Genomic DNA, 288358 nt, shown 5'->3' with positions numbered 1-288358 from the left:
AATATGTATTGCAATATTTAACTTCCAGCGTATTCTTTTCTTTAGTGTTATTTCACACAGATTTCTCAAACAATTTTTTTTTCAATTCATTGAACTCTAGTAGATTTTTTTGTATAAATATTTTTCAAGATTAACTGGCTATACCCGGGAGTACGCTGAGTACCCGTGTCCTCCTAAAGCGTGTTCCTAAAGTAAAATTTTTTCCACATTTTTTTTTTTGTTTTCTAAAATTAATTTGCCTGCAGGCTCCCTTCTTCAATTTTTTGATTCAATTGACTTTAAAATTGATAACTAATCATTCTTTAATGAACTAAATATATTGAATAGTTTTTTCTAAATTTTTTTTTTTTGTTTTCTAAAATCTATTTGTCTGCGGGCGCCAACACCTCCCTTCAATTTTTTTTTTTTATGTTTTTAACTCTAGCCAAATTTTTTAAATATTGACAATCTGGTGCCCCATGAATAATCATTCTTTAATGAACTAAATATTTTGAATAGTTTTTTCTAAATTTTTTTCCAAATTTTTTTTTTGTTTTCTAAGATCTATTTGCCTGCGGGCGCCAACACCTCCCTTCAATTTTTTTTTTTTATGTTTTTTACTCTAGCCAAATTTTTTAAACATTGACAATCTGGTGACCCAAGAATAATCATTCTTTAATGAACTAAATATTTTGAATAGTTTTTTCTGTTTAAGTTCCGGGACATTTTAGTTTGAACTTTGTAATGTGTATCACACAGTCAAATTTTTTCCAAATTTTTTTTTTGTTTTCTAAAATCTATTTGCCTGCAGGCGCCAACACCTCCCTTCAATTTTTTTTTTTTAGTACTGTAACTCTAGTTGAATATTTTGTATTGACTTGAAAATTGATATCATGGTGACCCAAGAATAATCATTCTTTAATGAACTTAATATTTTGAATAGTTTTTTCCAAATTTTTTTTTGTTTTCTAAAATCTTTTTGCCTGCGGGCGCCAACACCTCCCTTCAATTTTTTTTTTTTAGTACTGTAACTCTAGTTGAATATTTTGTATTGACTTGAAAATTGATATCATGGTGACCCAAGAATAATCATTCTTTAATAAACAAAATATTTTGAATAATTTTTTCTGTTGTAAGATTTTGGAGATTTTAGTTTTTTGTTTGTTATGTGTATTTCCACAATATAATTTATATAAATTTTTTTTGTATTCTAAAATGCATTTGCCGGCGGGCGCCACCACCTTCCTTCAATTTTTTATTATAATTTAACTTTAGCCGAATATTTTAAACATTGATAACCTGGTACCATACTATCCTTCTTTTATGAACTAAATATTTTGAATAGTTTTTTCTGTTTAAGTTCCGGGACATTTTAGTTTGAACTTTGTAATGTGTATCACGAAGTCAAATTTTTTCCAGATTTTTTTTTTTGTTTTCTTAAATCTATTTGCCTGCGGGCGCCAACATCTCCCTTCAATTTTTTTTTTTAGTACTGTAACTAGTTGAATATTTTGTATTGACTTGAAAATTGATATCATGGTGACCCAAGAATAATCATTCTTTAATGAACTAAATATTTTGAATAGTTTTTTCTAAATTTTTTTCCAAATTTTTTTTTTGTTTTCTAAGATCTATTTGCCTGCGGGCGCCAACACCTCCCTTCAATTTTTTTTTTTTATGTTTTTTACTCTAGCCAAATTTTTTAAACATTGACAATCTGGTGCCCCATGAATAATCATTCTTTAATGAACTAAATATTTTGAATAGTTTTTTCTGTTTAAGATTCTGTGCATTTTATTTAGAAGATTTTAATGTGTACCTATTTCCACAATATAATTTATTGAAATTTTTTTTGTTTTCTAAGATCTATTTGCCTGCGGGCGCCAACACTTCCCTTCAATTTTTTTTTTTAGTACTGTAACTCTAGTTGAATGTTTTGTATTGACTTGAAAATTGATATCATGGTGACCCAAGAATAATCATTCTTTAATGAACTAAATATTTTGAATAGTTTTTTTCTAAATTTTTTTGAAAATTTTTTTTTTGTTTTCTAAAAATCTATTTGCCTGCGGGCGCCAAAACCTCCCTTCAATTTTTTTTTTATGTTTTTAACTCTAGCCAAATTATTTAAACATTGTCAATCCGGTACCCTTTAAAGAATTCTTTAATGAACTAAATATTTCGAATAGTTTTTTCTGTTTAAGATTCTGGGCATTTTAGTTTGTACTTTGTAATGAGTATTCATACAGTAAAATCTATTTGCCTCCAGGCGCCAACCCCTCCCTTCAATTTTTTTTTTTAGTACTGTAACTCTAGTTGATTATTTCGTATTGACTTGAAAATTGATAACTTGGTGCCCCATGAATAATCATTCTTTAATGAACTAAATATTTTGAATAGTTTTTTCCAAATTTTTTTTTTGTTTTCTAAAATCTATTTGCCTGCGGGCGCCAACTCCTCCCTTCAATTTTTTTTTTTTTAGTACTGTAACTCTAGTTGATTATTTTGTATTGACTTGAAAATTGATAACTTGGTGCCCCATGAATAATCATTCTTTAATGAACTAAATATTTTGAATAGTTTTTTCTAAATTTTTTTGAAAATTTTTTTTTTGTTTTCTAAAAATCTATTTGCCTGCGGGCGCCAAAACCTCCCTTCAATTTTTTTTTTATGTTTTTAACTCTAGCCAAATTATTTAAACATTGTCAATCCGGTACCCTTTAAAGAATTCTTTAATGAACTAAATATTTCGAATAGTTTTTTCTGTTTAAGATTCTGGGCATTTTAGTTTGTACTTTGTAATGAGTATTCATACGTTAAATTTTTTGTATTGACTTGAAAATTGATAACTTGGTGCCCCATGAATAATCATTCTTTAATGAACTAAATATTTTGAATAGTTTTTTCTAAATTTTTTAGAAAATTTTTTTTTTGTTTTCTAAAAATAGATTTGCCTGCGGGCGCCAACACCTCTCTTCATTTTTTTTTTTATGATTTTAACTCTAGCCAAATTTTTTAAACATTGACAATCTGTTTCCCTTTGAATAATTCTTTAATGAATTAAATATTTTGAATAGTTTTTTCTAAATTTTTTTCCAAATTTTTTTTTTGTTTTTTAAAATTGATTTGCCTGCGGGCGCCAACACCTCCCTTCAATTTTTTTTTTAGTACTGTAACTCTAGTTGAATATTTTGTATTGACTTGAAAATTGATAACTTGGTGCCCCATGAATAATCATTCTTTAATGAACTAAATATTTTGAATAGTTTTTTCTAAATTTTTTTGAAAATTTTTTTTTTGTTTTCTAAAAATAGATTTGCCTGCAGGCGCCAACACCTCTCTTCATTTTTTTTTTTATGATTTTAACTCTAGCCAAATTTTTTAAACATTGACAATCTGTTTCCCTTTGAATAATTCTTTAATGAATTAAATATTTTGAATAGTTTTTTCTAAATTTTTTTTTTGTTTTCTAAAATGCATTTGCCTGCGGGCGCCAACACCCTCTTTCAATTTTTATTTTTGTTATGTAACTCTAGTTGAATTTTTTGTATATACTTTTTAATGTGTATTCCTACAGTAATATTTTTTTTTTAATTTTTTTTTGTTTTCAAAAATGCATTTGCCTGCGGGCTCCAACACCCTCTTTCAATTTTTTTTGTTATGTGACTGTAGTTGAGTTTTTCGTATAGACTTTAATGTGTATTCCTACAATAATATTTTTTTTTAAATTTTTTTTTGTTTTCTAAAATGCATTTGCCTGCGGGTGCCAACACCTTCTTTCAATTTTTTTTTTTGTTATGTATCTCTAGGTGAATTTTTTGTATAGACTTTTTGAACATTGATAACCTGGTGCACTTTGCATAATCCATCATTACTGAACTAAATATTTTGAATAGTTTTTTTCTGTTTAAGATTCTGGACATTTTAGTTCGAAGTTTTTAATTTCAATTTTTTTTTATTTTCTAAAATTCTTTTGCTTTCGGGAGCCAACACCCTCCTTCAATTTTTTTTTTTGTTATGTGACTAGTTGAATTTTTTGTATAGACTTTTTAATGTGTATTCCTACAATAATATTTTTTTTTAAATTTTTTTTTGTTTTCTAAACTGCATTTGCCTGCGGGCGCCAACACCCTCCTTCAATTTTTTTTTTAGTTATGTGATTTTATTTAGTACAGTATGTCTGATCCTAGTTCGAATTTTGTGGTTTTATTTATATTATGTAATTTTAAGGATTTTTTTTTATCTTAAAATTAATTATGCATAGATATTTTTTTTTATAGAAACATAATTTTGTGTGTTAATTTATAATATGAAGTCGAATATGAAGTATTAGTTGGTGTTTTGGCAATTTGGTTGAAGCCAATTGTGTCAATGAATTTGTTATGTTCTCATATACTTTTGTAGTTTTGTACATTAGTACTCAATATATTTATTCTATACTTTTATAAATCTTTATTAAATCTAATAGACAAACGTATAAATGTATAATATACACTTAAACATTTTACACTTAGTATCTAACCAAATAAAATATTATTATTTTTCCAAATATGTTGTGTTTATGAATGTTTCCAATACTATTATTATGTATTATGCATACAGCAGTATTATTATTATTATTATTATGAACCTTTTACATAAAAACATAAATAATACACAAATACTGCCAAATATGTTTAGGTAGTGATTTATTATTTTGTAAAATATCATTAAGATTAAAGATCATTATTATATAGATTATAGATAATCTTTACATTTGTAATTAGTAATTACCGAATAAACCTTGAACAAATTACCTAACAAAAAAAATTATTTATACATGCATTTTTTTTTTGTCATTTAGTACAACATTGAAGTATTAATAATAAAAAAGGTGGGCTAGTGGATGTCGCTCTGCTGTACAGTAGGTTACAAGTGGATCACTGTATAATGGATGGGATTAAATTTGAATTAAATGATATAATATCATTGTGTAAGAAAAACGATTCTGAGCGGAGACGGTATGTCAGTCTAGGTTTAAGACATTATATAGGTACTTATCTATAGTATTAAAAAAAATAATTGACCTATAATAAATTCCAAATTAATCATATCACAATATCCATTAGGTACTTATAACGCGTTATACATCAACAAAAAACCGTGATACTATCATAGATATAATATATTAGTATACTTTAGAAGTTTCAAGTACCCACGAATAATATTATACAATCTCAACAAAATAACCGAAAAAATATTCTAAGTTTTTTCTTAACTCAAAATAATTTGCTAATTTTCGTGATTTTTCATTATTTTGTCAATTTTTGAACTTTAAATGATTAACCACCAACAATATTCACTTTCTAATCGAACAAGATACTGAAGTTGAAAATCGAAGCATTATTTCGACTACTTATTGTGTACATAGACAAAAAAAAATTTTAAAAAAACACATCATTTTAAAATCAATACATTCATCGTTCCACTCAGAATCTAAAAACTAAATTATCAGTTTGTTTTATCTTATTTTTCTATTTTACAAAAATAATAGCTTTAATAAATTCAAAACATGCCATGGTGTCTGTAATAGTCAGTGTCAATGTTTGTTTTATTGTAATGACCAATTAATTAAATAATACCATTGAATATGAATTATGAACTTAATTTTAAAAAATATGAACAATAATTGTAAAAAACTTAAAACACTCACAAAAAACATATGAGGAACCCTCAACTTTTTTTTTCTTCCAGTAATAAGAACTAATGTTACACTTTGTATTAAATGTTCAATGTTTTTGACAAAGCAAAAGTTTTTTATCAACAGTTATTGAAAAAACAACAAAAAAATTTGAAAATTTAAAATTTCTTAAGTTCTCAAAAAGAGTTAAAATATTTTGAAAATTATTCCATGCATAGAAATTGCTAATATAAACATATTTTGGTGAACAGTTCAAGATATACGGTTATTGGTTTTTTAATTTAAAAAAAATAAGAGAATAGATTTTGTCGAAAACTTGGTTACTTATTAATTAAAACTATTAAAACAAGTACGGAGAATATGTTACTTTTTGACACTACAAACTACCAACTAGAAAAAATATTAAAGTTGAAAATCTTGGTATTTTTACTGCTCCGAAATATGACGACAGACCCAAAAATAAAGTCCAATCAGTCTAAAATTAATTTTTATGCCTCATAAAAATTATCAGTGTTTAAACTTATTTAAATATTGGTGTTAAATTAAAATAATAATATTTAAAAGTAAGCGTTTAATTTAACTTGTGGTTGAATTATTTTTGTCTATATATTTAAAATAGATACTATTTTAGATTCTGAGCAAAGCAATGAATGTATTGATTTTACAATGTGCGTTTTTTTTTTTTTTTAATTTTTTTAATTTTTTTTTGTGCCTGTCATCGATTCGAGTTATCGAGATTTCACTGCATATGCAAAGAGCAAAGGCAAACGACGACTAAATTGAGTATTGACACATAAAATCGAATGGCATTTATTTTGATTTACAAAACGTTTATAGCGATAACAAAAAAATAATATAATGACTTGTAAAGGTGCGTAGGTATACAATTAATACATAATACATTAATCAATAATAACAGGCATATTATATTCTATATGATTACGTTTCAGTACAGAATAAGACAAGTAGGTATAATTAGTGAAAGTAGGTATATTAATTGGCTAGAATGCTTTGGCGAACTAAACAAAATTAAATTAAGAAAGTTATGAATTGTTAATGATTATAAACGCGATGGACATTATTTATATTGACAAAACAAAGGTGTAGGGACTAAGGGAATTTGGAGTGAATGGCACGTAAGTTTAAATCATTTGTATGAACTGAAATCGACAAATTTTACTTAAATTTTTTTCTTTTATTAAATAAAGAAGTAAAGTTTATAAAAAAAGCAAAAAAAGCCAACGGCACGTAGTGTTCCCAAGCGGTCACCCATCCAAGTACTGCTTAACTACTCCGACGTTGCTTAACTTCAGTGATCGGACGAGAATTGGTGTATTCAACGTGGTATGGTCGTTGACGACTGTAAGTTGAAAAATTATAATATTTAAATAAACTATCTAACAAAATATTATTCATGTTTTTATATTATATTACAATAATATAAGTTAATTATAAGTAAATAATGGATTATTAGGTTTAAAATATGATTCTAATATGTTCTAAAAAATCCAAAAATATTCTCTTAATAATCCTTAAACTATAGTAATATATAATATATTGCTTTACTGCTCTAGTTATATGCTTTTTTTCTTCAAATAGTATAAATATATATTATAATATCAATAACTGAATTACCAGTCATAACAGTGCCGCAACAACCGCAGGGGCAGCCGGGGCAATGCCCCTGTAGAGGGCTGCTAATCGTTGGCTCAAGGGGCCCCGACGGCGCACAGCATCTACTTTAAATTTTTAAATAATTGCATGTGATGTAGAAATTATGGTAAACATTGATGGTTTACCAATATCAGCTTCATCCAATAGTCAGTTATGGCCAATATTATGTTCTGTTTTTCAATATAACCATGTTTTTATGGTTGGTTTATATCATGGAAAGAACAAAAAACCTGAAAGCTCCAATGACTTTTTATCAGATTTTATTCATGAAATTTGTGATATGACTATAAACGGAATATTTTATGATGGGAAAACATGGTTTCAAGATTAAAGGCTTCTCGGTAGATTCCCCAGCAAAAAGCTTTATGCTGTGTATAAAGGGTCATGGAGGTTATTCCAGTTGCGCAAAATGTATGACTGAAGGGGAATATGTTTAACATCGTATTTGTTTCCCTAATAATAATGCTAGCTTTAGAACTGATGAGCAATTTAAAAATCAAGAGGATGAGGAATATCATACAGGTGAAACTTCCTTACTTGAAATACCAAATTTAGGACTGGTGACTTGTGTACCATTTGACTACCAACATTTAATTTGCTTAGGAGTCACCAAAAAGCTATTGACCTTATGGCTAACTAGTAGTCTTCGGGTGAGGCTGTCTTTCAAAAAACATGAGGCTATTTCTACAGATATAAAAAAAATATATTTTACCTTATGTACCACTAGAGTTTCAGAGGAAGCCACGTTCATTAAATATGTTTAGGCAATGGAAATCAACTGAACTAAGGATGTTTTTGTTATATATTGGTGCTGTTATACTGAAAAATCATTTAAAAAATGATATATTTAACAATTTTTTATGTTTACATGTTGCCATTCGATTGCTGTGTTCAAGCAAATATTGTAACATACCTGAGTATTTGGAATATTGCAATAGTTTATTGGGCCATTTTGTAGAAACGTTCAAAGATATCTATAGGATTCACCATGTTTCCCATAATATACATGCTCTTGTCCATTTGACAAAATATGTAAAAAAATATGGTTCATTAGATAACTTTTCTACATTTCAGTTTGAGAATTATATGCAACAAATTAAAAAAATGATTAGAAAATATGACAGGCCTTTGCAGCAAATTGTTCGAAGACTAAATGAAAAGAATTCTTGTTTTGTAAATATGAATTGTGATTGTGATACAACTATAGATTATACATACGGAAAACAACATTATGAGGGACCTTTACTCTCGACTTCAAAGAATCCACAGTATTCAAGTATAAAGTGCAAAGCTTTCACTCTAATTTGTAATGATCCTAAAAATTACTGCTGTACTTTATACAATGGTGACATTATAATTATAAATAATATTGCTCATCATAAAGAAAATAATAATAAAGTCTTAATTGGAAGAACATTTTTAAGGTTAAATAATATATTTGAAATACCATGCAAATCTTCTTTATTGGATATTTACATAGTAGAAAATCTTTCTGAAGAACTGTTTTGGCCAATAGAAGAAATTCAACATAAAAATTGTCTTTTTGCAATACCCAGAAAATTTGGTTCTTTTGCATCAATTCCTCTAATGCATTCAGACATATAATATAAAAAAATTTCAACAATGTATATTAACTGTAAATATGTACCTATATACAACATAGGTACACACTTTTAAAAATATTATATTTTCAAATTAACAAATTTGTCATTATTTTTTAGGATATTAATGATAATTGTATTATTGCATTGTTTTCAGAAATTTTATAATCGTAGAATTTGAGGATGGACTTCAAATTGTTTCCAAAAATTGGAAAAAATATAATGATATCTTTTATCCTGATGGTATAACTAATAAAAACAAATACTACAAATTAGTTTCAAAAATGGTTTCTCCAGGCTACCAACCAGAAAAATGTAAATGGTCACTACACTCTGTCATAAAAATCTATGGCTCTGATGGTTAGTATTGTTTTTTTTACATTAATATGTTTTATGTCTGCGGGTCAAAAAAAAAATGCAACAGTTTTTCTGACCGTAACTAAGCAGTGTGAAATAATATTTTCATATATTGTATTTTAAATATTTTAAAAAAAATGAATGGTTTTGCAGACGTATTTGAAAAGGCTGTAAAAAAATTACAAATTGCAGAAAACTACAGTGATGTAAATACCGATACTGATGTAATTAATGCCAAAAGTCAACGTCGCATGAGGGCAAAAAAAAAGTATGATTCTGAATCAAGCTCTGAATCTCCGACAAAACTTAATTATCCAGTAAAAGTGACATCTTCAAAGCGTTTGAAGTATCCAAATCCTCCTGAACCTATTGGTATGAATAATTTTATATTGTATTTATCAATTAGTAATGATATTACTAATAGCTACTCATAAATATATTGTTATATTTACATTAGTTAAACATTTGAAATTATATAACTATGAAACTCTTAAATTCTTATGTTTCAGCATCATCAAGTACATTTAAAATGAAAACTCAAATAACACCAACATTGGACAATCCTGCTACATCAACTCAACGTATGATGACAAAATGTAAATAATTGAAACTTTAATATGTTTATTAAATATAATAATATATATGTCAAATATATTTTAACTAAAGTTAATATTGCACAATATATTATGTAAACACATTTTACTTCAGCACCAGATATGTTTGGCGACCTAGATTTATTGAACCTCAGTAGTATTTCTAATTCAAGTGAACTCAACAAAAGTAATTTTTTTATTACAATTTTTTGTAGTATAATCATTGCATAATATAACAGTAATTTATGTATCAGTTCCAGATTTAACCAAAACCGATGAGCATTTAGATGATAGCTTACTTTCCAAATTAAGCATGGAATTAAGTAAAATCGATTCACTATTTCCAACACAATCCATACAGAAGATTTCTAATCAGCGTACCACTATAAAAAGTAATTTATTATAACTATTGCGACTTAAGTGTTTTTGATATAATATCTATATAGCATTATAATATAATACTACATAGTATTAGGGTTTGTGAATGTATGCATTGACATACAGTTTAAGTAGTTGAAGCGCTCGGCCCGAACAACGGGACAAGCGCCACTGAGCGCATTTTACAATAGACGCGTTTAAAATATTACGGACCATTTCTGTCCGTGTTGGTTGAACATTGCACGTAGCTCGTTGTTCCATCCATCTTCTCTTAATCAACTTACCTTAATGTAATAATATCCATTGAGTCTACTAATACGTTATTCCACCGATAAACGCAATAATGCCGAGACTGGCGCTTGTCCCGTTGTTCGGCCGAGCGCTTCAGTTCTTGTAGTCCTTGTTCCTATGAATCTTATATATATATATATAAACAGAATTATGATATCTCTATTATTTAATAGATATTGCAATGGGTAAATTATCATAGGAAATCTGTATTTAATTATTTAAATATAGGTACTGCTATTATTATGTATTTTAAAAAAAAATTTTTTTTTTTGTAGGTTCTGATATAATGGATAGTGAAGGAAATGATAATTTTGAATTTGATGATGTAATAAAGAATAATAAACCATTTTCATCAAAAAACAAAAGTAAAAAAATGATCAAAACTAGCAGTCAGTGTAAACGTATGTTTAATATAAATTATAACAATAATAACACCTTAGCATGTCCAACCATGTATTATAGATTTATAAGAAAAATGGTGTTCCAAGGGGGGAAATTTGTAAGATTCTATTTTTACTGAGATGCTCATTTTCAAATAATTATTTTATTATAATGTATTATTTTAATGAGTATACTTTTTTTAAATCATGTTTTCAGATGATTTATCTGTTCTTGAAGATCTAGCCGAAGTGAAGGTAAAGGTTCAAAAACTGTTGTTGAATCAAAATACAATACTAAACAAGTTGGACAAATTACTAGCAAATAATGATCGTTCAGTTAATAACTGCCTGCAAAATATTACATCAACACAAATTAATGAATTTGAAATACACTTCAATGACAATTTTCCACTAAAAGAATTAACACAATTTCATCATATTAATGACATTTTAAACAATAAAGCATACTACAGTCTTATGGTAAATAATATTTTGTATGCAAACAGTGTTCATGCACAATATAATATAACATAACATGTGTTCATAAAAAAATTAGCTAAGATTTAATCAATTTTCAGAAAAAGAAACTATTAATGTATGGTGGATCAAGCATTAATGATGTTACACGCCACATTCTTATAAAACTTTTAACCAATGAAATATCAAAACTTATTACACTTACTGGTCATAAAGGAAAAAAAACATGTTTTGCCAGTACAAACTATTTTAAAGTATTACTAGGTATGCTTATTAATCTATCCAAAATAAATTATACTAACCCTATTACATTCTATACATTAAGTAAAAAATATGCTCTGTTTAATCAAATAGCAGCAACTGAAACTGATTTTTCAGATTCCCTCAATCTCATTACTCGAGTATTATAATACATTGCTATAGACATTAGTAGCACCTATACTGTCAACCAGTCCTACATATTTAACTTTTACTGCTTATAAGTTATAACGATGTTGTATGCTAAACTTATTTTATAGAATATTGTACTTATAAGATATAAAAATTACATTTGCATATGTACATATATATATATGTGTGAATTATTTTTATTAATCTTTTTTTATTTTGTTTACATACAGAAGTTTTCCGAGTCTTTTATGAATGAGCCACTGAGAATGATGTCAAACCTGCTATTCAAAGCTGGTTTAAACATGCACCTGACCGTTTAACTACTACACATCATAAAAACAATGGACCCACCAATTCAAATGATCAAAATACATAATTTAACTAGGTATAATAAGAATTTATTATACCTATTTTAAATAGCCATTGATTTTTTTTTTTTATATATATATTATTTATTCTTATAAGAAATAAACTGTTCAAATTAGATGTAAGTATTTGAAGTGTATTATGTTTACAAAATATTATATTAAGTGTATTAAAGTGAAGATTTTATAAAAAAAATAAAAATATTATGAGTTCAATTAGGTACCTACTAATTAAATTGACAATATTGTACATGATGAATGGTTATTTGAGGCGCATAGAACCACAACAGCTTAACCCACAAAAAATCAAATTCTCTTTTATGTGACAAATCGTTTCAGATTGATATAATATTTGAAATCCACTATGGCCTATCCCTCAAAAAAAATTATTCGCTAGATGGCAGCACATAATTCGTTTTGGCATTGATAATTAAATTATTATTTTCAGTGCTAAAATGGCCTAACCCGTTGATAGCGGGTTAGGCCATTTTAGTTTTCAAATAAATTTGCCGCCAATATGTTAGGCAACTGATAAAAAAATAATAAAGTTATCATTATAATGTTATTTTCAATCTGTGAATCTTATCTAATAATAGATTATTAATTGGTATTTGGTACGCTAAGTCTTACAAGGTTAAGTAGTGAACTTGTACTGTTAAATTGATACAACAGATCAGAAAGTAGAATGGCTTAAAATACAATGGTTAAATTATAAAAATGACCAGCATTTTAAATTTAACTATAAATATTCCAACAATTCTGATTTCCCATTTAACAGTGTTTATATTGGTAAAAGGATATCTAAAATTGAAGATTATACTGGAATGTTAGATCTATTGTATCCCAATGGGCATACAATAACCGAAGCAAAAAAAAAGATTTGTTAGATTTACTTGCATTTATACCACCAATAAAACATCAATTTTATAATAATCTTAAAGTTGATAAAAATCATGATGAAGATTATCCAGATCGAAACGAAGATGGACATAGTGTCTAAGTAACTTGCAACCATAAAAATTGGTTTTTAAAAATAATATTTTATAATTATTATTACCCATTATTATTAAAATGTATATGATATTAAATTATATTATTAAGTTTAAATTTATGATTTTTAAAGGTTTATAAGAGTTCTCTGACATTAATATTATTTAAGTTTTTCACCCAGTGTTATTAGTTTGTTTTTATTTTTAATTGATTTTTATTTTAAGACTGATAATGTGATATCAATAATTATTATTAATCTAAAAGATCTCAGACTCAGAGTTGTTTTCATTAAAAAAATATTGTAAATAGATAACTATTGTTTTTTTTTTTTTTTTAGTGTCCTTGTTGATTTAAGTAATTTGATGAAGAATAAAGTCTTATAATATGTCTTTAAATAATATTTATGTACATTACAAAGAAACTGATTAATGAAAATGAGTATAGAAGTAAATTCAAATCGTATATGTTTTTTGCACTAAGCTCAGAACACTAATTTTATCATGTGATGAAAATATTATAATCATAAAAATATATTTCAATCATCAATTATATTTGAATTGTATACTACAACTTGAAACCAGTACAATCAAGTTAATATTATTAAAAGAATCAGATTAAAGTAAATAACACATTTTCAATGAACCGACCTAACCCACCTGACATTGCATATAATAAATATTTTTCAAAATATTGAGTGGCATAACCCACGTTAAAACTTAACTAATATTAAGTGGGTTAATGCTTTATAGATGGTTTTAAAGGCAAGGATTTATAATATATTTAGTGAAATGAGTTTATTTTCTATAAGTGGATTTTATAAGAAAAAAATTTTTTTTGAAAAATAGTCAAATCTATAATTGGCCCTACTGTATAAAAGCACTTTTGTGGGTTAAGCTGTTGTGGTTCTATGCGCCTCATTTAATAAATAATATGAAACTTAATTATATAATCTTGTTATCATTTTTAAGCCCGGACAATTTTAAAAACTATATATGGCACAGATATATAATCGTTATAATAATTATAATTGATTATTTAGTGATTAAAAAATTTGAAATAATCAAACATTAAAAAAATTATAATTCTGGTATTTCAGACTAGACTACATAGCTCATTAATATTTTAGTTGTAGTTGACTATTAATAGCAATACATTACTTATATGTTATAATATATACTTCTAATAATAAGTATCATGTAGTACATATATATATATATAATATAACATATATAAATTATAATTGAATGCTGACTGGAATATATTGTGTGCCTAGTTAAATAATTGATTTTTTGTTTATAGGTACCTATACCTAGGTACTAATTACAATTATAATTATATAACTAAAGCAGTGGCGTATACATAACTTTTGTATGGGGGGGGGGGGGGATCAGTTGCAAACAAATTATTATGGAACAAAAATACCTAAACCTAGGTATGTGCACATTTAAATACCTAATAAATGATAAAACATATATATTATATTCAATACATTTTATTTTAAATTCTACAAGTAGTTATAAAACTGTTCAGAGATTGTTGTTTCCTCATTATATTTTATTTTTCGCACAATTAACTCAATTCGGCAATCGGCATTGGTACTATTACATCTGTTATGACTTGTTCATACAACTGACATAATATTTGTTGTTGATTTTTGTTTTTAGATAATAATATTTATTATTTAAGCTATTTTTAGCTATTTTTATATTTCTTTTTCTAATGTATAGGAAAATGTATTATTATACGCACGGACATGCGGGCGTCGTCTCCGCCGCGTTGATATCGGTGACGGTGGCGACTGGCGACGGCCCGTGGCTGGTCTGCCACATATTATTATCTTATAATAATTTATTATACTTGTATATATAATATACATATTATCAAATATCACATAATACGATTATATGAATATGAAATAAATATATGATTACTGATTAATAATAAGTAAATTATTTTTAATTAATTGTTGAATGTGTTAAAATAAAAATTTACAAAAAATCCTTGCCATTTTTTTTCCTTGTAATTTCCTTACATTAAGTCATTAAGAACACTATTTTATAAAATTTAAAAAAAGGCCTATTGGGGGAGGATCTGACCCCCACATCCCCCCCCTTGTATACGCCCCTGAACTAAAGTTATATTATACATAATTAAATTAAATATAGTTAAATTATTACAATAAAAGTTTTAGACCTATTCTGGAAGCCTACTGGCCCAATAATGGTGTAGTTCCTATTCAAGTCATTTCAGGAACTCCCTAGGAAGCAGACATTCGTAATTACAATTAATAGCCTGTGGACGTCCCATTTAAAGCTTATGACTCAGAATTTAGAACTTCCTTATGTTGTTAGGGGTATATGACATTTAGAAACATACGTGGTAGACAAGTGTGCGGTAGACCGCATACGACATGAATACCCATCCATTTACCAACTTTTTTATAACTGAACTGTACTTTGTCAAATTTGGTTAGGTTAGGTACTATTTTTAATTGACGAAAAATAATAAAATCTGTAATCCTATATAATATTTAGGTACTTACATGTAATAACGTAGAAATAGGATAAAATATAAATACGACTCCTGTCGATAGTTATATTAAAATAGTAAAAGTTAGAGTAGTAAAATTACGCTATTACCTTCCTCCAGGTGTTCGGAGGGCTCTCGAGATCGTGTATTCGAGAATTAGATCAAATACACCGTACAATATAATTTTATGGAAAAATAGCGCATAGAATGTATTAACTGCAATCAACATAAAATATTATATTATATGCCTTACCTGATTCGCAGTTGTTTGTAGATAATATTGTAGGAGTTTTAGGTTTTAGATACCTAAAACAAAGTAATAGGTACTTCAAATACACAAATTGAATTAAAGAACGCACTGATTATTGCTCGCATAAGGAGTCCAATTGTCGCTCGTTGAAATCGGTTTCTTTGGGACTTGAGAGATTGTTATTACTTTGGTGGTTGGTGATCACTGATCATACACTGATTTAAGGGATGGACACGAGGATGCTGACCAGAGAGTGGTGGGCGGCTTTGTCACCAAGTTATCGTAGGCCTGGGAACTAGATTATTCTTTGGCGTCAGCATAAAATAAAGTCACACACATCCTACGTAATATCGTTATGAGTGCGTGCAGATAATACCTTAATTGTCGTTGTTAATGGTTTTATTTGATGCGACCGATTTTTACAAGCGACAGTCTGGCCGTTGTTTATTATTCTGTAAAATTTTAGTTTATTATAATGGTATGTGAGCATATCATTACATCCACCCTGCACTTTTTTGTGTTGTGCCCTCACAACACCGCTCGTGGGCGAGAGTGAGAGCAGTACAAATATTTAAGTAGAGAAGAGATAAAGTGAGAAAAAGTTGAAAGTTGAAAGTCGAAAGTTGAAAAAGTTATACAATTTAAACTGGACATTTATATACATATATATAAAGAAAACAAATTTTACTATACAATCTAAAAGGAACAATGCGAGTAATATTAAAGTTTACATATTACATAGGAAAAAAAAAATAGAAAGATAGAACTGAAGCTGAAAGTTCGTACTCCCCGCATTCCATTGTTGTGTTTCTATTCTTGTTAATAATCTTATATATTTAATATTTTAAGTTCCCTATCTGGTGTTGTAATGATAGCTATACAATTTTTTTTTTTTTTAATTTAATATTTGTGTACCATATATTGTTATGTTGACATGTTATGAATTTTTACATATTTTGTTTTTTTATTCTATATATTCTACATAGTATGTTTTAACTTTTAACTAATGGTGTGCTTATCTAATTATACATTTTTCATATTTAATTCGCTTACAATGTATTTAGTTAATGGACATTTTTTTTTTGTTTTTATGATAACTTAAAAGTTCAACAAAGTTAAATTTTTTTTTACATATTCTTTTTTTGGTATTTCTTAGGCTTAAAATGTATTTTCTTATTAGTACTAGCTTAAAATTAGGTTTATTTTTTGTATTCACTGCTTTAAATTTATCTTATACCTTATACTAACTTAAATTAGGTTAATCATTTTACATTTTTTTTTTTTATTTAAATTTTGTTTTTTTTTACATTTGTAAAATTAGATTCTGAGCGAAGCGATGAATGTATTGATTTTACAATGATGTGTGTTTTTTTTTTTTTTTTTTTATTTTTTTTTTTTTTTGTGTCTGTCATCACCTTTTAGGACAGTAAAAGTGCTTGGATTTTCTTCAATAGTAACTTTTCTGATAGGAAAGTGAATCTAGTTGGTACTTTGGGGGGTTAAAAATAATAATTTCCTAGTAGTTTTCACAAGCGATGTGAAAAACAAAAGAAAAATTAAGGAAAAACGGGAATTTTTACGCAAAATCTGTTTTTGAGAAAATAGATTTTGGTTTTTGGTGTAACTCTAAAACAAATGACCGTAGGGACATGAAATTTTGACTGAATGTTTATATTAGCATTTTCTATACACCATAAAATGTACAAAATATTTTGACTCTTTTTGAGCTGTTTACGGACGTTGTCAGTTTTCAATTTTTTTAGTTTTTTTTTTTCTATAAATATCAATAAAATTTTATTTGCTGGGTAAAAAAGCGTAAAAATTTAATATAAGGGTCCTGATATATCATTCTAATAGTAGTTAAAAAATATTAAAAATACATAGGCACAATTTTTTTTATAAGCATTTAAAGTTCAAATTTTGACAACATTTATCAAATTTATAATTTATTAATTATTTTATGGTTAAAAATGTATAAACTGTTTAACTTTTATGGCTAAGGATTGAAAATTTAAAACAAGGCTCCACGTAAATATAAATTACTTTATTCACAATAATATCATCAAATATAGGTACTTGGTAATATCATAGGCTGACTGACGGTTTTCGCTCAGAATCGTTTTTCTCATACAATGATATTATATCATTGAATTCAAATTTAACACCATCCATTACAGTGACCCACCTGTAACCTACTGTACAGCAGAGCGACATCCATTTATCCACCTTTTTTTGTTTGTATATCAATTGGTTTGTTAGGGTATTTTGTTAATTCTTTATTTCTTTTTGTATGATTTTCGATCAAAGTGATTTGTATTTTGTTTATTTTAATCGTTGTGTTTTTACCATCGTTTATCGTATTTTTAAGTTTTATATTGTGTATCTATGAAGCGAGTGTCTGTATTTCTTGTATGTAAATTTTATTATATTGTTGGGTATACAATCCACGATTCCCATCGTCGAGGACGTTTTCTCCTGGTTTGAATATAGGACATATATTATTGGATTGATTTTTAGGTTGTACCATATGTGTTTTATTTTTGTTTCACTTTTATTATTATCATTAAAAAATGTATGAATATTATTTATTATGTTAATGCGTACTTTTGATTTCCAATTGTGTGTTATTTTTTGTTCATCTTTATAGTATATATGTATTTTAATGTTAGTATTTTGAAATTTGGTGTATATTAATTGTCTTATTATAGACCAATTTAATTGTCTATTCGTGAAACTAAGGTGCAGGGTATTGCAATTTTTGAAATATTTAGTTTTGTAGCTTCAAGTTTTAGATTGTGAATTGAAGATTTTAGATCCTTAGATATATTTGGGCTTGTGATAGTGTAAATTTTTTGTTATTAAGTGAAATATAGTTTTATAGTTATTGATTATAGGTATTGTGTCCCCCACATTTATTTCTTGTAATGAAAGTTGTGGTTTAGTATCACTGTATACTTTGGCTAGTAAATTTGTTATCCCCTTATTCATTTTGAGATCTGCAGATATACAGTGTGCTATAGCGAAGTTATCTAGGCAATTAAATATGCTACCTTTTAATTCTATAATATTGTTGGTATTATCTATACTATTGAGGGCGTTTATATTGTTCATTTTGAATTGGATATTTATATTATTATTTAAAATAATGTTGCTGTTTTTGAAATCGATCAGGGCTATTTTTGATCAAAAAGTCATTTCCAAGTAAGATTGCACTGCTTAATTTTTTTACTACGTGAGCGTCAATATTGAAGTAGTTATTGTCGATTTTGATTTTAATTTTGGTTATACCTACCTACCACGCGTAGTAGTTCATTATCTGGTCCTGATAGCTGTAGTGTAATTGTCGTTGTTAATGGTTTTATTTGATGCGACCGATTTCTACAAGCGACAGTCTGGCCGTTGTTTATTATTCTGTAAAATTTTAGTTTATTATAATGGTGTGTGAGCATATTATCATTACATACATTAGTTGGTATAAAAGAAAGACATGGACACATGTTGGACGTTGTCGGTGGGTAGAAGGTACATAAATGATACATACTAACATACTATATTGCTTTATATTAATTTGTCGATTAAAAATATATAATTTTAACCATTTTAATATTTAAAATTTGACTTTCGTATTTTCACAGCGATTTATTTTTTTCATAAAGACTTCTATTCCAATATCAGGTAAACCCGTAGGTATACTATACATACCTACCTACCTGCGTTATTTGTGTTTGCGCTGTTATTAATGTTTACTGTTTAGTAATTATTGCAAGTTCGTTTGTGATGAAATATTATGATGCTTTGTGATCATCGAAAATGTTGAAAAAGACAAGCTATATCCTACCTACCTAACTACTGCATTTAAACTTTGATGGCCCGGAGCTGAGTATTATGTAAATATATACGCTGCTTTAACTACTATAAAATAATATATACGCTTTACATACATATTAATATATTATTATTATAGTTTTGAATATTATTATAATCGTATAATAAAATATATTTAATAGACACATGGTAGGTATACATTTTGTTATCTATATAGAAAATTTAAATAAAGATAAAATCAAAACTTCGCATTTTATTTGGACGCCATTCGTACGACATTCAATGTTTTGAAGGCCTCCCTTTTTTTCAAGTAAGTAGATATACAAATTAAAAAGCAAACGTTTTTTTTTAAAAAAAAAAATAGTATTTTTGATCATTACACTTATATATTAAACTAAATGTTTTTATGTTACATGTTTTAATTTAATTTCAGCTAATCAGCTTTCACAAACATTTCAATTGTGCGCTAAAAGATAAACTAGTTCCAAACGTAAATATGAGATAATTTTTTTACTCATCTAAATGAATTCATCTAGATACATTTTTTATTGATAAAAATCGCGAAATTGTACTAACGCATTTAAATATTTATACAGATTTTCAAACCAAGTTTATGGTTTATAAATAATGTAATTATTTTTATTTATATCATCATTATTATTATTATGTTCCTAGTGCCCAACTAAAATATACCTAAATTTAAAACCCGTTTAAAAAAAAATTGTATCTTTTTTTTATCTAGATAAAAAAGTATTTATCTTTATCTTTATCTAGATAAATATGAGTTAAGTTATCTTTTATCTCTATCTAGATACATTAGAGTTGCATTATCTTTATCTTTATCTAAATAAAAAACTACTAATCTAATCCGAACACTGGTTGTAATCTATAGTAATATTAAGAACTGGGTGGTATTTATTTAATGTAATAAGCAGGTCTGAATTATTAGAGACGATGAGGTTATTTTTAGATAACACTAAAAAAGAACTGTATATTGGACAAATGATTTCCGCAATATTCGGACATTAGGTGGGTACAGATTTTTTTTGTCACGCCTGTACCGAAAATTTGGTTTTCGATAGCGGTTGAAACGTTGGAAAGCGTCCTTTTTTCGGAAAGCGGTAAAGTGGAAATCCCAAGAAGTGTCGTGCGGTAAAGTGGAAATCCCTAAAAGTGCTGGGCGCACATTATCAGTATATCACGTGCGTATCCCCTACACAACCAGACACTGAAATCTATACCACGGTGGTCCTCACAAAACATACTTTTGGTTACATATTATATATTCATCCATATAATATGACACTTAAAATAAATAAAACAAAATCGTTTCTTTTATGAAATTGTTTTCGTAGAATAGTGTGGTTGTTGCATTGATCCCTGCATTACCTTTGCCGTGATCGATGAACGCAGAGGCGTGACTAAAAATAGTATGTGCTTTTTATGTCCAGCGGGTGGTAAAGTGGGAATCCCCGAAATTACTGGGCGGTAAAGTGGAAATCCCCAAAAGTACCTGGCGGTAAAATGGAAATTCCCAAAAGTACAGAGCTCAGATATCACGCGTATCCTCTGCGCAAACAGACACTAAAATCTATACTACAATCCTTATAAAACATAAACTTTTGGTTACATCTTATATTCATATTATAACCTCCTTGCGTGGCGCGTAAACATTTTTCTTTCATGAAATTGTTTTCGTATAATAGTCTGGTTGTTGCATAGATCCCAGCCTGAATTACCTTTGTCGTGATAACGCGTCGGCGCGATGAATGAACGCAGATGCGTGAAAAAAATAGTATGTGTGGCTCGTGTGGGAAGGCAATTTCAGTCTTGGACGAAATGCGGCCATCGCCTGCGGCTTGTGCTGCACACTATTTATTGGATCACACAGAAGTGTATTAGGTAACCACAATATTGTATACGCCAGGACAGCCGCAAAGTTTAACTATTACTTGAAACGTATTTTCAGACAAATAAAGCAGACGATCCGTGCAAAAAGTATATTATTTATCGCCGTCGTATAGAACAACATTACTGGTATTTTATCATGTAAATGTACGCAAAACTCAAAAATTGGCCAATTTCCAAACATTTTTCTTTTACATGGATGAGCATTACACTTTACATATTCTTCGTTTGAACCTACCAAGCGCAACCCTTATACGAAAACAGAAATAATATATTATTATATTCATCGATTGAATTCGTAATAGGCGCGACTACGACAACTCGACTGCAGTCATAGTATTATTTTTAGTAAGTAACTATTTACCTATAATATAAGTTATAATATTATATGTACCTATACCTTAGTGATGACTGATGACAATGGTATAATAGTATATTAGTATAATATAATACATAATATAAAGCGGCTATCTGTATTATGTACATAATATATATATTATAGCGATAACTTGCAATAGTATACCTACTGCGTATATACCTGTATAACTGAATTAATTATACTGTCATTTATTTTACATAGTAGTTGATTTTTATAGGGAAGTTGTATGTGTTTATGTATACATATTTTTTTTTGATGTGGCTAGGGGAAATACTTTGCCCTATACTCGTTACGTGTTATAACACCCCCCCCCCTGCCCTTCCCGGTATCCTTTGACATTCCTCTCAGATGTTTCATCTAAAATTCTTTTTATAATTCAATACTTACTCATAACTGAATCTTTTAAAATAATTATTTGTTTTTTTTCCGTAATTATTATAAAACACTGGAAAATAAAAATAATTTTAACACTACATTTTAGCAAGAACCAAATTCAAGTGGCTCAGCATTTCTTTTTTTTAGTAAATGTCCTACCCCTTTGTTTAGTTTGATTATTATGTGACTAATTAATTCTTACGTCTTATAGGTTTTAATTTTGTATAAAAACCTATTCATATAATATGTGAATTTTATGTTTAGAGTATACCTACCTAGTTGATATGTTTTAATCATTTTTAAATATAAATGTCTTTTACTGAACCAGTAACCACTAACCAGTGGTGAAGTTACAATTTTAAAGCTCATGGACGCAAAAATATTTTAAAGACTTGCCCCATTCACATAAGAATGTGACTATATATAGCCACCCTCCAAAATCAATAGTTAAATAGTAAATAAGAAGTATTATAATTTGCCTAAATAGCGAGTATAAATGATATAAATAATAAAAATAAAAATAAGTTCATTAAGTAGATACTTAATAATTATGAGTTTTAATTTGTTTTAAGTTATTTTAATACCTCATCAATTAATAAACTAATAATAATAATTAGCAAATAAAAATGTTTTTTTCTTCATATTTCTTGCATATTTTTCGACTGCATGTTCTATGTCATTCCTTTATACTTTCTAGTGCATACAAATCTACGCTCTAGACATAAGCATTTAGTACCTACTAATAATATTAGGTAAAAGAATTGTTAGGAATTATTTGTTTATGAAATATTCGTACAGTTTTTCTAAAATTGCCTAGTAAAATATTCTGTATAGTTACCGTAAAATCAAAGCAGTGGTGTATTTACGAGGGAAGAGGGAGGTCCAATAAGTCCGGACCCCCTCCCAATATTAGCTCATAACGATTTTAAAATTATTTTAACAGGTTTATAAATGTAACAATATCATATTTGAGTTGGGAAAATATTATGTGGACCCCCAGTGAAAAATGCATAAATACGCCACTGGATCGAAGGATATTATATGTATTTATATACATTTAAATTCCATCAGAGGGTCCTATAGTAGTTTCGGCATTGCCAGTAACCTATTATTATTAATGACTATAAGCTTGTTACCATATTTGAATAAGTACCTACCTACATTCATTAAAAACTTCAAAGGGAGTGGACAATATTTAATAAATACCTACAATAATATAATATATAGGTACCTCAGAAATTTAGTTTCAACTCATTAATAGATAATTACATTGTATTAGAAAATTAAACGTCATCTCATTTTCCATATTTGTTTATAAAAATTGTCAAAAAATACTACACTTCAGAATACGAAATTATAAAATCTAAAAATTCGATCGAAAGAAACAAATTAGGTATATAATTAGATATTGTTATTGCTCGAGTACTTGTACTATTTGAAAACTGTTTGGGCATAACATTTGACCGACCGACCGAGTAAATGAGTTTCTATAGCGTTTAAGGCATCACGAAATCATATATTGTATAATATAATATGATTCCTGCAACACGAGATAAGACATTATACAGCAGGGGGAGAAAATTGAATCCCGGAAAACTGTACTGGGTTTAATCCGCGTGACTTTTCAAGCGACTTTCGTCACCGTCGTGATCGGGATTACCGACGACGTCATAATATTGAGAAAACGATTTTCACGCACGACCGTTTCGTTTCTGTGCTGATGATTTCTGAAGTTCACATGTGCCTATATATATAGTAAACTACAATACTACATCTAACATGAAAAGTTGCCATTGCATGCCTTTTTGTTGACCGAAAAAAAAACAATAAGCCAAATTATTGGATTCTATCAAATTGTATACTGTACACACATACGGCCCTACAAACATAAATTACTACGTACAAAGAGACACCATTACTCTCATATGTAGTCCATATTATTATACATAGTACCTACCAATGTTATTTGATTTTTACTCTGCGATGACTAAAACTAATCTCTGTGGTTTATGATAATAATATTATAAATACTCGTATCGTGTAATATACATATACATAATCAACAAAGACGTCTTTAGGTAAGATGCTTAATTTATTAGGTACCTATGTCATGTTGAGTGAAGTTTTAATAATCTCAGTTCTTAAATGTATTACACCAACAACCTATCAGAAATTGAATGCACCTATATAAAATAATAATGTATAGGTAATAATTCAATAATGTTGTTTAAATGATAAATTCATTATTTATTTTTTTTTTTATAGAAAATCGTTATTATATTTCATATAATTTTGAAAGATTGTGTATGGGTTGGAAGTTTATAAAATATATTACTTACCAGCAACTACGTTCATAACGTTATTAAACTTAAAATAAAAATGATAAATTGAGAGCTTGAGGTAGCCTTAAATAATATACCTTATGCGGTTTGGACGTTTGAAATTTTTGTTTTAGTTATTCTAAGACTTGAAAACAGAATGTACCTATACCTAAGTCCTAAGTTACTAAAAATCTACACAATAAATTATATTTCTTAGATTTTTATATTTATTACAATTTTAACACTGCAGCGGGTTATAAATTATAATATAATAATAATAATACACCTATACCTACCTATTGTATATATTCGCTCCGGTTTAATAGCAATTTCGCACGCGAAGTATAACAGAATCATCTGCGTGCTTAATAACTAATATTAATTTACATATTATTTATTATGATGCAGATTATTATTTTATGATAATTTGGTTGAACGTTCTTATAATTAAACGTTAGTGTAAGAAAACGGTGTATCTTAATTAAACGTTTTAAAGTTCAATTGTAGTTCTTTGAGCTGACGTACATCGCTATAATAGTCCAGCCCCAGTTTCTACTAAAAAAACGCTTGCCAAGTCAGGGATCGGCATGTAAACTTTCTTGATTTTTAATTTTTAGAAATTTATTAACTGCAGATATCACACCCAAGCGGTATAACAATTTGAATCCAGAAAAAATTCGGTGTGAACAGCCCCACAAAAATTCATTTTAATTTTCATTTAGTGAGATAGATGTTCGAAACTGGAGTGCGAATTTCGTTGTTTGGGGGCTTATTAGATTCACATTGGTTAGGAGAAGTGCATCTTTAATAGTTAATTCACTACGGAACATTAAAAAAAAATTAAAAAAATTTTATTGTGCGTTTTTTGGTGTTTTTCAACTTTACAGCTGTAAATTAACGATTGGAAATAAAGTTCTTATAAATATATAAGATACAAATCTTCACTGCACTTTTCCTAGCCAATGTGAATCTAACAAGACCCCAAACAATAAAATCCGTTCTCCAGTTTCGGAAATCTACCTCGCCAAATGAAAATCTAGCGAAAAATAACTTTTTTTTTTATCTGTGAACAACTAAATAATTTTTTTTTTAAATTTTAATTCCACATTTAGCATTTCTTTTTAATGAGTTATCAACCAACTTTATAGCCATCATAGTTTAGGAGAAACGCTAAAAATAAGAAATTTTGGGATTGTTTACGCCGCATTTTATGGATTCAAGTGGTTATATACCGCTTGCAGGGTGGGATATCAAATCTATCTCATTAGTATTTTATATTAAAGCTAGCTTAATTATCCACCTTCTCATCATTACTGCAGAGTTAAATCTTTATTGTTTTCCTATTTAATACAAATTCTTGAAGTTTTCAAAATTCAAACTTTTTTCATTTCAATTACCATACTTACTTGTTAAAAAATCAAGAAAGTAAAAATAGTGAAGAAATATTAAATTATAAACAATCAACAGAATTATTGATCTTGAATTCCTAATAGTGTATTATACTATTATAGGTACCTGGTACCTATGCATTTAATTTACACGTATTTCAGGGTAAAACAATATCGGTCTGTAATACACACATACTTTAATTTTAGTTATTTTATTTTACATTTATAAATGTATAATGGAACTAACGATATTTTTGGAAAATACCTATTCGATTGTTTTATTTTTTAACCACTTATCGTGTCGATTAAACAATAAATTCTAAAATGTTTCCTTATAGTGTGATTATAAAAAACCAATACGCCGTTAAAAATTATACACAAATTAAATTACCTAATACAATTTACGCAATCACGTCTAACAACATTCTTGAAACAACACAATTACATTTTTTACCCATCGAACTGTGTTGTAATTATTGCCAATTATTACAATGCTTTAAGGTCTATGGACTATGATTGAAACTCAATACAGCATAGTACATGGTTTACTTTTATATTAGCCTACATTCGTATAACATAATTTTGTGTTGGTCTTTTGTATGTGTAAAATATCGTATAAATCGAAACAAAAAATCGTTTACTTTGGAGATGAAGCATTCTTTTTCGCCAATAATATGGATGTGCTCTGCTCACATTGACGTCACTACCTAATTATAAATATGAATAATTTTAGATACGCATGTCAGACGGCAACCGCACGTCCTTACGGTATACCTTTAAACAGATTACATTGTAGTCAGCATTTGTATTTTTTTTATTTGAAGCGATGTATTAAAATCATGGAAAACATTAAAAAAAAATCAAAGTTATATCCACTTCATCGTGAGTAAGTTTCAATAAAACTCATTGAAGTAGTGGTTGACTTAGTAATATTGAGGTAGAATTTATTGGTTTTTTTCTCGCGCTTTTAGGATTGCGACAAACATATTTTTTACTTTATTTGTTAATATAGATTTACCAGTAAATTCATTTACATTGACATTTAAACGTTAATCAAAGTCAAATCTGAGCTTGTATTTTCTTTCATCGTATATATTATTATATTTTATTGTTATAACTATAAATTCAAAAATAAAAATACTTGTTCTGTACCCTTAAAAATATATTCTTGCGCATAATTTAAAATGACAAACGTTCACAATATGTCAATATATAGGTATACTTATGCGTAGTAATATACAGTGTTGAGTATTGAACATTGAATATAGTTGATTGGGGTTGATTAACATTGGCCGAGAAACGAATATTTTTCAAAATGTGTACATTATAAATAATATGAACATTATACATGAAAAGTGAAAATAAGATTTCGTGTTAATGTTTGGAAGTAATAAATAACTCAAACATTATAATTAATAGTGAATACTATAATACAGTACTACTACTACACTCTGATACACAAAAAACAGTACAAAATATAAATAGATAATAATATCTAGTCATAATATTATTGATAATATTATGTATTATTAATATTCATTACTATAATCTGGATTATATTTAAATTTTTTTATTTAAAATTTAAATCAAAATCTTCTATTTGCATCTAAAACCAATACAAGTAACTTTGTGTTTGTTAATAAAACAAAAATATACCTACATGCATAGGCTCAACAAAAACGAATTCAATTTTGTATTTGCAGTGGCAATCATAGAGAAATATACCTGGTTAGATACATGAGTTGGATGCAGCGAAAGATTTGTTTGTATTTATCTCACATTACATTGCTCTGATTCAGTGGTGTGTTCTTGTAGGGTTGGATTTAAGTTCAGTCCAATAATCATCTGAAATTATTTCAATTTTATTTCAGCCAGGCCTAGATTTAAGACATACGGTAACCTTATATGCTGTGAACAATTTGTAACTATTATTTTATAAACCCTTTGTGAAAATATTTTTTTAATATATTTAATTTGTGTTTGTAAGTTTAAATGTACAATCAATTTACAAAGCCCCATCATTATTCAACTTGAATCAATACAAAAATAATATTTTTAGCTAACTTGACATAATATTATATGAACAAAATCCAAAACAATAATAAAAAAAAAATCATGGAGTTATTTTTAATTTGGATAATTACGTAAGTACCTACCTATACATTATATTATATACTATGAATTAAAAATCGACTGTCCCACCGTACTGTGGTCTGACAGATTGTAAGCAATTTCAATTGATCGACATCTATGACAACTGTCAACTAAGTATTTAAATGGTTTTAGGTATGGGATAATTTGTATTTTGAATCAAAAAAATATTACCATTTAAAAATAATAAAAAAATCATCGTCGTTGGTAATAAATCCGTGGTGAACCGAGTTCTGTTGTAGGCTGTATACATAATATTATGGGCTTGATCTTGGCTCTTTTTATAATAGTTAAAACATGATTAATTCGAGAGAGTAATTTAGGTTTTTTTAGAAGCTATGTTTGGATCCCCCTCTTACCCCAGGAAAAAATAAAATAAAAAATATATTTGATTGAAATATAACGAAGACAATAATTCAGTAAAGTATCGTATAGTAGGTTTTTATCAATCGATTCTCTTTCTACAGTGTACAATTTACGGGCTACTACCCCATTATAATGCCCCATTCTTATTGCACACCGGGTATATTATGACGATCATAAGTAATAACACTTAAATACACGATAATTGCGTTTCCAAGACATCTAAGGGTGATAATAAATTGGAAACGAGAATAGGGTCTGTTGAATCAACCATATAGTTCAGTAGTTCTATGCAGTAGGTAGGTAACTACTATTACTATTAGTATTCTAACGTTTCCGTGGAAAATACAAAAGGATCGTATAATAATGTTGTGTTTTTGTGGATTTGCAGATAGATTGATTGAAGGATATTCAGAAATTGTAGGTTTTGGCATTATATAGGTAGGTACGTTAAATATTTCTGCTGTTCATATGAATATATATGGGACAATTATTTTCTACTATAATAGTTGGCTGTTTGGATCGATTGTTGAGTAAAATTACCGTTTTTTTTCGCATGATATAGTTGTAGGTACTATATTATAAGTAACGGATTATAATGTAATTTAGGCGACAACAGAGCCGTATTTAGGGGGTAGGGAGGGGGGCAACGGGGTGTTGTTTCTCCGGGTGGCTTATTATGAGAGGGTGACAAAGTATCATATTTAACTACCTACCAATAAATAAAATTATTATACAACTATAGTCCAAACAAACTTTTTATTGACTTTCAAAATTATAAAAATAATAATTATTACTGTGGGCAGAAAAAATAAATATACCTAGTATGATTAGGTTAGGTTAGGTTGGGTTAGTATATGGACTTATACTTATACGCGTCGTTGAATTTCTGGAGATCGCGATTGGGTAATGTTGTGCAGCGGCGCAGTACTGTATAAAATTTTATCAAAAATGGTTGATAATTGCTTGTGCTGTAAGTTCTAATCAACGAGATGAATTTTTCAAAAGATTATGGCTTTTCAGACTGAGCTCTGTGGATTTTCACGTTACCGGAGGACACGATGGTTTTCATAACGTGTTTCGGGCTTTCAGCAGAACTGTTCCGTTTAGTTCACAGAATGTTAATTTAAGCTGTTTCCGAAAAGCTTGTTCTAATCACTTACTACACAATATTTACCTTTTTTTTTTAAGAAGCTTTTTTCTTAAAATAATAATTGTCGTCAGAAAATTATAAAAAATGGTACTTTTAATTTTGTGTCCCTGCACTAATTTCTTATTTTTTTTATTAATAAGTGTTATTTTAAGAAACGACAGTAACAATATAGGTATACATATATACCTAAATATAATTATGAATGAATAAATTATATTCGAATCATGTCATTACAATATTTGAAGCACGCTTAAATAAGAAAATATATTTTATAAGAAACTCCGTTATTTTAGGAATTATAGCCATTAAATATATAATATATATAATTATTATTATTAATTGCATTGATTTTACATTGTTTTTTCTCTTAATTTTACTTTTTTATTTTTCCTATTCATCTATAGGTACATACGAATGTTTGGTTTTTTTTTTTGTCAATCGGATTTTAATACGGTAAGGTTAGGTTAGGATTTTGTATTAATTGGTGGTATAACTTTGATACTTTATAGTTGAATTATACACTTACGTATGCACCATGTGGGGCCCGCGAACTACTGCAGGTAAATTGCCTACCTGATAATATACTGTTCGCAAAATCACAAGTGAATCATACGGATAATGGCTGTCTGGATGCCTAAAAAATAAAATATAATATCATTTACAATTAAAAAGACATGGCTTCCACACAATTTTTTTTTGTAGAACCGTGAAATATAATTCAAACATTTAAAAATATGAATAATTGGTGTTGGATGTTTTATATTATTTAGAAAATAAAAAAAACCTTAAAATGTTCTTCCTACCATGAAAATTATACTGGATGTCTATGGAAGAAAACAATTTGAACGCCAATTTATTTCTCTACTGTTCAACTGATGTACCTGTACATCATTCTAGAAAAATTATTACTCAGTCAGGAGAGTCAAAAAGTGTTATAAATTTCAGGGTTTGGTTTCCTGGTCTGAAAAGCGATTAATTGTTTTGATGGTTATAGTTTATTCGTGTGTGAAAACAGGAAAACAGTTGAGATTTATTCCGGATATCGGTTGTCAAGTCTGAAATATTTTCGAATGTTGTAGTTGAGAAAATAAAATTATTGTTGTTTTAAGTGAATACTAAATAAGGATTTGTTGTTGGATCTGAAAAATTAGTCTTATTAAAATGTTTTTACGTAACCTAAATTATAATATATATCATAAAAAATGCATTACCTAGCTATTTTTTTATTTTTACATAATCTATATAATATAGTATATATGAATACACTAATAAATGTTGTGAATGCCAATGGTTTTTGCTTCAAAAGCTTTATGACTTTATTAATATTGATCAACATATATAATAATAGTTTTTGAAGTGTATGACAAACAATTAATAAACAAAACATACATTTATACACGATAGATGAATATAAATTGTTTTGATTAGATTAAAATATATAGTTATGACTTTTGTCATTTAAATCATTTATGACACTAAAATAATTTTTTTTTTGTAATATATATTAAGTTATGAAAACCCGTTTATAAGGATTTAATGTGGTACATCGACAATACATATTTAGCTGGGTATTCGTTTTCCTAATAAACTCATGAAAACATATAACTATTGTAATAAAATAATTAAAAGTCCGTCAATATTCGATTTTATAAATCAAAGTTATAAAATCGTTCTGGTTCAGATAATGAAATATACTAATCATAAATTTAAATATGTTTGAAATTTAAAGATTAAGATAGTATTTATGTCTGTAACCTAAGGGCTATTATATGTATCTAAAATATCAAGGAGAATAAATTAGAGCAAAATAAAATTGTAATAATTGAATGCATATTTCTTAAATTATAATATATTTTTTTTAAAAGATAATACTTTTAGATATACGACCATGTTCAATGTTCATTGTTGAAATAAATACATGTAGTGTATTATAAGTTATAACATTTTATTTTAACATTAATCTTTGGATAATTTGTTATCGTTGACATGTTATAAAAAAAAACCCTTCAACAGTCTTATAAGTTTAGAGTCTCTTCAATAGACAGCTGACAAATACATTTTTTCTACGAATACTTGAAAGTTGCTGTGTAACGAAAAATAAAATATAAATTCACTGTGAAATAGATTTCAATTGATTTCTTTTTAATATCTGAATTATACAATAATAATCATGTATAGCTGTGAAATAAATAAAACAACCTATTGTTTCAAAAATATTGAAAAAATCAGGATGAATATATTCATATAAAGATAAGTTGGTATATTTTTATAAATATATCGTAATGTTAGCTACATTAAATTATTGATATAATATTATTAGAGGAGAAATTCTATTTAAAAAATATATAAACTAAATAAACATCTATAATTAAACTACTCTTCTATGTAGTCTATAAAGATTGGTAGTTTTAAGTTGATATAGTATTATATTTACTCTTTGCTGTTTTTTTAGAAGATATCTATCTCAGTTTTTATACCTTTTCAATCTTTGGTTACAGTTCATTACTGGACTACGGTCACTATACTGTTGTTATTTTTTGTATTTTTACTCTCTTGTCCCTTTTCCGACTATTGTTTAACACGGATATCATTATATCAATACTATTCCAATTTAGTGTAACAAAGATATAATATGTCCAAAAGAAATCCTTAGTTGCTAGCAAGAATAAAGTTTTTTTACCTTAAGGGTTGAAAATTAAGTTCTTATCCTACTTCACAAGGTGTATAATTATAGTCCGAAATGATTTTAAATAGATTTAAACGATTGAATTTAGATCTTAAATTATTATCTTGTCCGCCTCTGCAGAAGTAGAATTAAACTAGTGTGAAAAAGTGAAAAATTGTGTTTTTACTACAATATTGAAATTAACCTATAGATTCATTTGTGTTTTTGTAGTTTTTAAAGATGAATGCACGCTGTATTTATGGGATAGTATGCGTGGGTAAAAGTAATAATAAGTAAAAATCACTACATTTTAGAAAACAAAAAAAAAACATCTTTTTATCTGAATTAATTGTAATGGATTTTCACTTTTCACAGAAAAATAAAGATAAGAAAAATTACCAAAATTAAAGCTTTATTGATAAATCTTTTAAAATTTGTCAAATTAACTAAATCCCTTTTATCCACATTAAAATAGATTCTACGTAGACGTTATTCGAGTTCAACCATTTAATGTCATTAGGCGCATATACAGCGCGCAGAATATATTATTAATATTATAATTAAGGAAATATAACTTTTTTTTGTTGGTTTTAGGGTATATAATGTCGTTTCAATAACTTCATCACAAAAAATTGCACATCGCGACGCAACAGCTTGTTCATAAGGCATTAATTGATAAATAATAAGGTTTCTGAATAATTAGTTAATATCAAATTGTAATAATCTAAACAAATACTTACCCGTGTTTTAACGACTTGGCCAACAGAAAATGTAAGTGTTAGGTCAAGTAGTTCTGCTTGAGAGACGATATTGATCTTCAAATAAAATACGGCTACAGACTACAGCCGATAGCTATGAAACTTGAGAGCCAAAAAATAGTTGCCATAATTACGAACTTTCGTGAGAGTGACTTTTAATTATTTTTTTAAAACATTACTTCGGTTGTACACATTTTCGTAACATTTCAACTGGCTCTTATACAATATAAAATAATATAGGTACCTTGTAAATACATAAGCAAATAATTAAATTACCCATTATTATGGTATATATAAATTAAATGGTTTCCATTCCTGATTTACTATGTTTTGATGGGCATCTCATCATTGTTTTATAAAAACCTTTTGAAAAAAATACAAATCTAGACAATTTTTTATCCGCAAGCTTTATATTAACGTCATTGTTAATAATATTTAAAACATGATAGGTAATTGTACGTCATTCCATGTTGAAACTTGTTATGTTTGAGCACTAAAAAACGTGTCCAGAATCCAATTTTCGCTTCAGAAAAATGAAATAAAAACAAAAAAATAAATAAATAGATTTTAGCGCTCTAAGTGCGAATTAAGCTCTAAATTGTTTGTGTGCGTTAAATGTAACTTCTGCGACTAAGCAATGTAGGCTTACGAAACACGAAGTTCCTAATTTAATTTAATTAATCCTTTTATTGGTTAATGTTTTTAAGTTACAATAAATAATAACTGATAACAGCAAAGTGATTCAAAGAACGTGTTTTATAAATAATTTCGAATGAATTTAAGTAGGTATATTTTTTGAGTTCTAACTGCGTATTTCACATATTATAATTTATTTTTATCTTTTTATTCAAAGAATAATCTACATTAAAATGTATTTCAAATCAACTAGACGATGTAAGTCTATTAAAAACTCAGAAACCTTGATATTAATTTATTGTTCCGAGATGAAAGATGAAAGAAGTATCTAATTGTTAATCATTTTCAATAATATATTCCACGTCATATTAGTCAACATATCTTTCTAATAATATGCCTTAATGGGTAGTTACAGGAAAATTCTATAATAAACTAACAACCAAGAATAGTATTTTAAATGTGTTCATATTCCATTAAAATTTTATTTCATACGAATATATTCGTAGCAGTTTACTTCATAGTAAGTTTTAAGTGGAGGAAAAGGTGCTTAATTAAGTAAAATTCCAAGAACTCTAGTATATAGGTAACCTTAAACCTTGGTTGGTCATATTCTACACTCCAGGTACCTCTTGCATAACATCACCACAATTAATGAGGAATAAAATATAGTTAAATGTTAAATACTTGTTACGATTATTAGTTAGATCTTTGATACTCAGTGTTTACAATCAGTATAACTTATTATAGACGTGTTTAAACAAAATAACCAGCGAGTAGGTTTATACAAGATTATATTTTTCCCCTATAATTATCTTAAATGTTTCTTCTTTAGTGAAACTCTTGGAATGGAATATGGTTATATGATATTGGTTTATACTTTTGATAGTGTAGTTAGTAAAAGAATATTCTTATATAGAGTGAACTTTTTTTTTACGTAATACCTATACCTAATCAAATTTGATTATTATTTTAGATTTCACGAGGCCGCAGAAAATTTTTCTAGGAACTATGGTTATAAAATGAAATTATAAATATAATTTAATTTAATTTTAGGAATATATTTTAAGATTTTTAAAAATGACAAACAATTTATTGGTTTTTAAGTTTTTTGTCCCGTTGTCTGTATTTATAAAAAATAATTACATTACGGTGCATTGTTGGCAAAAATTGAGTAGGTACTTATAATAATATTTAATAATGTAATATACAGTCATCAGTGACTTTTTTATGCTAATCATTGATCGATCATAAATATTCGAGTAAAATAGTATAATATTATTTTTGTTATAATAGTTATGTTGTTAGTTTTGAAGAAAAGTTTCATAAACAAAAAATACGTTTTATTTATAATATAAATTTCAATCTGTTGTTGCTGTTGTTATTAAATCGGATATGCTTTGAATTCAATATATAGCGAATAGGAAGTTTTTAGGACCCATTTATCTAAGATAATTTAAATCAGTTAGCATTCAACTAACTACGTTGCACCATGAAACATACAGTTTTTTTTTAAAATTTAGTTAAATAATTTTGCGTTTAATCAAATAATTACGTAACGGGGGAGATAGAATTCCATGCATTAGTGAAATTAGTCTATCGACAGCAACAAAATCAGCACCAAAACTTGATCCTTTTACTAGGTAAAACTACAAGGTCCACACGACGGTGGATAAAAGTAGTCCCCAGGGTCGAGAATCGCCGCCATAAAGGTAATGGTTTTTTTCCTTACCCGTACGCAAGCGGGATGAGGAGAAAAAACATTTAATTTGTAAGTCAGAAGGAAACAAATTAAAGCGCACAACAAACTCGGTGGATCAAAGGATCAGAAAAAAAAAACAACAAAAGATTTACATATAGGTATACACTTTTTAATAATCTTTGAACATGTAATTTGCAAATTATTATATTTTTTTTTACCTAAGGTGTAAAAAAAATGGTTCATTTTTTTCTTCTAAGAATCACTATTCAAAGACATTGGTACTCGACGTACGAATGAAATCACTTTGTTTTCATACATGAAATATCATATATAGGTGCCTACACAAGTATATTGCGTACATGTAGGTACTCATTATATAGTGTGGAAAACGCGCGGTATATTATATGTATACCTAGGTAATATATTTTCTATTAATATAATAATGGATGTCAGATATATTATGTCTCTATGCGAGGGAAACTCGAGGGAGCGATTTGGCAAAATACATATCATTATGGTGTATGAATGATTTTGGACCATTGATATTGCAGGTCAATCTTAAGGGTGGACGGGCAGCGCAAGACGAGAATCCGTAAAATGACGCAAACGAAGTACCGACTGAAATGGAAAACATATTATACGGCACGCGCACGGTTAGAGAATACGAATTACAATTTAAAGGAAATAAAATCATACATATATGTATAGGTCGGGTATAGGGGAAAGTAATAATAATGAATGTACGAATATCACGAAAATGGTAGTAATATAATATATATATGTATTTTAAATTCACGTGTGAGCTGAGGAATATGAGCAAAGTATAATAATATCGTACTCGTCGTATAACTTTTGTCTAACAAATAGTGCAATACTAAAATAGCGCGATCCCAGAGATGAGATGAATTTTTTAGTATAAAAGGAAAAGTTATTAAAAGTTGAATTATTGAGGATCTCTTAATAATAATTATAAAAATATGAAATGGCGCGGAACGATTATCCTATGGGTATTATTTTACGATATTGGTTTTTGTAATCGGCATCCACATAATATACAATATTATAATATTTACTTAAATATTTTTAATATAAATTAATATTCAACTAAATAAATTATAAATTATTCATGTGGTGTTAAAATGTATAATACATGTCAGCTTATACGTCGCCCTTATAATTATAATATTATCTTTAATAAGGACTTGGCTTAACTTGACTTAACATAGGTATAATATATGAGAAATCTCAATATACTCGAAAATTCATGAGTGTGTTGAGTTAATTGTAATTGACTCATTAGTGATATAATAATTAGTGATGCACAACGAATTTTTTTTAAGTGTCGTTATCGTTTCATATATTATATTAATATCCTATCACAATATCGGAATATACACGATAACGATATCAAAAACAATATAATATTGATGTAGTTTTTTTGGAATCTTATAGATAAAAAACATTAATTGTAATTAATGCAATTGTAATTAAAATTGTTATATTTTACAAAATACATAGAGAAAATGGAATTAAATATAAAATTATTTAGGTACTTTTCAATTGTTATAATATACTTTTTAGCTTTATTTTTATTTATTTTTTGTTTTTTTGTTTTTATTAGCTTTCAACATAAATATTAGTATAGTTCCACAATTATATATAGTATACAATAATAGGATAAACTCGTAATATACATAGTAAAAATGCCTTAGCTATACAATTGCTTTTTGAAAAAACTTGCAGTTAAGAAAAGTTTAATTTATTATTTCATATTATAGGTACCAACACAATGAAAAAATAAAAGGGATTAAATATTAAATTATTAAATACATTAATACATTTTAAATTATGAAACTTCTGAGTTAAGTATAATCTCTTCTTGAAAAATATTTGTAGGATATAATAAAAAATTATACTAGTGTAATTATTATTTTTAAATTTATATCATTACCTTCTTTTTCTTTCAAATACGAATTCAAAAAAGTAGATGATTGACCCTGTCTGGTGATAACCGATTTATTTTTTTGGTAACGAGTTGACCAGCTTCTCTGAACAGGTGTTCGCAATGGGCACTTGTTGCTACTACACTTAAATATTTTTTTGGTATCCGCAATTCGTAAAAATGCTACTATTTTTTCTATTTTCATTGTTTTTACACCCCAATATAAGGAATCTTGAGTATTTTAGGTGATATTTGATTATTTATTTAATTTAATTTTCTGTCAAAAGTTAAATAAATATAAAATGTATCGAATTTATATTGATATCAATATCGAATATCGAATTGCAGGTTAGGTTATAACTTGCGAACAAGCTTTAAAATGGCTCAAACAAGTTGAAAGAACTACCAACCTCTGTAATATGATCTTTCACGATTTCACGAGCATAGAACTTATAGAACTGGAAAATTACCTAAGATTACGAATGTAAATGTGTTTTATTTTATAGGTTTATTTGTTTGTAATTATTATTATTATTATTATTTGCTTAATATTGTAAATACAAATAATTTGAATATAAATATAATAAAATGCATTTATATAATATGGTTACGTTAATTTTGAGGTCTTGTGGTTTTAATTAATAATAAAAATATACTGTCTAGATTATTTAAAACCATGATATACCTTTTGGCTGTATTAACTGTGAGCATTTTTTTTTAATGATTAGATTATTTTTTTTAAACGTATTCAGATTTATTTTGATTAACGAGCTGCATAGTGGATTATTAATTTCGTAACTTTTAAAGAGAACAATATTAATATTTATTATTATTTTAGTTAAGACTTAAATAATATTTAATTTCTGCATTATATGATTGTATAGTGTTTTAACACGTAATCAAATTGTATGAAGTCATTCGCCAACGGTATTAAAATCGAGAAAAAACAAACTTTGCAATGGTGTGAGTTGCTTATTTTTTTTTTTTTAGTTAAAACAAATTTGTATGAAGTACACAAGATTTTTAGTGTTTTTACAACACTAGGTATAGGTATACTGTATTTATTTACATATAAAATATAATGTCATGCATAATATGTATATTGTATACGCATGTATATTATATTAAAATAAATTATACACTAGATTTCAGGAAGAGCAAACCCTTGGATGAACTCTTGCACATGCAATTAATGTTAAACCGAATCCAGTGAAATTAAAATTGTATTTACATCTGAGAAAAAAAAAATCAAAAGAATCCAACGTAAAAATAATTTTATGGATGAAATGTTTTTCTTAATCGAGCTTTTGTTTTATTTATTGCTTGAATATCAGTGAAGTCTCTCCGTTTTCTCCGTTATAGACAAATTATTCTTCCAAAAGTTATTATTGTTGTGTATGAAGCTAAATTTTTTTTTTAAATAATTGACAACTTTTGATGATAGACTATTATTGTTCGTTTTTAGACGTAATAATAAAAACTTTTCATAGGTCTCGTGTAATTATATGAAATTTGATTCGATCTTTTGACGTGTCACATAAACTGCAGTAAAGGTGTGAAAAGCTAATATTGATGTAATGATGACCATTTTAAATGTTGTTCCGATGAAATCCACCACACATGAGTGATTATTGCGCGGTGTATGTTGTGGCGAAGGAACCTATACATAACTTTTTTATGGTGGATGAAGGTTATGATCAAAGACACTCGTTAAAATATGGTTGACAAATATCCCAGTATAGTTATCTATAACTATATGGAGTTTTACGCTCAGTATATCTGCGAGAGCATACTAAAATTATTTTTAAAAAAATCAGAATATGAATTACTGTAATATAAAAATAAACGGTATGGGTGGATGAGAATGCTTGGCGAATAACCCTGTACACAAGTATACGATACGTGGACGACGGAGGACACATTGTTTACACTCGCGTTGATCGTAGTTGACTACCATAAATGTAACTTTTGACAAAAAAAAAAAAAAAACAAAAAACACAACAAAGTAACGGCTGACCGCGGGAGACTAAAAAGTGAAACGATGTTGACCTGATCAATACAGTGGTGGATGGAAACGAAACAAAAGGGTGACATTAATTGTCTTTATATACCATTCGGTAAATATGAAATAGGTAGATATATTATATACATGTTATTATAGCTAGTAATAATATAATACGAGTAGGTATATATGTGCGTGCCAAAAATAAGCCGTGAAACCTACACCTCTCGCCATTCTTTTAAATTAAATTGCGGTGAATTTCACAATACGATTATAAAAATATTATTATATTATATTAAAGCGACGGGAAAAATTCGAATAGCGACCATTGCGATTTTCACACGATTTTCGTTGGTAATGTTTTCTAAGTCGTTAGATGTTTACGTTGAAAATTATGATATTTTGTTAGACGACTGGGTTAAATTACTCGAACTAATTAATAATAGGTATACCTAACCTCGACTTATTATTAATAAAAATAAAATAAAAATAAATTTTTAGTAGACAGTGACGGTTGTTACAACCACAACAATAAATAATCTATATAGGTACTAATATATAAAGCAGTAGAGTTTGTTTGTTTGAAAGCGCTAATCTCAGGAACTACTCGTTTAAATTGAAACATTTTTTTTTTTAGATAGTCCATTCATTGAAGAAGGCTATAGGCTATATAACACCATGTTACGACAAATTAATAGAAAACTAATTTTTCCAAAAATGGCTACTTTTTAAAAAGGGTTTAATTAAAAAAGGCATTTCTAAAATTTTTTTGGATGGGTTATTTTTGAAAAGTGCTAACATAATTTAAATTTTAAAAGGGTTAATTAAAAAAAAAATTGAATTAGAAAAAGGGCTATTGTTTAAAAAAGATTGAACTTTTTTAAAAGAGTTTGATTTTTTAATGATTTTTAAAAGAGTGATTTTTTAATGATTTTTAAAAGGGTTATTTTTTTACTTTCTACTTTTTTTAAAAAGGGATAAATTTACTTTTTTTTATCAAAGATATACTAAGTAAAAACGACAAACTTGGTATAACTTTGATACTGTAGAGTTAATTCATACACTTACGTACAAACAGCACGGGGTCCCGCGATCAACCGCAGGTAGATTGCCTACTTGATAATATACTGCTGCGAATCAGAATTTTTATTCCTGGCAACAGAAAAGTTAAGATAAATCTAGAACATCATACACCGAATATTAAATAACGCATTGAACAAAGTTTGTGTCATATAAAATGTTGTACATTTAACGGGTAACGAAGTGCACGGGATCAGCTGGGTACTGGGTGTATATTATTTTTTGATAAATATTTTTAATTACCTACCAATCATAGGTCTTTAGGTACCTATACCATTAAACACAAATTTGACATGTGATTGACTTAAATAGCATCACGTGCTTCTTTAAGCGAACGCGTGCCACGAGATAGACAGTAGACACCCCCGATTTTTGAGTAATGACTTAGAATTTAATGAACGGTTCATTTATTTATTTTGTGCGTTCAAACAAATAGTGAAATAACTAATTCACGATCATTGCGTACAAAACAAAAACAAAAAGCACTTATTTTATTATACGATTAGTATATAATTTTGTGCGCGTGCGTTATTATAGCAAATGTAAATTCCACAGACAAAATATAAACAAAACATTTCGTCAATACGAACGAAAAGATTGCAACAATATGGTAAAAATAATATTGGTTCAAGTGCTTTCAATAAAATAGGTTTAGTTATTGTTTTCTCTTGTAAAAAAAAAAAAAAACATATCAAGAGCGCCATTTGAAATCACCGGAACTTAACGGTACGATCAAATTATTATACTTGTAGAATTTTTCCAATTAATTTTAAGTATTCATCGAGCAACACGACAGTGTTAAAATGTAATGGTGGATGATAAAATAATATATAATATATTATGTAAAAGCAATTGAATTTCAGATCTCTCGAGTAAGTTCCATTGCCCATTGGATAATATCACAATGTCGTCAAAAATACTTGTATAACATTATATTATTATGTAAATTGTATAATTTAATCATGCGATAAAAATATTTATTGGACAATATTATTATGTATGCACAATTATTTCAGTTGTCTCTGGTTGTAAATATTATAATATAATGACGTTTTAATTAAAATATGCGATCATAGAAACGCCACCGCATGATGGGTGACTGTAATTATCTAAAAAATAATAATATAACGTAACAATACTATGCATTCACAATCATATTATATTGTAAACATATAATGGGAAATATTATGAACGCAAATGGTTTGCCACGATTTCAGTAGAACTCGATAATTATTTCCGTGGAAAATATTCACTTGCCACCCGAAGGCGACGACTATATTATAATTTATCAATTTGTATACCTAGCAGTTACTATATAGAAGTTGAAGTCAGTTTAAAGTGCGTTCCGCCCGTTCAAATTAAACGCTACGATCGGATAGACGTCGTCAAAATTGATTAATATTATATTATAATTTGTTTTCCATTTCAATTAACCGGATTATCACAAAATCTCAAACGTCGCGGTGAAAAATATACCGCAATGAACCGCGAAGCGTCTTACCTACCTAACTTTCGACATGGGTAATGGGTAATATTTTAATCGAAAGATTTTGAATTTCATAACACCGTATAATAATAATAATAATATGACGTCATACTTTGAACGTTGCCAATATGGCATTTTGTTTTCGAACAAAGGTCTCTTATATGCAATGAAAGAACACAGCCACGGACGGCGCGTGACTGCAGCAGCAGATACGTTTGTGTGGGCCATCGCACATTATTATAATAATATCGTATTATTATAATGACTCAGTTCGGCAGAAAAAAGTTCAAAATAGAATATATAATATTGATCTATCAGCGTTTTTTTGTTCACTTCCTGATATTATAATGACGACGTAGAATACAATACTCGTGTAACATAATAATATTGTTATACCGTGCGGTGTATGCGATGATGTATTATGCTCTCCTCCGAGCGCAGATAGCGTACACGGCGTTTCTCTCACGCGATGAGTCTTATCATTAACGGCCGCGCCGACGACGACGGCGACGCCAAAGTTCAACGCCGCCGTATCAATAATAATAATAATAATAATAATAATAATTTAGTCGCCACCGACGGGAACAAGTTTTTAAGCGTCGTCGTCGTAAAACTTCCGCCGCGCCGCCGGTTAAACGATATTTATCGTCGAAACAAATCGTCGACGCCACCGCCGCCGCCGGCCGTTTTCCGACGTCGCGTCTCTGCAACGGCACGTCGCCCCTCGATTTTTATTTATCTCCTCGCTACGGCATCGTCGTCGTGTGTGAGTGCAGGAGGAGAAAAAAATAAAGCTCACAACAAACGGTATCGTGGACTCGGTGGTGGTTGTGGTGGTCGTGATATATAAAGCTATACACACACACACACACACACACACGCAAAGAGAAAACTACTCACTGTACAGCATCGTGTAATCTTGGAAAAACATTCCGACGGGCGTGTGAGCGACATATACCTAATATACCGGGTGATTCTCTTATCATTGAACACTCATTATTTCAATGTATGTTTTAAAAAAAAAATGTCTACATGGTGTACCTATTCGTTAAAAACCAATATTTTTTTAAATATAATTTATATAATGTATTTTAATATTTTTAAAATTATAATATATATATTTTTATATTTTTATTATCCTCAACATTTTTTAATTGTTTTCCTTTTTAGAACGACAACATACAGTTTTAATTTCATATTACAATGAGGAATATTTTTCTAAGTATTTTGATGCATACAAATCGAATTTAGGATGAATAGTTTATGAGTTATAACTTATGAGTATTAGTTATAAGTATTTTAGGTTTAGATGAGTAGAGTGGAGTGGAATACGCGATTACCCCGCAAAATGTTAGTCCACTACTCCGATCATCTAAACTTTAAATTACTTATAACTCATACACTACTCACCCTAAATTCGATTTTCATGTATCGAAATACTCAGAAAAATATTCTGCATTCGAAAAAAGTAAAAAACTTTAAAAGTTATAAGGATTACAAATATTTAAAATATAATTTTTTCAAAAAAAAAGTTTTTAGTAACGAATTGAAACTATATTGTAAAAAAAAATTTTCAAAAGCATAAATACTTTTTGAATAATGATTATTTTACATTAATTGGATCACCCGGTTTATATAATATATCGTATTAAACAAGGTGAAACAGGCTCGGTCTGAAAGATAATAACTATTTGATTTTGTTATAATAATATATATGAAACGTTCTGACTGCGTTTAAGAAATGAAAAAAAATTCTCAAGACGCGTTTGAAAATATACACAACAGAACTCGTGGTTGCTGAATTCGTGTCCATCACCGGTGAACCCAACTGCTATTGCTATTAAATAATTTCGTTTGACGTCCACAGGAATTGATGACGTATATTACAATAATATTATATCGTCGACCAGTATACCAATGTTAAATCTGAATAAGAGTACACACTGATAAAAGGTATATTGCAATTATTATGCATTAATTTTCACACTACAATTTATTATTTGACTGAACCAAAACAATCAATGCCAACATTAAGTTTAAATTGATTTAAACTGGGCGAAACGGGAATCATAATTCATAATACATTTGTAACAAAATTTGTGCAAAACGGGTCTCGCCCGTAATAATGATGTTTATTACGTATAGGGTACCTATTCGTAGTTATAACAGTTCATTATAATCAGTGAAGCTTATTGAGAGTAAACGCCAAATATTTATCAGATGTTAGCGCATTAGTGTAGTTTGCATAGTTTTTCTGTTTTTACTTATTTTTAATTTGATTTTCTTAAAGTGTATACTATATTAGTTTTTTAAAATAATATAAGTTTAATAAAATAACTTATGTTTTGTATAGGTACTATATAAATGCAATTTTAGTAAAATAATGTCAATTATGCATTGAATTTGGCCAAAAAAACAATAAAATAAAAACACAACAAATTAGTTAACATTTTTGGTTAAGTCAGTATATGTTTTTTAGTATGATGAATTAAAAAAAACATATATTTAGACCTAGCTAGTTCGAAGTTAAATAACTTAGCGATCAGATTTTGACTATTAACAAATATAATAATATCAAGACAAGATTATATGGAAGTGTATTTTATCTAGATGGAACCGTATTTAGTAAATATGTACATAACAGGTACCTATTCGGGTTATGTGGGTCAAGGATTCGTTTCACAGACTTTTGAATATTTTAATTTCGCCATTAATTTCAATACGGTTGTCATCAACTGTTTAACCGTAATCATATTTTTAATATATACATATAGAGGTATTCAATAACATAATATGGGAGTGATAAACTCGATACCATTAAAAACAAAACTATGAAACTATCTAGAGCTTTTCGCTTTTATAATTACAAAATAATAATTTTGATATCAAACAATGTGAATAGTTTTATGGGATTATAAAATAAAACTATTGCTAGGCAGGTTATTTTATCCGAGTGACAATATAAATTCATAGGGATCCTTGTCCAACTGTTTGGCAGGGTACCAGTTGTAATGATTTTAATTTGTATGCATAATAATAATATCATAGATACATTACCTAATGATCTCATTATTTGGTTGGAATAATACGTAAAATAACTTTGTAAGTATCATGAAATTTTTTTGGGTTGACTTATCCCTCTATTATTTTCCGTTACTATCTTAATTCAACACTTTCGTTTCTTCAATCATTATAATAGTCGTACGGTCTTCTGTGCTTGTGCACCGATTTCTGGGCTATAACTATTTTTGCTAAAACGTTATACGATATACGTATGATCAATTGTATTTCATGTCTATAAGACTATAACCGTAATATTTTATTTTAAATTGGCGTATCGGATTAGCTACATCTATTCCATAAGTCATCGGCATGAATTTATCGTCCTAAATTATTTTATTATAATTGCAGTCATATAACGGTGTGTAAAAGCATTTTTAACGATGACAAATTGCACCCCTCAAAATTGATCGTCCAGGTGATGACGACAGCATGTTGTAATATTGAGTACTACACGTCCTTGTTCACGTGTTTACCACACAGTATTCCGATTATTAGTTACGTTTATAATTGCAATAAATGATGGACGCGAATATAAATCATATTTTGATATATTAGTCGTCGGTTATTTTCACTCTTATATTTTGTTTCCACCTGCAATTTTCTAGGAATAGATAATTTGCAAGCGTATAACATTCGTATACCGTCCGGCAACAGAACCGTATAAACAAAGGTAGTACAAAGTTTTTGGTTAAAGTAGCTTAAGAAAATCTCATGAATATCGTAAGCCTCTTGTCGCTTCATTTGATTTTTTTCCTACCATAGGGAGTACGTGTTTTACTGTACACTTGAGTTTTAAAAATGTTAAAATGTAAACAAGTTTAAAATATTTTGAGAATTAACATTTCTTAACTACCTAAGCTCATGATATAATAATATATTCTTATATAGGTAGGTACACTATTAAATACATTTGTTCACTACATTATAATATTATTATTTATCTGTGGGTATTATAATATTGTGTAATATGGAATACTATATTATTACAATTTTATTCTTTACTAATATAAAATAACATATTAGTAACTGTTTATTGAATTGTTTATATAATAGCTTCGATACCTACTTTATTTTATGGCATTTTATTGCTACTTATTATTTTCATTGCGTTCAATTTCTTAAACAGTTATTGCTCACAACGTTACTTAATGTAACTACAACAGCTTTTAAACATTTATCGATTAAACGGTATTACGTTTTATTTAATTACCGATGTATGTTAAGCTATGTTGTTTCTTAAACACATTTAAACTCAAACAGAGCTATTTATACCGGAAAATGGATTGCACTTAATGGTATTTCCATATTTTCACCTTTGATCAACAATAATAAAAAAAATAAACATGTGCTTTTAGTATAACATCTTTTTTAACGCGAGTTCAAAGCATGCGAAAATGAAAAATATATTTTTTGTTATTACGTTTAAACGGAAAAGCTACTTTAGGTAAGTAGTTATATAATTGACTTTAAAAAAAAAATTGTTCGTAAAAAACACATAAATGCATGCAATGTTTTAATGAAATAATACCATAAATAGGTACCTACTACTCATACTAATGCTGCAAATAATTGTTACAATATATGATTATGAGCATGTTTTATTGTGAAATGTGGATGGTAAGGGATCTTTTTTCTTTTATGTTTTATGATTGAACTACCACTGTTTAATCTTTTAAAATCATGTTTACTTTGATAGTTCGTTAAAGTTCATATTTACAGATTTTTTTGTGTTACAAATGGTATTTCGATTCAGGTTTTTTTGTTAATAACTTATACAAACTGTGTGCTCAAATAAAATACAAATACAATTTAATTGATATAAGTAAAATATATTTTATCATACTGTAATATTTTATTTTATCACCAATGGTGAAGTTTACATGGAAATGGCCAAAATAACTGAGTAAATAAAATCGACGACGGTGTAACGACATTGTTCAATCGCTGAAAACCTACTTGAGTGCAAATAACCCAAAATTTACATTTTTTTCCGATTGAATTTAATGCTCTTATAAAGATATTTTGAATTTTAAATAAAGTAAAAACTGGCCTGCAGATTTATAATAATATACTCGCATTGCAACATAAATTAAAATACAATTTCAAGCAATTTTTAATTTAAAATTAATGTCGTCTAAACTATTATTATTGGAGCTGTATTTTTACCAGTATTATAGGTACCACTCAACTATATTACATTATGATAGCCACTGGACACATATTCTATTATATATGTTTGGCATTGTAAACACAGTCACAGCGAGTTGCTCTATCAACAAATCTGATGACTAAATTTAGTATATTTCATACATTTTAATTTCATTTGTTTACTATTTGCGCTGTATACGAATAGGCGCAATCATATTATTATGATTGCAAAACCGATGACATGCGTTCGGTCGTTCGGTATTTCATGATATTCTTTTGAACTATGGTGATAAGGTGAATATATTATACACATTCATTGGGGTCGGTTTTGTAACGTACTCTGTGATGTTTACCCACATATAACATTAATTGTCCGTTCCATGACTGGATATAGTATAACAGATTCCCGGTAAAAAATAATACACCCGAATGTTGTGTGGATTGTTTCCAGATTTTCAATTTTTTTTTCAACTCGGCGTTTGAAACCGATGCGATGTCTGATTGAATTTGTGACGGCATGACTCGAGAAGGAATTCGTAACTTTGTAGGTACGTATTATAATAATTATTATTTTGTCGAATTAGGTACAAGCGGTCGGTTTGTTGCACACACACGATGGTCTTTTTTGATTTTTAATTACGCGAATGACTTTTATACGAAAATCGTGAAAATTAATTACTCTCGTATACTGGTTTGAATATGATACTTACTGAGAGAAAAAAAAATACTGCGTCATTCCGTCGAAAACAAAATTTGTTTTTCAACACACATATATCGCATTACTAATGTCAAGGACTATAATAATATTATGCCCGGCATATGGCATATATTCTATACCACGTAACCTTTAGTCATCGAACGACCTTTCATTTTCAGACCGTACAATAAGTATTTAATAGTTACCTATATAAGTATATTATATATATATATATACGTTCAGTACGTGCATTTTACGATCTAGCCTTGGTATATTATGTGTGTGTTTTTATATTATTAAAATCGTTAAATTATTTTACTGTCCGGTTTTTAATTGGTCTTTTCGGCCAAAAATTAACCCCGTGTGACGTATAATATTAATACAGCAACGCCTTCGAACCCGGTCGTAGTGCCAAATTGGTCGAGAAAAAACATAATAATACGAAGGTCGTAATTCGCACGTACTACTGCAGTCTGCTCCGATCGTACAGGGTACCTGAAAATTTGATTTTTGTACAAATATTTTTTTTTGGCACTGAACGAGTATATTACAAAAAACAAGTCGTGGTTGGCGCCCGTTATATAATATTAAGTTAGACTCCCGTATGAATAAATATTATATTTTACACGTAATAAAATATGATAAATAATAATAAAATATTATATAGTATAATATCTCATATTTATATTACCTATACTAGCTGATCCTGTGAACTTTGTTGCCCGTTAAATATGCCAACTGTATATGATTCAAACTTTGTTGAATTCGTTATTTAATAATTGTGTTCAAAACTTAAAATTGTTCATCGATCATCTGGAACCTCAAAATACTTGTGTAAGCACCTCTTTAAAATGCAAATTTTGGAAATTGCTTTCTTAGTGCACATTTAAATGGTAGTACGGTATAGTATCGTAAAAATTGCGAGCCTTAAGTTATCATTATTTTAGCTCTACTTTGATCAGTCGTCGAGTCGGTTAGGACACGTTCGATTATATTATCAACATCTGGCGTTAACCGTGAGACCCGCTTGTGATTATGCAAGCAACATATTTCCCCCCGCGAGTTGTGTATATATAGTTACGAATGTTTTATTAACACGTCGACGTTCTGTGCCACGGTGTTTATGATATAGATACATATATTATTGTGTAGGTTCCTGGGACAACGATAAAAAAAAGTAACGTTAGGAAGGAACATCATTTTCGCCAAGTTATAATATGGTTTTGACCAAATATATAATACAGGTCTAAAATGATATTCAATCATAACTACCTTTTTTATGCTGTTTGTACGTAAGTGTATGATTTAACTCTTAAAGTATTAAAGTTATACCAAGGTTGTCGTTTTTACTTAATTCCACCTATGGTGGATTTATATAATCAATTAATACAAAATTCTATCCTAACATGACTAGTAAAATCCGATGAATAAAAAAAAACCAAATTCAACCCTTTTTAAATTAGCCTATCTTCTTCCCAAATGTCTAATCTACCCAAAAACATTCATTTCTTTATATATATATAATATGTATTGACAACAGATAATAATACAAATCAACAAACATGCCCGATTAACCAATAGCAACCACTATATTATATACCGGTGGATTTTCCTAAACATTTCTTTCATATAAACCTTCTCCGTGAAATACTCTTTCGTTTAAAAAAAAAATCAAGAAGATCTAATAAGTAATTCCAGAGTTTGGCCTGTACAGAGATTTTCATTTCACATTTATATAGTTAGATAGATAGCTGATAGCGTGCACTTTGTTGCCCGTAAAAAATGGCAACTCTTAAAAAAATTATGATTGCTTAACTCCTTTTGGGTGTGATTTGTTGCAGTAAGTTAAACTCAACCACCTTGATAGGCAATCCAAGTGCAACTCATCCACCTTGGTATAGGCAATGTTCGAAAATTCAATTTGATGCAAGCTTGTATCTGATCTTAACAACGTATGGACTGATAACCAAATAGTCCGATCTACCTGAATAACCCCATTAACCAATGGCAACCAATAACAAATAAATACTAATATTTCATATTTGTAATAATTATTTTTCCTATAGTTAATAACAACTATTTAGAAACAAACATTTCTACCGTAAATCTCAAAATCCCCGTCGAGCACCTTCCCGGGTGGTGGTAGGAGGGCAAAAAATACTTTACGACCTATTGTCACACCCACCAAATATACATAAAAAATGTCATTAATATAATCCCAGCCGTTCTCAATTGCTATACATTTTTGAATTTTTCACACCATTTTTATATATTATGTTACGGTAAAAGTACGAATAGCGGTAAAACCTAGGATACACAAAATAGTTTAGTCAAACCCCGAATGATTTTTGTAGTTTGGACTTTTACAAACGAGATTTGGTAAATCTTAGGATAAACAATCAGTGTTAGTAAAAGTCCGAAATTGTTTATCAATTGTGTGATATTTTTTTTGCTGAATTAACATGATATGTAGTCTGAAATTATTATTATTAAATTAAATTAATGTTATTATTATATATTATGACAATACATTTTTATTATTATCATTATTACTATACTTTATTATATAACAAAATTGAAACTATTGCGTTCATTTTACAACAATCGGTTTTAGGGATTTTCATTTCGACTTAAATATAATAGATAATAACGGAAGACATATTATTATACATTATTACAAGAGTTTAAACTATTATTATATTTTATTATAACAATAAAATTATTTGTTTGTGCAGGCTTGGCTACTGTGACATCTTGAATTGCACAATACATTTTTGGATCGATACTTACATTGATTTGTTATACATTTTTTCAAACAGTCGCACCTTATTACCCCTTGTCCACCAGTCAAAGACAGTTGCGATACTGCTAAATATACTACCAATTTCATTCTCTGGAATTATTGCCGATTTTAAAAAAATTTCTTCACATAAGGTGAACTGATTCCAAGTGAAAAGTTGAGAGAGTGTTTCTGCTTTTGTACTCAGGCGATAAAAATTTCCATCTACAATTTTTAACACTACAGCCAGTAATGTGCGGGCATCAACTTTACTTCGATCGACTTCCGTAATTTCAACCTTGACGGTTTGTCCAATTAATACAGTAGGCATTTGCTTGTTTGACATTTCTTTCATTTTTCTAGCTTGTTTTTGAAGTCCAATATGTGATTCTTCTCGATGTTGATTAATTTTTTGGGTCTATATATATAAAGATATTGCTACGTACGGGACCCCTCTACTCCGCACCTACACATAGTTAGAATATACAAATACCTAATATACTATAGTAACACATATATGGTTTGATGATGTCAGCCCAGTGCACAAGACCCTGAGAGAGCAGCATTATAATTGTTAGCAACAGTTTCAGCATCCGCCAACGGTCAGATGATAGAACCCGAGCCGGTAAGAATATCTGTGGGAACTTCACGACGTGCAATAGATTCTATGAATTAGATCTTGGCACTGTGACAACACGGCCGTGGGTATACGCACTTATTATAACGGAACTCCGCATCGACCAAAGGCATATCTGCAACCGTGAGTCATAGGTCAGTGTTCGCACTACGAAATGGTCAACCATCTAATTATGGAAGGCCCCACGGACTGTGAGAACTACCGACGCAGTCCACCAGGGATCTAGTAAAGGGAGGGGATAGGACTATATAGGAGCCCTGGGAGCGGCTCATTAGACAGACGTGATCTTGCCACCGTACGTACGCACTCCAGTACCTCTTTGCTTCTGGTAAATCACTATTTTCTCTTTTGAACTTAGATTATTTTCGTTAACGGCGTATTTCGGACTTAAACAATATTCGAGCAATCGCTTATTTTCTAAGACACCAGTGATTGTCGTTAATTCGAATAGCTAAACCAGTATAACTTACTTTTACAATATTTTATAAACATTTGCATCGAACCACAATTTGTTGATCATTTGATGATCATTTGTTGATCATCCTGTCACCATCTCCTGTAGACGAGTGCACGCAACAATATACACAACTTGACTACCACGACAGTACTACGGTATTTTATGAAAATTCGAATACGATCGACCTTCTCTTGTAGTAAATATGATGTACGTGATCCTAAAATCGATCATAATAACACAATCAACTAATTATCTATCTATCGACTAAAAGCATGTCGCATTGTGAATATCATAATAGTGGCTGTATAACCAGACTTTTGGGAACATAAAATACAGCGATATATAGGGGTATCTCGGTTTTAGTTAACGGGCAAATCGGCGCCGGATTAGGTATGTCAATTTTTAATAATATAGTTCAACCTAGATGAGCTAGTCATGGATTGGATTTAGCACTATATTGTTTACATATTTTTTTAAGATTCTGAGCGGAGCGTGCGTGTATTTTTTGTTAGCAACTTTGATTGTCACTAACCTTCAAAAATATTAATTGGTGACCCCGACTCTATAGTAATGATAATAATATCATTAATAATATAGAATATGAATATTACAAGCTATGATACAATAGTATTATATAGTATTTTGTTTCGTTTCCAATAAAAACCGTTACTATAGTATTATTATTTTAACTTGATAACAATACCTTAGATAGCTTAAATATCGATATAATTGACGGCTTCTTTACAAAACCAATATTTTACAAATATTATATTATTATACGTACAATAATACAATTAAGTTTTGTAAACAGCTGGTGAATTATAGTCTGGCCGGTTTTATCGATTAATCATGATAAGATAATATAATATCATATTATATTTTCGTGGGCTATAACATTCTAAACGAAAATTGTGTTGAAACAAGGTAGCACCTATTTAAGTAGGCATTCTATTACCCATATTTTAAAATAAGAAATGCTCATCGGTAATGACAGCAATGAAATCGACATTATTGTTAGTTGATGAGTAGTTATATAATTTCATTTTCGACAACGCTCTTTTGTATTTTGGCATATTCATATAATTGTCTAATCGTTCAAATTCACTTTGATCTGCACTATAGGGTTTTTTAGGCGAAGATGGTAGGATCAATATTGTAAATTACAAATTGTCTATCAGATACAAACAGAATACATTTTCATTACTTTCAAGTATATCTATTGTCGCACAGAAGAAACAAAATACTTTTTTTAATAATATTTTAAGTGTACTATCAACTTTCACTGTTGTTACAGCACTCAGTAAGTACAGAACATTCTGTATTGTGTTACAAGTTTACAAGAAACTCATACTTATAACTATTTCATAATTACTGTGGCCATATATAATAACGGTATTGGATATGTTAAAATGTTTATGAATAAAATGAAACACTGTGCCTTTTTCGAAATAGATAGCCATATGAGACGATTGAAAAATATTAGTCTCGAGATAAAAATACATACAAATAATTAAACAATCTGTACTATAGCAATGCATGTTACTTGATCTTAAATTATTTGAGAAAATGTATCGCGAATGCAGTGTGCATTTTATTATATTGGTTAATTTATGAAAATGGAAAAAAAAAACCTTCAAAATTAGACATTATAGGATACTTTGAAAAATTTAAGTAAGATAAATGTTTACTGTATCTAAATTAACCAAATCATACCAATCTACCTATATTATGTTTGGTGTGGTTCTCTTTAATTTTTAGAGTAAATTGAAAAAAAAAACCATGACTATCGCTTTCTATATCAAATAAATATCATACTAGAACTAGGTATTTCAACATTTCCTATTAAATTAAAGATCTAAATCAAATGATCTCTTTTTGGGATCAACAAAATAAAAATTCTTATTGCTCCGTTAATCGTTGATTAAGTTAAGATACAGGTTCCATTTATTATCTTATAGTTTGGTTTATTTATTTTCAATGTTTATAAGAAGATTATATAATATAATATTTCATCATGCAATCATATTTATACCTCACTCCAGTTTAGAATATTAACTTAAATTATAAATTAACTAATTTTTTTAGCCATTTTAAATATAAGCACATGAGACAAATTTTCTTATTTGTGCTTAAAATAAATGTACAGCTATTTTATACGTTGGTTATTAGTAAAAATGTTGCTATTATTAGGCAAATATTAATTTTATTAGACACGACGTGGTGGATTGGGTCCCGTGACTAGTTGCCGTCTGGCACTAGTGTTAAACCAATCATCCAGTTGTTTGTTCTCAGATGAGTGACCAATCAGTAACCACTAGACAATTTAAGCAGCATGACACATGCTACATAATTATTATTGAGTCGATAAACAATAACCAACGACTGTGATAGATTCATAGATTCCATAAGTCATTTGTGATTATTAGGGACCAGATTTCAATCCATTTGTGAGGGGGGCTTACAGTTACAACAATGTATTTCATGTGCATAATTAGATTTATCTTACAGATAATTCAAAATTGAAACTTTTATTTCGTATTCTTAAGTTATTTTATTAAATTTAAGCGTATATGTTTAATATTAATATTAATTTTAATTTAACATGATTTTAGTTGTATATGTCTGAGTATTTAGAATAATAATAAAGATCCAAAAGCACACGAGTCATTTCCAAGTTTTCGGTCATATTGTTTTAATCTTAGAATAGTGTTAAACTTATACTAAATAATGTATTAAATTGTTTTTTTTTTTGTAATGTTTTGGTTGTTTTTAAGGTTATTAAGGAAATTGCGGTAAAAATATAATTTTGGCTAATTTTTAGAGTATTTTTCAATTGATTATAAGTCGTTTAATCCAGGCGCGATATATGTATCGATAATGATGTAAACAAATTTATCCCAAACATGGCAATGCGATTGTTTAATTCAATTCATTATAAAAACACAACTGATAAATATGCAGTTTGAAATAAGAATAACTTAACTGTATTATGAACGTCATATTATCTAAAGATTTAATTTGTATAATTTCAATAAAACAGTGTAGTTATATTAAAGGCAATTATTATAATTGGAAGTCTGTGTATAACTATACACTATAATATATATATAACTTTATAAAATACACGATAGTGGTAACATTATGGTGTTATTTCGAATTATTCATGATGTGGACGAAAACAAATGTAATATAGGGTTCCTTTATACGTTGCGTAATAGGTAATAAAAACCTAATGGGGTTTAAGTAATGTTAGTACAACACTTATAGTTTAAAAAATAGAATACACCGCAATCCAAATCGGGTGAAAATATATAAAAAGTAAAAATAGATTTGGGACTCTACCAAATTAAAGGGCGTAGTAGTGTATGATTATAATTTCTAAGTGGTCATCAATATTATTTTTTGCGGTAAATATAATTTTAATGAACCATTTAACTCTAACGGTTGCTTTAGAAACTATAGTCATAATATAATATTGCTATAGGTACCCGCAATTACACATTCGCCTAGTTTTATTCTAAATTGAACCAGTTAATATAACTAGAAAATATACACGCTTATTGTATACGTAAATAATTGATCAGTTTGAGTACCTATATTTAATGTCAATAAACACCTATTAGGCGCCTAATGTTTTGTATTCAATACTCAGCCAAGTCACGCGCTGTAAAAACCTCGGGATGTGTGTAAAAAATATTGTTACCACTTTCCCGCACGAGTTATACATAAAAGAAATGTTCAGTCTATATATGAACCTGATTTGACTTTTTATAGAATATAATAATATAATATTATATTATACGATTCCAATAACGCGTATGTACGACAAAAGCTTCAAACGGGAAACGTGACTTCGAGTGTGACAAAATAAATGCGTAGAATAATAATAACAACAACTGCACGTGTGAAATATAATTACCTTATAACCGAATTTGCACGTTTTATTCGACAAAGCGTTTCCAACCAACGCCATCGCTGAACCACACACACACACGTGCCAACGACTGTAATTTAGGTGTAGTCGTGTGGCGTCTATTATATAGGCACACAAATAACTTATTGACATGTTTACGGCAAACTTATACGACAATTATTATTAATACTAAAAGGTTTTGAACAATTATTATTACGTATAAGACGGGTGTGAATATATTATTAAATATATAAATTAAGTATAGGTATTAATTTATTATTATGTGTCTCCAATTAAAATTTAAAATTACTAAAATAATATTATTTTTTTAAAAAAAAGTTAATTTCGTAACAGACAAATTACGAGAAGGATTCTATATTGTTCTGAACAAAAAAAATGTTTACTAAAAATTGCTTTAATTTAAAACTTTACATAATATAACATTCTGTTTAAAAATCTATTATTATACTAACCAGTATAATAATATGTAACGTCCTGACGAGCATACAATGCGATCTTTGATCTTATAGTCTAAGTACGTTTTCGATACAGTTTTTTATATTGTAGTCCTGGCATTCATATTTCGGTCCATTTTACTCATATGTATATCATATTATTATAATGTAAATTGATTTTTATGTACTAATTTAAAATAATAATATTATTGTAACACGGCGTCCAATATAGGCAATTTAGCTACATCTGTTATGAGATTTCATTTTTATGGTATTTCATCAGCGAGGGTTTTTTGCAACCCATCAATAAGTATAGTCTATATTATACCATAAACAGGAGTAAAAATGACGAACTAAAAAAATTACAATTGTATGTTAAAATGAAATCACAGTACACTTTATACTGTACATCGTATTATTGTATTATTATTGTATTGATATTACACTTTCATTATTTTTATTTTCCTCTACACGCATAATAAATTATTAAAAACATAAAAAAACGATACTCGGCGTCAGCAAATTTTAAATATTTGTTTACTTTTAATTTGATAATTTTTTTTGTATACAAAAATAAAAATAAAATAAAATATATAAATACCATATTTTCATTCAGAAGGATAAGTATATATATTTTTTTTAAAAAGGGCATTATTTGCTTTTATTTATGTTATCTGTACAGCATAACATTTACGAACGGATAACATTTTTACAAACGATATTTCGGCCACCAGTAAAAAAAATGTGAATCGATTAAAAATCAAGAGAAGTTTGGTTGTACGGGGCAATTTGAACATTTTGTGAGAAAATCGTTTACTACGATGTATTTTAATGAACTGTTATCGTAATATAATAGCAGCCAATCGATTGCCAACTGTTGGGTGTTATATTATTGTTGTCGTTATATAGCGTTTAATTGCGGCAATCGAAATGAGTTGTTATGGCTCTTACTCACTCTCACTCGGTCCGACCTCATTTCGACTCATCATTACCAGCTGTTCACATAACGATAATAATCATTGTTGATGATTTTGTTCTTCAGAACTGTATCAGTTAGGATATATCTGTTGATTGCAGGTAAAAAATAATAATTAATGTACGTGCGTGGCATATTGAATGCTAATGGCTTTACTTAGACAACTTTCGCGAGTAAATTACAAATTGATTTCGTGCACATCCCAAGTATACCAAACAACAGCGTAACAACAACAGAAACAAAAACAAAAACAACAACTACAATGCGCAGATATCATTTCACTGTAGTGTACGCGGCACGTGTCTAAAAGCGTTTAATATAATATATTGTTATCATTTTGTGCGTGTCCTCAACTATTCCGAAAGTTGCAGCCAGCGCAAAAGTAAACTTATCAAACATACATTTGATTCATTAATAAATCATTGACGATCCAAGTGATTTGTACGAATAAACATATTAAAATATTAAATAATAATATAATACAATCCACGTCTGGTAGATTAAGAATCTAGAACGTTTTTGACCTGTCACCCAATTCGTTGGACATTTGCCACTCTGGACACAGAGTATCTCCGCCACTCAAATAATATGACGTATACAATTTATTAATGTACTTATAAATATTATTAAAATATATTTATGAGCGTGAAACTTTTGGTTTTATATTATATTTTACTCTTTTGAAAAGTATCTAAGTACTTCTGGCATTTGTCATTCCGCGGTCCTGGGTGTCACCATTTTCCTAGGCCGAGGAAGCAGACATATGGGAAGGGGGAGGTGAAATGTGCAAAATATATTACAAATACCATTACATAATCATAAAATGTATGGAATGTACATAATAAAATCTCTACAAGTAGTTTATATTGTACATTGGAGATGTAAAATAGTAAGGAAAAGTAGAGAATGTTTTACAGGGTTCTGTAAAATAATCAAAATAATCAAAAAAATTTATCAATTAAACATTTATTAGTGATTTCTTTCTCTATATAAACATTTGTTTTCGTTATGAAAATATGAATTATTGTAAAATCAATTTTCACATGTGAAAACTAATATATAGTATGGTTTAAGGTTTTGACTTTTAACATCATGCATATAATTATAGTAAATTCACAATTTATATTTTTTTTAAGAGTTTAGCGACATAACACTAGTTTAACGTATATAATATATATATATATATTAGGTACCTATATATAATATTAAATGTTATTGTAAATATATTAGTGCATTACACTATTGCTACTTTTAATTTTCATAAAATATAGAGACACGTATATAAAATAAAATTTATCATGAGTAAGAATATATTATATTAAAATCAATAAAATCTAATACATATACTTTTAAATGCTTAAAAAATTATAATTATAATAATAATAATAGTTTTACAAAGAACGATAAAGTCAAATGCTAAAAATGAACAAAAAAAATTGTAACATTTTTGGAAAAACGATTTTCACGTAATAAATACACTTGCGCATCTGGGAAATAGGACGTTGATTTAATTTTTTTGAAACTTTTGGGGCGTATATACGATAAATGTTTGATCATTGATCACATTTTGACACGGATTTACACGGCCATCGCATATAATGATAAGATTCAAGTGTCTGTGATTATGGACGTGCCCGGATACGATGTATTCACTTAATTATACATTTTTTTTCCGTATGGATCGTCGTAATTTACCAAAACGTGTAAGAAGATTTGACTCGATTTTTCTAGAGCTCTTTCCGAAATCTATGTCAGAGCGTTGGGAGTACACATACAGCGGTGCCAATTCAGTATTCACGCCAAGGCCTGTCTTCGCGGATGGAGGGGGGAAAATATCTTAATTTAGGGTTTCGAGCAAACACAATAGTCCTTTTGGATAATGATACCAAAAAAAAAATACTTTTCGTAGAAGGATAATATATTTTTAAACTTCAGAGAATTTCATGCACTCGGTATATAGCAACAGAAGTTGACGATTAAAACAGTGCAGGCTCATTTCAACGGAAATGTTTTGATTTATCACGGGGAAATGTTCGAAACAAAAATCGCGATCGAACCTGATCAAAAGACACACGATACAGAGTAATAGAGGTATTTGATAGAGAAATAAAAAACGATATCTCGTTCAGAAGAGATTAGGTATATCCACGGGTGCACAATAAACATTATTATCTAATGTTCTAAAAAAAAAATACGCTGCGTGTATATGGATAAATTATATGATATTTTATGTTAACCGATGTTTATTTACTACGAGGAATTCGGCGTTTTAAGGACCAAAAATAAAGGTATATATTATATTATATTATTACGGCGAGGGGAAGACGACGTCAAGATAAAAAAAAAAAATGAAAAAAGAAAAGATAAAAATACAAGTTCCACTCGGCGGGATCTAAAACGTCGTCCCGCGCAGTCATATAACATGTAAAGGTCTTTAGCCCGCCGCACTCGCGATCGAGGAGTGCAATAAAGGTACGGCGAAATCCCTCAACCCCCCCCCCCCCCCCCCACACACACACACCACTACCCCTCATCGAAGACGCGTACTTTGGCGCGGCTCGGTCAGACGAAAATCTGGTACGGGGCGGCGTCTGTCGAATCGCAAGGACATCGTCGTAGTGGCTTGGATATAATAATAATAATAATATATCCAAAAATGCGCGGGGGGAAACGGCCAGCGGGGCAGGGAGGACTTACCTAATAAATATTCAAAGTATATTATGTTGTTCTCGACGTCAGATTCTGGTCGTAAAAACCGTTTTATTGTAAAGGCGGCGGCCACACGGTGTGTCACAGAGTGTACACTTTATTATTAAAATGATAAAAACCGAGGGAAAAAAATAAAATGTATAGAAACCGAATAAATCATGCGCCGGCGCGGCGTGTCATATATTTATGCGCATATACGAAATTGCATAAGCCAATATATTTTCACGTCAAGCGTTTTTCTTTTTCATTTTTATCGCACGTATATAATGTATATAATATAATAATATGAGTAGGTATTATTATGTTACAGGTAAGTATGCAGTAATCGTTTTCCTTTTCGAGGGTGTGGCGCCTATTCTCGAGTCGCAAGTACATAAAACAATAATAGGCCATAATATGGTTATAATTATTATAATAATATAATATAAAGTAGTGGTAATAATATTAACATACGTATTTTACAATAATAATAATAATAATAATAATAATCAATGTTATATAATATAATATTATTTGATACGTTTTACATCACTCGCATACAATGCGCGATCATGTTATAATATGCACGAAGACTATATATAACTACGCAGCTCCGGTAATATTATATTATTTTTATATACCACTACGTACATCGAATAGGAGTTGTTTTTTTTTAAATCCAATGTTTATCATAATCGAACAACATGCGCGTATGTATTATTATAATAATATATTAATATAATCCTATCCATACGCCTATCTATAATATTATAGGTATTATCGTCACTAGAGTACACGTAAAATATAATATAAAATAATATAGTATTATGGTATTTAGATATTTACAGTAACGTAATGCGTTATTACGGATAAGACGAAAAAACCTTAAGCGCGTAAATGATTTTATATTAATTTAATTTTTTATTTTTCGAAATATTATACCTGTCGCTGCGCAGTGGGATACGACGACGTATTTTAACGGCGGCTGCAAAAGCGGAGACTGTGTCGTCGTCTGCGAAGAAACAAATAATAATATGTCGACGCAACAATAATAACGGCAATATTATTATTATTATTTCGGAATGACGGGCGTGTGTGTGTCGTATAATAATATAAACACACTGTTTTGCGCACTGCGGCGGCGGCGGCGGCGGCGTGGACATATTATTTTACTCTCACTCTCCACCGAACACGCGAATATTACACACAGCCGTCGCCGACAAATGGACTGCGACAAAAGCCAAATCTTCGCTCGTGTGTGTCAGTGTTGTCTGCGTATCTGTGTGTGTGTGGGTCTGTGTGACTGTTCACGTATCATTTGAAAGAGATAATATACACGTCGAACGTGAGTTTTGGTTTTTATATACACGCGTGTGTGTGTGTGTGTGTGCGTTTAATATGACGTATAGTACCTAGAAAAGTGTGTCAATGTTATTGGAACGCCACCATCGCGTATATATATATGGAGTGTTATCATTATTTGTCCGAGCGCATTCGATACAGACAATATATTTTATATCATAATATAGAGTAAAAGGACTAGGACAGTAGTTATAGGTATTGTATCGATTTCACGACGACAACAAGCGACATGCACATAAATATCATAACATTATAATATTAATTTATATACGATAAAAATAAAAGAAGCGGCCGGGGGGAATCGTGTGCCCCGATAAAACCATAACGACGAGTGGACGACCACGTAATATTATTATTGCGTTATACCGGAGCGGTGGTGGCTGTATAATATGACTTATATTAGGTATATTATAGAAAGATAAGACAGAAGATCTATTATATTATTATCGCGATGATGGCTTTTTTAGTCCTATACATAGAAGCTTTTGAATAGATCTATGAAGGCTGTACGTGTATAATATTACATAGATCTAATATCATGCGACTGTTTGTATATTATGGATCGGCGGCGTTTATAGTCTGGCCGCGAACAAGGTGCCGGCGCCAGCGACGACGGTCAGGAGCTGTCCGAGGAGGAACCCGCCGGAGAGGGCCGCCACTGCGCCGCTGTTGACGATCTCAGGCGAAGTCCGCACCACGATCGTTCCGGTGTATTCGCTGTTACCGGCCCGGTTCCTTGCCAGGATTTTCGCTATGTATTCGGTGTTCGGCTTGAGGTTGACTAGTGCAAAAGGACCTGAAACATGCACCGCGCGTACCAGCGTTTCATATACCATTATTATATTGTGTGGACCATAATAATTAATAGAAATAATATGATTATATTAACACAAAACTGCTGCAGCAGCAGCTGGTTTCGCGTGAATAATAATAAAACATAGTGAGTTCAGTTAGCTAGTTTTTGAGCATAAGTAATATTAATATTAGCGGAGGCGTGTGATGATAGTAATGAATTATTATACAACAACTTTCTTTCGGCTTGAGATACTGTTATATAGGTTTTAATTGTGGCGAGGGCTATGTAGAGACCCCCCCCCCCCCCTCCCTCTCCCCTTCCCCGGTCGGTTACACGTACCTTCGGTAGTATTGAAGTTCATCATGTCGAAACTTTCGAAAGTATTTCCGCTGGGTTTCACGACTCTCGTCACGTACTCGACTCTGTAGCCAATCAACTCGTCCTCTTTGTCGTTGGGATCCACTTGCAGTTCGATGTAGTTGTCGCCGACACGCGCCGCCGTCAGACCTTTGGGCGTTTTCGGCTTGAACCCTTCGATTAGGTTGAACCGTCTGGTGATTTTGCCCAAATTATTCGCGGCCGTGCACGTGTACGATCCCAACTTTTCCGGTCTGTTGAACGTCACCTGAAAGGGCGTATATAAACACGCGATGCGTATAACACTATGGTATAGGGTTCACTATATTATGTATGAATAGAATATGAACCATCAAAAAAAGTTTATAACACGAATAGCTGTGCGCACAGAGTAAAATATTGACAACACGCAATGGTTCACGCATATTGAAACTATAATATTATAATAAAGTATTTTGTAATACGATACTGCAGAAATGAACTATTTGAGGTACCTATACGTAAAATATGCCTACAGGGACAGTTTTTGTTTTGTCACACTCTTTCCGCATTGCCATACACTCAAATTCAGTGACCATAGAAGTTGGCTGCCAAGACATTATGGGACTGGTAAATTTGTGCCAAATTATTTAGAAGCGATGACAACATTTTTTTTAGAAAATTTCAATATTTTAATGTGGGATAGATATAATATGCATATTTGCGGAAACGTAGAAAGGAGTGTGCGGGAAACCGTGATGAAACCATTATTGTAGATTATTTAAATATTTATCATTCCCCATGATTTGTATTAAACGCAGTACTTCACACGAACTCTTCGATTGAATCGCAAATAAAGAAAGTATATTTAACTAGAAATGCTATCAGCGAAACATTTTATAAATGAATGCCGTCTCAAACATTTCCGCCCGCATGACGTTTTTTTTAATAAGAAAAAAAAATGTAAATACAAAACTTCACACAACCTAAAGAAGTATTATAATATTTATAATATAATACGACACAATATGATACTAATTATTTGCTTTTTAATAGGGTGTTTTTTTAATGTCGAATGCTAATGCAAGTCGTGTAATCGTACATTAATATATTTCATTTAAAATCGTGAAAACATCTTGTCGTTAATGGTTGAGTCGGTCAGTTAAACTTCTAAAAACTACGACGAAGGTCAAATCGTTTAAGTAAACCAAAAAACATTTATGCAACTGGGCTCCTACGGCCTTCGAAATCATTGAACATCCGGCGCGCATATTATATTTTTATACCTCAACCAGCGATTCTCATTTCACTCTGAAACATCACCGATATGACTTGACGAACTCATTTTCCTGTGTACACTCGGGAGATGACAAAGTATGGGTATTATGTTTTTCCTGTCACATACCGTACAGCAGGTTCATGGTAACAAACTATTATATATAAAGGTTGTGTAATATAATACGTACGATATAGTGGTCGGCCGGGTTAATGAAGAGTTTTCCGTTGAAACTCCACGTCATCTTTGCCGCCGGTTCGGCTGAATTCTGACACGTTAAATTAACCGAGTCCGATTGGAACACGTACAGGTCAACGGGATCGCCTTCCATGTAGCTCAAAAATTCTGGTTTGTCTGTGTGGAAAAAAATGTAGTACAGCCATGATCATATTGACCGAATGCACAATAAAAGGTAACAATAATTATAAAAGTGATATTATTTTATTGTCATGATGGTTCTTGTTTCGAGTTGATGACAATTACATCAGTGAATTATCAATTAAGGCAGTGGTCGATATCGGGCTACAACACTGTTCACGTCGTTTATATTTTTGATTGCGATATTTGTGTGCGTGTGTTTTAATCATTAAAGATATAATACTTTAGTCGATAGCAATTATCGAATAGGATATAAGAATAGTAATACACATAAATAATGAATATTATATTGTAAAATAACATCTACGTTTTTATTACAACGATATAGATAATCATCAAAAACAGATATTGTAGACACATATTTTTTACAAATTAATTTACCGAAATAACACACTATTTAAGTTCAGCCTAAATTAGTACACATTTAGGATCTTCGAAGTAGAGCCATATTTTTACTGTCAATTTTGGATAATATGAAACCGTCTGTTGGCGATAAAATCCGGTCGTGCTTACCGAACAAACTCTATTCTTTCTATACTATAATAAGCCGTAAATCCAAAGGTGCATGTTATTAAAATATGTTTGATTTTTATTCTCAAAACCCGTCACCTTTTATTATTTAAAACAAAATAATAAAATTCAAAATATGAAAAAATCTAAAAACTAAACTCGAAGTCTTAAAATATCTTAAGAATAAAAGTACTAATTTAATATATTTCAATTATATTGACGTTTTTAAAAGTTTCTAAAATTAAATTTTTTTTCATTCTGTGGGGGATATAAAGTTCTATTAAAACCACGGAGTACCTTGGGGTAATGGGTATGTAGGTGGTATAATATATCATATTATAGATATATAATACAATATGTGATATTGTAATGTAGTCTACTATAGTAGGACGATGCGGAGACTGCATATCCGTTTTATTTATACTTTCGCGGTACGAATAATTGAAGAACTTTTGTTTGAGTTTCAGAGTGAAATCAGAATAATATAGTAATGAAAACATAATGCCACTGTAACTGTGAAAGCGGATGGTATTTATTCTTATTTTGTAATGTTTCACTGTTTGCTATTAATTATCATAATTAATATAATATCATATTATAGTGGAATTTACAGGTGATAAATTGTAATCCAGAAAAGGTCTAAAACATTTTCTCGTTATTAAGAATTAACAATAATTCGTTTTAAGTTCTAATGAGTAATAACTACCTATCTCTTTACTCTTCAAAAAAAGTTGATGGAGATAGAATGAAGAAAAAATTCATTTAATATCCATTAATTCATTAGGTTTTATGATATTAATCAATCAGATACGAGCTTATCCTTATAGCTCAGTTGGTATTCGTATAAGCTAATATTAATGTAATTTATTGTAATTATTTAGTTTGAATTGATTTGGCTGAATAAATAAATAAATAAATATTTTATTTTAAATAAATATAATAAAATATGTAGGTATCATTTACACAATTTATTTAATCATTTACCAACATTTTTATTGAAATAACAATTTTTTTTAGATTCTGAGTGGAACGATGAATGTATTGATTTTACAATGATGTGTGTTTTAGATTTTGAGCGAAGCGATGAATGTATTGATTTTACAATGGTGTGTGTTTTTTTTAAATTTTTTTTTTAATTTTTGTGTCTGTCATCACCTTATAGGACAGTAAAAATGCTTGGATTTTCTTCAACAGCAACTTTTCTGATAGGAAAGTAAATCTAATTGGTACTTTGGGGGGTCAAAAGTAAAAATTGCCCAGTAGTTTTCAAAAGCGACGTGAAAAACAAAAGAAAAATTAAGGAAAAACGGGAATTTTTACGCAAAATCTGTTTTTGAGAAAATCGATTTTGGTTTTTTGTGTAACTCTAAAACAAATGACCGTAGGGATATGAAATTTTGACTGAATGTTTATATTAGCATTTTCTATACACCATACAATTTTGAAAATATTTTGACTCTTTTTGAGCTGTTTACGGACATTGTCAGTTTTCAATTTTTTTAGTTTTTTTTTCTATAAATATCAATAAAATTTTATCTGTTGAGTAAAAAAGCTTGAAAATTTTATAGAAGGCTCCTAGGTTATTGTTTCAAAGGCAGATGAAAAAAAATTAAAAATCCTTAGTCACAGTTTTTATTTATAAGCATTTAAAGTTCAAATTTTGACAAAATACTGAAAAATCACGAAAATTAGCAAATTATTTTGAGTTGAGAATTCATAAAAATTTTTCTTTTTAAATCTAAGATTTGAAAATTAAATATAAGATTACTCATAAGTTTATCTACCTTTATCAAAAAAAAAATGTCTACAAGAAACTTAAATTCAATTTTTATGAGCGTCTGAAATTTATATTCTTACAACATTTGATAATATTCACTCGATTTCTCATGTAACAATTTTCTTATTTTATTGTAATTAAAAAACGAATGACTGTAGATACTTGAAAATTTCATTGAATGTTTATATTAGCATTTTCTATACACCATACAATTTTGAAAATATTTTGACTCTTTTTGAGCTGTTTACGGACATTGTCAGTTTTCAATTTTTTTAGTTTTTATTTCTATAAATATCAATAAAATTTTATTTGTTGGGTAAAAAAGCGTGAAAATTTAATATAAGGCTCCTGATATACCGTTCTAATAGCAGTTGAAAAATATTAAAAATACATATGCACAATTTTTTTTATAAGCATTTAAAGTTCAAATTTTGACATCATTTATCAAATTTATAATTTATTAATTATTTTGTAGTTAAAAATGTATAAAATGTTTAACTTTTATGGCTAAGGATTGAAAATTTAAAACAAGGCCTCACGTAAATAGGTTATATAATATAAATTACTTTATTATACCATAGGCTGACTGACCGTTTTCGCTCAGAATCGTTTTTCTTATACAATGATATTATATCATTGAATTCAAATTTAACACCATCCATCACAGTGACCCACTTGTAACCTACTGTACAGCAGAGTGACATCCATTTAACCACCTTTTTTTTATAGTTAATTTATATTTCATTTCTTGAAAGTATAAACATCGAGATATTTTACATTTTTAATGATTAAAATAAACAACATAAGTATTCTATTTTATAAACATAAGGTTTTTCTTTGTTTTTCGAATAAATACCTCTGTAAAGGTGTCAGGTGATGAATGAAATTAGAGTTCAACATATTATTGTTCATATACTCATCCGAGTACTATTAACTTATTAACTTAAGTTAGGCGTGCCCATAACAATCCTATTCATAGTTTACTGACGCAATGTAGATCATCGAATCTAATCAGGTTCAACCATTAAAGTTTAAACTCACAAATAATCTACTTTTTAATTGTTATTTTGAAATTTTGAAATCTTTAGAAATACCATAATTTTTTATAAATGTATTATACCAATTTTTGTTCTTAAATTTATATTACCTTTTTTTTTATAAAATAATAGTTAATACAATTATAAAATAAAATATGTATGGTTATGTGTTCAATTTCATCGGTTTATGCAGTGTTAAGACATTTTTAAAACCTATACGAAAAAATAACAAGAATAACCTCACTAAATGAATATATATTTTTTCAACTTATTAAATTATAATATAAATATTCAAAAAACCATACGCATCATTTTTCATTGCGACTTCTACGACTGTAACTTCGTAATAAAAACAAATATTGTACTTTTAATATAATATTGTTTCAGTAGGTAGTGAATTGTTATTTTCTTTTATTAAGAAATGTCACGAACGAGTGTGCAAATATAGGTCAGATTCATCGAAAAAATTATTTTCTAAAATATAAATTTGACAGTTGAGTGTAATACATAAAAATAAATAATAGTATAGTCTTAAACTTTGTAAAGGGAAAGTAGTGAAGTAATTTATTGTATACCTAATTGTCAGTTTACATCGATCTATCTACGATAAGTAAATAGTTGTACTGGGGGTACGATTTAATAGGTCACATTTTTTTTTTGCAATTATTGCAGTTTATTAATTAGGCACCCTTTATTTTGTTTGACATTGAATCAAGTGCATATACTCACGTCTGACTTTTAATTCGATTTCGATACTTCCGGAAACACTTGACTTGTTAGTGGTCTCGAAAGCTCTGCACGTGTATTTACCCGAATCCAGGCGTGTCGTGTTCCGCACCATCAGCCCACCTTCGATGACCGAATACTTTCCGCCTGTGTGAGATGAAAGCATAATAATGAAATGATATTATTATTATTCGATCGGGTAACTATATTATTCCGCGACGGTTATAATAACCATGCACAAGTAATAATATTCAAATCTCACTAACTTGTCGTTTTTTCTTTTAACGTCTGACCGTTGTACGACCACATAAATGTGGGGTTCGTGGTGCCTTTCACCCTGCAAGTGATGAAGAAGTCGGTATACTCGTTAGTGGTCTGCTCGACGGGCGTATCGAATTCCACAATTTCTGTCAACAGAATCACGTGGTATGTGTTACATTTCATTTATTACATTTCACATAATATTCTAGAAGACGTCGTGGTGTAACGTAAAACTAAAGTAGCGATGCGCAATGACACCGCCGTAGACCTAATAAGACGGGCGGGCGACCCCCTCAAACGCGACTCGGGTTCAACACTGACATAATCTTACGCCCGCTTATACTTAGAGGTCATGTATTATATTTTTTGTCGTCGCTGAATGTGTGTGCGTGTGTGTGCGCTTATACCGTTTTCGAATACACATTTGTACACTTATATTATATATATATATATATAGTTGAAAGCATGCGAGCACACACACACACACACTTTCACTGGTATCGATTTTGTACGGCGGAATGATATACGAGGTCGCGTCGCTATTTTCATTACACGCGACATTGCTAATCCTAATTAACTCTATATTTCACCACAGTACGATATCACGTCGTCGTCGTCGTCGTCGGGTATAGAAACCAATTTTTAACGCCAATCCTTAACGCGGTGCCGGGCCGGACCGATTTCGTAGGGCGTGTACGATAATATTCTAAGGGTATTATTATTATTATTGTTTTTATTACCTACGTAGGAATAGGCACCAATGCTGTTATTATTTATTAGTCTATTACGAATGAGAAACCAAAAAACGTCTGACGGTGGTGCGGGTATGACGACGGGGTTCTTATAATTTTTAAATTTTTGTTTATTTTTATTTTTCTAAGTCACAACACGGGACGGTATTCGAATAGTTCGTGATGAAGTCATATATCCGAACATACAAAGTTTTCCAGTGAAAAAAAGTTAAAATATTAACGTGATTTAAAATGTCGTCCTATATAATACTGCATAGTACAATATATACGTGGTGTACATACCCGTTAAATAATCGACAGCTGCTATATAATTTTAAAGTTTTAAACCTACATGAATGAACGGCTTCGCGACTTCACTCGTTGAGGAGCACTCGAATCCTGGCGCGTTATGCGCCTATACATAATATAATAGGGTGACGTTATAAATATATACGTTTCTATATAATATATAAAAAAAAGGTTGATCATGTGACATTTCGAGTAGAGCACACATTCCACCGGGTCAGGTTATTCACATAGTACTATGTTTGAAAGCCAAAAATTCACGAGAACCACTGATGTACTTTCGGAGTGTAAATTTCAACTAGTCGTGCCGTCAATATTGTGTACACAGTTTGTAGACTCTGAGTTGTGCTGTGGTGCTATTGATTTTACAATGTTGTGTTTTTTTCCTTTTTTTTTCATATAATATATACATAAAACACTATTTGAGGTCATAAATAACGATCAAGATAAATATCTCTGGCACAATATATATGTAGATTGGTAATCGAACATGGATTGTAACCTCAATTTTTCAATTCCCCAGAAGATTTTGGAAAAAATTGTGAAAAACAGCGAAACACGTTGATCTTTTATTAAAACAAAATACAGTGTCATCATGCGCAAAAGCAAATCCCACCCAGATTTGGTTTCTCAAGTCAAACCCGATCATTTGTTACGTTGAAATGAAAAAAAAAATCACCCCAAATTTGCGTGGAAATGAGTGAGATGAGTACTATACCACCGTCCCATATTAATGTATACGAAGAGTTGTGAACATTTTTGACTTTCCGTGCATATTTGGTCCGTTTGGTCATGGAAAGATTTTCTATTCACCATAACTATACTTCTATAGCTGATCATATATAGAGGCAGTAGGTATGCTCGGGTTATTCTGAGAACGCTATACAATAAGAACAACATGTGCTAACTTTTTGAAAGTTATGAAGAACATTTTGAAGGAATGTCATCGAGCGCGATTTTCCGTAACTCTAGAAACCATTTTTCGTACACGATGATTTATTATTGCTTTCAAATTTAATATCAGAATTACACAACAACTGTCTTAGGAGAGCGTTACAAGATGCTTTCCCAACAACCACAGGCCCTAGCTGTACCCTGACATCTTGTCCGTATTTCTTTAAATTTATTTTTAGAATACGTTATAATCGTTATATCATAATAATATTGCATTTGTATTTATATTATTTGTTTTTCATATATTAAAAATGAATTAGGAATGTATATATTCATTGTGTTCAAATACAACTAATGATACTCATTAGATTTTTTATATACGCACTGCAGTTACTAGAATTGTTAAATTGATAAAAAATTAAATAAAATTAAAATTGTGAAGGACATAATACATAGGCTACATATGAATTCATAGCTAACGTGTACAAATATGCAATTGCTCACATTGCTCCCGCATATTATGCACTAATTGTTATTACTCGACCTGCAATGATTACAATGTGAAATTAAACGCGCACAAATAACGGATAGTCAACGAGAGTATTTTTTTCTTTTCTATATTATATAATATTATTATGACCACAATGTTTGGTACAGGTGAATTGAGACTGTAAATGAAATATCACAAAAACTCTTATGTATGGACAGTATGCGTACCGGGCACACGGCCGTGGTCGTCACATTGTACCAGTTTTAATATCATTATAAGATACCTATCGTAATCATCTGTAAAATATTACACCAACTATAAAACTAGGTGATATGTGAACGTTGGAAATTATTTTATTTCTCGCCCTCCCAGCTCCCGCACCTCAATCGACGATAAAATAATATTATAACATAGATACCGTGGGCACGGAATGACAGCGAAACGGTCGGAGGTGGTGTGGTAGCGTGGAATAGCGTGTTGGAAAACTCGTCTGGAGTTATAAATTATATAAGCTGATTAAAAAAAAATAAGGGAACGGTTCACCTCCGTTAACATGAGGTGAGGGGGTGACTTTCGTTTGAGCTTGTATTCCCTCGTACAGGTCCTCTATTTATTTTTTTTCCCCGGTATCACGCGATTTTCATTCGAAACCCGATATATATATATATGTATATTCATACGAGTATAAATCACATTTTCTTTTCCGCCGACATAAACGGTTTAAAATAAATGACTACTGACATGGTCGCTTTGGCCACGCGCGCCCGATCTCCCTGCTGCCCCTCCATCCGACCAGTCTTAGGATTATTATTATTATTACTTTTATTATTATTATTATTATATATATTATATAGTACACAGTGACTATATACACAGATAAATAGATAGGTAAGTTAGGTATAGAAAATGACATTTCGCACCCGAATACGATTTTAGATAAGAAAAATATACCAAATAGGCTTCGCCGGGGCGGTGGCATTCTCTTTTATACACATGTATATATATATATTATATACATATATATATTATGTGCAGCGTTATCCATTTCTCGGGCAATATTCCTTTATATAATATTATCCTTTACTGTACACCAACACGCGTGTATTCTTCTCTTATATATATTATTTTTTTTTTTTTGTCACTGGCGCGCTGTCTTTTCTAGTTTATTTATATTTGAGTTTTTTTTTCAGTCCGCGACGTGAAAACAAACTTAAGGAAAGGAGCCGTATCACACGGTAGAAAACTTTTCGAACTTTTTATATACCTACTTAAAAGGAATATACTACGTAAACACTAATATATATATATATATATATATATACGGTAAGTGCGTAGGTATATGTAAATTTGAATAATCTCGAGGAGAAAAACTTTAACGCATATATATATATATATATATATATATATATATCGCGTATAATATACCACCGGCCGCCGACTCTTGTTTAATTTTACACAGAAACGGTTACTTTTCATCCACGCCCGTACTCGATAAAATAAAAAAAAATTATTCTCAAAAACTATATTTATAATAATAATATATTATGCTATATATTACACTAGTAATTTTTTGACTTCAGTCGGGTTTCCGAAACGATGATAGTAATATTATATGATCACTGTCTGGTCATCAATGTACGCGCGACCGGGGTCAGGGACGATGACAAACGGCAGCAAACTCATAATAATATATATACATTATAGTATATCGACAGTCGCAGGCTTTCGTTATAAATTATTTTTCCGACCGTGTCTGTTTTGGATTTAAAATTGAATTCGAAATTGAAATTAAACGTTTTCTCTCGTCGTAGCGATCATAGTGTTTATATATTATACTTATATTTGTCCTATATATCGACCGACTACGTATCTCCCCGGCTGCGGCAATGCATTGTGTTGGGTGGGTGGATGATGGGTGTAGTATGGGTGCGGGTGTACCATGCTACCATGACGTGAATTTTTTTTCACACGCCATAATATAATATAATATATATTTAACCTCTGATATGTATTAACATTTTACATGACGTATATTATTGTGTTTCCGTGTAACGCGCGACGTTACAGAAAAAAAGGGAAAATCGCGTGGATTTAATATACGTGTATTTTTCGATATATTTTAATAGGCGCCAGGCACAGTGTTTACAGCGATAAAGGCGTCGAGACTTTTAAATATCGATCTCAAATTGTATACGTCCCCGGGACAAACCATGTCAAACAATTATTATATTATAATCGCCGAATCGATATAATACTCGCATCAATTAACAGTAAGTATTATTATTTTTTTTTATTACGGATATACATATTATTGGTCATATTATTATTATTATTTAAACCATATCAATTTAATCACATGCTCGTCAATTATTCGTGTCACGTCCGATTAAATAAATGTCATGATTCCGTGAATAACCGTTTGGTGAATAATTATAACAAACGGTTTTAATTAAAATAACTAAACTTTATCATTTAATGTAACAACGTCCAATTTCTTTTTAACATTTTTTTTTAATTTAACAAAATTATTATTAAACTTAATTAATATTGTGCATTGTTTTAAGTATTGATACATTTTTATGCAATTCAATATTTTTTTACTTACAATATTTCTATTATTATTAATTGTACAAAAATAACCCGATTATCATTAATTTTATAACTTAAATTAAATACGTATTCAAAATCCAGACACCATTATTCAATTTAGCAGTTAAATGCAAAAATCATTAATATTAAAATATATTGCATACATTTTACACGCTAAGCAAATTTTTTTTTAGCAAAACGAATAATTTATTGATTTTATAAAGATGTTTATTTTGTATGAATTTGTGACTATACTATGGTTATAAGAAGTTTCACAAAGAACGTTTTACACCGGAAAAACATTTCACGATATATATTTATGAATTTTTTAGACATCATTTTTCATCGTTTTTTTTTTAGGTTAGAAGTTAAGTGAATATCAAGAAGAATTCGTTTTTTACTAAAATGGTTTTTATTTTAGTGACTAGTAATATTTGTATGTTCCGCTCAAAGACATATTTTTTACCATCATTTTTAAAATCATGGTATTTCTTAAAAAGTTTAATGTATGTTCAAAGCGGATAGATATTTTTCATTATAATTTCAAAAAATATATTTATTAATAAAAATAATTATTTAAAAAAATCGTGTTCTTTCATTCCTTGAAATATTTGTTATGGTTTTTATGAAAAGGTTTTGAAAAAATCAATAATATAATTACTACGCAATATAATTATTTTTTGTTTAATCGATAGGTATAATAATATATGTATATGGTACCTACTTACATTGTTTTTATGTGAGGAACAAATTGGTGGTCAAAGCCTGTATAATCTCCCTATAAAAAGGTGCTGTGAACATACGTTTAGAACGTAGGTACTATGATTATGTGTTACATGGTAAAACGAATATGTTTGAACAGAAAATTCCAAACTGAACTTTTAAAATTTGTCTGTACAAATCCACCATGTACGTACGAATACTAGGTTAGGCTAGTTTGTAATTTTGATGTTTTTATATAATTCAAAATTTTTTATCACATAATATTGTTTGGATAAATTTAAGATTTTTTGGTTTTCATAAAATGTCAAGCATGTAGTTTTTTTTAATTTTTGTGATCAACTTTAGGTTTAAAAACTGGTGGGTCTAGAACGAAAAGGTTATAAATCGAATTTTTTTCAAAAGTTACTTTTTAACTAAAATGATTTTAGAATACAGATGTGCTTCTTTTGAGCAAACATTTCTGATTATACGATCATTATTATTGACAATTTTTTTAAAAGTAAAAGGTTCTAAATCGCCAACAATTTAATTATAAACACAGTTTAATCAAACTGAAAACGCTCGGTTAATGGAACCAAATTATTAACAATACGTTAGTATGAAAAGGTTCTAATTAAATTAATCACTACCAATAATAAACCTAATAATTATTACATTTATTCATATTCAACAGAAATTTACGATCGAGATATAGATTTCGATGTTTCATAATTATTACATTGTTTCGTGATAGAAGATTGATAGCAATGAAGAAGCATTATTCTGAAAAGGTTTCAGCTAACAATAATAAAAATATTAAATAAGAATGAAAAAGTTCTAATTAAATATATATTTTTTTATTTTAGGATGAAAAGGTTCTAAATATTCTAATATTATAGAACCTTTTCATACTAAACATTTTATAATGTGTATATCAATCAATACACCAAATTTTTATTATAATGTTGTGAATTAAGCCATACAAGTTTTTGCATGCTCTAGAACTTTAATTTTTTAAAAATTTTGTTCAAGGAGTAAAACATTTGAACACAAACCTTAAAATTGCTCTCCTGGACGATTTCATAAAAACGATTTAAAAACTTTTCATTCTAGACCCACAAACTACATTATAATAATTTACAGCATACAATAAACTTGTAGGTATCCATAATAAAATACCGTTCTTTGGAGGGACAGTTTTCCCAAAGCTTTTAAAATTGGTAATCGAGATTAATAGTTTTATTGATCATCGCTATACATTATTTTAAATATAATTCACCTATCGCCACTATGTGTTCATAGTAGTTGAGTGAATCAAGACTTAGTTATCTTGAACGGTATCAGTATATTATATTGTCTTCTATCAATTTTTTTATTTTATTAAAATATGTTAAACGGCGTCATGTATAGGCAAAACAGCTACATCACTGCGTTGAAGAATATTCTGTATAATATACATAATATTATAATTTATAATATAAAATACAAATACAATATTATATTACATTATATACATAATATACTATTATTTATTATACTCCGGATTTCCCACATATATCTATAATATCTTATCCTTTTTTATAGGGTAGTGAGCCCGACCCGCGTCCCATGGGTCACATATGTGGCCCGCGGCCAATTTTTAAGTTGAAACAAAATATATTATAAATAAGTACAATTATTTCTAAGATATTTAAATTTCCTTTTTTCCATACATATTTTCTTCTATTGTTGATGGCCAGCTGAAATACAAAATTTTACTATTGTGGCCCACTAAAATATAATTTGAGACGCATTGGTCTGGAGTTTTAAAAATATTTGAAATGTTCATTAGCATATATTTTAGCCTTTATAAGTTTTCTAAAATAAATATAAAACAAGTGTTAAAAAGAGCAGTGAACCGGTATATTGCATATGATATGACAAATTAATTGACTTGGACGGGTGCAATAGTAGACCCGCTGTATATAACATTTGTGTTGGACGTATGAAACCGTCTTCGTCTACGTATGTTTTTTTGTTGCAACGGTGTGATTTTCCACCTTCTAACTTTTTTTTCTCTTTGAATGCTTTTTTTTTGATTTTATACTGTAGTGTAAGTTATTGGAGTGTTTAAGAGAGGACATTTTAGTATGCTATGTGTCGTTTATCGTTATAATACTTATTTTATTTTTTTTGTTCAACTATGTTTACCTACACCTGTTAGACTCCGTATGATTAAAAAAAAAATGTTTAGTGCATTGATAACACATATAGATATTTTAACTATCGATAATATTCAAAAGTAAACAATTTATAACAATTCACTGCAGCGTGTTACATAGTATTTACAGCTAGCCGATAGTATTAATATTAAAATAATACTGTTGACTGAAAATTTATGAAAAATGAAAATACTATTAATCATAATATGCAACAGGAAACACTGCAGGGAGACGATTTGGTCTGAAAAATGTCACTGAACAGTAACGAAGACTTTAAAATACTCTGTCAACATACATCACTCGACAAAACGCAGGATTTTCTTAAAGGAAGACGGATAGCATATTATTTAAAAACAATAGTTTCGTTTTGTACATCAACTACTATCTGTCGAGTTTTTGAATTATTATGTCGTCTGCTTATTAGTACATCGGACGATTTCTTTTTGTTTGCGCTGCACCGTAAAAAAAAAAAAAAAGAAAGAAAGAAAACTATCATCAAATCGAGACACTCCTATGAATAAGCAAGTAGTTTAAAAATCTTCTTAGTTCACCGAATAATAAAATCAATCGCGCCGGATACGAAATACAACGTTGGAAGGAAAATGAAACGCAAAGGAAACGCGCGTCAGCTGCACATGGACGGTGCAGTGGAGTACATAGGAATTGGTACCTAACCTTAACAGTGATAGTATTGCCTTCAACGTTGGACTGACGGACGGGAAATTAAGGCGTGTCAATTTCTTTGGCGGACAACCCAACGCAGACGGTGTACATAAAAACAAAACTTAAAGGTAGAAGCATTTTAAGTCCTATGCGCAGCCGATAATGCCGGTCGGTATGACAGTCGGGATTAGCCTGATAAGTCAAAGCTATGTGACGCTCGAATTATACACCTTTATATGTCATGTTATTCCCATTATACATCTCACAAACAATAAATTGTACGGAACTTTTTACGAGCGATCATTTCAGAAGACTGTCCATCTGTACTATAATATCATACTGTCATGACGTGTTCTATATGTTATTTTCAAGTAATAACGAATACCTTTTTCGAAAAGTCCTACATTTCAAAGGGGATTTAATTTATAATGAACTTTCACACATTCTAAACATCGGTACTACACAAACGTTTATACGCGTATTACGTTTTTATCAATCTGCACCAGTACATTATTTACGCTATACTATAATTTATGGTGTATGTAATCGATGACAAACGATGTATCTATATGTATAGTAATATCTTTGTGTCAAATACATGTTTTAAATAAGTTTATAAAAATAAAGTTAAATAATTTTATATTTTACATTTGAACTAGACTCATACTTTTCTATCAAAAAAAATATTGAACATTTATGCATTTTTCACTATAAAAAAGTGTTAAATAACAAAAAAACACTGAGCATTATAAAATCAATCAATACGTTTATAATGTTCCACTCAGAATCTAAAAAATAATCGAACGGTGTACAAAATTATACGCTTCGTGAGTTTCTGGTGTATTTTCATTACGCCGACAAAGCAAATAAATTGCTTATTAAATAAATACAGCAATCATTATGGTGCTATTATATTATGTACAATGTACTTAATATTATACCTATAATTTATAAATATATTTATGCATAAGTAATCAAAGGAGTATAATAATGTTCGCCGGTTTCGATTACGAAATGATTTACAGTGCGGTTGAATTTTTATTTATACTGTTTACTCGATTTAACCCGATACAAATGAAGAAAAATTATTCTTCGTAGCAGATACGTTTTGCTGTTAAAAATTTAGTGTCTATTACGAACCGGTATAAAACAATAACATTATAACAGTGCAGTAATAAACACGGGTATAGTTTTATTGTTGGTACTTTGCATAATAACACAAATTATTATTAGGTGTTGGGATAATGTATTCGGAATAAATGCAACGTTAGCAAAAATATATAAATGTAATGCATTCGGAAAAAATAAAAATCAGACCATTTCCCGAGTATTATAGAAGATGCGGAGGACACTGGGACACGATATTATACATAAGCCAAGCATTTTGTATACAAGTACACGGACTGGACGGGCATTGTTGCATATACGACCTTTAGTGCCGGCCCCCCGGAAGAATGCCTTTATTCGGTGCGCGCGATAATAATTCAATAATAAAACGTTGCGTTTCATGTCGTTCACTTTGCGAGCATTGCACAAATAACGCGGTGTTTCCACCGAAGCGAATTGCTGCACTACACACCCACACCCACTCACCCACCCACCAATCGCACATACACACGCACCTAAATATATATATATACATATAAATAATACACCACACACGCTGACCATTAAGGTTTCCTCTGCCCCGCCGCCGTCTCGATGTTTTCTCTTTAGCCACACACACTTACACTCACAAGAATTCATATATATATATATGATACATATATAGAGAGAGAAGTTTGTAGTTTACGAGGCACGACCGCTGCACATATTCCAAAAACTTAAGGACCACATTACCGAAGACATCACATGGGGCGGCCGCCGTCGACGCGGACAATGTCGATTTATGACATCGAGTAATATATAAAGTTTCAACACGAAAAGGTCACGAAGACGACGTCGACTACACACACGCACACAACGACGTACCGGAGAAAAGCCATTTGGAAAATTATATATTTTTATAAGTTACCTTGCACGACCGGAGCGCAATTTGACAAACGTCAAAATTTATCGCTTTGGTATGTTATATGACTATTATATATTATTATAATATCTCGGTCCATTAATAATGTTCTTTGAGTGGTCTTAATTTATTATACGTGCGTATTTGGCCCAAATATCGATTTACCTGGCGTGTGTATACCTAAACCTAAAGTCTTCAACGTTTATAAATTCATTAAAATGCACGTGAACTTGCGAGGTTGTGTGTGCGTGCAGTGTGTTAGACGGTAGACCGTGTAACTATATATACGTGCGATAATGGGTCATCTGGGAGATTTTCGCGATGGTGTGAACTAATTATAAATAGCTTACATTATATATACCTATTATATTGTATTGGAAATATTGAAAACAGAAACATTGTAGTACGTGCATATAATATTCTATTATGGTTATAATCCTTTAAGGGTTTACTGATTTCTATACCTACCTTACAATATACCTATGGTGGAGTGGGTTGCGGCACCAGGCATATGAACCCTAAATGCGTACACCCGCATTCGGCTATCCACGCTAACCTCCCATAATATTCCGCGAACAATATTGAAGGATGAAACAAAAAATCCCGATAAGTTGGCTGTGAACTTCCTATCCAGACGGCCTCATCTATAAGGAGACTTCGTCAGTATAATATTGATATTGATATTGTATTGTCCTCCCTTTGCAGGTTTACGTGCAAAAACGACACATTTGACCGTTGGTATTTTATTCACTTCACGCACACCATTCGGAAAAATGTTCCAAAACGATTCACATCGAAAACAACTGTGTTTATTATTATTATATTATTACTTTTTTTTTTTAAACGTATCTGCAACATATTATATTAAAATATAATACAAAAATAATATGATGGCGCAACACGCCACCCACGCCAGTTATATCCGATTCATCAGTAATCGGTATTCATACGTCGTCACTCTGTGTTTGATTTTAATTACATTTGTGGACTGCACACACAAATCGAAATCATAAATATTCGATGAAAGCAAAAAATATATAATATACAACTCAATATATCATCTGTGAATTGCGAACGAGAGCAATTAGCTATAAATCGTACGAGAGGAAAAAAAACAATCGGTCTTCCCGTATATACATTATTATTAATTTGTAATGTATTATGACGCTGACACGACATATAACTATATAATAGGTACCGACAGTGGCGGCGGATTCACGAACAAATTACAATATTGAATCGGTGAAAAAATTAAAACAAACAGAAAAAAAAACTGTCGGTTAAAGTCGGTTTTTTATGATTTTACCCGTGTCAGGGGCAACTAACTCCATTTACAGACGGCAGATCACAGAGTTTTCCAATTTTCCGTTGTAAACCCTATACACGGTGTAAAATAATGACCTCACAAATTAAATAGCTATATTGTTCTAATTAATATTTAAACACATTTTTTTATTAATACCTACCAAAATAATTTATCTACACTTTCGTTACAAGTACACTATTTTTATATTTATTTTGTAATACTAAAAAAAAAAATTAATTTAAAAATATCTAGGTAGGTTAGGTTTTAGCTTGTGAATCAAATTTTTAGTAAAACGATGATGGTAAAAATGTTTATTTAAGTCAAATAGATTATTTGCAATTTTTTAAAATATCAATATGTCTTTGAATAAATTAATTCGAAACTTAACCCCTAATTTTTTTCAAAAAATGTTCTTCTTTGGAATTTTCAGACACAATAAAGTAAATCTTAAAGTATTTACTGTCCATATAATTTTCATAATTTTTTTCATACGTTTTACATCAGTTTTTCGTTTTTCATTTGTCAGGTCTTTCTCATACACCCTGTGTGTATATATATATATATAATATTATATATTATATTAACAAAAAACGTCGGCCCGGCGATTCACAAAATAACATTATAATATCGTCTCTTCGTAGACGCAAATCACGCGCACGTGTACCGGTATATATATAGCAAAGCGGCAGGTACTTATATTGTTTCATTGTCAGGTTTTGTGCGCAAATAACGATGTGGTACACATCAAAGAAACGTATATATATACATATGCTCTATGTATACGGAAAACGGGATTTTTCAGTCAATCACGCGAATCACACGAATGTTATTGCAATATATAAGTCAGTACTTTATATATATATATATTATGTATATTGCGTTTGAGTGGATCTCGCGATTAATGTAAGCCGACTAATATCGCACATACCGTGGTACTCGACTTAACCACTGCGATGTGAGACCCAGGTACATATTGGATGGCAGATGCCGCTCTATAACACAGCATTACAGCTGTATGCACGCGACGTTGAATAATTTTACAGTTGTACAGTTGTCTTGTATTATACGCCGCCGCGAGCAGAACAAAATATAAATCTATTTCTAAATGTAAATATTTCGCTCTTATATTGCGCAGTACAAAATTAAAATGAAGAATATAATAATTCGCTCGTTGTGTAGCGAACTTTTAAAGGGAAGATGGGTAATTATTATTATTATTATTATTATTATATTTCGTCCAGAAAAGAACGTAGGGGTGGGTAATTGTTGTAATATTGTAAAAATAATAAATTGTATTTCAGTCGAGTGGAAGTAAGACATCATGGTCTCGCTCGTCGGTTGTATATTTCTGTTCCTCGCCACAGTTTCGAAACTGCACGCAAAGCCAATGACGGATAATACTAGATAATTATTTTTTCAAGACCTCCAGACAAGATATTCGTTAGGCGTTATTATATGTAATATGAAGTTTCAACAATGATATGCAGCTGGTATTATGCAATTATTCCGTATATTAAAATATAATCATATTATTGACAACATAAAATATCCACTTAAACAATAGTTACAATAGTCTACTCATAAAAGAACGTCATAATGTTGTATTATGATATGGCACAAGTACACGTTTACTAGTATTACTGTCAATAATAATATAATAATTTCTGTACACATATTATATTTAAATTGCATATTTTATTTAATGCTATACTTAATGTCTGTCAGCGGCAACTGTTGTATCGTTGACTATAAATTTACATACGCGTCACATATATTTGACAACGAATTTATTATGATAAGTGTTGTTTGTTTTATAGTTAGATAATATTTCTACTGAACATTCATATTATTGTTATAATATTATAAGAATGTTGCACTAATAGAATATTATAATATTGTTCCAGATTCTGTGATTAGCTAGGAAACAGACGTATTGGTTTTACAATCAAGTGTGGTTTTTTGTTTAGTATTATGTAGGTACGTGACGACTTTTTCAGATTTCATATATTAGCATGTTTTTAGGCTGTAAACCCCATCCAGTTGGTGCTTTAGAGAGATTTTAGAATACTCCATGATTTATTATTGCATTCAAACTACGTAGAAATGTATATAATAATAACACATACTCTACTACAGTGCGTTGGGATAAGCAATCGAAACGAGTATTCTGCAGGCAAAATCGGACCACTGTGAACGGATATTTAATAATATGTAAATATAGATAATAGGAAAAACAATTGAGTTTTTGATTGTAGTGTATACTATATATTATTATATTATACTATTTAAATAATTGTTTTAAAATTAATTATTTATAACCACATATTTTGGTTTGTATAATAATATAATATATATATATGACTATACATAGTTTATTTCTTTTTAAAGTTACTATTTGGTATACATTGCAGCTTGTAAAAAATAAATTTAATCATTAAAATGAATAAGTTTGAAAACGGAGTAACATCTGCGTTTGAAATAATGAAATTGCAATAACGTTAAATAAATAAAACTGTTCGATTGGTTTTAAAGTAATTTAACCATTCAATATTTACTTTTTATGTATCTATTTTTCATCTTAATAAAATAAATAAATTAAAATAATATTCTTTATATTTTTTTTCTTCAGATAAAGGACCATAATATGCATGGGAGAAAATTGTTAAAATATTTTCAGGTGCAATCGGAACCAAACGTATATTTTGTTTCTTCAAAGAAACCATACAATTATACTATTATAGTGATTAATATTACTGTAGTATATGATTCGTAGTTATAGCCACACCATTTACAGAGAAAATTATCATAGGTTTATGTTTTTCAGATGTAGTTAAGACACAACCGTTCTCCATGTGTCTCATATTTAACTATCCACTATAGTGAATATGTGATCTCTAGTTCAAAATGATTTATTTGCACGGTGGTTACCTCTGTAGGTAGCTTCTTTCAATCGGGTTCGATCAAACACAAATGATGCATGGTATACGAAACATAAAAAAATATGGCAAGGAACGGATTCCGAAAACCCATTTGAAAACTAATGATAGGAAAGAGTCTGTTTTAGCTGGTGATTTTCCACGTTCTCCGCGAACATCGTTGGCATTGTAATAAACGTAAAAATGGAATTTTTTCAATAATCGTCGAGTGAAATTCGGTGGAAAACGATAAGGGTTACGCCAAAAAACGAATTCCGTGTTCAGCAAGAAAAAATAAATAAAAAGAAGAAAAAACTTATTTTATAATGCGCGTGCAACGATACGCAACGAATGTGTATCGGTGCCTAAATCAAACAAATATGCATTATTTATAATATTTGGTTAAGCGTTGTGAGGGATTTAAACGCTTTTAAATTGCAATCGTTTACTATATTTTGAACCACCATAAGACGTTGAATCATAATCAAGACGTTCAATTTGGTATTGGTTTTGTCAACAATGTCAAACCATTAATTAATATTTTATAGTATGCTAAAAAAATGATGAAAAACTCCACGAATATGTATCAATAATATTTTATTGACTAACAATTTGCTTCGTTTTTCTGCTGTTTTCAAGTATGTAAGAAAACAAAACTACCCTAAATAAACCCTCTTGTGGATAAAATATGTCTTAAATTTCCAAGCCATTAAAATATAATGGAGTTGATGTCGAAGCTAAGTAGTTGTTGAGCCAAAAACGTTTTCCTAAAATATAAAATTAAAGTTACTTATACCAAAATCTATAGTACATCGAATCTAGCAAAAATCGTCATATAGTGATTAAATTCCATTAAATCTTGACAAATTGTAGGTGTATGGTTTATTGTTTGACGTCTGAAGTAATCACGAGGTCGGTATAATATATTATTATATTATATATAATGTATAAAATCTCGGCTATTTTGTGAGAGCTCACAAAAAATGTCAGGTACCTAAAAATAAATGGTCTATTTCGTTTATCGACCGATGTCGTATTATTGTTATTATTATTATTATTATTATTATTATTATTATTATTATATATAACATATACGGTATAATCCTACATATTGTTATCGGTAAAAATAGGATAATACGCTAGCGAACAATTTTTTGGTATATTATTATTTATAATAATGCATAAAGTATGCGTATACGTACGCACTACGGTTACCAATTTTATATTAATGCGTTAACGGGTAAAACGCCGCCAAATGGAAAAACACTTTATCTACTTAACTATACCCCTTAAAATCGGTTCGTTTCCACGGCGGTGATAGCCGAGGTCGTAACGGTGACCACCACATCGGTTGATACCACGTATTATTAAGCCTTTTGTCCGAGTACGGGCATTAAACGTATTGGTGTGGAAATTCCGTTGATGGCGCTAATGAAATCCAATATAAGCGCATGTGTGTGCCCGTTTGGGGTGGGGTTTTGCTTAACTTTATTTTATATAAAATTATATAAGATATATCATATAGATAATAATATGTGGTACCAACTGATACAAGTCCGGCGCAGTGGACGATATTTCACAATTTCAACACAAATTTGTTTTACAAATACATTACGATAATTTTTTTTGTTTTCAACCCAGTGAACACCAAACAAAAATTAAGAACAGATACAGAGATTACATAGGAACTACGTAGCTATATTATGGTGCTCTATACATATTATATATTTTATCGTTAATCTTTGTCGTTTTCAGCGACGATTTTGAATTAATCTAATCGTGACTATATAATCCAATTCAATCCGGTATTCTCGTTCTTCCTACGAGTCTCCACTCCAACCTCTTTGATAGTATATTATAATATACATATTATTATAATTATTATGGCTATCAAATTAAAGTCTACAATATAATATACCATTATCCTGAGGAAATCACATATCGTGTCGTTGGTATATATTGTATAAAATATGTATTACCTATTCTAACTTTCGCAGCATTTAACTATTCGATTTATTATTATTATGCCATCGCGTTGTACAATATTTATTATGCGCCTTATTTTTATTGTTATTAGAAAAATACATTAGCCAACAGAGTGGGTATATAGAGTTATTATTATAACTGCCCAATGCGTAACGCGTTCACTTATTATATAGAGTTATTGCGATTGGATGTGGGAAAAACTGCAAATCGTATTGCTATTCTGCACTGAAAGCAAACAGGCGTGATATTATATTTCAAATGACAATTTGTTGGGGCCTACAGATGCAGAGCTAGAAAAACTTAGATGTAAACATAACAAAAAAATATAGTTTCTAAAATATGTAGATTAAAGCAGATTGGTGGATTTGGGGAGAAATTTCTTTGTATACATATTATAAAATACTATCGTAGGTGTATGAAAGAATATTGTAAAATACATTCTTTTCTCATATTTTCAATTGTTTTCCTCCACGTTACACTAGGATAGTATATTTTATAAGATCAGTGGCGCAACTAGAGCTAAAATGTTGTGGTGCCCCTATAACCGTCTCCTGATATTACATGAAAAGTAACCTGTGAGGGCGTTGCCCCTGCACACTCACAATATATTATGCTCACTTAAAAATATAAAAAAATAATACAAAAAAAAAAACAAATTGTGTTTACTCAAGTTTAATTTTTTGCAATAATAATATACCTACTGTCTGTATATAATAGTTCAGTGCATATACTGTACAATTATAACAATTAAAACTAAGGAAATGATGCATTGAAAACCTATAGTAAAGGTATTCAAATGCTACTAAAAAATAACTTCAAAATGTAAAAGTTCAGCTGATAATAATTTTTAAAACCAAAAAAAAAACTTATAAATGAACACATTTTTATATGTTCAAATTAATTCTTAGAACACCTAAATACAATTTAATATCTACAAACAATAAATTAAAAACGGGTTTATTAAATTGTGGGTACCTACCTGTAGATTATGTAAATTTTTCTATAGTATTTATATATTTTTTATTTACGAGAACACGAAATATATGAGTAGTAATTTTACATCAAATTGATAAATATGTACATAAATGTTCTAAAAATGTAATATACAATGAATATACAATCAACTAACAAAAAACTTACGTTATTTAATATTTAGATAGGTACATATGTTGCATAATATGTTGCATTTCTATGTTATGTATTTACTATATTTAAACATATGTTGACTGAATCAATGAATACTTCAAAATTCAATATTATATTTTCTTTTCACATCAGTGATAATGAAAATATTTTATTATTATACTTAAATTATTATTGTTTTTTAAAAATTCCCACACCGTTCGTTATTATAGGTATCGAAATCAATAGCTGTTTTATTATTTTTATTGTCAACATACCGTTTTTTTTTTATCACATGTAGTGGACTCTCTTGAGCTAACTTATGAACTTATTGAGTTACTCTACCATTATATAAAATACACTTTCTAAGGGTTGAGCTTAATCTTTCATAATTTTTCATCATTAAGGTTTTATAACTTCATTTCTCACTGTCCAACCGTAAAATGCTTCTTTCTCTGAGTGCTGGTTCAAACATTATTTTTCATTAGACAGCAACTATGTATACTTAACTATTAACTGTTAAGACTTGAAAAAAACAAAAATATAGTTAAAATTAAAGAGAAATTCTTACATAAACTAACGTTGATAAATCAATAAGTTATAGGAAATTACCGAGGAAATTACTACAATAATAATATGAAAAATTCATATAGAAGACAGATTACAGGTCTTTCGAATGATAAATTAGTATGTAAAATCGAGGCCGAGCTTCTCTTTTTAAAAGTATTACATATATGATAGGTATAGTATACATATGTAGAACACTTGTATTTCCAAAAATGTTTTTACAATAAATTATGCTAATAATATATTATTTCATCGTAAAATAAATACGTAAAATAAAAATTATCACTTTATTTTCCTAGTATTTAAAAGTTGATAGTCGTTCAGTAAAAATCAGACAACATTGAAAATGTATTATTACATTTATTATCATATTAATATAAATACATTTGATTTAGTAAAACCAATGAAATGCAAATTTGATTTCCTCTTCTGCAACTATTTTTTAACTCATTATTTAATGATGTACCTGTATACAGGGTGTAACATGATGAACTGATACTAATGCAATAACTTATGTTATAATCATTACATTCTGTATATCGGTTATGTATAATTTTACTAACTAAATCAATAACATGAAAAATCATAAAGAAACTTTATGTAAATATTAAACACTTCAAAAGTAATTACTTAATTCTAAATATTATGAAATGTAAAATTAAACAAATAAATTTGTGTATGTAAATATGAAATCTATAAACATTAAAAACAAATGTCAGCTGATTTCGTTTTTGACTTTAAGTTGGTTTTGATGAAAAATTATGAAATGTTAAAACCTTATTGCATTTTATTTGCAATTTCTAATTATTGTAGTAGTCGAATAAATTCACCTTATGATTCGTTTAGACCTTTTAAAGTGCACAAAGTTTTTGTTGAATAAATGTATAGCAAAACCTTTGAAAATGTTTTTAAAATGAAAAATATGTTTAACGATCTAAATTTTTTTTCATTTTAAATTGGAAAAGTAATAGCGTACTTAAAAAGAAAAGGCTTTTAACACTTTTGTTCGTATTAAATATGTTGTAAACTTTGTTTCATTCGTAATAAAACTTTTTTATACATGTATATTGTGTATTTATATATTGTTTTTCGCCACATTTCGTTCCATGAGCTCTGTTTTTTTACATTCCGTTAGGTTACTACTTGTAACTCTATTATTAATATTATTATTATTTATAGCATATACATTGAATGGTTTTTAAGCTTTAATAAGAAATTTTTTATTATTATTATAACTTTGAGGGTGAATGTTAAGAATATAAAAGTTAAGCTAACGGTTTCGTGAAGAACAAAAGGAAAAAAACACGGCAGATATGGTATTATTATAATAATACCAGTTCCGGCACACTTCGGTTCGGTTACATGTACCACACTTTGGGTGTAGACTCAGTACAGAATTGTTAATTATTTTTTTTATGAAGCGTATGACCCAGTGTCTATTTCCGTGGAATTGGGTTAAGTCAGTGCTATTTATCGAGGATTTATTTAATAGCCCATATAGTATTATAACACTGTGTGATCATACTTTTTTCATTGAAAATATTTTTTAAAAGCATCATAATAATTAAATTTTTTTCATGAGAAAACGGAAAAAATAAAACAGGAACAAATAGTGTAACTGATTTGCCTAATCAGGACGCCGTGTGATCATAATCTAAATTAGTTGTCATAATATTAAACACCTTTCATTAAAAAAAGTATGAAACTAGACATCAATTAAAATAAATGTCAAAGTCGACGTTTTGAGAATAGGTATGGTATAAATAAAAATACATATTGTGTATGTTGTGTTAGATCAGACTGTCAAAAACGTTAGGATTTTTGTATCACAGGGGTTTAAAATAACCGTTAGATGTTTCCGGAGAAACCATCACTTTACCTACGCTTCAGAAAATACCTATAAACGATTTTCAAGCATTTTGTTTGGCGTAGAAACATAACGATAGCATCACACAAATACGGTTAATGTAAATGATACTCACTCCTGGACGTAAGTCACAATACTGCGACGTAAATAAAAAAAAATCGTCACGTCGATATTATTTATTATGTGCGTATCTAAACAATCGAATAATTTTTCAACACAGGTTGAGATGACAAAAACATTTTTATAATAATATATGATTTAGTAAAGAATCCACGGAAAAAATGATTTAACATATTATTTAAAAACAAATTAGTAACGTATCATGAATATTGGGTTCGACGCTATGTGGGTTGTAGGTAATAACAATTGTGGGTGTCAGTGTAAATACAAAAAAGTTTAAAAAATATAACATTTATAAAAATAATGTACAATATAATATTTTATATTTATAATATTAATCAAAGCGTATTCATAGGTTTCACTTCAGTAGGAATCACGCTAAGTCTCTTCTCCAGAGTTTGGACGATTTGCGTGTAGTTTTATATTTAAATTTGAACACAACAAGCCGTACATAATATATAACTGAACGCGGAATCGAAGGTACGTATCGCTGGGTTACGGGTCGTCAGATTGAGAGAAAGAAGACCTACGACAATAAATATTAATTAAACGTAATTTAAAATGTTCGTCACGACACACAATACGTCCATGATGTGCGCGTGGCCAACACTATCGTCACGCAATACTCTGCACCTTGCCGTCTTGGTATATGGTAACTCAAACACCATTTGCGTGTGCGTAATATGCGTTTATGTTACCGTTGCAACTGCGGTAATTAATATTATTATACCTGTGCCCGACCTAACCGCTATCGGCCGGCAGATAATAATAATATGCAACGGGGACAAGAAGAGCGGTACGACGGCGTGTTCCGTTATTGGTACAATATTATTGTATTTTATTACGTCAGTCCCAATCTAATAATATGTATACGATTTAATATATACGTTTACGTGAGATATAGGCATTAAAACGAACGTGCGTCTAAGACTTAAGCTCGCGGACGCGACAAAATCATTATTATTAGGTACATATAGTTACAAACCGACGACGCGTGGCGTGTAGTGCATCACGGTTTAAGCGGCGAAAAAATCCACACGCCGCCGAAAGTCCCGTGGGATAAATTCCCTCCGGTGGATGATATTATGTGCGCGCCATTATCAAGTACCTATACATCTATTATAATAATATTAAACTCAGCGTCCCGGAGCCGTTAAATAACTCGTGTAAGCGTGCATGAGGCGTGTGAGCTATATATATATGTATATAATAGACTCTGTGTATTCTTCTGGTAAACCCTGTGTGTGTGTGTGTGTGTGTACAGATAAATAAATGCGTGTATTATAGATAGACCTTTGCACACGACGATAGTATAGACGATTATAATAATATAGTTCCGGCGACGCGTGCGCGTGCGTACAGTGTACACCTATTATATATAAGCGTCTTGTTTACCACACCAATTTAGTCGGTTTCGGGTCACGCGGCAGAAACACTACATAATATTGGTGCTCCCCAACGATGAAGACGACGACGACGTGACGGGCGTCGGTGTGAGAAGGACACATAGATCGAGAGAGAGAGAGAGAGAGAGAGAGAAGGAGGGAGAGAGAGCGAGTGAGAGAATGAGATAGAGCTGGTGTATACTCCATAATCCCATCCGCTTCACCCCTTCCTCCTATCCACGGTTAATGCGATTTGCGCGAAATTTGTTTTCATCAACTCCGACCGATGTTTTACGACCACCTGCACTGAACACACACACACACACACGCTTCGAACCCTTACCTCGGGCGCACACATACGCGCAGACACCCATGTATATACATGTACCTTACCCTGCAGGACTCACCTGCAGAGACCCACAGAGTGTGTACAAGAGCCACAGTGTCGCTGTCGCCGACGTCGTCATCGTATACTACATAAATCACAAGGACCACCCGACGTCGTCGCCGCCGCGAGATCTATGCGAAATATAATAAAATGTAACACGATGATTACTATGCACACACATATTATTATATATATATATAATATAACGTTTGCCTGTATGAAAGTGCGACACTACGTTATAATATTATGTTTTACGCTCCACGCTGGGCACACGCGATCTTATTACAAGCGTTTTCGCACTTACGTCTACATTTCGATGTAAGTGCAGACGCGTGTGGGCTCCGATATTTAATATTGCATTGCACGCATCACGGTTGTTTTCAAAACAATATATTATTGTGATTTGTAATCGACACCGGGCGAGACGGACGCTGCACAGTTGCCGCGACCCGTTAAACACGGGATTTTCGCCCGATCTGATCAGATCGGATGTCGATATTTTTCAGGCAAAAAATAAAATATGTTGTATAAAATCGATTTTATTTTTTTAATACACCGATCCGCAAACGCCACGGTTTATTTTGTTTTATGTATATGGGAATAATTATGAGTCTTATTTCGATTAACTATATTTATTAGGGGTATAATATTGTATATTGACGGCGAGAGTAATATTTTGATTAACAGGATTGAGACTGTTTATAAATTATAATGTGATGATATAAATAATTAAATTAATTGCATAGAACTTATAATGCATAATATTGCAAATCACACTAGTATTTAAAGTATTATGATTGATTGTTTATGATCATAAACTATTGGATACGGTACTATCGCTGTTTCTTACTCTGGGCGGTAGGTTCAGATTTCAAAATATTTTTATATTTGATTTTTAAATTCTTATGTCTACAAAATATTGATATTCCTAGAATCAATCAGAACATTTCAGAATAAAAAAAAAATCATGGAATTTATTAATAAAATTTATATTCACCGTAGGTATTCTTAAATTAAAAATAATATATTTTTTTTTAAACTGGTATTTATACAACACACGATTTCATTATTTTTAAATCAATTTTTTATACGTATAAAATCACTCTCCTAAACATTTAAAGCCATAATAAAGTCATCGTTCTATGTAAAAGGTTAAAAAAAGAATCAGAAAAAATTTGAAAATAAATTGATTGTATTAATATTAGTTTTACTTGCAACTAATTTTATTTCAACTTAAGTTGTTTTTAAATTTAACTTATATTAAAAATAACATTTTTTTATGATTTTCTTAACAATTTCTAGTCAATATTTTCTTTCCGGTCATTGTTTTATTTAAGTCTATTGTATAGATCTTTTTAAGAGTTTCTGTTTTGAAAACTTTTGAAATTTATGAATTGTATTCATTGTATTTTAAAAAAGTGTTCACCAATTAAAATACACGTACTTTTTACGTACTTATAATAAATTACTGTATTTAAACTTCTTTGACGTCATATCACATAGCTGAGTAAAAATTAAAACTTTTTTATTCAGTTTTTTTCCAACTTTTTTTTACCATAACAAAGACATAGTTTATATTGATTTCAATTTAATATCAAATTAAAAATGTATAATATAATATATTACAAATACCTTTTTTATTTAGCATTTTCATTGAAGTTTCACAAATTCCATAAAAGCTTTATTTTTACAAATATTAATTGTTTTCCATTCAAAAAATACAATACTTATAAGAATTTTAATTTGCATGTACAATCGATGAATGTTTTAATCATTATATTGATCTATTTTGTTGTGATTAGGTAGGTATTTAAAACAAATCTGTCACGTTTATAAATGACGTACATTTTATAAATTGTATTTTCTATTTGACTACTTTGGTTTTTTCATGAACTATATATTATTTCAATGCATATTAAATTAATTAAATTATATTATTTTATATTCTAGTATGAATATTTCAAGAAGAATTCTATGAAAACTTGACGGGTATATAAATTATTAAACGAACGGTTTAGTTTTATACTTTATGTTTTAATGCTTCATTTTTCATTCATACACACTTTATGTATTTTTTTAAAGTCTTTATATATTATTATGAATTTCATACAAGAAAGTATAATGAGTTCTTTTGAAATTTATTCAATTACCTATAATCCTGCTTCAGAACATTTTTATTAATGTTTTAAAAATCGTTATTTGACAAAATAATATTATTTCGTTACTTTTTATTCATTTTATTTACATAAAATGTAGTAACATCAAGATGGTTATTTGTTTGTTCTTCAGCTGTCCAAGAATCAGAACCTATAATGAAATTGTCTCTCATACGTATACTTGCGATAATTTAAATGTCTTGATTTGATTTTTTTTAACTTTCAGCATAACGCAACATGACAATATATCACCGTGATGCTTTTATAAGCACATATACATCATTGAATACATAATATCCGTTTACTATTCACAAAAAATCGTAAAAACTTTCAAGCGCAGTTTGCAGGTTATCGCCGGCGGAGTCAAGAATCGTCAAAAAGTTTATTTTTTCTCGCACCGTAACCTCGGCGGAATGGATTTTCAATTCGGATGAATGTCAATATATGCACATGTATCCGCGTACGAATACACGCGTTTAAAGTCATTAAAAACTTTTCTCCCGCAAATATCTCGAACGACGGCTATTATATTGTCGGGTTGAGGTGGATTATTGATTATATACATTTGCACATACCTATACAACACACGTGCATAAGATATACGTATAGTTCTAGACGTGTCAATAAGTAAACAATATATTATAGTATATATATTTGGTGCATACAAGCAGTGTGGTGTTTGAGGGGAGATACGACTCCCCTTTAGCCCGTGTTATATACAAATTATTTTATAATAAAATTAAGTTAGTATATACACATATTAATATTATTAATGTCACTTTTTCCGTACATATTATATATATTACGAAAATGTCTTGATTGGCCAATAGTTATAAATGGATCATTTTCGGATCAAAAAAAAAGTAGTAATTTAATATTTATATTGTATAATATATATACTGATGACAGATCCCTTAAGAAAATCCTAGACACGCCACTAATTATATCAATATATTATATGTTTGTATAATACTATAATGTATACATATTATAAATTCGCATACACAGCGATTGAATATAACCAATTAAAGTATATTATAATTTAACGAAACGATATTTATTATATACGCAGCGGTCATTTCGTTTCGAAAAGTTTAGCACATTCGTTTTGCCACTGGTCGATTGACTTGGAGTGCATCTCCAATGGGTGCGTACTGCAGGTATATACATATATCAATCCTACGCCGAATATTACTCCTCTTATTTAAAACCGCGAAAACAAAGACGCTGCAACTGACTGCCAATAAGCAGTTAAAATTATTATCGAATTTCAGAGATCGTGTCGCACCCACACGTCACGCCCGCCGACGAAAACACTGCGTACAGTAGTTATTTACATTATACGATAACGGTCTAAATTGCTGTGGGAGGGGCGAATCATTTTCTCCCGTGTTAACCGTACCTATGCCATGGTAAAATGAGAAAACAAGGGTGGCCCACGACTGCAAGCTTACAACTACTACCTATATCGTCAGGGCTGGATTAAATCGAGACAGAGAAACACCTGCCCCCGAGTGCAAGTTTTCGAAAACCGCGTACAATTTTAAACCATTACCTATAGTATATTTCATGTTTATACATCAAGCTATATCATAAATCAACAGAACAAATCAATAACATTTTGTTTGTGTACTGTATTAGCAGCAGTATAGCGCGCACGGTGATCAATAATCATTTATGATATTATGATACATTGTGTAATAATGTTATTTTCCGAGTTATTATTTTATCAGTTATTATAAAATGTAACTACTGTAATTTATTATTTTGGAGTAAAACTAAGTTTAATTTTTACATTCAGTATTTATTAGTTTAAATAGAATTTATCGTTTATATTTTGAAAATATGTGGGAAATGACCTGAGGCTCAAAATGACTGATTCTGGTCTAGGCAGTCATATTATGACGTACCTATGACTATAACCTATGTCTATTGCAGACTGCGATGTATTATTGGACGTACAGGCCCAAATTAGTAAACTAAATATTGAAATTGAAATTTGTATCTAGACAATAATTATAAACAACTTATTTCTATGAAGGTGTAAATATCAATTAAAATTTAAAAAAAAGATAAATGTATTTCAAATGACGATTATGTCTTTTGTAAACGTATAATTTACTTCCTTGGATGCATTTAAAATTTCTAGAAATATATTATTTGTCCATAATAGTACAATAAATAACTATTCATGAATAATGTGTTTATACGCTATATGTATCCTAGCAAAACAATAATCATGGAAAACAAATAACAGTATTGATATCAATGATGATTCGTATTAATTAAATGGTCGAAGTATTGTATTGTTTACATTTGGTAGATTTCATAGTTATGTATACATCTATAATAACTAAATACTAAAATTGATTTACGGAAGGGGTTAATATGAATAGCTAGGTAGGTAATATTATTCTACTGAAGATGTTTAAGATGCACAAGCAAATATTAACGATAGATATGCAAAGTCAAACTTTGGATTTGATTTTATAACTTTACAAAACACATTTATATTTCCCTAGTTATATTCTACAACCACCACAAAAAAACATGCAACTGCAAGGAGACCAGAACCCTGCAGCAACGAATCACTGATATTGTTTAGGTAATAGGAGATGCTAAAAAATAATAAATGAAAATCAATAGTAAATAAATTAAAATAATGATAGGTGGTCGATATTAGACAATAACTCATATTATGTTTTATCTAACTGGGCGTATATAATATTTTGATCTCATAATACCTTAGATAATTATTATTTGATATGCATTTCTTTGTCGTCCTATGGCGATAAAAGTTGATTAATTCGTATCTCGTAAAAATATAATAATATATCTATACATATTCTGCAAGACGATGGCCTCCTCCATAGCTGCGACGAACGCCGAAGCTATAAACACCCCGTAAATAATAATAATAATAATAATAACAATAATACTCTGTGTCGTACTGCACCTGTGGTACGCTCGCACCGGTAAACGCGAAAGAAAATTTACGATCGGTATAATAGATTACGACGTGGAGGAAAAAATTTGTGATGATAACAAACAATAATATTATAATATAGGTATCGCATTGTATTATACAATATGTATGTTACGCGTCAAAATCGATGTACCATCCGCAAACAATTGACACTAACCCGCGGGATTATGGCTGGACGTGGTGTGTCGTGTTCGTGTATTACTATATATAGTACAACAGGAAACGTATGTAGTAAGGGTGCACCGCCACTCACCCTTATTGTTATTGCGGTAGTCCGCACGTATAGATACCACGTGTCGGGTGAACTCTCGTGATATTATAAATATATAATATTGTCCGGACGATATATTTTAAATTTTAATGTAATTCTGCCGTATGCAATGATGACGTCTGTCGCACACTCGAAAACGTCGACATTTTAATGGTGCCTAAAGACTACAGCACCGATGCGTAGTGATATCATAATATGCTTTACACATACCAACATGATGATAATAATAATAATAATAATAATAATAATAATAATAATAATAATATACAGGCATAATTTTCCGACCTGCAGACTCCAGCCGGATCATCCATCAGCTCTCATGCAGTCGATATGATAATAATAATATATTAAAAACACAAACCTATATATATATATATATATATATAAATTATATAGGCTCGGGTGTACGTATGAATAGGTACCTATATAATACGACCAAAATGAAAAAAAAAACAGAATTCAAAGTTAAGATTGGCAATACGTAATCGAAAACTGTAATGATAAGAAAGAAATCCATTAACTAAAGCGCAATATATTTTCGAATACGACAAACGCCAAATAAATAAAAAAAATAAATAAATAGAAACCGGGAAACGTCGTTGTGGTTAATAAACATCACTCCCGTCGTTTAAGACTTCCACTCCAATGTGCGCGGCTTCACATACACCACTGAATATCTCACTATTTATATAAATATAGAGCATTAACACAAAACACACACTCACGACTCGTATGCGCAGATGGAAATTATTTTATTAAAATATGTTACATTATAGTATTATATGTATATTATACTAAAATATAATATTGTAATATTCGAGTACGTATACACTGTTCAGAGTCTCACGCTTTAACTAATTTTAAAAGCTCAAATGCGTGGATGTGAACAGGAAACCGTGCTCGAAAAATAATGAACGCCATAAATAATATTCTATTGATGGACATTTATTTCGCAACACGAACGTCACACAACAATGTGTAATAACATATTATTTCGTATCAAACGAGTATAGTGAGGACAAAATAAAAGGATAAAACATTATTGATGGATGTGTATACTTAGGTACCTAATTTATATTATGACTTAGAGTTTGACAATTTCAAAAAAAAAAAAAAAAAAATGCATATATTTACACATCAGATATCTTTTTGCATACGCCTTCATGAAGAATTTCGTAAATTAAAAAGGACCAACACAAAAACACCCTAAAGAGTAGACAATTCTTTAGAAAACGATCTGAGAACGTGATGATATTAAAGACTATACTCAGATATAATAATTGTTTTAAGTACAAAACTATATTTTGAGTTCTATGATAATGAAAAAGTTTTCTCAGTGAATTCAAAATCATTCCTGAACCCCGTGTATATTTTCTAGATTTTATTGAATGTGATTAACTGCCACATATCTTACGATAAGATTTTAGCGGGAACGATGTAATCTGATTAATAGTTGTAATCTATCACGTTGTTAATTCATGTAGAGTCTGACATTTTATACAATGTATTTTAGCTAGGTAATTTGTAACTTATACGGTTTTAAAAATTAACAAAATTGTTTATTTTTTTGATTTTTGGTTTTAATTTTATTATTTTACAAGATTGTTAAATATAATAAGTATAATATAATTAATGGATCTAGTATTCGATGTTTATTGATCAATAAAAATAAAATATTCTGTAACACCAATTAAAAGCCGAACCTACAAAATTTAAATAACAAAAAGTTAAACAATTGTATACCACTCGGCTGTACAGTAATTGTCGTGTATGTCATTGTAATGGATATGATGAATTATTGTATACGAATAACTATTTTTAACGGAGCCTAGCATACTTGTATAAATAATAAAATTTAATACTTAATTAATTTTAAAAAAAAATTTATAAAAATCGAACCGTGACTTGTCCAAAGAAAAATGCTGCCCATGGCCTAGGAATCGAACTCGGGTCGACTGCGTCGCAGCCGACGCCTTAGTCCACTCGGCCACTCCGTCCCCCAGATAACATTTTATCATGCATGTTTATTGACATTTGGTGAAAATTTAAAGTTTCTACGGTTATTATTTTTTGAGTCACACCAAAAAAGTAAAATCGATTTTTTCAAAAATTGACGGTTATTATACGTCCACCGTATAGTAATGTGATATAGTGTTCTTCAAATAGTAATTCATTGAGTTATTGATAAAATTGTTTTCGTACAAATTACCTATACATGCTTGATGCTCCTAATAGTCCTAATAAGTAATAATAAAATAATTATATATTAATATTGGATAATCGATCTTATACTGAATATAATAACTTCATCTTGATAATGCAACAATACATCATTTTTTTTAGTATTACTGCAGAGTACCTACTATGGTTTATGACACTCAACTACGATAAATATGATTTAAAAATTGTATTCAATTAAATAATATATTTTTATGAAACCATAGCATCTGTAAGACTATTTTGTTTTGCGCAATTGTAATCAAAACTTCACTATGATAAATATTCACAAAAAAAAATGGACATTTAAGTATATTATTGAGTAAATTCTTCTTCCATCAAAAAATGTATGATTCAATAATCAACCAAATACACACAAACAGCATTGTAATACCAATTATTCATATTTCTCACTTCGTTCAGAATTTGAAGTTTAATCATACGATTTTGTTTTCGTTTTATTTATTGTTACTTCATATAATATGTTGGTTGTTTGCTCGATATGGTAAAGGAAAATGTGAGTTTAGGGGAAAAATTATCCATTTCATAAAAATGGAAACCATTTTTGTACACTTTGTGATACACGAAAAGAATTCATTCCCATATAAGAATTCCCAATGTTATATTATATTATCGGATTGGCAGAACTTGTGTTTAACTGGAACATTCCCGTAACGTATTGGGATACATTGCACATTTACAAATCAATGTTTTTTCAAAACCATTAATGTAGGTTTGTATGGAACGTTTCATTGTAATGTATACATTGGAACTTAAATTGTATATTACTCATATTTTTGTATTTTGTGGTACATTACGTACAGGGAACGTTAAATACTATTATGATAACATTGGTACTTAAAAGTGTATGTTTCTGGAATGTTTGTAACAGTTTCTTGCACAGTGGGATATATATAATATAAGGTTTAAACTTATTATGCAAACTAGAAAAATGGTCAATACTATGTGTAAATGCCTAACATTTAGTTAGTTTTAGTTATATAGCCTCTATAGTTCAGTGGTTAGAGCACTGGTCTTGTAAACCAGGGGTCGGGAGTTCAATTCTCTCTGTGTATCTACAGCTAATCCCAAAATATCTTTGATTTAAAGAGAACAATTGTATGAATTTATAACTCAAAATAATGTGCAAATTTTTGTGATTTTTACAAATTGTGTCAAAATTCGAACTTTAAAGTTTAAATGCTTATAATAAAAATTGTGACTTATGTATTTTTAATATTTTCAACTGCCATTGTAAGAATATATTAGGAACCTTGACTTAAGCCTTGTATTACATTTAAGAATAACATTTTATTAACATATATAGAAAAAAAAATCTAAAAAATTGAAAACTGAATATATCCGTAAACAGCTCAAAATATGTAGATTATTAAACGACAGAGGATTTTTTTTTTCGAATGCGTGGTATCCGTGGTATTGCAGCGGTTCCCCCGACAAAAGACCTTCGGCCATGGTCGGCTTATCCCGTCGTCTCAAGTCAATACTTTTTTGAAATAATGAGTGTTTTTTGATAAACGAATCATCCAGTATAATATTATACAATAATAAGTTGGCTTGAATAAGTAACTAAGAAAAAACTTCACAGCCTGTCGTTAAGTTGTACTAGAACACTTTATTTTAATAAATAAATATTATCAAATTATAAAATCAGTATTCATTTATTTTTCGAAAGTAAATATTTTTCTAACAATGCAAAGATCAACAGTTGATATGAGCGAAAGAGAAAATCAATTTACAATAATAATGGTATTTATTACATTATATTATATATTATACAACTGAGTTATAACTGAATAATTAAAATTTTGTATATATGTAGATAGACGCTGATTATCAACACTGTTCCCGAAATATTTTGAATAAAAGCAATAATTACTCGAAAATGGTCATAAGAATAATTATATTTCTACTTATAATTCTATGTGTATTTGGCATTCCTACTGAAGGTGCTTTCTGTTCAAAACAAAAAATAGTAAGTTGATTTTTTTTATCTTACACACGACTAATAAGGGTTTTCTATGTTATATTATATTTATTTATTTATTCGCTTTATTTTTAATCATTTCGGTGTGTTTTGAGAAAATCAACTTTGAGTCGAACATTACCCCAAGGTCTTTAAAATTATTTACAAGTTCGGTTGTTATTCCTGAAATAGAATGATTAAAATTAATCTGATTTTTTGTTAAGGTGTAACGCATGAATTTGCATTTTTCAATATTTATTAATATCGCTCTGTAAATTAACTGCATCCTGACGTGTTTTTATGACGTTGATAATTTTTGCGTCATCAGCAAATAAAAACAGTTGAGAATGCTCGATGGCGCTTGGAAGATCATTTACAAAGATGTTAAAAAGCAGAGTGGACAGGTTAGGGGGACGCCCAAAGTGACTCTGATGGGGGCAGATACGTAGTTTTGGTGTTTAATTTTGTGTGCGGGAAAATGGATGAGTGTAATGGGTTTTGCTTTGAAAACCGGAGAATGTATGCGTGTAATAGGATTTGCTTTCAAAACCGGGTAAATTTTTTACGGGTTTCAGTTATTAGGTTCTAACACAGTTTAAGAAGAATTGGACGATTGGAAAGAACGAAACCTTAACAATAGTGAACTGGAAAGGCCAAATGACTGTAGTTTATTGAATAAAATAACATGGTTAATTCTATCAAAGGCTTTTGCAAAGTCAGTATATACTATACCTGTCTATGCGTTGCATTCGAAGGATTCTAATATCATATTTTTAACCAAGGCTAGATTGTTGCACGTAGAGCGCTTGGGGATAAATCAAAATTGGTTATTACTAAGTAATGAGGAGCAATAATCAGTTATTTTCGATGATATTAATTTAGAGAAAAGTTTAGGAATGTTAATTTGTAGCATTGCATACATGTGTTACTTGTAACATTAAAGTAATGTTACTTGATGATAAATTAGATATTATTTTTATGGAACAATTATACAATATTACATCATTGTTACTTAGTAATATTTTTATGTGATCGAAACTTAACATAGCGACAACGTTTTGTAACTTAGATTGCACAGTGGGTAGTGTGTTTGAACCGCCTAAAACATACTACTATTATGGTAAAAAAATTTGTGGAAATGTGACTTGATGGGAATTCTCGATAATGGGTTGAGTACCATATAATCAATGATAATCAATGACTACTCCAAAACATTTGGTATGTTAATATTTAAATTCGATTTTCACATATGTTGATCAAATACCATTGATAGGTACTTATACTATATAAATCACAACAAATTTTAATTTTATTTTAATTAATAATTATAAAAACCGTAGGTAGGTACGCAGGATTTTTTGATATTTTAATTCCATAATTGTACTTTAAAATTGTAATCTTTGTAAGTTTTAAAATGCCTATAACTTGCTTAAAAATTAAAATTCCATAAAAAGCCTTCAATGGGCCAGGGATAATATTTTAACCTTTCAATTAATAATGTGAATTTACACTAATATTAAATATAAGAGAGTAAAATCGATTCTTCTGACCGTAAAATTGATTAATTGTTATTAATTGGTATGCATTGGTAAGACGTTAGAAAAATAAAATAAAATAAATATATTACCTTATATTTATTATTTCATAATGATGGACTGGGAAAGTGGGAAATCGCTTATTTTTTTCGTTAGATTGTGCCACACACTGTACATTTAGATAACTTACAGCTAAATGTTCATAATGTAATGAGTTTTTATTTCATAACTGTGTAATTATAATAACGAGTCTAAAAAGTACATTCGTCGCAGTGGGGGATGTTAGATTAATAACGTTAGATTGGGAAACTAAATTAACTTCGGAACAAAATTTACCGTGTGTCCACGTACGCCGGCTGTACGTGAATAATACTAATTATTATTGTTATACCGAATCACAATTGTGTTTAATCTTTGCATTGTTTGTTAACTCGTCACACGCGTGGAAAACGAAATTAAAATGAAAACGAGTACTGCTGGTATTGTGTATCTATACTATACTATAATATATAATATTTATACCTATATGACGTAGGGATTCATAGTAAAAAGTGTTGTTTTACTGAGGTTTAAAAAACGTATACGTTGTTGTTATTATTTATATATATATATATAATATATATATTTTTAAGTATAGAAAACGTCGATGGTTTCAACGTTTTATTTTTCGAACCGAATTGTTTATTTATTAATTCAATACAAACGTTTTTGTGCCCCCCCCCCCCCCCGTCATCGCTGCGCGGGCTTACGGCGGGTTTGCACTATAGGAAATGCGTTTCCTATAGTCTCGATTATCAATTATAATTTACGAAATATATAAATAAATTATATCTAATAGCGAAATAGTATGGTATAAATACATATGTAATGCACGAGGCTGAATTTAAAACGCGTCGTACATTGTACATGATATACCGATGCGCAATAATTCTTGATATAGTTTGATGCTAAGGAAAAAATCCTTTTCGACGGAATGAGAGCACATAATAATAATATATATTATGTTCAAGTTGGATAAGCTACGATATTTTCTAGTAGAGAGGCATAATTCAAAACTAGAATCCGGATAATCCTTGGTATTTAGTAATTTATTGTATAGAATTTAAAACTTTGGCAGTGAAAATACTTTCGCAGTTTGCACAATATTCATATTTTATTTTGACTGTGCATTGTGTCGGAAGATATTACCAATCTAGTGCGAGTTATCGGTCTTCTTAAAGGATTAACGTTCTCGTAATTTCTTAGATATAATTAATTAATTCTTATATACATGATAAGGGAAACTTTATCTTTGCACATCTGAGTAATAATTGTTTCGATACGCTTTTGAGAGCGGACGAATGTCGTTACACGGAAGACAATACGAACAGACTATAGACAATGAATTCTCTTTAAGGATATTTGAAATATTATAATATTAGCTTTTATCAAATATATCGTATAGGTGCCCCTTCCAATATGCATAGGCTTAGCGTGATGATTTTATATAGAGCGGCTAATGGCTATATACACAACATAATAATATATTGTAAAAATGTAACTAAAAAAATCATAGGATGGTGAGCTAAAAAAAACTTCAGGGATGCTATAGCCCACTTCAAACCTCCCCCCACCTCTATGCCCATATTATACCATAACTGTTATAATTTATAATTTATGAACAGTTATTATCATACAGGTATATTATGAAGCTAATAAGCGTCAAATATGATATACGATTAGATATATTATGTCTTTTATAAAGAAAAAACTATAGATTGTGATACAATGAATATAATCATATGGTTATAATTATAATTATTATACATAGAATAATTATTATAGATTCATAAGACTAAAAACATAATCGCTGTAAATATTATGTTTGAAAACAAATAAAAAACCAACTCCTAACCAATTATTGATAAGTAATATTGTTGTTGGACACGGTATCTTTTTATCTCGGGCAGTGGAGGTAAGGCGAATGAATATCGCACTGATGGTCTTATAATAATTATACTACGCCCCCCCCCCCCCAAAAAAAAAAAATAAGACGAAATAACAAATAATTTAAATCCCTTAGAACGCGCAGAAATCTCGCGATAGAGCTCAAATGAGTGGTCGCTTTTTTCTTTCTTTTCGACTACGTACTTCCAAAACCTCCACACAAAACTCTTCGTTTGAACGGTGTAAAATTCACCAATTAATTATTCAGTCCGATAACATTATACGCATAATATACAGTATAAGAACAACACCGTTTACTCGGGCTTGTCTTATATAGAGGATTTCTAAACGATTCAATTGTTCTCGAAACGGTTTCGACCCAGACAGCTCATCACATAATTATATCATTATGATGATCGTACCGCCAAATGTTTACCGACGGCTGTGTACGATAAATAAGTCATCATCGTTGTATACGCACATAATAATGTGATATTGTGGTATAATAATAACATAAATAATACCATTATTATACTGTGCCGTTCGTTTGGCGTGCCGACCGAGCGATTCGATTTTTCACACAGAATAATAATAATATAATGCATTCAATACATACACTCGTATTATTGTTATTGTGGCTTGTGTAGAAAATGTTCACGAACACATTATACTCGCTAAACAGTTTATTCGGTCGTCGTAAGTCATTCCGAAAATGAATTTCATGTACAAATGCGTAAGTGGATTATATTGTAAAAAAAAGTCATTAACTTCGATGATACGGTTTATACTATATTATATACATGTATATTCTACATAATATAATATAATATAGTATAATATGATATATATATATTTATTCACGTACACACACACTGTACAACCATATGTTACATCCAAACGGTTATTTCATCTCAAATAGCACACAAAAAGATTTAAACCTTTTCGATCTATAAATGCGTTTATACCATTTATATACGAGTACCTGTAATCCACTTATACTTTTTTATTTTTTACGAATGAAATAAGTAACAAAAATAAAGTTATTGCTGAAATACGGCTTAGCTGAGGTTTGATTTCAAAAATGTATATTGATTTATATAAAATCTGTATCGGCTTGAACAGTTACTTTACTGTGTTATATGAAATGCTGAAACCGCGTTAGCTATATCGTGCTGATGTTAAGATATTGACGAAGGAGTCGTAGATCACGTTCTTTGCTTAATACATTTTTATAACAAATATATTTGTAAAACTTATCCAATTTACTAGATTTGATCCAAACAAATTAAAGTCTAAACTGAAAAAGTGCTAGAATAATAATATGGTCGATAAACTTAATATAAATATAAATATATATTTATTTTGTATTTTAATTTTAGTTCTCGCTCCAAACCATATTGAAATTCATTTTTGGTGAAATAATGGTTAATGTAACAAACTTATTAGTCGTATCGTAAGAACTTTTAATATTGCATTCATTTTATTAAACTTGTAATTAATTCTAAGATTGTGAAACCACCATAAAATGTATACAATACGAACTATAAAGACGCCCGTCTAACGTATGGATCCCTTTCCTATCGTTCTGGACAAAATATCTACCGGGAACAAACTTAGTCATTAAGCACATATTTACCAAACTTCAGTAATGCACTGGAACGTCTGTAAAAACAACTTATTTATTTATTCAGTTAGATTCTAGCTAGTAGAAAAACAGCGAAAATTCAATACCAAAGTTATGATGGTAAAATGTATACTTTTATACTACATAAAAAAAAACACACAGTAAAAAACTATTTAAAATGAACCCTATTAACTAGGTATTGCCATATTCATTATAATTTCTATATACAAAATGAATTAATAAACTTTATAATATTAAATATCATATAAAACATACTTCATAATATTATATTATTAAAATTTCATTACCATAATAATATTATTATCATAGCGATATTTCAAAAAATTAACTTCAAAATATGTAAATTTTTGTTTTATGAATGTGAAAATAATTAATTTTGAAAATATATCTTCATATTTTATTAAATTATCAAAATGTTGTGGTTAAATTAGTGTAGAAAATCCAATTATTGACGTCAATATTACTATGTCGCCCATGTTGCCATATTACATATTATATTATAATGTGATATATTTCCATTAAAAAATATGAATTCAAAATATTATTTTGATAAACTACATTTTTAAATTTGAATAATACATTAAGTACTTGTGACATGTTTATACCTATAGCATCTACGTTCATGTCTCATTAATTGACTGTGACATTTTGACACGGATCTTTGTGTCACAGAATATTCCATTTCATTGTGTCCTATCCATTTTATACAACTAAATTGTTTTTCAAGTGTTTTATAATAATAGTAATAATAATAATAATTTGACATTTGAGATAAATAATATACATTATACATATTATATAATATGATATTCAAGCTATGTATAATTTATTTTACATGGTAAACTGTTCTAAAATAAACCTAATCGTCTATATGTTTGTAAATACAATGCCTATACAGACTCCTTTAAGTGATGATCTCTATAAGTTGAATTTTAGAAAAATTATTTAATTACATATTTCTAAAAAAAAAAAACGAAAACCTGTGAAAGGCATGTGGTATAAAAGCAAGCAACTGATTTTGGAAAAATTTGGACCATGAAGATAGTTAGCTGGGACTAAATCTTATTTCTAACATAAAGATTTACTAAAAATTTAAAATTTAAAAACACATATTATATCCTGTATCACACTTTTTATTATCATATAGCTGTAAGTTTTAATAATGCCATTGTTCATATGGGTGGATAACCATACATTTATTACTACAAAATAAAAACAAAGCTAGTGAAAGCTATATTTTGTAATAAATAATAATATTCTAAGAATATGCACTTTTCTTGACAAGGGGCAGTAACTATAATTACAAAATAGTACATTGTATGATATATAATTTCATACTAAACACACGCATTCTCTGGTTTCAAAAACACACAAAAATCAATTATTAAATATGCATAAATATTTTACATGCATAATTCGACTAACTATTGATGCACCCGTAATATTAATACCAAGTCATAAAAGTTGCTGAATTTGATAGGTAAAAAAGTGTACAAGTCTTGATCTCTATGACCATCCGTGTCAAGGACCAAGATTAAAAAAAAAACTTTGTAAACTCTAAAAAACTTATTTAATATAAAACGACATTCTACGCAACGGATGGCGTTAGGCTAACAGCAATAATACTAAAAATATTGGAGCAGCCAAACCATGTCTATAAATACCCCACGGCAGAAACATTTCTCAACAGGGAGACATCATCAACACCCGCGACAAATCACTCTTCTAAGTAAAAGTACTAGCTATTTTTTTTTAATTTACTTCAGCGCTTGCTAGTTTTTTTTTTGATAAATCTTAATGGTTCAAGTTAATTTCATATATAAATATAAACAACAATGATTGATATCACTCGGAATCACTTACACGGCAAATGCAACTAGGATAAACACCAATATAGTCTTAAAATAAATATCTTAATCATTTTTTTTTACGATAAAAAAAACATGCTGTATGAGTATGAGTGTATGACATCCAGTACTCCATTTTAATCTGAAAGTTTTCCTTAACATACCAATATCCTTACAGTATAAAAGATTCGGTAAAAACTATTGGGAGTTTCAGGCGTAGTATACAATCATTCCATACGATATTTATTATAAATTTAAACGGGATGAACCCAATAACAAATTGATAGTTATTACATTAATACAATTAAATCTATTTAGTAGACTGAAATGACAGAATATATAATCACAAAAAACAACTGAGAGAGTTATAAAATAATAATAATAATAATAATAATAATTATCTTGATAGAATAATAATAATAAAAAATATTAAATAATAAATTATAAATTATAAAATAATATTTATAATATAGTATAATGGGTAATATAAATACAAAAACCATCTAAAGCATGACAATTAAAGAAATCAACAAGGACATCATTAGCTAATTTTATTAATCTATTTAAAGGTGATACAAGTACATACTCTGAGTGAGGTGAACGACGTATATCACATTTATAAGAAATAAATCGAAAGAAACGATTTTGAATAGCTTCCAAGCTTTGTATATGAACTGCACTAGAGGGTGACCAAATAACTGAGTTGTATTCTAAGATTTTGATATTCGAGTAAATTCTAATATTTTATAGAACCATCGACACAATTGTAATTTAAAGCAAGGAATCCAAAACTATAAAACAAATAAAAGTTAAATATTTTGATATGTTGAATAAATTAATATATATAGTCACAAAATGCATTTAAGTATCCATTTATTTGATTACGATCAATTTATTTATTCGAATAAGATTCATTACAATTTAAAAATTGAATTTGGTTTTTGAACATTCGAATTATATAAATAATATTAAAGTAAGTAATCAGTTACAAGAAACAATAATAATATGTATTATCATGCTACTATACCAGTAATATCTCAAGTATTTTCAGAACAAAGACTGAAGAAGTTTCGCGATTGCGTACCCCCAAAGCGAAAAAGACTGGAAAAAGTACTTGTCGTGAAGAGTAAGGAGAAAGACAATACAACGTCGAACGTGAGATGCATCAAAAATCAAATAACATTTCATTCTAGTAGACAGTTACATGCCATTAAGGTTAAATTTGTATGCAAGGACTAGAGGAATGTTATTTGAAGAAGAAGAAGAAGAAGAAGAAGAAGAAGAAGAAGAAAAATAAATTGATTTTTATAATTCTAAGCAAATAATAATTTTTTCCGGGTATAGTTCGAAAATATATGTATACGTTTTGTAAACAACGAACAATAAATTAATTCTCGAATATTACAATGAATTACACCATAAAAAATAGTATGATTTTGCATATTTTTTTTTTAAACTCCGGAAATAACTAAAATGATCATTTTATGAATACAGCTGGTAGTCTGCAAATGCGGCCCAATCGTATCATGGTGATCGTATAGTGGCAGCCATGTAGTGTATTATATTGAAATGTGTGTTTAAATAATTTAAGGTTGTTAATCTAAAATGTCACTATGATATTATAATTTTGTCTAACATCGTGATAGAGTAGTAGCTAATAACTTGGTACATTACCAAAGTATTTAATGAAATTCTTGTGCAAATTTGTTGGTATAGTACCGTATTTGTCTTTAATTTTGCAGTCTACACAATATGGTATACTCAATTCAAACGACATTACACATTTACACACATAGCAATTTATACATTATGCATTATACTATTCGTATATGACATTATGTACACAATTTTGATTAAAAATTAAACGTATTAACAAAATGTATTTTGAGAAGTTAAATAAAATTATTAATTATAATATATTAGAACATAAATTCCTAAAAAAAGAAACAGGAAACCAAAAATGTTATTAAGTCATTATTACTGCATATTTTTGGCTATATATTTTATTTATTGGCTTCATTTTATAATACGTAATGATTAACTGTATTGTATTTAATTGATTGCATTCGAATTCGACAAATACGATTAAATTACCTATAAGATAGAAATCGGTAGACAATGGTACGGAATTAACTGGCAGGAGTTATTATTATTTTTTTAAAAGCTATTAAATCCGATGTCCCGTATGCAATATATTATCAAAACTAAAAAAAAAAAAAACTTAACTTGGCTAAACGCAGTATAAAATTGTGTTCAGACGTATAATACCTATGCTGTTTACCGACTATACGCAGTGCATACACAGAGATACAGCCACCCGAATACCTGATATGATTACCTATCATACCTACAATCATGTTATTCATAAATTATTATAAATCGGTATACATGTTGGTATACATGTTGCGAATGTCGATATAATGATCGATAATCGGACACGGTACACGGAAAACTATGATAATATATGACATGTTGACCACTGAAATGTTATTAATAACAATTAATAATGATTTTGCCATCGTGGGTGGAAACATTCTCGTACGTTCGTATGCCAGTGAGTGAGTACTCGAACAATTGTGTACCTATATATAGCTGGTACCTCTGAAAACGGTCGTGGCGATGTCCGCGTAAAACCAATTATCTGTGTAGATTTGGTAGGCAGCAAATAATAGGTAGGTATTATTATTATTATTATTATCAAACAGCGTTGTTACGTCCAGGCAGACGACTACCTACCGTATGTCGGACACGCCGGGTTCATTAACGCAAATGTATTCATCGCGTATAATATGTGTGCACCGTCGATGTTCGGGTTTCGCTAAATTTTCACTTAAAACGGTCGTTCAGCTTTCATCAGGACCGCGCGCGTGTTATTACAATAATATTGTAAACCGTACTGTGGACGGCTTACCTTATACGAGAGAGCTTTGTGATAGCCGGTTACAGGAGTGGTTGCCGCTTATGACCACGATTCGCGTACACGACGATAATAGCGTTATGGTTGTTATAATATGATGTTGTTGTTGTTGTTGTTTTTGTTGTTATCGACACACGTTGTTGTTGGTAAAACGTTCGTCTATTATCGCGTATTTACACACACGCACGCACTCTCACATAATATCAAAACCTCATTACCTAGATATGGTAACTCATTTTACAGTTAGTGGTAATGATGGTGGGTATGCGGCAACAGTTCTGACGGTAAAAATACGTAAATCGAAACCTTCCACGTGCATATCCGTTTAAAATTATATCGGAAAAAAATTTTAATCATATAGGATTTTTTTCTGTAGCCACGATCAAAGTACAAATTGCGCAGATTATATTTTATTGTATATTGGATTGCATATACTGTAGGTAAATAGACAGAGTTGTTGATAGTTGATTGTGTTTATTATAATATTATATATAGGTATGATTATAATAATATGTTCATTAAGCCGATTCATTCCGTGTATGTTTTATATTTTTTTTATCCAGCCTAGGTTGTGATTGTTGTGTTTGAATTGAACAGATCGCACAAATAAATAGTATTAATAAAAACATAATACAAAATAATTCAATACAAAAAATTATAACAGATTTTGTTCCGAGTATTTCGTATTATATTCCTAATGTGTAGTAACTCTTAAAAATATATTATTTTATATAATGATAGTACAGTGGTGTAATGAATACCTAGTTTTGTTTTATTATAGTGTGCACGGAATAAATTAAGCCAAGGACAACCAAGGTCAATAAGAAAATGTGTGATATGACAGTGGGACAACAAAATAATTTAGTAGGTACCTAGGTATACAGTTAATGCATCTAAAACTAGTAGCTATATTACCTATACTTGTATGCCACAATGAAATGGTCTATAGTTTCGAGTTAATAAGATATAATATTATGAATAGAGGTTACCTATTGATTACCTACTTTTTTAACAAATTATTATGATGTTACTAGATCTGTCAACCTATATCGATGATGATGATAATGATGTGGTAAATGCACAATCTCATAGACATAGGTACATTGGAACCCTTCTAAATCTACGTCAATCCTTGTAGCTAATAGAATCAACTACCTATCACAAGTAATCCATCAACAATAGTATAGTTAGAACAACTTTTTTTTTCAGTTACATTTAATTACATTATTTATATATTTATTTACAGAACAATTTAACCGAAGTTCGTCAGCTGACCTCGACGTTCACGACGTTTTTATCTCTCTACGTTAAAGTTTTCTCATATTGTCCTAATTAAGAAGGAATAACGTTTATTCACAGGAAACATAAATCATTTTTGGTCGGGTATAGTAGCTATATGAACGTATATTAATCCCTCGCCGCTCCTAAATACGCGCGCTTCTACACCGAAGATGATAAATGTCCTAATAACAAACGTCGGTACCTATTTATCCAAGTCTAAATTAAATTCTCATTCCATGACGTGTGCGGAGGTAAAAAAATTCGAAACCTGTGAGCCACGTCACCCCATCAGCGCAGACTCCCCCCACACAGTGTATCGACACCATTTCGTCGTGTGTACACCGCCGGTTAGCCGGCCCAATATGACTTTTTCGTGTTCAGTATTTAGGCGAATGTCCGCGATGTGTATAATATAATATTATAACACGAACACGTGTGATGAGAGTCACCAGGAGGATCAATGCGAATAATATTCGCGGCATTCGCACTGAGCATTTTCGTCACACACGATGCGCATACCTATATCGTACGATTGTGCATAATATAGTCGGGGAAATGTTACGAATATTTTCCGCGCGAGACATTTGCGTGGGGTGCATTCAAAACACGTGCGACGGGAGAAAAAGCACCGTCGTCTGAGACCGCGGCCGCCCACCATCATCGTCACGGTTATATCGAACCATATTATTTGTATACGAATTGTACCTATATACATGTACGCATGCTACTGTACCTAATAAGTGTTGTGATTGCTTTGTACGACGACGGTTTTTTGAAAAATCGCCATGAATTCGGGCCTTTGTGAAACATAAACAAAATATATGTTCATAAAAAAATCCACAGCGGTCATATATTAGCGATATGCACAGACGTGCAGCGTACACGACGGAACGAACACACAACCAAATTTTATATAAAGTAATATATAAGTATATATTATTATAGGTGGGTACAGTTAATCTACGACGGGACATTGACGTTTTCACGAGTGCTATATCTCAAATCTCATATTACTTGTAATCCACCACTGGCACAAAACTACTGATAGATATATAAAGTCGGATCTCGTTTTGTCGTTTCTGTTTACACGGTATATTATACGGATTATTCTGTATCAAAATATATTTCAAGGACAGGAACATGTTCCTAGACCATAGCACACTACTCGACATTTTTCCTCATGGAAAATCTACCAATCATAAATAATATGTTGTCGTAATAAGACCTTTCGAAAAATCGGTTGGAAACAAAAAAACGTGTATCCAGTCCAAAAACATATGCATGTTAAAATAAATAAAATATAATTAACACATTCTGCGTACTTCTCCATATTTAATAATAAAAAAGTCTAATGATTATTAAACGTGAAAAAATGTTCACACAATATTAGTATTTACAAGTTAATTGTTAATGTATGTATGTATGTATGTATGTATGTATGTATGTATGTATGTATGTATGTATGTATGTATGTATGTATGTATGTATGTATGTATGTATGTATGTATGTATGTATGTATGTATGTATGAATATTAGAATATGGTTATTACAATTTAAAAGTGGCTTAAAAGTAGTATAATCTCTGGGATAAAGGCAGCATTTTATCAAACGCAACAAATATAGAGGTATACCTGCGTATATAATATTTGTTAAAAAAAACATAATTTCTAATATGGACGTTATAACTAAGAACGCTGTTCATATTGTTTATGATGCATACGATTTCAAAACGATGCACAGGTAAATAATAACAACATTTTTACGAGACACGTGAGATAAAAATATATATTAATTTTATTGTTATATTGTCTAATCGATTGGATGTTTTAAGAGAATCTTTTGCGGTCAGCGGCGAACCCAGTTTTATAAACTTTAATTATTATTATGTTACATTCAATGGTTTTTAAATGTTTTTTTCAACAAAACTTATAAGTCATTATCCAAAAAAACTGATGTTGGAAATGAGTAAAGTTTAAGTTAAATCGTGCTTTCTTCCGAATAATAAAAGTCAATAAATTATTCATATACAAAGTTTTTAAAATAATAATCATGACGCCTGAGTTTACCGTTTAATCTGTGATAATTTATACAATGCTGCTATACTAAAATATATCCTATTACATATTATTATTATTCATTTTATATCGTTGTGCGTATATAATTGGTTATAGTTTCACGTATATTTTTCTTTCTAGAATAAAAAAAGTACACTAACTGGCACGTACAATGGTCACAAAATAATGTGGCGTATTATAAGGAAATACGAAGAGTCTGTTTGCATTAATAAAAACAACAATATTATGTTGTTGGTTTTTTATTATATTATTTTTTATTGATGTCGTTACGACGTTAGTTGGCATACGTCGCACGGGGGAACAACTTTAGATTTTGCAGTCAAATAGTCTACAAATTACAAGTCGTTGTGGAAGTTTCTTTTTGAATTAAAAAGCAATTATGAATGCGAAATGACATTGCTCGTTCGTTTGATGTTTAAAGAGAGTAAAGTATAGTATAGTAATAATAGTGATAATGATAAAAAGAAAAATACTTCTATTCAAATACCGTCATCAAAATATATATTATAAACATTAAATATACGACATTTTTTTTAAAGCTAACCGAAATTGAACAAATGCGGTTTTTGCCGACTTTGTTGTAGTTAACGCCGTTAGAAAAGTTATTGACGCGTTACACTTGATGAGTGATGATAATAACACGAATGGGTTTTTGATTATATTGCCACATAATCGACATTGACGTATTCTAATCAAGAAAACTATGTATAATTCCCAAAATAATAAATTTAAAAAAAGTGCACAGCAACACGATGACGTGCGTTTGAAGTTAAATCGTGTAAAAAAAAAGAAAATACCGAAAAAACTGGGAAAAAAGTGTTTAAGCGAAAAGTTTGTTGCTACTCGCCGGACCTATCAATTTTCCGTCTCGATTTAAACTAACGCGCGGCAATTTGTCCAAAGGGTCGGAGATTATATTCGAAAAACGTTTTAGAACAAGATTACACTATATATATAATAATATCATATACATCTCTGTAATACATACGTGTGCGTGTACGTAAATAGCGAAATAGAGTGATGGATAAAGAGAGAGAGAGACAGATATTCTGCTGCTATCACAACGGTACCTATATTATATTATAAGCTCTCGCTGATAATTTTCGGCTTGGATCGGCGCCCGGCACGTTATTTGTTTTTTTCCTCGTCCCTCCCCGCCATCTACCTGTCGCATACGTATTAGCACCGCTGACGCGAACTCGACAGTCGAAGTACCGCTAAAACCATTTCGGACCAAAGCGCCTCCGATATAGGTCCGATCGATCGATGGGCAACTATACGGAGAAGCAGCAGGCACATTACATAAAATTATCATACACGAGTGTTCGTCCATCACCCTCGCGCTGCAGACGTATCGGACGCGGCTGCAGACCGTACCTATATAGGCGGCGCAATGATTGATGGGCTGTGAAGCAAACGGCGGGCGCCGATAACTAACGAACGATATTTTATGATAATAATATATACTCACTGGTCACGGTCAGCGTGATTCTAACGGTATGACCACGTCCGTCCATGCCGGTTGCAGTGCAAAAGTACACACCCATGTCCTCCATTTTGACCGTCTCGAACACCAACAGAAGTCCGGTCTGGTTCCGCAGCATCGGCAACTTCTGCGAATGCACCCTGCGAAGTCATCGCTGTCGTTAAAATATAATATGACGTAATATATAAATGTATAATACCTAGCGTTATTATACAATATCGTATTGATTTTTTAAACGAGGATCACCAGAACCCAGCAATTATTCATGGTTAACACATTGATTAGAATCATGTAGTTATACTATACCTATGCAGTGATGGTTTTTAGATTAATTATGGAGATGACAGATGGAGACTTCCACCCCCTTAGGGTTTGAAACTTGAATTTTTTTTTTAATATATTCAAAATTGTATCTATAATATTATGATAGTTGTTAAATTAACACTAAATAAATGAACAAATAAGAATTATTCTCGAAAAAAGAAAATTTAATATGCTGATATGGGAGTAGAAGGGCGAGTGGAAACTGTAATTCATCAAGAACTTTGCAACAATACCATGGCAGCAATAAAACACTAAGTTGTACTGTTTTTACAATGAATATGTAACGATGACAAAATAAAACATAAAATATAGTTATTTCCTATGCACTAAAAACATAAGTGCGTAATTATATCATTACCTATAATTCAGTTACATTATAAAATATGTACTTATGTTAAAATAACCAAATTAATATCAATAAATATGGTGCGTATTGTTAAAAACCTATGATTGTTAGTTAAAGTGTAAAGCTATCTATATTAAGAATGGCATTTAAATATTGTACATAATTAATTATTACAGAATAATTGACACAAAAGAAAAACAAATCAAAGAAGGAGATATTTCTGAGTTATAACATAATATTATTTGAATGTCATTTTCGATAAATCTATAATCATACAATTATTGGGTTGAAAAGAGAAGTTAAATACAACAAAAACTTATAATTTTTAATTAAACAAACAATTTTCTTTTAAAACTTGTAATTATATGGTATTAGTTTTACAATGATATTATGTGTTTGTTCTTATATATATTTTATTGTGTGTCAGAAGACACTTTCTGTATTAGGTAGGAAAATGCTTTGGTATTCAATTTCAACAATAGTTTCTGTTATCAAATTTGATCTATTTGATGTTTTATGGGGTCAATAGTAATAAAAGTCATTGTGCTTTTCACAATAAACTGGAGAAACTAAAAAAAATAATGAATAAAATGAGAATATATACGCAAGATTAATTTTGTACGAAATCATTTGTTATTTTGTTAAAAAACAAATAGCAGTAGATCTTAGAAATTTTCCAAAAACTTACTATTTTAAAGATCTGGTATAATTTCCAGTTATTTTTGGTTTTTTCTCTATAAAAATTGATAAAAAATGTTATGCAGATCAAAAAGGTCGAACATTTAAATTAATACTTATGAGAAGTTTTTCTTACAGAAATTTATAAAAAAAAGTTTTGCGTAGTTTTACATTAGTTTTTATCAGCGTTTATGTTAAAATGTTGATGATTTTAATCATAATAATATTGTTCATAGAGCAACCTATAAAATAGGTACAATTTTCTTCTTAAGTTCTAATTGGTGTGAAGTTGAATACTTATATGTATATTTACGAACGGAAAAAAGTAATAATAAGGGTCAGTAATTGAAATAAGAACCAATAATATTGCAACTTCATTGGCGCGTAATGTATTTTAAAAATTATAATTCAAAACATATAATTTTTTTTTTCAATCGTGCTTTTATGTTCGGTAACTTCGAGCAACTCGATGTTCGCACAAAACTAAAACTTAATTACCTAAACAATAATAACATTATTGTAAAAATATATTAAAATTCTCAATTATTTCGTACGACCAATTTTTAATAACGTTTATTACGCATTATATACATACACAAATTACACGAACATCAGCATATCATATTTTAAATTCAATCTACCGCTTGTACATTTAATATGAAGTGTAGAATATATTTTTGCTTATTTATACTTCACGATGAAAAAAAAAATCGGGCAGTAAATTGGGTTTAATATATTTCTGTAAGTAATGCAATTATTATTTGAACATAGCTCATACGTGATGGTGATAATTAGTCTCGTTTTCATTAAAAAATATACCTACCTATGTTAATAAATATTAATTTACATAAATAAATAAAATTACTTGTATGCGTAGAAAGTACACATTTATAAATAATCATAATATGCCGTTTGTAATACATACAATATTAAAATAGTACAAGTCTTAATCATAATAACATTTTTAATAACGAATTACACTATAACTTAAATACATGTATTGTTTTAAAATAATAAAACTCATACGTGCACATTCTGGACGAAACATTAATCACTGATTAGGTTTGATTATTTCATATACTTTTGTCGTTTGTATATTCAATAGTTGATGGAATAATTTGGGCCCGTTGCTCTCTAAGTTATGGACTGCGGGAAAACATGGTGGCCCACATTGTATGCAATCAATTGAATAAATTACGTATAATATATAATATTTACGATAAAATTCCAAAACAGTTTTTTTACCGTCATGAACGGATGTTTCCTATAAATGCACCGTAGAAGTTTTTATTTTCTGCACCGTCCCAGGAAAAAAATATATAAATCAAATGCAACCATATTGTGCAAAATGCAAATCCTGTATTGGAACACTACCGCAGTCGTAGTATTTAAATTATTGCCAAGTTATTTTATTTTAATAAATCCATGAAACGTGCTCAAGCTATATCTTGTATTATCTCTGTGTTATGATAAACTATACTATAATAACATGAAAATAAGTCTCTCTTGAAACTACAAACACGATTCATTGTTAATACGTAACATATTGTGTATTCACATGTACAATAAATAAACAAGTATAACTTAATCTAAAAAATAGATACATAACCTAATAAACTCTCGAAAAACATGAATAAACAAATCAACGCATGCCGCCTTCTTTTATTCAATTACAAGTTATCATGTTATTTTAACAGTCCCGACCCATCTGAATATGAAACGATACAGCAATAAATGTAAATTTGATATTTTGTACACATTTTCGGTAATATTATATGAAAATCTAATTACATTATTCAAGTCGACCTTTACCGTAGCATTGCAATATATTTATTCACTCACGGGGAAAATAATGTTTTATGGATGAAAATCAATGTATAAGTACATTGTAGATTCAATAATTTAATAATAATAATAATAATAATAATAGATTCTAAACTCATACTAATAAACATGTTTTCATTGTAATCATTGCTATTTGTACGGCTCTGTTTTTAATGCAATTAATATTAATATAATAATATTGTCCGATTGTCCGAATATTATTCGACAAATAATATTATAATTAATCACTGGCCATCAATAAATGATTCTCAATAGAGTTTGGTTGTTGTGATAACTATACATAACTATTTAATTATTTTTACGTAAAGAAAGCAAATAATTAATAACTGAACATTCTGAACGTTTTATGAACGGAGTAATGCATATATAAGTATAGTCTTGAATTGCAATAGCAAATCTAATAAAGCTTGCCCTACTAAATAAATTAAAATAAATATAAAATAAATGTAACATTTTTAATTCAGTATATTCACCATTATTCAAATTTAAAAAAAGATTACTTTCTATTTTTGAAATTGTTAAAACTTTTATGGTTTACAAAATATTATAGCATAGTATACGTTCAATTTGCCTACATTTGAGGTTATAAAAAAAATTGAAAATGCAAAGTTTATAACAATAAAATAAAATGAAAACATCATATTTTCATAAGACTTATGCCCAAATTGGGAAGATAAAAAAAAAAAGTTTACGCCTGTATAATACTTTGATAAAAATTGATATAAAATACAATCAACTACATAGTAAAAGATAGTTATTTTGCAACAAAATAACCAAGATCGATTTTCTTAAGATCGGTATGCTATAAATTTAACGTTTAGGTTTTTCAGTAGGTTTCCTCTACTCTTAGACAGAAGACTACTGAGAAATTCAAAAAACGACTACGCTAATGTACCAAATAGATAAAAATGTCTAACCGATGGATAGGGTCAAATGCAACGTTAGAAGCACTCAATCTACAAAAAAAAAAAAAATGATCAGAGACCAAAACTAAAAAAAATAAAATAAAAAAAAAACGCATCGTTGTAAATCTAATACATCACTCGCTTCGTTCAGAACCTAAACCAGTTAAATGTATACTGAAAATAGTGTACACTATATAGGTACGCGTGTTTATAAATAAATAAAAATTTTATATTTATTTTTATCAAGTGCGTTTTCGCTTATAAAAAAAAAAAAAGGAAAAGTCGTTGAATGATATAATCATTATAATGAGTACTCGGGTACTTAAACGTGCACAGAGGAAATAAAATTGTGTAATATATATTATGTATTGATACAATAATACAAATAATATTATTATTTTGAGCTGATTAAATAGCTGATTGTGATCACTGGAGTAGAGGGAAAAAATAAAAATGTGCGTGTCACACAGGCGTTTCGTGTAGGTAGGTACGTAGATATGGCTGTGTATAATATTATGTTCGCCGATGGGAATCGCGATGGACAGTAAAATAGAATAATAATATTATAATTTATAATATATTATATAAGTACCTACACACTCCGAGTATTAGAATTAATTAACTTTGCTGTTTGCAGGACATATATAGGTACCTATAATAATATAATAATATATACAGTCATTAATTTGTACTTCGTTCGTTAATAATATTGTTGAAAAACGTAGATGTGTCGTCAGTGCGCAAGATATATTATATTATACTAACACGGTACGTGTTCGAATATAATATATGGCCCCGGAGGAGTTTCGAGCGAGGTAGGCACCAATATTATAATACGCAAACCTACCTACGACAAATTCGCGATCGGTTCGGGTGTGGTGGTCGGAAAATTTACGTCATAAACAGCGTGGCACGATATATGCCAGGAATTTCAGTCAAGAATGTTATTTTATTTTTTTTATTAGTGACCAACGACATATTTTTCACGCCTGTGCAACACATTTTGTTATCATTTTTTTTAAATATAATATAATATCAATACTATACTACAAATCATAATGTTTATTCGGATCAATGTTGCCAATCTTATATCTCAAGTCGGTGCCATTATAGTGACAGATACATTGGATATTTTTATAACGGCTAAAAACAACAAGATTAAAATATTAACCGGATATGATATTATAATCGGTCTTTCTTAGAAATGCACACCAAGCCACAGTATACCTATTATAATAATAATGTGTTATCATTATATTAGTACAATATATTATGAAACTAATTTGTAATACTGTGGTGTTTGGTTTGCAAATTAAACTTTATGAGCTGCAAGAATGCGGCAAAATAGTTTTCAATTATTATTTATGCCACCGTTCGTTTGCAATAATGTGTATTTGGATTACTATATTTGCATAATAGTGTGTGTGTGTGAATAAATTCAATATAGAGAAACAATTTCAGCGAAAAACTATACTATGCTCATTTGAGAGTCAAATAGGCAAAATAATTTATGCGTAACAGAATATACCCCGATAGGTATTCAAATACAAATACAATTATTAATAAAGAGGTTATCAAATTGAGTAAATAAAAAACATAAGTACGATTTATTGTTAATTTTTTTTTTGATATTCATTTCTATACGTGTTAATGAACAACTAATAAATTATGAATCGATATGAGTGATATAACTAACACAATTGTATTATTTATTTTGAAATGATGAAAATATAAACATGGATAAAAATAAATTATTTATGCTTTTGCTTATTAATATTATTGATGTTTGGTTATTTTTTAACAGTACCTACTTTAATCGGTATATTTATACAGTATAAAAGCACTCCAACCGTGTTTCTTCAATAATATTGGTGTATTTGAAATGAAAATGCACCGAATGTTATTTCAGACGATGGGTTGAAACACTTGTTGTATAATAGTCAAATGAAATATTGTAATTAATAACCATTGCGATAAATTGACACAAAGAACCAATAGTTAGGTATATAGAAAATATAAATTATCGCTGTGGAATAGATAAAGTACTATATCCCACTATGGTCTGTAAATTTATAAACTTGACATCTTGGCATTCGTAGATTTGTTTTTCTCGTGATCATTGCATGTTTAAAAAAATGATTTACATTTGGACATACAAATGTGACATACATTGTAACGTACTAGTGTCATATTATTGGTCAATGTATACACTTACATTTAATATAAATTACATTATATGACTCTACACTAGTATTAGCGTGTAAACAAAAATAATAAAGATTTTACTATCAGTTGATACCGTAGATAGGTATACCTAACTATCATATTTTAGCCAGATATCTTTTTTTTAAATTAATACGATCTCTATATTAAAACTGTTTGGTACGCAAGAAAAATCAAAGGGGGCAAGGGGAAAAGGGGAAAAATGAAATAGTTCTTCGTCCACAACGATTTAAAACATTAATGATACGAATCTTTTTGAGCAAACCGTCATATATATTGAATTTGAATTCTCGAAACACAAATTTTAATGATATTCTCGATGTACAGTTTGGCATTATTAAATTTTCCGAGAAGTGTCTCGATCGACCCGTAAAATACCAACTACAAATAAAAGATAAATACTTCTTATTAGGTTTCGGAATTCCACAATAATATCTGAAAATATATCATCGTAAAATGATTTTAGAATACTACATTACTAAGTTATTTAATAAACTGCAGTTACTACAAGCGTACCCACCACGTAATATTATATAATATTATTATACGTTATTAAAGCGAATTTATTTCTGTCCAATGACCCCGCGTAAGAAGAATTTATTTTTCGCTCGAATAGTAACAACACCGCGAGAGTTGTAACAATAACGACGTTGCCGTCGGAAGTATTTTAAGACACTGTCTTAACGGGTCGAGTGAACAATACACACAATATAATATTATTACACAATATAATATAGCTGCGAAAAATCTCACCTGAATTGAGAGCTCTGCGATATTATACCCGCCGGACCTCGCCATTGGAATTCGCTGAGGTTCGGACCGTGGCACGTCACACCGTATTTCGACAGTTCTTCCCTTACCGGTTCTTCTTCGTTTGGCGTTATTTGAATGGTTTGCGAAGCGCAGCCCGCGATCGCTACAATAGCTGCAAAACAAGAGAAACAATAATATACAAAAACCGTCGTGTTATTATCAATCGGACGGAATCAATCGGCCGGCAACACAACTACTGACGTTTTTTTGAAATTCGATTTCCAACGCAGTCGAACGCTCGACGGCTACAAACACCGCCGTGCTTGCTATACGCTACGATATTATTACATATTAAAGCGGTTTCGCTGTTTTCGTTATCATTATTATTATTATTATTATTATAACTACTGTTATTATATTATATAGCGCATAAAATCTACACTCTTGACGATTTTCCGCGCCGGGAAAAACGGATTATAATCGGGGTTGAATCCGGGGCGAGGCGAGTGCTTATATGCCCTGCGCCTTTCAAACACACTCCTCCACTTTTATTTCGGAGAAACTGCAGAATGGTTGTATATATTATATATGCCATTGGTTGTTATTCAATTATTGTTAGTAAATAAATTATATTATATAATAGAAAATAAGTAAATATAAATTGAATAATACCTATAGGTGCGCCATAGAAAATCTTATAATCAAACATTTTCGATGAAAATATTCAAACCGACCATGGCACCTTCCAGATTTTCACTCTAGATCCGTGGCTTATTTTACCCATTATATTATAAAATAAATACATGGGTACGAATAGGACGTGTATTTGTTGTCGTATGATATTATAATAATATTAAAATATCTATTTGATGATAAAAAGTATGTATCTAGATACTGTACATTATTATAGTTGTGGTGTTAATTATTTCTCGTTTTGTCGGTAAAAAAAAACAATGTAATATTGTTGCACCTACCAAGTGTTTGAATAATACATTCTTAAAAGGTCTGATATTATATAATAATATATGCCACGATGTACAATATTATGCTAAATTTTTTTATATTAATATATTGATAATATGCAAAGTTTAAAATGTATAAGGTTGACAATTTGCAAGATTTCGCATGAGTCTATTTTACTGACTATGTAAGGATTTAGATTTAAATATACGTATTCGCATGTTAGAAAATTACTCATTACTACGCGAGGCATATACATCGTATCATCACGCTACCGTGGCCCGTGGGAACCAGTTGAACTTTGGTTACCGTTTTATAACACTACCCCAAAATTTAACTATGGTTTTGAGCAGAATAGTATTATATACCGGTTGCTAGCGTCTCGTCACCTCGATTCATTTTGTTTACTATATAGTGCAGAATAAGACGGCTGCAGGTGCTATACCAAATACCATATTATATATAATTATAATCTGTTATTTCAAAACAGGTATTTATTAATATTATAAATCTATCACGTAACAGTAAATAGTTATTATTATTATGGTCTGCGTGCGTGCTCTACGTTCGAAATATGATATTATATATATAATGCTTTTCGCGTCCGATTTAACTAAACCTATCGAAACGGAATCCGCGGGTAACGCGTGTTCGTCGACTCTCGAGTAATGGTCGATGGTAAAAATCAAAACTATACCGTCAGATTTATGAGACGAATTATTGTCATCATCGCGGTGGAGGACGGCCGCGAATTTGTTATCGTTTCCTGCGATAAACAATACAACACTTACACAGCCGAAACGGCGAAAACGGTACGTGACTTACTCGACGTGGTTCAAACGTGACGCAATATAATATTAAATTGGTAATTTGTCGTGAAAATGTCGGGCCATTATCGGGACACGGCGGCATATTATTATATTATTGTGTTTGCGTCATTTTCGCCTGGTGTCGGCGACTGCATATTATGATAATTCATATTGTGGTCCTATACATGGGTATCGCGATTTTGAAGCCACCAACAGTGGTCTTAGGTATCAGAATTATCCGGCAGAAAAATATAATGTATTATTTGGCTGCAGGTAATGATAGGACGGATGGACGCCACAACCGTATTTTTCTCTTTTTTACCGCGTTGTTGATTTTTGATAGAAAAACGTCAAGAAATTATAAGTCTATATGACATCCTGCAGTATAACGAAATAATGCATTATCATTTTCATATACGATTAGTCTGCTGCAGTTGTGCATTTGAACTATACCAGCGCACGTGCGTATAACAGTTGCATGCACCGTGACGATATAAGTCATATATGCATATTACGTCATTTTTATGGAACGCAGCAAACGCAATAACAGCGGTAAAAAATAACGATAAATTGCCCTAAACAATATTATTAACACGTGCATTTTTCTTTTGACATTGCTGCGATAGTAACGGTGCTACATTCATAACGCAGTCACAACCGTCATCCGATTTCCGAATTCATTAATTCCTCTCGTAAGGCCCTATATCTCTCATTATTCGAAGACTGCCAGCAGTACATGCGAAAAAAAACCCGCCCTAGACACATTTTTATTGCTCCAACGACGCGTATTTTATGTTTATAATAATAATATGTAAGACTTCAGTTTTTTGATGTAGTGCCAACGGATGTGAATCCTTATTTCATGACTATTATATTGTCTTTGTAGAAATGTACATAATATTCACATTTATGAGTTTTGTGTTTCAACGATCGTTGGAGGGCATACACTATAGCAATCAGACATCTATCTAAAATATTATATTAAATAAGATTTAAATCCTTGTGAATCGCAGTCGCCACCCGTCGAGGATATTTTACACAAAATAGTGATTTAATTTGTACGGATATCATATTTGGTATTGAATGTTATCAAGGATCTCGATTCACAAAGAAAAACAGTGCGAGAAACGGATAATAAATCGTCGGACGATCCTGCACTGCCCTGGGGCAGCTGATGTCAAAGACCGTGTAATGCGACGATGACAATCGAGCGAATGTATTCAAAACACAATTCTGACAAAGAAAAAAAAAAAGAAAAAACTTTGTTTGTTCTCGTTAGCGATAATTCACGGTTTTGTTTTATGTTTTTAAAATCGACGCAGTGATTTTCGTCCATCACCAATCACCGATCGCCGAGGTCGGGTGCGATGTGTGCGGAAAACAGAGTTATCTAACAAATAGTGGACCCCGCGGCAGGGTGATCGAAGAACATTCCCAGTCGTGTTTGGGGCGATTCGTGAAAAATGCCTTTTTTGTGAGCGTCATTAGCCCACAGCCAGCCACAATATGTGTATAATATAATAATAATAATATACTCATGCACATACACATTTACGCGTATATATATATAAAATATAATATATATATATTGAACACGTGCCGGTGATTGGGCGGCGGCGATCGAGCACAAATAGTGAGAAACGGCCGTCGAAACCTTTATTTAAATTTATGTAAAACAGAATCGTTGAAATTACTTTGCGCTTACGAGAAATACCACCGCCGCCGCCGGTATACCCCGTCATCGTTTATAGAGAACGCATTATGTATATGAGTTGTATTTTATAGAATTTTTTTTCCCAAGTCTTTTACGCCTTATATCGTCGTATATCGTGCGCCTGGGTTGTTATCGTCAAAGTCCGCCGCTTCACCATATATCGCCGTTTATTAATAATATTATAATATAAGAGTACACAAGATGTAGGAAAAGCCATTTCCAAACTATAAACTCGTGAAACATACATTCGTTTTTATAATAGGACAACAAAATATACGACAATATGCTTTTTTTAAATATTATTATTATTTTTTTTTTATTAATTAACCCGCGGCAGCTTAGGCCATTGGGTGGCTTTTACTGTGGGGAAAGGTACTATAAGTTTAAGCAAGTGTGTTTTGGTTTAGGAATATTTTTTATAGGACACCCGTAGGTATGTGCCATGCCCGGGTGGGGGATGGCGGCACTTTTCTCCGGACACCGTGACTACTTGCCCGAAGAAAAATGGCGCCCGCAGCCGAGGTTATGAACCGTCGTCGGTGTGCGTCGCAACCGACGCCTTAGTCCGCTCGCCCACTCCGTCCCCCTTAAATATTATTATATATTATGTTTATTACAACTCTGCGGCGATCGACTACCAAGGGAGCGCGTGATTAATTGTGATATTGGACCGGGCACCAGTATATAATGGCTATCGCGAGTCGCATGACCGGTAAATCGTTAAGAAAATAATATGATCCAACAAAGTGTTCGAGTTGCAATTATTAACGGTATTTATAAAATATGTTACGCCACATTTGTCATAGTTAAACTTACAGCTATTGTTTCGCGTTTCATATCTTCGCCGCTATAAGCAATTTGACCGCTGCGAAAAGTGTAAATACAATATATACGTATAATCAAGACTGCTGCAGAGTGCACACTGCGTAATAATAGAATAATACAAATATTTCATTATTATTGATTCGTGACAATAGCAAAGCGGTTACATAATTGATTTAATTAATTTTATATTGTGGTTCACGTGGTCTATTGTCGGAAAATGAACACGGTGGTTTTGGAATTAGTTGAAACAAACAATGCAATTATCCAACAATAATAATATAGTCGATCGGAAAAACGACACGCGGGACAATAAACGGTGTAAATAAAAAAAAATCGGGGAACTCGTTCTGCTGTGTAGTAGGTGCAGTGCAGTTGTGTAGTGTAGGTACCACGTCATTGAGGCCACTGTAATGTATGTGCTAAATTTTAAATCAATAAAAAATCATTGCATATAGGTACAAAAAACGATACTGATCGGATAATTTTTGTCAGCCTATATTATTACTGAGTATATTTTAGTTATATTTTTTTATTACCGTTGCAGTAATTTATTATTTACTACTATATTAGTCACATGATTGGTTGAATTATTTTTATCTAAACCCATAATCACAATAATCGTCACATTTATTTGTTGTATATTGTTAATTATTAAACAAAAAAATTTAGTAGATTTATGGGTTTTAGTAAGACATTTTTATAAGGAACCTAGTATATAATTGTCAAGGCATACCTATTTTTGAACATTTTATTAAATATAAGAGTTTTTTACTTTCAAACAAAAATGTTATCATACATAAATCGAAAAAAAAAATTGAGAAAACGTGAATTTTATATCTGGTGTAGTAAATACAAATATAAATATAAATATTTTGAGAAAATTATATGTCTACAGTTTTTCACATTGAAATTACAACAACGTCGGAATAATGCGGTTTTCCGTAAATATTCCGTTATTCATGAATTTTATTTTATTTTAAATAAGTACTATGCATTTTTACTTTTCACAGACACAAAAAAAACACACATCATTGTATATGATCAATACATCCATCATCGCTCTACTCGGAATTTAAAAATGTAAATAAAAACATTTAAAAACAAATATTACCGCATATAGCGCGTCATTCAACCTACGCTTTATTACCGCAACCGAATAAATGCAGTTACTGTTGTAGTCATCGGTTAGGTGTATTTTTCATATTTTAAATGTATTTAAACATAAAAATAATGAACATTCGGAAATCTAGAGAAGCGATACCATCCGAATACGTGTTAAAAAAAAAATGAAATGCAATAATCATGAAATCCCGCTGGACGTCCACATCGGAATACAACTATTATTATTACCTATCAATTTATTTGTTGCGATAATATGTTATAAAATATGTATATTTTTTGATTATTACTGCGTAGGGGGGGGGGGGCGGATTGTAAATTATTATCATCATCATCATCACTATTATTCTTAAGTGTGCGCACTGCTATAACTACTCCGAACGACATGCATGCTGCTAAATTGCATACCCTGAGTGCCTTCCATTGGCCCAATATAATATAGTTTTGAGTGCGCGCTGCGCAATAATAATAATAACAACGGTATGATGTATGTGCGAACAGTTCGCACGATTGCCTTGTAAACGATTGTCGGACATCAATCGCCGCCATAGTGGACTTTCTTACCGGGGCCATGTTCACCGGACATACATCGCCAACACTATGATCAGCTGACCGGATCGCGGGTTATTACCGTGATCGTAAAATAAAAAAATATACTCATTTCCTATACCTATATAATATTAATATAAACCTCGCAGTCGAACCCGACCCGGCGACTACATAGTCGACTCTCCTCTTTCGGTCGATATAGTGTAATTGGCAACTTCGTCTGTCGGGACGGTGACAAATAACGCATCATATCAAATGTATATATCTATAGGTTTGCGTACTGCTGGATCGCGTACAGTGGTGAATAATGTCTATAATATATAATATTATACATTATAACGATGTTGGTTTGATTTTGTTGCCATGAAATATGTCGTTTTTTGTATACATTGTGCATTCCGTCGTGACGGTTATACAATCTGAGCTATTAGACCCATGGAAATCCGAAACGCTACAGTCGTTAGTACAGTCTTTCTACAGAGCAACTACGCCATATAGAAATTTGTTGAAAATGTATAGAGGTTGGTGCTTACACATAGTGTAACGCATCGATCACGTTTCATTATAATTGGCAAAGTATATTTGTAGAAGTTACGTCGTAATCCTGCAGGGCTGTATAAATAAAATGTAATAAATAGATTTACCGCGCGCGTAACTGAATTCGAAAAAAAAAACTGTTTGTGACGAAGTTATTAAAACAATTTTTTACATTTTGAGTAGGTATACTATAATAGTATATATTTTTGTGTAGCGTTAAATTATGCGAATTCGCATCATAAAAATATAAAATACGAAAACAACTGCCGATTATTGTGAATTGTGAGAGTATCTATACATATAATTGAGAGATGGTTGGGGCAAAGTAAAAGTTTCAAGAATGTCACCTTCTTCTCCTCCCCCCCCCTTCCTACTCAACCACGGGCTGTATCATCACGAACAAGCTGGAAAATGATCAGTGCTCGTTTTGTTGGGTTCGCGCGACTCGCACCTGATGATATTATATTCGAGAGGTTTTAGTTTTCCGCTCTTTTGACGATGGCGGTCGATGTCATTTTCTTAACAAAGAACGCGGCGCAGTCTATGCATAAAGAAAACTAAACGCGTATAGTAGCACGGCGTTTTTTTTTTCTCTCAGAGATTTTCATTATGGCGAAAAATTATTTTTGTTATCTTTTTCACTTTTATTTTTTTTTACATCAAAGGTGTTGTAGCGATAGGAGGTGTCACAACACCGCGACCGGTGCTCACAGATGTTTTCATACAATAGGTCACTAGAGGGCCGTAGAAATAATTCTTTTTCGCTTTAATAATATATTTAAATACGTACGGTCGAATGGCGAGGCACTTAAGCCTTTAACGATGTATTTTTTTTTTATTATTACAGAAACGCAAGTTCATGGCGTTGTTATATTATATTATTTAAGATTCCAAAGGAAATGAAGAAACTATTGGTGTAAGAATAACATATTGTGTTTTGTTTTGTTTTTTTTTTTTTAAAAAGTCTTATAGAGTTTTATCTTATTGATTGTAAAGTGGACTTAAAAATAACTGCAATCCGTCATATTTCCCTAATAAAATAATTATTGTATTATTTGTCTTTAATAAATATTTATACAAATATTATTAATAAGTTCAATTTATAATTGCATGATGAAATAACTCATCTATTGGAATATGAAACCCTTGATTATTAAATATAAATTAATATAATATTTTGATAATAATGTCGAGTAATTAATGTAAACAATTATGATTAATAAATAATATTCCATCACTGAATTATAATATTTTAACACTGAATTGCAGCAATGTGTATGCAATAATAATATTAACAGCCGGAGACTGGACATTATTCATATCACTTCATCTTCATATTTCCATGTAGAACAAAGTTAAAGTTAAATTGCGGAGAGCTAACATAGAACACGTAGGTTTTTATATAAATTATTTAAAAAAATATATTATAAATTATAATAATTGTATGTAATAATATATTTATAAATTTATTGAAGATGCAAATATAATATTTTTTTTCTTATTAATATTTTCTATTTATTCTTTATAGGTATCTTTATTCTATTTATTGTATGTTACACAAATTATCTTAGCAATTAGCTGATTTGTGAACTATCTGTTACGAAAGAAGTAATAAGCGTGTGGCTTAACGCTAAGCCTTTTTAATTCCCCCTAAAAAAAACTTATGAGGAATCTAGTATTTTATTTTCAAACTCTTTGTGTTTAATTAAAAAAAAAACAAAAAGCTTATTACAAAAGTTGGATAAAACAAAAGAAGTAGAACATTCAAAAATTCTATAAATAGCTCAAAAAGAGTTGAAATATTTTTAAAATGTCTTAAAAATGTTAATACAAATACTTTTAATCCTGTATGATATACATCTATATATGCATGTAAACTCTCATAATTTTATTATTACTGTAAGAGCTTGTTTTTGAACAAAAGCAGAAACGATTTCACGATAAAAACTGGTTTCGATTAGATATATTCGGTAAACTAAAATGAGTTTTCCGAAGAAAAAAATGTTAAAGAAAACTCGACGTGGAAAATCCAAATAAATTTTGCGAGAATCCCTTATTGAGCGCAGTGTCTAATAAAAAGTTTATTCTGATATATTTTCCAGAACTAAATGAAACAACATTTTACCTACTATTTCTCGTGTGCATGTATTGCGTTTGTAGTCATCTAGACATGAAATATTTGACATTTATAGACAATCGTACGAGCATGACATGTAAATTATTATGTTTGTTTATGACAGTGTATAATATGGAGTTTAAGTTACGGCGAAATGCGTTATTTTCATCACAACAAATTGTCGTAGTGTGAGACCGTTCTTGTAATACTTTTTATTTGGATTGTACTTTAATTTTGTAGATTTAAACTCACTGCCATATTATCGAAGCACTTGCAGAGAATTTCAAAAAGTTGTAATCACTTTTTCTTTGTAAATACTACAATTTGCTGATAAATAATAAAGTAAAAACGATTAGAAAACAGTGAATCGTATGGCGTGATTCCGCGTGTTTACATCCCGCTTTAAAATTAAAGAATAATGTTATAATAATATGGTACATATAATGTGAAAATTACTACAACATCGATAAAAAAAAATCTCGTTTTAAACTCACATTATTTATTTTTATATGAATAATCATTTGGATTAATCACTGTGGCGTTGGATTACGGAGAGCATACTATGTTACAGTAAATAACGTAATAAATACAAAACTAATACAAAACAAGTTTTATTTTATCTTATCAATATTCACATTAATACTGATTTACTAACACCCTATTATAAAAAAAAGCCTGTATATTTTATCTTCCAAATATATTATTTTTAAATATTTTAAATTAATGGTATTATAAATTTCAAGCTGCAAAATTGTGGAAGTTAAGCCAACGGGAGGTCTTGACCCTTCTAGGGGGTTGGTGAACGAAGGAAGCAGGGAACTGAGCCCCTAGTTTATTATAATTATTAAATTATATTAAGTATTATCGCATAATAATATGGAGTGCTGTGAATGGAATAAAAGGAAATCTGCCATTATATTATTATTATTAAAATACGATTGTTTAAAATAAATGTTTCCGATAGTGAAAACACTATGTTGGGTATATATTCATAAAATGTATTAGATAGGTTTTGTTAAAACTTAAAAGCAAATTGTATGTATTGGGTGTGTCGGCAATGCGCCCAGCACTTTAGTTTCAATATATAGCTGTGAAATACAAGACACCCGAGAGCGAACAGCAGTAAAAAATATGTACGCGCATCAAAATAAAAAATTACGTTTTCCATAACAATTTTTTGTTCTGTAAATCATATCATAAATGATATCGTTGCACATGTGCGTAAACTAGTATACATTACCGTCATAGAATCATTTTTTTACATTATACTGTACACAACATAATATTACACACCTAATTTAAAATTTGTGTTTAGAACATTCGTAAAAAAGCGAAAAATCACTGTTATAACCTCGGAACGTTTAAACGATCTTATAAAAACCGATCATTGGGACTATTCGTGGTGGCGCAGCTCTTTGTGGAGAGTATAATAAAACTATTGTATTCCTCAACAACGCGTTTTCCAGCTGTCTGCGCATATTATGTGGAGACGAGATGCGTTACAGTTCAGACAAATTTTTTTCCGGTGCCATCTAATGAACGAAATAAATGCCGTATATAATACGTAAGGGGGGAGGATAAGTACAACTGCCGGACAGCGAAGACGTTTGTGACATGTCCTCTACTCAGAGCCTTATGAATTATGATTATGCTATACTTTGCTATGCTTGAAGATCAAAACTCCTGAAAAACGGAAGTAACGGCATGCGTTTAAGCCCAGAAGCAATAAGCATATCATATATTATGCATATTAATATACGCACTGGCGCGCTGAGTCAAATCTATAAGACGACATACCTGTTTAGTGTTCAAATACCTACCTATTTTAGATTCTGAGGGAAGCGATGAATGTATTGTTTTTTAAATTTTTTTTTGTGTCCATCATCACCTTTTAGGACAGTAAAAGTGCTTGGATTTTCTTTAACAGTAACTTTTCTGATAGGAAAGTGAATCTAGTTGGTAATTCGCGGGGTCAAAAGTAAAAATCAGTAGTTTTCAAACGCGACGTGAAAAACAAAAGAAAAATTAAGGGAAAACGGGAATTTTTACGCAAAACTGTTTTTGAGAAAATCGATTTTGGTTTTTGGTGCAACTCTAAAACAAATGACCGTACATGAAAATTTGACTGAATGTTTATATTAGCATTTTCTATACACCATAACATTTTCCAAATATTTCGACTTATTTTGAGCTGTTTACGGATATTTTCATTTTTTTTTCTATAAATATCAATAAAATTTTATCTGTTGGGTAAAAAAGCTTTAAAATTTGATAGAAGGCTCCTAGATGATTGTTTCAAAGGTAGATGAAAAAAATTAAAAATCCTTAGTCACAGTTTTTATTTATAAGCATTTCAAGTTCAAATCTTGACAAAATACGGAAAAATCACGAAAATTCGCAAATTATTTTGAGTTGAGAATTCATAAAAATTTTTATTTTTAAATCAAAGATTTGAAATGTAATACAAAATTATCCATAAGTTTTTCTACCTTAATCAAAAAAAAAATGTCTACAAGAAAGTCAAATTAAATTTTTATGAGCGTTTGAAATGCATATTTTTACAACATTTGATATTCACTTGATATCTCATGTAACGATTTTCTTATTTTGTTGTAATTCAAAAACATTTGACTGTAGATACTTGAAAATGTCACTGAATGCTTGTATTAGAATTTTCTATATACGATAAAATTTTGAAAATAATTTGACTCTTTTTGAGCTGTTTGCGGACATTGTCAGTTCTCAATTTTTTCTATAAATATCAATAAAATTTTAATTGTTGGGTAGAAAAGCGTGGAAATGTTATGCAAGGCTCCTGATATAATGTTACAATAGCAGTTGAAAAATATTGAAAATATATAGGCACAATTTTTTTTTTTAAGCATTTAAATTTCAAATTTCGACAAAATTTATCAAATTTAAAATATAATAATTATTTTGTAGTTAAAAATGTATAAAATGTTCAACTTTTTTAGCTAAAGATTGTAAATTGAACACAAGGCTCTACCATACATGTAAGCACACATGTAAAAAACGAAGTAGGTATTGTAAGTTTATTTCTATTTATCCGCTTTCTGATGTCACTTAAAAATAACATTAATATTCATAAAATGTCTTTGAATCACCGTACTGAATTATTGAATACAATTTTTAGGTTAAATAAACACTTAACTACTAATAATCATTAAATATTCAATTCAAACATCGAAGTCAATGTTAAATTTATCAACATATATAATATTATTTTAGAACACGGTCACTTATATTTTATTTTAAATGAATTAATAATTACATTTATGTTCAATGTACATAAGTTATACATACTCGATACACCCTGCAGTTATATCTGTATTAATATATAATAAATAATAATTAGGTTTTAAATAGAATATAATATAATTCATAGGTAATATTGTAATAATATAATATTTTTAATATGTTATGAAACAATTCTGAAATCAGAAAAAACTCAAAAATATATATCATACGTTATATCTATAGTATACAATGTATATATTAACTATATTAACTGTACAAACACTTCAGAAAACCGATGGTTTCGGACTGTGCCAATAAAAACAATTTTGGCCAATCAGTTTCAAATACAAATTTCAAGAGTCTATTATTTTGTAAAATTAATAAAAAAATAAAAAAAGCAATCTACTAAGAGTTAACATTTGGAAATTGATGTTCATTCGTTTATAATCTTTTTCTGTGTGGTTTCTAACCGATCAATAACTATTATTCTTTATAAGCTGTTTTAAAATTTTAATATTCATCAAACATTCAAACTTTTGCATTAAAGATTGACATATTTATTTTTAATCTCACCTGGAATGTTTTCATGGTGTTTAGTAAGTCGTATTACACGTTGGTATATTTTAAGCTGGGTCCTTGCCATTTTTAGACCAGGTGGAACTCAAAATATTACAAATAAATTTATATTTTATTATAAAATAAATACATAGGGAACTTAATTGGATATATATTACGATAGTCGGCAAGTCATAAATATGTAGAATAATATAATTATATTGTGTACAGAATAAAATAACTTGTATTTACATTGTAAACTTATAATCAATTTTTAATTATACAATTAACCAAGCTTTATGATTTTTAAAAAGCATATATTTTACTCTTTACTATATTTATTTAATAAATAAAAAAAAGTTATAAAATTTGTATTTCATATTTTTTAATTCGTTATAAGCGTAAAAAATAGGTATAATAAAATACAATGATTTATTTATCATAATACTAATAAAGTAAAATACGGTAAAAAATACGCATTACTTTCTATTCAAATTGGAGTTGATATTATACAGCTGTTATATTTTGTATAAAATAATCATAAATAAAATGTACAGATAATATTGGAGAAGTATAATAAAAACATTATAAAATGGTAAATTTATTCAACTACCTATGTATATGTTAGTTAAAAAACGTTGATCATTTAATAAAAATATATTTGAAACAAATTTCATAATATTTTATCAACTGAAAACAATTGTTTACACGAAACCATAATAAACAGAAGTGATATGGTACACTAAATTCTAGTTTGGAATTAATTTTTTTTATGGAATATGGTCTGAATATATAAAGTGATATTACTAAATTCAAATTTATTGAAAACAATTTTGATACAAACGATTTCTAAAAAAAAAAATAACCTATCAACCAAATTATTTTTTCCACCCAATTGATTATTTTTCGAGTATGATTTACGTGTTGACATAACGTTTTTACATTTAATTTCACCAAGGGGTGCAAATAATGGCATTGAAAAAAACGTCAGTACGAATCAACCTTTACCAGTCGTAAAATGAATCTATTTGATGGTAACAAAAATCATTGAAGGCTGTAATTCGTATTTTATTTTTGTTTAAATCTCTAATAAAAAAAAAAAATAATAATATTTCACGTTATTTTTGTCGTCGACATGGATTTAAAATGGTTTTAATTTATTGTATATAAGAGTATAACTATAACAACTATAATATTCAACAACAATAACAATAATATAATACGAATGAGATTAAGAACGTATAATATATAATATTATAGACTATTATATGAGTACATATAGAGTAAACATATAAAAGTATCCTTTTGGATTTTATACTGTATACACATTAAACGTTTTTTATTTTTATTGTTCATTTCTATGTTATATTATTATTATTATTATTATTATTACTATTTCCTAATGGCAAACACATGTATTATGCCGGACTATTCGACTCGATTGCGTTTTGATTGTCGTCTTCACGAACGTTTACCGGAAAACTTCGGAACTCGGGTTTAGGGGCTATTATCCGAACAGCGTATAGCACGTACCTATAGGGTCTCGGCAGCGGATCATTATGAGCGTACGGCGTGGAGATGAAGAGCTCTACGACTGCAGGGATAGCGCCGTAATCCTCCCTCGGCTCCAGACTAAAATTTGGCGCGGACAGTGGAGGGCATTACAAAGTTTTATTTCCACCAATGCCCATTTGATTGACCCACGCCAACCCACCCACCCTTCTATTGCCATGCCCGTCGAGTGTGGGCTCACGCGGTCAACACGTTCCGCGACTCTGAGAGTCGTCCTTATTTCGCTCTCTAGCCGCCTCCGCCACCGTTGTTAGGCACCGACACCCATGTTACTTGACTCTATACACGACGTGCACATTGTGTCGAACATACACCCGGCGTGGATATAGATGGACGGTTGAAATGACATTTTCAAATTATTGCGATTGTCAAATCCACCTGCAGTCACACCGCCTTTATGTTATATTATTATTGTGTGTGGACAGAAATACTTTATGCATGATAATATTATGTGCGCCAGTGTGTGTGCGTGATATAAGACTAGACGAATCGATATTTTTTCGCCACCGTCGACCTTACTATATATATATTATACTGCACCGTGCAGACAACCCCTTCGGGTCCACAATAAACATTGTGAGTTCCGTCACGCTGCAACAAAATCATCCACCTTCCCGTCCATCGCTTCCATCGCCTAAGCTCATCCGGTCTTTTAAAATGACAAAGTCGTCTTACTCTCTCACCCTCTATTTGTCTCACTATCTCTCCCTCTCCCACTCTGTCTTGTGCGTACACGCGTGCGCGCACTGCACGCAGCGTGTTCACAGCAATGGTACTCGAGGTATATTATTATTATTATTATTATTATCATACATCGACTGTGGAGAGAGGGGAATACAATCAGTCGCATTTCGCACTTATTTTATTCCCCTGACGACGACAGCAACAACGCAGTGTAAATCTGAGAAGCATAGAAACGTTTTAGAATTCCAAATATAACATCATTATAAATATATATAGGTATAACACAAGTACAGCAGTTTTACGTGTTTTCATACGTATATATGCAGTCATCAGAAGTTTTGGTAATGATTGAGAACCGGGAAAAATGCACGAGTTGTAAGTATAATAGAAATACAAATACAACCAATACTGGTAATGGAAATAATACATATATATCAACGTATCGCAGTCACGTGTGCCGCTGAAAAGGACACTTGTAAATAAATGATTATTTCTTTCATCTTAAACATTATAGACTAGAAATGAAATTTACCGAGAAAGTTCTATGGATATATTTTATAAGATTTATGTCGATACAATATATAAACGTCATTTATTCACATATACGATCTACTCTAGTTCTTTGATTTCGTTTTATCTGCAAAATCATAAATAGTAATAATATACGAGTGCAGTATATAGCGACTGCTGAAAAGTGACAACATAAAACTTGCAGTAGGTAAATGTCTACCAGTGTATTTCTAATCGCGGGAAAAATTAAGATCAAACTCGGGCATGAGTTAATGGTTTGCATTAAGTTTCAAAGATTTTATAGAAAACATTTTTTAAAAAAATAGTGAATATCAATGGCTCAGTTTTGATGTCAGATGTCAAACTTGATGTAGAAATATTTTACACTATAACTGTTATGATATTATATATGGGGGCATATTGGACGATTATGCAAGGGATAAATTGTCATCGGGGAGACAATGGGTTATCCAGGATGAAATAAAATACTTTTTAAGGTCAATGACAATATTACACAGTAAATCGATTTTCACATTTTTAAACCAGACAACGTCGAAAACATCCAAATATCGCTGTGGCCGAACGATGTTTTCCAATCTAATCCAACAACTGAAATGTCTCGGCACTTGCACGTTGAGCTTAGATAAACGGAAGATCTGTAAACGATTGATGACGATACAAAGAAAACGAAGAAAATCCGAAAAGCCTCACATAAAATGATCATAAAGAGCAACCATACATATATATTATATACTTTTCAATAGATCCTATAATGACCCTTACACAAAATAATATGACGCGCGTATTTTGAGGTTTGATATAAAAAATACAACTTTTTTTTACATAGAAATAAAAAACACGTGGATTGCTCAATAATCCAATACTTTAAACCTTCTTTCTTGTGCACTTGATAGAAAATACATATCGTGTTTCGACTACAAAAATGTCGTACTTACGCAATGTCTCAATCATAATAACAATCGAAATCCTTGGAAAATATGAAATAACGTTTACTATTATAGGTACCTATATATAACCTATACATAACAAAATTATTATGTAAATATTATTTCTTTTTAAATAATAAATTGCGTTGATCATTAAAAAAAACATTTATAGATTTACTTTGAATTTTAATGTAGTAATACTTGGTTGGCACACTTTGAAATTCCCCGGAACAAATAATATTCCTGGGAGTACCAAAAATTATAAAATTTACCATTTTTTTTCAGTAATAAATTTGAGTAGGTACCTATAGTTCCAACTACCTACAAATTACAATGTTAATATTGTTTGTTTGTTTGTTTATTTATTTTTTTGTTATTGATGTAATGAAAAAATCAGAGAACTGTTAATGAGACCCATCGGTTCCACCACGGTCTTAGAAGATAAGGTCCGACAATTTCTCACCCTCCCGCCTATTACTTACCTATTTATAAACTTGTATAATATTATAATGTAATAAATTCAAAAAAAGTCTGCAGGGCAGCGCTCAATTGTATAGCTGCCAAATTTTGAAATGGATTTGCCTCACTAAGCGGAGGAATGCTGATAATGTATATTTGTCCGACCTTATCTTCTAAGACCGTGGGTTCCACCAATACAGCATTGATTCTGCCGGGGCAGGTACATAATATAAATATCCCAATTGAAAACTAATTTTTTGTTTTTATATTTTAAGAAGTATAAGTGATTATTTAAATGGAAATATAGCAAAAAAACTTGAATATTTAAATGAAATACACCATCGTGTATCATTACGATGGAAAAACCATAATTCATTCTCGTAATTTCTGTACGATTCCCATGAATTCCCACAACATGTATCCGGAAATTCCCGTCAAGTTATGTCTCAGAAATTTTTCATTCCTAGTAAATAGTAACACTATAGAAGTTTTTTTGCATTTGGCCTGAATAAGTCTCACACACGACACACGTAAATCAATAGGTTATTTTTTCAGTTCGATTTAATTTTGGTTTGGAATTTATTATTTCATTGCGTGCTATACGATATTAAGCGTGAAACGTAATAAATAATGATAAATTAACTTTAAAAAGGTGTGTATAAAAGTTCAAAACTTTTCCTGGTGTCGGTTTACGGTTTATTTATATACGTACGTGCGGTATACGAATACGAATATTTAATGGAAACCCGTAAGTAACACAAATGCCTGTCTTTTAACTTTTCATGTAATCGAAACTTGATGTGCACACGTGAATGGTGTCTGTTTGATCTTTGTCTTCCGAAAATTGATTTTAAAATGTTAATTGTTAGTGATTTATTTTGAATTTATCAATCGTGTTTAATGTATGAAAAATTTTTAATATCACCGATGAATTATGTAAAGAACCAAATACATTTTAAAATATATTATGTGAATAAAGAACCGTCGCATAACAACATAAATCATACAATTAAATAGAAACAAAAGAAAACCATAAGTCCAATGTAGATACAATGTTTAATTTGTATACCTACAAGAATGATCGGAAGTGTTATCTTTTGATCTTTTTTATTATTAAAATTAAAATCATAGTTCATCATTATAATCCCGAAGGTCAAAATCGTTTAACGATTATAAGTGATATTGTTTGATAATATGGGTGAAGGAGTGTGGTGTACTGTATGTGATATAAAAATATTGAACTATACATCATGCTATTAAACGTTTCCGGAAAAAAATTATGAAATGTCCCGATATGTGAGATAGTCGATTGGTATTAAAAAAAAAAAAGTCACCCCTTCTGTTAGTGTACAATATATGTATTATTTATTGTATCGGTCACGACTCACGACCGGCCTGCTACAATATATGCGAATACAATTAATTGTTGACGTCCACCCCGTTGTTAACATGCTATTATCATGGTCATACACGTCGACAAATTCCATAGCTTTATGCAATATATAGATGTAATATTATAATGCTGCCCGATTGTCTCGGCGAAACTGACGGGATAGTATGGTTGACGTTAATTTGTTATTGTTGTTGTTGATTGCACCGTTTGTACATCGCATTCGACGTTTTTACATTCGCTACAGTAAACGTGGAATAAGGGAAAAAATCACATTAATGACCATCGAGACTAGTAGTCGTTTATTATATCGTTCTCCCTCCAACATAATATTACATAGAAACACACGCCTCCCCGCCATACACCGTCTCGCACGCAGACTCGAAAAATAATGAGACAAATGCATTGGATTTTAACAAGTCTCCTACAAACACAACCCGGGCGATCCAGTTTTAATGGCAAATCTGCGATGATTAAATTCCCAAATACCACCTATGAAACAGTATTTCTATTTTATATTCTTTCATGTTCACCAAATTCACTTAAACTAATATATAACATTATGTAACCACTAAATGTGTGTAATTTTCATATTATCATTATTATGATCACCATATACAACTATTTAATGAGATATTTTTGAAAAATGTAATTGGACGAAAACTTTAGATGTTTAAACCCTAAAATAATAAACTTACATTGTGAACATGTGGTGTTTTTCTATTTTACTGCGTTCCTTGTCCACGGGACGTAGGGGATAATATGTCGACTATGTTGTATATATAAATATTTTTAATGACATAATTTTGTCCTCAGGATTAAAGGGCTTGGATAATTTGAAAACTATGTTATTTACAAGGCCTACTGTGGTATTTATGTACCTATATATACATAATATAAAATATTGTATACAAACGTGGTATTTTGAAAGCTATTCGACCGAAAACATTAAAACTTAGTACAAAGGTAAGTTTAGATTTAAAGAAATAACAATTTATTTTTGCGATCAAATATCTGTTGCCTCGCCACCCCTTCAGCGAGTATTATCTTCAAACGATTAAGACACAAGATTCGTTTCTCTGTATACTTTTAACCATAACTAACAACGATTGAAAGAATGTTCTTTAATTTGTTAAGGTTATAGTGAAAAATAAATAAAGAAAATAGTAAATAACATCAAATACAAAGTTGATGAAAACAATTTTACTATTGTTTATAAACAACACCGTGTTTGGTTAGGTTAGGTTATATTATAACAGAGTTTCATAATTAAAAAAATAAATAAAATAAAACAGTGCCTAATGTTCTTTTAATTATTTTTTTTCAATTATTTTAACAAATAAATTAAATGGAGACTTGAGAATATTTATTTATAGGGAGTTTGTTATAAAACGATAATTTTTTGTTAAATCTTAAATAATTAGGAAACGTCCATTTTAAAATAATTCAAATTTTTTTGGAAAATACCTCTGCTTCATTTCAAATACCCAAACCTCTAGAGGGTTGAATGTGTAGTAACGATGAATAATTAATTTTAAATTTCCATTGCTATAAATTATAATTTGAATTACAATATAATTATCAAAATCTAATTATGCAGTGTACATTTAATTAAATTTACAGGCACCTATATAAAGATAATATGCAATATAAATATGAATAAACGTAATAGGTAGGTATGTAGCAATGGTCTTGTCTTGTATTATAGTTTAACGGAGTTTAATTAATTTTCTATAAAAGAATCAATGAAAAAAAATACATCAAAATCGTTGATAAAAAAAACGATTTTCAGTTGGCTACCCCAGCCCCAGAAGTATTATTGGTACATATACAGGTAAATACCTATACAATCGCAAATGCTTTGTAAAATATGCGATGTTTAATACATCTCCGATACTAATATAAATATATGTTATATGTTAAGAGCTCGGGATTTTTTTTTTTTTAATTACAGTATGCAAATTATTTTTCATCGAGTGCCAATAATTGTATTACTCTTTATATACTTTTTTGCCGTTCGTCCGTCGCCCGAACAAAAAATAAATAAATAAATACAAATATATACGATAAGCCCAGCTGCACTGGGTATATGTATACAATATATGTATAATATATGTATATATGTATATTATATATATATATATATATGTATATTATATATATATATGGACTGTGTAATTGACGGATAGAATATATTATTATTGTAGCGTGTATAATTTTAGCGGACTAATTAGAAATTATTATGCCCTTGCGTGCATATAATACAGAACAGGGGCGGACACCACCGTAGTTATACGCGTACACGTTCTAAATAATGTTAGTGGCGTTTAATCGTATTCATCAAGATGTTTCGAGTCGCGTGCGTTTCGCTAGAATTTATATAATATAATGTGCAACAACCTGCGCACCACGTATAACATAAGCGACGTCCCTGCGGCGGCTGTCTTCACTATTATATTCAGTATATTTTATAGATTATAATTTTATACAAACACTCGCAAAAGCGTTATTACCTATATTATTATAATATAATGTTCTAAAGTCCCCGATTTTTCCTCTGATAATTAATTAATTGAAATTATAATTCATGCAATGCTCAAATATAGAACCTACTCATTTAGGGACATGGTAATATAATTTTCAACAATTTAGATTTTTTTATACGGTCCGAGGAGTATCCCGTGGCAGTACAGACATATTTTTCAAACGAGAACTATAGCCTTTTTTCACAGGAAATTGTTAAGCAGATGGTTTGTATGTGCATATGTATAAATCAAAATTCGGAGAGAAGTTTCTGATTTATTTAAATGTTTATACTGTATAATATTACACTAAGGATAATAGTCCTTAAATACGGTTTTACATAAATACCATATACCTAGTATTGACTCAGGAATTTATTATACTGGAACAATTTTTACAAATAATAAAATGTTGATGGATTAATAATATAGTTACTATATAAAACGTTCAAATCACTAAAGCTCCCATATCTTACAAACTTAGAAATGTGGGTGGCATGGTATTGGTGAATCGCTCTGTATTTATACAGGTGAGTCCGTTTTCTTTTGTTAATTTCATGGAAAAACGTGAATATTTCGCGTCTTACTCTGTACCTGCTATGTGTGATATTTATATATATTATTTATATATATATATATGGATATTGGGTTCCTTGTTCAATTGTTTAAATACATATGTCACGTGTTATATATCCAAAGTCATATAGAACATCTACGACGTACGTTACTCGTAGAATATAATTTTTCATTTTTTTTAATACCAAAATTTCTTTATACAATTTTTCTTTTACACATTTTACACCCTTTTTCATAAGAAATCTGTTGATTCGCTGTTTATTCCGCTGAATGCAGGATCCTATTAAAACATCAATGATCAATCGCCTATTTTTACATTATTATATTAATATAATATTTATAGAATTATTAGACAGTCATTTTATAAAATCGTCTTATTGGTGACAACTTGCCTGTACATTCTTTGATCACGAACAGAGTATCTACGCAAATATTATAATAATAACGGTTTACTAAAATAAATATATAATAGTTCAACTTCAAACTTTTACTTGATTTTTTTATGATATTGTTATAAGAAAGTATTAGGTACATAGTAACTATTCTTACACGTTGTATTATAGGTACTCATTATTTTAACACCATTGGATTTTATATTTTATTATTGCATCTTTGGACGGTTTCTATATTTTGTTACTATATAGTATGAGTGTTATTCAGTAAAATTGGCATACCGATTTAACTGGTTCACATTAAACTGATCATTTGAATTATTACACATTATTTTACAGTTTGGACTCCATGACGAATCGACCACAGTCGGCGGTCGCTGCGGGACTGGCAGCTACGGTCGAATGATGTTTTTGGTTGATAAAAAGCACGCGACAGTCATTGTTTTCAAACACACACACACACACATCTTTGGAGAAGAGCTTTTATATATTATAGGTTTTGCGTTTGCGTAAAGGGCGGTGGACGTGCCCGGTGGAGAATAGAAGCGGAACGGGTCCGCGGGCGGTCACCGACCAGACTTAATACCTTCGGACCTTTTAAATTGATTCCAAGAGATGTGTGCGTATATAGTCGTAGTACAAAGTAGGAGAAGTAAAGGGAGAAAAAAACCAATAAAGTGAAAATAGAACAGACACACACTCGCGCACACCAATATATATACACACACACACACGCGCGCGCGCGCAATCACACTCACACTCACCACAAGTCGTAGCCGCGGGCCGTAAATTATAATGGTAAATCAAAAGTCCCGAAGCTTCCACCGCGTTTACTTGCTTTTTTTTTCTCCGTACTATAATAATATATTATATTATATACCTTTGCGCGCACACATAGCAGTACACGGGATAAGTAGGTATAGGTGTATAAATGAAAATGAAAAACGAAATCTATTAAACCCATAGTTGATTTCGATACGGCGGTCTGTTCAGCAGTGCAGTTTGGCGGGATATATTTTCGGGAGCTCTCTTCACCTCCGTGGCGGTAACCGCGGTAGGTAGCTGGTATATGTACCCGCGGAGTCGTCGGGCCGGCGCCGCGAATAATCAACACGCGCGTTGTGCGGCCGATTGAATAATTCAAAGACATTTCGCTGGTGTGTGTGTGTGTGTGTGTGTGTGTGTGTGTGTGTGCGTGTGTGTGTGCGCGCGCGGTAAGACGCGACAGTATTATACCTAAGCGCGCGTGACCTGTACGACCGGCAGACGTCCTTTTCGGCCGGACACGGTTAGGTGCGTTCTACAATAATATCCAATGTGGTGTAAAAGGCTTTTAGAGATAATTAAAAAAAAAAAAAATAATGACAAAAAAATAACACGGCGCACGCGCGCGCACCAACCGAGAAGTCGCGTTATCGGAAAGAGTGGTTATAAAATATTTAAAAACAAAGAGCGGCCAATAAATTCGGCCGGTTGGTTTACTTGGCCGCGGCAGGAGGGATTGGTGCGGATCTCGGCGGCGTACTGCGTACGTCGATGGTAATGGGCTAATTCAATTTTGAAACGTTTTAAACGAAATATATCGGTCCGTCCACGGTGCGATCCGTCTCAAAGATCCCGATAAATTTCAATCGTACAACGTAGGAACGACGGGCCAAAATAGATATTGCAGTAGATAGATAATAGGTGGATTATATTAGGGGAGATAAAATGTATGTGTTCGTATGTATGTATGTATGTGTGTGTGTGTGTGTGTAGTGTTTACCTACACAAAACGAACAGATCGAAATTGTACATGGCGTGTGATGCTATCAAGTTATTAATAAATCTTATCATCTTATTGATACAGCTCTTAGAACTGTACAATATAATATTATACTCATAAGTATATTAAAAGTATTATAAGGTTAAGTATTATAGTCTAGTAGTCTATAGTCTAGTAATATTATAAGTATATTGTAGTATTATACAATATAAACTATGAAGAGACACGGAGTGTAACATAATTTACTTATTTAAATTTCAAAAATAAAATTCCATGGAACATTTCTGAGGACTGATGCGTCACGTATGTTGTTCTTATGATATATTTTAAAATAATTTTTTTGACGATATAATAATAAGACACATTTTATATAAAAATAAAAAAATGAAACAATACTTAAATTCATATATCTAGGAATATAATTATGTTCCATATAATGTTATTATTTATTTTATTTTATTATTTTATTATTATTATTATAGTTGAAAAATATACTTCATAAGCCGTCTTGCACTTTATTTAATTGTAAACAAAAATAAAGCTTTATTAATATTTCATAAGTACATGATATTGATTTTTAACCTGACGATATTTTGTTTTCCTCAAAACAATTAATTAATTGTATTGATGGACAACAACAAGTGTTGGCAGACAGACATCGTGCCGGTATCGACGAGTAACAGCAGATAATAGTTATTTAACAGGTATTAGCAAGGGTCTACAAACAGTGATCGACGAATACTGACAAAATGACAAATAAAGACAAAACTTTAGTCAATATACTATAATCATAGGTTGTAGTAGGACGTACAGTGTACACAATTAAGAAAAGTTCGTTTGTGGGAAAAGTAAGTTAATCCTAATGAATAAATTCGTTATGGAAAGGTTGTTTTACAACGAATATCATAATATAATCATTAGATTTATCGTATAAAAAAAAACTTAAAGTTATATATCTGGAAAACTAACTTGGGCTCCTGGTTTATTTCAGTTCACGAGAATGTTTTCATTCCTCGTCAGCCATACAGTATACACTAAACACTATTAGCCATACAATTAATTATTTTTAATAAACATTTTTTCTGCACAAGTGACAAGTGTGCACTGTGCACAGCCATTCTTGTTAATAATCTTAATGCAACGTACAATATCGTGTTTAATAAATAACACTGTACATTTGTATAATGTATAATATATACAATAGATATACAGACTACAAAGTGTGCTAGTTTATTATTATGCTAACACCATACATTTAAAAATAATTACAATAATTAGGTATAATACAAGTAATATTTTATACGTTCAGTTATTTTCAAACTCTAAGCGGAGCGATTAACATCGGTGCGTTTCTTTGTCCACCTTTTAGAGCGGTAAAAATGCTTCAATCCCTCACTTTGAGGGTGGTATCTGGCAGCAAATTAGATCTAGTTGGAACTTTGGTAAGTAAACAGTACTTTTAATAATCAGAAAAAAGACAATTTGTACGCAGAACATGTTTTTGACAAAATCATTTTTTTTTATAGTAATTAAAAATAAATAACTGCAGACTTGAATTTTGCACCAAATATTTACACTAATATTTTTTAAACATTTAAATAACAAAATTGTGTACTTCTTTTAGTTTTCTTCGATAGATGTATGTGATACAACTTTTTTTGTAAGTAAAAATACACGAAAATATAGTGCAATAAGTCTCATACTTGTTGTACTAGCTATAGTTTAAAAATATCGAAAATAATATCAAATAGTTTTGTAATTGGACATTTAAAAACATTTTCAATTTTAATGGCTTAGGCTAGACAATTTAATATGAGCTTCATCTTCGGTTTTCCTTATCCCAAGCAATTTAAAAATCTCAAAAATACATAATATGCGCTTCACTTTTTACAGTCCTTTCAAGTTCAAAAGTTAACAAAATTGGATAAATAAATAAATTTAAAAACAGTTTTAGTTATTTTGTTGTAATTCAAAAAATGTTATTCGCAGGGACTTGAAACTTTTCACTACTACGTAATATATATTTACTATAGACACTGCAATTTTCAAAATACCTATTTAGATTAATTTTTACCTATATTTATATTCCAAACATATTCGTAAGATATAAGGTTATTGACCTATAAGTTAATAACAACTATTAATATTATAATAATAATTAATTATTCTATAATATTATAATATATGCGATTTTTTTGGGGAATAATTAGTATAGTAACCTACCATATTACAATTTACAAATATAAAAATAAATAACTTAAGTACCTAGCAATATAAATATATTATAAAATATCCTTAGAAAATATATAGGCTGCCGTATGCCGATCATCGTATGCAATAATTTATCATTGAATTACAGTTTATCATGTCATCCATTACAGTTACCTACTCAATGTCGAGGTACATTCCGAACCTACTATACAGCAGAGTGACCTTCTCGATTTTTTGTTTGAATATTTTGCCTTTATAAAAGTAGTAGACATCAATTTTATTTGAAATCGTCAGAAGTAGGTATATAATTTTCATTTGATAATTTAAACATTCCAGTCTTTTTTTTTCTAGATTTAAATAATTATTTGTTGAATCGTGTAATTTATTTTATTTATTGTTCATGACTTGAATATAAATGTGCCTGGAAAAGTTTAGTTATAAAGACGTTTTTATGTGATTAAGATATTTAAAGTATAGAATATATATTCTTCCAATACATGTTTAACTAACAAAATTGTTTTTTTATAATATTACGAGTACCTCTATACCCACATGACCATAAAAATAATAAAAGTTCAGAAACTATTTTATTTTTTTAAGATACGCATTTACGTTTTTACTAATTCAGATATATCTTTTTATCTTTTATACAGTTTGTAACTTAGTAACTATGTACAACAACTATAATAACATTATACTACAAAACTATAAAAATAATAATAGACATTATAATATAACATTAAAGTCTACATTATTCACCTTAATCTAAAATTTGGTAATATAAAATTGATGTTATTTAAATTATTCAATTAACCATTTTTTTTCCGTAAATTTACCTGATATTATTTATGCAATTCAAACATACATAAAATTGCATAGATTTAATCTGTTATGGCGTTTTCGTGTTACTTTGTATAAGCTAATATAATATATAGATATACACATTTTGAATTGCTATAAAAATATTTATTCGCATGCAAAGAGAGTATGAACGTCTGCAGCTAACTGTAATATAATCGGTTTTGTGTTTTGTTTTTTTTAAAATTGCATTTCACAGCTGCTAGTTTTACCCAAAAACCATAAGGTTAACATATCCTGCGGTCCAGATTTGACGATTCTGGATTTCCAAATCATTTGTAAGGCTAATATATCCAATATTCGAAAATATAATATTTTATCAATAATCCGTTCATTCGAAATTCTATTTCATAGTATTACAATACGTATACGCACAGTACAGATATTATTATTTCATTTCAAAGTTTCTATTTGAATAGCCAAAATATTTGCAACCCGTATTATGTAGGTAATATATAGATATTTTTATTAAATTAGTATTACCGATTACGATATTACAATTTGATTCCATATATGTTTATTTTGTTGTTACAAAACATGCAATAATATCAGTATTATATATCCGGGATAAAAAAAAAATAGTTATAGGGGGAAAAAATAATCGGTTTTTCTTCATTTTCCACTATTATGTAAATATCACATTCTGACAAAACATAAATGTATTACACATATTAATATTTTATTAAATGTCCCCGTAATAATTCCAAAACTTTTTAGTGAAACCTGACATTTGAAACCATTATGATTTTAAAAAGGTCAAATTTTATATATAATTTATACGTGTATACATATTTTAATAATGTTGAAACCATAAATTAAAAACCATATACTTTTAGTAGTTGAGCTCTAAATATGTTGTGAACTAAATACAAATCTGAACACCTTCAATATATAGACATACGTTCCTGTTTTGGCATAACACTTTTTAGTTTTTATGTAACTGAAGGAAGTAATTTTGTTTTCTGTAAATAAACATGACTGTTCAATACACATTTGAATAATATAAATGTATTGTTTGAAAATAAAATAAAAATATACGGTCCTAGTTCCAATAAATAGCTTTAAAAATGATTTTGACGAAATATGAATACTCGATTTCAATATTTAACTATGTACAAAGGAAAGAGAATACTTACAGATATTCTTATCATTCCGATAAAGTAAATACAGGTAGTATAGAACAAATTTACGATGTGAGTAAAATGAGTTTTTAACATTTAATTGTTCATTGGATTTACAGATAACAGACATTTTAAATAAAAACCTGATAGGTATATTATAACTTTTACATGAGTACCATTACGAATATAAGTATACAACCCAATCCTTTAGTCATACAACGAGTAATCGATTTTTTCATTTTTAAGTAATGTAATATTATGAGCCTTTTAACGTACAATGGAAGTCGGAAATTATTATATAAGTCAACAATCCACATCTAAAACGAAACGATAAAAAATATTAGTCTTTGCCTACGTATTTTGTTTGTTTTTTAAACTACTAACAGTATACTTTAATTTCGAACATAATATTCTATAAATATAATAATATATACAAAGTAACAGCAGCAACATTGTATTATAATATATCAAATCTACAAAATATTTAATTGAATGATTCGTTGGAGAAAGGAAATAATAATGAATACGGTACGCCAACTGACAAACCATTATTAACTGTACCTAATTCATATAAATGGATTCATCCGTAAAGTTTTCAATAACATTTACATTATTATAGGTACATATTGTTAATCAAATTTTTTATGAGGAACCAAATGATTTAATTAATATAAGTTATTATAGGCATATTCAATCTGAGCAAAAAGAATTGGTATCTACTACAAATAACTATTATTATAGCCTATTGGTATATATGTACTGTTTTTATTGTTATATTGAAATATAGTTTGGTCAGTTTGACTTTTCTATTAAAAACTATGAAAAAATATTTGATTTGTACACATTTAAGTCGTTTAAAACTTTTGTGCAAGCAATAAAAAATAAAAAATATTGTTGAATCATTATATAGGTAGTTCAACAAAAACAACTACATCTGAACGACTATGGTGGACTGAGCATATGTGAAGAAACCCCTACGTCATAACATTAAACGCTTCATTCATTTTATTGGTCCATAACAATGATTACTATAATAAATCATATCCCATACCTATGCAATAAATCGTGCATGGGAAAAATCAATTTAAACGTAAAATAAAAATAAAATTTAAGGACTGTCAATAGAATGTTGGGAATAATATTTTTATTTTTTTTTTTTTTTGGGTGACACGCGGCAACATTGGCCACTGGGTGTGGGGGAGGGTACTGTAGGTTAAATTGGGTAGGTTGGTACACGTGTGTGTTGTGTTTTGGCAGAATTCCTTATGGGGCACCCGTAGGTTTCTGCCGTGCTCCGGGTGGGGGGATGGCGGCACTTGTTCTCCGGACACCGTGACTTGCCCAAAGAAAAATGCCACCCGCGGCCGGGGTATCGAACTCGGGTCGGCCACTCCGTCCCCCGTAATAATATTGCAGAATATAATAAAATGTGTTCACCAATACATTTCTTTGAAACAATCATATTATATGTACAAATAAATATTTTCATATAGTTCATATATCGACAGTTTTACATACATTAATATGTAATATTATATAAATAATCTATATAATATGATATATAAAACTACTTCAATAACTTTGTGTGCGTCTAGACCTACATATAGGTACTCTTCACTCAAGGAACGCGAGACTAATAAAAAAACGTTTAGTGGAGCGAAACAAATAATCTAGTGCATAGTAGTGTACTACTGTAGTATATATTGTTATGTACACTCATCTCGGTTTTCTAAAGTTGCTCACCACCACTAATATGATACAAATGTGATGTTTTATTTTTATTACATCAAATAAGTTTCGTGCAATTATTATTTACGTTTGATACAACTCAAAATTATAAAATATTCTGTGGTTTCGGTGATCATTGATAAACCATAAAATAATTAGTAACAAAATATATTTTAATAATAGTCATTACTTACTAGTTACTACTAATTTATTTGTAGAAGAGAATTAAAAACTGTGGAAAATAAATCATATTGAACTTGAAAGTCACCCTAAAAACGTCAAAAAATGCACCAACAAATACATTTATACCTATCTAATTTTTCGAAGAATAAAAAATAATACAATTAGATTAGTATAATTATTAATCTAAACACATTTTCTACGTAAAGAGCTACCAGCTACGTTTTATAACACCTAAAAAACGACATTGCTATTCAATCATATACTGCTTGGTGCTTATACAATAAATTGTGTTATTTGGCTTTAATTTTGGGCCACGGTTTTAAATCTAAAAATTTGGTTATCTAAACTGACGAAAATAAAAATGTGTTTTGGGAAAAACTGCCTCAACTAAAAAAAAAATGGGGGTTTTCAATTCTATACCTACAAATACCTACAATTATAAACTTAGCATTTTATCAACTAACTACCTACCTAGTTATTAAGCTTTTGCGTGATTCATGAAATTTCTATTATTATCGAGAATAAAATTAGCATGATTGCCTAAAAGCAAAATAGCCTTTGCTTTATAGTGACTAGTTATTATTAATAATGACTAATTACCATCACATAGGATAACAGTCTAATATGTATATATATATATATAATAAACATATTGTATGTACAGCATATATTATGTTATGTAATTGTTATATCCTACAACGTATTTCGCTAATTCAACAACCGTCTAAAACAATGGAAAATCAAATACTGTATAATTTCACACCATGATATTATTTATCAATTTACTATTACAAACAACGAATCAACATTTGAACACAGAATCTAATTTTCGTTATATATTATTCGGTAAATATCAGAAATAAACATATTTATTGTATCCATTTAGATAAATTATTCTTACTTTAAGGACAATAAACGGATACTCCGACACAGGATTCATAAACATATTTTCTCCATCACCAATGTTAGAAAACAAAACAAAAAAAAACATCCTTTTACTGTGGAAATTGTGTGAAACAGTCAAACAACTAAGTTAAACCAAACAAAAAACGCTTGCCAAGTCAGGGATCGGCATGTAAACTTTCTTGATTTTTAATTTTTAGAAATGTATTAACTGATATCACACCCAAGCGGTATAACAATTTGAATCCAGAAAAATGTCGGTGTGAACAGCCCCACAAAAAATCATTTAAATTTTCATTTAGTAAGAGAGATCTCCGAAACCAGAGGGCGAATTTCGTTATTTGGGGTCTTGTTAGATTCACATTGGTTAGGAGAATTGCAGTGAAGATTTTTAGAACTTTATCTTTAATAGTTAATTCATTACAGAACATTAAAAAAAAGTTAAAACAATTTTATTGGGCGTTTTTTGATGTTTTTCAGCTTTACAGCTTTGTAGTGAATTAACGATTAGAGATAAAGTTCTGAAAATGTTCACTGCACTTTTCCTAGCCAATGTGAATCTAAGAAGACCCCAAACAACAAAATTCGTTCTCCAGTTTCAGAAATCTACCTCGCTAAATGAAAATCTAACAAAAAATAACGCTTTTTTTATCTGTAAAAATTTAAATAATTTTTTAAAAAAAATTTTAATTCCACATTGATTATCTACTTGATGGTCCCTTTTTAATGAGTTATCAACCAACTTTCTAGCTATTATAGTTTAGGATAAAAGTTAAAAATAGAAATTTAGTTCACGCCGACGTTTTTATGGATTCAAGTGGTTTACTGCTTGGGTGTGATATCAAATCTCTCTCATTAATATTTTATATTAATAAGCTAGCTAAATTACCTTCCTATAGTATCATATAGTATACTCATCATTACTGAGTTACATTTTTATTATTTTCCTATTTAACACAAAATCTTGAAGATTTCAAAATTCAGACTTTTTTCATTTCAATTACCATACTTAATTGATTAAAAATCAAGAAAGTAACATTTGGTAATAAAAATGGAATGGAAACCGAAATACCATTATCTCAGATGAAAACAAAATATTAAATCGGACCAGAAATGGGTATACCAAACCAACACGTTATGGATTCTTGACGTCAATTGTGAGACATCAATGTAACAATCAATCACATATTTGACGATTGCAGATAATTTGACACAAACTAGAGAAACTAAAAATTGTTTATCTAAAAGCGGAAAATTTAGGTTCAAATCTAGAGAATGAAGATAAACCATTCATTTTTTTTTAGTCAAATCCAAACACTTGACACATTGTAGATGACATAGATGACAATATATTATAATTCATATTATTATAACCGATTTTATTGTGAATATGACAATTGTGTTTTTATTGGTTATTATACTTGAACACAACATATTCATTTTTTGAATATTTGATGATAATATTTATATTAATATATTGTATATAGTGCTAATGTCTACATTTTATGTCAAATCAGAATTTATTCAATACAAATAAAAATAAAAAACAAATATTATATAAAAGCTAATGAGTTAATAGTCAATATTTCGGTAGGTACGAATATAAAGGTCACAATTATTTTAATTTTACAAATCGTGTTTCATAGAGATATCGGTTTATGAGTATTCTATGAAAATTATCAAAGACATTAATACGTATTTAAATATCGAGTTATGAATTTATCATACACATGGAATCAAAGTTTGTGAACCTGTATACTTTTGTGTGTGTGTGTGTGTGTGTGTGTGTGTGTATAAGCCTTATATGTTTGAGAAAAAATTACACAGTTAAAATTTCGTAGGTGTAGTGTGAATCAAATTAGTAAAATTATACTTTTAATGACAATAACGTTTTTTTTTTAATTTACTTTCCAAAAATTTTAAGTAATCATAATTTGTGTATACACTACTATTATAATAGATGGGTATGAAAAGGCCCAAATAAATGCAAATATTGATCATAGTAATTCATAATTACCTCGATAAAAATGTAATGTTCAACCTATAATTGGTTTTCATTAAAAAAAAAAATGTAAGACGTTGTTTCAAATAATACGTTATTAATTAAGTCGATATTGATATAATGCTTAACACCCCAATGTTTTCAGTATCTATGTATAGTTTTAAAATGAATAGGAAATATCATATTTTCCAGAATCATCTTATTTTCATGTTACTTATTATATTATAATATTATATGTATCAGATGCATATTATACTATAATAGTATAAAATAATATATACATTTTAACTCACCGAATTCACTTCATCCGAGCACGATAAAAATGTATAATTTATAATGTTTTTTTTTTTTGTTCGTATCTTTTTATAAATTTATATCGTCAATAATAACATCACAGAAACAAAAAGAAACGAAATAACCAGTAGAATTTTATATCGTATAGAAAACCCACTTGGAGCTACTCGGAAATTCTATTCATGTACAAATTTGAATGACTGTATATATAGTTTATATATTACATAGCCTCAGTGAGGATTTACCCTCTGAGATTTTACAATTCCCGGTGTTCATATACCCACAGTTCTAAGCCACAATATAGGTCCAGATCACTTTTGGCGAACATTATTATTAGTTACACGTCTTGTGATGCGAAAGCAGTTATCGATCTAATCCCCGGCTTGTTTCAAATCGCATACGGTTCTTTCCATATATATTACACTATAGCGGTCGTCGAACCCGTCTTCGTTGCACTAAAAACATAATTAAAAATCCATCTTTTTTTAATATTATGTTATGTAATTGAGTAATATATTTTGTCTGTGTTTCAGCAACTGGAAAATAAATATAAATAATATTTATGTAAATCAACGCATTATTTATTAATTAATATATTAATCCACCCGTTATATTTATTTTTTTTTTATAAAATATTGTTCCGTATAAAAACAAAACAATAGCTGGTAGGTAGGTAAACAAATTAAAATATTATGTTAAATTTAGATTGAATTAAAATAAAATTATTCTTATATAAATCAATTATTAATTATTTACTATACTTTAAATCTCGTTAGAATACCTAATAATGCAACTTATATCGACTACTATCCTACATCCAATTGATTTAGTTATCAAACATCCAATACACTTAAAATAGTATTATTAAAACAAATTATTATGTAACGGATCCAAAAACAAAACACCAATTTAAGCGATTTTATGTCGTGAGCGACAAATTATAATGAAGTTAAAAACCTTACAATGATGCATGTGTGTGGACACACATGTCAAATTACATCATAATATACATTTAGCAGTTGACTCGTCTTTAAATATTTGAAAAACAGTATAAAATATATTTTATAAGTATCCAAAAAATAATATTATTTTTTGGACTTTAAAAGTTAAAAAAAAGAAATAAACACAACCGCGACACATTCATTAAAGACAGTATTGTGGGCAAGTTTCACTTCACTTTTTAGTGGGTGAAAGTTCGACGTTTTGAAGAGGGTAGTTTATATCCCTCCGGGGTCAAACCAATGGTAAACCGCAACTTTTTTATTATTTTTTACGTACACTGACAAGGTACGGTATTCAGTTATTGACGTCGTAATCTATTTTTCACGTTCATTCTTTCGTTTTATTATTTTGACTTCATGTAACTGTAAAATGCGATGGGGCCGAAACTTGTTTTCGCTTCCTATTACAGTAGACATACATCATTTTCAATAGATTTTGAGACTGAAACCGTATATTATATATAGACCGTATAAGTGTATCCATCATAATTTTGTAAATATACAACGTAACTTTTTAATAATTATTATAAATAAGCTTTACGCAGAACGATTGAACACATATGTTTATATAATATTATATTAACGCATACTTTTGGATAGTTTTTGTTTTTGATTTACCTATATTAATTAATGATTAACTGATATAGATTTAAAATAGTGTTAGTAAAATCAATTCAAATTCAAAAATACAATAAATACAGTAGGTTATAAATTAATATGATGATAATTTAATCAAAAAAACAATTTTTTTTATATAATATAGGTCAGTCTATATTTTGCTGCTATAGGAATAATATTAAAAGCATAATATTATGTGATTTAACTATTACAAGATGTGTTTGAATAGGTCATGAAGAAACCGAAAACATTTAGGGATAGAGTAACCTTTTATAGGACATATTAGGGTGCTTTTAACCAGGTTAATTTAAAAATTGGTATACATTTTCCCACGAATTTAATAATGAGTAGGAAAATAAAAATTATTTATCATTAATTGAACAAACTACATATAATAATCATAATTTAAATTGAAAAAATATTTTTTCCACTGTCTTCTCAATATCCGATAAAATATTTTTAACTATTTTGGGTTTTAACTAGGTGGCCAATGTTATTTACCACTTGACATTTTTATGTTTTCAAACGACATAAATAATATCAATAAATGATGTACATGAAAATTTTATAAAATTATTATTGTTTGTTATTCTGAGATATAAAAAAAACTACATAAACGGACACTGGTAAATATTTACCACTTAAACCACGATTATAAAGAACAGGTTAGTCATCAGTAGTACGATTTGTACCTGACTGCCCGGTCACAACTCGTTACGGCGTAGTTCCATTATCTGCGGAGCGCTGCTAGTTAGACGTGTCAAATTTTCATTATTCCATATTATTATGTGTATAGTCCATCACAGTTTGGGTACAATTTCACTTAAGTTACCAGCATTATTTTTTTTGGAAAGTTAAGTTAATTGACGTTTTGAAAACTATGGTAACAAAAATATTCTCCCAAATCATTGGTTTCGAAGTTATCATCACTTGAAGTTCGCTATTTTCCGTATTTATATACATATATGCACAACACTCTAGTCTTACGAATTTATATATTATTTTTTAGGAACTTTGGTATTTTGATAAAACTAATAACTTAGTTTGTCATGGCTATTTTAGTGAAATCCCGGAAAAAAAATCCCCAGACTACAATATTACTCATAACCACATCCAAATGGTTGAACAAATATTTTTTAAACGTTAACTAGTATCTATAATTAATATTTAATTACAAATACGTATATTATATTATATTATTCCTTTTAAGATTTTTTTTATTTTTAATAGGTTTTTATAAAAACTAATTTTAAAAAATACTAGAAAATTGTCTGAATTTAACAAATACATTTTGTACCTGGTGAGTATATATTAATATATAAAAAAAAATTAAAACATTCTTGTTGGCCAATTAAATAAGTATTTTTACTGTAAGTAGGTGCCTCGTGCCTACATTCAATAAATTATTGTTTGATAATTATTATTATTATTACCTATATTTTGTATCATATTTTTGTATACTATGTTTTTAACTGTATTATTTTACGTATCGATCGTTCGAAATATTTTTATGTACTATACCTATTTGTGAAGTTGTTAATTTAGTTAAGTACACATAATATAATATTATCGTAATTGAAAACAAAATATTATTTATGATACATAATTTTTTTAACAATATAATATAATATACGTATTTGTAATTAAATATTAATTATAGATACTGATAAACGTTTAAAAATATTTGTTCAACCATTTGCATGTAGTTGTGAGTAATATTGTAGTCTGAGGATTTTTTTTCCTAGTGTCGGTGATTTTATTTCCGATTACCATTTTATAGTGATGGGCACTACCGAATAGTTTGTACTATCGAATGTTAGTACATATATTATATGTAGTAGTATTGTACATATGAATAATAAATGGACATTTTCCACCCGACTGTTTTCGGTCTAGTAGGACATTTTCCCCCCATTTTTAAAAAGTTTATTATTATAACTAATATAATTTAATAATACAATATTATTTATTATTTAATGTGAAATTATTTATTTTTAAATAAATTAATAATAAACATTTTTTTTATTTTCATAAATATAATAGATTACCTATAAATGAATATGTTTGATCAACTGAATTAATTGAAACAATACAAATTTTAAAAAAATAAGTCTAAAATAAAATATAATTAGTAGTCAATAAAAATGATACATTTTGTGAAAAACATTCGATTACTGATTCTTTTGTTGCTTCTAAACACATATTTTTTAGCCTTTGTTCATATTTATTTTTTATTTATTTAAACTGTACCAGTTAAAGAACTAATTTAATAATTTCTTTTGGATTTTATTCAAGAATTTTTTTGTTAGCATAGTTTTCAAAACGTCAATTAACTTAACTTTCAAAAAAAAAATGGGGGTAACTTAAGTGAAATTGTACCCAAACTGTGATAGACTATACACATAATAATATGAAATAATGAAAATCTGACACGTCTGACTAGCAGCGCTCGGCAGTTAATGGAACTACGGCGCAACGAGTTCCGACCGCCGATCTAGCCCGCGTTGCATAACCTATTCTTTATAATCGTGACACATTTATCCGTATAGCGACCAAATGATAAGGATAATGATGGTTCTTATACAGTATGGCCGCATTGGTTATTACTTATTTTATTAATGATATTAAATTTTAAATTTCAATAATAGGCGAGAAAGCATAGATAATATTATATAATGGATAGGCCATCCCTATACTAAACACCCATGGGGCAGCGTTCCCGAAGTTTCGGTATATGCCCCATCTATACCATTGTTACTAGTAGTAACCAACGGGTAACCATTTCGACTTATCACTATCTACCAACAATTGTTATCAAATAAATAACAATGTATAAAACATTTATCGTTTTCGTTTACCGTTTGACTTTAAATTTTAAAATTTTGAATATCTAAATTATTATAATTAATTTTGTATTGATTTATATTTTCTTACATTTAATATTACACTATATTATGGACTTATCGTAATTAATTAATTAATTACCATTTACCGATAATAAAAGCACGTACCGGCTAAAATAATAATTTTATTTTAAATTTAAATAAAAAAGAAAAAATGATTTGCTCATGGGGTAAAAAATGTATTACCCCATAGCTTATCATTTGGGAACGCACGGAGAAGGCTGATGGCCTATCCATTATATATTATCTATGCGAGAAAGATACACGGAGATCATGGAAGAAAAAAAATTATAAACACGGTGTTAAATATTATTATACCAGAGGCCTGCCTATAAAATATAAAGGGTATAAAGTTACCTTTAAATTAACTTATACAAGAAGTATTGAATATTATACATTGTTTGATAAAATAATTATTAAACTTAACCATAAAGTTTTGAATAAATTATAAGATATAGTTATGTATATATATACATTTCGTTTTCTAAATGTATTAACTTATTTTAATTTATTCCTTATACTTCAAAGTTATACATTAGTACATACCTTGGTTATTTAATCAAATGAATCATAAAACAAAGTAAAAATAAATCCAATTACGTTTATTAGATGTTTGAAATAACTTAATAATAAATAATATTCACACCAGTTTATTGTTTTTTAAGTATATTTATAAATTGTTTTACATAATAAAGTAATATAAAATGTATATTGTCGATTGTATTGTATCATAATGTTTCAATAAAACTTTAGAGATTGATAATTGATACAATTGAGAACGTTAACATAATATGCAAAAACTCCATTAAACACTATAACAGCAAAAGAAAAATATTAACAACGATTATATAGTAAACATTCCCAAATCCTATCGACGCTAAATACAATTTAGAAAGTGTCTATTAAAGAAATTAAATTAAAATGTGTAGTAATTATTCACAAAATTAGTTTTTAATTTTTAGAATCATACCTTTATGAAATCGCTAGATACGTTAATCGTTAACTAATGATACCATTCAAATATACAAATATACACTATTAAAAACTGAAATAGTTAAACATTATAAGAAATGGTATAAAAAGAAATGAATTAACCATTCAATTTATATATAACAAAAAAACTACAGGCCAAACAATCAAATATCAAGAAATAACATATAATAATATTTATATTATATCACATTTTATTGTGCACAAATACGATGTTATAAAAAATTTTTACAAATTGTTAAATTCAAATTTTTTCCATTATATAAAATTATATTTATAAAGAACGGACGACTGGTGTGATGAAGTTGATATGAAAAAGTTATTAAAATAATTAAGTTATTTAATAGCATAGTTATAGTACGCGTATGCGATAGCAATAATATATTAGTTTTCTGCTTGTTATTATCAAAAAATATTATTTAAGTGGTATTCAAATCTAAAATAAAATTATTGTGTCTACGTAGCGTGCAGGTTCAGATATACGTCGTTGCCGTGAATGTATTTCTCTATAAGATTGCAATGATATGTTAACTTTAAAAAACGTGATGGAAAATAACATTGAATGACAATTGACACAATTGCGTCTATAGTGAATAAAAAGAACAGATAAGACAAAATATTGCTACGTTACACAAATTCGTTTGAGTGCGAGACAAAAAATACAAGAAACCGATATAAAAAAAACCACGAGCGCTTGAAGAGAAAAAAAGGATAAGACTGTATAATATGGAATTATATTATGTGTTATGCGTAAGTACCAGAATTGAATGTATCTTGCAGATGGATAAAATGTTGAGAGCCAGGTGAAAATTATTTGTTAGATACTTTCCCCGTAGACGTGGACGAAAATAGGTTGTGGTTTAGTCGTCTAGTTGAAAATCAGCCACAACCAAACACTATTATCGTTGACATCAACATTGTCAATAATTTGTCTGAAGGTGTTGGATGGGAAAAGCATTCGGGTACATTCAGTCGAGAGTCGAAAAATTTTAAAATCGATTTTTATTGGACTGCTAAAATATCATAATAATAATATGTTAAATATTCGTATTTCGTACAATATACGCATACCTAAACGACTCATACAACTTAATAATAATTATTGTTGGAAATATTTATTTTTGAAACACTAATTTTTCCTAAAACGTCATAATATGTATAATTAATGTCAGACAATAATATAGTAATATGAATATGGAAGCGATTGCGTAAAATAGTCCACCCTTCTCCGTAGGCTATTTCTATAATAACATATAATATAATATAATATTCGTATACTCACATTAATGATCATATTTTACGAATAACATGACCCAGGGGCGTAATTAGGGGGGATTAGGAGGATAGATCCCCCAAAACTTTTTTTTTTACTACTAACATTTTGTTTAAAGTATTGATAATGACCATCGATGTTTGTTAAAAACGTATATTGTCGACGGCTGGATGCATAATAAGCCTATACAACGTTCCTTAAAATCCGGGAATCGCGAGTACAAACAATAATAATAATAATATGAAGTTGTTCTGAATAATTATAATAATATCATGTCCACACGGAGGCTACTAACGAATGGTACGTATAAAATGCACAGGTGAATAAAAATCATTCGATACTGAAAGTCTAAAAGAATCGATTGGAGTTTTCGAGTTTAATTTTTGTACTATTTGGTTTCTTTTGCAGACAGTACATTCAGCTAATCTAAAAATAAAAGAAAAAAAGAACCGAGACCTAATAAAGGCCAAAAACTGTTGCACGTGAATTGAATATACCTATATATGTATTCAGTATTGCGATCTAAACAATGCCGAGATTCCAATACCAATCAAATGTCACGGATATAGTTCAAATACAATTACAAAATACGTGTCTGGAAAAAAACGAAATTAGTTTATATATTGGATTTTGAGATGATAAGCCAAATTGTCCACATCTAATAACAGCTAGTGTTTTATTGCAGATTTAATGTTGTAGTATTATCAATACAAAAAGTTTAATATTGTTAAAGTATCATTTTAGTCCATAGGAATATAGGATAATACCTATACCTACATTATTTTAATTTTATATTATTCGTATTTACACGATATTTATATTATACTATAATCACTTTTCCACCTGCACAATTTCATGCATTTTTATCATTTTATGTCTTTATAGGATTTCACACAAAACTGAACAAACTTAACCCGAAACAAATTTATTTATTGAAATGTTTGCTATTTTAGATATTTAAAGTCTACTATAAAAAAAAAAAAGTAAAAAAAGACTATGATTAATATTAAATTGTATTGGATTTGACAACACCCCCTAAGAGCCCTGGAAATATGCGATAAATCTACGGTTATTATTCATTTCGACAAACGTCAATATGAAAAAAAAATGAAGAATGACATGCATTGTTTATGGATTTTAACATTAAGCAAAAATATATGTATAGCTATATAGAAATTTGAAATATAGCAGTGACGGCGAAGAATGAGGATGCGTTTGACAAAACAATTCAATTTTATCGATCCCGACCGTACCAATGTATTCTAAAGACTTTTTACTCTGACATGACGGCCAATTAAAATATCCGAGTACGCTCCGAGCAGATTTTCATCAGCTGATGAAGAAATTATCGAAATTCGTTTGAATAAAATAATATGGTGACATACCTGATAATTGTTGAAATAGTTTCGATTAAAATTTTAACTACAATGCACAACATTATTATCGACCGATCTGAAATATTTAATTTAAAGTATATATAGACATAATATAAGAGACACATAATAATATGAGAAACACAATATTGTATTATTTGTTAAGCGTACGCATGTGGTATAGAAATATTTAATTGATGCCATGACATTAATATTATGATATATTAGTATTATAATACCGAAAGGCAGGGTACCGTCGTATAGGTACCGTCAACTATTTTCGTTCAAATTAATTTTCTTTTCATTAACCATTTCGGTATTATAAATTCACGTTTGTTGCAGGAATTTCAAGTATTTTTCGTGTATTTCTGATTTCTATTAAATATTCATGCATAGCGAGGAGTAGAACTGGAATGACATAAGTGCGCACAAAAACAGTGAGACAGTTGTAGACATCCACATTAAGGGTCGGATTAAGGGATAGTCTTCGTAAATCGTAGGTCATAGTCGTAACACCGGGTATTTGTTCAGTTGTCATTCAAATTTTAAAATAACAAAAAATATATATTAAAATAAAAAAAAAAATTTTTATTAGGATGTATACACCATATTATAATTTACAGGTTATGTATAAAAACAATTAGGAATGTCCGCACTAAATTCGGCTTTGTAAACGGTAAAAAACTGTTAGTTTGAACGTATGGTCGATTGGCAAATTTTCCCGAAAAGAGATAAACATAACAATTTATTAAGGAATATCATCATTATTTTAATTTTAAAATAATTGTATATGTATTGTACACTTCAATAATACATTTATTGTAAGGCTGTAACTTATGAAGCATTTATTAAATATGCAAAATCGTAACTTGTATATTCTACAATACTGTGTATTTGTGTATAAAACATTTCTATTATCATTTTCACTCAAGGAAGTCACTATACAATAATTGTAAATTTAAAAATTAAATATATTAATTTATTTTTATTTTTCATAAAGATGAAATATTTCAAAAGAATATATTTCATGAAAGTGTAGAACCTTATAAATACATAATACTACAAAGTTTGGAATAGACGAGAGAGCCCATTTACCTCACTACCACTGATAATATTTTATAAAACATAATAGTCAGATAATAATTATAATGTAATTACTCTTGTCACCACACGTTTATTTTTATAATCTTGATGAATCATTCCTTAACATTTTTAATGACCCATCTGCAAAAACTTGCAAAATTATAAGTGGTTTATAAAAAATATAATAATTATAATATAATATATGATATTGTGGTTTTAAGACCTCAAAACTATTTTAAAAGGTTTTTTATACAGTACAATGTCGGGGGCATAACATTGTATACCTATACCCTGTGGGCATCGAGCTTTTTGATCCTGGTCAGGATGTATTATAATAATATGCCTGGTTACAATCGTATACACGGCCAGACGTCGTATTGATTGTGTGACTAGAGATAATACAATTATAATATTATTTTGCGAGTATTATCATGACACGTTGCGACTTACAGGAGAGCCACAGGTTTTGCGTGATTTGCCGACGACGGCCAAGCCCGCGGGTATAGGTACCGCACATACCTAGGTTTATAGCTATGTATTAAATACGATGTATAGGTATGTATATATTATATTATATAGGTACCGCTTCACGGCCGACGGGCATTCGCAATAATTAAAAGTCGTATTACGTCTCGGCCAGATTTTTACCTGAGACGTGACCGAATTTCTCGGCCAGGCTATTAGTCTGGGGAAATCATTCGCCCATCCCCCGGCCAGCCACCCGCCACACGGCACTGCTCGTCGTTCACTGTATATACGCGGGCCCGGCAGATCTCCGTCACGTTTGTCGAGATTGTTTTTGCGGATCCCGAAGAGACTATGAAAGAGGGTTGAAGGAGAAGAGAGAGTGAGAGGGAGAGTGAGATAGAGGGCTTGAGAGGGAGAGGCACGCGCGCACCCGACTTTGTTGCGGCGAGACCCGCGAACAAAAGTATATATGTAATTAACAATGTTATCTCTGGGACGCGCAAGAGTACGTTTTTTTTATTTTTATTTTTTTCTTTATGATTAATCGAAAGACATATATTATATTATAGTACCTACCTATATACATGCGCAATAAAGTTATCGCGTAAATTCTCCGAACACTATCGCGATGCTTTCACGCGATTTTTTTACAATATTTCGCAGTTGACGTGCATGTACGAAAACCAATAATATAATAGCTACTGGAGGCACGCGTATAATAATATTGTGTTCGATGTCGATTTAAGGCCAAATAAAATGAATTTATATTATTCTTAATTTTATTGTTTCACATTGGTCGCGGCGGTCGTGGCGTAAATATAGCGTATTCAGCGGAAAAATTACGTCTTTAAATTGCCGTTTAAAATGAAAACAATAATAATAATAATAACGTTAAAAATAATATAAATGTAATTGCGTATAGTATCTTACGCTGGATAGTGGGTGGGTATATTTCACGTAAACAGAACAACAATATAGAAAAAAACCTGCTATGTCTTGAATTATTGGAATTTTTTGATGTAGCCTAAATCTATACTATAGTAATATTGTATGTATAATGTATATTATTATACTATAATATCTATTAATCTTTTTATTTTCCTTCAAATGTAAATACTGGCTATAAATATAATATTAATAATTACAATAGAGTTTATAATTAATATGATATTGTTATACTATATTATAATCATGATTTGTACATCAATGTTAGTGGATAATATTCTGCAGTATACTATGATAAATGTAAAAGTATACTTTAAGTTACAATTAATTAAGAGGCAGTGGCTAAAGGAAATAATGATTTCATAATCAAGAACACGCCTTTATAAATTAATTTTCAAAAAATTGTTAACCATATTATAATAATATTATATATAAGTTCCGTAATATTAAAAAATAATTTTTATTTCAAAAACTTGAACATTTAGTGTGAAGTTAATCATATTACCTGCTGTATTTAATTATGATACACTGTATCATCATTTTTAATGTATTCATAATTCAAACAGTTCACTCAAATTTAAATATAATAGAATAAATTGACTTTTAATTTCTATAATAATTTGAATAAAAAACACTAAATAAAAAATACAAATATTTTTATAATATTGTTATTATTTAGCTTAGTAATTTAAACTATAGGTAGATTAGAATAACGATAAGTTATTGGAATACATATTATAACGGTTACAGGTCACATACCCGTAATACATTTCCTCGTTCGGTACTGATCTTATTATCTTTATGGGTACAAGTGTAAACTATTTTATAAAAACTATAAGAATATTTATAGTTTAAGCAACAAAGTTCAATAGTTTGTTCATATACCGGGTACAATTATAAGATATATACACATATACAGTATGGACTTTTTTTACGGGGAAAATAACTTGACGGGGAAATATCGGACGGGGAAACGGCAACGGGGAAATGTATTACGGGGATCTGTCCATGAATCATTATAACGTAACACGCCTGCTGAAATAGAATAATATACTATACAACTATTTATTATAAACATAGTTAACTAATTGAATTCTGAATTTCAAGATTAGAAATAAAAAAGCTGGTAATTGGACGTCGCTCTGCTGTACAGTAGGTTACAAGTGAGTCAATGTAAAATGGATTGTATTCAATTTGAATTCAATGATATAATATCATTGTACAAGAAAAACGATTCTGAGCGGAGACTGTTTGTCGGTATGGATTTTTTATATTGTTATTATTTATTTTAGCCTGTTAGTAGATATGGCGATAAACAATAGGCACTACAAATTAAAATCCCATTTTTAGCGGTTTTTGGTTATTTGTCTGTAATTTTTTCAGAGGCATTAAAACACTATTGTGAATGTCGAAAAATTACCTTTTTAAAGTATTTACGATCTTGATATAATTTTCTTAAAGATAAGGTACTAAATGTTGAAATCAAAGTACCCCTTCTGGTAGAAATATTGTATACCAGATAAAAAAAAAATAAATAACTAATTAATAAACACCATTGTAAAACCACTAGCTTCCTCTCTCCGCTCTGAATCTAAAACAAATTATTCATCATTGAGTACTACTAGTATTCAATTAAGTGTCTTGCGTCAGCATGTATAATGTATATATTATTATAGTAAAGAAAGAACGCATATTATAATAAACAATTTCGTTAAATACGGAGAAAAATTAGAAATTTATAAGCAGAATAGAATTCGGCGTTCAACATTTACGTCGTAGTATCTTAAAAACGACTAATGTTGGACCTTCTCCAAGTCTATTCACTACGTCCCCCGGACCGTCAATTTATCTAATATGAAACGCTAAACGCTGCATCGAATTAGTATACCGTGTACACCGTTGTGCTCGGTATGTTTCCACGGGAAGTCCATATTATATTCGATTCGGTATGTCCGTTCAGCATTCAGAGCAGAGGCGGTTTTAGAGTAGGTATATAGTGGTGTAAAACACAAACGGTCCACATCCACCCACTCCCACCCCATTGACTATGGAACTTTCAAAATAAAAGTAAACGATGACTTGATGATGAATCAACCGCACGATTATCACTAGTTACTTTATCGACATTTAAACATTAAATAATTATAATGCATTCTTAGGTCAGACAATTTTCGACTAACCACCCCCCCCCCCCCCCCTGCCATCAAATATATCGGAGATGCACTGCACCAAAAATGGTATGATAAAACAGCCTGCCTCTGATACGGAGGGTCAGATGTCCGTCGCTTTGAGTGGCACATCTAGGTCAATAGTGCGTGCTGGGTAAAACGTATATAGATGATCGCTACGACACGACATCGGATTGCGTTCGCTTCGAGGAATGGGAACTTCCGAAATCGTACTCATCAAATGTAACACAAATCGTAGTGCTTTTACCGAATTGATGTACAATAACGAAGTGTATATTAATCAAATATTGTAAAGTTAATAAACTTAATTCAGGATGTAGTGCAAATAATTTAGTGCAGTTATTTTTTAATGATAAATATTCTATGACTAATAAAGAACGCACTGAAATATTATCACCACATCATGCACTAAAGTTTCTGACTTTCAAGTTGATTAGCATAATACTGTACAGATCATGGCGCGGTGGTTATACTCGGTGGTATCCATTAGAATTGCCTATTGGCGCGTAAAATCGATCAAGTATAAAATTATCAATTATCTAAAAATTATCATAATTTAGGTATGTATATTATAATAAATCACCTATATTTGCTATACTTCATCAGTACGATTTTGACATAATTTGATATGATAATACTGAGATGATTATTGGTTAGATTTTAAGAGTTAGTACACATTATAAAATAATATATTAAAATACATTTTATTTAAAATATTTTAAAAATATCAAGAAAAAAATTGTTTAATAAACAATTACTAATTTTATTGATATAGTTTATAAAATATTAGTTGAAAATACCAAACACTTCTTAGATTCAATTCTTATATTAATTAATAATTTCCGATTAAAGTTTTAGAAAACAAATTATATACATTCTTTTTTTTACATCGCGTGTATCGATTTAGAACTTTATAATTTACTATTGGAAACTTTACTTCAATGTGTATAATATCTTTTTAAATTCTTATAAAGTTACAAATTGCTTTGCATCACGGTTAAACACAAATTTTAGCTTCTTTAGGTTATTCATGAGCACTTAATCTATCAATAATTCAAAATTATTACACATAATTCTTGAAAATATAATATTTTTCAAACTCTAACTTAATGAGTATATAACAATTCGATGAACTTCGTTTCCCCAAACTTTCGTGGTAGATTAAACGTATAAAAAGTAATTAAAGCGCTACAAGAATATAAAGATTACACAAAAATCAAACTAGCAGTACGCGTTATACGTTGTATAAATAAAAAAAAAACGAACGTATTTCTAGAATAAATATAATGTCAATAAACTTGCAGGTGAAAATGATTGGTAGATATTATGGTAGATAATTAAAATTAAGATAAAAAACTGGGGAAGTCGCTTTGCTGCTATTATGTATATAGTAAGGTATTTGGTGTAACACGTCATTGTGTAGGTCACTGCGTAATGGATGTGTTTTATTCGAATTTAAAAATACGAAAAATGAATCTCAATAGAAATAAAGTGTCAGCCTCTATTTTCAGGGATATTTCATTATTTATTTATATTACTAGATTTAAATTATAGTACTACTTTATTTTACTATTAGTAATACGGGATAAATAGGCAATATAGCTTAAAATTAATCTAAATAATTTGAAAATGCCATTGCGCATAATAAAATATTATAATAAACGAACAACCTTTAAGTATTCACTAATATATTTTACTTCCAATAAAATATCTAAAATAGTTGGGTATTCTTTGTTTAAATATCCAATTTTGTCAACATTTGAAATTTAAAATCTTATAAAAAAAGTCCTGCCCATGAAGGTATTTTTAAATTAATATTATAATAGTAACTTATATGTGATCTTTTATTAAATTTTCATGCACTTTGTCCGAGTCAAAAATATTTTTTTCAACACTGAAGAAAACAAACTGATTAAATCAAAAATGTTAAATGCCTGTAAATAAAATTAGTCTGAATATTTTGATAAGAGTGTAGAATGTGAAGGATTAAGGCTTAGTAACAGTTGTTGAATGTTATATGCAATAGACATTATATTATACATTATAAACATTAAACATATTATACTTAATTAAAGGTTGCATGGGTCTTTGTCAAATGATGTTCACTTTACTCTTTTACTTGGAGGGATATCATTTAATGGTAAAAAAATCTGTGAACCTTTCTACGTGGAAAGTAAGATATTAAAAACTAGTTAGTCGAATATTTAGAACTATAACAATTCTATTTTTTCTTTTCAGCTTCTTTCAGTTTTGTTTAACCATCACTAAAATATAAAATAAAAACTTAAAAATAATAATTAAGGTGATTCGTGAATCTTTGGCGATATACATGAAAACTTGGAAGAACAAAAAATCTTAATTAATGTTGTCAAAAAAACTTTAAGTACATTTTTAAAATAATATTAAATTTCTCTCTAAAACCGAATAAATATGGTAACAGAGTATAAAATACTTAACACATTTTATAAATTAAAAAAAAATACGGTCGACTTATAAGTTTTCCGTAATTTTAATACAATTTGATTTTAATGAAGGAAAATAATTGTGTTACACTAAGCAATAAATAATAAAAAAAACAAAGAATTTTTTATTTGGCAAATATAATAAAACGTTTTAATTAAACCTATGAATGATTTGAATTATTAAATAACTGAATACCTTTAAATATTAGGAGACTAATGAACTAATTTATATGATGAAATATATCGAAACTGAAACGGTGAGTATAATAATAAATAAATGTTTAGCTATAATAAAAACTGATACAATATTGTATAGTACCACCTATATCTGATATTTCTATTATGGCCAGATTATATTATATTATATCGAATATCGCTCATCAAGGGGTTCGCAAAACCACTTGACAAGTTGAAAAACATTTGTAAACATGTCTATTAGTATTATCAATGATACCTATAGTTGAAGATATTAATTGTATATGGTTTGAACCTTTCTTTTATAGATTTAACTTAAATCATAAATGTTTAAAATGTACTATTAAAAACAATAATGGCGAGGACTGGTTTTTACTGTGTGGTAGATTTAGAATGTAATTTGTTAATGTGTGAAATAATTAATGTATTGAATTTGAATCTAATGATGAATCGGTGTAGGTATATAGTATATTCTACGAAAAACGATTCTGAGCTTGGATAATCTTAGGGAAATTCAGTATATATTTCCTAAGATAGTTCATTATAATATGTGAAATTTATATTATTATTAGTACTTACTAAATTCGTTAGAGGTTTTCATCATTTTTGCGCATAACATAGCATAATATAAATATTATGTTAAGTACATGATATTTGTAGGGTTGTCCGTAAAATAAAATAAAATAACTAAAATTCTGCGGTGTCCTAATAAGATAATTTATTTAAGTTTAAACAATATTTTTATGTTTTATTCCGGATATATAAACATATAAATTAAAACAATAAATTGTGTAAAGCAAAAGCGTTCATAGAATTTAATTAAAAGTGCACCTAACCTAACCGGTCAATAAATAAAACATGGTTTAAGTCACAGGGGGTTATAAAGAAACTTTGAAAATATTTTTTTTTCTTTTATACAAACATATAGATACAAATCACGTAATAAATATAAACTAAATACTCGTATGTATCAAAGTCAAATTTACAGCCACTGTCCGATTTCCGACAAACATTAAAACCTGCATAGATATACATTTGAAATGGTTAATTTATAATGAACTTGGTTAGTGTGGCAAAATGTATAATATATACTTCATTCGGGACAATACAAATAGGAGGTTATTTATAACTATATATTTGTATGTATGTATAAAAAATGTATGATACTGCTGCAGTTGTCGGGTGGTCCATTAGGGTGGGTGTCTTTCTTTATATTTAAGACCAACGATAAATCATTTCATTCGAAAGTCGACTTCAGTCGGTGCTCGTGCAGGATCACCGGACAATCATGATAAAGATTTGTCTGGAAACCATTGGTTATACCTGAACGTTTTCGAAGGTTTTTAAAAATTAGTGTGATGAAATTCGGAACGTTTAACATTTTTTTAACTATCTATGTATTACCTGTGTCAAATTTTCCAATCTAGAGAAAAGTCACACAAAGTCATTCTATTCACTCTGTTTTCTACTTTTCTAGACCCAAACTGTAATTTTTGAAACGACCCGTAAAAGTGTAAACGTTACGTTCCGTAAGTCCGATACTAACACATTCGTTTCGATCAAAAACTGATATGTGCAGGTGCCTCATAATATAAACCAGTGACGTACACGACGATTCAAATAACACAATTTTGAAGGTGAATCATGGTGGAACTCATATTTACTGAAGTGCCTATAGTACATATTACATTGTTTTGATTATTACATTGGGCCATTATTTAAAGTCCATAATATCACTTGTGGTACGCCTCTGGTGCCTTAACAAAGTGCTCTCTTAAACGTATTTTCGTCACCTATATTTTTACTCGGTATGCAAACAGTCGTCGTGATCGGCTAGAAACGATCTGTTGCTACAAAATTTAACACTTAATCCAATTTTTTGATCTTAAACTTCTACAACAATATTATAGTTATTTGATATAATTTTGACGCGCATATTTTATTTTTATTTTTCACAGTCCCGTTTGTTTTAGAAAATGTATTATGGTATTGGTTAATTCAATTTACTATACTACAATTGGTCGGGTAAGTTTTTCTCTTTCCTGTTCATATTCGAGCGTCATTCTGTAATATAATGTGTTTAAATGTTACTTGGGTTCGGAGTTTGGTTCGCCAGGCATGTAGGTAGGTAGCTGCGGAACTGCTCTTTAACAATAAAGTTTTTGGTAACTATCATGGATAAGTTAGGTAGGTATAGTTCTTAATTCGCTTAATGTACATATTAATTTATTAACGAATAACTAATGGTGAAGTAGGTTATGCGAGAATCGATTTTTTAAATATAATAAAATAAAATAAAACAATAATAGGTATAGGTATTTAAAATACGTAGGTAGGTATGCTCTTGGCGTGAAAATCGTTTCAGGGACCGTCTATTATAATACCGTAGGGTCGTAGTATGCGTAAAAAAAAAATAATAATATACCGACCCAACACCACTACAACTATATGTATAGGTAGTGAAAAACGACAATGGCGACGTTGCCGTCGTTGCGCAAGATTAAACACGTCAATGCAGTAGTTTAAGGCCCCAATATACCTACCCCGCACCGGAACAACACGCGATTCCCGCACACATATAGCCTCGCGAACCGGAAGATACCTAAACATTATACACTGTATACCTATACACTCACACATTATATTATTATTATACGACTCGCGTTAACAAGATTTATTCGCGGACCGTCAGCGGCATCAGGTGCTGAGGGCTCCGAGTTAATTAGACAATTTCTGTGGGCTCTACCGGAGGTGTAATATGGATACGGCGCGGCGGCGCAGGCGGTGACGGTATGTTCATTAAGATATTCAATTTCCAAGCACCCGCGATACACGCTGCAGTATACACGCCGCCGTATGGAAACATCGATTCGAAAGTCGGCCCTGTTCCCATATATCAAGTATATATTACAATTATTATAATATACGGACGAACGAGGGAGCGCATACCTCGGCAGTGACTTTGGATGGCGCCCGCCGGGAACACGTGTTCTAGTGGCCAGGATGGAAAGGGATGAGGAGAGCAAAGAGTGATTTTGCGTACCTACCTATACCACCGTAGATCAGGACTGGATTAACGAGTGTGTTTGTGTGTGTGTATTATATATATATAATAATAGTCTAAAGCCTTCGGACATCATTTGCTGTTGCATAATTTTAAGTAAGAAACGTTTCGTTCCCGTTTTTCGTTGAACCATTTTACCAAGAGGTAAGTAGCTTAGCCGAGTATAAAAAGTACAATTTATTGTAAAGACTTTAGATCGGGACAAAAATATAATAAATAAAGGTTGGTGTAGGTAGATGAAAACGTTTTTATATTACTTTTTTTGAAAAAAAAACCTTATTAAATTTAACGACAGTTATCAATGACTTATTTCAAGATTTTTTTTTTAAATTTATTATATTAATATCATAACAATGATAAATTGTATTTACTCAAAAAAAAAAAAAGAAAAATGTATATTTTAGATAGGTATTCGTTTATGATATTAATGGTTTTTTTTTATTACGTAAATAATTACAGTGAAATCGTATAAAAAAAATACACACGTTATTGGTTTTAATTCATAAATCGGACTCTCTTTTATAAATATATATTTTGTTAGCTATATACATATATGCATATAGAAGTCCCTTAAATGTATAACCCTTAATCCGGGAATGCCTGGGTGACCACACTGCGTTGCAGCATCGAGAGGTAAAAAAAATAATAATAATAATGAAAAAAATTGAGTGCCCTACGACAAGAACGATAGCGACAATAATACTATTATGCGCACAATATTAAATTATTTTATGTGCAATAACCGTAATAACACTAACGATAATAATAATAAAAAAATTAATAATATAATAACAATAATGAAATTGCCGTACGTACAGACGCTGTCGAGCCCAGCCCGGTCGTATTAACGGTTCAAAAGTCCTTAGTGCACGCGACTTCCCGTCGTCACACCACCCCGCACCAGCACCACTTTTCTATACGGCCAAGCCTTTTTAACTACAAAGACGTCAAACAAAACATTATTTTTTAAACGTTAAATATACACAAAACAGTCCTTTGAGGACGATTACGGGGTGACTGATACCAGTCCACCGGGATCGTCGCCGAGTCAAAACAGGCGCCGGACTAATGAAACTTGTCGAAACGGAGGGAAAATACAAAAATAAAATGGCTGCTCCACCGTCGCAGATTTACGACTGTTAAGTCAGCCCTGCCGTGTGAAAATCATCGATATCTGCCATAAATATTTGCACTCGAATAGTCCCTAGAAATGCTGACAGTATGCATATTATACTATTTGCAAGCTAAGCGTTTGTTAACTCTGTGCACAATTTGCGAAATGTTTGAGTAAAGTTGAAGGGCAACATTCACAGGCGTAGATTGAAGATTATTTAGATAATACGCTTACGACTTTTGCAATTTATGAATTATGATATAATGATAATAATAGGTACGTATACGCAGTAGGCGTGATGAAGTTGTTGATATTGAAGAGACGGTTACTTGTAATAACGAGGTAATTTATTGCAAAATAGGTTCGTTGTTTTTAATATTTTTGCAAAATAGTAACGAGTTGCGTTACTAAAATAGCGTTAAGTATATGAAATCTTCTCGTTTCCCGGTTAATAAAATTCCAATAGGTGACCAACGTTGAGAATATCTTGCATAAACATTTAACATAATATTACAATATACATACAACCATAGCAACCAGTATGGCGTATTTAATGAGAGTGCAGAAGATATTCACTCCTCTAATTAGAGGAGTAATTATATATTACTTATTAATATAGTAAAAGACAATGCAACAATATTGATGATAAAAGTTTCTTTTTTTGAAAGATGTTTGGTATCACTATTAATTTATTGTTACAGGGGTACCTGCATCATTGCATATTATAGTTTTAGGATCTGTTTTTTTCGAAAGTATTTTCCATCCCTTTGGTACTACGGGTGATTTTACTTGGGTGTTGGTTGTGTGATCAGGTGTGTATTTAATCGCAGAAATAATTCATTTTTTTTTTTACCATTTTATAGAGACTTATAAAATTCATTATTGTATAATTACACAACTTTAAAAACCCCCAGCTATCGAACAAAAAAATTCGCAAATTGAGCGAATTAAATTGCTTACTATTAAGTTTTCATCGATTTCAATACTTACAGTATTTATGTACATATTTTATAATATTATACGCAATGCATCTACCTATAATTAAACAGCGTGCTTGCCGCGTTGTATCGTTTATATGAATTCGTCGAGGCAACGCGGGTTTCTCGACAATTTATAGTGAACAATAAATGTAAATCTATTCGGACGAAAGATTTATTTATTTACCTTTTTTTAAGTGATTTCGTTTCAGAGTGTGATTAAAATAATTTGTTTAATTATTAACAAATTCCCAAACACTTTTTTTTGTGCAATGCTGTGTTGAATTGTTGTTTCCTTTTATGTTGACACAAGTAAGAGTAAATTATTCGTGATTACCGAAAATGTATATATACGTAAACTACAGAGAGTTATGCTCCGCGCTGTAATATTCCCCCCTACAATACAATGGTAGGTATTATTACTGTTAAAATGTATTTACTGCCGATTTTTGGTCCATTAAAGAGTTTCTTGGGATAACAGCTATGGGTCATATACAAGTGGTATAAAGGTGAATTGAAACACTACTTCTTAGAATCCTATATTATTTTATGAGTTATAATGAGAGCTAAGTCACTGAATTACTAAAATATCAAAATGTGTTTCATCAAAGCTCATTAAAACATTTCTCTCAGCTTCAATAAGTTATAATAAATAAGTTATTTTGTGATAAATTATAAGAAGTAAGTATCGAGTTTTTCTCTGTAAAATACACTCTATAGTCTATTTTAGCAAAATCAAATTTTATCAAATAAATTTAAAATAAATTATATAAATATAAAAATAACTATAATAATACTTGCTGCAATTTCCCACTGATATTTAAACATAGAAAACAATTTTAACGCATCTAAATCTTTAATCTTATTATTAAAAACGCCACGATTTTAGTTTCTTTTTTTTTTGAACTTGAACTTGAACACGGCAACTATGGCCATTAGCTATTACAGGGGCTATGGACTATGGTTGGTACTGTAAGGTTGTTATGGTTTTTACGGTAGGTACCTATAAGCAACACGTGTATGTGTGGCAAGGGTTTTGTTACTAGAAACCCGGGTGGTCACCCATCCGGGAACTAGTAATAGCGGACGTTACTTACTCCCAGTCACATTTTGTAACTGATAGCAGCCAACGCTCCGAGCCAAGCCACAGATTTTAGTTTTATATTCAGTTTAATCGACAAGTAACGAAAATAATCCAAACAAATTCTTAGTTGTATCATACTATTAATTTGATTCAATTCTACCTTTATTTATTTTTAATTTTACCATCATTAATTTATAGCATGAAAGTCATTAATTGAAAATATTGAATTAAGTTTGAATTCAATGATAATATTGAAATTAAAAAAATACGTTTCACCACTTCATTGTTATTGCATCTCTGTGAATATTTCAAATGCGATTTTTAATTTAAGTAAATATAACATCGGGTGGTTAATTTAACAAATTTCCTGAGAAATGAATTATTTATTTTTTAAGTTCCTGGTTTTACCGTTTAATATGAACTTAAATCCCCTTTGATCGTTTGCTTAAAACTAATTCAACACCGGCATTCTTTTTTACTTGATACAAATGTATGCCAGTGAAAAGTTATTTGTGCACATTTTAATCTTAACGAAAATAAAATATAATATTATTGCCTGAATTGATAACAATGTGAAGTATTAAATTAAATAAACGTCTTACAATAAAGTATAAGAGAAAATTTAGTTTTATTTTGACTATCTAATATGATTCAAAATATGAGCAAAAAGTAAATAATTATCAACTACAAATACTTCTTAACTTTAAATAGTGTTCTTATAAAACCAATTGTTTTTGTAATGATTGTACAGGTTAGGTTAAAACAAAACGTATTTTATATTGTCGCCACTATTTTTAATTCAATTTAAAAATGATCAGAACATGAAATTATTTACAGTAGCCTTCAAAAAGTTAAATTTAAAACTTAAAAAACTTCCATCGTAAAAAAAACGTAATATTATTATAATTGTTTGATAGCTGCAAATATTTAAAATACATATCAATGCATAATTTTATATTAATTTTGAATATAAAATGATTTATTATATTTTATATTTATATAATATTATAACAATGTAATATATAAAAATAAATGTTAATAAAACTTACTAAGACTCTGACTGAAAACAATAATTTCTGTACAATTTTATATTAGGTATGAGTTACAAAAAAATATTGATTATTATAGTCATATAATATTCGTATAATGGGGGACGAGGTGGCCGAGCGGTCTAACGCGACGGATTCGGCACAGCCGGTCCGAGTTCGATCCTCGACCATTGGGCGGCATTTTTCTCCGTGCAAGTCACGGTGTCCGGAGAACAAGTGCCGCCATCCCCCCACCCGGGCATGGCAGATACCTACGGGTGCCCAATCAAAAATTCTGCCAAACAAAACACACACGTGTTCCTCCCCCTACCGACTTAATAACCTACAGTAAAACTTAAAATAGCTAATGGCCTCAGCTGCCGGGCTCAAGATCCATGAAAAAAAAAAAATATTCGTATAACATAAACATCTGCAATTTGTTATAAACGAGAAATTACGTAAATTACTACTCAATGCAATTCATAGAAGTTGATCTATAAAATGGGTTCAGCCCACCCATCTATTGTATTGTTATATTATAGTGATTTGAATTACCTAGGTATTCATTAGTTATGTTGAATAATTGTATTTTAGTATTTACATTAGTTGAAAATTACAATTAGTATATAATTATGTAAAGTATATTATTCGTTTAATATATAATATTATGTACATATTTGTTGTGTTAAGTTTCCCTGTTTTTAAACAAAATTAAATATAAATATCTTGACTTCTACGATAATTTACTATTTTTTTTTTTTTTTTTTTAATTGGTATTTGATCGAATAGATTGCTTTGCACATTTCGCTTAATGTAATTAGATCATCTCCCGTATCTTTGACTAACTATTGATTTCAGCCAAGTTATGTTTGTGTTATTAACCATTTATAAATGTTTGGGTACACCCAAACAGGGATGCTGTGTTGAAAGTAAATGAGTTAATCTATTGTTAAATCCTTTGCAACTATTGTTGGTTTTATCATTTATGTCAGTCACCTTTAATTGTATTAAATACGCATTCCACAGAGGTCTTTGTTTCTCAATTTCAGCCATGTCTTCTCATAATAATTATGAAAATAAAACCCCATTATTTAGTACTAAAAAGTTCAATAATTTAAAATTGTTTCTAAAAGTCACAGATAGTAGAATAAATGCTAAAATTGTAAACAAGAGATTTACTTCAACTAAAAGTTCAAATATATTAATTTGTATAAATATTTTATACGATTTTAGAATTTGTTATTTTAATGCATCATAAATGTTTTTTTTTTCTTAATAGATAACATTTAGTAGGTCATTATATTATGGCCAACTTCTTTTTAAGCAACGATGGGGGTTGTCTGGAAAAATAATAGAAGAAAGATTAGATATTAAGGGCTTAGTGTGACCCATTGTGTTAGAGAAGAATTTTGTATACTTAGTGAATGAAGCCAAGTACAGAGTGAGTAGGAATTTAACATCGTTGTGAAGAGTGCTGAATGAGCTTTAGTAAATAAACGTAGGTTTAATTGGTTCTTATAAATTAAGGCAAATAAGTATCCATGTTTAATTATATATCATCTTTGATTTTATGTCGGAATATGGTTCAACTTTCCAACGAGTCTGACAATAATAATTATTAATGATTTATCCAAACGTCAATACTAAAAGTCATGTAATGATGTCAAGTTGTAATTTGCCATTTAAAGTTTTAATTAAAACAAACAACTGTTATCGGATTATAAGAAATACTGCACTTGTTCGTTATTAAAATCATAGTGCTATGCCTGTCATATTAATTATGTTGTATTATTGTGAGTTGTCATACAATATATACTTTGACGATCTTTTCGAAATTAAATCCTGAGTAGATCCCACGTATCTAGTGCGACATTATACGTGGTATAATAAACACAAAAATACAAATTATTTTCATTCTCAATACAACTATAAAAGTTTTGGTAGAAGATAAGAGGTAAATTAAATTACCAGATTTACTTTAAATTAATTTCACATGAACAATTCTCTAAAAAATTTAATTGACTGTTACTGTTCAAAACTTGATGAAATTTAAATATAATAAACTATAATATGCTTTATTTATTCATAGTTTTTTTTTAACCATTTACTAAAATTAATAATACATATAAATTATGTAATCAATTATTTTAAAGTAAATTGTTTAAGAGAGCATAAAAAAATGCTTGCTTTTCTCAACAAATTATAGTCAATCAACAAAAAGTAACTCTGAATAAACAAAACTAACAAAAAAATAATTTAAAAAGTACTTATTTGATTACTGAAAAAAAATTGTTAGTTATTTTGAAAATTACGTTTTAACGAAAATAATATTTAAAAAAATAATGGACAAATCAATAATTAGTCTTCCAAACAGTTAACGCTATTTATACTAATGGGTATTTCCTTACGTGAAAACAATCTTGATATAACTAAAAAAGGTGATTTATTTAATTCTATCAATAGTACAATATTACAAAAATAATGTACCTAAGTGAAAACAGTTGTCAATAACTGTCTACAAATATTGACTGACAGTTTAACCAATCTCTGCTCTAATAGCTTTTAGAATGTGATGGCTAATAATATTTATTTATTTAGACGGATTGGGACACAATAACAATATACATGACAGTAGGTATATAATAATTATGAAGGATTATACAAAGTACAAACAATGGATAATGGTTATACATTATTAATTAAATAAGCTATTTAAATATGCATTAAAAAACATTAATAGTAACAATTGAGAATAATCCAGTGTTATAACTATTCACTAATCAAATTCATAAATCTATTGTACAACATTATATCCATATGACAACACTCTTCCATTCTGATCCTTTTTTTAGTTTCACTATTAAATATTGTGAACATTACAAATTTCTATAATATGTACCTTATGGGATCTTATATTAAATGTTCAAGTATTTTTTTTGAAACATATTAACACTTACACATATGTACACAAATTTTAAATTTTAAATGCTGATAAATAGCTTGAATTAGGTCTAAATATTTTTAAAATGGCATGATATAAGTTAAATAATAATTTAAGTAATTAGTAAATGTTTTAAGTTTCTATGGTTAATATTTTTGAATAATAACAAAACAACAAAAATATTTTATTCTACTTTTTACTTAATTTGAACTACAAACGATCATGAAAAACTAATGTCACTTTACCCTAGACTTTCTTTCTTAATTCTAGTACCTAATAAAAAAATATGAGGATTCTTGTCTCAAGTCTTATAATGTATTTAAATTAAAAAAATATGAATTTTTAACTACAAAATAATTTGCGATTTTGACAACTTTTATTAATATTTCAACTTCAAACCTCATTAAAAATGAATGTGAATCCACGCTCAACTTTTTATTTAATTCCAGTAAGAACAACTTATGAGACGCCTTGTATTACATTTTTTAGCTTTATGACCAAACATAAAACTAAAACTAAAAAGTAAAAAATTTCAAATATATAATATAAATATCTGAAAAGATTGAAAATTATGGCTTGTCTAAAAAACACTAATTTAAATACATTATGAAATTTTCAAATATCAATAATTATTAGTTTTTAATTATAACTAAGGAAAAAAAACCTATTTTTTCGAAAACTAGCGTTAAACACGTAATAATCCAGTTATCCGTTTTTTTTTTAGTTTTCTAGATTATAAGAAAAGTACCGTTAATTTTAATTGAGTTTGGTACTCCAACTCTCCAACAACTACCAAATAAATCCAACTTGGTAACAGAACTTAGGTATTTTCTAAGTCTGAGATCTGATAAGTGATTTTTTTCTTCTGTTAGGTGCTTTCAAAAAAAATCACATCATCGTAAAATCGATACATTCATCACTCCACTCAGAATCTAAAAAGAATTTAATAATAGAGTATAACGTATAATAATTAATAAGCAAATGGCAAATGTGCTATAAAAATTGTTTCACCAATAATACGTCAACTATAAGAATTATAAGTGTATGAAATATAAATTTAAAAGTTTTAAATAAAAGTTTTTTAGCTAAATATAATAAATCCTAGTTTTATTTAACACACTTTTTTTTAACTCTTAAACTTTATAGTTATAGATTTGTACAATAATTCTCCTTAATTATCATATAATGATTACATTTATGAAATAAAATATTTTATTGTATAATAATATTAAATGGTTAAGCTTGTGAATACAAAATACAAATGTACCTTTTAAAGTATAAATCACACGAATTTAAATACGAATTGATGCCTTTGCGTTTGTTTCTATTAGATAGGTATTACTATTTTTTTTTTCATGAAACGGCCTCGATATTTGTAACATTTTGCTCCCCCACGGTCTCAACCACCCATTCGGTACTGTATTAATGAGATTCGGAATTCCAGCTAAGTCTACTCTGGACCACCCGCGTGTTGAGTTTACAAATCTAAAAAGTCTCTTTTAATTTATAAAAATACCAGGAGAAAATGTGGAGAAAGAGAACACTGGTGACAAATTCCATCCCCAAACGATTAAAATCATCAATGTGAAAGGAAAAAAGGATTTGTATTGTTCAGTAGCATTGAACTGTAGAAATATATCTCTATATTTTATTCATAACTTTCCTCGTCAAAATTTTAAGTATATTAGAGAAAAACTTTCAGACAAAAGATATTTTGATCTCCCTTAATAAGTAAATAATTGATTATTTAAATGTACATAATAATAACCTGTGTATTAAACTAATATTATAATATATGTGTATAGGTAATGTATATTCTATATATCACACATATATAATAATATGTGTTAATTTTATATATAGAGAGCACAATATTATAAGATGTTGACATTTCAAGAATCGTTGTAAACTTTATATGAATCAACGAACTAATGAAAAGATCATAAAACAATTTATACGTATCGTTCTCTAAACTTCATATAATATTCGTTTAAAAATTAAAACTAAATGAGTATGCAAAATTATGTGTGTTTATATACATACAATATAGCGTTTGATGTTAATGTGTGTAATATATAATATGTATTAGGTAACGGTTATTAATTTGAAAAAAAACAGTCGGTTAAAATAAATATTTGAACACTATAATAATATCAGGTGCATTTTATTATTAATTATTAACATACACGATAAACAATATTTATTACCAATATTTCGATTTTGATTATTTAAATTTTACATAGGTAGTGTATAAAAAATATAATATAAAAATGTAACCGCAAAATTATGTATGTAGTGTTGTCATGTAAACACTATTAAAATCCATCATTCGACACTTGTCGCACCCGATTCACCTGATCTTTTGATTTTTTTAATAACACGAAAACGTCTATCGGTCGATATCAGACTTTAGCGTGTCATCGTGCTGTGTGAGAAAATTTCCAGCCTCGACGTCTTGTTAATGCACAACGAATATATACACACACCATGGCACTATTTTGTATAGTTATAGTTAATAATAATATAATGTTATGCCGTTGTGGAAAACATTTTCTACTCGTAACTTATCACTTAACGGTCCTGCGAAACTGCAGCTCTCGCGCACCACCGCCGTCGTCTCAATTATATTGTTTTTGTCATCAACATTGACACTTATCTGCGTCAACTTCCTCGGAAAAACGGTCTCGACGACGTGACTGCAGCTACGCGTAGAGCAAATAGGCAAAACGGCCGTCGTCGCACAGTGTATTTTCCGAAGAGTTCGTCTCTCGCCGCAGTCATATCGCATAATTTACGCGTGCGTGCGTGCCACGTGCAAGAACCGAGTTAATTTTTTAGAGCACGTAACAAATTTTGCCGTACGTCTCTTTGACGTCGTGAGCAAGTAGTAGGTATCAAGAGGAGACGGGTGTGCGGGTGTGATGGGAAAAAAAAAATTAACATCAGAATAATAATGATAATCATGATATAAAATACACCGTACTACGCGGTGCTGTGTGAGCCATTATGCTGACGACATTCGTGTCTAGATAATAATATAATATTATTATAATTTAGGTACAAACTACAATGTGGAAGAAATTCGAAATTCGATGAATACGATACACGACGGGAGCCATCGCGCCGAGTGTGTAAGCGGTAGTATAATATATACATATAACTGTGTACAGCACACGAGGCGGCTAAGGGGTGGTGGCGGTGGTGACGAATTCCTCCCCTCGAACCACATGCACCAATCATAATATATAATTGAACTCGTACGTGGCTCAGACCGCGGCACGTCAAAAGAACGACAACGGTTATTCTGAGAACGGGCCAGCACACACATATTATACGTCCGCAACACACACACACACACACACACACACACACACACACACACACACACACACACACACACACACACACGTTTTATAATAATATATAACATTATATACGTGTACGCGCGCGAGAGCAATACGCATTTTGGCAATCCCCTCACGTAGGTTTACTATATACAGCTGATACTGTATGGGGCTCCTTCTGCTGGTGTTCCGCCGCCTACTAAGTCCGGGACGACTTCATTACGGATCCAATTGTGTTTGTGTCTATATTTTATGATATATCAATTTCCATTATACATTACGACGAGACTATACACACGCCATATAATGTTATCTACCGCATCGAACTCCACCCAGCCATCCCTAACCATACCGACCATATTACATACGCCATGGTCTTGCTTATGGCGCTCTTATCGTCGTCGGTCTATGGTGAGACATATTTACATAAACGAGTTGTATATTATTTATACGTTTTATAATACGCCACTGTTATTGCTTCCACGGAAAACTGTTGAAAAAAGTTGTTACTCTATGATTCAACGTGTCTATATACTTGTAAAAATTAGATACGTTTTTATAAAAAAAATCGAATTTCTTCATACTGGAGTTAATCTAATAGGGTTTTCACACAACTATAACATTTTCGATTTCAAACAAGAGTATTTTTTTCGAATTCTATTATATTACACAAACATCGATTATTGAAACAACAATATTATTTGTAAGCACTAAGCACTTTATAACAATTAGAGTACCAGAGTATATTGAAGCAATTTTTTTTTAAATTCCTCCCTTCTATAGGAATTCTACTGGTGTATTATTTTTACACTTCATATTGTAAGCTTAAAATAATTATAATACAAACATTATTTAGTCTTAAACGTAGTAACTTCAAAATTTAAATTATAGACAAGTACATTTAGTTTTGTTTATACACAATAAAACGCTTAAACTATTTTCACTATTCGTAAAATAAGTGTCGCAGGTCAAAAACGTTATCTCCTTGTATATTACATACAACGCAGACGTAATTTTATATGTGATACATCATACAAACGGATAAAATAAACACTGCTCCTCTCCCGCGGAGATGTAAAAGAAAAAAACCACACTACCCACCTCCCTCTCATGACATGGCCGTTATATCATATGACAAACCGTAGAACTGAAAAAAAATAATTTTACATGCCTACTATAAATTATTGTGCACTATTTGATTTCTCTATAGTACCACCTCCCAAGTATTAAAGAATTAAATTACGTAAAGTGTGCACTGCGCACGTATGTGAGTGTCTCACTGTCATGTAATATCATATTTCGGAATCTTGATATGTCTAGTATAAAGGGTGGTTCTTTTAATAGTAGTTAACAACGATTATCTGAAAATATTAATTTTTTAGAGTTTAAAGTCCTAACAATACAATAATTTTAGATATTGTTTACTACATTTTATTATTATAACTTTTTTTTCCAACGATCATATACATTTTTTATTTCGTGCTCAGAATTGTCGAATATTTCTATCGTAAGGTAATATTTGAATTCCAAACAAAAATAGTTTATTAGTTATAGTATCTAACTTAGAAACTTTATAAGTACCGATTTCAAGTTTATATAGATGGGCAGAGTAGATAGTGGTACTGCTGTACCCCAAAAATCAATGGTCGTCACATAGAAGAAAATTAATTTAGGTTTGGTATGACTTCAAATTGTGTATGAAAATAATATTTTCAAAAACGTTAATTATTTTCCAGATAATGTGTGTTTACTGTTAAAAGAATTATCACTAAATTTTACAAAAAACGAAAATTTCATTAACGATGATAACAATTTCATACCTATACAATAGTAGTTTTACATAACTACCTATTATACATATTGCGTCTTGTTAGTTTTTTGATGGTTCACCCTATCAACCGTCTATATATTATCATATATTATAATAATATTAATAATGTTATTATATTCTATTTTAAAATATGAATAGCAATCTCATATTTGCTTTGAATTGTTTGAGATTATAATGAAATTTCAATAAAATACCATACGATAAATTCTGGAGAAAAAGACAGCCAGTGGTTTATTGTCTCGACAGTAATAAGATATTCCCAGTGCTCACCAAGATTTGAAACTATATTAACACAGTTCAGGTATATTAATTTAAATATGATATAATGCGAATATAAATGTTTAATATTCAACTGTATTTGCTAAATTTAGTTTTGTAAAATGTGCCACCTACTTAATAATACGAATATATGATTTATTTATATTAAGTTTAAACGTCATCTAATTGCATAATTTACTACCGACATTTTTTTTGACATAAATTAGATATGATGTGCGGCGTGCGTGTATATAATAGTAAATACATTGATAAGTGAAATTGATTCAAATTTCAAATTTACATAATACATTTATAAGTTTGATATATTATATTATATTAAACCCTAAAATATAATATGAACATCAGAAAATATAATCAAATCAACATAATATTTTGTTTTATAAAAAAAAAACTAGATGGCTGTACATTATTTAATCAAAACTTTTACGACACTCCTACTCAATATCATTTTTGATTTCAGTTTGCTCATGTACTTACGATGTTATATAGCTACACGATAGTTCGGTATTAGGTAGTAAGTTGATGAGTTACGAAATAATTTTTGTTTTTATTGAGCTTCTCCATAACGAATATTGGATGTACTACTACAAATACGCGTGGTTCACAGAGAGATTCTTCGATTTCTTCGAGTATCTGACTTTTACAAAGAAATATTGGAGGACCGATAAAAGTGGTTTTTCGATAAAGCACACTCAAAAGCTCCTCAAAATTGTGGTCCATCCATTTCTTGTTATACCCCTTGAACGTCAAAATGAACTTCTCAAATGCTGATAAAACGTTTTTAACACAAAATTGATTTTTTTTCACTTCATATTAATGATAAAATTGGGTCAAGGGGTTAAGGAAAAAATATTCATTATATGGTTTCCGACATTTCAATATTTGTTAAGAATATAAAAATGTTAATTAATTCCATGATTTTATCTTATTTTCATGATTATTAGACGCTCATAAAATAGTTAAAGACGGTATAATATTATTCTGTACAGTAATTTATTTGCAAATTTTAACTAACTCCTAAATGTGTTTCAATTACCTACCTCTGTATAACAACTAGGGTAAACCACATTTGACCAATATGACAGTGTAATCCTGTTTGTACATAGGTCGATTGAGTTTAATCGAAATACCTCTTTGTAGGAATATTAATATGTGATTATAACTTAAATTAATTTCTATATAGTCAAACCACTACATAAATATATTTTACTCAAAAGTTTGAAACGAAATATTTGTACAAATAAATTATAACAAAAGTTATTGCGTTTGTTTATCTCAATTCTCAATGCACAATAATGAAAATAAATAAGTTTCATATACATTTTTATTGTATTTTAAAGTTGATTCTATCTTCTGAAATACAAAGATAATTTTATGTCAACAATACCCATCTAAAATATTATAGCTTGCAAACATAACAAAAAATATAATCACTTGCTATTTACATTTAAAAAGAAAAACTAACTATAGCTGTAAAAACAAATTTTAAAACATGTTTATTTTATTGATTGCTAGTATAAAAATAATGTATTGTTTATATTATTAGGTAACAGTAATTATTTTTTTCAATAGTTAAAAATTGGATTGTTTAATATAATTCATAGAATTATTTAATAAAATATATGACTGTGTAAAAGTATTATATTTTGTTAAAATTGTTATAACTCTACATATTATTATGTACCTAATTTGTATAGGGTAAAAAAAATGTTTCTCTTAATATGTTTTGAATGCCTTGAACAATTTACCGAAAATCATTGGTACCTACCTATAGATTAATCTCAATAAAACCCTTAAGTTAAATTCTAACCAAACTATGTATGGTAACTACTCTTCCAAAGAGAATGCACCATTATCAACTTTTAATATGAATTATTATCATTATTGAAAACTATATTTATATAATTTAAAAATATTTTGAATCAGAAAAATAAAACTTGAATAGAAAACACAAGGTTAATACTCCCAACCTTAGCGTAATATTTATTTTTTCTTTTACCATTTACTTCTAAAACATTTCTATACAGCTCTAAATAATATGTAACGTTCACATGATGTTTTCAAACGGGAATTAAAAAAAAAAATTGAAATATTTTAAACGAATTTTTATTCTGATATACAGACACTTCAGTTATGTATAATATAAAAACAAATGATAAAGGGAGAGGATTGTTGTTTGCTTATAACCCGCATTGTCAATTCCGGCATGATTCAATGGCATGGTATACTATTGGGGAGGGAGAATACAAACCGTTTAAAAATTGGCAAGTATCCATTACACATGGTTACCATCACAAACTTTTTAAATTATGAAAAAAAAACTTACAGCCAAATAAATACGAATATATATTTACCAAATCCTTATTTTATATTAAAAACAAAAGTTGTTGGTGGTTATTAATAAAACTAATATTATATGACTTAGTTAGAACATTTTTTGATACAATCATAATGTTATTAAATTTAAATGATTAGGGATTTAATTTTATTTCATTGATATAAATACTTCATTGAATACCTACGAAATAACTCCTAACCTGCTATTCGATTTTGATAATAATGAATAATGATTAATTCAGTCGATCGAAATATGATGATAATCAGTACTTATTACTTATTAGCACGGACTAACTTAATATTGATATTCATCGAAATTAAATAAAAAAGATGAGCGCAACTAATCGATTGTTTGTTAAGTTACTAATTACAGTATGATAGCAGTGTCGAATTTATGGGAAAAGCCCAAAACTATAAAGATTATAAATTACCCAATAAAAGTTATTATTTAGAGGTAGGACAACGTTTTCGTTTTTCAATAAATGGGTATTTTAAGTTAAATTATAGGTACAACAATTAACTACGGATTAATTAAGAATCTGTCTATAAAATTCAATATCAAAATAATTGTGACTAAACAGCTTTATTGTAAGCAAAATATTCATATTGAAATAGAACTTTTAGAAAACAGTATACAAAGATGAATAAAAATTTTTATAAATATTTGGTTGTAAAGCTTCTCTTTGGTTTCTTTTTTTGTTGTAAGTTATTTATCATATCCGTAAAATTTACAATCGTAGATGATATATACATTGTATAGATTGTTAATATGCAATTGCGATGTGAAATTTAGTTATAATGTTTATTACCACAGTCGACGCACACATAAAACATCATTCATACTACAATTATTTTCCGTTCTGCTTTAGGTTAAAAAAAAATTGTGAGAGACTTAATCCATGCAAAGACTCAGTCAGGAAATATTTATAATATTTGCTATAATAAGATTGAATTATTTTCCGTTCTGCTTTAGGTTAAAAAAAAATTGTGAGAGACTTAATCCATGCAAAGACTCAGTCAGGAAATATTTATAATATTTGCTCTGTTAAATCGACCACTGTTGGATAGTTAGGATCTTACTTTACACATGTTCAAAGAAAAACGAAACCTTTTAATCAGACCCTGATCGAATGTAGACGCGTGTAAGAGTATAATTTAATTTCTTACGAGATACGAGGGGTGACTTTAATAAAGTTAATAACCGCAACAAGGTAAAGCAAGTTTATCACACGAATATATCATGATATCGATATATACATATTGTGTATTATTATATTCTGTCCTCTCTGTGTTTCCTACTCGACGAATATCATGATCACTGGCAGAATGAATGATGTACAGTAATAATAATAATAATAATAACAGTAACGTGTTATAATATAATATCCAAAATCCTACGAAGCCACTCGCGTATGCATTATTTACACGTCATGTCCAACGGTAGGTATATACAACATAATAATATTATTGTAGCGTAACCATGGGTATTATGGTCCATGTCATTATATTATCGTCGTAGATGCCGCCGCCACTGCCACCGTCGCCGCTGCTCGGTCATGACCCGCGTACCCGATTTCAATTGGCTCTGACCGTATATATAATATATATATAATACAATATAATATAATATATATATATATACAATATATACATACGCGATGGCGGTGGTGGCGTTACGTGGGTTTTTCCGGACGCACGGGGTAGCAGGAGCGACACAGAGGGGTGGCTGCAAAGGGGTGAAGCTGGTCGCCTGACTGTCGGGCGCCACTGCTGTAGTCGTAGTGTGCTGTCGACACTGTATACACTGTATATATGTATACCCGGTTCGGCAGTGGCGGCGGGCGGGCGGCGATAGGGAGAGACTGCGTCTGCAAGAGCCAAAACCATCCCTTCTCCACTTCACTCGTGGAGACCACCCCCTTCCCCCCGACACACACCCACCACTGGCCAACGCGTCATCTGTTCTATAGGGGTAGTTTTATTTATTTTTCTTTTTTCATTTTTTTTTTTTTTTTATACGTGTATAATATATTTTCCGCTTTCTATAAGGTCGGTTAATTATTCAAAACGGTCATCCGCAATACGGCGCGGGCTAGCGGATTTCTGGCTCGGACAAAGAAAAACGACTGTCGATTTGTTTGTTTTGCGATTGGTCTAAGGACGATATATTGTATAATATTATGTAATATGCATTTACATTTTACATACATACACATCATAATAATACTCAAACTATCAAGCGGCTTGAACATAATGTATGAACACTGCGGACCACATAATATTATGCACCTTCTTCACCATTGAAACCTTTTCACCGTGATGCCGTGAAAACAATTAATGATGTGTCTAATATGCTCGTTCAAAAGCCGACCACAGACACTTACACAATATCATTACTACTATTATAATTTTTTTTTTCATAAATCGTCTTATTTCATATAAAATATTAATGCATCATAATAATAATAGTAATTTCATGAACTTACGAAAAAAAAAATGTCTTGAAAATACATTATGTATTTATAATGTTGGTATCTTCGGCTAAGTAGGTAATATGTTTTATTTCGATTCAATCTGTTTATATTTTAAGGAGTGATTAATTAAAAACCACATTAAGTAATAAATATTTATCGATTTATAAGAATACTAATATGAAAAAGTAATTGAAAGTATAAATTCTGAGAAACACATGAATCCATAATTCATGAAGATTTAGTACTCGAAAGTAATTCTGTACAAAAGAAAATAACAAGTTTAATTTTGTATCATATATCAAAAAAAATCAGCAACATAGGAGTTTTTTAAAGATCGTAATATTAAATACATTGTAGTTGTAAAGAAGGACACATATCATATTATAACACTTATGGTTATACTTAACCCCTTAACATAATATGTTAATTATAAATTTATTTTTGTATGTTACTATAAGTACTATTTTCTATAAAGTATATAATTAACTGAAAATGAAATATAATTATTGTTTACAACAAATAACAATATTATAGATCATAATATTATTAAATATTTTTGTCGATAAAAGTTGGAATGTCTTATTTTTAATTTTTAAATGCTATTGGTTTATTTTAATTCTCAATAATATAATATAAAGTTATTATTATAAAGTATTTTTTTAAATCATAATACTTTTTTTTTAATCAACCTATTCAGAATTATGAAATGATTAAATATTTTAAAATATTATTTTGTTATGTATGATATACAATTATAATTAAAGTTAAACAAGGACAAAACCAATCCTACAACTTATTATGTAACTCGAGTTATCTTATTATTACTTAATAAAAATAGAGATCTCTATTTTTATTAATTATTAAGTACTTATCTACTTTTTAAAACAACAACATTCAAAGGTACACATTACGAGACATGAAGTTTCTAATCATATACGTAGATATATTTCTTTAAAACTGAAACTTTTAACAACGAATAACAAATATTTAGACATTCGTTAAAAGGGCGCTACGTCCGCAGCATTGTCTCTGTCTTACAAACGCATAACATAGCAAATTGTACGTTGTGCATACCTAATATATTTAACTTGTTATGATTAATATTGGAGCGAATTAACTATAGTAAGAATATTATCTAGTAAACCTCTTAAGTTTTTTTTTAGATATTAATTTTAAAGCAAGTTATGAGTGTTTTAAAATGCACAAACAATTTACAACTTTTAAACACTCATAACTTGTTTTAAAATAAAAATACGAACCATGTTACGCGTTTATTAGGGGAAAACAGCTGCGCATGAGGTTGTAGCGTCCTCGCTTAAGTTTAAATTAATATTATTAATACATTTATTTTGGATAACTTAAAATTTCATATTATTGTTTGAGTTTTTCATATTATATAGGGAAAAAAATATAGTCTACTCTAAAATTTAATTTAATTTAATTTAAATTGTTAATTGTAGTATAATTAATGTAACTTAATATAAACAGGTTGTTGAAGTTATTAACACCTTATGTGGATATAATATATTAACGCACACGACACACATTGACACATATTTGCTATACATAATACCCTAATACCCTGACAACCTATACTCTTATATTACATTTTAATTTCAGGAAAAAAATCAATAAACGAGTTTATTTTAAAATATGTAAAGTTACTTCATTAAAATGAGGATCCGGAGTTAATTGAACAGTATGCATTTTTTGACTGTATCTTACAAAAAGTATCTACACATTTTTTACCGAAGCATGATGATTTATATAGGGATCATAAAGTTTTAAGTTTGGTTCAGCATCGGTACGGTTGCGGCAATATTAAATAATTTACTCAGAAAATCATTATAAAATTATATTATGTACCTATTATATTTAAAGTTAAGTAAAAAGTATATAAAAAATATAAATTGATGTGTATCGTAATATGATGGTTTATAATGTAACGACCTACATGTACCTCATGTGTAAAAATCGAAATAGGTCACTATCACGTCATAACGGTCAAAAACACTTGGTTTACCAAATCTACCATATCATTGATTATGTCGTTAGGTACATACTCGTACTATTATAATCATTAATCAGCACATTTAGGTATCCAATTCACAATAACACATTATTTGTACAATATTTTACATAAAAACTCCACTGACTAATCACGAAGTATCTGATATAAACAATAGTAACATTCTATTCAAAATTACAACTAGTCTCAAATCTCAACCAAAACTGTAAATACTGACGTGTGTCGTTGCTTATAGTAACATTATCGTTCATCTCTAAATCATCTACTCCCAGTAAAATCTAATTCTCAGGAGAATCTTTGCTATATTTTCGAATTTATTAAAATGTTATAATTTATGTTTTACATGATGAAACGGGTTATATAAAACGTAACAAATATTCTCTTAATTTATTTATTATAATAACATTCATGCACATAGCACATTGATAGTTGTACACTACGTGTAGCGCCGTAAAATATTAATACGTTTGTGACTAATAATAATATGCAACAGTTAAGGGTGAAAAATATGTTGAGTTATTTCTTCGAAACATATTTTTCTAGATCCGTTTGATTTTCTCCATAATATTTTAAAATAATGCAAAAATCACCTCTCCAAGAGATTTTTGCGTATTGTTTCTTTTTTTTTGAACAAGTTTATAAGTTACAAGTCATTTTATTTATTTATTTTATCTGTTCAGCATTCAAATCTACATTTTTCAAGTACGAGTCAAAACAGTCGTTAAATATTTAAAGAAAAAGGACCTTTTCAAATCCATGAAATGGAATAATTGTTCAAGTATTTTAGATATTTTAATTTTTTATATTTATTATAAACATTAAAGTCATGAACACTTAAACTGAAATATCCAAACTTGAAATTCTATAACTTTAAAATTAACGCAATTTAAAGTTCTAAACTGTGTTTATTAAGACAAATTATTAAGATAATTAATTTATTACATAATTTTTTTTAATATATTATAATACAGTATCGAGAGTAGTAAGCTTAAAATAGTGTACTTACGAATAAAGTTTGGTGGCGGTATGCGACTGAGTTACCTCAAATACGTTATTATAGAGTGCGATAAATTAAAAACTCCCATTGCTTTTGAACACATTAATTACTAAATAACAATGATGAATATGGAATTCAGCTAATTTTGTTGTACAGTTACCGTATAATTTGTGCGACTTTTTGTTTCCCACCAAAGTCTACTCAGGGATAATTAATTGCATTTTCGTTGCTAATTGAAACCATAAATTGAATGATCGAACAGCCTTGTTTCGATTACCATTTCTGAAAACAGAAGCTTTTGATTATGCACAATGTCTTATAGGATTAAACCACGGAAAATATGACGTTTTTACAATCGAATACAAACACCATTTGTATTTAGCCAATAGGATTAATAAGTACAGCTACAACAATATTTTAATATTATGTGTACCCTTAAAATCTTTATATATTGGTACTCGAAACCTAATAATAATAATAATAATATAATCTATACGGTACATTGAGTTTACGATTAAAAAAATCTAAATTATTCTCGTTCGATGTATACAAAAACACTACGCGATATTACATCATAAATTAAATATTTTATAATGAAACATAATATTATAACATTTCAACTACCAAATGTGAAATTTAGTAATTATAGACGCAGCTATTACTATTCAAATTTAATAAAATTAAAATAGTTGAGGAATTCCCTCTTATTTTTATTGAAGTAATACACTATAGACCATTTAATCCTAATTCATTATAATACGTTTCATGCATGTCGGTAACAAATTAAAAAATTAACTATTCGTGACTTGTTACAAATTGTTGTATTTTGGTGAATATTTTAAAATATCCACAATATAATTAATTACATTTGGAATTATTTAGGCACGCAGAATAACAGGAATGTTTTTGGAGTTAATTAAATCCTAAGGGGCGTGTTATCACAACCCTGTCAGATCAATTATCTTGATGACTATTACATATTACTATTGGCTATTACATATTATTTATAAATATATTTTAATATGTAAGAATAAATAGAAACCACTTTATTTCATATTAAAGCGTTGATAAATAAAATATTTTATTTTTCATACATAAAATATATTCAGGGCAAAATTTGTGATAAAAACTATGTAAAAAGAATGGAATTTACAATCATCATATTATTATGTACTGTGTGCCTATAACATATTATGTAGTATATATTTGAAAACTTTCGACTAGACAATTGGCAGTAGAATATTTAATATTGATTAATTGTTGTAAACATAATAATAATAGTACCTATTATATTTTTAATGTTTCTAGTTTTCTACACTTAACCTAAAATATGTTTATACTGTTTGTATACCTACCAGCTTACCTATTAAGTTTTAAAAGCACTGGAGTATCTAAAATAAATTTAGACAAAGCTGTTGATAAATTTGCACACTTAAAAGAATGCCGTTATCATTTAATATAATTTAATCTAATTATTAAAAAATGTTAATTATTCTTATTTATATATAGTTATTTATAGCATTTATTTTGTCCTATTTGACTTTCTATTAAATATTTGACAAAATTGTTTGTATTTAATACTTCAAAATGTGACGTGTGACGTTTAAAATTTCAAATACCTGAAAATGCCCCCTACCGCCATACGAACTATGGCTCAATGGCCTATGCTATATGTGAATCTGCGTGAAGAAAATGTTGAGTCGGAAAATCAGTGAGTGGTTGCCATAGTCTAACAAAAACTGAAATGACGCCACTGGTTTCGTCATGTTAAATTGGTAACAAATATTTGTAAATATAAGAAATATTCAAAATGTCCAGTCACAAATTCGTATTGCAGATCCAAAACAATAAAATCAAACCAAATTATGTATTATTAATGACTTTTATATGACAGAAGTATCATATCAATCTTAAAAGTTGTCATATGCAATAAAATAAAAAAATTTAAATCTTAAAAATAATTTATTAGACACATAAATAATTGTTACACTAAAACTTGTTTCATCTTCATACTTACATGTTTTATTGAAAATTAGTTACCTATTCCAAGTACAATTTGATAAAATAACATGATGAAAAAGTAGCAATCACAAATTACAATTTTAAAGAATTTTGACAGCTTTAAGTCAAAAACTTTTACTTTATCAGTAAACTACTGTTGTCAGCTTAGACACTTATATAAAACATCAACAATATTGATTCAGTTGGTTCGAAGTATTGTTATATAGGTGTTTCTCTTTTATGCGATACCCAAGAGGTTACACACATATACCTTACCAAACTTTTAGGATGTTTATGATATTGGATTGAATCAAACTTTTACTTTATATATTTATTTCATTGTTTTTATTATTTGTTAACAATAAAATATCATAACATGTTAGTTCACGTGTTCGATTTTGTATTGTGACAAACAGATACAAATGAAAGTTAAATGTTTAATTATCTACTGCAAGTTATATTCCCATAACAAAAGTTATTAATATAAAATGTAATAAATATATTCCAATAAACTTAATTAGTTCTTTAAAATAATTCTTTTACAGTTAAGGAAAACTCTATGAAGTCTTAAGAAACCTAAACGAGCTCCCGTAAAAAAAACATTTATACAATAAACACGTGTTTGATGTAAATTAAAAAAAAATAAAATGGTTTATTGAAAGTCATCAAAAAACATAATCAACTGGATAACTAGTTCTTTTAAATAATTGAAAAATGGAATTTAATAAGGCATACCTACATATTGATAAATCCATTAATAATAATTAGTAAAATATTAATAAACATTGGTAAATTACATATTATTTTTTTTAAATATACCTACTTACACATTATATACTTTCAACATTATAGTTTATAATTTATAAATTAAACTAAAAACTGATTGACATCAACGATTTATATATTATAAATGTTCCGGATAGGGTTGGGTATTTTATAAATCTTAAAATGTAATCACTAAATTTGACCGAATACAAAATTCAACTTTTCATTTTATACGAACAATAACCAAAAATTATTGGGAAATGGTAAACTCCTACAAATGTAGTGTTATCTCCTACAAAAGATAGTGTTAACTCCTACAAAAGATAGTGTTAACTCCTATAAAAGATAGTGTTAACTCCTATAAAAGATAGTGTTAACTCCTACAAAAAATTAATACCGTATTGCTGTAAAAAATATGAGTCTTGCAATATATTAACATATAAAATAAAAATGGTTGGAAAAATATAATAAAAATGTTTAAATGTTAATAAAACAATAATCATTATCATTTACGATTAAAACAAACTTTTTTTGAAAAAAATAATAAAAAATTCAATAAAACAATACTAAGTCATAATCATTTACGTATATTTTTGTGTCATACTTTGGAGATAAACTCTAAACGTGAAATTTCTCCTCGTATATATTTATCTTTTTGATTAAGTATAAATTGATATTTAGAAATAGTTTTTGCCTGTCTGCGTTGTATTGTATGACTGCTTCTAATTGTAATGTATGTTTCGGTCTGAATATCTTTCAAAACTTTCACGAATAAATGGAGATTTGGATGATGATGATAAAAACTACTATTAAATCTTGAATGAAATGATTCACATGTATTTGTAGTATAGTATATAATATGGATATAATCTAACCTTCGAAAATCATCATACAGCGTATAAACAAGCTCTATTCAAGCGTTTGTTTATTAAATAATGTATATTTATTATTTTCAAGTTATGATAATTTTGAGCCTTTTGTGCTTTTCAACTTCAAAATTGTAAATTTAAGTAATATAACCCTATTTTTTAAAGGGAAAAATTGCTATGTAGGAGATTACAATATCTTTGATTTTCAGGTAAACATTTTAAAAGGTTATTAGTGTAAGAGTTTACATTTAATGATAATTCAGGTAAAAAGGTTATTCGTGTAGGAGTTTACATTTGGCCAAATTATTTTGGTTTATTATATTAGAATGTTTGTATGAGCAATTATTTCAGATCAATGATTATCCATAATTGAATGAACAATAATCAGTTTATATAAATATAAATGTATAAAATAAATTAGATTATCGAAATAGTCTATGATTTAACGTTTTTTAATCTATAATAATCGATTTGCTTGGTTTTATTTTTTCAAATGACTTTTATTTAAGTAAAAAACAAAACGTTTACCGTATAAAAAAAATTCTGTCACTATTTTTATTAAACGACGATACGCGTTTTAATACAAAAACCTGTCTACAGAAAAAACTTTTACGTCTTGTAAAATAGCCAGAATTTGTTAATTTTTTCTTCTTTTAAGATGATTTATGCCTGTCAGATTGGACTTTAATTTCAAAAACTCTATTTCAAAAGTTGTAATCACAACAACATTTTGAGAATTTTTAAATTTATTTTTCTAGCATTATTTACAGTTAATTAAAAATTATTGCTTTAATGTGATAACCTGAATAATATTTTACTCTTGTATATAAAAAATTAATTATTAGATTCCGACAACTCTACGAGGCGTGATCGTTTTTCCTGTAAAGTAATTTTAGATCATTCAAATGGTTTTATATTATTTTTCTGTATAGGCACTCGGCTACATAACTAGAAATTTCCTGCTATTTTGACCCTTCATAAATTAATAACCGACACAAATTTAATTTTAATTCATGTTTTTTTTTTTTTACCGATTTATAACTATTATGTTCAATTCATATATATATTGCAGTCTGACATTTGTACTTGATAAAATTATATAGGTATATCAATGTATAAAAATGTAAGATTTAAAATCTTACTGTTCTAACTTCTAAATAGTATTAATTACCTACTATAAGTAATGATAGTAACATAAAAAGATCTTACTAAAACGGTTACGTCTTGAATGATAATCTACATTAGGTCAATTAAAATATTGAGTGTTATGATCATTTTGTATAATACGTTTTAAACACTGTAAACAGCAAAAACAATTAAGAAAACTTCCTTTGGGTAATATAGATAATAGGTAAAGTTCACACACCGTCAAAACAAAGGCTTTAGTATGTAAAATAAAATGTACAAAAAGTATTATACCAAATACAGCATAATGTATGCAAAGATATTCAATCTTTCAACAGGTATCAATAGTGGATGGTACACTAAATATACTAAATATATGATAGGATCTGATAACTGCAGGTTATAATATATAAACACATGCCTATATAAACGAGTGTACGCTAGCCTATATTATTTTTATTATATTGTATTCGCGGGCTTGTAAAAATTGTTATTTTTAATTTTTCTGCGACACTCCATAAAATAAAAACAAAATCATAAAAGAAAAAAATAACTAGGTAAGTATACGGGGCGGTGTTATATTTAATGTTGCTCACTAATTTTCTCATTGAAGTTTTAAAAAAATGAGCATTTGATCAACTTTTTTATCAATTTTAACTTAACACAATTTCGCTTTAATCTTAGGTTATATTATTTAATTTTTATAAATACCTATAAGTACTTATAAGTTATAATCAACTATAATGTGTGCATAGTAATTATATAGGTAATACATTTTACGGATAATACATCAAAGTTCTAAGAAAAAAATGTTTCTTTTGATTATAGGTGGGTCATTAAATATAATAATTAATAACCTATATCTGTAATCGTCTGAGTGTGTAAAGTAATGTGTTTTTTTCAAAAATAAATGCGACAACACTATTATTATAATAATAATAATTATTATTATAGTTATTATTGTTATTATTATTATTATTATAGTTATTATTGTTATTATTATTATTATAGTTATTATTATAGAATATGTTTTATATTATAATAGCGTTCATAGCGTTTAATGTCTATTAATTTTGTTTAATCGACGAAGAAAATTCGTATTTATTGTCATGCGTTATATTACACGGATAACGTCCTGCAAGTACCTACATAACGTATATTTTCAGTACCAAACTACTCATACTACATAATGCGCATAATACACCACCCACGACCCACAGCTACCCGCAGCACCGCATCGTCATCGTCACCGTATAACGACGCGTGTGAATTTCTAAGGGTTCATATTTTACAAGGAAAACGTCACAGTTATTACCGTCGAGCGATCGTGGCAGTCGGAGGGTGGGCCGTATACCACCTATCATACACGTATACCTATATACAGCGTTACCTACGACGTGCGCCGCAAAATGTAACGCAATATACCTGGTCACCGGTTCCGGAACGTTTCGTGTTTCGCGCGTAAAACCCTTACGACGGCGGCGTTTCCCGTCACACGTCTACATTGTATACGCACATGTATATATATATTTATATATATATACAACACACGGTAAAACCGCACTGTTTCCTGTTGTACTGATTTGATATGAAACAGTTATTTTTTTTTTGTACTTTTGCGTCTCTTTCATTTTATATCGCCAATCCCCTCATACCCCCGCCCTTGCTCATCCTCAAACCACGAAAGCGCTTTAACCTTTTGTCAGCGTCACGTTCTCACCGCACGAATATATATTTTATATTATATTATATTATTAATATGACGCTATGCTAACTACCGGCCTGCGCCACCACGCCGATTTCGTTCGAGAGGTTTCGAATTCGTGTTTGTCAGCTATTTCCCGTCGTGAAGGCAATATAATATATATTTTGTATTATTATATTATATTATGTGTGTGGACGGCATGTATTATTATCTGTACGTACCTGGGAACAAAAAAAAAATAATAAAAAAATTATTCAATTTCAATTTTCAAAGTTGTACTATAATAGGTTCATAATAATTTTAACGATTTTTAATCAACTTCTCGCGAATTTATATACTAGACTATAATAATATTTCAAATGAAAATTCCACGTGCATTGGCGAAAAGGTACCTAAGTATAGTTGTTCAGTGGAAAGGGTGATAGTGCTTACACACCGAATTATTTTTACTACAATTATTATTTTATTTTTAATTAATAATATTATGTAATACCTAATAAGCTTTATTCTTATTTTTTTTTATATTAAAAAGCCATTATTTTAACTCTAGAACTTTAGTCATAAGTTAAGAGGAGTATTAAATTTTAAACAATGAACATGACATGAAAAACGATTTTGAGCAGAAGTCATAATGCTCAAAATATTGTTATAAAATATAAACGTGTGTGCTTTAAATTAATATCATCGTTATTTGGACAAATAAACTGTTGGTAGTTAAAAATGTAGGAACCTGCAGCCATACGAAAAAAAATGTAGGTACCTTTAATATTTAAAGTATACAATCTGCAATACGATCGGCAAGGCGATAAAAAAGCATACAAAAAATAATATAATAAATTAAAATCTTAAACATTTAAGTTTGTTGTAATTCTTGACTCATAAAGTCATAAACTAAAATACAAAATAATATACCGGGTGATACATTTAAAGACTCTCATTATTTCAAAAACTATTAACGTTTTAATATATTTACCTATTCAGTAAGGTTCATAATCCATCTACCTATTATAGTTATAACTGTTATACGTAATAGGTGACTTAACTAATTTCTAAAATTCTATTTTTGAAATAATCCTAATAATATTCTGCTCTAGAGTACCTATGAACTGGTACTATGTATTTATGAAATTAAAAATGTATGTTGTAATTCAAAAAAGTAAAACATAAAGAGCAGTAAAAATACAATCATTCCCAAAAATGTTGTTTCGTAACAACTTAAAATTATGTGAAAGAAATATTTTAAAAAACTTAGATGTTTTCTGAATTAATAAGTTACTTACGTTGAATGGATCACTCCACATGAATACAAAAATTATTAAGTTAATTAGAGAAGATGTTATGAAAGATTTACTTAAAACCCTAAATTAATTTAATTTACATAACATTTTTACTAGCAGACACATCGGTATTATATAAATTTGAGTTAGTAAAAATCAACTTTTTAATAATTAATTAGTTAAGATCAAAATTAAACCAAATTAACTTTAAATTATTATTAAATCAATAATTCTATGAGGTCTTATAAGAACTAATTATACATAATATATACCTTAATTTTATCAGTTAAAATATATTTGTTGTTACCTATTATATTATAGTAATTAGTAGGATTTCTTCCTGATGCAAAGTAATTTCAAAATATTTTTTTTTTATTTACCTATATACATAAATTGTTTTAAATAATTACAAATATAATATTATTAAAAACTCGTAAAATAAATATTAAACAAAAAATTATAAAACAAATCAAGAGAAGAGAATTATTCTTTTAACCAAATTACGGATTGGTAAATACTAAATAGTAAAATTTATGGTTTACATTTATGGTTAATATTTACCGTTTCCAGTATAACTGATTTTAATTATTTAATTGTAATGTGTAAAATAATAACACTGGAAAACTTATAATTTTACCTAAGTGATTTTTTTTACAAAAACACTAAAGGCAATGCTATAAATGCAATACCTACATTTTATACAAAAATAATATAGTTTTTGAATATTTGTGATTTGATTATTTATTTTTACTAAGCAATCTCGGGTTCTGAAACCTGACATTTAAATATTTTAAACTTGTTGAAGACATCAGGCAGTTATAACCTAACAATTAAAAATATATATTATTAATTACAATTTATTTTACAAAATATTTAAATTTTAAATTAACAACGTGAATCTAATTACATTCTAATCCATTAAAATTATTTATTTATCATCGTTCAATCTTACTTACGGCCAATTAAATAATAATAAAATAAATTAAGTACTTAAACTCAAGTACGTTACTTATTATATCACACATAGATAAAAAATAAATATTACCATTTTTTTTCAGATAATTCATTGGCCGTTGTGTAAAACAAAAACATGTAAATATTAATTAAATATTTGTTCACTTAATGTTTTCTGGATTCATTTTTTTTATTAAACTTTTTATTCTTTTTTAACCTAATAATACAATTAACTTTTTTAATTACGTATGTATTCACCATAAGGGAAACATTTAACTGTGTATATGTAAAATATACAGTTTCACATTTCAACAAAACAACGGTGGAGCATAACCATTAAACGGTAGGGTCACTTGTTTTAGTTTACCCCATGTAATTCGGATGTCAAAACACAACTTCATTAGCGGTCCGTCAAAAACACGCAAATTTGTCTTAATGTCCAAACTGTTTTGATTTCTATATAGGTATAATGGAAATTTTGGCCATGCAATTATTAAAGTGCCTCCAGCCAAAGATATTCTAAGAAAATAATACATTACTAACAAGGTTAGGTTAGGTTAGGTTCTAAAAAAATACGGTAATTTCAAAACATTATTCTGAGAAAAATAACGAATTCCTCACTGTACATAATATTATAATATATACCCAGATATAAAAACTGTTAAGGAAGAAGCGAACAATGTCTTGACACTAACACCTTAATCCATGACTTATCAATCAACGTAATTCCTGATAAATTTGAATACGTCCGTAGCAAACAGTGCGTAGAGACTTGTCAAACTAATAAAGTAATAAATAAAAAAAATTACAAAACCAAATGAGAAGCGTCATCACTTATGGGTTTCTTGTTCCATCCAGCTATGCGTGTAAATTTGTAAAATAATTTTAAACATTACAATACATTCTTATTGTATCTGAAGGTGCAGATTGTGTTTATAAGAAAAAAAAAAACAATGTTTATAATTCGTTATTATATTATATTATTTATACTATAGTAGTTATAGTTCGTTGAAGAAAACAACCATGGATTTTTTAAATAAAATCTTGTCTATATACAATCAATCCTTTTGATATTAAAAATAAACTCAAAACAAAACAATTACATTTTAACAATGAACAAAAATATTAACATTATAAAATCTCCTCTGGAATAAATCTAATAAACGGTCATTAAATAAATATTTAATTTTATTAAGTACTTTTCATTAAAAATGTCAAAGAATAATAACATTTCTGATTAAAATATTTTACTGAAAAAAAAAATGTTAAATACCATTAATTAAAAATGTTATTGTACACTATTTAGTAATGAAAAGAACTTTCAGTCTTTATACTCTATTATAAATTGAATCTAAATAACTGTGCTAACATAAGTAGATTAATTCGTGGACTATTGTCTGCGTGCAATTAGTAATCAGTGTTAGAATAATGTACTACCTACCACATATTACCAAAATATTTGAAGATACCTACTCCAATGAGTAAACTATTATTTGAACAATACTAATAACAATATGTAGATTAGAGTATTATTATATTTACCTACATATCCTAGTTTCAAAAAAAAAAATATGAAAACCGTGTGAAATAAACCTAACCCCATAATATTCCTCAACATTTAGTCATAGTTTTGAATTTAACACATTACTTTTTGTCTTTTTCTAATGTTGATATTGGCCATTGGGTAATGACATTACATTTTTGTGACTAATTATTCTGTATTGATTTATATTCATTGATTTACATTGTTCCAAGTTTGAGTTTGAATTATTTTATTTGGTTAAGCCATGCTTTAAATTGTATACCTTATACTTTAATATTATAGGTTCTATAAATATAGTATATTTATATTTTGTTTGTATTATCATTGATATGTATATTGTTAGGTATACCATGGATATAGTTTTATATAAATGTACGTTATAATTATCGTTTTCTAATAGTACTATTATTGCCGTTATTTCTAATAAGTAGAAAGAAAAAGAGTAGATTTATTTTTCTATGAACATTTTCTTCCGGTGAAACAATTTTAGAATCATGTAATAAGGAGCAAAAAAAAAGATTTGGTTTTGTACAATAACGATCCATCCTGTCAAATACTACAAATTCTTGAGTTATACGCCTGGACAATATAGATTTTTTTTTTAATTATCTATGTATTTTGCAAACGGTATGAGTCTAATTGCCTATATAATATTATTATATTTTTAATAATCGTGAACATTATTAATAATGAAAACATTTTAATGTCACTTTATCAGCAAATTATTTGAAATAAGAACTCAGAATTTGTGTTTTTATTTATCTAGATTAGGAATTTATACTAAACTATACTGATTCATCAAGTATGCTCACCCCCATTCTTCACTTTAATAATGTATTATTCAAATTTTGATTATTGGAATTTTTAAATATACTCATAACATAATTTAAAACTCTTGATCTTTTTGAGAACAGGGTCATGTGGTGATACTAACTACTGTTTTTTTTTCAATTAAGAACCCCCTCCCCTTTTACTGTGAATTATTAAGTGAATAATTTTTTTGAACATTCTAACCAAAATTTAAAATTTTAACGCATAGTTTTATAGTTATTAACATGTTGATACTAAAGATAATAGTCCTTAAAAATAGTTTTACAAAAATATAAAGTGGATTATGTAATATTGGGCCAAATATTTATTATTCTGGACTATTTTAACAAATTCTCAATGTTGATAGATTAGTATAAATCACTTAAATTTTCAAACCACCAAATCTCTCATATCTTCTAAGTCTACCATCATAAGCCAATATCCTTAGCCTACAGAGTTAAATAACTCAGAAACCACTCGTTAAAATGTCAGAAAAACAAATGTCCATTAAAAAATATACATTAGAAAAGTGGAGTTTTATATAATCACAGGACACTGTTCACAAAACAATTCAAGAATTTGAAAATATGGTTTTTTAGTATATTTTTAACCAATTTAAAGTGTGAGAATAATTAGCAGATAATAAAAGAAGAAAATTGATCATAAAAATTATTTAATTAAAAAAAACGGATGAAGTAGTTATTAGTTTATTTTATTCTGAAAATATTAACAAATTATAATATGTTGATAAAGTAGTATTAATTATCACAATTTTCCAATCATCGTGGCCCCAGATATTTTTAATCCTTAATCGTGGACCTATTATCCTTAGTAGGTACACAAAGTTCAATAACTCAAAAACTGGTTAGATTCTTGATTTAGATACATCAACATTTTTGAGAAAGTTATCTAAATAACTATTTACTAACAAAAGTGAAAATCTTATTTGAAAAATAAGAAATTGATATGCCCACAAGACCCTCCTTAAATATATTCAAAATCAAAGTCCTTATTGTCTAGGTACTTGAAAATTCCAAAAATAATGATATAATTAAATTCATTAACTAGTAAACGAACAAATTGGGGGTGAGCATGCTTATTGAATCACCCTGTATAATATATGATTTATATTTTGTTTTGGTACATATAAAGACCATTTTCCTCTAAAATACCTACCTTACAGAGTTTGATAGGATGGTGCCCACATTTACCTAATAATCAAAACAATAGTAAAAGAATTTCCTAACAAAAATGATCAATAGTTAAACATTTTTGATAAGATATCAGTTAAAAAAATAATACCAATAAATTAATTCTGAAGTTATACTACATATATAGGTGCTCGTCCACGCAACAGAAGCGTGTCATAAATGCTTTTACAGACATACGCCTACCGGCAATACCCAAAGCTTAGGTATAAACGATTATTGTTTATGTCACAATTCTCGCTAAGTCTTAATCTGAAACGTGTAATTTATATTAATAAACTAATGGAAATGGAAATGTAAAGTATATTTTGAAAGATTATAACTTTAAACGCCTGCAATGTAATTAAAAGTAATAACTAATAACCGAAATGATCTTAATTTATTTTATTATGTGTTTGATACATACGTTATACTAAAGGAAGAATAACAAAATAAATAGAATTGTCATATTTTGTCAATAATATTAAATAATAATCAAAAAATAATAATACACATGCAAAGAGTCAACTTTATCAATAATATCCAGCTATAATTTTTATTTTAACTGTTGTCCAACAATACAGTGAAATAAAAATATACATATTTTTTTTTAATTTGGCACACCACTTATTTCAATTTTTACGTATCTAACCTAACCTAGCCTAGCCTATAGTAACTAAAATATTGGTGTTATTACTAATTACTTACGAGAACAAGCGTATTAAAATCATTTGTGCCACCGCCTATAGTAATAGAATCAGTGCTCAATGAATATTACAATACGACTCAGTAACCGAGTAAGACACTAATACCTACCAGTGTTTGATTTCCGGTCGGTAAGTACAAGTATATTTAGTTATATGCGTAATACTATCGTTTCCGGTCTCAGACATCACGATACTGTGGTTGCGACGACAGTGGCCGTTCAACACGATGATTGTATATTATAATATGGTTCGCTCAACGATTTGTTGACTTTTCGTTCGTCTTAGTACGTCATATATTCGCAAATCTGTTTTACGTATGCGCTTAACGAGTGTCATCAAAGGCCTATTTAAGGATAGCCACCGGGAACATTATCATGAATATCCAAAATTATTATGAATTCGACTCTACTTTACACAAAAAAATACCAAAAGTTAAAATATTAGTAGTGTATAACAACTATGGGCTATTAATATTTAAAAACTGTTGAAATATAGAAAATGTGAAAAAGGCTGGCAGGCTGCTATAATACTAATAAATTTATTTTTTATTTATTGTAAACTATTCGCAACATCTATAGCCATTGGACGTAAAGTAAATATATATATATACATTTTAATATTAGATACTAGTATGTATAATGTATATATAGAATATAAAATAAATAAGCTAAATTGCTAGTAATATTAAGTGCACTCGCCACTCATGAGACGAATATAAAGACGAATAGACGATGAACTCCGACGACTGCAGTTATGACTTGGCTTTGTTATAAAGAATAACACATTACCAACATATTATAATTAAAATAAAAAAAACTTTTTATTGGGTAATAAGAAATTTGTTTTCTAATCTTAATTATGGAAATTAATAACTTACTAGATTATAGTTTTTTAACCACTTTTAAGTTATGACAATGTTTTATTTTATTTGTCACAGCCCAGTTATAATTGTATTGTAAAAATACTTATATTAAGTATACAGTATAATTCTAATTGTAATAGTTACAATACGGTCAGAGGTTAATGATACAACTATATGCATCTCCCTGCGCCAATTTTGTAACCTAAAATTTAAATGATATTGTGTTCGTAGGTATATATTATTATATTGTATTTTCTTATTTAATAATTGTAGGTATAGTACAAAGGTTCCAAACATTTTCTACTGAGCGTCGCTCATTTTTAACGTAGGTTTTCTCATGACGTCCTTCCATAAGTCAAAGCATAACTAATCATAAAGAAGCCACCGCCATATTTTGAGTTTCTAAATTATTTTTAGACCAGATAATATTCCACGGCGCGTCGGCGCCCATGTAAAAACACCGTGGTTCTCTAAGACGCGGTGTCACACACTTTAGGAACCACAGTAAAAATAATGATATACTATATTATCATATTTACAATTTTTTTATTTTTTTTCTGGTAAAAATGTAGAGTAGAAGAATTTCATTAATTTTAAATTGTAATGGATACGTCATACGGACTGATGAGTACCGAAGATGTATAATATATGATGTGTAATATACATTTAATTGAAAAACTCTTGGGATGATGTTAATAATACAAATATAATATAACAAATTTAAATTAAATACCTATACCTCCTATGAACTGTTATGGAAGGTTACTATGGGATACGGATTTGATGCCAATATGCTAAGAAAGACATGGTAACAGCTTCAGTCCACCCTCGGTATAACTCAGAAGATTCCAATTAGCTAATTGGAAAAGTGTTCTTAAACGGTGTCATTAACGATGTAGAATACTTATTTGAGTCAGAAACCTAAAAGAACACTTAATCCTACACTTTCTAATAAAACATAAAAACAGAATCAAAAACTATACACACAGTATTAAATGAATTTTCTAAATACTAATAATACTGATAACGTTAAATCAATAAATAAAATTAAAAACCAACTAAACTCTAATATAAATTAAAAATGATAAAATAAATATATTTTTTTTTTAATAAATCATTTGTAGTTATATAATATATACTATTAAAATGAATGTGATGTTGCAATACAAATTTCTATTTTTCAATTACCTAAGTTAGGTAGGTACTTACCATCTATTTATTTGTTTTTAAATTAATTAGGTAATAACTAATTTATTTGTCTAACACTGTTAGTTTCGTTTTATTATGTAAAAGTTGTTTAGCATCATAGAATAGTAGGTTACCTAGGTAGATACTTAGCTATATAAATTTATTTTACTGTTTCAGTATTAACAAACCTTTAGTTTTATACAACATTAAATTAAAATACGTCTTGAAAAAAAATTGTTTTCTAAAAAAAAATCAGTCTTAGTTGTAAATCGATAAAATTTCTCACCATTAATCATTATGAAATAGAATTTAAGAAAAGCCAATGGTTCGTATTGTGTAATCATTTTATAAAAAACGTAACAAATGTCAAACAAAATAGGCCGTGGGAAAAATAATTTAGTAGGTACCTGCATTTAAAAAAAATAACAGACTACAGTGTCCCAGTGTCCCAGGTCCCAGGTCCTTAGTACAAGAGAGTTTATTACAACATAGTTTTCAGTCAAAACAATTACTTCTTTCTTTTTTTTTTTTTTATTGGGTAACTCGCGGCATCATAGACCATTGGGTGTGGGGAAGGCACTGTAGGTTTTTAAATTGGGTAGATACACGTGTTTGTTGTATTTTGGCAGAATTTCTAATGGGGCACCTGTAGGTTTCTGCCGTGCCACCGGGGGGGGGGGGGGGGAGGGGATGGCGGCACTTGTTCTCCGGACACCATGACTTGCCCGAAGAAAAATGCCGCCCGCGGCCAAAGTATTGAACTCGGGTCGGCTGCGTTGCAGCCGACGCTTTAGTCCGCTCAGCCACTCCGCCCCCCAACAATTACTTCAGTAATCTATGAACAACATGAACAATAAACGTAATTGAAATAGTTAAATACATTATATTAAATTGCACTTATTTACACCATTAGAACTGTTTGAAATAATCTCAAATTAAATTGAATCAATAGTTTAATCAAGCAACAAGTTAATACCAGATGAGTAAATATTCTGATTAAATTTATTTCTTACAATCTCGTCTCAATCCGATCACACACGACTGGTGTATAGGTACTTAGCAAATATTGGTCACTGGTAGCACTTGACAAGTATTGGGCTGGTCATTGGTCATATTTTCTACACAGCTGGTGTTCTTGACCAATGGTAAAGACTAGTAACAATTGGCAAATATTGGGTATAGAACATAAATGTCTTGTTATATTAATATTTTATAAATCACACAACCAGACAAATATAATGATCAAAATCATTGTAAAACCAATAAATTCATAGTTTCATATATAATTTATAATATATAATACTTTGGTTATTGTAAATGACAATATATTTAAAGTGTAAAACAATCATAAACAAATCGATGAAGATGCTGCAATAATAATATACAATAAGCCAATTAACTGTTAAATCGAAAATACTTATAAATAATAATTAATAGACATAAAATAGAAATTCCACAGACCAGGCAACGTATACAATTACAAAGAAATTATATAAGTAATTATATTACAGCAATTTATTATCTTCTATAGAGAAATTATTAGGAAGGTACTACTATATTTTATGTCAGCTTAATCATTTGGCTAAACACATTGATATATTAATTAAATAAGAACATAATGACAATACAATTGAATAGGAAATCCTTAATAAAAAAATGAGTGGCAATTTCAATGACAAAATTAAGAACCATTAAATTACATTATAGTGGTTAAATAATTTCTTTAAACAAGAATTATATCTGCATACCAAAAAAATTCTAACCTTAGTTATAAAAGTACAGCGATCATTTAAAAACAAGTTAATGAATTATAGTTAACTAAAACAAAGAAGTTTATATTCATATTAAATTTATCTAGGTGCAACCTACTTGCTAACTATTATAAAACAAAATATAGGTAATTAAAATAATGAGTCCATAATTTGAAGAAAATGTTTTTATTTAAATATGTAACTTAATGATAAAATAAATTAAAATATACCAGGCAGTTTTACGAATTAGTTTTAATATTTAGGTACTACCCCTATGTCCTAAATCTTAGGTATCCACGCCAATTGGCTAAAATAAACATACCTACCGTAAACTACTTGGAACACTGACAATGAAGGAATAACTCGCGTATTCTGTAGACTTTGTTTTTGATCTTTTTGAACATTAAAACGTTGCCAATTTTCTGGAAGATATTTTTATTACATATATAATATCTTTATGGACAATAATATATAATGATTAAGTTATCTAATAGTTCAAACGAAATCCTGTCAAATGTCCAATCAATTCTTTACTAACTATGGTCAATTTAGCCTAACTTAGAGGTCCTCAATTTTAAACATAAGGAAGTAAATTCAGAAACATACAAACACAAATTAAAAATTAAAAATACGGTATACGACAACTAAAAATCTATTGATATAGTCAAATGATTATGACAGATGAAAATTACTCAATTGATCGATTATAAAATATGTTCTTGTATTAATATTATGTAAAATAACTTGAAATGTTCAATAAATTAGTTAGGTTAGTTTTATAAGGATTTTCGATGGGGGTTTATGGATTATGGATATAAAAGCATTAAATATGTTTTGTTGATTAAATAAGAACCCTTCAGCCCTTATAACCCCTCCCCCCTTATATCCGCGACTGGTTTAGTGCATATTACATAGGTACTAACATAACTAACATATTGATGCGTTGTCATACATTATACGTAATAATATGTAGCAGAAATATCCTATAATTGATAGATTATTGTTGATTGCTATGCAGATCTGTTGCCTGTCAAATACGAACATACGAGACTTGAGTGCAATTATATAGTGTTATTTTTTTTTACTTACAAGACTCGCGGATAGAAAGTTAAGTCGCTTATAAGACTCAAAATCACCTGGAACGTATCCAAATACATAAAAATAAGTCAGTTATAGGACTCGTCACCTTAGCTATAAGACTCAAATTTCGTTAAAAAACGGTTATAAAATAATGTAGATATTTTTAATAAAATGTTGGAATAAATTAGATTTAAAAAATATTAGTAGTAGTGTCTTAGTGGTATTAATACATTCCTTTTGGTACAACAATCAATATCGCACTTCAAATGTATTACAATTATCGTTACTGTATTGTAAGGTATACATTACCTGTCAAGTTATCGCACTTCACATTTATCGCAATGAATTTTCGTATTCGTAGTACAATCCAGTCGTCATTCGAGTTTCAACACCACACAGTCCTTTATTGTTTTTAAATTAAAATGACAAAATAAAGTTAATAATTAATTAAAAAAATGTTTTCGTTTCTTTCCCGACTTCGTCTATAAGGTTCATTTGGTTATAATTTGTAAGACTAGCTTTGTGCTGGTCCCAGAGTGTGTCTTGAACTTCTATAAGCGACGTCCACTGTAGGTAGAAAATGTAATACCTACTCATGTATATTAGAAAATGTCCAACCATTTCAACGACAAAGCATGGTTGGGTGAGAATACGCTGTCATGTCAATATACCAGAATAGTCCACTTAGAGTCACCATTACTACCCAGTACCAAAACGTCAACGAAGGCCGTTATGGTATGTACGACGTCTCAGTGTGGTGGGTCCTCCTTTTCAACCACGTTGGCGTGATGCGCGAAAAGGAAAATATGCGATGAACTACGTGGACGTCAAATGGAAGATGATGCGTGCACAACCGGGACGGGTCCGGAAACTCATATCCTGGTTAAATGTTCACGCATCATGAACCACTACAATTCTCGAAAGTATAATATGTTATTATGCTTGCGATAAGTATAAATAAATGAACATCGTGTGAAACAACCAACGAGTCGTTGCGTGTGTTTTAATTTCAAATGGAAACATCATAGATCGTTGAATATAATACATTATGCTAATATTACGATTCATGAAAAATAATACGAAAAATAATTGTGGTCTAACGTTTTACCGCATTCTGCCACCCGTATACAGGGTAATTCACCAAATTTTGGAATTTTTAAATAATCCTTAGACCATATTTTTGAATACTTAAAAATGTTTGTACCATTTAAGTAATATAGTGGCAAAAACTTCTGTTTTTTTTTTCAAACGAGAACTACCCTTTTTATTTTAAATCAGTCCATTTTTGTAAATTGTTTTTATGGATCTTAATAAAAATTTGTACGAGTTCAGCTCATTTAACTGTATGTATGTATATCAAAGATAATAGTCCATGGTACTAGCCAACTGGGAACCATAAATTAACAATTTTAAAACTTAAAATCATAATAATACCTATTAAATAACAGTACCTAATCAATTTTCAATTTCAATTTTTTTATTGAGAACATGCATATTTAATTCCCTATTCCAAAGTAGAATGTTTTTGAAGTACTTCAATACATAGAAATTAAATTTTGTATGAGTAATTTACGAGCTATATAATATGAGTATTTAAACATTAAATGAGTGGATGGGAGTGGTACTCGGGTAACCAGCAAACTGTTGGTCCATTTTTATTATAAGTTACAACGTAATTAAAAATTTAATACGTCATTTATTATAATTGTCATACTGTTTTTAATAATTTTTGGATTTATTTGTTTGTTTTTCTTTATATTATTAAAAAATAAATGCCTAAATATAATTAAAATCAAAAACTAATATTTTAATGCATAAACTTTAAGTTTATATAATTATTAAAACATTACTATTTTCGAAAACATTAAGTAATTTATCATTTCACAAATGTTGGGGAGATTTCGTATTTCAAAAGTTTGACAGAAGATATGTGTTGATTGATTCCAGTAAATAAGTTTTAACAATTTTGGCAAAGAAATAATAGAAATATTTATAATGAAATAAAGTATGATAATTAAAATAAACACGGGTTTATCATCGTTTAAGAGTAAACAGTTGCTATATTTCTTATAATGTTAAATTGTTGTCCAAGCAAATATCCGGTAAAACTTAATACTGTTGATATTAGCCATCAGGGATATAAATATGCATACATAATATTATATTGTAATATTGTATATACCAAATAATAGTGTCACATAGGAAATGGTTAAAAGTATTTTATTTAAAGACATTGTTTGTTTTGTTTTAATTTTTCATTTACAAATTTGAACTTATTTTTTCTTAGAAATAAAAATAAATACTTAATTTAAACAAATTTAAATAAATATAACTACCTATATCAAAAATATTAAAAAAATATACTCAATTTCTTTTGGCAAAAACTTCAGAATATATAACAGTATGATAATTTGGCGTAAACATTTTATAGGTCATGGCAATAGTAAAAATTCAAAGATTAAGTATATTTTTAAATTACAGTAGGATTATAATATTGTATAATAAAGCTATTAAAATAATTATTCATTCATCATTTATTGAACAAAAAAATAATAGGAAATGTGGGCATGTCACCACCAAGTGGTTTTCTTCTATCAAAAGTTATTTCGCTGTCATATTATTCAACTATCACATATTTTTATTCAGCCTTAGGGCACATATTATTATATAAATCTTTTAAAAATAAAAATCATTGAAGCAAATATAAAAATATCATGCTTATTATGTAATTAACAATAAATCAAGACATTATTATTTTATTTCAAATATTTAAGCAATTGGAAAAATTGATTATTATTTTAAACATTATATCATATCATCCTGAAAACTGTCACCTATATTATACAGGGTGATTCACCTACTATAGCTCACCTCTTTTATTTTAGATTCTGAGCGAAGTGATGAATGTATTGATTTTACAATGATGTGTTTTTTTTTAGATTCTGAGCGAAGCGATGAATGTATTGATTTTACAATGATGTGTGTTTTTTTTTTATTTTTTTATATTTTTTTTTTTGTGTCTGTCATCACCTTTTAGGACAGTAAAAGTGCTTGGACTTCTTCAACAGAACTTTTCTGATAGGAAAGTGAATCTAGTTGGTACTTTGGGGGGTCAAAAGAAAAAAATTCCCAGTAGTTTTCAAAAGCGACGTGAAAAACAAAAGAAAAATTAAGGAAAGACTGGAATTTTTACGCAAAATCTGTTTTCGAGAAAATCGATTTTGGTTTTTGGTGTAACTCTAAAACAAATGACCGTAGGGACATGAAATTTTGTCTAAATGTTTATATTAGCATTTTCTATACACCATACAATTTTGAAAATATTTTGACTCTTTTTGAGGTGTTTACGGACATTGTCATTTTCCATTTTTTTAGTTTTTTTTTCTATAAATATCAATAAAATTTTATCTGTTGAATAAAAAAGCTTGAAAATTTAATAGAAGGCTCCTAGGTTATTGTTTCAAAGGCAGATGAAAAAAATTAAAAATCCTTGGTCACAGTTTTTATTTATAAGCATTTAAAGTTCAAATCTTGACAAAATTCGGAAAAATCACGAAAGTTAACAAATTATTTTGAGTTGAGAATTCATAAAATTTTTATTTATAATTCTAAGATTTGAAAATATAATACAAAATTATCCATAAGTTTTTCTACCTTAATCAAAAAAAAAATTTCTACAAGAAAGTCAAATTAAATTTTTATGAGCGTTTGAAATTCATATTTTTACAACATTTGATATTCACTTGATATAACGATTTTCTTATTTTGTTGTAATTAAAAAACGTTTGACTGTAGATAATTTAAAATTGATAATTGAAAATTTCACTGAATGCTTGTATTAGAATTTTCTATACACGATAAAATGTTGAAAATAATTTGACTCTTTTTGAGCTGTTTGCGGACATTGTCAGTTCTCAATTTTTTTAGTTTTTTTTTCTATAAATATCAATAAAATTTTAATTGTTGGGTAGAAAAGCGTGGACATTTTATGCAAGGCTCCTGATATAATGTTACAATAGCAGTTGAAAAATATTAAAAATACATAGGCACAATTTTTTTTATAAGCATTTACCGTTCAAATTTTGACAACATTTATCAAATTTATAATTTATTAATTATTTTGTGGTTAAAAATGTATAAAATGTTTAACTTTTATGGCTAAAGATTGAAAATTTAAAACAAGGCCACGTAAATAGGTTATATATAAATTACTTTATTCACAATAATATCATCAAATATACTTGGTAATATCATAGGCTGACTGACCGTTTTTGCTCAGAATCGTTTTTCTTATACAATGATATTATATCATTGAATTCAAATTTAACACCATCCATTACAGTGACCCACTTGTAACCTACTGTACAGCAGAGCGACATCCACTTATCCACCTTTTTAATAATGAATTTATTGGTATTCACATTTTTAAAATTTTTATGAATGCTCGTATTTTAAGATTACGTTGTGAAATAAGTATTTAAATATTCTAAACAACTTAGAGATAGATTTTGCAGTGATTCAAACTTCATTTTTTCAAATGAAAACAAAATTCTTTGCTATATTTCAATTAGATGATTTTTTTGAAATCAAATTGTAATATAATTCTAACAAGTAGTTTTTAAGTTTATTAAACTTTGTGTAACATGAATAACAAAATATAGGTATTCTTTAATAATGGTATATTCGTATCACATAAAATACAAAACAGAAATGATATTTAGTCTAGTGACTATCACTAATAAATTATAACACAAATAGCATAAAATATTAATATATTGTATAGTTAATCACTACCTACGTCCTACATAGTTATCAATATAATTGTTGTAATTTTTAAATGATTATTAAAGTCATGGTATTTTCTAAGTATATTATCATAGACATTAATCTTTAGTAAATATAATTATATACATTTTATTAACTCCGAAATTACTCATTCGAATTTCCATTTAGGTATATTAACGTTATCATAAAAATCATAGACTTAATAATTTACAAAAAAAGGGTGGTTTTCATTTTAAAAATAAGAAGTTAGTATCACCATAGACACTCCATTAATTGCATAAAAATCTTGAGTATTTAAAAGTATAACCCTTGAGTATTTATACTTAAAAACTACAATACTCAAAATTTTAATAAATGCATAATTATAAAAAAAAACTGGAGATCAGTATGCTTGGTGAATCACTCTGTAAATAAATAAAATAGGTTCAATACAAGTCATACTTTCCTCCAGCACACACAATGACATCATTCCAAACTATTGGACACATCTGTCTGCCGCCAATTTCAGGACCAGAAGATTTAATATCGTTTAGGCATATCAGTAATAATACTGGATAGAAAAGCAAAAAATGAAAAGAGAATAGAAATAAGAAAAAAATCGTTTTTGAAACGAATTTAAAACTCTTATCTTTTCGAGCACATAGCAGTCAGCTGTTCTTGTTCACACGAAATACAGAAAACTACAGACAGTAGTAAAGGAAAGGAAAAAAATCCGTTAATATTATTATTATACATTATAATATTACGTACGATACTACTATGTACCTACATTCCACCTACACAAATAGGATATTTGCATTTTCAAATAATATACGACTCAACATAGGTTCCCTCTATTTTTAGGTTATAATTATAACTTAATACTTATTATATAATTCAGTCTAGTTTGTTTCCAAAATCTATGTGAAAATTGATAATTTATTAACTAAAAATAGTTTTTAATACTAATATAGGTAGGCAGAAAATTTAGCAAATAGATATATTAAGGTATACAATCAATCAATTCATAGTTAATAATATTAATATCATTATAATAGATTGCACACAAAATATAATATGTAACATTATTTTGTCAGCAAACTACTAAATTTCGATAAAGTTCTACAATAATTTTGAATTTTTCAATAACTATTTATTTGAGTGTACCTATATAACAACCACAGACATTGACATACATGCAAAAATATGGAATGTGCGAACCAAAAATATCAACAATTAGCTATTTATATCGCTGTATATAGGTTGTAGCAAAACGTCAATTATATGAGTATTAGAACGTCAGTAAGAGTACCTAACTAATAAAAATCACTTTATTCATTAAAAAAAATAATTTTGGGGTTAATTGGAGAGGTCGTAATTTACATACGATTGCCCACGCCCAGGCAGCGTGAACTTCCCAATCAATTTATTGTTAAATAGATGCAAAATTGTCGAAAATACCATTAATTATTTAAAGTATAATTGATTCTTCTATTTCCTACTATGACAATTATAGTATTCTGTGCTTACATTAATTTAATAATATTTAATTTAACTTAATATAAACAAAATAAAATATGTTTACAAATTTACTGTTGAACTATGTCATATAAATAAACACATTCCTAAATTATTGATATTTTTGTATAGGTATTAGTAAAATCATTTAGTATTTTAAATTTTACAACAATATTCATTGATATGATTAATTTTTACATTATAAATATACGAGCTGAACTCTAGTAATATCACAAAATTCAATTGAATATTTTGAATAATATGTATATTCCACTATAGTACATTGTCCTGTATATTATAAAATAAAATATGCTGTATATATATTAACTATGCATAATTTTGTTTTTGAACATTTTAATCTCGATACTTATTTAAATGTAGATTACATGTTTTCAAATAACTAGTATTCAAAGAAATGTATATGACCATAAAAATGTATTTGTTCACACATTGGTTTTTTTATTAATTTAGTACAACTCTAGTTTTTTAAATGTTTTTATTTTACCATATGATTCGTTAGAAATATACATTTTTATCATCCGTCGTTAAACGTAATGGCTGTGTTAATGTTGAAGATATTGAAATCGAAAACTGACTATGGCATTAAGTATGAAAGCGCTCTAATAATCCGGAATCAGTTATTTAAGGCATACTGTCATCAAAGTCCATTACACACCAAGAATCCATTAGTTTACGCATTACAGAATTCGATGTTTGTGAGCCCTGTTAATGCTCGGCACATTTAGAAGCTTGTATGTATCGGCGTTACATAAATTGACGACAGCAACGGTAATCTTACGCACAACAGCAGGTATACACGACGTTGATTCAGGCGCATACATACAACATATAACATATTCTAACACTTATACATAAACTTGAGGGTTTAACGAGTGAAATAAACTTAAATCTCCAAATAAAAACGGAAATATAAATAAATTTTGATTATTTTCATATCCAATGGTTATTATTTATTAGCGGTGAACATAATATACATCTAAAAATAATACTCAACAATAACTTAAAGCAATTTATTTACATTATGTATACCATAGATTATTAGTTATTGTTTAAGAATTATGATTTTTAGTTTATATCTAATAAAACAACAGCCAAATGTTTATCTTTAATCTATTCTTAAATTATTTAAATCAGTGTTCATTACAAATAAAAATTACTTAATGCTAATCATTATGCATTACTTAAAATTATTATAAGCGTAGTATGTTTCCAAACAGTTTTTTAATATTATTTACTAGTAGGTATTATAAATAAATTTTACTGCATCGCAGAATAGCGTAATAATGGGTACTACTGGGGGCAGTTTAATAGTATCCTTTAGATTTACAAATCTTTGTTCCCAGGTAGAAAAGGCTTGAGTCAATTTTTCACAAAATTTTTTGTTCTGCAGATGTAAAGCTTAATTTTTGATGATTTTTTTGGTACAATTTTCAGTGTCAAATAAGTCAATGACGAATATTACTCATATCATTGAAGAAATAAATAGGGCATATCTAAACATAACCGTTTCCACGTTTGGTAGAAAAGGCGTATGATGACTTATGCCTGGACAAAAAGACATAAGTCAAAATAAGTATAATCAAAAGGGCATAAGTCAGAATAAGTGAAATCAAAAGGGCATAAGTCAGATCAAGTGAAATCAAAAGGGCATAACTACAGTTATCTCGTTAAATATTCATTGTCACAAGAATTTTAATGGTTGCATGAATTATGAATGTAATATATTATATAGTATAAGAATACCTTAAATATGTATGGATATAATGAACTTACAAGTAGGAATTCTCAAACTTTGATACTGCTGTCGCAAAAAGTTGGTAAAATATAATTAAGCCCTTTTTACCCGGGACCAAAGAAATATACTTGGATACTAATTCTTATAATAATTATATTCTCTACTGGTTTATTTTTGTTTGTGCTTAAATAATTTTATAATATTTATAATAAAATATACCAAGTATATTTCACACTTATCAAGAAATTACTATGATAAATATGATATTAATATTTAGGAGGCATCTGTTTTCGACAAAATCAATTTTATTTTTTTATTGTACTTAGCTTAAAAATGAACCGTAGAGCTTTGAATTTATTATTCACTAAATATTTATATTAGCATTTTTATGATTCAAAAAGCTTGAAATTGTGATTCAAGGTTCCTCATGAATTGTTCTAACAGGTATAGAAAAATACCAAAATCACATAGCCTTAACTTTTTTTATAAGCTTTTAGTAAAGTAAACTTTGACAACATTTGTCACTATCATGAAAATTTAAAAATTATTTTGTGGTTGAAAATGCATACTATTTTAATTTTAATAGCAGTGGCTTGGTTATATTGTTAAGTCACAATATTGTTTTATGAGCGTTAATATGTTTTTATTACACAATAATTATAAAAATATCGAAAATACATTGGCACAGTTTACACTTTTTTTTAAACATTAAAAGGTCTATTTTTGACAAAATTGAATAGGTATTAAATCGAAGTATACGATTTTAATTATTAGGTTTTAATCCCAAAAATATTAACCCTAATGACTTGAAACATTTTTCCGTCAATGTATATTTTTAATTATTTTCTACAGAATGTGGGATTTTTAAAATATTTTTACTAATTTTACTTTATTTAAACTACGAATCTATTCACTTATAAAAATAGGTAAGGTTATAATATTATAATAATTACTTAATAATATACGTGATGTTTTTAGAAAAAAATATTTTAACCTACAGTATTACCAATATAAAAATTAATTTCTAATAGTAATATAAACTATAAAATATCCTAAGAAACAGAGGCTAATATATACCTCTCCCTCAGAATCATTAGTCATACCTATAATCTATATGCAATGATTTATGATTGATTTAAAATATTTTAACACTTCCATTACAGTGATTTATTTAATGGCGATGTACACTCAAAATCAACATAACAGCAAGGCGATTTCAGCTTTTTTCATATATATTTTAAATGGTGACGTTATGGTTATAAACTAAGTGAGAATGTCCTAAGCAATTAATTAATTTTACCTACTTGTTTTAAATTGTATTAATCATACTTTTGACGATATTCGAAAATAATATATAGGTACCTAACTAAGCATATAGAAATTAATATAAATTATTTTAAGAAAACTTTTATTGTGGCTAGACAAGTGGCTCAGTCGTCTAAGAGTGTGTTTTATTCAGAAATGATTTTAAAGATATAAACCAATATCAACAATTTCTAATTTAGTTTGAGACTGCTAAAATAAATATATTTTTAACGCTAAAATGTATTTACTTAATACACCTGATATGCTTTTATAGTAACACAGGATATTTTAAAATACACGTATATGATTTAATACAAATTGAAAACAACATTTTAAAAACTAGTCGGTAAAAAATAAATGATAAAACACTTTAATTTTGCTAAAAGCATTATTAGATTATCATGAGAGAAGCTTTGGCTAATTCTTTGTATAAAAATGGTTACTGAAAATACACAACCGATTATGGTGTCACGCCATCAGCCGGAAGGGTAAATTTCCATTATATAGCTAAGTCCAAGGGTTCAAAAACTTTTACTGATCAGCGATCACATTAAATATGCGATGTTCATTAATCTATTTTTTACTTTTATAAAACATTCCTTTCTATTATCAACTAAAATTATATTATGTTGTATACTTATAAGTTATAATAATTGTTTATTATTATTTATTAGTTATCTTAATTGAATAAAGAGAAGAAAATGTGTGACACCGTTGACATCAAATAACAAACTAGCACCTAGTTATTACAAATTACAAGCAAAATAAAAAAAGCGGGTAATTGGGTGTCGCTTAGCTGTATAGTAGGTTACAAGTAGGTCACTGTAATGGATGGTATTAAATTTAAATTCAGTGATATAATATTATCATTGTATACGAAATACGATTCTGAGCGGAGACGGTTTGTCAGTCTATAGGATATTTTATATTGTATTTATATTGTTATTACTTATTATTAATGCGGTAGCTACTAGCTGGTAAGTTGAATAAATATTAAGAAATTACAAAAAGATAACTAAAATCGTTATTCTTGGTTATTTAATATGATTTCATCCAAATTTTAACATAAAATAACTATAAAAAAATAGATATATTTTAAATAGGTATATTTTTTACATTATTTGGTTACATAATTAACTATTTACGAGCAACCTTGTTTTAAATTTTCAATCCTTAGCTATAAAAGTTTAACGTTTTATAAATTTTTAACTACAAAATAATTTGTAAATTTTCAAATAAATTAATTAAATTAAATTTGAATTTTAAAAGCGAATAAAAAAAAATCTTGCCATCTATTTTTAATATTTTTAAGCTGATATTGTAACTATGTGTGAAGATTATCGTATAGCATTCTCAAGCATTTTGTCCAAACGAATAAAACTTTATTGACATTTATAGAAAAGAAAACTAAAAAAATTGAAAATGATTTCAAACAACTCGAAATGAATCAAAATATTTTGAACATTTTATCAAGTATAGAAAATTATAGAATAATTAATATAATAAAGTGTAAATATCAAGTATCTATGGTTATTATTTTTTTTAATTACAAGAAAATAAAAAAATCACTATACATGAGAAATCAAGTGAACAGCCACTGTTGTAAAAATTTGAACTTCAAATCACCATAAAAATTTAATTTAATTAAACATTTATAGAAAAAAAACTAATAACATTGGAAACATAAATTTCCGTAAACAACTCAAAGCATGTCAAAATATTTATGGTGTATAGAAAATGCTCATACAAACATTTAATGAAAATTGCATGTATTTAAAGTCATTTCTTTAGTTACACCAAAAACCAAAATCGATATTGCGTGAAAATTCCGTTTTACCTTAATTTTTTGGTTTTCCCAGCGCTTTTGAAAACGATTAAGATTTTTTATTTTGGCTTCTCGAATGCACCAACTAGATTTACTTTTCCATAAAATTCGATACTGTCGAAGAAAATTGAAGCATTTTTACTTTAAAAGGTATAAAGAACGATAGACACAAATAAAATAAAAATAATAATTAAATAAATAAAAAACACATATCATTGTAAAATCAATACACTCATCGCTCCGCTCAGAATCTAAAACTAGATACCTTTGGTACCTATGTTCTAGAAACACCTAGAACATTGATCTTCCATTCTTCTATACAGAGTTCCATTATGCTAGGTAGGTAGTGTAATTAATTATAATTATAGGTACTATAGATTTTTTTTGATTTTTTTATTATTTTGCTGAATCAGTCTCCAAAAGAAGATTGATGTGAGTTTGTATTAATTGGCTAGCTATATAGTTGTTGGATTTTCGTTTGCACCAACTATATATAACAATGTCATCAGCATACGTTACGATATGAGTGGTTTATATAACTGGAATGTCTTTAATGTAGAAAATGAGCAATGTCACTTCCCGGGGGGGTCTCAGTTAATAAGTCAAGAAAGTTAGAGAATTTCGGGCTAACTTCAGATGCGCAGATTTATAAGTAGAATAAAATTATTAAAAGAATATAAAATAGTCTTAAAAAAGTATAGTAGGTTTTAAAAGTAATCCATCGTCCAGAATGTGCTCAACTTCTGAGCTATAGGTTTTCACAAAGACACCTGTGCAATAGTTCTTAATTTCTCAAAAGAAGAGATACATCCGTATGAAAAAAAGGTGTTATATAATGATTAATACCTACCTATATGTGAAAATATCAATTCAAATTGGTTTAAAACTAACAATCAATTATTCAGCTCGATATGGTTACTTTTGATATAGGTATAATATGAGTTTTAGTTGTGCTTATTCATTTTAAAACTTATGTTATAAACTTTACTCTTCGGACTTTTGGAGTTCATCAAAACTGTATAATATTAACTTAGTAAAACGATGAAAATAATTCAACTTCTAAACAATCCACACATATTATTATAAACACGAGTTTATATTATTACGTAAAAGTTGAATACGACTCTTAAAGTACTCTACAGCGCATGTTTCAATAAAGTTCTGTTAATTTGCTGAAATACCATGAGTAAAACTTGTTTCAGACATTTTCAATTTTCTGTGATCTGTAATAGTTTCTTTATTTTTCAAAATCCAATAATTTCAATCATCTTAAAAACAGTTTTGAGAATAGATAACGAAAATTTCATCTGGATAAGATACAGATTATAATTTTATATAAATGTATCCAGATATAGGTAAAGATAAATACATTTTACATTTATTTAGATTAAATAAATGTTATATAACTTTTATCTTGATAATATGGTTGATAGTATGGTAGATAAAATTAATTTTTATTATATTTAAATAACAAATTTACTTATTCGCCTACTTAAACGTAAAGTAATTAATAGTTAATAGGTAGGTACATACAGTTATATGCGATGTTATATGGTAATATTATGTACTAATTGCTCTGATAGAACAACTTTAGAATACTGATTTGCACGTTAAGACAAAAGAGGAACTTAACGCAAGAAGACTTTACCTATAGTGTATGTTAATTGTGAGAACAGAACATCAAAATAATAGGTGAAAAAATCGAAAATATACGTCTTTGAAGTACCGATTTCCAATCAATAACAAAGTTGCATAAAACTTTAAAAACTTTTTTACTATCCAAAAAAATGTCTACATAAAAAAAGTATTATTGCAAAACCAATACATTCCTTGCTTTGATCAGAATCTAAAATGGTATACTGTATTAAAATATTTACGAAGAACATTAACTATTAAATTAAGTTTATATGAATATATCAATAATTGTCAATAATAAGTAAAATGATCCACTATAATTGTTAAGTTCATATTATTTTGAGTTATTATATTCATTACATCCATCTACTATATTATACTATACCTATAGTATATGCTATAATATTCATTATACTAAATGATAAACCTAATTAAAATTCAAAAGTATAGAAAATAAATAATTAAATTTATATGCCCAAGTTAGAAAATACATCACGGTTAACTACTACACATTTCCACATTATCTATATTTTTCAAATCATCATTTTGTTATAATTTAACCACGGGTTTTATGCATTTGTAATCGCCTATTTTTACCAGGTATGCATATTTCATTGATTCGTGATGTAAATGGCATATAATCATATTTTTATACACGTAAATACACTGATTAAATGTATCAAGACACATACTACATACCGACCGAACTAATTGACCAGACGAGTTTCTACAGCCGTCGTTGCCCGTTGGTCGTTATTTACCTATATTATACTACCGAGTTTTTGATAAGTTCTTATACCCTAAAATTACAATAGAACTTTATATATAATATATATAGTAATATTGTATTTTTAGGGTATAAAATAATTTTTAACATAATATACAATATATTAATTGTATTACTAATATTATATAAAATGTATAAGATAATTCTTAAAAATTATTATATTTAGTCAATCCCCAGTAGAATGCTACTGGGGATTTTTTTTCGCAATGTGCCATGCTCGGACAAAATCAATTCGTATTTCTTTTCGACTTTTGTGTTCACTGTTCAGTCTCATTCACGTGATCCACCAAAACGTACACGTTAAAATATTAATTTATTTTATAAGTTTCCTCCTATTAAAAATACACGTATAATCAGCTTTGGATAAATGCATCACCAGGACGTTTACTATACTGAAAGAATGGCTGCGTACTGTCAGATATGTGGGAACAAAGTGCTGTGTTCAAAGAAGTTCCAAATTGTCTAGCATATATACAGCCCAAGCCCCCACATCAAATGTTGGGCCCTTGTACTAAATGTTTTTGCGGGCCCTATTCAAAATTTCCAAATAAATACAACCCATTAAAAGCGATATGAGTGTCCCATGCACGATTTCAAGGTAATAAATGGTTAACCCACAGCATAAAATAACAAAATTACTTTAAAATAAATATTTCTATCGAGTTTTCAAAAACTACAAATACATTTCAATAGGCCCTTAAAATAGCAGGGCCCCTGTTTACCAGGTCCGACAACCCTCCCCCGTTGTCCCCACGAACAGCAACACATAATATAGTGTAAAAAACTCTGAAAAGAAAAGTAAGACCACTTATACTTCAAGTAGTCAGGCGCTAATATCACAGCCTCGTACTAACAGTATGACGCGCAAAGATAATTTCAGCAATTATTTGTGTTTAACATTAATAGCGACTAACATTCCTTTAAAAAAACTGAATAATCCAAAATCCTGTAGTTTTCTGAAAAAATATTGCACGAATCAAAAAAACATACAAGACCAGGCACGTTGTGGGGGTTCAAAATTATTCAATTTTGGTGTAAAAAAGTTAAAAATAACGAAGAAAATGAAAGTGAATTGAGTAATATTGAAAATATTGCAACCGAAATTGATGTACCAAACGCTTTGCAGACCCAACTTGATACAAATATAGACAATGAATCGTTAAAAAATTATTCTCTGGAAATTGGATTATTTTTATCAGCTTCTAATAATATAAATTATGCAAAACAATGTAAATAGTCCAGGCCTTGAAACCGATTTTAGAAACCAGTAGCTATAAACCGTTTAAAACTGAAACCAAAACAAAATCGGAGAAATTGGAAACCAAAACCGACATTTTCTAATACCGGTATTGAAAAATTTAAATCGAAAAAAATAAAAACCGAAACCGAAATTTTTTCAATCGGTTTCAAGCCCTGTAAATGTGATAACCCAAAATGTATATTTTCCTCTTATTGCATTTATGCTTCCACTAATTTAGAGAACACTTTTATTTTTGACCACTCCATTTATTCCTAGTAAAAAGTCAACCTTTATAATCAAATAAAACAAAATATAATTTTAGATTTTAGCCTTTTTTTATGACAATATAATAAAATACATTATATATAAAATATGTATAAAAATGTAAAAGATATTATAAGAAAAATACAGGTTATCACTTATTAGTTATAACTAATATAATTTCTCAACAAATCCAATAAAATAAAAAATTTTTTTTTTGTTATAACCTCAGGCGACGGCGCTCCTTTGTGGACTCAGAATTTGGTGCCCCGGGGCAATTTCCACCCGTCACTCCTAAATACGCCGCTTTGTGCACTACTAGGTCTATGTTCATTGTTTTAAAATATTTTTGTGTGGAATTAGGTGTGCAGTAGCAAAGAATTTAATTTTAGTCCCTGGCGTAAACAATTTGTTCTTGTGTATTTTATAATGGTATAAGTATTCTGTATACCTACCTTTATGTATCATAAACTTTTAGGTAGTTTCAGAGATTCCTACGACAGTATTTGTAGGTATATAAATATTTTTAAACCAAGTATAGGTACCGACTGCCTTTTAGGATTATTTAACGTTAACCTTCTTATTCCTCTAATGTATTTTACACATTATTATTTTCATAGTCAATATGAATGTATATATAAATTATATTTTAAAAATATTTTCGGTTTACTGCGTGAAGCCGTCTAGTTTTTTATATAATAATACATAATTATACAAAGTAGATATCTACCTAAATACAAATATGCAATATCTACGTAAGTTTTCAACTTAATAATAAATTAAAAGTTGTTCAGAAAATATCAAATTATTATTTATGACTATGAGGTAGAACTGTAGAAGTCTGAAATTAGTGTAAAACTTTAAATATGATAAAAAAAAAACGTTAATGTCAAAGAATTAAGTTGTCCATGTAAAATATCAACTAAATTGTAAAAGTTAAAATTGTTCCAATTTAATTATATATGAGACGTAGGTATACCTGCAATGTATACCTAAGGCCAAATATAGGTGCATAATATATTATTATTTATAACCATCTACGTTTTATATAATTGTAACATAAACTTGAAAAATCTTACCTGTCACTGCGAAAATCTTGAAACTCCAATTCGAGTTCATCCGTGCAGCCATCGTGAGCGAAAAAATGTCAGAAAACCCGGAGAAATCGATACAACAAATATTTGGATATACACGTAGGCGAAAAAAATTAACTGTCGGGAATTTTCTATCCGTTGCACATGTTAAGAAATAGATTACGTTGTAAGTTTCATCTTGAGAGAGAAGAGAACTTAATTCGTTGGCTAGGCAAAAAGAAGAAATCCTATAAAAGACAGTCTTCGGCGGAGGGGAACACTGGCACGCGGCGCGTTCAGACGAAAACTGAACGTGCTCACTACTCAAATCTCTAGTAGCCCGCGCGCGCGGTATATTCTGCCGCCGGTTTAGAACGCACGCGGTCGTGGTCGGGCGACTGGCGATTGGTGAATGCAGTTGGTTACCAAAAGATAACAGACAACTGCGCGACGTGTGATAACGCGTTCGTTGTTGATGTGCTGGACGACGATAATATAAAACTATAAAATTAGTATCATCATTCGTCGTACACTGTTTAATTTAGTCTGCAATACAACTCACTGAAGTAGCCGGTACTGAGGACATCATCATCAATATATACTAATACATAATAATATATTATAACAGTATAATATGTTTGTGTGTAACTAAATTAAGTTTATCATGTGGTGTATCTGACTAAAACCTTTTAGTAGTAACTATTATTATTACTGAAATTAAAGGATTATATTGTTTTGAAGCAGATAAGGATTGAAGACGCTCACATTATGGATGGCCAATTGACAGATTTACTGTTCCCAGACGGAATACCAGGTAATTAGGGTGAACGACATTGATCTAGTGGTGTGGTAGGTAGGTAGGTATAAGTATTATGAGATTGGAAGTTAGTTGTCATTATTCCGCAGTTAAAATCTGTGAATACATACCTAATTGAGGTTTTATCGAAATATTCAATAATGCTCCATGTCCTTAACGCATTAAATCATTTTCTAGATAATATCATAATCGGTTATTTACATTCTTAATAACTATTAAGTAATAATGTATCTTCGGTCACCTATCAAATAGTATTATATTATAATATATTATACAGTGCATTAGGATTTTTGCCACTGTGGAATAATTTAAGTTTATATCTTAGGGGTGCTATAATTATGTAACGCTCACAGAGCCTTGGAGGTAGCATATTTATTATTATTCAGTTGCTCTGTTTTTAATTTTTTGTAGCAGCCTCAATATTTTTATTTGAGTGATATAACAAAACAAAATTTAAAAATAATTAATTCCCATAAAAACTAAACCACAGTCAAACCTAACACCTGTGTTTATTCATAAATCATAATATACCATCTACTTAACACATTATTTATGCAATTGATTATATTTTCTACTTTATATTAGGGAACTGTAAATTTATATTTTGCATTTTTTTAGATGATATAAAAACTGATCCAAACATAAAGAATTATTTAGATCATCTTGGAAAATGCACAGCAGAAGAATTAAGTATGTAAAAATAAAATATGTTTAGTTATAATTTACTATTAAATTTATATATTTTTTTAGGTAAGGAACATAAGTCATTAGAGGATAAAAACGTCATCATTGTTAAAATGGTTAAAGATTTAGCATTAAATAACTACAAAACATTTGTTAAAACTTCACATTGTTATGAGTCTGTGTATAATAAATTTGATGATACACAACAGAATACTATTACATTAGATAATTATTTATCAAAACTTAAAACTGAATGTCAAGAAATGTTAAAACAGTGGGCAGATGTTAAAGAAAAACGGCATCGTAATACTTTAGCTATGACTTGGAACTCCCGTATCATGCATCATGCTCTTGAACTTCCACAGCTCATGTTATCCTGTATACAAAATAAACTGTATGAAGATGCACTAAAATTGGCAAATCATGCTAAACATTTACCCAATAATGTACCAGCTGTAAAGGTTAGTGTCATAATAAATAATGTAATAATAATTAATATATTGTAATAATTTGCATATAATCTTAGTTATTACATGATGAAGTAGAAAAGCATCGTTTAACTTTGATGTCAGCACTTTGCCAAGAATTGAGAACCGATTTAGAATTACCACTGTGTATGCGCATTGTACGACTATTAAGAACATTAAACATAATAAATGAAGAACAGTTGGCTGTTAAGTTTTTACAGACTAGAAATGCATGGTTTAATGCTAAATTAGAAAATATTCCTGATGAGAGCAGTAAGTTGATGTATTATATTGTGTTAAAATGTTGAAAAAAAGATAACAATATTTTGTGTTTATAGATAGCCAACACCTTTTGGAAACTATTGAGGTATCACGATCTTGTCTTTCAAATATAGCTACACAATATAACCTGATATTTTGCTCTGAAGATAACTCTTCTGATACTGGATCATCAAAACTACAATTCTATTATTCTTGGACTAATCAAAAGGTGTTTAACAGTATAAACAATGGTTTATATATTATTTTATAATTTATTTCATTAACAAATAATACGTATACATTTTTTAGGTATGTCAATTTATTAATATACTAAAAAAAGACCTTCCAAACTGTCGACCATCATCATTGGAAACAATTTTCACACAATGTATGTACTTTGGACAATCATTGGGACATATTGGAGCTGATTTCAGGGGTCTGATAGCACCTGTGTTTATCAATGTAACTGTAAAAAGATTTTCAGACTTATTAAAAATAACGGAAATTACTTGGCTAACAGATTTACAAACATTTTTAAAAACGAATATTAAAAATGTTAGAATGAACCAAACTCATGATGAAGTAAGACACCTGTTTGTAATATATTTATAATTAATAAATAATATAAAAATTTGAATTTTATTAGGTAGATGATATACCATCACCTGTATTTGAATATTATCCTTTGGCAAAATTTTGTAATGGTGTAATGAGTGCTCTGAATGACTTAGGAGAGTATGCTCCATATGCAGCTGCCGATGAAATCACCAAATGTTTACATACTACATTACATAATGCGTCCTGTGCATTATTCTCTATGTATTACCAAGACGATTTTAAAAGCTATGATGAAGTAATAATTATTTATTATATTATTATTATAAACTAAATAAAATGCCTATTTTGAATATTTTCATATTATGGCAGTTAAGTTATATCTTTCCTTTTTGCTGTTGTTGTAAATTAAAAGATCTTTTTCAAGAAGTTTCAAGTATAATATTTATAAAAAGTGTTTCTGTAATTACAAAATTATTATATAAAAATGTATCTGTACAAACCAATATTATTATTCAATGAATTCAAATATAATGTATTTATATTTAATATTTATGATTAATTAAATTGTGCTATTACACAAAATTTTAAGTAAATTAAATTTTTACACTCAAATTATGCACGAAGACAGTGATTTTGATTTTATATTTTTAATGAGTTTTAAAATATTGAATTGAATAATACATATCAATTAACTTTATAGAAGTTTTAATAGATTTGTAATTTATAGGGTGACAAAAAAATATTTGGACAACTCTGCATTTGTTTTTCAACTGATGTTGTACCATATGTACAAAGATGTTTACACAAAGTGTATGAACCAGCTAGTATAGCTGCTTTCATTGGAGTGACTACAACATCACTCCAGAAAGAGGTAATTTTTATTATAAAATAATACAACTGTAGTTAATGTAATAATTTAGTTAAATATCTTATTTAACTTAGAGTAAGTTTAAATGTGTAGTTAAATTACCTTAATTAATGAAAATTCAAGAAACATCTAGGATAAAATATCTAAAAGACATAGTAGTGAATTTTAAAAACAGCTAAAGTATATTATTTTGAAATTATTATTATTATATGCATATAATAAAAATACATCAATTATTCAAATTTAAAAATTAAAAACTAAAAATAAAAGATATTATACTTTTAGTGATAAATTATAGGCTATACCAGGGATCACCAATTAATATTTTTGGAGGGCCACATTGGGAATTTTGACAATTTTCGGGGGCCATCTAAATATTCAAAGCAAATATTTTTAACATATTGTATTATAATGAAAAGGAACATAGTGGCCTAGTGGCGTTAATAATAATACATTTAATTAAATAAATAAAAATAAAATACAAATGATTTATTATGTGAAGTCTCATAATGACGTTTGATATTGAAAACTTTAAAAACAGCTACTGTCTGGTGGCAAATCAAAAAAACTGGCAAGGCCACTGAGCTTACCTATGTACTTTATTATCGGTTTTACTTTTTTTTTCATTGTCTGAGGGCTGGATAATATTTATCCGAGGGCCGTATCCAGCTCGCGGGCCGCCATTTGGTGACCGCTGGGCTATACCTTTCAAATAATTTATAATATTTCTTTTGCCACATTGCTATTGAATTTCTAAAATTCTTAACGCCGTGTCTTTATATTTTTCCTAGTCAAGTATTTTCTAAGTAGTCCAATAGTGGTCGAAATAGTTCTTTGTGTTCCATGATATAATCATTTTCATATATGTGCTTGAATCTTGTTATCACATCCCACTGTTACTTAAGCAAGTGCTAGCAACATTTGTATTTTAATACAAAATTCTCCATCAGTTACATATTTTTCGTCTATTGTGGTTATCAATTGTATTGTTTGCCATACTCACTGACTTAAGTGAAACTGGCAACTACGAGAAATTATATTAGGAAAATTTTCCTTAAATGCCAATATTGCATTTTGTTCAAAGTTAGTCATAATAGTTTTAGGATTTAATCGTATATGCGATTTTACTGTTTTTATTAAATACGAATATGTTTAAACTTTTATCAAGTGATAATGCAAAAATAACTGGTATTACAGTATTATATTTCAATGTGTGATTAGTATATATTTTACACTAATTTTTTTGTATATTTGTTGCATATAGATGGAGCGCTCTTAAATTTACCACCCACAAACCAATGTTCAGATTCAGACATTAACTTTAATCATCCCTCACGTGTCACTTGTACAAAATATTAAAATTCTATTTTTGTAGAAACGTTACTTTCTTAACTATCGTACAAGATAAACTAACTTTTAGTAAAGTACTTTTAGTTTAGGTCAAGAATCTTTGAGACTGTTGTCTGAATCATGAGGGGGATATTGAATCCCTAAAATAAAACTTGCATACGCTTAATTTGCATTGGACTCTTAAGCTGAATTTGCAGTGTGTGGGTCCTAAATTAGTTATTAACTTATTTAAAATATTTAAAATGTCTATAAATATTAGGAACCAAAAGAGTCAAACTATTTTTAAAATTATATAGGTAGTCTAAAAAATACCAAAATAAACATTTGGTGAACAATTCAAATCTCTAGTAATTTTTTTTTGAATAATTAAAAAAAAAGCAAAAACTGGTTTTAAATAAAATATACCGGTTTTTACCTTTTTTTGTTATTTATCAATGTACATTTTAGGTACCTACTTCAAGTATGTCATGAGGTTTAAACGGCCTGAAAATAATAATTATTGAGTGTTCAAGTACAAATGATTATAAAGGGTGTTTATTATTTTACTAGATTAGGATACCTAACCAATTTAATTATCGACATTAATAATTTATTTATCTTTTTTTACAGAACCTAACATATATTGATTCAGAAATTATTAATGAACCTATCAAAGAATTATTGGATGAATTCGAAAATATTACTGTATTAAATAACATACCGACAGAGTGAGCCTACATGTTTTAGCTTTAATTACATCTACCACTCTTTTTGCTAATTTTAATAACTTATTTACTTTATATATTTTGTTTATTAAATTGAAGTAATTTATTCTGTTTACATTACTTCTCGGTATTATATTTTTAACTAAATGTTAATAAGCTGGTAGTTTTTATTATTATTATCATTATAGTTGTATTATTTTATTGTTATTTATGTGTATTTAAACTTATCTGTGAACATTTTATTTATGTTTATTTAAACTTATCTCTAAAAATTGTATGCAAATATTTTTTATATTAGTATAATTTTATATCAAAACCAGGCAAAACATATGTTTATTTTTCCAATAGTGCCATTTGACTTAGCCATACAACTTCTAAAAATACATTTTAACTCATAACTCATAAGATCAACTTTTCCAACTTACAATAACTAATAACCATTATTTTTTTTTTAATAAAAGCATCCCATTACTTTCATATAAACTTCTGTTTAGGCCATTCTACAGTAAATACCAAATATTCCTATACCTCTTAAATTTAAAAATATAAAATATAAATTGATTAAAAATGGAAAAGCCAATATCATGTAGGTTGTAGACCAGTGACGTTATATAGAAGAAACAAGGATGGACATTACTTGATCAATAGTGAAATATTTACGAACAGTACCTCTATAATAGAAAACGTTAATGTGCATCACTGTATAGTGTATGGGAATTATTTACACTACACAGTATAGGAGCGTTTTCATAACACACTGTTACGATGGAAATATATACACACTAATGCAATTTTACTACACTTAAAAATATCTCTACCAGTAGGTAGTACACTTACTGCTACGATTAGTCTGCAATTTGCATTCCATTTACATCTTTAGTATATAATTGTCTATATTAAATTCATTAAAAACTGGTATTTGTTTCCCTGAATGAAATAAAACTTAGTTATTAACGTGTATGATAGTGTGACAAATGAAATTTGAGCCACATTTAAAAATTAATTTTGGTTATTTGTGTTGCTTATTACCTACCAACTAGTAATAATAATTAATAATTTTTTATTATTATTATTATTTAAAGCCTAGTATAAACTATGATAAATAATTAATAATTATGCATATAATATATAATTAATTTAATAAACAATGTATTTATTTATATAATATAATAAATATTAATAACTAATACTGGGATTTCGAAGTATAGGTATATACTCATCATTGTTTTCCGAATCTAGATACGTGATGCTCATTGATACACACGTTTCATGTATTTATGAATCAAAACAAGAAGTCATTATTTTATAATTTTTTATTTTTTTTGACAATTTTAAATTTCTTTTTCATTTCTTATAACATTTTAGGATTTTTGGAAGCATTTTTTAAGTTTTTGAATCCAAAATTTTAAATTAAATTTTCATATTTTTAGATACTATGTTTTTACACAAGTTTAATTATCATTTAACAAAGTATAGCTTTGCACAGCCATACAAGTAAATAAATAAATTATCTAAATCTATATAAAAAATAATAATAATTTATGGAATCATAATTCAGAATTTTAGGGCATAAAAGCATTATTCTTATTCGGGTATAAAAATCCCAGCCCTATATAGTAGGTAATAACTAATAACATGTTTGCAACCCTTTTAAGCATAATTCTTGTGTTGGGGAATGGGGAGCAACCAGTATTTACCTATATATAAGTTTGAGTAATCTAGTTTTGAAAAAAATTTTTTTATAAATGACAAATAATAATATATTGTTAAAATTATAAATATTGATATTAAGTTGCCCACATGTGTATACGTTGCCTAACTTAACCTTAGAGTTATAGGTATTAAATTTTCAAGTTTTTTAACCAAAATTTTTTACTGCAACAATACCAGGCAAGTCCACTTTTGACAATTGTTCAGGAGAAAGAAAAATGAATTTAGCCAATAGAAAATTAAAAAAATAATGTACCTAATTTAACAACAAACAATGGGGTATCGTATAACATTGTTCATGTTCTAATAATCTAATGAACATGGTATAATAATTTATGCAATGGACTTGCATGGCTCTTTGATCATTAAATATAATATTATGTAGGTAATATTGTTATCAAGCAGAAAATGAATGATAACAATATATTAGCTGCAAAAACCAGGTAAGTTTTCAGATCTGTAACAGTGGCGTACCGATAGGGGGACAATTCGCCACGGGCTGATGACTTTAGAGCCCTCAAGAAATGTCACAAATCCAAAAATAAGATCACCATTATTACAAAATATAAATATAAAATGATCTTTAAAAAAAATTTAAATTCTTATAAAATGAAATCACTCTGAAATTGAATACATTTACTATTTAGATTAATGACTGACACAATATAGGTTATATATTATAGATTATTTTATCTGTTACCTATAGCATCTCGCATAGGCGGATATTGGAAGGGGGGTTAAGCCCCCCCCCCACCATGTATGTGACCAAATATCCGCCTATATCATCTCGTCTACGTTGGCGAATGATATTGTAATAATTGTGAAACGGTTAGGTTAGGTTATCCTTTTGTTAAAAATGTAGACGGTAGATCCTTTTCAGAAAAATAATATTTTATAGTGTCCAAATCTGGTTTTAAAATCGGACTTCATGGCTATTATAATTCAAAAAGCGAGCTGTAGTTAATCGGCCCAGGCTATTATTGGCGTGCGCAGACTTTTTTCTCAGGATATGCTGGTAATTTTAAATATACCTACCTAGCTCAATACAAAAAATAACTCCCAATAACTCTTAATATATAAATAATTCGTCTTACAATATAAAATACGAATCAAAATTAAAAAAAAAAAAGGTGGGTAAGTGGATGTCACTCTGCTGTACAATAGGTTACAAGTAGATCACTGTAATGGATGGTGTTAAATTTGAATTCAATGATATAATATCATTGTATGAGAAAAACGATTCTGAGCGAAAACCGTCAGTCAGCCTATGATATTACCAAGTAATAAGTATATTTGATGATATTATTGTGAATAAAATAATTTATATATAACCTATTTACGTGGAGCCTAAGAGCCTTGTGTTCAATTTACAATCTTTAGCTATAAAAGTTGAACATTTTATAAATTTTTAACTACAAAATAATTATTAAATTATAAATTTGATAAATGTTGTCAAAATTCGATCTTTAAATGCTTATAAAAAAAAATTGTGCCTATGTATTTTTAATATTTTTCAACTGATATTGTATTAATATATAAGGAGCCTTGTATTAAATTGTCACACTTTTTGGCCCAACAGATAAAACTTTATTGATATTTATTGAAAAAAAAAAATAAAAAAATTGAAAACTGAAAATGTCCGTAAACAGCTCAAAAAGATTCAAAATATTTTCAAAATTGTATGGTGTATAGAAAATGCTAATATAAACATTCAGTGAAATTTTCAAGTATCTAAATTCGTTCGTTTTTGAATAACAACAAAATAAAGAAATCGCTACATGAGAAATCGAGTGAATATCCAATGTTGTAAAAATTTGAATTTCAAACGCTCATAAAAATTTAATTTGACTTTCTTATAGACATTTTTTTTTTGATCAAGGTAGACAAACTTATGAGGAATCTTGTATTACATTTTAAAACCTTAGATTTAAAAAGAAAAATTTTTACGAATTTTTAACTCGAAATAATTTGCTAATTTTCATGATTTTTCCATATTTTGTCAAGATTTGAACTTTGAATGCTTAGAAAAAAACTGTGACTAAGGATTTTTAATATTTTTCATTTGCCTTTGAAACAATATACTAGGAGCCTTCTATTAAATTTTCAAGCTTTTTTAGCCAACAAATAAAATTTTTTTGATATCTTTAGAAAAAAACAAAAAAAAAAATGGAAAATGAAAATGTCCCTAAACAGTTCAAAATAAATCAAAATATTTTGGAAATGTTATAGTGTATAGAATATGCAAATATAAACAACCAGTGACAATTTCAAGTATCTACGGTCATTTGTTTTAAAGTTACACCAAAAACCAAATTCATGTTTGTGAAAAATCAATTTTGTGTAAAAATTCCCGTTTTTCCTTAACTTTTCTTTTGTTTATCTTGTCGCTTGTGAAAACTATTGGGAAATTTTTACTTTTGACCCCCCCCCCCCCCAAAGTACTAACTAGATTCACTTTCCTATCAGAAAAGGTACTGTTGAAGAAAATCGAAGCATTTTTACTGCTCTAAAAGGTGTTCTCAGACACAAAAAAAAAAAAATAAAAAAAAAACACATCATTGTAAAATCAATACATTCATTGCTCCGCTCAGAATCTAAAATGAACACGCTGCAAGAACTAATTTTTGGTTTAAGGTATTTTAATTTGAAAAGTTTGTATTGAGAATTCATCTCATTAAAATTACAGTATGAAAACCTAAAAAAACATGATCATATTTATAATATAAGAGACAAATAATTTTAATCTAATTAGTAAAAAAAATTATTTTTTATAGAAGTATAAAAATAAGCAACTATACAGCGCTGAGTTCAGAATTTTCTATGACAAAACTTATAATTCTCACGAAATAATAGATTTTGATTTCAACTATTAACATGAGTTGCCAACTATTTTAATATGACGTATAGAGGCTACCTCGTGAGCCCTTTATCTGTAGGAAAAAAAGGGTATACAAGTGGGTACCGCTCTGCTGTAGTGTACAAGTGGGTAGCTGGTGTCAAGTGGGTCTCTTTAATATGTAATAATAGATAATGTGTTCGATATGAATTCAATGATATAAAATCATTACAAAGGAAAAACTGTAATTTATTACATAATATCAGTTATTACAAAGTATATTTTATGATATTATTATATTGTTATTACATTCATTTATTTTACTATTCGATATTACTACATTAGTAATAAAGTAGATTGAATTATTTTTTTCCGAAAACATTTTGAAAATGTTATTGCTTGTATAAAATTAATTATATTTTTTAATTACCTACAATAAAATACCTAAAATAATTATTCTTTGTTTAAATATCTAATTTTGTCCTAAATTAAATTTAAAATATCTACAAAAAAAACTGTTTTTATATTTTTATTAGATTTTTCGGTTACTTATTCGGTTATAATTTAAGCTATTTATCGACATCCGACTTTTTTTTAGTTTTTTTTTTCTGCTAGGTTAATAACAAAATTTTCACTCAGTCAAAATTCAAAAAGCTTATAAATTTAGTAGGTAAAAGGTATTTTTATAATATTTTATCATAGTTATTTAAAAATATTAAAAATATTATATAAGCACGGCTTAGAAAAAAATTTGTCAAAATCACAAAAATGTGCAAATTATTTTGTATAGTTAGGTACATCCATTACAATATGACCTTCTCAATGACGAAGTACACTGAACTTCTACAAATGAACTGCAGATAAGCAGTTACCTAATATCCCTATTATCTAATGTGTCGGTACATAAGGTAGGTATGTAAGTTTGATTAGGTATAAAACGTTATTTGTCGTTTTTAATTAGACATCGTGACAATGCGAATTCAATTGGACATATATATTATCAATTATAATACCACTGGACTTTGGGTTCTTAGAACATCTGAATATAGATACAATTATAGTATAGGTACCTATATGATTTATAATTAGGTATTTAATTTAAACATAAACATGGGTATTATTAGGTTAGGCATCATTACGGACATAATTATATAATATTGGCTAGGAGTCTATAGGTAGTAATAGGACTTGCACCACAAAATGTTAATAGTGACGTTTTATGATAATCTAATGGGTCTTCTCTTGATATACAATTCAGTGTGTTGGTGTTGTTTGTTAACACGGAATAATATTATAAAAATTAGAATTCATTATTCAATTAAATAATTAATACCTAACTACTTGGAAATCAAACTCTTTTAGGGTCAAAAGCAAAAAAAAAAATCGTCCTTGGTCAGTTGATCTACAGAGCTCAGACTGCTCTTCAGAGTTAATTTATTTTAAATTATATTTTCAATATAATCATTGTCAATCCTTTTATATGGTAAATTGTGTTTATTTATTGTTGTGCAACTGTACACCTACCTGCGTTGTATGCGTTCAAATTTAAAAAAAAGTATAGTCATATCATTCAAAATATTGGAGCAATCTACAATTATTTAATGACAAATAAAACTTAGTACCATTAATAAAGGTATGTTATTTTTCAAACCATCGTTATTAATTAAAATCACATTTTTATAGAACTAATTACGTGGATATCGTGTAAGCCAGAGAACCTAACCGGTACTTGTATACATTTTTTAGACCTTTTGTAAAATATGATACATTATAGACTATAGCTCATAAACAGGTGTAACTATATACCTATTTTAAACAATAATTTACAATATAATATTATTGGCATCTAAGCTTAAGACAAAAAATGTTAGGACTGTAATGTTATTGTCATTAGATTTAAGATTTTGTATAATCTAACTATTGTACCTATAGTTACCCATTTATTTTTTAATATTAGAAGATACCTTAAATATAGGCATATGAAATATATACAGTAGCTTTTTAAATATTTTTCTACAATATTGCTAAATATTAAATTTTTTTTTAATCTCACATTTGTTAAGCACAACACTACAACATACTTGTATTCTGTAAATTGCAGTACCTTGCTACTTATGAATGGTCTGCTTCAGAAATATTCAGTAAAATTATTAAATGCATACAATGTACAGTGCAGTGAAGTCATATTGTTTGGATCATATCGACTTCCTGCTTGACCTTTATATATATATATTCAAAATTCACTATTTATTCACATCATCTATCGACTAGGTATGCAGATTGTAGGAAGCTATGACTTAGGTATAATAGCTAAATGTACAAATATTGAAGCCAGATCCATTTAAAAAATGCACCTTCAATAATATTTAAGTGAAGGTTCATTTTTAATTCGTAAATAATTAAAAATTGTATTGTGTACCTATAGGTATAACATCAAATTAATAATAGTTGTGTAACTTTTTTGTGTTTATATATTTGGATTATAAGAGATTAAAAGTAAGTGTTATTCATTGGTTTTTAATTTTGTGTAATATATACATGTATAATATGCATATTATGCATGTAAAGGGCATAAATTAAAATCCTAATCTAATATTGGTTCTTCGTTTTATTTTAAATTAAATGTTACGGGTTTATCTTTAATCAATTATTTTTATTTCTAACCAGTTACTTGCATATATTGTATTCTGTATACTTGACCACATTTTTTAAATTTATTATCATATAATTTATTATTTAATTATATCGTTTTTTTTTCTTGTGAATAATAGTGTAGGTTTTATTAAAGGTATTTCTAGTATAATATTATATGATACTATATTTCTATAGAGTAGGTATATGCCAGGGGAATAATTAGGCAGGGGGGGATAGATCAGCCCCCAAAACTTTTTTTTTACTGCCAACATTTTGATCAAAATATTGATAATGACCCAGTGGCGTATATAGGGGGGAGGCCCTCTAGGCCAGAGCCCATAGTGTAATTGCAGATTCAATTAAACCATTTCATGTATATCTACACTGTTTACAGTTTTTCATCATGATTAATTTAGCCGGTTGTTTAAAATCGTTTTGAGGAATCAACAAGGAAATGTTAGATTGTCAGGACTTGCTTTGATGCCTATGATGTGTTCAATTCACAGTAAGACAATATTAAAATATATATGTATATATGAAATTGTCAATATTTTAAAAAAAAGATAATAATGTAATAATTGTAAAACATTATAATAATAAAATTAAATTGCGCAATTTTTATTTGTATTTATAACCACCCAGCTCCCTAAAAAATGTATAATTATGGCTATGTTAGTCGCGCTATCCTGACTAATGATAAATTGGCCCATAGTGAAAATAATTTGTATATACGCCACTGTAATGACCATTCATGTTTGCTAAAAACGTATATCTCCCCCCCCCCCCCCAAACCAAATTCCTAATTACGCCACTCATAGGCTATATTCATTAAATAATTCATTATTATTATTAATCATCTACATTTATCTATTATTATCATTGATTTTATAATTCGTTCCATTATAATATGCAGTGACTGATCAATTAATTAATTGTATGGTCACGTTAAGTTAATTATTTTTCTCATGTGAATTTTGTATAAATTTGAAATTTATTGTACAAATTATTATTTTTTAAATGAACAAATATGAAATATTATTTAGCTTGCTACATTAACTGTTAATGATTTAAAATCAATGATAAATCCTGTTACATGCAATGAAAACAATGTCTTTGAATCAATGAACGTTTTAATATTTATTATACTGGTTCACTTTGAATCTCTAATTATTAAGCATTACATACTATTTACTGTTGTTGATGAGAGAGCTCGATATGTTCGGTACACGGTCCGTATTACTACTGACTAGTGTCTTTATCTGGGTGCATTATTAAAGTCACCCAAGATAGTCGTCGAGCATACCAAACATACCGGCCACCTTGAAATCTAAATTTCAATAAAATATACATAAATATAAAAAATAAGTTATGATGACAATAATGATTTACAATAATTAACAAATCCTTTGATCTCACTTCCCACCGTGGCTATAGAAAAACTATTACCCTAAAAAAGTACGCAAAAAATGAACGTCCTTAACCAAACTCGTATGGAATACCAACGTCTGATGCCTTGCCTTGCACCTACCATCCTACTCTGTCCGTCTACGCAGTTTACCTTGAGACGGCCAGAGTGATTCTGAGATTACTCCGTCGGCGATGGTTGTTTACCGCGTTTTTACGAAGTTCCGTCGGAAACCATCGGTTGAAGTGGCTGAAGTTTCACCGACTGTCCTAACGAAACGATAGCCCGTGTACGAAGCCAAACCAACAGAATCGAGTTCTGCTTATAATATGGGGGTAGGATGATACGACCTTGGCTCGACCGCAACCCTGAGCGACCCCCTTAATCGTACTACTGTTATAAGACATATTTTGCCGAGCCAATCCTCGGCTATCGACCTTCAGGGGCATGACCAATCTACGTGCAACCAGCTGTGGGACCCATCTCGTGGTCCCATAGACACGACTGGTACTCGGCTGAGGGGTATGACCCTTTTCAACCAAAAATGAAAAATAGTCGATTCCCGTTTCCGCCAAAATGTATTTTCGTGAAAAGACGTCTCCACCAAATATTATTTGGGAACCATATGCTGTACTAACGTAACTGCAATCACGTGAAATAAGAAAACGTTCTAATCATTGAGCAACTTAATATCCTAAATAAATAGTAATATAAATATATAATACAATTAATAGTAAATTATAAAATTATCTACGTAAGCCAAATAATTGATTGAATTAATAAGACGTAACACGGACATTAATATTGTTGTCTCTGTCTCACAAGTGCGTAACATAACAAATGTTACGCTCAGCAGATAACGGTTAGCTCCGTTAGTTTAAAAATTAGTGTGAATTGACCTTTTATAAAATTTAAAACTAAGATTATTATTTACGGCACCTCATAGGCTTTTATTTATATATATATTTGCCTTTTTCGTTTCGGGCAGAAACTGTCAATATTATTTTGGCAGAAACGGGTAATAGTGTAGCACCCTGTCCAGTTGACATTGTGACACTGGGACTGACGCTGCACACCACCACTTGACTGATCGGATGTCTGTCAAGTGACCACTAGCCAAGCCGCATGATCTACCGACGCGGGTCAGTCTATGTACGTCAAGCTGTCAACGGACGTATATTCGATATTTTGCGCCGGTGCAACCCATTTACCGTAGCCCATTTGCGCCCAAGATGCGCCCGATTCAGATCAGATGAAAACCGTGTAACGTTGCCATTTATTGGGTACTATATTGGTATAACAATAAAATCTAAAATAATATTTTATCGTTTCTCGTGCTAAGTAGATGTTTTTTTTTTTTGATTTACAAAACTTAACTCCTAATTTAACTATTAACTTGCGGCGCGCGTATTTATCCGAATTTTCTGATTACATGTAGAATAATTATATCATTGAAGGATGTCCATTTCCACCACCAATTTAGGCTGAACCTCCATCTGACGCACCTCGCACTACAAATTGCGCTCAATCATTTCACAAATACTTTAACTCTCAATTTTAATCACCTCATCTGCGTTATTGAAAATTTAAAACTAATACAATTGGAATCATATTAAAAATAAATGAGATCAAAAAGGGTAATATAAAACCAAGACACAAAGACAAAAAGGAACAAATTGTTTTTAGTTATGAAGCGTGGAATGAGTACAAAAAAATATTTAAATAGGGTAGATAGTAAAATATACTTAAAAATAACTGCCTATAAATTTCGGGGAATGGATTTATAATAAATGTATTATTATTGTAACTACATAATTAATTTTAGTATTATTTGACATTCTTGTTATTGATTAATGTTTATATAGTAGCTATTTATTATTTATATTGATTTTATGTAAAAAAGTAACTATTTTAAATTTATAATTTAATGCAATATAAATAATATTTATAGATATAATATAATATGTACAATGTATAGTACTTTATCATTATTTTGAAAATGATTTACTTTTTTCTGATTTGTCTTAAAACGATCTTAAGCGATAACTGCCAGCATCGTTGTATGCAAAATGGGCGCATTCGGGCTATAAATCAGGGAGTTAAGTTTTTTATTTTGGAGGCAAATGTCGGGGTGAAAACGGGCTAATCTAGGGCGCAAATGGGTTACAGCCTTTTGCACCACTCCTACGGGTAGGAACCCTCCCACCCTATATCATTCACCCGGAAACGCTATCTATTATGACCACCGACCACGACGGGCTGGGAATTTAGTGCCCTAAGAAAAACTTACAAAATGCCTTATAAAAACGCATTCGTTTAGTTGGCTCGTACCTACCGAATTTATTATGGTTGTATAGAATTTCAATTGTAAGAATGAATTTCTTGTGTTGATATTAGAATACAGCTTTGTACAAATCTCTGTTAAAACCATAGAATTTATTATTTTTTAATTTTAATTTTAATTTACGAATAAAATGAACTAAAAATCTTAAAAATTGCTCTTAAGCATTAAAAAAATTCGGCATATCCATTTACCAAGACACGAAGCGTTTGTACCAAAACGATTACCCAGTAGATAGAAAAATGCAAAGTGCTTTGAAATGTCAGTCCTTACTATAACTATTTATACAATTATTGTAAAACCTTCGAGTTATAATTTTGTTTTTATAGTTGTTACTTGTAGGTTGTTAGTTAATACGTATACAAAATAAATGTTTATGAATATGCATATTTTTTAGTTTCTGTAAAATTGAGTTTTAAATTGTGTTACTTTTCTCTAAATTAAGGAAGCATACATGATATTATGCTAGCTATTAGGATATAGATAATATATATTTTTGGATGAAACTAGTATATTTAAAATAAAATATATTATAATTTGTTTAAATACTACAACGACAATGTGAAAATAAAATATACACAATTGTGATATATATATATATATATTTATATTAAAATTCTACATGTTTAATCACCATTTATTTAAATATACTTATATTTTTTTGTTAATATAGATGTCTGTGTTATTGAGCAGTATTCAGCAAGCTACAGAATGGGTAGAACAAAATACAGGTAAATACCTAGTTTAAATAACTGTATAGGTAGGTATAAAAAAAAATTCATCAGAGGTAAAGAGTGATTCTTTTAGCAGTAAACACTCTACATTTAAAAAATAATAAGCATTTGAAGTTTTGATGCGTGAAGTGGTGCATCAAAAATTTCGAGGGGCAACTTTTTCTACTTCTTTTTTTATAACTTTAAATGCTTAGAAAAAAAAATAATATATTTTTCAATATTTTATATTTTCATTAAAATATTTTTCTTTAGATAATTAAGTTAATAACGTATGATTCCGTTTAAAATTCACTAATCAGTATCTAGTATCATTAATGATTATAGACTACCTATATAGTAACAATTAGTGCACCATCTTACCAATTAGCAAACATAAATGTTTGATAACTATGAGATTTTTCCTAAACTATAAAATGATAAAAACAAAACCAGTTGTAAAGGAAATCGAAAGAAATCATCCCTTCATCATGAGGTCATCTGGATAATGTTGATTTATAGTGAAAAATAATTACAGTTAGGACCCAGTTTGTATAGTATATACTTGTTATTTAAAAAAAAAATAGAGGCCCAGTCATCAAACTGTCATTACTTAAAAACGGCTGTTTATTAGATAAATATTCGATACAACCTTCTAAAATATTTTCTATCTACTTACGACAATGCATAGTAACAATAGTAAGTATTACAGAAACGGCTATTTTGGCGTATCTGCCATAATATATCACCTACATGCAACATCAGGACTGCAGTATGCTCTCTACCATTGTTACCACTCTACAGCAGTGTTCGGACACATCAAGATGAATATCTAGATAATTATTTGTTCATCTTTAATCTTATCTCGAAAAATAGTTACAAGGTATCTAAACGTTCGTCTTAGACAATTTTTTTACTAATCTAAATAAATACATCTAGATACATTTTTTATTGATAAAAATCGCGAATTTGTACAAACGCATTTTAAATATTTATACAGATTCTCAAACCAAGTTTATGGTTTATTAATAATGTAATTATTTTTATTTATATCATTATTATTATTATGTTCCTAGTGCCCAACTAAAATATACCTAAATTTAAAACCTATTTAAAAATAAAATTGTATCTTTTTTTTACCTAGATAAAAAAGTATTAATCTTTATCTTTATCTGGATAAATATGAGTTAAGTTATCTTTTATATATCTATCTAGATACATGAGTTGCATTATCTTTATCTTTATTTAGATAAAAAAATACTTATCTAATCCAAACACTGCTCTACAGTAATATTTAATTAATAATATTAAATTCTAAGTGGATGATGTAAAAGTGGTTTTAGTGACGTATCAAATAATACTCGAAGTTTAGTGTATATATCATTAAAAAATGATTATACTATCAACGGCACGACGTCTCGTTATTTTTATCACTACTTAAATGTACACTTTTAAATGTTGTTCTTTTAAAATACAGTTACTAATAAAATAAAAAAAATATTAAAATATTTTTACCATGCCTCTTTAAAAGTTGTTAAAATGTGTCCTAACCTAACCCAATCAATCGACCTAAAAAATGTATATAGCCTTCCTCCCCGCCAAATACCAACTAGACCCAAATTTTAAAGTTTGATATTAAATTATTTTTCTGTTGCATATAGTGAAGACAATCCCACAAAAAATAACAAACATAATATCATAGTAAAACCAATACATAATACATTCATGCCCCGCTCAGAATCTAAAATATACTTACCTACATTAGGTATTAAAATTGAGAAATTTCCTTATTTTACAGGTACCTATAGTTAGGTATCTATAAGTATAGTTGGGTAATAGATATCATACGGGATATAATTATTCAATAACTTAAAATATATTTGTGAACATAATATTATTGAATTTATACGAATAACGACGTTTAATGTATAAAACTATATAGTTATATATTTATAACCTATATACTCTGCAATTTGTTTGTTTCGTATTATTAAAAAAATGTTTATTCTCTTTCAGATCCTATTGTTAAAGATCTTTGGTTTATGGGATCAATATGGCCAATTACAATTGTAGTGATTGCATATTTGTACTTTGTTCTTAAACTTGGACCGGAATTTATGAAGTTTCGTAACCCTTACAACATTGATCGCATTGTTATGATTTATAACGCCATACAAGTTATATTTTCTTTGTACTTGGTGAAAGAGGTAAGAGAACAATACTTAAAATAAATGTTAAAATAAACACCAAAAAATATTATTTGTTTAGAACATTAATATAGGTATTTAAATAATAATTTTGTTATATTTTAACGATAAAAATTCAACGTTGGTGTGACACTTTATTTTAATTTTAAGAGAGTGGAGGAGTGCTTGGTGTACCTATCAATTTAACTGTGTTATTAGTTATATCACATTCTAAAAATAATCTGAAAATAAATACAATTTTAACAGTGTTCTTTTTTCTTAGCAAAAACAATTTTGGTATTCAAATTACATATTAGTTAACACTTAATAATAAGTACTTAATTACTATATTATAATGATACAATAATAATTAAATATGAATTTGTGAAAAAATGATTTTAACGTAATTTTTCAATAAACATTCAATAAGAGTTTTAAAAATTGTTTGATACGCAGGATGATTTACCAATTAAAATTAATACCATTTAAAATTTAATTTTTTAATTTTTAAATATACTTATAGACCATATTTTTAAATTATTTTTTAGTACTGTGCTGTGGAGATACAAACTTCTGTTTTTCAAATGAGAACCTCCCCCCCCCCCCTTTTAAACTGTAAATTATTCATTGGATAATTTTTCTGAAGAATTTGAGGTATCAGAATTAAAATTCGTACCTACTAGTAGTTTTTGAGTAAGTTATTTAACTTTGTGTTGTATGGATAAAAGTTTCATGGTAATATATTTATATGATATTATGGGGCTATCGTGGTGATTTGAATATTTGAGTAATTAATATTAATCTATCAACATTAATAATTTCTAAAAATGTCCCAAGCATAATAAATACTAGTTCGAATATTTCGTCTATTTTATAATATATAAAACCATTTTTAAGGTCTATTATTATCAGTTCAGACATTTTAATAATTAAGAAACTATATATATATCAACGTTTAAAAAAAAATTATCCACTAAATAATTTACAGGAAAAAAGGTGAGAGGTTCTCATTTGAAAAACAGAAGGTTGTATCTCCACAGGTCACTCTTTAAGTAGTAAAAAACATTTTAAGAATTTGTAAAATTTTCGGAGTAGGTATTTAAAAAAAATTTCATAATCAATATATTGAAGAAATTCATTATGAAAAGAACAAATAAGGGGAGGGGGTATGCTTGTAAAGAACCCTGTATATACATATGTTTTATATAGATACAGTGATGAACAGTGTATTGGGATTTTAAAATTTGTATGAAAATTTCAATAATAATACTATTTTATATAATTAATTTGAAAACACAATATCAACTCTTATACACAGTCTAATTTCTAAATAAAAATCAACACTGTATGGTATATTAAATTAAATATAATCGTTTCTTATAATATCTTACAATATAATATGTATGCGTAAATAATGTAATTTTACATGTAATGTTATTCTCGTCGATAGGCATTTAGACTGGTGTGGCTGCGAGATGATTACCGATTCTATTGCATTGAAAGAAATAAAGAGGACCCTGATATAGCAAACCAAGTAATTTTAAATTTCTTACGTGCCCATTTTACTTACAGAAAAAAAAATTAAATTGTTAAGAAAATAATATTGTTTATTTTTTAGCAAATATATTCAGTTTGGCTGTTCCTCATTAGTAAATTTCTGGACCTCCTAGACACAGTAATTCAACTTTGATTAAATAAATAACATATTTTTCTACTTTCAACTAATAAGTTATACTGAACACTTTGCATTAAAAATGATTTTAGGTTTTTTTTGTACTAAGAAAAAAACAAAGTCAAATAACGTTTTTACATGTTTACCATCATACTTTGGTTATAACATTCGGCTGGTATTTAACTAATTTTTATCCAGGTATAGTATACATTACAACCATAAGAATCAGTGGTGTGCGCATGTTAGGTGGGGGGGAGGTTAGGGGGATATATCCTCCCCATGGGCTTATTATTTTTTTGTTCCTCGGACTTAAGAGTTTTACTACACTTAAACGGTTAAACGTAAATACAAATTACAACTGAGAAATTAAGGTTAAATGGAGTAAAAATATTATATTATCCCCATACCAAGTTCCTGCGCACGCCACTAATAATAATCATCAAATAATTTAATAATTTATTCGTCAGAAATTGTATTACATAATGTTAAATCAATTTTAGGAGGACAAGTCGCATTCTTTGGTACCATTAATGCATTTGTGCATGTTATAATGTATAGCTACTACTTTTTGACTATAATAAACCCAGAATACAAAAAAGCCTGGTGGAAAAAATATTTAACGACTATACAACTGGTAATGTATACTTATTGATTTTAAATTTATATTATGAGGTATTTATAAGTAGTTTACTTTTTAGTTAACTTTTAATTTAATTTATCAGTGAAGTCTTGTCGGAAAATAATTGGTTGGAACGTATTTCGTTTTAAGTATATTTACTCAGAAACATAATGCGTTTGGAAATAAAACCGTTAGAAAATATTATTTTTGAATAGTTTTTTATTGAAAATTATTTTGTCGGATTACCTAGTTTAAGTTAGAATTCAAGCCAGAAACGTGTTTTGTTGGAAATGTATTTGCTCGAAACAGTACACCGTAACGTAACCCAATAATATACCTACATTTCCAGTGAAATATTTCCCATGGAAATAAGTTTCTGAGAAAATACGATTCCGGCCAAAAATTATTCAGTAAATTATTATTATAGTTACATCGATAATATTTTTCTTTGATAGCTATTAGTATTTTATATAATGCTCATACATTTTTCATTGTAAATTCGATTTAATTTTAGTTATTAAGTTATTTTGTAATTTCTATCCTCTAATAATTACTACACTTATACTTAGTACCTATTTCAACTTTTGCCGGTGACCAAAATATAAATAAATAAACATATGCTTCCTATACAATATTTTACATGTAAATACGTAACCGAATGAATTCGTTTCCGACAAAAAAATACATTAAATGGATTACGATTCCAAAGAAATATAATTTAAATAAAAGTACAGTTCTAACATGACATGTTTCCGATGAGTTATTTTTCCACAGTTGGTTCAAAACTAACAATTTTCCAACTTTTTACGACTGTTACCATCTATTTTAATAATATACCTAAATTATTTATAGTAATATAGTGTTATGTTAGTCAAAACAATACCTAGTCAATAAATATAAAATTAATAATATATATAGTGTTTCAATTTTTCAATGCATTGATAAGGTTATTAAAACAATGCTGAAACAAAAATTTAGCGTACTGTAAAATCAATGTACAAAACATTATTAATGTTTATACAGTATGACGAAGGTTGGTCTAGTTTAGTTAGTCTCGCTATTTGTTAACACATCATTTAGGTACAATTATTAATTATTATTCACGGACTTAAAAATGTAACTATGATATACTGATGTCTTATAACTTGAAGGTTTTAACTATGGGATTATATTATATAGGGAGTCCCTCTAAATATGTTTTTCAAATTATTAAAATATTTGTATTTATTTGTTTATTAACAATAATGTAATTTAATGTAGGTAGTTAGATATACAATATATTTTGTATTTTAGCTCTCTTAAATTAAATTTAACGATAATTTATTTATTTTGTTGCTTCTCTCATGCTAAAGGAAAATTATATACTATATGTATCGTGTGTGTGTGCTTGAGGAATTTTGTCAATGGTTTGAAATTATTATTAATATAATATTATAATACCTATGTATTTATATGCAACAAATTAGTTTAAATTATTTGTGAACATAATGGGCTTAGACTTAAAAATAAGATATTATTTTTATTATTTTCTAGGTGCAATTTGTCATTACTGGACTACATGCATTAATTACGCTATTTGAGCCTGACTGCGATTTCCCAAGATTCATAATGATATTAGCAATTCCACAAGATATATTTATGTTTATTTTATTCTGGGACTTTTATAAAAAAGCATACATTAAACCAAAGAAGATTAAACAATGATGAATTTGCAAAAGATTATAAAATAAAAATATTTATTATTTATTCCGTACCAATTTTTTTTTTTTTACTTATATTATCTCCATATTTAACGGAAAGACAAAATGCTTATAAAATACTGATTTTATTTTTCAATAAGTATTCAATTTAATAAACTTATTTTATGATATAAACAGTTTTAATAAACAATACGAAAAGCACATAAATCATAATATATTCAATTCAAACGCCTTTGTACTATTTAGGAATTTGGAAGAATTGATTTGTAAATAATTTCTTTAAACAATGTTGGTATGCCACTTTAATAGGTGTCTACTATATAAGTACTAATATCTACCAACAAAACATTTTTAGAGAATAGGTGTATTCAATTTTTGATATACTAAGTTAGATAAGTTTCTGAGTGATGGATAATATATTAATTAATCAAATACAAGGCATGTAATTGGACATAAGGACTATAAATATATTAGAATCTTCCTACGCCTTGAGTTTTTACGAATAGAAAATTCTATGATAAAACTCTGTTATTTTGTATTATTATTATTATTCAGTTTTTTACTTCAGCTGATATACGAAAAAAGAATTTCCCTTTTTTAATGAATTATTAAGTTTAAACAGTTGATTATTTCAAAAAAATGGTATAATTATATAAATTTATTTTGGTTTTTATGTAAATATTGCAGTTGGTAAATAAAATTAAAAAAAAAAATTTTATAATATGAGAGCGGTTTATTCATTCAAAAAAATATTTTGTACATAATAATATTAAATATTATTTTCATGAAAATCATAATAACCACTTTATTTTGAAATTATTCCCACTGGTTTATTTAATTGCTTGACTCACCTGCGTTAGTTAAAGACTTATGAAAATAATCATTAATTACCAATGATTTGGAAATTATTGTAAATAACAAACAGTCTCATTCTCTCATTATAACTACAGATAATTGTATACTAGATTAATTTCTCGTACTTTATAGAATATAGGTATAGTTAATGTACTATATTATAGAAAGGAAAAATGTAGGTAAGTGTACATTAGTTTTTTTATATTATGTATTACTTAAAATGTTCAAAAGTTGTATTGCTTACCATAAGGATACGTTGTAATCATACGCTATCACGAATCTAAATAAATCTAGCCGATGGTTCATTTTATAAGATTTTGTATACGTATTATTAAGTAGGTATAATAATAGTTTATGCGTTCACACTTTTTATTACCTAGTGTATATTTTTTTAGTTAGAACAAGTCAATCATTGGTCAATCATTGGTAAAATAAATAGTCAATATAATTATTTATAATGAAAACAATATCCACGTTACAAAACACACTGTTCAAGAAACTATAACCTTTTTAATTATTACCTAATTATTAATTTTTGTGAAATGTTAATTTCGCAGATAATGAATTCAAAAATAAAAATATATTCTATTTCAATGTGCAAACTTGTCAAGAATTCATCATTCGAATATAATTAATTGTTAGTTTATAATCTTTTACTTTTAAGCTAACGACTTCTGGTACGTCCATACTAATCATGGATGGTTACAAATAAAAAACTATGAAAAAAAAATTGGAAATTTGTTAATCTGAAAAATCTAATATTAAGAACAATTCTTATCGTATAGACAATCTATTCATCATTCATATTATTGTATAATAAATGTGTACAAATACAATGTAGTCGGTAGGTATTTTATATTATAAAACTATTAAAACATTTAAAATCAATTTTATATTACCTATGAGCGAAGTATAGAATGTATGGGTTTTTCAATAATGTTTTATATATTACAGTTTTATGTTTTTACGACCTCCTCACTCCCCGTAATCAGATTATTTAAAATACCGAAATCGAGAGGAATTTGTTTGAAGCATGCAATACCTGTATATACCTATAGTATACTTTATACCGGGAACAAAATTGACACTTAAAATCGTATTAAAAGCTAATAATATTATCATCATTCTGCACAAATGGTTTCAATGGTTGACTTGTCACTCATTTTAACATAGCCGAGTTAAATACATTGTACACGACTTCAAACATTGTTTTATTTAAATCTAATATTAATTTTTTTTTCTTGTACATTTTGAATGTAGTTCGTTGACACCAAGTCGTTACATTACAGACTTTAAAAAGACCTACCTCATAAATTCCTCACTTGTTTGACAATATTTCTAATGTCATTATTTCCTGCGTGACCTCTGTTATATATTCAAATTAAACCAGTATCATAGCCTACACAATGTTTGGAACTACACCACGGTCTTCATTTCGTCTCAAGAAACATAATGTTCGTTAGTTAACTTAAATTCATCAGACCCATGTGGCATTTTGATGCGGTGAAAATTCTCATTAAATTTCTGTAGGTTATATGGAATATAACCTACCAATAAATATAACTTCCTATTGCATTTTAATATTCCTGCACTTCAAGATACAAATACACAACAGTACAAGGTAAGCATTATTAATAATTATTATTATAAATTGTTTCAATATCACAATTTTACATTATAGGTACTTTATATGATTATGCGGGAATAAAAATAATTGCTAACTTAATTTACAAATTTATTTGAAAATAATACCTATGTATTCTGCAACGAATTACCATAGTTCATAATATTGTTGTATCGATCTATGATAGTACTTACTTAATTAAAAGTCATTATTCACTTCACCCATAATAATTAAATCAGAGGATGAGGATATACTCAACAATGCACGTTATAGGCACCTTCAACCTGTTCAAATATGATGCACAATATTATTATAAAAGTCTTTCGAAATATGATAACTATTATAAGTATCAATTTCAAGACAAATACCAATGTATGAATATCGATATTAATCTTAATTTAAAATTGTATTGTATAAAATTTAAATATTCTCTTTTACATATTATTATATTACGTACATCATATTATGCTTATACAATATTTATATAATTTTTTTTCAAATACCATTCCCAGTAAAACAACAAAATGATTATATTATCATTAAATTGGATATTACTGGGGTGATATACATACCTACGTTTAATTTATAATGGTCATTGATTTGTTATTAACATACAAAACGTATTTCTAATTTTTTTGTTATTGATGGAATATTATACTTATATTATTACGTGCTTCGTTACGAGCCTAATGATTTAAAGATCTGGACAGACCATAAAGAAGGCACGGCCACGCCCCCCACCCGCACTCTTGGAGCCATGGCTGTATTTATATTGTATGAAAATTAAAAGTGTAGATATAACTTTACTTCTATAACATATTAGATTTTATCTTGTAATTATTCAACTATTTAGTAGATATCATTATAAAGCGTATAACTGTAAAGGTATAAGAACCTCGCACTCCCATGATTGAAGCGCTTAAATAAAAACTAAAACAGAAAGTATAATATGTACGAAATGAGGTGTGTAATATATTATCATCGCTAGATAAAGCGTCACCCAGTGGTTGTTTGATTATACTAGAATGTCAATTATTTAAAAAGGATTCGTACTGTAATATTATCAACAAATGTTTGCTTTAATTTAAAAAACTCATATTATTCTAAAAGATCTAAAATCTAAATATACCATTATTTTCACCTTAAAAGCTAATATTATAACTTACAGTTAAGTTAGCAGTATGAAAGGTGGTTAAAAAAAAACAGATTTAGTTTTTATGTTAAATTTGTCTATAATTTAATTGCTTATGAATTATGATTTGGTACATTAACATAGTTAAAAAAGGGGGTACTGTTCTGCTGTACAGTAGGTGTCTAGAGAGGTCACTATAATGGATGTTTTAAATTTAAATTCAATGATATAAAACCATTCTATACGAAAAACGATTTTGATCGAAGGCAATCTGTCAACCCATATATTACTATAATATTTTTAAAATTTAAAAAATAACTAAAATCGTTATTCTCCGTTTAAAAATCTAATTTTGTTTAAATTTGAACTCAAAATATCTATTATAAAAGATTGTGTATTTGTGTTTATTTAATTTTTAGATTTGTTGGTTGCTCTATAAAATACTTATGAGAAACCTTGTTTTAAAATATATTCAATCTTTAGCCTGCTATAAAAATTGAACATTTTATAAATGTTGAAGTACAAAATAATTCAAAACTTTCGTAATCAAAAATTATTTTATTGACAATACACATAATTAAATAAAAACTAATACAAAGCAAAAATTTCTTATACTATGCTATAAATGGCTCAAAATTAGTCAAAATATTTAAAAATTGTATGGTGTATAGAAAATTCACTGATTTTGCGTAAAAAATCTCGTTTTTTTTAAATTTTTATTTTGTTTTTCCCAATAATTTTAGGAACTATTTTGATTTTGACCTCCCAAATGCACTAACTAGATTCACTTTTCCATCGAACAAGAAATTATTAAAAAAAATCGAAGCAGTTTTACTGCAATTTAAAACTATATGCAAAGACTGAATTTAAATTTTTAGTTTTCGCCTGTCCTCCACTATAAATGGGTGTAGGAACGCCACTGCAACTTAATGTGTAGGTACCTGATAAACTATTAATCTAAAAATGAGTTGTTATGTACTTGTGACTAGTTATCCCTTAAATAGGAAAACAAAAAAAAAGGAGTGTATAATGTTTCTGTTTTGAAATAATTATGTCATTGAAAATTGTATTGTCTTTATTACACTATTCGTCTATATTTTCAGATGTCAGTTCTATATCAAAAAGTTTCCGATCTCTTAGAATGGATAGACAAAAATGGAGGTAAGCTTATAATATTCTAGACAGTGAATATTAAAATATAGGATAATATGAAATATTACAATTATTCATTATGTTATTTTAACTTGTTTATAATATCAAAATCATTTAAAACAGTGACAGCATATCTTTTTCAGTAAAATTATTACTATGAGTTTGCATATTATATTATTACCTATAAAAGAACACTGATTTTACATTTTATCTTAATATTTTTATACAGAGTGATTCATCAATCATGCACACCACCATTTTTTTCATTTAATAATGAGTTAAAAATCTGGTTTTTGGAATTTTTTAAAATAGGTACCTACTTATTTCAGGTTGCATTATTAACGATCACTAATTAGCTAATAGCCCCTTAAACATGATTTAGTGGTCCATGATTGGTCCATTAAATTGTATAAAACTATTAAATTAATTCATTTTTCATGAAACCCGGCATTAAAGTTAATATTTTCGAATTCTTGTGATATTTTGTGTCATATGGAGATACAAGCTTCTGTTTTCCAAATAAGAACCCCTGGCCCTTTTCTAATGTAAATTATTTAACGGATATTTATCAAAATCAAAATTTGAGCTTATAGTTTTTGAGTTCCCTACTTAAAACTTTGTGTTGGTATGTAGTAGGTACCTACTAAGGATAATAGGTCCATGGTGACTTGAAAATGTTACTAATTTATATTATTCTATCAACATTGACAATTTGTAAAAACAACAAATAATCGTTCTGAATTTGAATTGGGCACATAAAAATATTAAAAAAAAATTACTCACATAATTACCCAAATAATTTAAGGAATATTAAAGAGGGTTTTAATTTGGAAAATAGAAGTTTGTATCACTACAAGACCCGCCTTAAGTAGTGCGAAAAAGTCTCATGAATTTAAAATTGGTATTTTAGTATGGTTATTTAAAAATTTCAAAAATCAGTATTTGAATAAATTCATTCATTCATTATCCGATAAAAAAATGCGGTTATCAAGCTTGGTGAAACACGCTGTATATTTGTAACTTGTGTTATATTATTAATTTAGATTCAAGAATTAAAGATTATTGGTTAATGGATTCGCCATGGCCAGTTGTGATAATTCTTACCGCTTATCTATACTTTGTTCTGCATGCTGGTCCAAAATTCATGAAGTATCGTAGCCCATTGAAAATTGATAGTATTGTAATGGTGTACAATGTTGTCCAAGTTTTATTTTCAGCCTATCTAGTGAAAGAGGTAATACAATATTTTATACGGCATGACGTGTTATCAAAGTGTCAATATATATTTTATAGGTTACTAATAAATTACTATAATAATAATATAGGTATAGATATTATATTTTGTTTAAACATTGTCATTTATTTTATTACACTGTTAACATTTATAAAATAATACTAGTTGCAATAGTAAAATTGCCTTAACTTAGCGCGGGAAAAAATTAACAAACACAAAATACTATATCATGGTTTTAGTGTAGGTAGTGGCTCAGTTCATGAGCAAATCAGCATCGGTGTACCTACCTCGTTGGGTTTGGTTTATACTAATTCGACCTAGGTGGGTAATCCACCTGTTGCGGGTAGATACACCATAATATTGGCTATTAAACATGTTATATTTTCAAACGTACTTCATAGTCCGGTCAAAATAGACAAAAAAACATGCAAACTTCGGAATAATTCGCATAGAGCTGAAAATTGGTACACACTTTAAGTACCTCATCATAAACAAAATCTCAAAAGTCCCCATCGATCCTATTGCTGCTAATTTTTTTATTCAAGGTCAAAGGTCACAAAATTGCTTTTTTCATTTATCTCTTAAACTTTAAGTGTTTTCGTAAAAACAGCTTTAACAAAATTTGTAGATCAAGTAATTGCCTAAAAAAATTGTTCTTACACTTTTTTACCTAAAAGTAATGAATTCATGAGTTGTCTTTCGGTCGACGCTTAGTCGGGGGGTCGCGGCGCACGGGGTGACTCTCGTCCGCGATCAGAGCTGCTCAGAAATTCAGCAAAAATGTAAGATGGGATCTATTGGTACTTTCTCATTATGAACTTTAACTTTTGTATAATATTAATCAATAATATTTATCTAAGTACTCGCGCATGCCGTACCCCGCCGTTTTTATGGATAATTGGTGGTAACGATAAGATAATATATAGAATTTAGATAGGTACTTAATACTGCGCGATGCATTAGATGCGATAGTGGTGTTTATTTTTATTTTTAACTATTTAATATAATATGGATATTGGGTACACTATAGTATAAACTGTTATATTGAGAATCATATTATTTGTATTTTCAATATTTTCATGTGTGAGTAACACAAACGGTTACTATTATATATATATATATATAAATATATATCATGTACGAGTATTCATAGTTTTTGAAATCATAATATACTGTGTTATTTTATGGTGTGCTGAATTTCTGAGTAGCTCTGATCGCGGACAAGAGTCACCCCGTGCGCCGCGGACCCCCGACTAAGCGTCGACCGAAAGATAACTCATGAATTATTACTTTTAGGTAAAAAAGTGTAAGAACAATTTTTTTAGACAATTACTTGATTTACAAATTTTGTCAAAGCTGTTTTTTCGAAAACACTTAAAGTTTAAGAGATAAATGAAAAAACCAATTTTGTGACCTTTGACCTAAAATAAAAAAATGATTTATATTATTTTATTTTTTTTAACAAAAAAATCCAATTGCATCACATGGGTTGGCAAGTCTAAGTCAATTTTTTTTAAATTTTATTTCTGTAGCCAATAAAAACCTATACCTAAATGAATAAAAAATTAATTAATTTTTGTAAGCCAAAAAATAAATGCATGCCTGAGCCACACAATACCAATCTACATGGGTTGAAACAATAAACTTAAACACGCCCTCCGAGTTTCAAGGAATTTATTGATATAAATTGTATACGGTCCTAAATACAATCATATATAAAACTGCTGTATGGGTACATAGGTAAACGAATTGTTTTATTTTGCCTATGAAGTAAATTCCTTTTTTTTTATTGTATTTAATATACTATTTTTATAATATCACCTTTAAAAAGGTTTTATGGTCATATGATTAGGTACTCGGGTAGTGTTCTGCAGATTTCCTCGATGATGATGTTGGGTATAATCTTAGAATATTTAAGATATTGGGTAAGATAGCGATTTTTTCAGGTAATACTACTAAACTATAATACCTACCAAAGTATTAATAAAGGTACAAAGGATTAGACTTTAAAAGTACCCCAGCATTGGTTTGTTAAATTAAATTGAATTTTATTTTTTGTGTTTAAATTTACAGGCATTTCGGTTAATATGGCTTCAAGATGACTACAAAATAAACTGCATTGAAATTGATTACAGTGACACAGATAAAGCTAAAGACGTAATATTAACTACACATATTTAATATAATATAGCAAAATATTATGTTACATGCAAATGCAATGTAGTTGCTGTATAAAAATGAAACATTGTACAATATGCGATGTCCCAGTAAATTCAAAATATGATACATATATCGTGAAATATACAAATGTGCCTATCCTACAAAACGCATTTTAGCCAGGACGTTCGTATGGGGCAGGTTTTACATAAAAAAAAGTACCCAACTAACCCAAGTAATAACATTTTTATACCTATTATAAAATTGATTATTTTATTGAGTTAATCCTTATATTACTTGATTATTATTATGAATATTGTTTGCCAAAATAAAATATATAAATTCACTTAATATCTAAATATTATGCCATCAAAAGTTACATAATATTATATATTTATATAATATTTTAGATTCTGAACAAAGCAATGAATGTTTGATTTTACAATGATGTGTTTTTTTTTGTGTGTGTATGAACAGGAATTATATATATAGTAGACAATTGATATTGTAATTTAAAAATCTGAATAATATACACACCATTATTTTTACAAACGTTTTAATAACAAATAACGAATTTAGTTATTATGTTGTAATTTAAAAATAATATTATTCAGGGGTACATGAAACTTTAAATGAATATTATATTATACATATATACACAATCATATTTTCAAATGCAATGTTTTCGTCAAAACTGAATTCAACCTACCGTATTAGTAATGTCACATTAATACAGTAATACTGTTATGGTAAAATAAATTACTTTAATACATAGCAATATAAATATAATAATTGTTATAAAACATGCTTAGAAATATAGGCTGATAGAACGTCTTTGCTAAGAATAGATTTTCGTATGCATAGATTTATCATTAAATTAAAATTTAACACATACTTATACAGTTATACAATATAGTGATTTACTCAATGACAAGGCACACTCGACACCTACTGTACATCAGAGTGGTTATCTACTCCCCCCTTTTTTTTACGAATACATTTATAATTATAAACATTTCTTAGTTCAAGAAAAATATTTAAAAAAAAAAATATTTTCCTGTAAATGAATATAATATATATTAAGTAATCGTATTATAGAAAATGTAATTTAAATAAATAGGTATGTAATTTGAATGTAATATTTTTTAAAGGAAGATACTTAAATAAAACGATTTTTACTAAAAAACTGTATTCATAAAAAGTGGGCAAGTGGTATATTATTTTATAACTCGTCATTGTATTCGAAGATTGATTCTGAGCGCAGAAAGTCTGTCAGTCTTTATACTACCAAGTATATTTTATATTACTGCGAAAGTAATTTTTCTTACTATCAGGCATTAGTACTACAGTAGGTCAAATTTATATATATTTATATAGGTACCTATGCCAAAAAAATTGCATTTGAAAATGGCATAGTGTGTATAAAATATGATTATATATTTTAATAGTACCTAAGCAGAAAAATATTTTTAAGTTACAACAAAACAACTAAAATTCTTAAGCTTTGTTTAAATATCTAATTTTGTCCAAATTTGAATTAAAAACGTCTATTAAATCTGTGCTTATATTTTGTTTAGGATTTTTAGTTACAGTATGAACTACTTACGTGGAATCTTATTGTTTTAAATTTTAAATTCTCATCTATAAAAATTGATAATTTTATAAATTTTTCACTACAAAAGAATTTGCAACTTTTCAATTTAATACATTTTGTCAGAATTTGAACTATAAATGCTTTTATGAAATATCGTGCCTGTGTAATTTTAATATTTTTAAACTGCTATTGTCACAATGTGTGAGAAGCTTTGAATTATATTTTCGAGATTTTTGACTAAAAGAATAACATTTTATTGACAATTAAACAAAAAAAAATTGAAAAAATTGAAAATTGATTAATTGAGTGAATATAAAATGTAGTAAAAATATGAACTTCAAACGTACCTACATAAAAATTTAATTTAACTTTCTAGAATACATTTTTTTCTTTGTTAAAGGTTGACAAACTAATGAGGAATATTGTATTAAATTCATAATCTTAGATATAAAAACAATAATTTTTATACATTTCTAACTCAAAATAATTTGCATAATTTTCGTGTTATCAACTTCTTCCGATGCTCATAAAAAATGGTTGTGGATTTACGCTCAATTTGTTTTTTTAATTTCCACTAGCAACAACTTATGAGGAACCTTGTAATACATTTTTCGATCTTATGAAATTTTTTTTATCAATATTAATTAAAGAAAAACTAGAAAAAATCAAATTTTTCATATGGTTATAAATGAGCTCAACATGAGCCAAACTATTTTGAAAACTTAGTGGCGTATAGGAAATGTTAATATTAACATTCAGTGAAATGTATTTATCTATGATAATTATTTTTAAAGCTACACCAAAAACCAAAATTGATTTTGTCGATAACCAATTTTGTGTAAAAATTCCCGTTTTTTCTTAATTGTTTTATTGTTTTTCCCAGAGCTTTTGGAAACTATAGTGGGACTTTTAAATTAAAACCACTCAAAAGCACCAACTAGATTCATTTTCCATCGTAAAAGGTACTGAAGTTGAAAATCAAAGCATTATTTCGACTACTTATCGTGTACACTTCAAAAACAGATTCACACCAAAAAAACCCCACATCATTGTAAAATCAATACATTCATTGTTCAGCTCAGAATCTAAAAGTAAATATATCATACCATGTAGGTACTATGTAGTATGTCATAAATAAATAAATTGACATATTTAATGAATTTATATTTGATTTTAATCAACTCTATTTATATAATCATAATTAATCGATAGGTACCTACAACAACTAAATAAAATAAGCAATTTTATGATATAAAAATGTTCATAGTTATTTTTTTTAAAAAGGTTTTATCAATACAAATTTTATCAACGTGGTGAAAATTTAATTTTAACAATGAATGTTTTTGCACAGCGTTACACATCGAGATACGAACGATTTCGGACTTTGTACCTAACATTTTATGAATTGGAATATTTAACACCCATTTACCATATAAGACATTCATTATTTCAAAAGCTAGGTAATCATGTTTGTGAAAAAATGTTTTTACATAATATTAAGTTGTTATAAAACTAAATTTAACTAAAAAATCTATTTTTAATATTTTTTATCGTTATCCATTTTTAATTCCTTATTCCAAAGCAAAATAATTTTTATTAATTCGATACATAAAAATCTAATATTGGCAAGTAATTTATGAGTTACAATTTATACACATCTATTTAAAATAGTTATAAGTACCTGTATAATGTTGGTCCACTAAGTCATTGATTAAGTGAAGTTAACTTAATCAATGACTAAACTCATCTAAACTTTAAATTGTTATAACTAATAATTTTCTAGTCAACATTTGGGTGTTTATAGATCGATATACTTTGAATTATATTATGTTTCGGAATATGAATTTAAAAATGCTAATCAAAAGAGTAAAATGCTAAAAAATGCTAAGGGTAAACAATTGTGAAAACTAAAACGTATAATGTCTTCTAAAATAAGTAGTGTGTTTTACCACTCCATATATCATATATTCATTTTTATTTTCCCAATATTATTATAATAAAAAAAATAATAATAATATTAATAATAATACTAACAATAAAATTATAATATATTATTCTTAACTAAATATATTTAATGAAAATGTGATTATTAAAAAAAAAATTGAACTAAAATTGTTCATTCTTATTATTTATAGATAGTTGGTGCTGTGTGGAGTTATTTCTTTTCTAAAGTCTTAGATCTACTCGACACGGTAATATTATAGATCTGAGATAGTATACATCTGTATGGTCATCATAATTTATAAAAAATGTTATTGATTATTTTAGATATTCTTCGTGTTACGTAAAAAACAAAATCAAGTGACGTTTTTACACATCTATCATCATACAATGGTCTTGATGTTTAGCTGGGGTATAATAAAATTCTATCCAGGTAAAAAAAATTTATAATCAATGACATAAACATTGTTAAACTGCGTCCAGCGAGAGAACGCAACTGGGTGGCGATCAAAATTCCCGGTTGCTGCGTGATGCGAGAAATTCACCTAGAGACTTGAGCGAACGAGTTGTGTTCTCTTGCTGGACGCAGTCTAGTAATAATTAATAATTTACTTATGAATATTTGGTAAATTTAGGAGGACAAATCATCTTATTTGGGACCATAAATGCATTTGTTCACGTTGTCATGTACAGTTACTACTTCTTGACCATATTGAAACCAGGGTACAAAAAAGCATGGTGGAAAAAATATTTGACACAATTACAACTGGTAATTTCTTAAATTTAGAAACTCGACAAAGATCACATTTTCCCATAGCAATGAAAAATATTTTAATATCTATAAATATTATTATTAATTATAATTATCACAAGATGAAGCCCGGTTTAATTTTTAGATTTTTATTTATTATAACAGTTTTTATAACCATTCATATTCATATACTTAAAATATTTTATTTTCAAACAATATAATTGAAGGTTACCTTTTTGTAACAAATTAATTTTATAACAACAATAATAGACTTGATAATGTCTGATGTGGAACTATCTATTTTATTTTATTTCACACCTAATAAAGTATTTTTTTTAATAAATATATAAAATGTTATATCGATATTAGTTATTTAGTATTCACCTATATTGTTATGTAATACTAACTGATGTTTTAAATGATTCTTGCAGGTTCAATTCGTTATCACTGGTCTTCATGGATGTGTAACATTATTGTCAACGGACTGCAGTTTTCCCAAATTTGTACTAGCGTTAGCATTGCCACAAGATATGTTTATGTTTGTTTTGTTCTGGGACTTTTACAAAAAAGCTTATAGACAACCCAAAAATAAACTGACTTAATTATTTGTGAACAACTACATGGATTTTTATTTAAATCTGTTCCTTCTTGAAATCCTATAAAAACAAAATCATGTACCTAAATACTGTAAAAACTGAGATAAGTGGGATGGAATGGCCGAGCGGACTACGGCGTCGGTTCCACAGGCGGTTTTTCTCTCAGGGCAGGCAACTTTCTAGAGAGAGAGGCCGCCATCCCCCGACCAGGCATGACGGAAACCTACAGGTGCCCAATTTGAAATTCTGCCAAAAAACACACGTGTTAACCAACCTACAGTACCCTCCCCTATAAACAAACAAAACAGCTAATAGCCATAGTTGCCAGGCTTAATAATCAATAAAAAAAAATTTAAAAAAAACCTGTGATAAATGAAAACTTTTAGTGTTATTTTAAGTTCCAATGCTATTTTGGAATTCATGTCGAGAGCTGTACAAATTTTAAATGTATAATGATTCTAAAAATTAAAAATATTTTTAAAAGAAATATTGTTAATGTTTAAAGTAATATATTTAATAATATATGTTTCTTACAGAAGGAAATATGTTAAAAAAGGGGGCCCTTAAATCTTTGGTTCAAGTGAATACAGTGCTGGAATGTTAAACAATATATAATTTTCTAAAATTGCATTTTAGATTCTGAGCGAAGCAAGGAAGCTAGTGTTTTTACAATGGTGTTTATTTTATTTTTTTTATCCTGTAGGTATACAAAAATTCTACCAGAAGGAGTGCTTCGATTTCAACATATAATATATCTTATCAATTATCAAATTGGATCAAGTTGGTACTTTAAAGAGGTCAATTTTCTCATTAGTTACTGTAATGAATGGTGTTCAATTTGAATTCAATGATATAATATCATTGCATAAGAAAAACGATTCTGAGCGAAGACGGTCAAGTCAGCCTATGATATTAGTATAATACTAAGTATTATATTTGATGATATTTTTGTGAATAAAGTAATTTACATATTATAACTTTTTTACGTGGAACCTTGTTTTAAATTTTCAATCCTTAGCTATAAAAGTTGAAAATTGTATATATTTTTAACTACAAAATAATTAGTACATTTTGTCAAAATTTGAACTTAAAATACTTATAAAAAAAATTGTGCCTATTTATTTTTAATATTTTTTAACTGCTATTGTAACAATATATCGGGAGCCTTATATTAAATTTTCAGGCATTTTTACCGAACAAATAAAATTTTATTGACAGTTACAAAAAAAAAACGGGCAAGTGAATGTCGCTCTGCTGTACAGTAGGTTACAAGTAGAATTAATATTATAATATTATAATTTTTTATTTGTTGCTACGGCGATAAACAAATCGTTTGAAATTAAAATCCCATTTTAAGTGATTTTTCGTAATTTGTCAGTAGTTTTTCCCGTGGCATTAAATAACTATTGAGGAAATCGAAAAATGACCTCTTTAAAGTACGATCTTGATCCAATTTGCTAAAATATAAGGTACAATATGTCGAAATCGAAGCACTCTATCTGGTAAAAATTTTGTATACAGTATATAAAAAAAAATAAATAAATAAACACCATTGTAAATCCACTAGCTAGTGAAATATTTATGTATCTACAGATATTTGTTCTTGAATAATCACAAAATCGCTACATGTGAAATCGAGTGAATATCCAATCTTGTAAAAATATGAACTTTCAGCGCTCATAAAAAATTAATTTGATTTGCTTGTAAACATTTTTTTTTTTAATAAATATAGACAATCTTATGAGATATGAGAGATGTTGTATGACATTGTCTATACTTAGATTTAAATAAAAAATTTTTTGTAAATTTCATACTCAAAATAATTTGCAAATTTTCGTCATTTTTACGTATTATGTCAATATTTGAACTTTAAATGCTTATAAAAAAAAATTGTGACTGGATTTTTTATTTTTTTCATTAGCCTTTGAAACAATATAGTAGGAACCTTCTATTAAATTTTCAAGCTTTTTTAACCAACAAATAAAATTTTAATGGTATTTATAGAAAAAAAAATGGAAACTGAAAATGTCAGTAACAGCTCAAAATAAGTCAAAATACTTGGAAAATGTTATGGTGTATAGGAAATGCTTTGAAAGAAAATTCAGTAAAAATTTCATATATCACCGTAATTTGTTTTAGAGATGCACCAAAAACCAAAATTTCATAATTTTTTACGTACAAATTCCAGTTTTTCCTTAATTTTTCTTTTGTTTTTCACGGTGCTTTTGAAAACTACCGGGAAATTTTTACTTTTGACCCCTCAAAAGTACCAACTAGATCCACTTTCGGACTTTCCTATCAGAAAAGATACTGTTGAACCCGCACTGCACGGCGGCCGCCCTCACCCGCCTGTACCAGTCGTACGCCCGTTCGCCGTCAACCTGGCGGATCGCGTAAAACCGAGAGCGGACCCGGAAATCGGACGCGGCCATTATTTTCTTCTGGTCGTCACGGCCCGGAAACTCGTCCATGTATATGTGGACGATATACCTATAATATAATATAATATAGGAACAGTACTTGTGCTATATTTATATTATATGCCGCGATTATGGCGTTTCAGAAATCGGAAATCGGACGCGGCCATTATTTTCTTCTGGTCGTCACGGCCCGGAAACTCGTCCATGTATATGTGGACGATATACCTATAATATAATATAATATAGGAACAGTACTTGTGCTATATTTATATTATATGCCACGATTATGGCGTTTCCGCCGTTTTCGTCGTATAGACATTTGTCGAAACTCTGTTTCTCGTTTCCACGACGAATTATACTCTTTGTTTTCATCAGCCACCAACAAATAAAGCAACTCTGTAAGGTTTCTGGGTGTTGCTGGAAAACACAGATAATATCTTAAACGTCTCATCATCTCAGTACTCTGCAAAAAGGTGTATTGCTTTGTACCATCAGGAAAACTATAATGCAATGAACATACAGACAAACACTTCAATTCAGTAACATGTTGAGTTATAAAAATAATATAAAAAAAATTGTAAATAATATTGCATATTTTCTATTACACAATGAATAAAAACAAATTGTATACAAACTTTACAATGGCCTCCAAGTATATATTATATACCACGAGGTGTATACGATTAAACAGTTTTTTGTAATGCCTTTTCATTTATAATTTGCCGAATTAATGGTACGTTTCTATCAAATGGTTTAGCTGGATGGTTGTGCCGTTTGGACAAAAAAAAAAAACATTAAGTCATTTCTGTCTGGGAATATATTATATGCTGTACCGTGGCATTCGTCTTCATTCTTTTTTCAAAACATGCTAAATAGCTAAACAGGTTATAGAATAAAGTACTGTATTCACTCACATTTTAGTTTCAGTTGTTTTATTTTTATAGTATAAGAAGCCGACGTCATCTCTGATTATTTCTGTAGTCATCCTTTGTACCCCAAACACAGTAGTATAACTATTTGGAATATGGAGCATCTCTGGTTCTTCTATTATACATGATAAATAATTAAATATATTCAGAGTAATTACTATACCAGTAAAAATAACATACCTATTGGATTGGCATTGGCAGCAACTATTAGCTGGCATTCATCAAGTAAATGTTAAAATTAAAATCATTTATAATCACAATAATAACATAGTTCATATTTTCAAAGTTTAGGTTACAATGAATGCCAATTAGAAAAGCTTGTTTCATTATAAGTTAGAATTAAACATATTTTCATATTATTTACATTTAATTGTTGTTCAAATGTCAATAATCTGCATAGACTGTATACCAACATAATATATTTTATGTTATATTGTATTTATTATAAACCAATGTTTTGAAATCATGTACCAATTATTATGTAGTATTTTAATATAATTAATGGTATGAAGCCATGCCATACAAATGTATTGATTTAATTTAAAAAAAATGTATATTTATTATTGTATGATATTTATATGTTCATAATGTTCATCTATTAATAATTGACACATATTATATGTACAAAAATGGGATAAGTGATATCTACAATCTACATACAAAAGGTATAAGGACATAAAGTATGAGTTTAATATTTGTCTACAATGATAATCATAAAAAAAAAATTGAAGGGAAGTGTAAGCACCCACAGGCAAATGCATTTTAGAAAATAAAAAAAAATTTTGAAAACATTTTCCTCTAGTAATACACATTACAAACTTCGAACTAAAACTTCCAAAATCTTAAACAGAAAAAACTAATCAAAATGATAAGCTCACTAAAGAATTATAAAACAGATCTGGGGTATCAGGTTATCAATGTTTAAAAATCTCAACGAAAAATTCGACAACAGTTAAGAAAATTCGAAAAAATTGAAGCAAGGTGTTGGCGCCTGCAAATGCATTTTAGAAAACAAAAAAAAAATTAAATAAATTATACTGTGGGAATAGGTACACATTAAAAACTTCTAACTAAAATTTTTACAATCTAAAACAGAAAAAACTATTCAAAATATTTATTTCATTAAAGAAGAATTATTCAAAGGGTTCCAGATTGTCAATGTTTAAAAAATGTGTCTATAATGAAAATCATAAAAAAAAAAATGAAGAGAGGTGTTGTTAACCGCAGGCAAATGCATTTTAGAAACCAAACAAAAATTTAAATAAATTATATTGTGGGAATACACATTAAAAAGTTCAAACTAAAATGCCCAGAAACTTAAACAGAAAAAACTATTCAAAATAATTTTAAGTAGTTCATTAAAGAAGGATTATTCACAAGGCACAAGATTATCAATGTTCAAGTCAATACAAATAATTAAACTAGAGTAAAATAACTAAAAAAAAAAAATTGAAGGGAGGTATTGGCGCCTGCAGGCAAATGCATTTTAGAAAACAAAAAAAAATGTGGAAAAATTTTATTTTAGGAATGCACATAACAAAATACGAACTTTAATGCCCAGAATCTTAAACAGAAAAACTATTCAATATGATAAACTCACTAAAGAATGATAAAACAGAGCTAGGACAGCAGGTTATCATGGTAACATTGCAATGTTTGAAAAATGTCAACAAAATATTCGACAACAATTAAGAAAATTTGGCTAGAAATGAAATCATAAAAAAAAATTGAAGGGAGGTGTTGGCACCCGCAGGCAAATGCATTTTAGAAACCAAAAAAAAAATTTAAAAACATTTTACCGTAGGAATACACATTACAAAGTTCAAACTATAATGCCCAGAATCTTAAACAGAGAAAACTATTTGAAATATTTATTTCATTGAAGAAGAATTATTCAGAGTGCACCAGATTGACAATGTTTAAAAAATTTGGCCAGAAAAGAAATCATAAAAAAAAAATTGAAGGGAGCTGTTAGCGCCCGCAGGCAAATACATTTTAAAAAGCAAAAAAAAAATTTTGAAAAAATTTTAGTGTAGGAATACACATTACAAAGTTCAAACTAAAATGCCCAGAAACTTAAAAATTTAAATAAATTATATTGTGGGAATACACATTAAAAACTTCTAACTAAAATTTCCAAAATCTTAAACAGAAAAAACTATTTAAAATATTTTTTTCATTGAAGAATTATTATTATTATTATTATTATTATTATTATTATTACCAGATTGTCAATGTTTAAAAAATTTGGCTAGAAATGAAATCATAAAAAAAAAATTGAAATAGGTGTTAGCGCCTGCAGGCAAATGCATCTTAGGAAAACAAAAAAAAATTTTGAAAAAATTTTAGTGTAGGAATACACATTACAAAGTTCAAACTAAAATTCGCAGAAACTTAAACAGAAAAACTATTTAATATGATAAGCTCACTAAAGAATGATAAAACAAGAGCTAGAGCATCAGGTTACCGATGTTTGAAAAATGTCAACAAAATATTCGACAACAAAAAATTTGGCTAGAAATGAAATCATAAAAAAAAATTGAAGAGAGGTGTTTGCGCCCGCAGGCAAATGCATTTTAGAAAACCAAAAAAAAATTTCAATAAATTATATTGTGGAAATAGGTACACATTAAAATCTTCTAAATAAAATGCACAGAATCTTAAGAGGACGCCACACCCGTATGTGTTGTCTCCGTCTTACAAACGCGTAACATACCAAATTTACGCTCAGAAATTCAAGTTTTATGCCGTTAGTTTAAAAATTGGAGTGAATCGACCTATTATGAAACTTGATGGTAAGAACATTATCTGTGTTTTGATGGAAGTTTTTTTACGATTATTAGGTTTTTAAGTGAGTTATGGCGTGTATAATAAATGTAAATTAAAAATACTCATAACTCACTTAAAAACTGAATCATCGTAAAAAAACTTCCAGCAAAACACAGATAACGTTCTTACCATCAAGTTTCATAATAGGTCGATTCACTCCAATTTTTAAACTAACGGCATAAAACTTGAATTTCTGAGCGTAAATTTGGTATGTTACGCGTTTGTAAGACGGAGACAACACATACGGGTGTGGCGTCCTCTTAAACAGAAAAAACTATTCAAAATAATTAGTTCTTTAAAGAAGGATTATTCAAAGGTTACCAGATTGTCAATGTTTAAAAAATTGTCTACAATGAAAATCATAAAATAAAAATTGAAGGAAGGTGTTGGCGCCCGCAGGCAAATGCATTTTAGAAAACAAAAAAAAAATTTTGAAAAAATTTTATTTTAGGAATACCCATTAAAAGTACAAAACTATAATGCCCAGAATCTAAAACAGAAAAACTATTCAAAATATGATAAACTCACTTAAGAATGATAAAACGGAGCTAGGGCATCAGGTTAGCAATGTTTGAAAAATGTCAACAAAGTATTCGACAACAGTTAAGAAAATTTGGCTAGAAATGAAATCATAAAAAAAAATTGAAGGGAGGTGTTGGCACCCGCAGGCAAATTCATTTTAGAAAACAAAAAAAAAATGTGGAAAAAATTTTATTTTAGGAATACAGATTACAAAATACAAACGATAATGCCCAGAAACTTAAACAGAAAAAACTATTTAAAATATTTATTTCATTGAAGAAGTATTATTTAGAGGGTACCAGATTGTCAATGTTTAAAAAATTTGGCTAGAAATGAAATCATAAAAAAAAAATTGAAGGGCGCTGTTAGCGCCCGCAGGCAAATGTATTTTATAAAACCAAAAGAAAATGTAAAAACATTTTACCGTAGGAATACACATTACAAAGTTCAAACTAAAATGCCCAGAAACATAAACAGAAAAAACTATTCAAAATAATTTTAAGTAGTTCATTAAAGAAGAATTATTCACAAGGCACAAGATTATCAATGTTCAAGTCAATACAAATAATTCAATTAGTTATATTACTAAAAAAAAAAATATTGAAGGAATGTGTTGGCGCCTGCAGGCAAATGCATTTTAGAAAACAAAAAAAAATTTTGAAAAAATTTTAGTGTAGTAATACACATTACAAAGTTCAAACTAAAATGCCCAGAAACTTACACAGAAAAAACTATTCAAAATAATTATTTCATTGAAGAAGAATTATTCAGAGTGCACCGGACTGTCAATGTTTAAAAAATTTGGCTAGAAATGAAATCATAAAAAAAAAATTGAAGGGAGCTGTTAGCGCCCGCAGGCAAATGTATTTTAGAAAACCAAAAAAAAATTTTAAAACATTTTACCGTAGGAATACACTTTACAAAGTACAAACGATAATGCCCAGAAACTTAAACAGAAAAAACTATTTAAAATATTTATTTCATTGAAGAAGAATTATTCAGAGGGTACCTGATTGTCAATGTTTAAAAAATTTGGCTAGAAATGAAATCATAAAAAAAAATTTTGGCGCCAGGTGTTGGCGCCCGCAGGCAAATGCATTTTAGAAAACAAAAAAAAAAATTTTGAAAAAATTTTGAAAAAATTTTATTTTAGGATTACACATTACAAAGTACAAACTATAATGCCCAGAATCTGAAACAGAAAAACTATTCAAAATATGATAAGCTCACTTAAGAATGATAAAACAGAGCTAGGGCATCAGGTTACCAATGTTTGAAAAATGTCAACAAAGTATTCGACAACAGTTAAGAAAATGTGGATAGAAATGAAATCATAAAAATAAATTGAAAGGAGGTGTTGGCGCCCGCAGGCAAATGCATTTTAGAAAACAAAAAAAAATTTTGAAATAATTGTATTTAGGGAGTACACATTACAAAATTCAAACTAAAATCTCTAGAAACTTAAACAGAAAAAACTATTTAAAATATTTATTTCATTGAAGAAGAATTATTCAGAGGGTACCAGATTGTCAATGTTTAAAAAATTTGGCTAGAAATGAAATCATAAAAAAAAATTTGAAGGGAGGTGTTGGCGCCCGCAGGCAAATGCATTTTAGAAAACCAAAAAAAATTTAAAACATTTGACCGTAGGAATACACATTACAAAGTTCAAACTAAAATGCCCAGAAACTTAAACAGAAAAAACTATTCAAAATAATTATAAGTAATTCATTAAAGAAGGATTATTCACAAGGCACAAGATTATCAATGTTCAAGTCAATACAAATAATTCAACTAGAGTTATATAACAAAAAAAAAAAAATTGAAGGGAGGTGTTGGCGCCCGCAGGCAAATGCATTTTAGAAAACAAAAAAAAATTTTGAAATAATTGTATTTAGGGAGTACACATTACAAAATTCAAACTAAAATCTCTAGAATCTTAAACAGAAAACATTTGTGTGCATTGTTTACATTAAAATAAACGAAAAGTTATTATGATCAGAGGTGTATCACCGTAATATATGTATTAGAAAATGTATAAAAACGAATGTAATTTATAAAGGATGCAAAAAAATTAAATGAGAAAAATGTCCTGCACGGACTTTACTATGTGATTGTAATTTATAAAGGACATAAAATAATGTTTCATTTAAAATTATATTGTGTTTGGCTGGGTCTACAGTCAATATTTAATTACAAACTATAAAGTCTAAATGCAAATAAAAACATAGTCAGATATCTGTTTTAGTCTTTGTAAATATGTGCGGAAAAAATTAAATTTAGTACAATGTAAAAAAATGTGGAAAGAAAACCCTGAGAATTCTTTGACAATAGGATATTAAAACACAAAATCATATATTAAATTAAAACTATTGATTTTATACATTTTCTATTTACAAAAACTCATGAGCATTGAAAACCTTATAAATCCGAATAAAATAATATTTTGTTATATTTTAAAATACATTTTATAATTTGTTGTGGTAAAAAAATCATTATTTAATGTTGGCTGTATTTAAGTTTTTAATATCTATACTGGTACAACTCTAGCTGGCAGTCCTTAAGACCGTGTTAAAAACCATGAAAATTAGTTAACGTCTAATTTCCTCTCCTATCCTAACCTATCCTAACATAACCAAATTAATAATATTTAAATATTTTCTTTCATTGTTATGTTTACAATATCGAATACCTTGATGGTATTAGTAGGAAAAGATCATCGCAAAGCTCACGACCAGTTAATTGGTAGTCGTCTATCATCACCATAGCTTAAAGTAACCATAGGTATACCTAACTAACCTTCTTATGACTCATTAGGACACTTTGAATAAAAAGATCCTGATTTGCAGGTTGCTGAACTTAAGTGTTTGACTATCCAGTTGATCCCTAGATTGTTGACACCTTAATCCATGCTATGGATGAAGCCCATAGATTATAAAGATATGGAGAGTCCACGCCTATTTTAAATACATTTCAGGCCGCATCCCCGGAGGGGAAGGCAATTGAGGCTTTTTTATATTGATAGTCGATACTCGAGTTGTCCTCAATTGTTCCCCTCGAAGATCAGACCGCTAATAAGACTACTATAATAATATGTCCTATCCATTATGTTATATCTTTATTATCTATGATGGAGCCATACCCAGCTCTCTCGTGTAAACAATTTGAAGCACATAAAAGCGATCAACGAATCGCTATTATTATTTAAATATTTCAATTCATAATATGAATTCCCAGCCCTGTCCCTCATACTCTGATTTTAAAAGCCCAGCCCACCTTCATATTATTCTCTATGCAAAAAGTAAATTTAAGACAAATTTGTAAATCAATGCACAGTCTCTCTATTGTACTAATATTTGTGATTTCATTAATTTTCAGTATTTTGTATTATTAGATTGGGAAAACATAAGACTTTGATAAAAGTATAATATGATATAAGTACCTTCTATAATTGAATTAATCGTTTTTTTGTCGGGTACTTTGTTGATGTACGGCACTTTAACTACGGTCCCTCAACTTACTGAGGCAACCTTGAGACATTTCCTTTTAGAAAATATAATTAAATCCTCAAACATAACTCTTAATTCAAGAGTTTGTAACTAATACAATCATAATATAATATGAGTATAGGTAGTACATTTCGTAATATTTTTTTATAATATTTACTGTTAGTGAAATATTAAGTTTGTATTTCTAATATAATATATGTTATGATATTTATGGACGACACTTGCACCATGGCCCCTCGATATAGTAATGTGGCGACCCGGCACATCTCTTTTAGATAAATGATTAATAATACTTAATCAAGTCTTCCAATTTACTAAGCATTTATATTTTTCAGATAATTTGAAGAAAAATTTAAAATTGAAGAGAGACTGTGTGATATACAAGACACTTTATTTTTATATTTTGAAGCAATATATGTTTTGGATTATGTAGATCTATATAAATTAAAATTCAGACCCATAGTTTAGTATTTAAAGTTTGCATGATCAAAGTCGTGGAACCAAATTTTATTAGACTCTACTAGAATGTTGTAGTTAAATTAAACTATAATAGGTATGTGGAATAACAGTACCTAACCTTCTATGATAATTTGTTATGAATATAATATTTTAAGTAATAGCTCAAATTTAGCACTTTTACGGTACTTCATACATTTTCCTAATATTTTAACAGAAATTATGGAGCTAAAAATATAGAAATACCTATATTATGTCACGGTCCATAGTTCATAGTTTTGTTTCATTTATAATAATAATGCTTTTTAATATACTTGTTCATAAATTAATATTTATTACAGTTGGCTTTTATGATTTGTTTGAACTATTAGTACGTATGTTTTTGGGTAGATCCCTATTATTACAACACCGTTACCAATATGCGTTTTTTTTTTGGTTAGTTAATATAATTAAATGTTTTCATGATTTCTTCGTATTTATGCTTATTTTCTTAAAATGTTTTTTATATTTTCGGTTCATCCGTTACCTACCTACATACCCACCTACCAAGTGTATAAATTAAGAATTTTTTTTGTAAACCAATTTGAATTATTATTTATTAATTTAAAAAAATTTTAATAAAAACGTTTTCATTCAGTATTTTTTTGAATTTTCAGTGCATATTTTTGAATATTTCAGTGCATATATTTGCCTGTTTTTAGTGCATACATGCAGACAAATATTCAACACTTTGCTAATGATGCTAAAAATTAGCACCTGCTAATTACTTTTGTCCAATCATAATACCTACCACAGTTAATGTTAAATGTAAAATTGTCAACAATCAACTGCTTCTTCAACTTGATAACACTTAAGAGGATGATTTTTAGCGCACCATTTATTTCTCTCTCTGATCCACGCACAATAATTTTAGTGTTTTCTTAATCGTATATTTGATATGCTACGCGTGGGTCAAAGATGGAAAACAAATAGTGCGCTGACATCCCAACCTGCAACAAGTTTACACGAGTTAGCTGGGTATGGCTCCATCATCGATAATAAAGATATGGATAGGACATAATAGTCTTATCAGCGGTCTTCGAGGGGTGTCAACAATCAAAGGATCAACTTGATAATCAAATACTTTAGTTCAGCAACCTGCAACTCAGGATTTTTTTATTCAATATGTCCTAATGAGTCATAAGAAGGTTAGTTAGGTAAACCTATGGTTAGTTGAAGCCAAAGAGTCAATAGGGCCTTTGCAATTCAAGACCTTTTCCTACGTATTCGGCATTGTTAACATAACTATTCTACCTTTACACTTTTTCTTCCCCCGTCTCTCACAGCTATATACAGGTTCAGCCACTCTCATTCCACTCCTCCATATGATCGGTATTCTGTCTATCCATCTCTTCTTCAGTCTTCTCGCCTCTCATTTCCCACCTAAATTAACTAACTTCTATAGCCACTCTCACTATCTCTTATCATACAGTGACCGAACCACCTAAACCTATTCTCTCATGTTTTCACTACAATATGTACAATACCCTTAATTAATTAATTTCTTATTCTATCCTCTTTTGTACATTAACACCTAACTTATTATTCTCAAATCTGCTACCCTCCCCCTCCACTTACCTACCCTAACCTTACATTTCATATAATTACCTTTCATACACCAAACATTCTGAAATCCTGTTGACCCATTTCCTTATCTTCGCCATATTACACACTACCTAATTCCTATTCACCCAGTCTCTAGTTACCTACAAGTCATCGTACTTGATTATCAGTGAAAATATTTAAACATCATTGAGCGAATTCCCTACTCGAAAGAATTACTTAAAAAAATAACATACCTCGCCAATTTTCTAATTTTTAACACGACTTTATTGATAGCCGGAATAGTGTTATACCAGTATAATTACAATACAAATATTGAAAAATTTCGGACAATACAGCCTTTGATCAATTAACAATAATAAAAAAAAACCTACTTAGAAATAAGAGATTACATACCCCGTGACGGAATCAAAATCTGCTACGAAACTTAGTCTTCGAAGCACTGAAACGTTCACACATTTCAATCTGCTTATGATATATTATTCCCAGTTTGAACATTTTCACTGATGAATACCATTTCTGAAACAACACGCATCTTATGCAGTAAAATGTTCTACAATATTCTAATGACCTATGCGTTACAGTCTACAGATATTATATAAAACTACCAATAAATACTTAATATTAATTTTTATTACACAGAGTTTGTATTTTTAAATGTTGTATTCAAGGATTTATTAGTTTTATTTTGTATTTAATGATTAACCTAATTTAAGTTAGTATAAGATATAAAAGAAAATGTTAAAGCAAGTCAAGTACAAAGAATGTGTAAAATTCTTTCTATCTTATTTAAATCAGCATAAGCTTGAAAACAAATGTAAAAAAAAAATGTAAAATGATTAACTTAACTTTAAGCTAGTACAAATATGAAAATAAATGTTAAGCATAAGAAATACCAAAAAAAAATATATATATAAAAAAAAAATTAACTTTGTTTAACTTTTAAGTTATCATAAAAACAAAAAAAAAAATGTCTATGAACTAAATACATTGTAAGCAAAGTAAATATAAAAAATGTATAATTAGATTAGTTAAAAGTTAAAACTATGTAGAATATATAGGTTAAAAACCAAAATATTATGTAAAAATTCATAACATGTCAACATGACAATATATTGTACACAAATATTAAAATTAAAAAAAAAAAAAACTGTATAGCTATCATTACAACACCAGATAGGGAACTTAAAATATAAAATATATAAGAATAGAAACACATCAATAGAATGCGGGGAATACGAACTTTCAGCTTCAGTTCTATCTTCCTAATTTTTTGTTTTCCAATGTATTATGTAAACTTTAATATTACTTACATTGCCCCTTTTAGATTGTATAGTAAAATTTGTTTTCTTTATATATATATAAATGTCCAGTTTAAATTGTATAACTTTTTTCAACTTTCAACTTTCAACTTTTAATTTTTCAACTTTCAACTTTTCCTAACTTAATCTCTCCTCTACTTAAATATTTGTATTGCTCTCACTCTCACCCACGAGTGGTGTTGTGAGGGCACAACACAATAAAGTGCAGGGTGGATGTAATGATATGCTCACACACCATTATAATAAACCAACATTTTACAGATTAATAAACAACAGCCAGACTGTCGCTTGTAGAAATCGGTCGCATCAAATAAAACCATTGATAACGACAACTAAGATATTGACACGCACTCATAACAATATTACGTAGGATGTGTGTGACTTTATTTTATGCTGACGCCAAAGAATAATCTAGTTCCCAGGCCCACGATAATTTAGTGAAAAAGCCACCCACCACTCTCTGGTCAGCATCCTCGCGTCCGTCCCTTAAATCAGTGCATGAGCACCAGCCACCAAGTAACAACCTCTCAAGTATCAAAACCGATTTCAACGAGCGACAACTGGACTTCTTATGCAAGCAATAATCAGTGTGTTCGTTAATTCAATTTGTGTATTTGAAGTAGTACATTATCTTATTTAAAACCTAAAACTCTTACAATATTGTCTACGAACAACTGTGAATCAGGTAAGGCATATGATATAATATTTTATGTGGATTGCAGTCAATACGTTCTATGTGCTTTTTTCCATAAAATTATATTGTACGGTGTATTTGATATAATTCTCGATTACACGATATCGAGAGCCCTCCGAACACCTGGAGGAAGGTAATAGCGTAATTTTACTACCTACTCTAACTTGTACTATTTTAATATAACTATCGACAGTAGCCGTATTTATATTTATTTATATTTTATCTTATTTTACGTTATTACAATAGTAAGAAAAAAAAATAGTTTTATTGATCCCAATATTTAAAAATAATGTTTCGAATAAAATAATCAAAAAAATTTAAGAAATACCTATTAATTAATATGTATTACCTAAATAACAAAATAACTAAATAAATTCGTGTTTTTTTTAAAACATTTTCACCCCCCCCCCCCCCCCCCCCCCCCCCCCCCTTAAGAAATTGTGTCACTCCTCCTTAGAGTGGTGAGCCCCTCTGATTAAAAACCCTTGAAATAGTGCATGTTAAAAAATCAGCCATATCCTCCCCCCCTCAAATTTGACTCATTTATCTACTGTTTGAATTAAGAACGCCGTTACATTGAACGTACAAAACTGTACCTACCTACTCAATAATATTATATTTTTTATTGTGTACACTAATCGATTGGTATATACAAAATAACGTTAAGTTATAAATAGGACGTGGATTAAAAATGCATTAAAAATTAGAAAAATACCATAAAAATACGATTTAATGCATTTATATTACAAAGCTAAATAAATTGGCCAGAAAAATTAGGTCCAATTTAAACGAAAAAAAATTACCAGTTATTAATTAAAATTGTATCTTATGACTATTATCAGTTATAAGTCATAACATATATTTCTATAAATTAAACCAAAACATATATATATTTATATTAAGTACCTTATTAATTATAATTATTCTACGAACAGGGACTGGAAAAACGACGACGACGTTAATACCTCGCGTATTTTATACATTTCTATTCGGAACTAAAATATGCGCCTACAACACTTTGATAGCACATTTTTCGTGACATTAAATATTTGTTTAAGTCTTAAAAGTAAATTTAAGCCCCAAAAGAATATAAAAACAAACTTACTTTAATTATCGACTCTTTCGGCGGAATCCGTGACGTGTGTGAACTGCGACGCCCACGAGGAAACGCTCCAGATTACAGCCAGAACTTAGAATATTGTGATTTATGAAAAATAAAATTATACGAAACGCAGTAAGTTTTTTGCTCATATCTTCTTTGCCTATTGAAATTTTAGAATTATTAATCGACTGTGTCTGCTGCAACGATTTCGAGATATGCCATAGATTAAATAAATAAATGATAGATATTATACTAGGTACGTCAGTATGATGAATCCACGGATATAATATAATGCAACTTTTTATATCAAAGAGTTCCGTGTTAAGGAACAATTTATTTGTTCATTGAAATTTGATATGACAATAAACCAAAAGAGTTTATAATTTTGAATTTGAATTATAATAATATGATATAGGTATTATTTAAATTATTATTTTCGTTTATCAATTTAATTATTGATTAAGGTGGTGAATAGATATCAGAAGCACAAGAATATTTTTATAAGAGTATATTGTATTTTATGAATTATTAAATAAAAATGTGATTAGGTAGGTACTGTATTTTAAAGTTAACATAAAGCCATATATATTTCTAAAACTCCAAGTCTATAATTTTAGATTCTGAGCGGATCGAACCTATAACCTAACCTAACCTAATTTTACAATGATGTGTTCTTTATTTTTAATTATTTTTAATTTAATTTACATTTATCCCAGAGTGATCTCTGAATAATCATTCAATGATGAAATTATAGTTACATTCTCGGTTACATTAATTGGATTATAAATTAGAATAAACTACAGTTTCCAGCTTCTACTACAAAATTATTTTATATTTTATTTTACGTTCTTAATTTTTTAAATGCAGTCTGCACCTTATATCGGTGATTTTACACGTAATATAATAAAATTTATACTTGTGATGAGTAGGTACATATATTTTTCGAAAAAACTATTTAAAAAAACAAGAATAATTCCTATTTGATTTCACACAGGTGCAATTTTTTTTAAGCATAATATAAAAATTTGGAAAAAAATTTAGAAAAAACTATTCAAAATATTTAGTTCATTAAAGAATGATTATTCTTGGGTCACCATGATATCAATTTTCAAGTCAATACAAAATATTCAACTAGAGTTACAGTACTAAAAAAAAAAATTGAAGGGAGGTGTTGGCGCCCGCAGGCAAATAGATTTTAGAAAACAAAAAAAAAAATTTGGAAAAAATTTGACTGTGTGATACACATTACAAAGTTCAAACTAAAATGTCCCGGAACTTAAACAGAAAAAACTATTCAAAATATTTAGTTCATTAAAGAATGATTATTCATAGGGCACCAGATTGTCAATGTTTAAAAAATTTGGCTAGAGTTAAAAACATAAAAAAAAAAAATTGAAGGGAGGTGTTGGCGCCCGCAGGCAAATAGATCTTAGAAAACAAAAAAAAATTTGGAAAAAAATTTAGAAAAAACTATTCAAAATATTTAGTTCATTAAAGAATGATTATTCTTGGGTCACCATGATATCAATTTTCAAGTCAATACAAAATATTCAACTAGAGTTACAGTACTAAAAAAAAAAATTGAAGGGAGGTGTTGGCGCCCGCAGGCAAATAGATTTTAGAAAACAAAAAAAAAATTTAGAAAAAACTATTCGATATATTTAGTTCATTAAAGAATGATTATTCTTGGGTCACCATGATATCAATTTTCAAGTCAATACAAAATATTCAACTAGAGTTACAGTACTAAAAAAAAAAATTGAAGGGAGGTGTTGGCGCCCGCAGGCAAATAGATTTTAGAAAACAAAAAAAAAATTTGGAAAAAATTTGACTGTATGAATACACATTTCAAAGTTCAAACTAAAATGTCCCGAAACTTATACAGAAAAAACTATTCAAAATATTTAGTTCATAAAAGAAGGATAGTATGGTACCAGGTTATCAATGTTTCAAATATTCGGCTAAAGTTAAATTATAATAAAAAATTGAAGGAAGGTGGTGGCACCCGTCGGCAAATGCATTTTAGAATACAAAAAAAATTTATATAAATTATATTGTGGAAATACACATAACAAACAAAAAACTAAAATCTCCAAAATCTTAAACAGAAAAATTATTCAAAATATTTAGTTCATTAAAGAATGATTATTCTTGGGTCACCATGATATCAATTTTCAAGTCAATACAAAATATTCAACTAGAGTTACAGTACTAAAAAAAAAAAATTGAAGGGAGGTGTTGGCGCCCGCAGGCAAATAGATTTTAGAAAACAAAAAAAAAAATTAGAAAAAACTATTCGATATATTTAGTTCATTAAAGAATGATTATTCTTGGGTCACCATGATATCAATTTTCAAGTCAATACAAAATATTCAACTAGAGTTACAGTACTAAAAAAAAAAAATTGAAGGGAGGTGTAGGCGCCCGCAGCAAATAGATTTTAGAAAACAAAAAAAAAATTTGGAAAAAATTTGACTGTATGAATACACATTTCAAAGTTCAAACTAAAATGTCCCGAAACTTATACAGAAAAAACTATTCAAAATATTTAGTTCATAAAAGAAGGATAGTATGGTACCAGGTTATCAATGTTTCAAATATTCGGCTAAAGTTAAATTATAATAAAAAATTGAAGGAAGGTGGTGGCACCCGCAGGCAAATAGATTTTAGAAAACAAAAAAAAAATTTGGAAAAAATTTGACTGTATGAATACACATTTCAAAGTTCAAACTAAAATGTCCCGAAACTTATACAGAAAAAACTATTCAAAATATTTAGTTCATAAAAGAAGGATAGTATGGTACCAGGTTATCAATGTTTCAAATATTCGGCTAAAGTTAAATTATAATAAAAAATTGAAGGAAGGTGGTGGCACCCGTCGGCAAATGCATTTTAGAATACAAAAAAAATTTATATAAATTATATTGTGGAAATACACATAACAAACAAAAAACTAAAATCTCCAAAATCTTAAACAGAAAAATTATTCAAAATATTTAGTTCATTAAAGAATGATTATTCTTGGGTCACCATGATATCAATTTTCAAGTCAATACAAAATATTCAACTAGAGTTACAGTACTAAAAAAAAAAAATTGAAGGGAGGTGTTGGCGCCCGCAGGCAAATAGATTTTAGAAAACAAAAAAAAAAATTTGGAAAAAAATTTAGAAAAAACTATTCAAAATATTTAGTTCATTAAAGAATGATTATTCATGGGGCATCAGATTGTCAATGTTTAAAAAATTTGGCTAGAGTTAAAAACCTAAAAAAGAAAAATTGAAGGGAGGTGTTGGCGCCCGCAGGCAAATAGATTTTAGAAAACAAAAAAAAAAATTTGGAAAAAATTTGACTGTGTGATACACATTACAAAGTTCAAACTAAAATGTCCCGGAACTTAAACAGAAAAAACTATTCAAAATATTTAGTTCATTAAAGAATGATTATTCATAGGGCACCAGATTGTCAATGTTTAAAAAATTTGGCTAGAGTTAAAAACAAAAAAAAAAAAATTGAAGGGAGGTGTTGGCGCCCGCAGGCAAATAGATCTTAGAAAACAAAAAAAAAATTTGGAAAAAAATTTAGAAAAAACTATTCAAAATATTTAGTTCATTAAAGAATGGATTATTCTTGGGTCACCATGATATCAATTTTCAAGTCAATACAAAATATTCAACTAGAGTTACAGTACTAAAAAAAAAAAATTGAAGGGAGGTGTTGGCGCCCGCAGGCAATTAGATTTTAGAAAACAAAAAAAAAAATTTGGAAAAAATTTGACTGTGTGATACACATTACAAAGTTCAAACTAAAATGTCCCGGAACTTAAACAGAAAAAACTATTCAAAATATTTAGTTCATTAAAGAATGATTATTCTTGGGTCACCATGATATCAATTTTCAAGTCTATACAAAATATTCAACTAGAGTTACAGAAATAAAAAAAAAAATTGAAGGGAGGTGTTGGCGCCCGCAGGCAAATAGATTTTAGAAAACAAAAAAAAAAATTTGGAAAAAAATTTAGAAAAAACTATTCAAAATATTTAGTTCATTAAAGAATGATTATTCATGGGGCATCAGATTGTCAATGTTTAAAAAATTTGGCTAGAGTTAAAAACATAAAAAAGAAAAATTGAAGGGAGGTGTTGGCACCCGCAGGCAAATAGATTTTAGAAAACAAAAAAAAAAATTTGGAAAAAATTTGACTGTGTGATACACATTACAAAGTTCAAACTAAAATGTCCCGGAACTTAAACAGAAAAAACTATTCAAAATATTTAGTTCATTAAAGAATGATTATTCATAGGGCACCAGATTGTCAATGTTTAAAAAATTTGGCTAGAGTTAAAAACAAAAAAAAAAAAATTGAAGGGAGGTGTTGGCGCCCGCAGGCAAATAGATTTAGAAAACAAAAAAAAAAATTTGGAAAAAATTTGACTGTGTGATACACATTACAAAGTTCAAACTAAAATGTCCCGGAACTTAAACAGAAAAAACTATTCAAAATATTTAGTTCATTAAAGAATGATTATTCATAGGGCACCAGATTGTCAATGTTTAAAAAATTTGGCTAGAGTTAAAAACATAAAAAAAAAAATTGAAGGGAGGTGTTGGCGCCCGCAGGCAAATAGATCTTAGAAAACAAAAAAAAATTTGGAAAAAAATTTAGAAAAAACTATTCAAAATATTTAGTTCATTAAAGAATGATTATTCTTGGGTCACCATGATATCAATTTTCAAGTCAATACAAAATATTCAACTAGAGTTACAGTACTAAAAAAAAAAAATTGAAGGGAGGTGTTGGCGCCCGCAGGCAAATAGATTTTAGAAAACAAAAAAAAAATTTAGAAAAAACTATTCGATATATTTAGTTCATTAAAGAATGATTATTCTTGGGTCACCATGATATCAATTTTCAAGTCAATACAAAATATTCAACTAGAGTTACAGTACTAAAAAAAAAAATTGAAGGGAGGTGTTGGCGCCCGCAGGCAAATAGATTTTAGAAAACAAAAAAAAAATTCGGAAAAAATTTGACTGTATGAATACACATTTCAAAGTTCAAACTAAAATGTCCCGAAACTTATACAGAAAAAACTATTCAAAATATTTAGTTCATAAAAGAAGGATAGTATGGTACCAGGTTATCAATGTTTCAAATATTCGGCTAAAGTTAAATTATAATAAAAAATTGAAGGAAGGTGGTGGCACCCGCAGGCAAATAGATTTTAGAAAACAAAAAAAAAATTTGGAAAAAATTTGACTGTATGAATACACATTTCAAAGTTCAAACTAAAATGTCCCGAAACTTATACAGAAAAAACTATTCAAAATATTTAGTTCATAAAAGAAGGATAGTATGGTACCAGGTTATCAATGTTTCAAATATTCGGCTAAAGTTAAATTATAATAAAAAATTGAAGGAAGGTGTTGGCGCCCGCAGGCAAATAGATTTTAGAAAACAAAAAAAAAAATTTGGAAAAAATTTGACTGTGTGATACACATTACAAAGTTCAAACTAAAATGTCCCGGAACTTAAACAGAAAAAACTATTCAAAATATTTAGTTCATTAAAGAATGATTATTCATAGGGCACCAGATTGTCAATGTTTAAAAAATTTGGCTAGAGTTAAAAACAAAAAAAAAAAAATTGAAGGGAGGTGTTGGCGCCCGCAGGCAAATAGAGCTTAGAAAACAAAAAAAAAAATTTGGAAAAAAATTTAGAAAAAACTATTCAAAATATTTAGTTCATTAAAGAATGATTATTCATTGGGCACCAGATTGTCAATGTTTAAACAATTTGGCTAGAGTTAAAAACATAAAAAAAAAAAATTGAAGGGAGGTGTTGGCGCCCGCAGGCAAATAGATATTAGAAAACAAAAAAAAAATTTGGAAAAAAATTTAGAAAAAACTATTCAAAATATTTAGTTCATTCAAGAATGATTAGTTATCAATTTTAAAGTCAATTGAATCAAAAAATTGAAGAAGGGAGCCTGCAGGCAAATTAATTTTAGAAAACAAAAAAAAAAAATGTGGAAAAAATTTTACTTTAGGAACACGCTTTAGGAGTACACGGGTACTCAGCGTACTCCCAGGTATAGCCGGTTAATCTTGAAAAATATTTATACAAAAATGAATTGAAAAAAAAATTGTTTGAGAAATCTGTGTGAAATAACACTAAAGAAAAGAATACGCTGTAAGTTAAATATTGCAACACATATTAACTACTATCCAAAAACTAGGTATTGTTTACATTATAATAATACGAACAGTTATTATGATGAGAGGTGTATCACCGTAATATATGTATTAGAAAATGTATATAAACGAATGTAATTTATTTATAAAGGATGCAAAAAAATTAAATCAGAAAAAGGTCCTGCACGGACTCTATTATGTGATTGTAATTTATGAAGGATATAAAATAATGTTTAATTTAAAATAATATTGTGTTTGGACCTATGTTTTTAATAACTATACTGGTACAACTCTAGCTGACAGTCTTTAAGACCGTGTTAAAAACTATAATAATTAGTTAACGTCTAATTTACTGTCCTATCCTAACCTAACCTAACATAACCAAATTAATAATATTTAAATATTTTCTTTCATTGTTATTTTTACAATATCGAATACCTTTATAGTTAGTAGGAAATGATCATCGCAAAGCTCACGACCAGTGATTGTAGTCGTCTATCATTACCATTGCTTCAACTAACCTCAGGTTTCCCAAACTAGCTTCTTATGACTAATTACTTAGGACACTTTGAATAAAAAGTTCCTGAGTTGCAGGTTGCTGAACTTATAAGTGATTGATTATCAAGTTGATCCTTAGATTGTTGACACCTTAGTTCCCCTCGAAGACCGCTGGTAAGACTATTACCATATACTATTATGTCCTATCCATTATGTTATATCTATATTATCTATGATGGAGCCATACCCAGATCACTCGTGTAAACAATTTGAAGCACATAAAAGCGATTTACAAATCTCTATTAATGATAATATGAAATCCCAGACCTGTCCCCCATACTCTGATATTAAGAGCCCAGCCCACCTTCATATTCTCTATGCAAAAAGTAAATTTAAGACAAATTTGTAAATCAATGCACAGTCTCTCTATTGTACCTACTAATATTTGTGATTTCATTAATTTTCAGTATTTTGTATAATTAGTAATAATTAGTAAACCTAACCTACTGAGACAACCTTGAGGCATTTCCTTTTAGGAAATTAATTAAATCCTCAAACATAACTCTTATAATTCAAGAGTTTGTAACTAATACAATCATAATATAATATGAGTATAGTACATTACGTAATATTTTTTTATAATATTTACTGTTAGTGAAATATTAAGTTTGTATTTCTAATATAATATATGTTATGATATTTATGGACGACACTTGCACCATGGCCCCTCGATATAGTAATGTGGCGACCCGGCACATCTCTTTTAGATAAATGATTAAATACTTAATCAAGTCTTCCAATTTACTAAACATTTATGTTTTGTAGATAATTTGAAGAAAAATTTAAAATTGAAGAGAGACTGTGTAAATTAACAAAATTTGTGGTTATGAAATGTTTATTTGAACACCTGTTATAATGTATTATATTGAACTTAAGTTAATTTTTTATAATGTACTATAGTAAACATTTGAACGTTTATTACAATATACGTATATTATACATAGATTTCAAGTATGATTTTTTTTAGTTTTTTTTTTGATAGTTACCTACCTACTACAATACTAGACACTTTATTTTTATATTTTGAAGCAATATTATATGTTTTGGATTATTTAGTTCTATATAAACTAAATTTCAGACCCATAGTTTAGTATTTAAAGTTTGTATGATCGTGGAACCAAATTTTATCAGACTCTACTAGAATGTTGTAGTTAAATTAAACTATAATATAGGTACCTATGTGGAATAACAGTACCTAACCTTCTATTATAATTTGTTATGAATATAATATTTTAAGTAATAACTCAAATTTAGCACTTTTACGGTACTTAATACATTTTCCTAATATTTTAACAGAAATTATGAAGCTAAAAATATAGAAATACCTATATTATGTGACGGTCCATGGTTGATAGTTTTGTTTCATTTATGATAATAATGCTTTTTAATATACTTTATCATAAATTAATATTTATTACAGTTGGTTTTTATGATTTGTTTGAACTATTAGTACGTATTTTTTTGGGGAGATCCCTATTATTACAACACCGTTACCAATATGCGTTTTTTTCTGGTTAGTTATAATATAATTGCATGTTTTCATGATTTCTTCGTATTTATGCTTATTTTTTTAAAATGTTTTTATATTTTCGGTTCATCCGTTACCTACCTACCAAGTGTGTAAATAAAGAATTTTTTTTGTAAACCAATTTGAATTATTATTTATTAATTTAAAAAAATTTTAATAAAAACGTTTTCATTCTGTATTTTTTTGAATATTTTATTATTTTTAATATTTTTGAATATTTCAGTGCATATATTTGCCTGTCTTTAGTGCATACAGGCAGGCAAATATTTAACACTTAAGAGGATGTCAGATTTTTAGCGCACCATTTATTTCTCTCTCCGACCCACGCACAATCATTTTAGTGTTTTCTTAATCGTACATTTGGTATGCTACGCGTGGGTCAAAGATGGAAAACAAATAGTGCGCTGACATCCCAACCGGCAACATCTTTACACGAGTGAGCTGGGTATGGCTCCATCATAGATAATAAAGATATGGATAGGACATAATGGTCTTATCAGCGGTCTTCGTCCTTCGAGGGGAACAATTGAGGCCAAATAAAGTATACTCATATCGAGTATCGACTATCAATATAAAGGAGCCTCAATTGCCTTCCCCTCCGGGAACGCGGCC

The 288358-nt window shown here is 28.7% G+C and overlaps 5 protein-coding genes and 1 pseudogene across 6 annotated transcripts; 4 read left to right on the top strand and 2 right to left on the bottom strand.

The window, feature by feature from the left end:
- Window positions 1-6895: 6895 nt before the first annotated feature.
- LOC132944023 (5S ribosomal RNA) lies at window positions 6896-7017 on the bottom strand (annotated as a pseudogene).
- Window positions 7018-8844: 1827 nt separating this feature from the next.
- LOC132942387 (uncharacterized) lies at window positions 8845-12335 on the top strand. The gene is made up of 10 exons (XM_061010711.1): window positions 8845-8996; window positions 9092-9294; window positions 9445-9663; window positions 9801-9887; window positions 10000-10071; window positions 10139-10276; window positions 10829-10954; window positions 11151-11413; window positions 11512-11674; window positions 12031-12335. Exons 2-10 carry the CDS (start codon window positions 9219-9221, stop codon window positions 12054-12056), a joined length of 1170 nt encoding a protein of 389 aa, XP_060866694.1. The 5' UTR covers window positions 8845-8996; window positions 9092-9218; the 3' UTR covers window positions 12057-12335.
- Window positions 12336-58140: 45805 nt separating this feature from the next.
- On the bottom strand, window positions 58141-227908 carry LOC132942568 (fasciclin-2-like). Its single transcript, XM_061011111.1, has 8 exons — window positions 227531-227908; window positions 121979-122150; window positions 114890-115044; window positions 68343-68483; window positions 68080-68223; window positions 63839-64002; window positions 62376-62661; window positions 58141-62036 (listed from the first exon to the last, which is right to left on the bottom strand). The coding sequence occupies exons 1-8, from the start codon at window positions 227580-227582 to the stop codon at window positions 61813-61815; spliced, it is 1338 nt and encodes a 445-aa protein (XP_060867094.1). The 5' UTR covers window positions 227583-227908; the 3' UTR covers window positions 58141-61812.
- Window positions 227909-228020: 112 nt separating this feature from the next.
- LOC132942567 (conserved oligomeric Golgi complex subunit 8) lies at window positions 228021-233440 on the top strand. The gene is made up of 10 exons (XM_061011110.1): window positions 228021-228190; window positions 228269-228338; window positions 228960-229031; window positions 229092-229486; window positions 229552-229765; window positions 229831-229982; window positions 230063-230335; window positions 230400-230606; window positions 231039-231182; window positions 233139-233440. Exons 2-10 carry the CDS (start codon window positions 228293-228295, stop codon window positions 233238-233240), a joined length of 1605 nt encoding a protein of 534 aa, XP_060867093.1. The 5' UTR covers window positions 228021-228190; window positions 228269-228292; the 3' UTR covers window positions 233241-233440.
- A 5727-nt stretch (window positions 233441-239167) lies between these two features.
- LOC132943375 (elongation of very long chain fatty acids protein 7-like) lies at window positions 239168-251092 on the top strand. 2 transcript variants are annotated; one of them, XM_061012342.1, is made up of 8 exons: window positions 239168-239412; window positions 244833-244890; window positions 246886-247076; window positions 248506-248589; window positions 248674-248730; window positions 248820-248925; window positions 249228-249361; window positions 250880-251092. In XM_061012342.1, exons 2-8 carry the CDS (start codon window positions 244833-244835, stop codon window positions 251048-251050), a joined length of 801 nt encoding a protein of 266 aa, XP_060868325.1. In that variant the 5' UTR covers window positions 239168-239412; the 3' UTR covers window positions 251051-251092. The 2 variants fall into 2 exon arrangements, with proteins under 2 accessions (XP_060868325.1, XP_060868326.1); XM_061012343.1 differs by lacking the exon at window positions 239168-239412 and adding an exon at window positions 240126-240275.
- A 2192-nt stretch (window positions 251093-253284) lies between these two features.
- Window positions 253285-264102, top strand: LOC132943373 (elongation of very long chain fatty acids protein AAEL008004-like). The gene is made up of 8 exons (XM_061012341.1): window positions 253285-253522; window positions 255761-255818; window positions 256853-257043; window positions 259117-259200; window positions 262930-262986; window positions 263063-263168; window positions 263371-263504; window positions 263918-264102. Exons 2-8 carry the CDS (start codon window positions 255761-255763, stop codon window positions 264086-264088), a joined length of 801 nt encoding a protein of 266 aa, XP_060868324.1. The 5' UTR covers window positions 253285-253522; the 3' UTR covers window positions 264089-264102.
- The last annotated feature ends 24256 nt before the right edge of the window (window positions 264103-288358 follow it).

The sequence above is a fragment of the Metopolophium dirhodum genome, chromosome 4 (genome assembly GCF_019925205.1).
Source record: "Metopolophium dirhodum isolate CAU chromosome 4, ASM1992520v1, whole genome shotgun sequence".
In the NCBI taxonomy this organism is placed as follows: Eukaryota; Metazoa; Arthropoda; class Insecta; order Hemiptera; family Aphididae; genus Metopolophium; species Metopolophium dirhodum.
This window is presented reverse-complemented; position numbering and strand designations above follow the sequence as displayed.

Bases quoted from the DNA above. Each gene is read 5' to 3' on its own strand.
- LOC132942387 (XM_061010711.1), top strand. From the start codon at position 9,219: ATGGTTTCTCCAGGCTACCAACCAGAAAAATGTAAATGGTCACTACAC. The intron at 9,664-9,800 runs GTATGAATAATT...CTTATGTTTCAG, and splicing joins AAATCCTCCTGAACCTATTG to CATCATCAAGTACATTTAAA. The intron at 11,414-11,511 runs GTAAATAATATT...ATCAATTTTCAG, and splicing joins AAGCATACTACAGTCTTATG to AAAAAGAAACTATTAATGTA.
- LOC132942568 (XM_061011111.1), bottom strand. From the start codon at position 227,582: ATGGCTGCACGGATGAACTCGAATTGGAGTTTCAAGATTTTCGCAGTG. The intron at 115,045-121,978 runs GTGAGATTTTTC...ATGACTTCGCAG, and splicing joins TCGCAGAGCTCTCAATTCAG to GGTGCATTCGCAGAAGTTGC. The intron at 64,003-68,079 runs GTGAGTATATGC...TTTTCCACACAG, and splicing joins AATCGAATTAAAAGTCAGAC to ACAAACCAGAATTTTTGAGC.
- LOC132942567 (XM_061011110.1), top strand. From the start codon at position 228,293: ATGGATGGCCAATTGACAGATTTACTGTTCCCAGACGGAATACCAG. The intron at 228,339-228,959 runs GTAATTAGGGTG...GCATTTTTTTAG, and splicing joins GTTCCCAGACGGAATACCAG to ATGATATAAAAACTGATCCA. The intron at 231,183-233,138 runs GTAATTTTTATT...CTTTTTTTACAG, and splicing joins CAACATCACTCCAGAAAGAG to AACCTAACATATATTGATTC.
- LOC132943375 (XM_061012342.1), top strand. From the start codon at position 244,833: ATGTCTGTGTTATTGAGCAGTATTCAGCAAGCTACAGAATGGGTAGAA. The intron at 244,891-246,885 runs GTAAATACCTAG...ATTCTCTTTCAG, and splicing joins ATGGGTAGAACAAAATACAG to ATCCTATTGTTAAAGATCTT. The intron at 248,926-249,227 runs GTATAGTATACA...AATCAATTTTAG, and splicing joins TTTAACTAATTTTTATCCAG to GAGGACAAGTCGCATTCTTT.
- LOC132943373 (XM_061012341.1), top strand. From the start codon at position 255,761: ATGTCAGTTCTATATCAAAAAGTTTCCGATCTCTTAGAATGGATAGAC. The intron at 259,201-262,929 runs GTAATATTAACT...TATTATTTATAG, and splicing joins ACACAGATAAAGCTAAAGAC to ATAGTTGGTGCTGTGTGGAG. The intron at 263,169-263,370 runs GTAAAAAAAATT...TGGTAAATTTAG, and splicing joins TATAATAAAATTCTATCCAG to GAGGACAAATCATCTTATTT.